Source organism: Vigna unguiculata, chromosome 9, assembly GCF_037176805.1.
Source record: "Vigna unguiculata cultivar grain cowpea cultivar isolate G323 ecotype 2 chromosome 9, ASM3717680v1, whole genome shotgun sequence".
Lineage (NCBI taxonomy): Eukaryota > Viridiplantae > Streptophyta > Magnoliopsida > Fabales > Fabaceae > Vigna > Vigna unguiculata.
This window is the reverse complement of record NC_140800.1, coordinates 37962851-38251208: the sequence shown is the minus strand read 5'-3', so window position 1 is coordinate 38251208 and position 288358 is coordinate 37962851. Positions and strand designations below refer to the sequence as shown.

General features: G+C 30.3%; 24 protein-coding genes and 4 non-coding genes across 42 annotated transcripts; 17 read left to right on the top strand and 11 right to left on the bottom strand.

Moving 5' to 3' along the window:
• Nucleotides 1-5794: 5794 nt before the first annotated feature.
• Nucleotides 5795-7420, bottom strand: LOC114196081 (RING-H2 finger protein ATL11-like). Its single transcript, XM_028086598.2, has one exon. The coding sequence runs from the start codon at nt 7156-7158 to the stop codon at nt 6067-6069; it is 1092 nt and encodes a 363-aa protein (XP_027942399.1). The 5' UTR covers nt 7159-7420; the 3' UTR covers nt 5795-6066.
• Nucleotides 7421-30976: 23556 nt separating this feature from the next.
• Nucleotides 30977-32550, top strand: LOC114162666 (transcription factor bHLH94-like). 2 transcript variants are annotated; one of them, XM_028046621.2, is made up of 3 exons: nt 30977-31648; nt 31733-32119; nt 32204-32550. In XM_028046621.2, the coding sequence occupies exons 1-3, from the start codon at nt 31172-31174 to the stop codon at nt 32294-32296; spliced, it is 957 nt and encodes a 318-aa protein (XP_027902422.1). In that variant the 5' UTR covers nt 30977-31171; the 3' UTR covers nt 32297-32550. The 2 variants fall into 2 exon arrangements, with proteins under 2 accessions (XP_027902422.1, XP_085522424.1); XM_085666298.1 differs by having other exon boundaries at nt 31733-32475.
• A 15476-nt stretch (nt 32551-48026) lies between these two features.
• Nucleotides 48027-50848, top strand: LOC114164226 (uncharacterized). Its single transcript, XM_028048812.2, has 6 exons — nt 48027-48434; nt 48543-48809; nt 49686-49837; nt 49964-50069; nt 50166-50288; nt 50403-50848. Exons 1-6 carry the CDS (start codon nt 48243-48245, stop codon nt 50538-50540), a joined length of 978 nt encoding a protein of 325 aa, XP_027904613.1. The 5' UTR covers nt 48027-48242; the 3' UTR covers nt 50541-50848.
• A 1104-nt stretch (nt 50849-51952) lies between these two features.
• On the top strand, nt 51953-54011 carry LOC114196071 (RNA-binding (RRM/RBD/RNP motifs) family protein). Its single transcript, XM_028086580.2, has 5 exons — nt 51953-52360; nt 52454-52552; nt 52662-52949; nt 53392-53638; nt 53726-54011. The coding sequence occupies exons 1-4, from the start codon at nt 52019-52021 to the stop codon at nt 53596-53598; spliced, it is 936 nt and encodes a 311-aa protein (XP_027942381.1). The 5' UTR covers nt 51953-52018; the 3' UTR covers nt 53599-53638; nt 53726-54011.
• A 2236-nt stretch (nt 54012-56247) lies between these two features.
• LOC146883960 (uncharacterized) lies at nt 56248-57431 on the top strand. Its single transcript, XM_085666800.1, has 2 exons — nt 56248-57321; nt 57417-57431. The coding sequence occupies exons 1-2, from the start codon at nt 56248-56250 to the stop codon at nt 57429-57431; spliced, it is 1089 nt and encodes a 362-aa protein (XP_085522926.1).
• A 9576-nt stretch (nt 57432-67007) lies between these two features.
• Nucleotides 67008-68086, top strand: LOC114162674 (blue copper protein-like). Its single transcript, XM_028046628.2, has 2 exons — nt 67008-67297; nt 67460-68086. Exons 1-2 carry the CDS (start codon nt 67132-67134, stop codon nt 67846-67848), a joined length of 555 nt encoding a protein of 184 aa, XP_027902429.1. The 5' UTR covers nt 67008-67131; the 3' UTR covers nt 67849-68086.
• Nucleotides 68087-77359: 9273 nt separating this feature from the next.
• LOC114162615 (uncharacterized) lies at nt 77360-78568 on the bottom strand. The gene has a single exon (XM_028046562.2). The coding sequence runs from the start codon at nt 78167-78169 to the stop codon at nt 77543-77545; it is 627 nt and encodes a 208-aa protein (XP_027902363.1). The 5' UTR covers nt 78170-78568; the 3' UTR covers nt 77360-77542.
• Nucleotides 78569-79849: 1281 nt separating this feature from the next.
• Nucleotides 79850-96449, bottom strand: ISA3 (isoamylase 3). Of its 4 annotated transcripts, none has more exons than XM_028046119.2 (24): nt 95987-96449; nt 95815-95881; nt 95658-95726; nt 94934-95091; nt 93950-94043; nt 92539-92775; nt 92193-92297; nt 91533-91637; nt 91063-91197; nt 90835-90921; nt 90261-90312; nt 87465-87528; nt 86997-87096; nt 85743-85843; nt 85168-85219; nt 84990-85052; nt 83566-83655; nt 83415-83487; nt 83194-83273; nt 82890-82994; nt 82721-82819; nt 82529-82590; nt 82258-82366; nt 79850-80248 (listed from the first exon to the last, which is right to left on the bottom strand). In XM_028046119.2, exons 1-24 carry the CDS (start codon nt 96115-96117, stop codon nt 80117-80119), a joined length of 2370 nt encoding a protein of 789 aa, XP_027901920.1. In that variant the 5' UTR covers nt 96118-96449; the 3' UTR covers nt 79850-80116. The 4 variants fall into 4 exon arrangements, with proteins under 4 accessions (XP_027901920.1, XP_027901921.1, XP_027901922.1 ...); XM_028046120.2 differs by having other exon boundaries at nt 95658-95731; nt 95987-96448; XM_028046121.1 differs by lacking the exon at nt 95987-96449 and having other exon boundaries at nt 94934-95186; nt 95815-95887.
• A 3327-nt stretch (nt 96450-99776) lies between these two features.
• On the top strand, nt 99777-108293 carry LOC114164313 (uncharacterized). 3 transcript variants are annotated; one of them, XM_028048942.2, is made up of 16 exons: nt 99777-100030; nt 100246-100289; nt 100576-100669; nt 101293-101471; nt 101640-101690; nt 102882-102938; nt 103661-103781; nt 104620-104686; nt 104803-104844; nt 105537-105642; nt 105727-105837; nt 106155-106226; nt 106315-106416; nt 106507-106553; nt 106673-106700; nt 107812-108293. In XM_028048942.2, the coding sequence occupies exons 1-16, from the start codon at nt 99904-99906 to the stop codon at nt 107953-107955; spliced, it is 1392 nt and encodes a 463-aa protein (XP_027904743.1). In that variant the 5' UTR covers nt 99777-99903; the 3' UTR covers nt 107956-108293. The 3 variants fall into 3 exon arrangements, with proteins under 3 accessions (XP_027904743.1, XP_027904744.1, XP_027904745.1); XM_028048944.2 differs by having other exon boundaries at nt 99871-100141; XM_028048943.2 differs by having other exon boundaries at nt 99870-100141; nt 100246-100669.
• Nucleotides 108294-110521: 2228 nt separating this feature from the next.
• On the top strand, nt 110522-113729 carry LOC114162299 (Mitochondrial ribosomal protein L27). Its single transcript, XM_028046137.2, has 4 exons — nt 110522-110671; nt 112331-112481; nt 112893-112957; nt 113414-113729. Exons 2-4 carry the CDS (start codon nt 112337-112339, stop codon nt 113480-113482), a joined length of 279 nt encoding a protein of 92 aa, XP_027901938.1. The 5' UTR covers nt 110522-110671; nt 112331-112336; the 3' UTR covers nt 113483-113729.
• Nucleotides 113730-117171: 3442 nt separating this feature from the next.
• On the top strand, nt 117172-118162 carry LOC114162476 (uncharacterized). Its single transcript, XM_028046389.2, has one exon. It carries the CDS (start codon nt 117200-117202, stop codon nt 117737-117739), a length of 540 nt encoding a protein of 179 aa, XP_027902190.1. The 5' UTR covers nt 117172-117199; the 3' UTR covers nt 117740-118162.
• Nucleotides 118163-125912: 7750 nt separating this feature from the next.
• Nucleotides 125913-130184, top strand: LOC114162912 (O-fucosyltransferase 7-like). 2 transcript variants are annotated; one of them, XM_028046907.2, is made up of 13 exons: nt 125913-126035; nt 126178-126344; nt 126714-126788; nt 127272-127371; nt 127454-127521; nt 127811-127899; nt 127998-128178; nt 128281-128409; nt 128514-128647; nt 128720-128933; nt 129043-129227; nt 129296-129391; nt 129599-130183. In XM_028046907.2, the coding sequence occupies exons 1-13, from the start codon at nt 126005-126007 to the stop codon at nt 129747-129749; spliced, it is 1620 nt and encodes a 539-aa protein (XP_027902708.1). In that variant the 5' UTR covers nt 125913-126004; the 3' UTR covers nt 129750-130183. The 2 variants fall into 2 exon arrangements, with proteins under 2 accessions (XP_027902708.1, XP_085523102.1); XM_085666976.1 differs by lacking the exon at nt 126714-126788 and having other exon boundaries at nt 129599-130184.
• Nucleotides 130185-130673: 489 nt separating this feature from the next.
• On the bottom strand, nt 130674-134979 carry SRS (Seryl-tRNA synthetase). 2 transcript variants are annotated; one of them, XM_028045941.2, is made up of 11 exons: nt 134690-134979; nt 134466-134614; nt 133787-133880; nt 133564-133712; nt 133347-133439; nt 133166-133186; nt 132679-132858; nt 132145-132311; nt 131735-131869; nt 131537-131630; nt 130674-131147 (listed from the first exon to the last, which is right to left on the bottom strand). In XM_028045941.2, the coding sequence occupies exons 1-11, from the start codon at nt 134886-134888 to the stop codon at nt 130869-130871; spliced, it is 1560 nt and encodes a 519-aa protein (XP_027901742.1). In that variant the 5' UTR covers nt 134889-134979; the 3' UTR covers nt 130674-130868. The 2 variants fall into 2 exon arrangements, with proteins under 2 accessions (XP_027901742.1, XP_027901743.1); XM_028045942.2 differs by lacking the exon at nt 133166-133186.
• A 13592-nt stretch (nt 134980-148571) lies between these two features.
• LOC114162191 (VQ motif-containing protein) lies at nt 148572-150241 on the top strand. Its single transcript, XM_028045996.2, has one exon. The coding sequence runs from the start codon at nt 148945-148947 to the stop codon at nt 149884-149886; it is 942 nt and encodes a 313-aa protein (XP_027901797.1). The 5' UTR covers nt 148572-148944; the 3' UTR covers nt 149887-150241.
• A 5176-nt stretch (nt 150242-155417) lies between these two features.
• Nucleotides 155418-157473, bottom strand: LOC114163755 (14-3-3-like protein). Its single transcript, XM_028048059.2, has 4 exons — nt 156863-157473; nt 156396-156518; nt 155800-155916; nt 155418-155710 (listed from the first exon to the last, which is right to left on the bottom strand). Exons 1-4 carry the CDS (start codon nt 157346-157348, stop codon nt 155657-155659), a joined length of 780 nt encoding a protein of 259 aa, XP_027903860.1. The 5' UTR covers nt 157349-157473; the 3' UTR covers nt 155418-155656.
• Nucleotides 157474-161043: 3570 nt separating this feature from the next.
• Nucleotides 161044-171361, bottom strand: LOC114162223 (putative glycosyltransferase). The gene is made up of 16 exons (XM_028046039.2): nt 171078-171361; nt 170658-170768; nt 170482-170537; nt 170219-170361; nt 169504-169701; nt 169198-169397; nt 167066-167165; nt 166074-166649; nt 165864-165986; nt 164569-164649; nt 164153-164484; nt 163791-164048; nt 163401-163467; nt 163092-163299; nt 162254-162422; nt 161044-161422 (listed from the first exon to the last, which is right to left on the bottom strand). Exons 1-16 carry the CDS (start codon nt 171203-171205, stop codon nt 161284-161286), a joined length of 2889 nt encoding a protein of 962 aa, XP_027901840.1. The 5' UTR covers nt 171206-171361; the 3' UTR covers nt 161044-161283.
• Nucleotides 171362-177815: 6454 nt separating this feature from the next.
• On the bottom strand, nt 177816-181893 carry LOC114195946 (phospho-2-dehydro-3-deoxyheptonate aldolase 1, chloroplastic-like). Its single transcript, XM_028086398.2, has 5 exons — nt 181297-181893; nt 180936-181213; nt 179095-179371; nt 178704-178949; nt 177816-178306 (listed from the first exon to the last, which is right to left on the bottom strand). Exons 1-5 carry the CDS (start codon nt 181795-181797, stop codon nt 178055-178057), a joined length of 1554 nt encoding a protein of 517 aa, XP_027942199.1. The 5' UTR covers nt 181798-181893; the 3' UTR covers nt 177816-178054.
• A 10905-nt stretch (nt 181894-192798) lies between these two features.
• Nucleotides 192799-195586, bottom strand: FBW2 (F-BOX WITH WD-40 2). Of its 4 annotated transcripts, none has more exons than XM_028048414.2 (4): nt 195431-195586; nt 195170-195332; nt 193995-194307; nt 192799-193788 (listed from the first exon to the last, which is right to left on the bottom strand). In XM_028048414.2, the coding sequence occupies exons 3-4, from the start codon at nt 194300-194302 to the stop codon at nt 193131-193133; spliced, it is 966 nt and encodes a 321-aa protein (XP_027904215.1). In that variant the 5' UTR covers nt 194303-194307; nt 195170-195332; nt 195431-195586; the 3' UTR covers nt 192799-193130. The 4 variants fall into 4 exon arrangements, with proteins under 4 accessions (XP_027904215.1, XP_027904217.1, XP_027904216.1 ...); XM_028048416.2 differs by having other exon boundaries at nt 195456-195484; XM_028048415.2 differs by lacking the exon at nt 195431-195586 and having other exon boundaries at nt 195170-195413.
• Nucleotides 195587-201912: 6326 nt separating this feature from the next.
• Nucleotides 201913-203125, bottom strand: LOC114164397 (protein PHOSPHATE-INDUCED 1-like). Its single transcript, XM_028049062.2, has one exon. It carries the CDS (start codon nt 203070-203072, stop codon nt 202116-202118), a length of 957 nt encoding a protein of 318 aa, XP_027904863.1. The 5' UTR covers nt 203073-203125; the 3' UTR covers nt 201913-202115.
• Nucleotides 203126-215392: 12267 nt separating this feature from the next.
• On the bottom strand, nt 215393-219597 carry LOC114162262 (uncharacterized). Its single transcript, XM_028046090.2, has 6 exons — nt 218840-219597; nt 218620-218743; nt 218317-218422; nt 216871-216910; nt 216499-216754; nt 215393-215679 (listed from the first exon to the last, which is right to left on the bottom strand). Exons 1-6 carry the CDS (start codon nt 219086-219088, stop codon nt 215603-215605), a joined length of 852 nt encoding a protein of 283 aa, XP_027901891.1. The 5' UTR covers nt 219089-219597; the 3' UTR covers nt 215393-215602.
• A 7752-nt stretch (nt 219598-227349) lies between these two features.
• Nucleotides 227350-227434, top strand: TRNAM-CAU (transfer RNA methionine (anticodon CAU)). Its single transcript is given in 2 exon segments — nt 227350-227387; nt 227399-227434. It is a non-coding gene; the product is annotated as a tRNA-Met (tRNA).
• A 14242-nt stretch (nt 227435-241676) lies between these two features.
• LOC114163455 (putative pectin methyltransferase QUA2) lies at nt 241677-250188 on the top strand. 2 transcript variants are annotated; one of them, XM_085666589.1, is made up of 10 exons: nt 241677-242120; nt 242730-243559; nt 243649-243781; nt 244364-244604; nt 245809-246022; nt 246475-246650; nt 246781-247084; nt 248548-248686; nt 249355-249415; nt 249489-249722. In XM_085666589.1, the coding sequence occupies exons 2-9, from the start codon at nt 242859-242861 to the stop codon at nt 249382-249384; spliced, it is 1938 nt and encodes a 645-aa protein (XP_085522715.1). In that variant the 5' UTR covers nt 241677-242120; nt 242730-242858; the 3' UTR covers nt 249385-249415; nt 249489-249722. The 2 variants fall into 2 exon arrangements, with proteins under 2 accessions (XP_085522715.1, XP_027903566.1); XM_028047765.2 differs by lacking the exon at nt 249355-249415 and having other exon boundaries at nt 241680-242120; nt 249489-250188.
• Nucleotides 250189-251332: 1144 nt separating this feature from the next.
• TRNAY-GUA (transfer RNA tyrosine (anticodon GUA)) lies at nt 251333-251417 on the top strand. The gene is given in 2 exon segments: nt 251333-251369; nt 251382-251417. It is a non-coding gene; the product is annotated as a tRNA-Tyr (tRNA).
• Nucleotides 251418-251485: 68 nt separating this feature from the next.
• On the top strand, nt 251486-251570 carry TRNAY-GUA (transfer RNA tyrosine (anticodon GUA)). Its single transcript is given in 2 exon segments — nt 251486-251522; nt 251535-251570. It is a non-coding gene; the product is annotated as a tRNA-Tyr (tRNA).
• An 81-nt stretch (nt 251571-251651) lies between these two features.
• Nucleotides 251652-251736, top strand: TRNAY-GUA (transfer RNA tyrosine (anticodon GUA)). The gene is given in 2 exon segments: nt 251652-251688; nt 251701-251736. It is a non-coding gene; the product is annotated as a tRNA-Tyr (tRNA).
• Nucleotides 251737-251877: 141 nt separating this feature from the next.
• LOC114196151 (Ubiquitin carboxyl-terminal hydrolase family protein) lies at nt 251878-253590 on the top strand. Its single transcript, XM_028086702.2, has one exon. The coding sequence runs from the start codon at nt 251893-251895 to the stop codon at nt 253090-253092; it is 1200 nt and encodes a 399-aa protein (XP_027942503.1). The 5' UTR covers nt 251878-251892; the 3' UTR covers nt 253093-253590.
• Nucleotides 253591-255073: 1483 nt separating this feature from the next.
• LOC114163148 (Outer arm dynein light chain 1 protein) lies at nt 255074-258760 on the bottom strand. Of its 2 annotated transcripts, none has more exons than XM_028047274.2 (5): nt 258477-258760; nt 257722-258114; nt 256166-257483; nt 255915-256061; nt 255074-255819 (listed from the first exon to the last, which is right to left on the bottom strand). In XM_028047274.2, exons 2-5 carry the CDS (start codon nt 257773-257775, stop codon nt 255338-255340), a joined length of 2001 nt encoding a protein of 666 aa, XP_027903075.1. In that variant the 5' UTR covers nt 257776-258114; nt 258477-258760; the 3' UTR covers nt 255074-255337. The 2 variants fall into 2 exon arrangements, with proteins under 2 accessions (XP_027903075.1, XP_027903074.1); XM_028047273.2 differs by having other exon boundaries at nt 258389-258755.
• Nucleotides 258761-274291: 15531 nt separating this feature from the next.
• Nucleotides 274292-284814, top strand: LOC114163788 (uncharacterized). 2 transcript variants are annotated; one of them, XM_028048109.2, is made up of 5 exons: nt 274292-275374; nt 281566-281716; nt 281803-283472; nt 284240-284312; nt 284650-284814. In XM_028048109.2, exons 1-3 carry the CDS (start codon nt 274512-274514, stop codon nt 283306-283308), a joined length of 2520 nt encoding a protein of 839 aa, XP_027903910.1. In that variant the 5' UTR covers nt 274292-274511; the 3' UTR covers nt 283309-283472; nt 284240-284312; nt 284650-284814. The 2 variants fall into 2 exon arrangements, with proteins under 2 accessions (XP_027903910.1, XP_027903908.1); XM_028048107.2 differs by lacking the exon at nt 284650-284814 and having other exon boundaries at nt 284240-284627.
• Nucleotides 284815-288358: the final 3544 nt, after the last annotated feature.

Here is a 288358-nt window from a genome sequence, read left to right as displayed (position 1 = left end):
TATATATATATATATATATATATATATATATATATATATATATATATATATATATATATATATATATATTAAAAGAATGTAAGTATCTTTTAAGTTTTAATTAATTAATGTTTCTAATCAAATAAATTAAATAATTATTATTTGTTCATATTAAATTATTATATTCAAACTTTATTTGTAAGTCTTTATAATGATTAAAATTTTAATATTATTGTATATTTATAATATATAAATAATACATTATATATAATAAATAATATTTTTATTTTTATTTTTCTTAAAAAATAAAAAATGGTTTTTGGATCAATTGTCTTATCCCAGTTTTAATCTCTCAAATTGACATATTAAAATGAATTTGCGTATTAAAAATTTACCGCAGACTCACAATATATAAATTAGAAATTATTAATTTATTCCTTTAATTTTATTTACTTTTTTTTCATATTTATAATTTTAATTCAATTTAATTTTTTAAAAAAAAATAATCAATTTGATATCTTTTCAATTCAAACTAAATTAATAATTAAACTTAATTTATAAATTATTTATACACATTAAAATATTTATTTATAATTTAAATAAAAAACTATTCCACCTAAATATTCAAATTATTATTGTTTATCATATTAAATATTTAAAAATTACAAGTGTCACTTTTCAAATATTGACATGTGATAATAATAATAATGACATGTGACAGTGTCATGTTGATGACCATATTTAACACACACATGACAGATTTTTTTAATTATAAAAAATGAATTTTAAAATTTAAAAATATTAGAAATTTTATTATTTGACACGTGATGTGATATGTACAATTACTATATTAACATCAATATAATAAAAATAACTAAATTAAATATTTTTACTTAGAGGACAAAATTAAAAAAACAAAAAAACAATCTTTTTGAAAAGTAAAATAAAATTAGTGGACCAAGTTAGGAATTAAACCTATAAATTATCCTTTACTTAAAAGAGTTTTGAAATATTAAAATCTAAAAGTCAGTTTTAAATTGTATAATACGAAACTCTTTCCTAAAAGACTATGAAAGCTTGGATTAAAAGGCAGTGTAATATATAATAACCTCTTATGCGCATGAAGTACAATACAAAATGTTAGACCAAAAGAAGGCACAAGCATAGAGTTACGAATAGGTGAAAGAGTGACAAAGACATATGTAGGTACATAAATTTGGTTGAATTCTGGGTTGCTACTAACACTCTGCATTCTTTATTTATTTGTTCTCAGAACATGCGAACGTTAGTTGAGCAAGTAGAGGCTATATAAACCCAATTTGGAAAAAAAGTTCATTTATCTACTATTAACTTTACCTATATTTCTTTTCATAATTTCACTCACAACAACATAAAGACAATGATTCACGTCATCACACCCAAATTTCGACCATTGCAAACTCTTACGATTAAAGTTGATAAAATGGATTATTTTGTTCGAATACATCATAAATTACTCACTTAATAAATCAATTTAATTTGACTTACTTATTAATAAAAAAAATTAAATCCATAATAAGTCAGATTCTGAGCGGATTAAATTAAAAGTTAATTTATATTAAAATTTACAAAAATATTTTAATTCAATCCCACTCAAATGTGTGATGAAATAAATTAACCTTAAGATATACTTTCACAACTTTAATATCAACAACATGATTCTACAAATTATAAAACACGATTTTCTACTGTGATGATGTTGTCCTAAAATAAATATTATGTTGTGCTAGGTACACTAATAAAACAATATGATGCAAAAATATGTGAATATCAAAATTATGTTTTAACATTTGTCAAAACTGTGTATAAGGTGAATTAGATCATTGACAATTTTACTGATTATAGGACTCCTATGAAACACACTTTATTAAAGAAATTAAAATCTCTCGTGATTAATAATTAGATTTGCATTTAATGTGCTTACTTGTGATTAGTTATTGTGAAGTTTGAGAAGTTATATTACTTGAATAATGTCAAAAAGAAGGTATAGTCGTATACGTAACTTCCTTTTCCCTCTTTGCCTAACGCACTTCACATGTCAAAACAATTTAAGTATCAAAGAATTTAAATCATCAACAACAACCACAATTAACTTTCCTCCAACACTTACATGGTGCTTGCTTTATAAAATGGAAATATGTAAGATAAAAATAAATAATAAATCACTTTAAAGAACAAAATTACGTAAAAAAAAATATTTGATTATTTGTAAAATAAATATATGTGAGAAATAAAAACTAAATATTTTTTAAAACACTTTTAATATCTTGATCGATTTCATAAACAATAAAATAAAAGTTATATAAAAAATAAATGTAAAATAACAGAACGAGTTCTACCATTTTTTTATTTTTTATTTATTTCCTAAATTATTATTTTCCTCTTTCTCCTTTATCAATTAAGGGATTAGTAATGAAGCCATGGCACAATTTTTTTAGAGGCAAGATCATTTTTCTTAGATTCTTATGTAATGATAAATTTTCTACTATTAAAGATAGTTTTTAATATATATTTTCAGTTAAAGTTTATGATTACATTTTTCAAATTCTACAACGTGCTAACTATAAATTAACTAGGTTTGTTAATAAACCTAATAGACTAGGTTTGTTAATAAACCTAATAGGCATTACACTAATCCAAGCATTGGAATTGTCAAGGAAATTTTAAATTAAATGATTCGATCCTAAGACATTGTTAGGGTTAATCATTCATCATCTGAGATATTTTTTACTTTGGAAACATCGATTTCTTCACGATTTAATCTTTAAAAAATGGTTCAAAAGAATAAAAAGATAAAAAATATTTAAACCAACTTAAATATCGACTTCTAAAGAATATGAAATTATTGAATGCGGCATGAACTAGGCCTAATTCTATTTTCATTCAACATTCAAATCCACCTTAATTCTATTCCCATTCATTTAACACTCGAATTCACCTCTTTTTTTTTTCCTTCTAAAAGTACAAAGCCTCTTGAAGCAATATCTCCAATCACATAAATTTGTCCAAAATTTGATCATTAAATTAAATATGGTTGTTTTTAATTCATAATATTTACAAAAACTCGTATTAATTTAATGTTATTTAACAACCCCGAGGTACATCAAAGTCAACCTTATTAATGAGAACAAAATGAAATCATTAGTTATACTCAATTTTAGTTATTTGAGAAAATTAATAATAATGTAATAAAACTATTTTTTTTTTTCGAAAGCAAAACTTTACTTGAGAAACAATAGAGGCAAAATTATGTTAATTTGTTATGAACAAAGAAGTACAAGAATATTGTGAGACATTTGTCAAGTCATTGTTAAATATACATTATTCTTGTGTGTATAATAACTTATATATGATTATATATAGCGATATAAACTTTAAATTGAAATTAATGTTGATCTGTATAAATAAGCTGTGTAAGGCACTTGACGTAGATAAACACGAAGAAGGATTTTCCTTAGAAAGTGAGAGATGAAAAGGAAAGGAAAAAAAATAAAAATAGGTGTTTGAAAAAGGAAAAATAAGAACATATAAAACTTGGAGTGGAAAGTCAAATTTATTTCTTGAGTTTTTATATTTATTTTATGAAATATTACAATATTTAAACTTATTGCATAGCACATTGTTATCGTCAGAATTTATGATAAAAAGTCATGATTTGATCAATTGAAAGATTCTGTTTTCATATAATTGTTTTTTCATTCTAATATAATAATATTTATATGGCTAGGTTCATTCTCAATTCTGACTTCCTGTTAATCATAGTATAAAACATTGTTCACTAGAAAGGGATTTAATCGTTAAATTTTTAGTAACGTAGTTGTCATGTTTTTTTTTTTTTGGTTTTTAAAATAAACTATTGGTTAAATATAATAATAACCCATATTGGTAACGACTATGAAAATCATCTCTCATATGCACATATTTAAAAGATTACATGTTGCTTTGAATATTATTTCATAAAGCAATAGGTGGAATTTAAAAATATATTTCAAATTAAGGTTGCGTTCAAGAATATAAAACATTAAAATTGAGGACGATTTAAAGACTAGCAAAAAGAAAATTAGAGGGTTATAAATTATACATGTGTGTACTTTGTTAACTAAAAAGGAACTTACATGTGAAGCCAACAAATAGTGAACCTTTGGAATGGTATTATTTTGTAAATAAAGCAATTACAACATCTACAACCTATACAAAATTATATTTGTAATCAACCACATTTCAAAAGAGACACTGAAAATAATTAGGAAAAAACTGCCATTTACTCAATTTTTCTTTTCTTTATTTTTCCAACTCAGTTTTTTTTTCTTTAATTTTTATCGCATTAATTATCACGTTTATTACTTTATCCCTTTTTTTTAACGATATCGCTGCCTTTCCTTTTTCTATTTGCCACTCCTAAAATAAAATGGTTTACTTTAGAAAATAAAAGCGTACTTAAAATTGTTAATTACAAAATAACGATTAAAAGTTGTGATAACATTCTACGTATACTTGACATAATTTAAAATTAATTATTATTTCAATGGTTATTTTTCATTTAAGAAGGATTTGAAACAATTACATATTTTATATTATTTTGATAATGAACTACCTTTATGATCGATTATAATTATAAGTAGTTTTATCTTCTACACATAATTTTTAAGATAATTAATTTTGTTTGGAAATAAAAGATCAGTTTTACAAAAATGAAAATTGTAGAGCTGTCAAAATGGATTAGAACTCGCGAGTCAACCCAGCCCACCACGAGTTCGGGCCGGGTTGGGTTGAAAATATTTTATTAATTTCAATACGGGTTGATTTTTTACCCGACTCACTCGGGTTGAACCCGTGGTGAGCCGCGTTGGTCATCAACCCGTAAATAAAGGGTCATGTAAGTATTTTTTGTTAAATTGGACTGTGCATTTGGGTCAGGTTAGGTTGTTTTTTTAGCCAACACATAGATAATTTAGTATTTTTTATTTTAGCTTTTATTTGGATTATATTGAAGTTTATTTAGATTTTAATTATAATTATAATTTAGTTTTGACTGAAACAAAAATTTAAAAAAATTGTAATTTTTTAATTAAGTGAGTTCGTGAGCCAACCTGTTTAACCCACCAACCCGTGGTGAGCCGGGTTGGGTTCAAATTTTTTTGACTCGCTAATAAGTGAGTCAGGTTGAGTTGGTTCACTAAGTGATCAATCTGTGGTGGATCGAGTCGAGTCAAGTTATCCGTTTTGACAACTCTATGATAAAAAAAAAAAAAAACTATATCGGAAGTTTCCTAAATGATCACAATTAAAATAAGCTATTTTAATTACAAATTTAAGTTTTTATTCCAAACCAGACAGTAAATATTTCATTTTGTCGGAAAATGTAATTATCTTCATAATATAAATAAAACTTTTTCTTTAATGATTTTATATTTATGAGTTAAACTATAGAGAACAATGAAATGTAAGTTAATAACAAAATAATGAGCCGAAAGTCTTAAAAACATTAGCAAAACCCACCAAAATTTATCGTCTCTAATAAGTTTAGTAAAAATAAGTATAAAGGAATATTCAACAATTCTTCCTAACATATTCTATATGCACACAAAAAAGAGATACATATATTAGAAACGACATTGGAATAAAGCAAAAGAAATTAATGTGGTGAACCAGTACAGAAGTTGGACTGGATTCAATTCAGTTCATTTATAAAACTACATTTAAGTTGATCAAAACAAATATTATAAATAAAATTTTAAAACTTGTAGGCATTTACAGCTGCAAAAGGTTCTGTTGATTATAAACTGCAGAAGATAAGCATCCATAAAATAAAGTGTTTGTTTCTGAATTCTGTATTTGTTTCCCCACCCAGAACACAAAAAAATCCAAACTGGACAACCATAAAAATGAACAAATACTGTTATATACATGCATACAGTGTATGTGTAAAAGGAGCAATTCCTTCGGAATCCGTAAATCGCAATAGTAAAGAGTAATGATATCATCATCATCTTCATCTTCTAATAATCTTTCATTGACCTTCATCCACCGAATTAACAAACCAAACATTTAATTATCAGTATCCTTCGTGGTCTCCGAGAAAAGCCGATCCGAAGAACGTTCGCCGACATCTTCCTTAATGGAGTCCTTGGTCGGAGGGCTCTGAAAAAACCACCGTCTGTCATGTCCCCGCACGTGAGGGCTGCTACTGGTGCCACCCATGCCTCTTGTCACGTGAGGACTAAGACTGTGACCAACGCTTCTGGTTCTGTAACCCCTCCTCCCACTGTTCTCGCGCGTGAGACCCAGGCTCAAGCCGCAACTCTTGGTGCGACTAAGCGTCGTGGAAGTCATCAGCTGGTTCCGCACTTCCTCAGGCAAACGCAGAGTGAACCGCTCGCAATTCTCTCCCGGTTGAACCAGCGAGTGACCCGTCGAGTGAGATCGCGGAATCAAGCTGGCGATGCTGAAACCCGTTGACCTTGACCGCGGTGAACGGTTGCGATTGATGAAATCATTGGGCTTAGGAGAAACCGTGGGTTCGGGTTGGACCGGGGAGTGTAAAACGGGCTGAACCGGATCCGGGATTGGGATGGAAACAAAGGAGGGGTCGTCGTCGGGTTTGGGGACAAGGTTGGCGCGACAGACGGGACAAGTGGAGTGATTTGCGAGCCACGCGTCGATGCACTCGGGGTGGAACACGTGGCTGCACTTGGGTATCAAACGCAGCGTTTCCTCCTCCTCGAACTCGTTCAGGCACACGGCGCATTCTAGCGTGGCGCGTCCTATCTTGAGGCTCTTCACGGTGGAGTAGACGAAGGTGGGGAAGGTCTCGATGATTTCGCGGTCCAGACCGCGTGGCCGACGCGCGATCGAGATGGAGAGGTCGAACCTCCCTCGCATCCTTCGCTCCGCGCACTGGCGCGTGTACACGGAGAGGAACCCGAGGAAGAAGAACACCGCCACCAGGATCACCAGAACGATGGCCATGGACTTGTCGAACTTCAGCTTGGAGAACATGTCCGGCGGCGGTGGCGTGAGCGCGTTGGGGAGCTGCGCGGCGGCCGGCGGCGGAAAGTGCGTGAGGAGAATAAAATAGCAGTAGAAAAGAAAAAGGTCATGGTGGAAAGTGTTGTGAGGTTTGAGTGGGAGAGTGGTCATGAGAGTTTGAATTTCAATGTTTCATCTGAAAGTTTTGGTCTTAATTAATAGTAGCCACCGTTCATGGCCGCTGATTGCTCCTCTGATCACTTTTCTTTGGTTCAGTTTTGAGTCTCGTCGTAGTTAATGATTCGGTGGTTGTTGCAGAAATAAGATGCACAAAACGGTACCGTAAGGGTTTGGATTATGGTGGCCAAGAAAAAATTGGAGTTTACATGGACTTTGCGCCTACATGAAAGTTTTCAGAACAGGATAAAGCTTTTATTTTAAAATTGGTATTCAAAAAATGTTTTTTTTTTCAAACATCCTTGATTATTATTATTATAACATGTATATTTTTTTTGTTTATTTAATAATGAAATCTACTTCTGTCCTTTCGTCACCAGTCCTATCTTCCGACCAAATAAAACATCCATGGACTTTAGCTTTGGAGACATCAAGTTCCAACTTAATCAAAAACAAGTCTGATCGGTGGAAAAAATAAAATATTAATTAAAAACATTTGGATAAAGAAAAATAAAAATAATAAGTAGATACCAAGATGAATAAAGATAGGTTAAAATAATAGTATCTCACATTATATTTACCGTGAGACAACCATGTTAAAGCAAATATCAGTGTTAATATTAGTAAGGTTTATGTATTTATGTATATACGAAACCTAAAGTATCATTATAGATAGGAAGAGAAAAAATATATATGTGAATTCAGTAGACCAAACAATCATGATTGATAACAGGGGATTTGAACCTTTCTTCAACCGTTTTTCAAAACTTTTTAACGAAATTCTCATTTCATTTCCTAACGGATGCAAAAGGAAAATTATCTGTGATTGATGTAGCAGACAGAGAATGGAGTCAAAATACTCTATATAATGGTAATAGATGTATATTTGGCAAGTTCAAATTCAATTATTTCATAATTTATACTGTATTTTCTTTTATTATATTTTAATACATTTATTTATTATTCTTAATTTCTTTTTATCCCTTTATTGCGCCACTTATAAATTTTTATGCACTTTAATTAAAATAAATGAATATTGCAAATTAAAGTAATGAATAGTTCATTATTAATGTTATGTGGAAACTAATAAAAAAATGTAAAAATCCAATGTAGCAATTTAAACAAAGAGAAAAGAACTTAAACTTTTAAAATATAAATAAAATTTAATTTAACTAATATTCATTAAATAAATTTATTTAAATAAAATGACTTCTTAAATATAAAAAACATAATAAAAAATAATAAAGTACTGAAAAGTATAATAAAAAATAATTACATTTAAAAAATTCTAAAACTACAATTACATCTAAAACATATTATTATTTTTTATATACAGCTGATTTGTCCTTTAGAAAGTAATTTATCACCTAGGATTTGATTTATCATTTTTTTTTTCTAAATTGATTCAAAGTCATCACATTTATAACAATCCTAATAACTGGTTCAAAATTAAGCCTGTTTAAATTTAGAACACCACAATAAATAATTAGATACATGCTAAAACAAATCACTGAAAGGAAGGATCTAAATTAAGTAAAAGATGTGGGAATAAATATTTAAATCCATTGCATGGAATACCAATAACATTATTTTTATCTTTAATCACTGTGGCTTCACCTCCAAATGGAAAGAACAGAAACTACGTTTGACTTGGCATATTATAGTCCATAAGCAAAGTTCCTCCTACATTACTAATATATTAATTAGGGTTAATTCCTTCAATTCTTAATACCCCAATATTAAACTTCCCAACTTTCAAACTCTACACACTAACTAAAAAATAAATCACTTTAAATTAATTTACACAAATATTTAAATGACTACAAAAGAAATTTAGCATGTTAGGAAGTTTTGTTATAGCTTGTTCTTTTGATTAATCTTAAAATTTATTAAAATAAGAGATTTATGTTTATTTATTAACATTCTTACTTTGATCTATAAGAGAAATTTTCTTTTTAGGATCTAATTTTATTCTTAATAAGTAATTTTAAAAATAAAATAATTATTTTATCAATTTTATTTTTTAAATGGCCGTTATCATAATTAGAAGTGAACAAAACATATGTGTTTAAGAATTTTTTATTTTTTCTTGCAAAAGGTGCCGTTGCTAAAGTGTATAGAATACGAGTCCAATTTTGTATGGTTTAGTGGTATTTGAAACTTGTAGCAAAGTTGATATTAAATAATCAATCTCAGTGAGTCCAGAAAATGATTCAAAACACGAAAAACAAAAATGAACGGCAAATCCTTTTTATTGAAACCACCAAAGTCAACTCTAAAAATAAAAGTTAATTAGTATCGAACAGATTTAGAATTTGAAATAAAATTCAACGAGAGATGACGGAAATGATGGAAAAAAAAAAAAGGTAAAGATATTTTTGGAGGTGATGAAGAAAAAGCAATGATTGGCCATTAATTGGATTTCAACCCATATTATCAATTTTCTTGGAAAGAAAAACAATCATGTTGATAAAAAAATTATATCTTCTTTCAATAAGGACTTTTCATGAAGATTATGACTTAAAGAAGTATAAAGACTTAATAATGATATATATATATATATATATATATATATATAACTGTTAAACACTTTAAAGAATAATGTTTTGATTCAAGAGATACATCGAAGATTTAAGAATTTAATTGTTTAGGTCTTGTAATATGTATATATTATTTAAAATAGTTAAATTATTATGTCAAGAGTCAAAAAGACAAAATCCAAACAGTAGAACACCAAGATAATTTTATTTATTTGCAAAACTCACTACAATAATCGATTATCATAATTGATTATCACCTGCTGATAGTAGATTATCCTTACTGATAATAGATTATCACAGCGAGAAAAATGGTTTAGAAAAGTTTATGTGATAATCGATTATTACTTATGATAATCGATTATCTGTGGCAGTTGTGACTTAACTTTTCACATTTTTAACCTAATTTATAAATAGGCTTATATAAATAAAGTGTTAGGGTTTCATTTGGAAGAATAGAAGTTAGAGAAGTCTGAGTATCCGAGAACTCTTTGTGGGAAGACTTTGAAAAACCTAGTATGGGTGAGCGATAACTTTCATCAAGTGGGATCTTGAGTGATTAAGTGTTATCGTTGTTGCTAGAAGAAGCCAGTCATCTTTTGTGTTATTCAAATGAGGTGTTCATTCCTTGTTGTGATTCAAGGAAGGTGATCTCATGCCTTATGGATTTAAAGGGAGGTGTCTTCATCTCTTGTGTGATTCAAGAGATGTGTTTACTAAACCTAATATTTTTTATCATTGATTGTAAGTTTGGTTTATTTTAGTGATCGAGTTAATCTCATTTTTTAAAAATTAATAACTAGACATAAGGTGTTTTTATTCGAATCAGTATAAATACTTTATGCAATTTTCTCTTTCATATTCTTTTTATTTTATTGTGTTTATTAAAATAATAAAAATAATTTCCATTAAACTTTAATATCAAAAGGCAAAGTTTTTAAAATCACAATTTTAATTAAGAACTCAATTCTACCTCGTCTTGATTTTTGTCCATTATGCTAAGCTGCTTAATTCCAACAAAACCGCTCCAAGAAATCAATTAATAAAATATATCTTATTTCTGCTTTTTTTTTTACCTGTTTGTAAGACCATTTATAAGTGTGATTCATATAATCTTTTCAAAAAAAGTATTTGAAAAATAATTGATAAAAAAGTAAAGAACAAAAAGTCATACCTCTAATCATGTCATATATTAAAACTGACAGATTAATGTTCAAATTACTGGTTGAAGAAAATAGAAGAAGAAAATTTCCACTATTTCGTAGGTAAGAACACTCATTAAAATAATATAAAAGACATTATATCTATAAAAGGTTACATTTTAACTTAGAAGTAAGGAGGGGCGTATATAATAATTAACACTGAATTTATGAAAAGCTATTAAAAGAAGTAAATACTACAAATTAAAAATTTATGATAGAAAGACATCTTAAAATATATAAAAGGTCTAAAAAAGTTAAAGGAATAGCAAACTCACTTTGTTATATCGATCACAAATTTAGAGTGACGTGAATGAAACATTTATTTTGGAAATTTCAATATATTTACGAATGATTTTGTGTGTGAATGATTTATAAGAATTTAGTTTCTCTACTGAATTTTTTTTATTGTTCTCTGTTGAGTATTAAAAATACATTATTTTGGTACTCTAAAAATAATTTTAATATATTTAAAAATTTTAAAATTAATAGCCATCAATGTATTTTAAAAGTACAGTAAAGAAATAACAGAGAAAAATCAATAAAAAATCCAAACTCTAATTTATAAGTTCAACAAAACACGGATCTCATGACATATAGTGCGAAAATGCTATAAAGGAAGTTTAAACTAAAATAAATGTTTACTTGAATAATTCTAGTCATGCCATAAACTTTTGAACTTGGTTTTATAATGGTATTTGAAAATGGAAGATCATAGACAGTTTAAAAAAAATTAATGTTAATATAAGAGGGTCAAAATTGAGTGAAGTAATTGAAGTTCAAATTATTCAAATTACTATAAAATATGTAAAAATTATGTGTAGTTAATTGTTTATATGTCAAGATCAACCTATATTTATCGTGTGACAAAAAAAAATAGTGATAAAGAAGAACAAAGTTTGATGAAAAAGGAGAATAAAATCAAACTTGAAAAAATATAGAAATGAATGACAGTAACTAATAGTTGAAAAATTAAATATATGACATAGTTTGCCAACATAGTAATAGTCGAAAAGTGAAGTGAAAAAAAAAATGTTTACTTACTTTAGACATCTCCTCAATGCATGTGTCATGTATTATTATTATCTATTGTCATACATTAATTGCTATTAAACGATCATTGGATTATAATTCGTTAAGTTTCATGAATGTTTACTAGGAATATAACCTAATTTATGTGTTTCCTAATGATAAAATAGCTTTGATGACTCAAACATTATTTTATGTTGTTGTTCAAAGTAATTGGTAACTTAATAAGATTTAGACTTTAATTGTAAGTTGAAATGTAAGTTGAAATCTTAAACGATATTCACACTAAATGATCGTAAAATCTACACTAATTAATCATAAATCTAATATAAATTATTTAACATATTTGTTAGCTCAAAACTATGATACACGGATACAGTATGTATATTTGATACTACACGTATAAGATACGTCGATACAATTATTTTGAACATAATAGGACACAATAGTAATATATACATATTGAAAAATGTACAAAAAACTATTAAAAAAACATTATTAATGTATAATTATTGATGTGAGAATCCAAATTCAAATAAAATGTATTAAACATTTTCAACATAAAATTTTATAAAGTACCAAATACAAATACATGTTTAACATAAATATATAAGATAAATTAAAGTATTGGTGCATCATAGGATAGACACTTTAACCTGACGTGATATCATGTAAGAAGTATAATTTAAACCTAACTCAATATCACAAAACCTCACTTATATACTATAAAATTGTCTTATATCTAGTCGATGTGAGACTTCCAACATTTATTATAAAGTAGATAAATTTCCAATGTTTACACATAAACACATCAAATCTAATACAAATTAGTGTTTAAATTTAACAATCATCAAGATTAGAAGCCTAACAAAGGTAAAGGAAATATAACAATAACTTGTTTTATTATTTCTTTATGAAGGTTTCTTTAGAAGTAAGGAATATTTTTTTTTATCCTTTAATACATGTTTAAAGAAGAATGATTATTTTAGATGCAAAAATAAGTGTTTATAAAACTTAAACTATCTTTAACCTCTCTTCTCGTCTTATCAAATTAGATAAGATGACTCATCATTGTTATTAAATCAAATCAAGTAACGATTTGATATTTTTTTTATAAGAACTCCATGAAAATAAAAACTCCAAAAATAAAGAAATTTCCTATCAAAGAATGGAAACAGAAATATTAGCCGTAGTAATAAGAAGGAGTTGTCTACTACATTACTTCTAAAGTTATCCAATTGCCATAAAAATCGATTTTTTGATACTCCAAAAATCTAGGATCAACATAATCATATAAGAGACTTTAACACAAAATAAGTTAATAACGATTTCAACTGATTATGTACAATATGATTTTAACACGATTCTGCTAAACCAAAAAGATAATGAATCATTGAAAGGGGTCATAATCTTCTCTTCATCTTTTTCCAAGTGGTGAAACGATAAAATTGAAAGCAGCAAGTAATCGAATATATCTAATCCAATCCAAGAAAATAAATAATAACAAGTGAAGCTAGTTTTTCTGTCTTTTTCAGTCGCCATCTTCAACTAATTCAACACTTTTATTTTTATTTCTAACCAAAACTTTTTTCGTCACTGTCATTTCCATCGAAAACTCTATTACTTTTTAATATAGACACCCATCGCAATAAGGAACATCCCCTCCTCAAATTCCAAATAAATTACTCTCTAAAGTACCTTCATCATCTACGTAACCACATAACTTCATGAACCTTGCAATTATTTCCCTTCTCAATCTTCTCGAAGCATGCCACCAAATACAACTAAAATATTCATCATTTTTAAAGTCTTATTTTTTATCTTTGTTTCGATCGAGACATTTACAGGGTGGTGGTGTTTTTCTATTTTTAATCAGAAATAATAATTGGAAGTTTGACTCCAAATTTGGAATGGATTCTCAAAATATATCTTCTTAAATTTGTTTAAAAATATATCTTTTTTAAATTTGTTTAAAAAGATATATTTAAGAATGAAGCGTCCTAAATTTAAATCAAAATTTATCATTTATTAGTCCATTCGGACATATTAAATTCATTTGAGTACCCTCTATTAAGTTTTTATCGAATCGGCCGATTTTATATGTTAATTTGCATATATTTATAAGATTTTGTCTCAATTATTGAGGTGGCCTGGTAATATATATGCACATGTTTCTTCCAACGAATTTTAGTAACAGAAATCTCCAAATTTACAAAATCAAATAAAAATGGGATCGGTGAGGAAATATAATTCTTTAAGCGAGTTTACGAGTTAATCTATAACAATATATAAAGAAGATTTCCTTTTTTATGTCCATATTTCATAATATCAATTTTACTCTTTATAATATAATTATTTATTAATCTTTTAAAATTAACGGTTATTTTTACCTATTTTCTATATAACTGTTTATCTTTTTTTATTATTCATTAATAATTAAATTTTTTATTCATTTTACTTTATTTTTAACAATTCACTTCATTTTCAATAAATATAAATTTATTTTATATATTAATTTAATAACATTATATTATTATCACAAATTTTATAAAATATATATATACATACGCTGGTGCTGTGTACGCTAGTAATGCATAAAATGCTTATTCGGTTTCAAATATATGATTTTGATGGATCCAATAGCTCGACCCGTTTGCTAAAGTGAAACAAAACCTTTTTTCTGCACCCCCTAAATATTATAGCTGCACCGCATAACTTTTAAAATATCCCTTCCACCCTTGCTATTTTATCTCAAGCTTGTTTCCTCCGAGTTTTGGTTTTATCGAGATCGTGATGTAAACTATAATAATTTTGACAATCTTGGTAGTGCTGGTGGTAATTTGAAATAGGGTAAATTCCGATCCATAAAAAAAATATGAATCGATACAATGAAGTTTTTATTTGTTGAGGATTTTTCTGGAATGGATATTCGGAAAGGGACTAATTCAAAACAGTTTTCTATCTAGAATATTCAAAACGTTTTTTTTTTTTTTACTTCTAAAATGTAAATTTTGTTACAGTGATAATATTTATGCTGTGTTCACTTGGAGGAAAGTGATTCGGAGAGAGTGAGTGGATGGGTTTGAGTTGATTTAAGAGTGAAATTTGTGTTATTGTTTTTAAGGGATTTATAAGTGATGGTAAGTAGATTTAGAAGTAATTTTTGTGAAAGTTTGCAAAAGATTTGATTGATGTGATAGATTAAAGAATATGTTTTATTAGAAGTAATAATCAAATTACCATTTAGCCCTTAGTTAAATTAGTTTGTAAATTAATATGTTAAATTTTTTAAACACATCAAACGAAACAGCCATGGTGGAAGGGAGGAAGATTGGATCTGAAAAGGACACAAAACAAGCCGTATCCGATCCCATAGAAGGTATCCGATCCACACCACACTCGTATCCAATCCACAACCAAACGTATCCGATCCAAGCTGCCTGGATTCGATCCACTCACTCACGTATCCGATCCAAGCTGCTTGTATTCAACCCACGTATCCGATCCAGCACAATGGGATCCAATCTTTCACACAACATCTGGTTTTCTCCGCTACATGGGATCTGTTTTCTCCGCCACATGGCTGCAGCTTCTCATGTTGGAGTGAGGATTGGTTCCATGGCACGTGAGAGAGATGAGAGGGGTAAATATGTAATACCCCAACCCATTCCCAGCAAATCATCGCGTTATACCCGCGATTTAAATTGTGATGAATTCCTCCCCATACTCGCTCTACCATCCACGCACATACCCTTAAGCGAACATCATATTCATTCTTATTTCTTTTCTCGCATTTCATCTCTCCTTAAAACGAACATATTGAAATTGACTATTCTAAAAACTTTTTAAATAACCTGTTTTTGTTTAAGAATATACAATTACTTCCTTCACCTCATCAAATTTTTACTCCCACCCCAATAAAATTCTTCTGAAATGTTTTCTGTAAAAGGAGGGTTTGATTGGCTTCTGGAAAAAAAAAATCGAAATTGTTTATTATACTCCGAAAAATAAATTTCGGAAGTGGTATAGTGCAGGTAGAAAATGGTAGGGTGTAGGAAGAAACAGTCTTAAGAGTACAGAGGAGCATAAAACATAAAACACCAAACCAACTTTATTAACGCCCAAAACCAATCTTATGTAATGGTTGAAGTAGCCCAAACCTAAAATTAGATTGTTTACTACTCACACCCAATTGATTACTACTGCACTTCATACTAATAATAAAACGATGAAACGAGCAAGGCACTCTAAAGTTAATCTAACGAACTAAGAGTGCTGACAAAGCCTGGTTTAGTAACCCCAACTCAGAGCCCAGTAAAAACGGAAATAAAAAAACCGAAAGCACAATTATACGAGCAAATAAAAAACAGGCTTAAATATATATTTACTCCTTATTTTTCTTTTTCTATTTAAATTAGTTCTGATTTTGGTTTTGTATTTAATTAGGTCTCTATTTTCGTTAAATGTTGGTAAATTTGGTTTGTTTTACTAACATGTATAAATATTTTAACATTTTCTAACACTGCATGTCACGTGTTATCTCCTAATTTTTTTAATTTTTTTTAATTTTTTTTAAATATTTAAAAAAAATTAAAATTTTTTTATTTCAAAAAAATTGTTCATGTGTTAAGTCAAAATTGTGTCACATGTTAGTTTATGGTTATATTATTTTTTTTTGTTCAATTTAGTCACTATATATGTTGTTTTTGTTCAATCAATTCATATATTCGTTATTTTTTATTAATTTAATCCCAATTTTTATTAAACTGGAACAATTTTTTCTCTTTTAAGTTGAGATCAAATTTAACTTTTTATAAATATTATTTATATTTTTTTTAAAATTAACATTATTATTAGTTATTTTTGAAATTCAATTATAAATTATTATATTTAATTATATATTTAATATAATTTTTAGATTCAATTTTTAAATAAAATATAATTTTTTAAAATATTATTAAAATATAATTATTAAAAGTTGTAAAAATATATATTAACATTTGAAAAATTTACATTTAAATTTAAAATATTTAATATTTTTATTGCATTTTTGATATTAAAATCTAAAATGTTTTATATTTTAATGTTAGTTTTATAAATATTAGTTTACTTTTCTAAAATATTTTCAATATTTTTAAATATCAATTTTAAAAATATATGTATTATAAAATTTAAATATTATAAAAAATATTTAATAATTATATTCTTATAAAATTTTAAATAATTATATTCCATTTAATAATTAAATATAAAAATTTTATTCAATTTATAATTAAATTTCATATTTTATAATTTAATTTAAAAAATAATTAATAAAAATTTCAAATTTAGAAAAAATATTAGTATAATTTTTATAAAAGATATTAAATTTGGTGTGCAAAATTTATTCATCTTAATCAAAACTAAGACGAAAATAAACAAAAATAATAAATATAAGGAGTAAATTGAACAAAAAAAAATAATATAATCACAAACTGATACGTGACAATGACATTAACACGTGGTACAATTGTGACTTAACACGTGGACAATTTTTTTGAAACTAAAAAAATTTAAAAAAATTAAAAAAATAATAGCTAACAGGTGGTATATACTTCTAAAAAACATTAACTATTTAAACACCAATAATAAAAAGAATCAAATTAACCAAAAGTTGACGAAAATAAAAACTTTAATTAAAGACAAAACAAAAATGAGAACTAAATTAAATAAAAAGAACTAAATATATATTTAAGCCTAAAGAACATATATCATAGACTAGAAGATTGTTATTTACTGTTCTTAGTTTTATTAATACAGTTTTTAATATTTTTCTAAAATACTCTCTTTTTTAATTTATTTGAAAATGAACTAAAATTTCAACACATTCTAAAAAGTACTTACCGTAAAACAATGTTTAAAAGAAATTGAAAAAAAGTTAAATATATTTTTATCTCCTAAATTTAAATTTAAGTAAATATTAAATTCGTTTCTTTTCAAGTTTATAAAATTCATTCTTTTTAATAATAAATATAGTTATTTTAACCAAATTTTTGTTAAATTAATTTGACATTTTAAACACTTTTCACAATTAATATGAAAGTGTAAAAATGTGTAAAAAGGTATAAACAACTCAAATATTATCGTGAAATATATTTGAAACGTTAAATAAACATCACAAAATTTTGTTAAAGAAACTAAATCCAAATTTTTCTTAGGAAATTAAATTGAGTCAATGTTTCAAGAATGAACTATTTTCAATTTTCACTAAAGATTAAATAACCAAAAACATATTTAATAAAAAAATAACAAAATTTCAAATTAACTGAGATATATTGATTTTTTTTCAAAATATACCCATTTTAAAATGAAATTTTCAATTTTAGTTATTAAATACACATTTTCTCCTGTAAGTTGAGGATTCAGTTTACATTAAATTTAGACTAAAATTTAACTTCCTGAATCCTGATGATCAAATACTATATGATTTTTCGTGATTTGCAATCTTTTTCAAAATGGGAAGGACTAGGAATGTCAACGGGGCGGGTAGGGTACGGGTAGTAGTTCTCCCGTACTTTACCCGCTGGAAAAATATTTGCCCCGTACCCGTACCCATATCCGTCGGGTATCCGTTATGCGGGTACCCGTCTATTTTTTTCATATCCGCGGGTATCCACGGGTATCCGCGGGTATTTACAAAAATATTTTAAAAAATAAATATTTAACCATAATTAGTGCTTAGATCAACAAGTCTCATTTCTCCGATTGATTCTTGAAAAACAAACAAATAAAAAATCACTACCAATTTATATTGTAGTTTATTTTTGAATAAAATATTAAAGAAATTACTAACTTCATCAATGTCCACCTCTTGCAACATTATATAAAGTTTCATGTTGTCCAATTTTAATCTAGAAAAGCCTTAAAACATAAGAAGTTCAGTAAAAATTTCTAACAATCACTTAATTAAAATATCTAAGTAAAAGTGTTAATTTTATTACCTTCCATGTTGGTCCATAACCAGTCTTAGAGACACATCAATACCTCCACAGTATATGGAAGTAATTTACTCATTTGTGGGGTAAGAATCTGACCACCATTATTGATGACTCATAATGTTGTTTACTAATATATATATATTAGTAAAGTTTAGCGGGTACGGGTATCCACGGGTACGGATACTATGATACCCGTACCCGCCCCGTTAACATGCGGGTATCAAAAATACCCATACCCGCGGATAGCGGGTATCCATTTTTAATATTCATTTCCTACCCGTTACGGGTTTTATCCGCGGATACCCGCGGGTACGGATTTTTTTGACATCCCTAGAAAGGACAATTTATAAATATAAAAGTAAAAATATGTAATTAAAAATTTCGATCTTTGAATAATCGAATAAGTATTAGAACAAAGTGGTTTACATTAAGTAAATATTGATGTGGGTGGTGTAAGTAAATATAAATTATTGTTAGTTTAATTGTTTTATAATTTCTATGAAGGTGGAACGAAAAAAATAATAAAAATTAACAAAAAAATTTTGAGATTAATTTTCCTTTTATTCAGGAAAAGGAAAAAAATAAAAAAATAATCCAAGAGTAGTATCTTTGATTCTCAAACTAGTACCATGTATATCCACCTTTATTTTATGATAGTAAAAAAACTATTTTTTCTATTTATTATTAAAAAATATATAATATATATAATATTTTTTTTAAAATTAAAATTTTAAAAAATAATTATAAAAAAATTAAGAGAGAAAATAATCAATAAAAATATTTATATTGATAAAAAAAAATAATAGTAAAATGATAAACAAAAAGAGATATTATCAAACAGTTATCAAAAGCAATCACCTTTATAGTCATAGCTAAATTAAATTTTAACTAATTTTCATTAAACATTTAACTTTTCTTATAACTTTATTTAAAAAAAAAGTCAAAATAAAACCCGAAAAATCTAACTAGAATTCCATATTTGAGAAGTTAAATTCGAACTTATTTTGAACACCAGAAACCACTGTGTTAAATTGGGAGCCGGATTTTGAACTTATTTAGTAAAAAATAGATCTTAATGATTAAAGGTGAAAGAGGTCTATTTTGGAAAAAAATTCAAGATATGTCACTTCTGTCGGTAAAGTCACTTCTTTGATTGAGAAGTAAAATTTGCACAACAAGTGCAGGAAAGTGACTACTTTGTCTATGCCTACAATATGGGACAAAACTAAAACTGATTTTTTTTTTTTTAAATAAACAGTGAATAAAACAAAATAAATTCATTTCTTATGCATGTAAAATAGTGGAGTAACTCCGTCACTGTTATTTTCGATAAAACATTTGTTTTATTAATCATACTATTTTCCTAAAAAATCATTTTATATATTTATCTTAATATTATTTTTGTTTGAATTTAAAGGAAATATGAAATTTGAGTTATTATATATTATATAAATATTTTGACTTTTAAATTTAAATTACTGCGATTTTCATACTGTTTATTTTTAAAAGAAATTTTCAATAATTTTATATAATATTTTTAAAATTTAATAGGTGAAATATATTTAAATTGCTATTACTATCTATATCGAAGAAGATATCAGAAGATAACTAAACAAACTTTCAAAGAATAGATAAAGAAAAATTGTATTTAGAACCATAATTTTTTTAAAAAAAATCATTATTCTTAGAGTTGCCGAATGTGTATTAAAGAAGAGTATTATAGTATAATGCAAATTTTTGAAATATATAGAGAAAATTAAGATAAAACTATTGAAATATCATGCAAAATCTATAATTTTGTAAAAAGAGATTAAGATAGGAAAAAAATTAAGAATATTTTACATAGGTAAAGATCTATAACATTTTATATAAGTTACTGTTAACATTTTCTAAAATAATCTATAAGTTTATAAATACTCTTTTACTCTACTATTTGATGGAATACAACGTTAAGATATTAGGAATGTAAAAAAAAAGGCTGTACTTGCGACTATTCGTAGCAGTGAATATGAGTAATTTTTATACTTATAAGTTAACAAGACGAATATAAGTTCATAATATTTGTATATAGTATACTCTAATTTAAATTAAAAAGTAATATAATTAAAATATTAACATATTAATTTTGAATGAGTTTTTTTTATTAATTAGTTTTAAAATAAATCATTTAAACTATCATTCAACACTATTTAAATTATTATCTGGATTTTGTTTGAAATTTATGAATGTTATATATTGTATTTTATTTGAATTTACGATTAATATATATTGTTAATTTTTTTTTATAAATACATATGGGTACTCATAAATTTTTGTATATATTAAAAAATTATGCAGGTATCCGCATAACGAATATTCGCACAAATATAACTACATATATATGACAAATATTTATCCAAGAGAGAGGGTACGGGAAAACCCACTCTGTTAACACCCTTAAACATTTATCACAGCTACAAAATATTAGTATTTTCCAATTCTATTGGCTTCATATTATCCTTACCTTATTACCTATATCTTCTACAACCTCAAAAAAAAATAAAAAATACTAAGAATCATATAAAGTGTTTAATCTTATTTTTTTTATAATGTCATCAAAATAATCACATTTAAATATTATATATCTTAAAAATTATTTAAAATAATTAAATATATTTTTAGTTTTGAATTTCATTATAAAATTAAACTTTTTTTTTTATCAAAATTTAAATATTATATATAATAAACGATTGTCCCGTGTGTATTCATACACACGTATCCATGTAAGACCTAAGACCAAACATATATCAATATTTAGATATACTGAAAATATTATTTGTTACATAATAAATCTTTAATATTATTTTGATTATGATGAATAAATTTGTTCATTAATAAAATCTGAAAAGTTTAAAAATAAGAGCAAAATTCAATTTCATATAAAAATTAAGAAATCAAATATATATATTTAAATCTATTAATAATACGTAAAATTTAAAAAACACATAAAGTGGGCAAAAGAGCTGTCTTATCACCGTTCTGGCAGTGACACACGCAACTTAATTTGTTTGGTTTTTTATTTTTGTTTTTGCAAAAAGTTAATTATAATTAACGGTTGGAAAATATTTGAAAATTTATAATCCAAGTTGTAATGAATAGGTTGGTTTCGACGTCAATCACAGAAGAAAGTCCAAAATGGCAGAACAAATTGATGAAAGTGTTGAAGAAAGTTGAAAGGAGGCATAGTTGGTGTTATAATAGATATGATTAAAAGTTCATTGCATTTGCTGTGAGAATGTCTTGGAACATCTCCATCACCGTGACATCCAACATGTATAAGTGACGTTTCCATTATGCCATTTTTAGTTTATCTCTTTCACTAATTTATGCATACTCTCCTCTTCCTTCCATGCCGTTTCTTTCTTTTACATTTGCCGTTTTTTTTTTAAATTATTAATTTAAGATTAAATATTTTCTTAGTCTCTAAATATCAAAACAATTAAAATTTGTTTATTTATCAAATATACATTTAGATATCTAAACTTTATTATTAAATTAATATAGTCTTTTTAACTTAATGATATTAATGTGTTTGGACTTGTTAGATGACGTTGTAGATTAATAATTGAACCGAGATGTGTCAAATGGTAAAAATAACTCAAACGGTAAAAAATATGAAAAAACGTGTCAAAACAATATAATAGGCAATTGAGTTAGTCAGACTATATTTTTCTTTTTTAAATATCGGAGTTATTAAAGTTTAGAAATTAAAAGCAAGTTAACTCTTAATTTATAACTAAATAATTAGGTTGAAAATGCTAGGTTTGTTTTATGGAATATATGGGAAAACTTTAATATCATTTTTAACTCAAAAACTTTAAAATTATAGTTTTTAAATACAAACATTTTAATAGTGACATACCGTGTCGTTCTACAACAAGATATGCTTTCTTAAAATGACATTTTACAATTTTAGAAACTTTCACTTACTTTATATCATATGTGTGTGTCAAGGCATCACAATCATTCATTATGATATCACTCTTAGGCTTCTTGGGATATTCAACACTAATGAGTCATGAACAAACTCGTATAAGAGATCACTTTCAACTCAAAACCTTAAAACTATAGATTTATTAATTATTTCGATTCCAAGTTTGATGATAGAATCATTCTCTATCACCAAACATTTGAGGTATTATCTACTTTAGAGTGTGTGTTTCATCATAGTTTTATTCTTAAAAAGCACATCAGATGGTGGAAGGAGGAAAGGGTATTTAAATTGCCTTAAGCATCAACTTTTAAGCGATGTGAGACTATTGGGTACGGTAGGAACATAAGCTCCCTAGTTGACGTCTAAGGGGAATGACAAATCATCCTCAAGGGAAGACTTAAGGGAACCAATGATTCCGTTATCAACCTCCCTCAAGGGTGAGACTAATGTTTCGCTCCAAGTCTGATGATAATCGCTGTCAACTAACATGTATACGAGATATTGTCCACTTTAAAGGGTGTGCTTTGTCATAGTAATGTCCTTTAAAGACGTATGGAAGGATAAAATAAAATATAGAACCTCGTTATCAGATTATTCATTATTCATCTTACTCATTTTTAACCGGTATAAGAGTTTCAACTCATCTTGATTTCTAACATAAACTACATTTCAAAATGATTGTTGTTTTGATTTAAATAGTAAAATAAAATTACCATTAAAACCTTACCTCCATTATTCATTTCAAAATTAAAAGGCTATAAATATAATTAAAAGCCTTTGATTACCTATTATTTTAGTTTACTAATAGGAAATGATTTAAAAAATGAGGATTAAAATGTTAACTTATATTTAATATATAAAATTAAAATTTTAACTATCTTATTTTTTTCCTTTAAAAATTTTATCATCTCTCTAAATTATTTTTCCCGTTTTCAATATACGTATAATATCAAATTTTATTTAAATATATTTTCTTCTAAAACTTCTGAAAATTTTGTCCAAATATTCTCTGGAAAATTACCACTAAACGATAAGAAACACTAAGTCATTTTATATATGATAGTAATGATACAAAAATTATTACTTAAATAGAGTAGGAATAAGTGATGATTTTTTATTATAGATTATATACTAAGTTTTATTTATCTTATATTAAGAATGCTGACTATTTATTATTTGAAGTAACGCATTAAAAAATATAAATAATAATAGGCAACAATTATTAAAGAAGATAATTTTAATAATGTACTTAAATTAAAAGTATTGACAATTTATACCACATATTTAAAAATTGTGGACAATTTAATTTTGAATATTTCATATTACAATCATGTAAATAATAATAACTAAATTGTTGTAACATTAATAATCTCATGACAATGGTTGAGTGAATCAAATCTTAATCGAAACATAAAACTCACTCACAAATAAAAAGAATTATACCCTATTTATCAACTATAAATTTTTTTGTCAAAATTCAATAATTAGTATAAGAATCAAGGTTGTCTTTGAGAAACAGTCATGATCCACAATCGAAAAATCGTCGTTGTTGTCTAAATTTGAGACCATAGTTTTTCTTTTTTTTGTAAAACATTTAGTTATTTTATAGCTAAAAAATCAGTAGTGAAAATTATAAATTTGGCTTATTATAGAGAAATTAGGTGTAACCCTAAGGAAGAGGGTGAAAATTGGTTGCTTCTGAAAACTTTTTCTCATTCGCATTTTGTTCATACTTCGCATCTATAGTCAGAAGCCAGTGGAATGCTCCCAGCCTTCGTGAATCTACTTTTTAACTTTACACTGTTGCATTTCAAAAAGTTTCAAAGACCTTGCAGTGTTGATACCATTTACATAGTGTTTTCCTTTTTCAAGTCATAACATAAAGTGTTTTCTTTAAATAAAACAAAGAACACAACTTTTAATCACAATAATTTGATAGTAAAGAAGTAACCAACGAACTATTCTTTAAATATATTTTAAAAATTAATTAAAATTTATAAACTAATAAATAAGACATTTTTTAAACAATTTCATATTAGTTTTAATCAATTTTAACTATTAATAAACATGTTATGGACCTTTCCTGTTTTAGTTAATATAAATAAATAAAATTATGGCAAATAAATATGATATAACTTGGTTCTACAATACAAAAATTATAAATGTAAACTAAATGGTTAGTTGGTGAACCAATCCTATCTTGTCTCCGGAGTAGTGGACTGAATTCGTTAGCTTTTTGGATCAAATTGATGACAAGAAGTAGTTATTTTGTCAAACCTTTTTGACATCTTAACTTTTATGTCTAATTATGTCTCGTGCATTATTGTTTTCAAATTTAAGGGAAAAAGAAAAATGTTGAAAGCACATTCTTTTGTTTTTCTTTTCCAGCACTACTCAAATTTTTCATATTTTGAGATTTTTTTTTTACAAATTTGTTATAAAAATTTTAAAAAATATATATTTTTTTGCTATCTTTTTACGAATTTTAATTGATAGGTAATTACTATTTACTAAATTATAAAATTTGAAATTTTTATAAATCATTATTCTTAACAAAATTTGCATGTATTTACTAAGAAATTTTTCTATAAATCATTATTCTTAACAAAATTTGTATGTATTTACTAAGAAAATATTTTAAAATAAAATTGATAAAAAATATGTGATATTTTAGTAGTGAAACGATGAAGTGAAAACTTGTAGTAAACATGAATTCTGAAAAATGAGATATTTACAAAATGAAAATGAATTTTTAACTATTAAATTTTGACAATTTTTTCTTACGATTTTAAATGTTATTTTTTAAGTAATTTTTCATTTTTTTATTTTTAATATTTTAAAATTACTTAAAAATATCAGTTCATGTTATAAATGAAAATTATCAAAATTGACTAGTCAAAATTTGATCGTAATTTAGGAAATTGAGCATGAAGACGTAGAGCACAAGTTTTGATGATAAGAAAAGGTTGTGGTTGAGGATGGTGCATGGCATGGCATGGCATAGGGCATAGGTTAGGGTAGCATAAAGAAAGGTGATTAAGAGAATCTGTGCAAGTAAAACAAGTCGCTGGTTCCCAGAATTTTAGGTTGGTTTCTTAAACTAGTCAACAACCCTGAAACACAACAGGGGTTTTAGCTCATTAATCAATACCCTTCTTCTCACCGAATCACTCTGCTTAACATACTATATTACACAAATTGCTTTTATTTATTCCTTCCTCATGCCTCTGTGACGCGGCTGGAGTTTCTGGTCGCGTGTTTCGTGCTCCACCCACATGCAAATTAACCAACTCATACACACATCTTCACTTTTTAATTAATCACTAATCTGGATTATCTCCTTCTTTCTATTTACCACTCACTTTTAGCTCCTGCGTCTCTTCCAAACTGCACCAACTCTGTCACTTTTTTTCATCCTTTTACAACTTCTTATGTTAATCTTTAGATGTCTCTGTGGTTGTTCTGTGTTTTACAAGTTACTGTATACATATCTATATTATGCAATCTTTAAAATATATATAACTATTTCACGTTACCGTATATAAATTGGGACTGCCGATATTGTAGAAAGTTTAGATAAAATTAGGTAAAGTGGTTTTTAAAAAGATAAAGCTTTTAAAAAATAAATAAAATGTTATAGACTATTTATATACTTTTATTTTTTATTTATTAAAATGTATAATTATAAAAATTAAGGCATTCCATATTTACAAGTGAAGGATATACGTACCAAGAAATTCTTTTTTTTTTGGGTGCTACTTTTTACAAAAAAAAAAAAACTAATTCAAATCGAAATCAAGAAGATAATTCTGTAAGACTTTACATTAATGACTGATGTAAGTTTGAGTTCATTTTTCAAGAATAAAAAAAATTAATAACGGTGATTAAAGTAGATGATTTGTAGTGTATGTTTTATTGAAGAGTGTGTATATTTTTTAGTGTTTGGATAATAATTTATTCCTATTCAAATACTTTTTGATTTTTTAATTTTAAAATACAATTAATGATAGAATAAAAATATGAAATATGAACCCAAATAGGAATTTTCTTTTATATATTGTTATAAATATATTATTATAGATATTAATGTGAATATTAATTTTAATTATAATATGACTTTTATACATATTTAATTGTATAATGTATTTTACTTTTATGTTGTTTTTGTTTAAATTTGAAATATTGTTTAAAAGATTTTAATTTAATATTAAAAGAATTTGAGGCCATAAGTTAAAAAGAAGATATATATGCGAGTAACAAGAGAACTCAGAAGTTGAAGGAAAAAAAAAGATCATATAAGAAGTGAGATAGGATAAGCTTTTGTAAAAGAAAATAAATAGTAGTGATTTTATATAAATTAAATGATATTGTATAATTATATTTTTGAAGAAGAGATTGTTCAATTATATATTCTATATTAAATAAAAAATATTATTTTTTATAATGAAATGTGAAATAATTATGAAATATGATTCTTTTTCATATATAGGTAAAATTATATAATTAAAAACTGGTAAAAAAATAATTATGAATTTATTATCTCTTATATATACATATATATGTATTAATTAAAATAAACAGATAAGAACTGTATAAATCAGAAAGACCTCTTATATGTTAATAAGAATTTGAATTAGACCTATTAGTTGAATAAAATTACAAAAGTTTTTATTTGACATTTAGTAACTGTTTATTAATCAAGCTATATGCTACGTAAAGGAATTCAATCCTCTTTTATTGTTTAGAATTTTATTTTCAACATCGAAACCTTTCCAATTTAGCAAGTAAATATATTACTATTTGAATAAATATTATTTAAGAAAATTGTATTGAAATCGTACTATTTTAAACCAAAATTCACAGTAAGTTATTGCTAAGTAATGTTGGATATTGATAGTTTCTTTTGCTTGAATAGTGCTAAGAGAAATAGAAGATAAAAAATAAAATAACATATATAGAATAAATTTAAAAATTATTACGTATCAAAACATGATAGTCTGAACTATGGATGTTTAATTCTTACTGTTTTAAGATGAAGTAAATAACACACGTCATTCATTCTTAATACTTTTTTTAAGGAAAATGAGATAAATAAATTATACATTTATCAATTTTTTCTAACTTCAAAAATACACCCGTACCATACCCGTAGACATACACGTATTATTTCTATATACTTCAAAGATACACACGCGCGCGCAAATCATGGAAGTACCGAACGAATCATTGCATGTGATGTGATTTGTAATTTCAAAGTGAACATTTTCATTAACAATAGCGTATACGATCTTTAAAATGGATTTGCGACACCTAACATTTCTCTTAAAAATACGCGTATGTATACGTATACACGACCAGAAAGAATAATCCCGTTACGCACTCGTATTGTTTTTCTGGAGCATTCACGAGAGAGGATCGTAGAAATAGTTATTAATTATGAGGCTATTGTTGTACGATCCTAACATAGTTTTGAACGAAGTTTAATTATACGCATGTTGGTTTAAATTAATGGCAGAATAATGCATGATTTATGAATATGATTTTGAATTAATGAAAATCGGTGGCATGAGTACGGACAATAATTCCGTGAACAGGTAGTGAATTAAGAAATGAATTATAATAGTATTTAGTGATGTAGTAGTTGTAGATGTAGCATAAAATTATACCTATATTCTAGCATCCACGTATCTTAATGTGCCAAATTGTTCTATGGTTAAGCAGTCATCGAAACACGTAATCCACATTTTTTTTTCTGATAATTCAAAGGAATGCCAGTTGGGTTTCCATTTTTATTTATTAGATTAATCGTTTTATACTCGAATATCAGATGTTGGCAACGGAACTATAATAAAAAAAATGAGGGAATATTATAATGGTAATAAATAAATAATATTGTGTTACTCACATTCTGCAGAAGGGAGACCCAAGAAAACAAAGGGAAGAAAGCTTACAGTTATGTAGTCAAATGGTTAATTAATGGTTTTTGAACCTGTCAAACATGTATGTGGCAGAAATGAAATAAATTTTGTGTTAATTATATGTAATAAGATTAAAGTTATGAACAAATAATTAGTAGTAAAAAAATTGTTCAGAGAAACATCTTCAATTCTATAAAAAGTCAATTTTTCTCAGAAAATAACTAATAATAAGTGATGACAAATATAGAGTTTTCAATCGGTGAGCAATACAAAGTTCATGAAATAACCTAATAAATAAAAGTGAATTGTGAGATAAAACTTTTAGATTTCCTTATTTATTTCTCTGAAAAGTATAACAGAACACTAACTTGAACACCATCTTTCTTAGAAGATTTACAGAAAGTAAAAACTGAAAGAGATAGAGCGCAGTAATCATGCCAAATAATTCTAATAATAAATGTGAAATTTTTAGCCATTAATAATCAAATTCGATCTAATAAAAAACATTATTGAGTATCTGATTTGATTTGGTTATACATATTTCATACAAAGATAGATTTACAATAATAATAAATGAGTTTATCCTGTAAGAATTTAACCTTTAACCTTTTAATTTATTAAGAGAATTCAAATACGAAACATCAAATATACAATTTTGTTAATTTATTAATTTATATATATAAATGTTTTATATAGAATCACCATGAGTTTTGGTATAAGTGTGAGCGTCTAGTCTAATAAATTTTAAATAATAATATGAATTTATTTAATTGAATGCTTTTCTCATTATTTCTATTAAAATTATAATAATTTTTACATCAAAAGTATTATACTTTGATTCGTTAACAACATTTCAAATTCAATCTATTTATTTCTTGCAAAATTCTGTTCGTTTTTTCTTGTTTACCCGTCTTTACTATTTTCAATTTAATCTAATGATACTTGGAGTTTTAACTTTAGTGGATATAATAATAATAATAATAATTTGATGACTTTAACAAAAGAGGTAATAATTTTTGTTGATAAGAAAAGAGAAATGTGGTGTAAAGAAGTCTGACATAGCATGGTGTTGTTACGTGTACGTTGGCACGTCTAAATCCTGAAAATGGAACTTTACATATTTACTGTGTAAACATGAAATATGAATATATAAAATGGTAAAAAAAAAAAAAAGGGCACAGTATGGTTGTAAAAGGAAAGAGAGAGGAGAATGGTGTGTGTTGTTGATGGAAGATGATTACAGAATGGCCCTTTCTGTTGTGTGGTCACATGGATTCCTCTGAACTCTGAACCTTGTCCTATGCCTCACCTATTTACTCTCTTTCTTCTCTTCTCTTTATGGATCTTTCTCCTATTCTTTCTCTTTTTCATGTCCCAATACCCGACCACATTATTACCAAATCAAACTACACAAACTCACAATTTTATACTCTATCCATCCACTCCTTTTCTATTTCTTTTTACCACATTTCATTTTTTATTCTAAAAGGACCACCTTGTCCCTCTGTTTCACCAAATGTGTCGATATCGACGAAGGAGATGACCGTCCTTGCCTCTTTGCAACAACCATTTTTTGTTCTTTCCTAGATGTCATTTGATTATTGGATTGTATAATCATACATTTTCAAGCACCGCCTACCATATGCTTTCATTTTTTTTTTCACGTACTTGAAAATTTAATATGGTGCAACTCCGGATAAGACCACGTTATTCACGAAATAGATTGAAGTCGTGTATTCTCTACTATGATATTCTAACGCAAGTGAATTGTTTCCCTCTCCAGAAATTAGAGGGAACGAAAAATTATACAGCGCAAGTGAATAACACAAGACAGCATAAAATGTTTGAAAAAACATAGCACATTTCGATACAGATCTGACACACACAGGGCAAGCATTTTAATAATTATGACGTAGTTATTCTGAGGACATTAACTAATAATACATGGGCATTATGATTGGAAATAAAGCATTAAAGAAAGCGCGAAGAGAATCTGTGTGTGTGTAGCTAATTGAGTTTACGCGATCAATGAAGTGGTCTAGAACAGCAATGAAACCTCACGTGCAGGGTGCTGTAGCTTTTTGTTTGTTTGAATAATAATCATGTTGAAAAGGTAACAAGCTTTCTCGGTAATGCGTTGATAAAAGGGAGAGTTTGTTTGGTCCATTGGTAACGTAGTAGTGCTTCTTCTTCTTCCACCTCAACTTTCTTCTTCTTCTTCTCTCTCCATCTCTTTTCCCACTTCTCTTCCTCTCTCCACTACTCTCCCTTGTAGCTTCCCACAACTCTCTCTCTCTCTCTCTATATATATATATATATATAATCTCCCACAAAAGTATTGTGTTCGTGACCTCGTGAGGAAAACTCACGAACAATGGCGCTAGAGGCTGTGGTATTTCCGCAAGATCCGTTTCCGTACGCTTGCAAGGATTATTTTTACTCCCCAGTAGGAGCAGCACCCAACTACGGTTTTCAAGCGGCGGAAGAAGAGAAACTCCTCCTAGGAATCATCAACAACAACATAGAGGACAATCTATACACAACCTGGGATTCCTCTTCTACCTCGGTCTTGCAAAATGTGAAGGAACAATGGGATTCTCACTCCTCCCCTGAAGCCTGCACCGTCGATGAATCCATGATCCCACCTCTTTCTTCCTCGGCCGAAGCCACCGCCACCGCAACAACCACCACCACTCGACGCAAACGGCGCCGTACGAAGAGCGCTAAAAACAAAGAAGAAATCGAAAACCAGAGGATGACCCACATTGCAGTTGAACGGAACCGCAGAAAGCAGATGAACGAGTACTTAGCCGTACTCCGATCCTTGATGCCCTCCTCTTACGTTCAGAGGGTAAGTCGATAATTAATGATGATTAGTTAGTTAATTAGTTAAGAATTAGTGTAAGATTAAGTAGGTGGTTACTTACTTGAACAGGGTGACCAAGCTTCTATCATTGGAGGGGCCATTAACTTCGTGAAGGAGTTGGAACAGGTTTTGCAATCAATGGAAGGTGAAAAGAGAAGGAAGCAGGGCGAGGAAGAGAATGTTGGGTTGAATGGGTGGACAACACCCTTTGCCGAGTTCTTCACGTTTCCTCAGTACACGACACGTGGCACGCAGAAGCAGGAACAGAAACAGTGGGCCGTAGCAGACATTGAGGTCACCATGGTCGATAGTCATGCCAATCTGAAGATTCTCGCGAAGAAACAACCCTCGCATCTCATCAAGATCGTTCTCGGCCTTCAAAGTCTCAGACTCACCATTCTCCACCTCAATGTCACCACTCTCCACCACATGGTTCTTTACTCCATCAGCGTCAAGGTTCTTTCTTACTCAACCAACACTTTTTTTTTTTTTGCTTCTTCCATGGTTTCTTATTCTTCTGTGTTTGGATTGACGGAGCAGGTAGAGGAGGGGTGCGAGCTGAACACGGTGGATGAAATTGCGGCGGCGGTGAATCAACTGTTAGGCACAATCCAAGATGTTGCATTCAGCTGAATTAAACATAATTAATTTTGTTTTAATTCATTTAAAAAGATTCTCTACCCTTCTCTTGTTGGTGGAGTAATTTAGGATATAAGTGATTGTGTCCGTTGCAACGTGAGAGGGGGTTAACAACGTTGTTCTATCTTTTTTTTTTTTTTTTTTTTAATGTAGTTGAAATGCGTAAGGCTGTATCTACATCCAACTGCCTAACAAGTTTCACTGAAATACTAGTCCATTTCAATAAGCTGGGAGTTACTATGCACCAATCCTTTTTTTCTTTTTCTCTTTCTTTACTTTCTTTCATAAAATTAATATAAAGGACAAAAATAAATTGAAAATGGAATTTGTTTAGCTACGAAAATAAAGAAAAATAACTAAAAACAGTTAACAATATTTTTAATTTTCCTGTTTTCGGTTTTTCTTCGCGCATTTTCGTAGAGACAAACATATCCCCGACGTGTAAAAATAGTAGTTTTTTGCACTTGGATTTGCTTCTCCATACTTTATTTAAAGAATATTTATTTTAATTTTAGTTTCTATTCTATTTTTCTTTTATTTTGTCACAATTTTTTTACAATATTTCTTATTTACATTCATTTCCTTGACGCACCTGATAATAGAGCGTGAAATAAACATAATTGTTTATCAAAATAGCTATTTTTATGTGTGCCTCTACCGAAGATCAAGGACGGTCAAGTGATAACGCAACCAAAATAATTGCTTTAGGCGTAGAAATTTAAAACCTAGTTTTTTTTTTGTACGACTCTTAATTTTTGTATTTTTTTTTTCTTTCACTCAAAGTTAATTATTCATCAATTCCCATTAAGTAACTCAATAATTAGTGATATCAAAAGTGATCTCATTCTAAATAGATCAGTTCTCAAATCTAGCTTCATATATCTTTATCAAATTCTTTAATTACCGAAAGTTGCTTTATCCGAAATATATGTATTCTGGTTCAAATTGTTTAAATGTCACACTCCATATTTCATACTTTATATGTTTCTATATTATTGAATGTCCTTTCACAACTCATCAAAGTAAGTGTTGCTTGTGTTGCAAGAATGATTTGACTTTAATATCAATGAAAAGAAAAAAAAAAAACTTTTAAACACAATTGAAATATATAATGTGCATAATTAAAGATGGTAAGGTAAACCTTCGGTAAAACATAATGTTTTAATAAAAATATTTCTTTTAAAAAATATATATTATTAAACTTATAAAGGTCTTCAACTTCAAGTGCTTTAAATATGTTCGATAAAACCACATTAAATCTTATTATTTATCAAAAATAGCAAATTGTATGGGTGAGTTTACCTTTCCTAGAGTTTGTTTTAATAGATTAGTATGAAAAAACTCCTAAAATGGGTGTTATAGAGAAAAAAGTTGCATCTCAAGTTGAATCGAATTAATATTTTAAGTACTCTTTTTAATAACAAATTTAATAAATGGCCAATGAGGTAACATTTATCTTTGAAAGCCAATTTAGATACGGTCAATCTTTGTGTACATGTTTCTTAAAACACATTTTGGTGATGTCTACATGTGTTACCAATTAACAAGTGTCATGTATGTTCAATTTTAGACGCGATTTCATTTATTAGTTTATTTTTAATTATTAATTATTGTACAAAATGACCCAATTGCAATTAAAATAATTTCATGTAGGACAGATTATCAATGTTTTGGAGATATGATTGTATATGGTGGCACCTACAAAAAACTTTTATAATTACAATGAAATCCTTCTATATAATAATTAGTAATTAAAATATTAATAAAAAAAATCATGTATAAAGTGATCACATACATTGCATTTGCTTCATAGTGAGACATAAGGAAAGCATCAAAATATATATGCGTTTTTTAGAATATTTCCATTCAAGTTAAATTTATAGAGTATTTCTTATATTCTATTATTCTCTTTCTCTTAATCTAATAATCTAAAAAAAATTAAAGAAGGTAAGTGCAATAACTTGATTTCTTATACATAATAAAAAATGACAATTTACTTATAGATACTCATTAAAATAGTTTAGAATGGAGGGTTTAAATATTTTATACGAAATATTAAAATCAAATATTTTTCGTTGTATCAAAATTCTTATTGTACTCAAAGAATAAAACGTGTTCTTGATATAAAGAAAATAATTTCCCGTACTCTAAAATCGCATATATAATATAATAAAAATGTCAACTATATAGACTCTTGAAAATTAAGCTAATTTTTTGGGATTTATAAAAAATGTTTAAGTCGTTGCTGTAAAATGAATGTGACAGTATTTAATACACTCGCTGTTGCTAAATGAATAAATTTGATTTATTTATTTTAGTAACACCTCACAGATGAAATTTTTTATTTATTTTCCCAGTAATTAAGTCTTTACATATCTAAATTTAATCTAAATTATTTTAAATCGAGAGGATCAATTGTTCCGCTTTCCTCTTCACTTTCCGTGGCAAAAACAAAATTAATTATTTGTAACTTCATTAAGTTCAATAATAGATGACAAAACTTTTTTAACCTTTCTAATCACTAGTTTTATTCTCTGAATAAATAGAATAAAAATATTATATTATTGAAAAAACTATTTTTTTAATAAATTTTAGTTATATTTGTATTATTTCTTTATAAAAATATTACCTCCTTTCTATATCCTTTAATGTTAATAATTGATGTTTTGAATTTTAATTAATATTTTCTCACTCTAATGATATAGTACTTATTTAATATATTACATCTGGTTATGCAGACGTAAAGCATCAATATATTAAATTAAAACCTGTTGATCTAAATGATAATATTTTTCATCTCCTAAATATGTTTTTATCTACGTGACATCAACCTTAAACATCTAAAATTGTGAATGAGGTGATCATAATCAATACGCTAAACCACATATACCTACCTAGAAATTTGTTGTGTGTTATTATTTTCAAATTAAAAGAAAAATAAAGCTGAATTGTTTTTTTTTTCAATTCCTTTGCTAACTAATCTTAAATACCATTTAATTAGTTATTTTAAAACTATGGATTTAGTTTATTTACAGGATTAAAAGTCAGAAAACATTTAATAATAAAACAATAAAACATTAATAAATGAATAACATGAAGAGGGGAAATATTTTACTAGCGTTTTAAAATAAAGTGTTGCATAAGAAATCAACGTTTATCTAGAGGAATAAATAACATACTTTCAAAAAGTATTTAAATGTGTGATAATGAGTTCCTTTTATGCTAATTAAACTATATTTTCCATTCAATTATTTAAATCACAGCCATGATTCGCCTATTAGTGTTTCCAAGACAAAAAACTAAATCATAGACATCTTTGATTATTCCCCCGGTGTAATTTCGAGTTAAAAGTCTACGATGATAACATAAAGAAGGTGTAAAGAAAATTCTGGTCATAATTAAAATTCTCTTCTCATCTTTCTTTATTTTATCCTATGTGGCAATATTTTTATTATTTTTTTGTGAACTATTTATATCTAGAATACTAGTATTAATTCTTTCTACTACACCTAGTAATCTTACATCGCCTAAAAATTAAGATTAAGTTTATTTAAGTATAATTTTCTCATTTCATCTTCTGATTTACTTTTTAAAAATAAAATCGTGACGAAATACACACACCAAAATCAAATAATATCTCATATACATAGTGATCGACAACGATTTTATTATCAGACATATAGGTAACAAATTATCTAATATATAACACTTTCTCTACAATAAAAAAGAATGCATGAATATTGATATGTACAAAATATTTGATGATTAGGAACAGAAGAAAAGTTGACGAGATCCTTTATTAGCAAACCAAGCCAAAATTTGGTGATGCAATATGTTGGGATAAGTTGGTGAGTTACGCAAGCACTTGGTCTCGTGCATTTTACTCGGAAAAGGACAAGAAGGAAAATGGAAACCAAATAAGATTCAGATCTATATCGGGTTATTATAAATTTCTAAACAATCAAGTACCTGCAAAACCATCACAACCAGTTGAAAAACCTTCAACTTTAGTCATTCATTAAATGAAATCGCAATTATAAACACACCTTCCTATTTGTCTTTCACGTGTGAATATTCTTTAAACATCTTTTCCCATTCTGTGCTTCCACACAATAATAATCATCTTTTCCTCCTCCTTCTTCTTCCCTTCACATCTGGTGAAAGTAATAGGACATGTACCCATCAAATGAACAGAGCTTCCCCCATGATCATTCTCTTACTTTTCAGTTTAGTACCATCCAACCTAAAGTTTTCCCATTATAAAACTAGTAACACACTTACTATGAACAATGATTAAGATTGTTTTAGTGAAATCTATCATTAATTATCTATTTTAAATGCATGTCCAAAATTTACCACTTTCATACATGTCACCTCATTTGGGTAGACACGAATCAATTGTTCCAAGAAAATCTTTACGCTTTTAACTCTCTTTGTTCAATTCGTTTTCAACTTTCCTCGCACCACACACATTCACCCAAATAGATAACTTCATACCTTTACTCTGGCTATGTCATATATCACGAATTTGGACGGGGTTTTTTCACAAACATCTTTAAGGCAAAAAACTACACGTCACTGCAGATGTACTTGTAATTGGGACTATCCACCAAATTTTAGAGACCAATTCATTATCCCTCACTCACTCACCCGTTAAATTAATACAATACAAGGAGTGCGGCAATGGGAAATTAAAGGGCCATAAATCAGAAAGAAAAAAACAAAACTTTAACTTGATAGTTTACCGATGATGACCCTTTCTGAAATGTGGCTTTGGAGGATTGGTTTTCTGCATGATTTGGCTGGTGTTGAACGTGAGGGTATACGTCAATTTCCACAAATTAAGATTTTGGATCGTTTTCTTTCGTTTTCGGTGTGATATACAATGTGCATAGATACATAAAGCTAGAAATAGAAGACTGTGGATTATGTAATGCTACTGTGACATGCAGAGAATGTGCCCTCGATTACTGCTGAGGACAATTTGTGTAGACAAATCATGGTCAACAGTCAGAAGAGGATGATCCATACACATTTATATTTATATTTTTTGAATGTGGTTAATCTTGTTATGTGTATTGTCTTTACGTTCTTCATTCATATGCTTTGTGCATCATAATCCACACGTGTCAAATGGTGATGTTTATGGCGAAATTAAAAATCTTTCACATCCAACTCATGAATGATCCATTATATTTTGTTGTCACTTTAGGGAAAAAGGAAAGAGCTATAAAGGTAGACCTAGCTTGCCTTAAGAAGCTATCCAAAAGGCATACAAATATTTTCTTGTCTCATTAATTATCCATTCCAATTCAATAATACACCACACTTTTTCCTAATTCTACCTTTATGCGCAACCTTATCAATGCTCTACTGTTCATGCTTTTCTAAATACTCATTATAATTTCTCCACTTGTATCTTATAATATATTTCTTTTTTTAAACTAATGTAAGAAAATTTAATTGAATTATTTTTTCTTTTTGCGACACCATATCTTAATAAGACTTTTACTTATTTTTAGGTTTTTTTCACACACAAGTAAATTTAGTAAGATATGGAGAAGACTCATAAATTTATTGACTAACAAGTTTTAAGTTAGAGATGATTTCAATCTCTTATATTTCATGTTTTATTGGTACTGTGTCTTCTTGATGAATCTTCTTTCGAAAAATTTATCATTAGTCCAATCATCTACAAATATTTAGATGCATGCATAAAATGTTTAAATTTCAACATGAAAAACGAGGTGAACATCTCACAATGACTAAAAGACAAATTTCACTTCAAAAACTCGTTTTTTTAATTAAATTTTTAAATATGTTTTCTTATAGAAAAAAATTAAGTAATTATTGAGAATTTAATAAATCCGTTGCAAAATTTTATAAACGAGCACGTTATTCATGAAATTTCTCATCAGTAATTTGTCAGAAGATACAAATTACCAACGAATTTCACTTGTTATTAATAATGGTCGTTGATAATACTAGATTGTTTTTGTAATATATAGAATTGACAATGGGTCGAGTCGGGTTTGGACAATGCCTACTTATAACTCGATCCGCAACAAAGTAATTCACATGTTATTCGTCCCTTTACTCGTTGATACCTATTTAAAAAATACCTGTGAATTTTTAAAATCAACGGGTATCATTGGATACCTGCATATATTAAAAAATGATATTTTATAAATTTTTAAAATAAAATATAAATATAAGTATAAAAAATATGAAATAAAATAAAAATTAAATTTTAATTTTAATTTTTTTGATAACATATCTATACAGATAAATATGATACCCACATTCAAATTATTTATAAATGAATATTAAAATATCCTCTACCATCGCCATAGCAAGTATTTTTGTTATGCTCGGTGTATGTTTAGTTTTATAGAAAAAGTGAATTGAAAATGAAACTTGATTAAAGGTGTATCCAGGTGTGAAACGCTGTGCTTGTTGGGACTGCAAGATTCTTTGTCATGAACATGGAGGTGAGGTAAGGACAGGTTTGTGACTTAACATGAAAGAGCTTTCCCAAAAGAAATGATGGAGATTTCAAATGATTGAGATTTTGAAAAAGGAGAACAACCTCCAGGGAAATTACTATACTAACTTTCCTTCTGCTCCTATCTTCTTACTCAAATCACACAAAGTAATTTCTTTTCACACTACAAAATTTTTAAACTCATCAACTCTAACATCCAATATACTCCAAAATGTTTAGCTCTTTAAAACATTTTTTAACATTCACTTCATCTCCCCAGAGTCAAACTTCTTATAAAGGTGCATACTAAGAAATAACAACTTTTTTTTTTTCTTACATACCAACAGGATCTTGCTTTTCTTTAAATGAACTACAATTCAATATCAAACTGTAGTAAACATTTTTTTAACTGCACTTGGACTTAAACCAATGAATCAATAAATATATATCATCATATATATATATATATATATATATATATATATATATATATATATATATATATATATATATATATATATCTTAAAACATACTCATCTTTCTAAACAAACACAAGAGAATGTAAATGTCCTGAAATAAATATTAATATAAAATAAGGCGTGGTGAAATATGTCGACGAATTAAATAATCTTATTCTTTATTTCTATTTGAGAAAAGGATAAAAACCGGGTTATTATTTAAGGACTACAAAATTAATTACATACTAGTTGTTATTCAAAAATACCTAAGCTATATTGGATGTGGAAGTTGTAAAATAGGATAAAATAAGAATTGAAAATGCGTATACATAAACTTTAGTTATAATTTTTAGATCAGAATACAAATTTTTATTCAGTTTTGCCGTTTTAGTTCTATTTTTTTTTAAATAGATTTTAAATTTTATCGATTCTGTTCAATTTAGTTTTTTTTTACACCATTTAAATAATTAATGATAATGAACATTGATAGTCACGCGTTTAGTTTTTTTATTTTTTATTTTAAATTTCAAGAAAATGTCTATGTATTCATTCATTCGCCACGTGTCAGAATCAATCTTTTATATTCAATCTGATTTCTATATTCGTTATTTTTATCCAATTTTGTTTAAAATTTAACAATTTTATACCTCTAAAAATTAATACCAAATCTAACTTTTATAAAAAATTTATAATAATATTTTTATTAAAATTCACACTTTTATTAAATATTTTTAATTTAAAATTGCTATCGATAACTTCCAACTAAAATCACTACAAAAATCGAACACGAAAATAACAAAACTTCAAATTTGTTTTTTCCAATTTATATTTTGAAGATCCAAGTTTGAACACCCTTACAAGCCCGTTATTATGTAGGCCACTATAAGGATCATCTCACATGATTTTGCTTTATGTACCTCCCCAATTACTCTCTGCGCCTCCAAAATTACTACCCTTTGAATTGACCGTTCTAACTTCATGGTATATCTAAATGCCGACTTCCTGATTAACCAACACTTCGAATCTTCTAGAACAAAATTTTTAAAATAACCCTTTAATAACAAGATTTTTGGAACAAACATTTTAGACTAAACTTTCCGAAGAAGACTTCCTAAACCAGTTTTATAAAATAAGATTTTCGGTATAAATTATATAAAAGAAGCTTTATCGATAAGATACGAAATACTTTTAAGAATAGATTTTAAAATTAATTTTTTTCATAATAAACTTATTAAAACATGTGAGATGCAAAACAGTACATAAAGATGGAAACGATTTGTCAATAACAACAAAAAATTTGTGGTAATTCTATTATATTGATGAATTGTCACGATAAAAAATATGTTATTAAAGTAATTGTTGATAATTATCGACGATTAGTGAAATATTTTAGTAAAAATTGTCACAAAGTGTTATTTGTCTTCCTCATCTCTTTCTCTCTTTTCATCTTTATCGTTACGATTGTCACTATTGAGTCAATCGCCTAACTTCAGCCTATTCCTCCTTCTCCTTTTCCATTTTTTGTTTGCTTATTCTCTTTTTCTCACTCATTCTCCCTTTATATATATATATATATATATATATATATATATATATATATATATATATATATAAACAAATCTCATCAGACTGGGTGTGAGATCAGAGTTATAATTTATCGAAGAAATTCACTAAAGAAACCAACTATCAAATATGATGTTACCGACAAAAGTAGAGATGTTAATGATGTGAGTAGGTTATGGATAGCAGCTCTCTCGGATAAATATCCACATCGTACTCGTCTCCATATTTGTGCAATATCTATTATATGGGTACCCAAATGTTTTTTAATATTTGTGCGTATTTACAAAAATAATTCTAAAAATATTTAACAAAATATTTGAACCATAATTTCAAATAAAATACAATATATCACTATTATATTTTTCAAATAAAGTCCAAATAAATTCAAATTCATACAAATCCAAATAAAATTAAAAAATTAAATATTAAATCACGTTCAACATAATAGATATATGAGGGTAATTTTGTTAATTAGAGTTTAGTGGATACGGATGTCCACATGTAAAAATGATACTTGTACCATGTCCCATTAACATGTGGGTATGAAAAGTACTCTTACCCATTTCCTACTAGTATCTGTTTATAATTTTCATTCCCAACTTGTTACTTTCCTTTATTTTAGTCATTTAATTTTATTTTAAAATTGAAATTAGTCTCACTTTGAAACTTTGACCAAATTTAGTACCCCAGTCTTAAAAAGGAGTCAATTTAATAATTTTAACCAAATTCCTTTAAGTTTATATGATGTTTCAAACGTGTTTCATAATACTTAACAAAATATTATTAAAATAATTAAATTCACGCATTTCTAAATTTGAAGAACTAAATTTAACTAAAGTCTTAATAATATGTCGAAGTACTAAAAATTCAAATGTTGCAATGAAACACGTTTGAAATGTCAAATAAATTTAACAAAAATTAGTTAAAATTAAATCCACGCATTTCTAAACGACAAAGTTGGACCAAAATTTTAAATAAAAACTAACTATATTTTTATTGAGTTAAGAAAAAAAAACATATTTAACATTGAATTAAATAGGAATACTTTTTATGAAATAAATTACATGTATCTTTTTTCAGGAGCAACATTTACAGTATAAATATAATAAGTATTTATAAAATTTAAATTAGATAAATATTTTTTTTTAAAATACTTCATTTAATGTTAATAAATAATAAAATATAAAATTAAATGTAATAAAAAATATATTAAGATAGTTTTTTCTTCTTCCTTTATTTCTTTATTTACTTACCATTTATATTTCATCTTGAGTATATATTAACCCTTTCGTATTAAAAAATTGTTGCAGGATATTATTAAAAATTAATATAAATTAATATAAATATATTAACATATTTTTAAAAACAATTATAAATTACATTTTGAAAATATCATAAATAAAATATTTTCTTACGAAATATAATTGTATCTCTCGCAATACAGTGTCGCACTTGTCCAATACAATTATTAATTGTGACATAATTCTATCCAATAATTTAATATATTTAGATTCTCGCAATACAGTGTCACACTTGTCCAATACAATTCTTAAATGTGACATAATTCTATCCAATAATTTAATATATTTAGATACTCAGATAAGAGAATAGTATAGTAACAGTAGTATTATTAATAAGAGAATAGTATAATAACAGTAGTTAACATTTAAAACATAGTATTTTATTAGTATTTATGTTAAACTCAAATCCATCAATTTTCTATCATTTAAAAAATAATTTAGGTATAAATCGTGACATCAGTCAAATATAATTTATTCTCTATGGAGTTATCGTTTTAGTGATCATATAAAAAATTATAATTATTATGATATCATAAAAATATTTAAAACAAGAAGTTATAACGACTTTGTTCCTCTGTATAGTATATTTAAAATTAATTAAATAAGATAAATAAGTTATTAATATATATTTTTAGTCAAATAAATGTTGTGTAATTTCTTCGTGCACGGTATAATTATCAAGAATCTCAAAACCAAACTCTTCTAGAGATGAGCATTTCGAGTAACCTCGGTCTAAACGGCGAAGGATGACGGTGGAACCTCTTCATTTTATCTTAAATGGAATCCGATGAAATCAATACATCATAAAATAACTTCAAGTATGCAAACCCACCAACATATAAAAGGTTTTTCAGGTCTATTTTAGATTTTCGATATATGGAGTGGAAGACTTCTCATGAACCGACATAAATATAATGAAATAAACATGAACTATCTCTAAAAATTTAGAAATCCTAATGGAATTGTTAAAATAAGAAAAACAAATTAATGAATTTCATGGTTAAATTAGTGAAAAAGATTTAAACTCGACAATTCATGGTCAAAATCAATCTCAACCATCAAATATTGGAAAACGAGTCATCTTACCTTCTACTTTTGTAGGAAGTAGAAGATACATGAATCAATTATATTTTGATAGCATGACAGTATGTAGTTATTTGGGATTCCCAGACTTATTCTTGACTATTACATGTAATCCACAATGGCCAGAAATACAAAGGGTTTTAAGACCAATGAATCTAAATACTCAAGACAGGCTTGATATAATATCTAGAGTTTTTAAAATAAAGCTTGATGAATTACTAGGTGACTTTAAGCTGAATGAAATTTTTGGAAAAGTGCTTGTGTGTAAGTTAAATTTTCCTCATTATTAAATTTCCTATTGTAACTAGCTTCATTGACACTTCATTATTTGAATTTAAATGCCTCTAACCAATTAACATGCATTCTTTACATATATATACACTATTGAATTCCATAAAAGGGGTTTGCCTCATGCTCACATACTTTTATTCTTACATCCTTCAAATAAGTATCCTAGCCTTGAAGATATCAATAAAATCATCTCAGCAGAGATTCCAGACCAACAAAAGGATCCATTATTATATGAGTGTGTTAAGAATCATATAATGCATGGACCATGTGGGTTAACTATTAAGGCTTCACCATGCATGAAAAATGGTCGATGTTCTAAGTTTTTTCCAAAAAAAAATTCAAGCAACAACAATTGTTGATTAAGATGGATATCCTTTGTATAGGAGGAGAAATGATGAAAATATCATAGAAAAAAATGGTACATTTCTTCACAACTGTTTTGTTGTCCCTTATAATGCAAAGTTGTTACTTAAGTACAGAGCGCATATTAATGTTGAATGGTGCAACCAAAACACGTCAATAAAATACTTATTTAAGTATATTAACAAGGGATAGATAGAAAAAAATGGTACATTTCTTCACAACCGTTTTGTTGTCCCTTATAATGCAAAGTTGTTACTTAAGTACAGAGCACATATTAATGTTGAATGGTGCAACCAAAACACGTCAATAAAATACTTATTTAAGTATATTAACAAGGGATATGATAGGATAACAACTGCTATTGTTTCCTCAGAAGTTGAAGGTGACTTAAAAATTCAAAACATTGATGAGGTCAAACATTATCTCGATTGTAGGTATGTTTCTCCATGTGAAGCTTGTTGGAGAATTTTTTTTCTTTTCCAATTCATGGAAGGACACCAGCAGTTGAAAGACTATATTTTCATCTACCAAATGAGCAATCTATGTTTTTCAATGATGAAGAGGACATGGATTCATTGCTTTCTAAGCCAAGTGTAAAGAAATCAATGTTTACATCATCGGTGCAAGCAAATGAAATCTACAATGAAGGTACAATTTTTACATATACAGAGTTTGTGACAAAGTTTGTTTATGTTTCTAAGAATAGATGTTGGCAACCAAGGAAGCAAGGCTACACTATTGGAACACTAAATTGGATCCCACCAAGTACTGGTGAATTGTTTTACTTAAGAATGATGTTGGCTGTAGTTAAAGGACCATGTAGCTACAAAGAAATTAGAATTGTTTCTGGAATTGAATATCCTACCTTTCGGGAAGCTCGCTTTGCAATGGGATTTCTTCATGATGATACATAATACATTGAAGCTATAAAAGAAGCTAGCAAGTGGGGATCTGATCACTACCTTAGAAAATTATTTGTCATAATGCTTATTTCTAATAGTATTAATAAACTTGAGCATGTTTGGGAACATACGTGGCCTCGCTTCGTGGATGATATTTTACATTATCAAAAATATTAACAAGAAATCAAGGTACACATCTTTTCAATAATCTTACTTTAATGTAGCAAATTGCTTAATTATTCTAACTTTGGGATTAGAATGTTAATCTTATTGATGAATCTAAATCATAGACTTGCAGCTAAATGATGATGAATTACAAAACTTAGCCGTATTGCAAATTGAGGATCTATTGCAACTTAATAGAAAAAAAGTTTAAGAGATTATCCTCCAATGCCACTACCAAAAGATGTTGTGAGAACTAAAGTTGGGAATAAATTAATCCATGCTGAAAGAGATTACAACAAAGAACAATTAGCAAATGAATTCTGATGTTTATTAACTTCTCTTACAGGTTATACTTTACTTTATGATCGTTACATATGTAAAGTAATATTTAACTAATGTATTAATACTAACAGAAATATTTAAATTTTGCTCATTTTTTTTTTTGCAGATGAATAAAAGTGTGCATTTGATATATTATGAATGTTGTTAACTTACAAAGTGGAGGCCTATTTTTTCTTTATGGATATGGAGGATCGGAAAAACTTTTGTGTGGAAGACATTAGCCTCTGCATTGCGCTCAAAAGGTGATATTGTTTTAACCGTAGCATCAAATGGCATAGCATCTTTGTTATTACTAGGAGGGAGAACTGCTCACTCAAAGTTTGCAATCCATGTTCCTACTTTGCAAAACTCAACTTGCAACGTTAATCGAGGTAGTGAATTAGCAAAGCTCCTAAAAGTTAGCAAACTTATTATTTGGGATGAAGCTCTAATGGCACATAAGTTTTGCTTTGAGGCACTAGACAAAAGTCTTAGAGATATCATGAGTTCATCAAGTCATGCACAAAGTCCATTTGGTGGCAAGGTTGTGGTATTTGGAGATGACTTTAGACAAATTCTGCCAGTCATTCCAAGGGGTAGTAGATATGATATTGTTAATGCTTCTATCAATTCCTCTTATCTTTGGCAATATTGTCAACTATTGAAATTGACAAAAAACATGAGACTTCAAAGTCATGCCAGTAACTAAGATCTAAAGGACCTTACACAATTTTCAGAATGGTTATTATTTGTAGGAGATGGAAATCTATCTGAATCAAATGATGGCTATGCAGAGATACACATTCCTGATAAATTTCTCATCACTAATTTCATTGATCCTATTCAAGCAATTGTTTAGTTTATGTATCCAAACATAGTTGAGAATTTTAAAAATGAGAAGTTTATAGAGTCCAGAGCTATATTGGCATCGAATATTGAGACTATTGATAAGATTAATGTTTACATTATTTCTTTAATTCCTTATGAGAAGGAGTACTTAAGCTCTGACTCAGTTGATAGGTCTGATATAGTTTATAACTCTCCACCAGAGACAATTACTCTAGAATTTCTTAACAAGTTAAAAACATCTGGTCTTCCAAATCATAACATCAAATTAAAGAGTGGAACTCCAATTATGTTATTGAGGAATTTAGATCAATCAGAAGGATTTTGTAATGGAACTAGACTAATAGTCACAAGGCTTGCAAATCATGTTATTGAAGCAAACATCATTTCTGGGAAGAATATTGAAAATTTAATTTACATTCCAGGAATATCATTGTCTCCATCCCAATCACCTTGGCCTTTCAAGTTTATTAGAAGGCAATTTCCTATAACTGTTTCATATGCTATGACTATTAATAAGTCTCAAGGACAATCACTTAAAGCAATAAGATTATACTTTCCAAAACCTGTATTCAGTCATGGACAATTATATGTGACATTTTCTAGAGTGCAAAGCAAGCAATGTCTGAAAATTTTAATCCATGATAAAGAGGGAAAATCGTTAAAAACAACTACCAATGTTGTTTTTAAGGAAATTTTTTCAAAATCTGTGGTCAATTGTAATCTTATTAATTGTTTTATTTATGGCATATTTATGTGCAATTACTAATTGGATTTTTTTTTATCAGTATGTAGACATGAAGACTTCAACCTAAAAGGTGACACATAAGATGATTGTTTTGTGCAAAAGTGGAAGTTCAAGTTTACGTGAGTTTAGAACTTATAGTTATATATTAATTATTGTTTTATCTAATTGCTAATGTTTTATTTTATTATTACTCATTATATGTTTTCTTTGTTGTTTGATTATACTTAATATAATTTTTAAATATATTTTACATATTTAGTGACATTCTATTTTTTTTTTTCATGAATATCTTACCTATTTGCCATACCAACAATTTTTATTTTCAAAGATATATCTTCAAGATTGACATAGAAGGTGATTTTCTCTTTTTTGTGAGAAGATACAAGTTCAAGTTTTGTAAGTTTAGTTCAAACTTCTACTTATATACCAATTATTGCCATATCTAATTACTAAAGTTTTATCTTATTATACTCATTATACATTTTCTTGGTTGTTTGTTTATACTTAATATATTTTTCAAATATGTTTTAGATAATTGATGATATCCTTTTTTTTCACAATAGCCTAATAAGTAACTTTTATTTTCAGGTACATCTTCAAGATTAACATAGGAGATGAATTTTTTGTGAGAAGATTCAAGTTCAAATTTTGATAAATTTAGTTAAAACTTCTACTTATATACTAATCATTGTGGTATCGTTAAAGTTTTATTTTATTAATACTTATTTGTTTATACAAATTATTTTTAAGAATAACTTTTAACTTTTAAGGATTTTTTTTGAAATATATGCACATTTATGTGATATTATTATTTAGAATTTCAATGTTTACTTGAAACTTCTTTCTTTAATTCTAAAGTTTTCAAAAATATCAATCTAAGTATAATTTTTTAAATTATAAATTGTAATTTATAATTTTCACATAATTAACATATGTCATCAATAATTTGTTAAAATTAAAAATTATAATTCTTAAAATTATTTTATAACAAAATTAAATAATTAATAAAATATTAATTAAAATATTTATGTGTATTTATATATAAATACAAATAAGACAAATTTATCTGTACGAACGCACGGGTGTCGTGTGCTAGTGAACGGTAAAAGGAAGTGTTTGTAAGGAAAGAGCAATAAAAAGAATAAAATAACAGAGTTGTGGACCTCCGAAAAAGCTGGTACCCTGAACACAATCCTAACGGCTAGCCCATTTAAATTAAATGGAGGATATACAAAGAATCAATTTTGATTTCGTTTTCCAACCAAAATCAGGGTTAAGTCTCACCTTGTCCCTTCTTCACATCATGTACTCATTCACACCATAAAGGGTAACGAATTCGTCCTTTTTCTCTAATCCTTTGAATCCAAACACAAATTCTGAACTTTTGGTTTGGTTGAGTTCGATCAATTGCGCCAATGGATCTGTCTCAAGAAGTGGACAATTGCATTAAACAAACCATCGACGATTCCTTAGGGATTCCCGTACCGGCGGAAACCCTAGTGGCCAAGCTTCGAGCTTCTCAAGACTCGCAGTGGCGTCTCCGCGAATGTCTGCGCTCACTTAAACCTCAATTGGAGCGTAAAACCCGCCTCATCGAGTGCATCAAGGTTTCGAGACTGTTCTTGATTTTCTCTTTTTGTCATGTCATGTCATGTCATTTTCTTTTTTTTTTTTTTTGAAAATTTGATGATGCGAATTCTGGGTTTTTTGAGCAGTCTGAAGCGACTATGAACGCGCAAGCACTGAAGAAATTCGTGGAGGAGAATCATAGGCTGGCACTGAAGTGTGATAAGTTGGTAGCCCAACGTTGTCGGTTGGAGAATGAGTGCGCGTTGTATGACAAGGACAGGGAAGCGTTGATGGAATTTGGGAACGATGCTGATGAACGGGCACGGGAGGCGCAATCCCAGGTTCTCAATTTGCAACAAGATTTGCTCTTGATGCAGAATGAAGTGCAGAAATATAAGCATCATCATGAACTGGTAACCATTTTTTTCGCACCCTCTTTTAACAGTGTAAATATATACCTAAGTTCTAACATAATTAGTGGGTTGTAAACTTGATGTGGAAAATATTGGAATGTTAGTTATGGGGGTTTGAAGGGGTTTTAGTATAATGGTAAAGGCTTCATTTTTATTCATTTTTTAACGGCTGAGAGAGTAATGATGTCCCTTTGGGTTTTTGGGAATAGACGAATCACTGATCGTATTTGTATGTGCTGCTAGGAGGGTCTTTGGAAAGTAATTCAGCCACCATAAGTTGGAGTTGCTGATATGATGTGTTTTTTGTTTCAAATCAGTAGCTACGTTGACATTAGCATGAACTGAGTTATCTTTAATAATGGTTTATTTTTGGTTTCCATTGGTTGCCTAAGGAATTGAGATTATTTAGTATGCTATATGCATTATAATAATTATAATAATAATGCATCATGGTGCTGTTTGCACATAATATATGATTGACTTTTGTCAGCGGTTAAACTGACAACGTTTATATTAATGTAGTTTTACTACCGGCAAGTGATATTCCTTTTCACCTATATCTATATCAGTGAACTCCTTACAGTACCAAACTAAGAGTATATGAAGAAAAAAATAAAATAAGTTTTACCCATAGTGAAAATTAACTTATCCATTATCTTATATTAGCTTGTCCAAAGGATTATTTTTAAGTTATGCCTAAGTTAATTTTAATTATAGAATAACTTAGTTTAATCTTTTTTCATACGAGTGTTTATGAAAATGTTTGTTCAAACATATCCAACATTATGTCCTTTTCCAAACTTCCATTTCCCTCCTTTTCTTTTTTTAATCATGAAATGGTAGTGTTGATCCAAGCTATTTGCTTTTTCCATGAAGATTCAGTCTTCTGCGTGTCCGCCTGGAGAAACTAATTTACTCGGTTCTGCTTTGGCATCACTTATTACTAGAGATGACGATTCTACATATGCATTTTTGCAAGCAAACAGTGAGAATGAGTCCTGTAAGAAGTTGCTGAATGTGTGGAAGGGGTGAGTCTGCAACCTTTCCTCATTCTCTTCTCTTGTTTCTTTCATGTGTGTAAGTAATGTGACTTCTCAGTTTTTGTCAATTCATTTTTAATAGGCTAATTATTTTGTTTTTTTTGGATATGGTAGCTTGAGTCCATCTGCTCTGAGTGTTTTGTCACTTGTTGCCAAAGTGAAGTCACTTGAGAAGGACAAGGAGCATCTGAGAACTAACCTTCACAAAGCGGAGGAGGAGGTAAACATAAATTGGTCCCCAATTTCTCGGACCATTTACTTTTGTTTTGGATGATTTGATTATTGATAAATATCCAACTTTGCATGGTCTTGCTAGGTCAAAGTACTTTTTGATGAAAATAATGTATTGGAAAAGGAGAACAAAAGGTTACTGATGCTATGCAAGGAAAGGAACCATCCTGATTCTGCTGAGAAACATACCAACACTCCATCACCCAAGGTGAGTTTTTTCTATAATTCCAAAGAAAAATGAAGTGCACATATTGATAGCATATATTTAAAGCATACGTGCATTGGCGATTCACATATATTTATATTCATTTGGCTTATGCAGTCAAACAAGAGAAAGTCTGTGAGTCCCAGGACAAATAGCCCAATGAAGAAGTTTGATTTGGACGATAAAGATTTAGCTAGACAACCTTTGTCTCCCTTGCGACAGAACTCCCCGGACTGTAGGATGCGTAAGAAGTAACGTCATATATACTATTAGGATTTGGTTTGACGTTGAAGACTGGATACTGTCAAACACACATCCCTTAAGCTTAATGTCATGTATTAAGAACCAACACTGTTTCTGATTTAGCAATGGGTTGGCGTAGTAAGGGAGCAACTCTTATTTTTGTTTACATTTGATTACAAGCACAATTACTATTTGATTTACATCCCACTTTTATAGGTTTACTAACGTAGGTTTTGGCTTCAAATTTCATTTGCACTTTTATATGGAAAATATTGATTTATATATACTGATCGATGATATATTGTGTGTTTTGTTTGGAACATGTGAATTTGAATTGAATTTATTTTCTTTAATATGTTTATAATTGCAAAGGTCCAATGAAGGTCCAGTTTAAGTCAATCATTTTCTAGATTTCCTATTTTTGTAATTAATTTTAGTTAAGGTACTTACATTCTTCATTGATTTTTTTTTTTAATTTAAATGTGTTCTTAATTAAAGAGCGATCAAGAAAACAGTAGTGTGCACACAAAACCCAATCGAACTTGTTCAAAATTGAATCGAACTATTTTGAGAAAAGAAAAAAGAAAAACTTGAATCAAGCTTGTTTATGAAGTCGATTTTGTTTGAATTATTGAAGCGGTTTTGAAGTCTCTGATCCATGAGTAGACGAGTGTCAAATATCATTATCCTTTTTCAAAAGCATAAACTATGCATAGTCCTGAGGTTTGTTACTGAATTCTGAAATATTCCTCACATACTCGCTAACCAATGATAAGCCAAGTACCCTAGCCAAATCCAGAGGCATAACCTTGTATTATATCTGTTTCAAAATAATCAATAACATTTTAAAAAAATTAGGATAACATTTTCCGCCGTTACAGTTTCATATATCTCATTAAAACAGTAAAAGGATATAAAAATAAAAGAAAACATAACAAATATTTAAACAGTAGAGTTTCATAAAACTTATTAGACAGAACTAGCGAAAACATAAGCGTTAACGCGTATGTGTATCCGCATTTTTTAATTTTTATAAGATCAATAATATTTATTTTTAAAATATATGTAATAAATTTTAAAATAATTATTAAATAAAATAATTGTTAAAAAGGATTTTTAGAATAACGGTCAAAATAAAAAAAATTAAAAAAAATGATTAAAAATAAATTAATTATAAAATAATTAAAGGTAAAATGAGTATTATGAAACGTGGATAAAAAAAGAGAAATCGTCTGCGTAGATCGTTTAAATTCATCTCACTTTTTATTATTTTCTTTTTCTTTTCATTGATGAGGCCTAGCCGTGTACGTTGATGTAAAAATTGTTTAGAGGCAAAAAAAGGGCAACAGAAAGAAAACAACGCAAAGATAACGGTGTCGTTTTATAGCGAAGATGGTCTTATCCATTTCCCGTGACACTTACCACACACCAAAGCTGTGTGGTGATATTGAAAATGAGAAGAATAGCTTTGTGAATGGCATTGTTGAGCAATGGCGCTTCTACGTGTTGTGTGCTTAACCTCTGCAAATCAGTTATCGGTTCAAACCTATTCCCATTCCCATTCCCATCCCATCGCTCTCTCTTCCCTTTCCCAATCCATCAACTTCCCCAATCGCCCTTCCTTTCACCTTCCACCCTTATCCCTTACCACAACCAAACAAACCCCTAATTTCACTCTCACATGCGTTTCCACTTCCCAACAACAACCCCAGCCAGTAACCGAAGAAGAATTTTCTCGTACAAGGTTGCTCGCTCAGAACGTCCCATGGACAAGCACCCCGGAGGATATTCGTTCTTTGTTTGAGAAACATGGAAAAGTCCTCGAAGTCGAGGTTCGCTTTTTCTTTCCTCCTCTTTTTTACTGTTTTTTTTTTTTTGTTTAAGGTTTTTATTTTCCTGAAACTGTGTCCGTTGTTGCGGTTAAGCTTTCTATGTATAAGAAAAACAGAAACCGGGGTTTGGCCTTTGTCGAAATGGGTTCTCCAGAAGAGGCTCTTGAAGCTCTCAATAAACTCGAATCGTATGTAAGCCTAAAACACTCTACACTGCTTCTGCTGTTGACGACTACACGCACACATTTTTATCATAAATAATGTTTTTTTTTTTTTTTTTTCTTTTATGAATGTCGATTAGGAGTTTGAGGGTCGTGTAATGAAAGTCAATTATGCTCGGCCGAAAAAGAAGAAAACGCCGCCTCCGGTGAAACCAAATCCTGGCGTGACGTTTAACTTGTTTGTTGGTAACTTGTCCTATTTAGCCAAGTCCAAGGATCTCAAGGAATTTTTTGATTCCGGAACTAATAAAGTTGTTAGAGCCGAGGTTGTATTTCTTGACAATCCTAGAAAGCCGTCAGGGTATGGATTTGTGTCATACAAGTCCAAGAAAGAAGCCGAGGCTGCTCTTGCTGAGTTCCAAGGAAAGGTAACTCCGAGTTTCTTCTTATTTGGTTGGACTTGGATTATTGAGTATGGGGAATGTCATTCTCACAAGTTTTATCAGCAATGTCTTGGACCTTGTTTGTTTACTTTTTTATTATTTGTTTTGCTCCTAACATAAGCACATTTGAAAATGTTTGTCTCCCCTGTATATTTTTGTTTTCTCAAAAGTTTGTTCCACGAACACTAGAAGAAAACAAGAGATGATGAGAAAACATGTATTAGTTATTTGTTTTTTTTATAACACTTGATATGGTAACAGTTTTCAGAAGTTAATACATTTTCTATGAGAAATTAAGTGTTGACTAGTATGAAGATGTTTTAGAAATGGTTTTTAAAACTTTATAGTGAGAAGGGAATCAAACAAGCCTTTAGTGTTTGGAACACTGTTTTTGGTTAGTGACGCAGGGAAAATTGTTCTTCTGCAGGAATTTATGGGAAGGGCAATCAGGGTGGATCGGGGTCGTCGATTTGTTCAGAAACCAGGGGATGGGAATTCAAAGTCTGTTGTAGATACTCCTTCTGAGTTGAGTGTGAATGGGGAAGAAGCTGAACAGCCAGCAGAGGGAACTCCAAACTCTGAAGATACTCCTGAGTTGAGTGTGAATGAGGCAGAAGCTGACAAAGCTGATTGATATCAAATTTTCCCTGATGCATACCAATGTTGTTGATGTTGTATGTCCTTGCTTCATACATTTTGATATCTGCTCATTCTTGCTGACATTCCAAACTCTGAGTGGTTTACATTAACCTCTTTTACAGGTTTGAAGCTTTGTAAACCAGAGGCTCGAGATACAAGGAAAGAGTTGGAGTAAGTGCAATCATTTCTGTGATTCAAGAATGAATAGTTACTGTAAATGAATGATAGCATCTCCATGGAGTCAACAAATCCTTATTGTGTAATTTAACAATTGTTGGCATGCAACTATATCTTAAGAAAGCAAGAAACATATGTATATTAGTGACGTTGTTTGCATCTTCACTGGTTAGTAGTTGCTTCACGATGATGTGGATGTGATCCAACGTATTCTTTCTTTTCTGTCTTCAATATGTTCAATAGCGTAAGAATATTGGTTTTAAATCTATCGGAAGGACGCAAAATTAAACCATTCAAACTAGAACTGAAGCTTGACCATGAAATGTATGTAATAGAACAATACTACCCATTTCTATCAATAAATAACACTTGAGGCATGTTTTGTGAATTCTTTTAGAGTAGACAGTTATTTGGTTTTACTTTGACAGTGTTGCTATAAGACATAAGAGCAGGCTTATAGTCTGTGAATACTACTTGACGGTTGGCTTGAATCACAACCCAAAGTCAGATTATTGCTACTGGGTCTACTCTATATGTTGTCAACAAAAAGAGGATTGTTGACAGTGCATCTAAATCTCTCTCGTAATGTTCTAAATACTTCAATATCATCAGAAATCGTACATGAATCACTTTACGATTTGGGTGATTTGATTCTGAGATGCAGTGATTCACAATGCCTGATAAAATCATTTTTGAAGCTACATTGCACCTTGAATAATTTGAATTGGTAGAAACACAACCTGAATTGTCCTTGTGGTACTATTGAATTGTTTTGGTACTCGCCGCCATATTTTTTGTACTTTTTGGGACTGTGCAGCCGAATTTTGTTGTCACTGTTTTGTTTTGTTTTCTGTTTTTTTTTTTTAATTTTCGGAATTGAGTTCCATGACTTGAATCTCGGTCGTGTTTGAAAATTATTCTTCACTTTGTAATGTTAGCTATATAGTAAGTTGCTTGGCATTAAAATGGTAATGTTTATGTCTCAAAAAATGGAAACATTATATATGTGTGTGCTTGCTATCTCTCCTTTATATAATCTTGATTGAGGTGTGGTATGAGATTTTTGGAAAGTAGGGAGTCTACCTAGATGGAATCTTCTTCTCTATTTTTATGTCCAATCGTCAATTTGACCCAGTATGGGATTGGCTTGACCCACGTGGATCGGATCAATTTAAAACAAAAGATATTAAATAATATTTTCAACATGCACTACCATTACTCCTTTTAATAATATAGTTTTTCACAATTCAATTTTTTTAAAAGAAGAAATATATGATCTGATAACTGTGTATAAACCCAATTTTGTTTCACTTCACGAATTAAAATTCCCTTCTTTTCTCAACGATTCTGAATTTGTCTCTTTGAAAATATAGTTCTTTATATATATTAATAACTTGATCAGTCCAAAGAATAAATTCAGCAATACCTTCGACATAAAGACTGTTGGCAAAAGCAATACAAGTCTAAATGCTGAAGCAAGATTTTGATGATGATAAAAGAAGCATGAAAGCCATCTGGAAGACAATATGAAGACTACATGTTATAATGTTTAAAGCTATCTTGTAAAATGTAATTAGATTAAGTTAGAAGCTGTGTTGTACAAGAAAATTCTAGTATTTCTCGAAACATCAAAATGATAATCGATTATCACTTGAAATAATCGATTATCCTAAGCTGAACCAATTTTTCAAGAAAGCACTGGAATAATCGATTATTACTTCTGATAATCGATTATCTGCTCAAAAATTTGTTTTCCATAAACCACACTGGAATAATCGATTATCACTAGTGATAATCGATTATCCTGGTCTGTTGGGGCGCGACTGTTCAGCTTTTTGACCTAATTTCTGGAACCCCTATTTAAGGAACTTCAGAGTTACTTCTCAATTACCTTTTTGAGAAGCTAGAGTACTAGTGCTGTGACTGCAAGAGAGTTCTCTGAGTGTTCTCAATAGAAGCTTTGAAAAACCTAGTGTGGGTAGAGCGATAACTTTTCCTGAGAAGTGTTCTAGGAGATTGAGTGCTGCTGCTGTTGCTAGGAAAGCTAAGGTCAAGATTCTCTGTGTGATTCAGAGAGGTGTTCATCTCTTGTGTGATTCAAGAGAGGTGTTTTCTTTCCTTACACTCTAAATATCTGATTGTAAATCTGTTACTTGTTAGTGATTTAGTTAATCTCGTTTTTAAGATTAACAACTGGACGTAGGGTCTTTTGATCCGAACCAGTATAAATACTTGTGTTCAATCTTCTTCTCTATCTCTTTATTTTATATATTATTGTGTTATAAAGAAATTATTTATTGATCTACTTGATAAATTTTGGAAAAATTTTAAAGTGTCAATTTATTATTCAAAAACCAATTCACCCCCCCCCCCTTCTTGTTTTTGTCCGTACGCTCAAACATTCCGCTGCGCGATACCAACAATTGGTATCAGAGCTTGCTTTGATAGTTATTCAAAATTTTCGAAAATGGTTGGACAAAATCAAACCTTTGCCGAGGGCGCATCTATCAACAGACCACCTCTATTTACTGGTGAAAATTATCCTTTCTGGAAAGTTAGGATGCAAATTTTTCTGGAATCTGTTGATAGGGGTATTTGGGATGCTGTTTTAAATGGTCCATTTGTTCCCGTTAATATTGTAAATGATGTGCAGGAACCAAAGCCATTTTCGCAATGGACAGCAGACGAAAATAAAAGAGCCCAATATGATGTAAGAGCTAGAAATATAATTTCATCTGCCTTAACCCTAGATGAGTTTTACAGGATCTCAGTATGCACCAGTGCACAAGAAATGTGGGAAATATTACGTGTAACCCATGAAGGAACAGATGATGTAAAAAGAGCACGCAAAAACTCCTTGATCCAAGAATACGAAATGTTTCGGATGCAGCAAGGAGAAACTATCTACGATGTGCAGAAACGATTCACACATATCGTCAATCATCTCAAAGGTCTAGGTAAAACTTTCGACACTGATGAATTAAATATAAAAATTCTTAAATCTTTGAACAGGACTTGGCAGCCTAAGGTGACAGCCATCACGGAGTCACAAAATCTTGCGACAATGACGATGGCGGCTCTATTTGGAAAGCTGAGAGAACATGAGCTTGAACTAGGCAGATTAAATGATGAAGAAGATATTGGAAGAAAGAAGAACATTGCCTTTAAAACCGAAGTGGTTAAAGGCAAACGACAAAAGGAAGAAGAAGAATCCGATGATGATGAAAATCTTAGTCTCATGATTAAGAAGTTTACTAAATTCATGAAGGCCAAAGGTAAAAATCAATTCAAGAGCAACAAAAAGGATAATCAAGGATCATCCTCAAATTTCAAATGCTATGGATGTGGAGAATCTGGACACGTCAAAGCTGACTGCCCAAATTCAAAGAAAAGTGAAGAAAAGAAGAGTAGAAAATTCTTTAAAAAAAAAGCATATATAGCTTGGGAAGACAATGCATCAAGTTCATCAAATTCCAGTGATTCTGAAAATGAAGAAGCAAATTTATGTCTGATGGCAAATCATGATGATACTGATAGTGAGGTAAACTCTTCTTGCCCCGAAAATGATTATGATGATTTGTATGATGCCTTTCAACAATTGCTTATTAAATCTAGTAAATTGGATACTGCTCATAGAAAGTTGAAATCTGATTTTAAAGATTTACAAAGCAAATTTGAAAAATCTCTTGAAGAAGAAGAATTTTTGAAAAGTAAAATTTTAAATTTAGAAAGTAAAGAAAAAGAAACTATTGAATGTGCATCATGTAAAAGTTACATGTTTGATATATGTATTCTAGAAAAACATCTTGAAGATGCCTTAGAAGATAAAAACTGTGAAAAGGTTAATCTCAAGAAAAATCCAAATAAAACCAAGCATGCTCATAATCATAGTTTTAAAAGTAAAACTAAAAGAACTCGTAGAGTTTGGGTAGAAAAAGGAACATATCATTCTAGAGATACATATTCATGTAATACTACATGTTTTTATTGCATGAAAAAGGGTCACACTTCAAACAAATGCAATATCAAACATTTTGGTGTTCCTAATAAGAAATATACTTGGGTACCTGTTCATAAGTAGATATTTTTTTTCTAACCCCAAGGACCCAAACAAGTTGTTGGGGACCTAAATGAATTGTTTCCTTATTTTGCAGATGACTTCTAAATCCAGAAGATCAATGTGGTATCTTGACAGTGGCTGTTCAAGACACATGACTGGAGATAAAAAGAAGTTTAAGAACTTTAAAAAGAAGGAACAAGGATTTGTCACTTATGGGGATAACAACAAAGGAAAGATACTTGGAACAGGTGATGTAGGTGGAGGAAATACTTTGGAGATCAAGGATGTACTGTATGTGGAAGGACTAAAACACAATCTTCTCAGTATAAGCCAACTATGTGATAAAGGACTCAAAGTAATATTTGAGAGTGACTACTGCACTATTCATCAAAAGGACTCTAAAGAAGTAGCATTAAAAGGTATGAGACACAATAATATTTACTTGATTGATCTTGATACTGCATCATCTAGTGATATAACTTGTTTGGTTGTTAAAGAAGAAAATCCTTGGTTATGGCATAAACGAGCTGCTCATATTAACATGCAACAATTAAACAAACTAATTTCCAAAGAATTAGTAATTGGATTACCAAAAATAAAGTTTGAAAAAGATAAACTATGTGATGCATGTCAAAAAGGAAAACAAGTAAAATCTTCATTTCATTCAAAAAATATAATTTCTACATCAAAACCGTTAGAACTTTTGCATATGGATTTATTTGGCCCTTCAAGGACAAAAAGCTTTGGAGGAAACTATTATGCTCTTGTTATTGTTGATGATTATTCACGATATACATGGACTTTCTTTCTCACACTAAAAAGTGAGGCATTCAAAGCATTTAAAAAATTTGCAAAAGCTGTTCAAAATGAAAAAGATTTGAAAATTAAAGTTTTAAGAAGCGACCATGGTGGAGAATTTCAAAATGAATTATTTGAAAACTTTTGTGAAGAAAACGGAATTATGCATAATTTTTCTGCACCTAGAACTCCTCAACAAAATGGAGTTGTAGAAAGGAAAAATAGATCTTTAGAAGAATTAGCTCGCACTATGTTGAACGAATATAATGTGCCTAAATATTTTTGGGCTGATGCTGTGAGCACTGCTTGTTATGTATTAAATAGAATGCTCATTAGACCAATTTTAAAAGTTACCCCCTATGAATTGTTTAAAGGAAGAAAGCCTAATGTAGCACATTTAAAAATATTTGGATGCAAATGCTTTGTTCTAAATAACGGAAAAGAAAACTTGGGTAAATTTGATTCTAAAGCTGATGAAGCTATTTTCTTAGGTTATTCATTAACTAGTAAAGCTTATAGGATTTTTAATAGAAGAACATTAAATATGGAAGAATCTGTGCATGTTGTTTTTGATGAAATTGTGAACCTTGAGGAGAACCCTCTTGAGTCAAATAAAACAAATGCAGGTGATGAAGAATATTTCAAAGAAGCCCTTGATGAGATGTATTTAAATGAAAATCCACTGACTGAACCTGAAGATCTTGCCAAAAGTTGGAAATCACCTAGAGGATTATCTCTGGAAAATGTCATTGGAGACATATCAAAGGGAGTTGTTACTAGAAATATGTCAAATTTCTGTATGACTGTTGCCTTTGTTTCACAGATAGAACCCAAAAGTGTAGACGAAGCTCTTCAAGATGATCAATGGTGCATTGCAATGCAAGAAGAGCTGAATCAATTTGAAAGAAATGAAGTTTGGGAACTCATTCCAAGGGATGATTCACACCAAGTAATAGGAACAAAATGGGTGTTCAGAAACAAGCTGGATGAGGATGGAAACATCACTAAAAACAAAGCCAGACTTGTAGCAAAGGGATACAGACAAGAAGAAGGTATAGACTATGATGAGACTTATGCTCCAGTTGCCAGGTTAGAAGCTATACGCTTACTTCTTGCCTATGCTTCTCTCATGAAATTCAAACTATATCAAATGGATGTCAAAAGTGCTTTCTTAAATGGATTTATAAAAGAAAATGTGTATGTTGAACAACCACCTGGCTTTGAAGACTATAAGTTTCCTAATCACATTTATAAATTAAAGAAAGCATTGTATGGATTAAAACAAGCACCTAGATCATGGTATGAACGTTTAAGTACATTTTTGTTAGAAAATGATTTTGAAAGAGGTAAGATTGATTTAACTCTGTTTATCAAAAGAGTAAATAAACATATTTTGCTAGTTCAGATTTATGTAGATGACATAATATTTGGGTCTACTGATAGTTCACTATGTAAAGGCTTTGCAAGCATAATGCAGGGAGAGTTTGAAATGTCAATGATGGGAGAGTTGACATTCTTTTTGGGTCTTCAAATTAAGCAAATGGAAAATGGAACCTTCATTTCTCAATCTAAGTACTGCAAAGAAGTACTTAAGAAATTTGGAATGGATACTGCTAAGGAAGCAAGTACTCCTATGGGAACCTCCTGCTACTTAGATAAAGATGAATCAGGAATAGAGGTAAATCAAACTATGTTTAGAGGCATGATAGGCTCTTTGTTGTATCTTACTGCTAGTAGGCCTGACATTATGCAATCTGTATGTGTGTGTGCTCGTTTTCAAGCCAATCCGAAAGAATCACATCTTACTGCAGTAAAAAGAATTTTAAAATACTTAAAAGGTACTGCATGTTTTGGACTATGGTATCCTTCAGGAGCGTCTCCTAATTTGATAGGCTATTCTGATGTTGATTATGGTGGTTGTAAAATAGATAGAAAAAGTACCAGTGGTACTTGTCACCTCTTAGGTAGTTCATTAGTCTCTTGGCACTCAAAGAAACAAGCTTGTGTGGCTTTGTCAACTACAGAGGCTGAATACATAGCAGCTGGAAATTGTTGTGCTCAAATTCTTTGGATGAAACAACAACTAGAAGACTATAATATCTTTTTAAATCACATACCTCTGAAATGTGATAATACTAGTGCTATTAATTTAACCAAAAATCCCATAATGCACTCTAGGACAAAACATATTGAAATAAGACATCATTTCCTAAGAGATCACATTAATAAAGGAAATTGTGAAATAGAATATGTAGATACAAAGCATCAATTAGCTGATATCTTTACAAAACCTTTAGCTAAAGATAGATTTTATGAATTAAGAAGAGAATTAGGCATATTAGAGATCTCTTAAAATGCAAAAAATTCACAATCTTTAAGAAATCCGAAAAATAGCGTAAATAATCGATTACAAGTGTCAATAATCGATTATCAGACTCTCTTCAAAAATCTCAAAACATACTGGAATAATCGATTATTTTGGGTAATAATCGATTATCCTTAAAATCTCTTCCTAAAAATTCAAAAACATTTTTAAATAATCGATTATTTGAAGCCATAATCGATTATCCTTAATTCTGAGCCAAAAATCAAAACTCACTGGAATAATCGATTATCACTTAGGATAATCGATTATCAGCTCGTCAGACTTCATATTTTGCTCAGTTTATGAACCAATAATCGATTATCGTCTTAGGATAATCGATTATTACACGTCGTTGGACCAACAAATTTCAAAAACTAGCCGTTGCAACGGCTAGATTTTCATCAAATTGCGTGTATATGGCCGTTGGAGTCTTCTCTCTATAAATATTAGCCATTTTTGTCACCAGAACACTCTTTTCTCTTCATCAACACTCAAGACCCTCTCCTTTTCTCATTTTCTCACAAAACTCTCAAAGGCTTCCCTCTCTTTTACCTAAACCATGGCTGAATCCTCTCGCAGAAAAATTCCTACACGCAGAAGGACTGCATCTCATGCCTCTCATCCCACAACTGCACCAAGAACGGCCTCCATTGAAGGATGGATTTCGGATGAAGAGAGACGTTCTGAATTTATCACACTATGGAAAGACAAACCCCTAATCACTCCTAAATTCATTCAGTCTCAATGGTTTGTAAATCACCATTTCACCATTCAAAACTTTCTGGCTGAACAAGGTGTGAAATTCTTCACAGAGATGCAAGGCACTTACTATCCAGATTTGGTTCGAGCTTTTTACTTCAATTACAAATTCAGAGATGGAGTTGGGTTCACAAAAGTGAAAGGTATCGACATCATTTTAGATGATGATATTTGGGAAAATGTTGCACAATTTCCCATTCATGATGGCACATCTCCTATTCTCACTGCTGGCATAGAAGGGTTCAACAGAATTCTTGCATATAGATCCTTTATGCGACGCCCAGATCAAGAAATTGGTCGTCAATTACTAGCTGGACCTCTCAAAATCAATGAGCGTCTCCTTCACTATCTCATTGTTTGGATTCTATGTCCACGTGGTACAAATCACGCACAGTGCAGTGAAGCCGATCTTATGATAATATATGCCATGCTCAACCACATCCCCATCTATTGGCCAAGCCTCATTCTTGACACCATGCTAAAAGCCAAACGATTGCCTCAATATCCTCTTCCGTATTCCTTGCTCATCTCTCGTATTTGTGAGTATAAAGGGGTAAATGTCTCTGATGAACAGTCTCATAAGACAATTGCAGCATACAAAATTGCAGAAAACTCCTTGAAGCAGATGAAATTTATTCCTTTTGGGAATACCTTCATTCACAAGGATGATATGCCTTCTTCGGATAATGAAGAAGAAGAAGATCCTCCCACTGCTCCTATTCCTCCTGTTGACACACATATTGGATCATCCAGTGGTGTTGGTGGCTCATCCTCTTCTTTAGAGGATCACATTTTAAATCTCAATCAGAGGCTTGAAGAATTCTTTCTTCTCTCCACTCACAGACATGAAGAAGTCACTGGCCTAATTAGAGGATTAGATTCTAGGATCTCTAACTTAGAACATAAATTTGATAAATATGAGGATGATGATGACATGAGTCAAGATTTTTAACAGTTTACATTATTGTTTCATTATTTGCAATTGTAATATGTTTTCCAGTTTTATTTTTAATATAAGTCTATTTGTCTTGATAATTCTTTACCTATGCCAAATTGAGGGGGAGCTTCTTTGTTAAAACCTTTTTTCATGTGATCAAAACAGGGGGAGAAAAAGTTTAAACATTTAAAAACAGTGCTACTAACAAATCTCCTTGTAAGATATTTTGATTGCAGATACTTTAAACATATTGTTTTGATCATCATCAAAAAGGGGGAGATTGTTGGCAAAAGCAATACAAGTCTAAATGCTGAAGCAAGATTTTGATGATGATAAAAGAAGCATGAAAGCCATCTGGAAGACAATATGAAGACTACATGTTATAATGTTTAAAGCTATCTTGTAAAATGTAATTAGATTAAGTTAGAAGCTGTGTTGTACAAGAAAATTCTAGTATTTCTCGAAACATCAAAATGATAATCGATTATCACTTGAAATAATCGATTATCCTAAGCTGAACCAATTTTTCAAGAAAGCACTGGAATAATCGATTATTACTTCTGATAATCGATTATCTGCTCAAAAATTTGTTTTCCATAAACCACACTGGAATAATCGATTATCACTAGTGATAATCGATTATCCTGGTCTGTTGGGGCGCGACTGTTCAGCTTTTTGACCTAATTTCTGGAACCCCTATTTAAGGAACTTCAGAGTTACTTCTCAATTACCTTTTTGAGAAGCTAGAGTACTAGTGCTGTGACTGCAAGAGAGTTCTCTGAGTGTTCTCAATAGAAGCTTTGAAAAACCTAGTGTGGGTAGAGCGATAACTTTTCCTGAGAAGTGTTCTAGGAGATTGAGTGCTGCTGCTGTTGCTAGGAAAGCTAAGGTCAAGATTCTCTGTGTGATTCAGAGAGGTGTTCATCTCTTGTGTGATTCAAGAGAGGTGTTTTCTTTCCTTACACTCTAAATATCTGATTGTAAATCTGTTACTTGTTAGTGATTTAGTTAATCTCGTTTTTAAGATTAACAACTGGACGTAGGGTCTTTTGATCCGAACCAGTATAAATACTTGTGTTCAATCTTCTTCTCTATCTCTTTATTTTATATATTATTGTGTTATAAAGAAATTATTTATTGATCTACTTGATAAATTTTGGAAAAATTTTAAAGTGTCAATTTATTATTCAAAAACCAATTCACCCCCCCCCCCCCCTTCTTGTTTTTGTCCGTACGCTCAAACATTCCGCTGCGCGATACCAACAAAGACACAAAGCTAACCTAAAACCATTATATTATTATGTTATTAACAATAAATTAAGTTTTATCTTTTAAAACACGAACTATCTTAAATTTTGTGTTCATACCGTTAAAAATTGAATTGTGAGTTTAAATTTTACGATGAATAAAAATTAAAAAGTTAAATACTATATAAAAAGATAAAAATTCATAAATTTATTATCTTAAAATTTTAAATTAAATTTATGTCAATTTTTTATTTAGATTAAATTCAAGTTTCATTAATTTTGTTGTTATATCTTCCTAATAAACTAACTTCATAAAAACTTATATATTGTATCTCTAAGGTAAACCCTGTCTAAATATCTATCAGATACATTGTAAGGTAAACAAAATCTTTAGCATTGAATATACTAAATTGACAGGAATCTCGTATAAAACAATATGCATATAAAATGAAATCATAAAAGTGTCTCCTTGTGAATTATGACTGTTTCGGTTTTAAAAAGAATAATTATAATATAAAAGATTAAAAATAATACTATCTATTATAATATATAATATATTATAATTTATATACAAATATTTGCAAAATTAATTTTATTTACGTGAATTAAATTTTAAAAAGATACATTAAAAAAATAATTAGAACTATCTTTTTGTACTCTTTGTCAAAATTGAGGCGGCGGACTTTGTCCGCAGGCCACGGCCCCCAAAGATTTTTAATTTTTTAGATTAATTTTTATTATTTTTATAAAATATAACATTTAATATTAATAAATAATAAAATTAAAGATTAAATATAATAAAAAATAATAAAATTTATTGAGATTTTTTTTTCTCATTTTAAGTTTCTTACATAGTGTATTTATTTATTAGTTTTACATTTTTTTTATTTTTGTTTATAAAAGAAATAGAAAGTTAAATATAAATTCATTTTATCACTCTTTTTAAGATAAAAGATGCAACTCTCTCATTTCTCTTGATAGAAAAATATTAATTTGATATTTAGTTTTTTTTTTCATCTTTTGAGTTTCTTTATATTTATTTTTTTATAAATATAAAAAGAAAAGTTATGTATTATATGTTTTTTTATAACCATTCTTTAAATGTGACATGATTATCATATTTGTTTTTTTTAGTAATTACATCTCTCAATATTTGATTAGATTTTGATAAATTATTTTTTACTCTTAATTTTTTTATATAGATATATTGATAAAAAATAAAATAATAGATTCTCTTTTTTTGAAGTGATAAAAGAAATATACTCACTTCTTCACCTATTTTCAAGCATGCTAGGAATTCAATTCTTAAATTAGAGAACGATTTCTTAAGATTGAAAAAATTATAAGTGAAAAAATTTCATATTAATTCTTTTAAATTATAGGGAGAATGTTTTAGATTAATTCTTTCAAACTTATTATAAAAAAACCTTCTCAAATATAGAAATATATAGGAAAAGAGATGAAATTAAAAAAACTTATTTAAAATTATCAAATACAATTTCAAAACTATAATTTTTAAAAAAAAAAACATACAAAGATTTCAATATTAAATTATATATACTTTTATTATATTAATTATAATAATTAAATATATAAAATTTGAATATATCTAACCCTTTATACTTTCTTATTCCCCTGCTAACTAATGGTTATGATAACTTTCTTAACGCACACCTATAAGAATGTACAGTGTAGAAAGAATCTAACAACGACTAAGCTGAGATAGATTGAATTGGTTTTCATCTCATATCTAATACCATACAACAAAATTATGGTGATAAAGTTGAGTTGAATATATAGCTGGAAAGTTCAAACCCTTTATATCCTATATATCATTGTTCCCTTGATATTAACTAAAACCACAATAAAGTAGTTGGCCCTATCGTAGGGGCCCCTACAACACCTTTATTCTACGTAATGGCCTCGTCACTAAGAGCTCAGGCTAAGACCCACCCTACCCAAGGACCCCATACAACCAGGCTTCACTTCACACTTTCCTTTTAGATTATACAAATGATAAGTGTTACTAATTTTAGTTCTTGCTTATACAATTTCAATAATTAAAAACGTAACCGTAGCCATTATGTAGTAATTTCAAAGATTAAAGTGGTACTCAACTTTATTTTTTAGTCATCGTGTTTGGTAAGGTGTTAGGATCAAGATTTCACATGTCACATTCTTTCCCAAACCACAAACAAATTCTTCTCTCCGTTGCCACCTTCACCATATCTTCTTCATGCTAACTTCCTGTTTTTCAAATGTCATATGCAGTTACGTGGTAGGAAATAAAACCATATTGAAAACAAAACACCACGTTATGTGTTAGAATGTTTTTATTTCAAATGTCATTCGTTCTAGAAGGTGTGGTTTTATTTTATTAATTGTGCTTAAATCCCTTCAAAAGTAGTAGCTTTATTTTCTTGTCCAATACCATCTACTATCTTCATTCATTCATTCCTTAGGAGTGGCCATAAAGACCAACGCAATCATATCTTTCACACAAAAGTTGACGTGTAACACTTTATAATTATTAATGCTCCTTTTTAGCATCACAATATATTATTATTTATTGATTCATAGCATGGCTAAAAGTTTCGTACATTATTAAAAACTTAATTTAGCAAACAAATACTAGTTACTAAAGACTTAATAATTTATCTTACATAACGTGTTAGTAGTTTCATTATTGTGTAGGTTCTAAGTAAGTACTTGTTTTCAATCACTTATGCAGAGTATTAAAGGACCTTATCAGATAAAGACAGGAGTTTCTCGAAAGCACAACCAGTTAACTTCCCAACCGTATTGGTCGGAATATATTAATACAAAATTGGAACATGAAATTTCCTTAAAAGAACAAAAGATAACAACAGTTTAAGGGAGTTTTAAAATCGAGATACTTACATTACATGCACGATTTACAACCGATCCTGTGAGAGTACTAGAGGTTTAGTCAAAAGGCATTATGATTACAGCAGAATAATTGAACTCAACCACTATTTAGTGACACCATCTTTTGTGGGAGTTAGGTATGAAGTGTAACTGAAGTCATATCCTGATGCAGACCTAACTCTTAACAACTCCCATAACCTTCTCTCAACAATATAAAGCAAACCCATCTTCTAATTGCATCTTCAAAGCCTCCTCTGTAGTACTCTGTTTCACTTCTCCCATTCTCTCACCAAATCATGGCTTCCTCCACTGCTTTGCCTTTGGGCTCACTCATAGCAATCACCATGCTTCTGCCAACCCTCGCAACCGTCCACACCGTCGGAGATTCTTCAGGTTGGGCAATCGGTGCTGATTATAGTTCATGGACCGGTGACAAGACCTTCGCAGTGGGTGATACTCTTGGTAAGTGTTAGAAGTTGCACGTCGACGACAGATAAAAATAAAACAAATTTATAATATATAAATAGATACAAACCTCATATTATTAGTTTTACATGAGTTAGCTTAAATTTCATTTATTATTTATAAAAAATGATAATTTTGAAGTTTGATTTTGTGTGACAGTGTTCAACTATGGAGCTGGGCACACAGTGGATGAAGTTAAAGAGAGTGACTACAAATCATGCAGCGCAGGGAATTCAATTAGTACAGACAGTAGTGGCGCAACCACCATTGCTCTGAAAACTGCAGGCACTCATTACTTCATATGTTCTGTTCCTGGACATTGTTCTGGTGGCATGAAACTTGCCGTCACTGTCAAAGCAGGAAAAGACACTACTCCTTCAACCGGAAAGGCTTCACCTTCTGATGGAACAGCCACCACACCAACCTCCACCACCACCACTACAACCACCGCTGCTAGATCAAACTCGGCTTCAACAAGTGGTGTGTCTTCAATTGTTGCCATGTTGATTGTTTCATGGATCTCTTTCTTTGGCTTGCGCATGGCGTGAGATATTTGATCGCTGAGCCAGGACAGAGGCAGTGCTTTTAGAGTTTCTTTCACCCTGTTTTGTTACTATAATTATTATTATAATTATTATCACTCTGTTCTCTGGTTTGACTTATTCAGGTTTATCTATTAGTACTAATTCAGGTCTTTTGTAGTCTTACTTATCTAGGAAATTTCTCATGTTTGGTCTTTTGTTGTTATTATTTTTGTTAAATACTATATGGTGCTGCTTAGTAAGATATTTTATTTTACATATGTTATTTTTTTTTTCTATGCATATGGGTGAAGAGAAACAGCTCTTATATTAAAAACAGAGTAAAACATCAGTCTAATTGATTCGAGTAAATATAAAAGAAAAATATATATATATAGGAGTAGATTGAGAAAGAATGTGTCGATTTCATGTAATTTCAAGTTAACCAACAGAATATAAAAGTTATGAAAAACACTACCAAGCACATGAAGAAAATTTGAAAGAGTTTAAAAACTCCGAATTTAAAATTGAAAGTAATATACAGCAAAAAAAGTAAAATAGATTAAACTGTTAGAAATTGTGACTCTTAACTGATTTCTTTTGTAATTAATAATAATAATAATAATAATAATAATAATAATAATAATAATAATAATAATCTATACAGTTTTTAGACAAGTCGTTTGAGAGTTAAGATTCAACTAAAAATTCAGCATGACTAATTATAAACCTTTTTCATATTTATAAAAGTGACCAACAACAATTCTTTTAAGGCAATTCTTCCTGCATCTCATCATTTTTTAATCCATTTCTGCCCTTGTTTGTGAAACGGTGAAGGAAAGTTTCAGGAAATCGAAATCCAGAATAAACTTCCATAAAATATGATCTAGAATAGGGTGAGCGATGGAATTTGATTTCGGAATTATTGTCTCCGGCAGCATAATATATGATTCTGGAAAATTAAATCCGTAATAATATTTTTAGATATTTTCCGGAAAGATAATTCCAAAATAGATTTTTTTGTGTTCAACAAAGCTAAGTCCAAAAATAGAAATGGACTTTCGGAAAGGTGAAATTGTTAATTCCACAATTTGGTGTCCGAAAATGTGAAAGTGTGAGGTTCAAAATTATGTGTATTAGTTACGAAGTTGTCGAGCACTGTGTACAAAAGTATACCAAATTTGCTCAATTGGAATGCCACCGAAGGTGCTGTGAAAAAAATTAAAGATTAAAGTAAAAAAAAAAGAAATGTTAAAAGTACGAGTGTTAATTAGGACTCGGTCCGTTGGGCCGGCCTGCAGGTTTGCAAAAAAAATGTGGGACGGATCAGGATAGTGAGTCCGTAGGTTCGCAGTGGTCCAGTCCGCATAAGTCCGCAGTCTGCGCAATCCGGCCGGCAATCCCGCATAAAATTAAAAAGAAAAACTTGCACTTGTGTATATTAATTACCTTTTTTATGGACTTTTGCATTAACGTTTCAAATTCTTGTATAACTGAAAAAAACAAGTATTATGTATATTTTTAAACATTAAAAGTTTTATCATAAAAATTAAAAAAAAGCGGGTCAGCCCGCGGGCAAGTGTTTGCAACACACATAAAATGTATGGGATAGGACGGGCCAACCCACATTGTACAGGCCTTATGTGGGCCGAACTGACCCGCATTGTCATTTCTAATTAAAATATCAGTGACGACATTTCTTTCATGGGATGCAGAAAGAAAAATAATAGGATGCGGAAGCATCGCCTTCTTTTAAAATCAAATTGATTACTAGGGGGAAATATTATTGTTTAGGGTTTAGTAATTTAACTATGGTTAGATTTTCTAATTATCAATCATAATATGGAATTGAAGATGTATCGATAACTATAATCTTAAAAAAAATAAAAATCTCGAATCGAACTTTTGGTTAATTTTATATCTGTGATTTGTACAACTCGTTTTAAAGACAGGTTTAATGTGACTTCATTCACAATTGGTATGAAAAATTAAAGTTGATAATAGATTTAAATATTATTTTGATCCCTCTTATAATTTAATTTATTTAATTTGATATGTTTTTTTATTTTATTAAATTGTATTTAATTAGATATTTTTTAATACCGTTTAAATGGATAATAAACACAATATAGGATTGAACTATCCATTGTAATTACTACATTAATTACTAGGCCACGTAATAATTAACAATGAACATAATATAAGTAGTGCCACCATGTATAGTATTATATTGACAATTTAAACATCGTTAAGGAAAAATACCAAAGTGAACACAATTTAGTAAAAATAAAACCCAAATCGAAAACGAAACCAAATTAAATAAAATGAATCAAAATAATATTTAAATTTAAACTTTAATAATATATTTATATTTAACTGTGACGTGAAACCAGACATCTATTTCTTTTCTGATGGCATCTTTAAAGTAAATTATTAAAGTTGAATAAAATTAAAGTAAATTTAAACATACAAACATTTAAACTATGGAAAACACTTTTCTTCACGTTGACGATTCTTTATATTTTGAACCTCCTCAACGATTATAGCTTAAGGCTATGATTAGATAAGTGCTAAAATCTAAAATAAACTACAAGGTAAACTTCAAGAAAAAAAAAATGCATCATGATACATTTTCCTCTATTGCTTCATATCAATCTCTATCCATTTTTTCAAACATTTATCTTTCATTTCATCACAAAATATCCAAACAATACAGCAACATTTTTATTGCATTATATTTAATATATATCCTTTCATTAATGTTTCGATTATTTCATTTCTTTATCACCAATTTATACTTGGTCGAAATCTTTATCCACCCTTCTTCTTTTTTTGGTAAAATGGAGAAAAATAAAAAGAGATTTGGAAAATCCTTCTCCTTCTAGAAATTCTAGTTTATTTCATTAAGTAAGTATTACTTAACAAACTAAAAATATTGTTGAGGTAAATCAACAATAGAATTGATTTCATAATTTTCTTTCATATATTTCTTCTTATAAATATTTTGTTCGTATATGTATTTTCCTTCTAAAAATCAAGATTAAATTAAAAAAAATTGATTATACAATATTTTGTACCGAATGCAAACCTATAATTTAACTAATAAAATATTTTCATCTCACAACAGAATGTTATATGTTCCCAATTTGTCTAACCATCTTCCAAAAATCTAGTTGTTACAAATCTTGTTAAGAATATTGCAAGTTGATCTTCATGTCCTTTATTTTGGTACGTAATTCCATAATGTTTTTATCAAGTTTATTCTTGATCAAAGATCTTTCAACCTCTACATGCTTCATATATATGGTCATGTTACACAGGGTTGTGAGAAATCTGACACATTAAATACGTGAGAAAACTCTAAATACAGGAGAAATTATTTGTGAGTTAAAAATATTCATATAGTCCAAAAATCATTTTTCTAAGTTTAGTTTTTGCACTAGATCTAACCACAACTTGTTGCTTCTTGTTTCTATGTTCCATAATTTTCATCTTTTACATCCTCTAGTCAATGTTCTAAAACATCACATGTTACATGTTGCTCCTGAAAAATAGGAGGTCATTTATATTTAATGTTTGTTTCTACTTCTGAAATTTAAGCACTCTAAAACCCGAAAAAGAAGAAGAACCTTCCCACTCCAACTGTAAAAACTGTCACCTGCTTCCACACTCCAAAACACGACAAAAACTTGTCCTCCCTAAAAACTACATATCATCGTACCAAAGCAACAATTTAACAAATTTTAAAAGGGATAAAAAAAATATTAAAAGGAAGAAAAAGATGATAAATTGATAATAAATAATATGATGGTAGTATCAGTTTCAGAGAGTACAAGAACCCTAATGAAGATCTCCCAAAAGTCACTATCAACACGACGTTAATAAGAATCACAATAATAAAAACAAATCTTCGCTGTCTTTCTAACTCCAACTCCACACAACCTCGTACCAACGATAAAAGTAAACCCTAACCATACAAAACTGACGGATCTCTACACCATCAACCCGGCCACGGCGCCGAGCAACACCACGGCGACAGCTCCGGCGGTGGAGACTCTGCGGTGGGGGGCGAAGCTGACGGGAGCCTCTGCAGCGGGACCGTCCGCGGGTCCATCGGCTGCGGCAGCGGGAATGGAGGCGTCGGCTGCGGTATCAGGGGAATCGGCGGCGTCGGGAGCGGGGGGAGATTCGGTTGGGGATTCGGTAGGTGAGGAGGAGGAAGAAGGAGACGGTGGAGAAGACGCCGGAGAAGTGGAGGCCTTTGGTGCGGTGGCGGTGGGGGAAGAGGCGGGAGAAGAGGCGTCTTTGGCGGTGGGCGAAGAGGCGTCTTTGGCGGTGGGGGCAGTGGCGGTTGGAGAAGAGGCAGTGGGGGAAGAGGCGTTGGCCGCGGCGGGGGCAGAGGCTGGGGCAGAGGCGTTGGCGGCGGAGGGGGCGGAGGCGTTGGCAGCGGCGGGGGCAGAGGCGCCGGGAGGAGAAGCTTTGGGGGCGGTGGATGGAGAAGCTTTTGGGCCTGCGGCTCGTGGCGAGGAAGGGCTGGGATTGGGGGCGGGGGAACCGGAGGGAGCTACGGCGAGAGCGGAGGTAAGGAGTAGCGTGGCGAAGAGGAAGAGGAAGGTTGTTTTTGCCATGGTTTGTGGTTGAGGGAAAAGAAAAAGAAAAAGAAGATTAAGAATGCATGTGAGGAACAGGGAAGGGAAGGATGTGGTTTTATATGTATATGTTTGTGTTGTGGGTGAAACAAAACGATGTAATGTGTTTTTGTTCATCTGAGGTGAGGAGAGGTTTTCGTTTTGTTTTCTCCATAGGTCCTGCAGTGTCAACTGCGCTAAACCAACCATTCTAATTATGTAATGCTTGGCTTCTTTCAATTTCATTCAAAACTTTCTATGCATAGTACGTAACTAAAATTACACCTCCTCATGCAATCACTTACTACTCTCAAAATATATATATATATATATATATATATATATATATATATATATATATATATATATATATATTCTTAGTATTACAAAAGTATCACCTACATTAATATGAATTAAATTAAAATGTTTAGTTGAAATAAAAAAAAAAAAGGTCCAATTAAGATTATCGATTCTTTATGAATTTTGTAAAACTTTATCGTAAACAAAACGATTAAAAATATCAATTTTTTTTTTTATTGTTATCGATCAATATCTTTATTTTCATAATTACTGAAACTGATAAAAACAATTGTCTACCTAAGAGAACCTTGGAAACATGCTTAAAAAATTGGCATGTCTTATTAACAATCATTGCAAACAAAAATAATCAAAGAAGAGAACCAAGAAAAAAATACCAAACTGGAAACGAAGGATTCACAATAATGACTCAATGTTATCGGATGGAAATAACTTTTCTAAATATTTAACTTTAGACAGAAAAATAGATTTCAATTATTTTAAAATCGAAACCTAAAAATGTGTAAATAGTTCAAAAAATACTATTAAAAAATTTCATATTTTCTGTCAATTTTGTTTTAATTTTTTTTTGTAGAAAACACTTACAAATTTTGTTGTGAAAAAAAATTTGCAAGAAATTGCTACCAATTTTCTTGCAAAATATTTTGTATAAAACATTTTTCGCAACACATTTTGTAGAAAATACTTGCAAATTTTATAATTTTGTAAGAAATGATTACACACAAAGGAATTACTTGTCAATTAAAATTCTTAGAAAAAATAGGAGAAAAAAGTCTTTTCATTCAAATGTTTTTAACAAATTTGCAAGAAAAATCTTATATAATATAAGAATTTCTAGTAGTAAAATATCATCAGTGATATTTTTGAAATTTTTGAAATTATTTGTAATAGTATTTGAGTTATTTTAAAATATTAAAGTATATATTACTATAGACTTTGATTATTTTAAAATCAAAGTTTATAATTGTACAAATAATTTCAAAAGTATTATCATGTTTTAAAAGATTTTATTTTTTTATAATTGAAATTTAGAAGATTTCGAATGTGTATTCTGCCTTATGTTTACCTCAGCTTTGAGTTTTAAACAATGATGAGTAAGACTTGATGCATTTACAGTTGTGCTTAAATAAATATTATCTATCTATTTCGTAATTTAGAAAGTATTAAAATTTATCATCTAGATATTTATGTTGTCATTGATCTAGAAAGGAGTATTAAACTTAAATATTATTTTCTTGCAAATCATAATTTAATATTTATCATTCGGATACCTATGCCACATAATTTTATTTAGAGTTTATAATTTCATGCATATAATCTCATTTGGAATGACTGAGAATATTTGTAAAAGTCTTGACCTAGCAAGATAATGTCCCCTCCAAAAGGAATATATTTCTTCTTTTAGATAGATGGGAGGGTGGAGAAAGAAGAAAGAAAGAAAGAAATAATGAAAAGTGAAATTATATGTAAACTTTTTTTTTTATAAAATATGAATATAGAATTAAAATTTTAAAATTAAATGAATTCAAAATTATTTAGAAACTTACTACAATTGTTTAATATACAATTATAATATTAGAATTCATTATTTTAATATTAATTTTAATTATTTTTATATAAAATATAATTACTAGTAACATTAATTTATTAAGAAAACTTAATTTATTAATTAAAACTCAATAACATATAAATATAATATTACATTTAAAACATAAAGATTATTTTTCTGAATATTATATTATGAACATTTCATTTCAAGTAGAAAGTTTATTCATTTTTTTTTATTCCGTTCTTTTTTTAATTTTTTCTTCTTACCCAATATATATGTCCATTTCCGTCTCTTGAAGCAAAACAAGAGGAACAATGCTTATACAGTGATTGATATTTGATCTCTATAATTAGTTTTGTTTTGAAAATGAATTATGCTAAGGGACTCTCTTTTTTAATGTTATTTGTTGAGTTGGTCAACATTGATAAAAATACTGAATTTAGAGTTCTACCACAAAATGTCTATTTAGAGTTGCATACAAAAATTAATAGCCATTAAAAAAACATAGTTTTTCCTAGCAAAAACGTATAATATTTAAGAAAATAATTTTTATTTTTAATCCGATTTTACATAAATAAATTATTTTTTAAGAAATTATAAAATTAAAAAGTTGTGTGAGATTATACGGCTTTAAAATAAAGAAAGCGTCACATGCACAATGACTTTCGTTTAAACCATATTTATTTAGTTATCATATCATATTATTTTTCTTTTGTTCTCGAATCATGGTTAAGATTAATAGACTATATTGTTTTATCAACAAAATTTTATCATGGTTAAATTAAAAAAATAAATCAATTTCCTCTGAAAATATGTCAAACTTTTATTATCTTAAAAAAATGTCACAATATTAAATAAACAAAAAATTAATTGTTCTTTTTTATTTTTTTAAAATTAAGTGTTCTACTTTATCTTGATAATTTTTTTTATAATTTTTTATGTCAAAACTGACATAGATATTAACAATGTACAAAAAATAAATTTTTTATGCCTATTAAAAGGCTGACTACAAAGAAAGTCTAAATTTTATTTGTTAAAAAATTGACGTAATAATAAATCACAATTTTTGTGTTTGTTCCTTTTTAACCATGATATAGTAGTATAAGAATGCAGACATATCAAACAAGTTTTTATATTTGTTATACAACTAACTGAAATAGAATTTGTTATGACTATGCTTATATCAAAAGCCAGATTAAAAAAAAAAGTATTTGAGAAACTTTAGTTATTTTTCTCTTTGCAATTAGGTGAAAATTTTTTAACATTTACAATTCTTAAATATAAAAATACAAGGTAATAATGTGCAAAACACTGACATATCAAATGCGAAAAATAATCATAAAAAAAAAATTAACAATTTTTTATTTTTATTCATGAAAACAATTAAAGATAAAATAAAATGACATTTTATAATTAAACTTAAAATAAAAACTTTTCATAGAAAGAACACTCCAAACATTTCCTTTTTAATTAGTTTTTATTTATTTAATAAATTAAATTAGTTACTTGGAGATTTAAAAACTTATTTTTATTGCACAGTTGTTGAGATGTATAGGTAATTAGAAAAAAAAAAGATTTATCGTTAAATATATCTTTAATTTTAATTTATAAATTTAGAGATGAAATTTGAATTTTCATGTCTTGAATTTTTATATATTTTTTATCTTTAATTTTTTTCATATATATTTAAAATAAATTAATATAGTTTTTCAGATTTACCAACATCAAATTTTCTTTTACCTTTTAAATTGTGTCTTAATATTTAATTTCATATACTTAATAAACAACTCAACCGTTTAAGATATCGTTTAAAATACTACAAAAATTTATGATTATTTCTGTCTTTGTATTTTTTATTTAATTCTATTTCTGCATTTAAAATAAAGTCAAATTAATATTCTTTTAAGACATTAGACTATTTACTCCACAACACCCATAATCAAGATTATCTTTACCCATGATCAATCAAAATTACTCGTTCATTTTCACAAATTTGAAATTCAAATTTATTTATTTTTCTTCCTACATTTTTAAAAAAACAATATAAATTTTATCCTCTGACGTATTTTCTCTTTCTCCCAAACACAATTAGTTTAATTTTGAAAATAAAAAGAAATTAAAATATTTTATATTAAGATAGAAAGTATGTGTTTATATATATTTTTCATTTATCGAATCACCATGTGTTGAGTATTGTAATCAAAATTACACGGATCAGAGAAATAATAGAATATCCATAACAATAATAAAGAATATTCTCTCTTTTGTGTTCATATTTTAAAATATTATTTATCTTTTAAAATATAATTATTTATTAAATTTTTGAAAATTGACCGTTACTTATACAAACTTTTTTTTTATATATATTTCATTTTATTTTTAATAAATATAATTTTATTTTGTATATTAACTTAATAACATTATATTATCATCACCTATTAATATAATATCACACATATTTAAAAAATGCGTATAGACACTAATATTTATAAAAGAAATTTATGTTTATAAAAAATGTAATTAAAATTTAATATAAATACTTTGTTTTGTAAATTTGTATAATAATATTTTATTATAAAAATATATTTAACTTTATTATATTATTGTAAGGAGAATATATTTTCTCTGCTCACTGGTTGGCAGTTTCCTCCTTTTTGACTGATAAGAAATACCTTTATATGTCAATACCTCACAGGAAACCTTTCACAGTTAACTTGGTGGATCTGTGGCATGCTCAACTTTTATTTCTTTAAAATCATAATAAGGTAAAACTGGGTCATGGTAGAACAGTTTTTGAAAAAGTTGTGGTTAGAAATTGCAGTTCTCTGGCATAAACAAACAAATGTTCTCTGTATGGAGCATCAATTTCACAGCATCTTTGTGCTACATCATCCAAACAGCTTAACACTCAAACAAATATCCATAACAGTATATTTAAGAATTGGCTACATAAAAATCTCAACTTCATTTTTATAATTTTCTATGAATCAAAAACAGCATTTGCATCACATTTCACCTTCCATCCCCAGCAATCATGATCAGATTTGAAAAATAAACTTAACTTTATTCCACAAGTTCAATATAGTATCCCCAAATTACACATTTTAAAGCAGAACAGTACATTCTGCAACTGCCCCCCTAGCAATAATGGTAATAATAATTGACACATAGCAAAAATCTTAACCAAAATCAAAGGATTTAAAAGTTTAGAACAATAAATTGGTTCCTAACTGCACAAGATGACCCTTGTGAGAGCAAGAGAGAAGCAAGCCATGGAGAAGAAAAACAAGGAAACAAAGTCTCTCGAAGACCATTTCCTAACATCTTTGTTCTCCACCCTCAAACTCTTGGCTCTCCTCAAAGCATCCACCTCCTTCAACAAATCAAACTCCAACCCTTTCTTCTTCAACTCCTCCACGCACTTCCCCAGCAACCCTTTGTCCTCCTTCTCCCGCAGCAGCATCTTCTCCATGTGAGCCTCCACATCGCTCTTGTAGCGGAGGGCCCATATGATTCCGAGCGAGAATAGCAGAGAGCAAAGGGAAGGGAACCATGACCTGTGACAGGAAGAAGACGGTGATGATTGTGAAGCGTTGAAGAGGAGCATGAGGGTGGTGGAGTGGAAGAGGAAGAAGAAGATGTAGAGTGTGGTGATCTCTTTGCGGGTCGAATCTATTTGAGTCTCCTTCAGAGCTATGCGGGTATTGATGAGTTCCTCTTCTTTCAGCCACTGCTTCAGGAGGAGCTTGTGGGTGGGTGTTTCGGCGATTTGGTGAAGTGGGTGCATGTGCTTCCACTCCATGATCGATGATCTCGTCGTGCTCTGTTGTTGCTCTTCGTTGTTGTCAGCCATAGGAGCGTTGCAGAGAGAGAGAGAGAGCAAGAATGGATTTAGATTCTGAAACGAATAGTTGTATATAAACAGGGTGTATTGATGAGTCTTTTTGAATTTTTCCAACGGTCGATTTTGTGAATTTACAGAAATACTCCTCTCTACGGTTTTTTAAAGTTTTTTAAATCTACATTTCCATTGTTTCTAACGCTAAAACGGGGCAGATGGCTTAGAACTTGGGGTTACCCGATCTTTAACTTTTGTTGTGAAATAAAGTTATATCTTCAATTATAGTAATTGCTGTTTTTCTGTCATCAAATAGTTTACCACCGCTGTTATTGTTATTTACTACTGCATCACTAAGAAACAACTCCATTATCTAAAATAAAAACAAAAAGATAATTTAAAGAAAAAAAATTAGTGATACAGCAAAAACAATATTTATAAGAAACTAATTTGTTGTATTACCATTTTAAATGATTGTTTCCCAACTTTTAATCTGATACTAACAATGTATTCACCACTCATTTTATATCTATACCTACATATAAAGTATTCTATTTTGATATTAATAATTCTATTCTCAATTTTATTCTTTAATAAATAACTTTTCTTTTAATTTAAACAATTATTTTATCTTTTATATTTTAAGTAACCGATTTTGTAAATTTAACTGGTTCATTCATTTTATTTATATTTTTAATTAATTATTTAAACTTAAATAAATATTTTTAATAAAAAAATATCTATAAAATAAATAAAAAATATTTATAATACAATTTTAAAAATCATTTATATCTGTTTTTAAAACTAAAAAAAGTTAACACATAGCGTACGTGTTTTCAATAATAATAATAATAATAATTATTATTATTATTATTATTATTATTATAAAATAAGTTATAAAATTAAAACTTTGAAAAACAAATTATTGAGAAGAGCAACCCAACTAACGGAAAATAAGAAGAAATATACTCTATTATAAATTACAATACCTAACTTTTACTTCTTTACTCTTAAAAGAAAATGTTAACACTAGTTTCTTAGATTGTATTTGCCCACCTAAAATTAGCAAAATTCAATTAAATACATCAAGGCAACCAATGTAAAAAAATATAAATAGTTATATTATTGATTAATAGAGTTATCAATTTAATTATAGTCCATGGATCAATTCCGGTTCACTTCTAGGTTAAGACGAAGGAAGGTGAGTTTGAACTAGAACTTCGATTACTAAATTTTAAATTATAAATTAATCATTAAATATTTTATATGATAAATTATTCATTAATTAACTTTTAATGTTCACAACATTAATTGAAAGGTTAAAATCCAACCTAACTTGTTTGGTTCCATCCACCTATGTCAACTTAAACTTGACCTGAAGTAACATTGTTGGACATGAATCCAAACTTGAGGAACCCTGTCTGAATTAACATATTCAAGTCCAATTCTAACTCATCTCAATGTGTATTTGACTCTATTCGATGAAGTGTTGACATTAATTTTTAAGAATATATATTTTTTAATTCCTTTTTCTTTTCTTTCATCACTAGAAAATTTATTGGGTTCAAAAAAATAATTAAAAATGAAAGTTTGTATAAAAAAAATAATATAAAAGACGTTTTAAATGATTTTTTATGAAAAATAACAAAATTAAACTTTTAACTTGAGAGTTATAAAAGAAATTGAATAAAGATATTAAGATGGAAATTTGAGACTTATGATATTTCTTTTTCATAAAAATAATAAACAATTAAAAGAGTTATTACGTTACACGATTCAAATATCAATTACTGACATTTATTCCAACTCTATAAAGAAAGGGCATTTATTCCATTCAAACGAAATTTACAATATAAACAATATACCTAACTCCATGCCTTGTGCCGTTCCGGAAATGATAAGATGTGAAATTTTCCTCATACGCCTCTGTTCCCCTTAAACTGCAGCTGATCCGCTTTTCCCTTATCCTTTTAATACAAAGTCAAACTTGGCCTCAAGAAGAATGGAGGAGTATGGAGCTATATTATACGTGTTTTCTATGCTGTGGACACCATCAAGAACAAAGTCGTCCGGTGATTTCAGATTAGTGTCCACCTGCGTGTGCGTCCATAATTCAAATTAAATAGAAAAAATAATGAAGAATTAAAAGTGGACATGCAACAAATAAAATATTATTGCTCTTCGGAAGAAATATAAATTAGCAACCATGGATCCAATCACACTTTGATAGATGTATTCTTTCGATCAAGTCAAAACCATAGACTGACTTCCAACAAGATTATCCAGGGCGAGGGTGTGATTTTTTGGGGGGAGGGTAATGCTTGCCAATTTTAGACTAGGCTAGGCTACGCCCTTACTCACAAATTGTGCCCACACCTTTGTCTTCTTCCCTGGTGGGAGCCAAGGTTGCTCCTCAACTATTAATGCGTATAATCATGTTAAATTCTTCTTGATCTTAGCCAGAAGTGTCTAAGCGTCACAAATTTTCAGCACTTGCCACTCTGATTTATTAGAAAGGGTATCAAATCAAAACCTATAATAATACACTTCAAATCGGCAATAATGAAAACACACACACAATCTCATTAAATACTACGAAGCTAAAGCCTGAAGAAGCTGATGCGTTCAAGATTTTGAACTTTAAAAAAGTACGACAGGATTTTCTGTACTCTTACTTTGGGTAAATATTTTCATGAAAAAATCCTTACGTTTGGACTTTTTCTTGCTCCAGAGTCTATTCCTTTGTTGTTAAGACTTAAGTATAAAAGAATAGTTCAAACCAAAATGTTAGTTTATTTGGTGGAGAAACCTCTAGATCTAAGTTCAACATCACTTCCTTGACGCGAGACTCCTACATTTTCATCCCTTTAAAGATTCTTTACGACAACTTTCTCTTTATCGACACTGAGAAGGTAATAACTCTTTCTTCTTCGATGACTTCACTTACCTATCAATATTTAGTCTATACCTTAATAAGCCTATAAGTAACTCTTCTCAACAAAAGCACCCTCATCAAGCAAATAGGGAGAAAATGAGGACTCAAGAGTCGTGTGATTTGTTTTCATACCAATGGCCATTCCCCAACAGAATTATTTTCATCCTATGACAAACTTTCATCATGAAACTATCAAATCGTGAATATACCAATTCCAACCCTTGTGTATGTGTTCCTGTCCCTTTTCAGCCTAGAGCTTCGACACTCACATTTTACATCCAGTATTTGATTGGGCATGTTTTCATCACAATACAACTTCTAACATTTGTCCACCCAACCCAAAGTTCAACAGCTGTCTCTAATGCCATATATCTGAGAAATGATGCTTTGACAATTCCTTTACCATATACATCCAATTGATAACTTTTATATAATAATATAATAATAGTAACATCACAGTCAATTGATAAATGTTTTGACACATACTTAAGCAACTGGTTGTCAACTAGTTCAAAATTATGCTGCAGGTTGATGCGTGGCTCGGTGTCAAGGAGAAGTGCTAGCTTTATCCTTTTGTGGGTAAGGTCATACATCATATGGTGGTGACTTAATCTTTGAATTGAAGTATTTTGAAAGAAATTTTGTTGAAATATTGTTCTTTTCCCTTTCTATTTTAAGGATATTTGTTTTTCTAAATTATAAAGTTTCATAATTCACAATTTTGTGGTGATCTAAATCCGACACAACTTGCAGTAATCAATAATTCACATATTGTGACCGTTTTTGATTACTAAAACTTGAATAATCACAATTTTGAGAATAGAGCATCAAAATTCAACCTCTTTAAAATGAAGGACTAAAATCGAGCTATTCCATATTTATTGGGATGAAATATATGCTTAACCCATTTTTAACTTTTAATAATAATAAAGTCATCATTCTTGCAATCAGTAACCCATCATTATGGTCTCCGTTCAGTCAGTCATTCAGATTGAGCAGATTGCAGATTCTGAAGGGGGGAGGTTAATTTACTTCCTCTTCTAGCAAAAGGTACCGGGAATTTGGGGCAAGAGATGAGTTTGCCATAATATTCCTCTATGCATTGTAATTATGTATGCAAGAGAAAATAATGTATTTTTGGATATGCCCCAAAAATGGAAAATCTTACCACACGGACCCACTTCCTCGTTTGTGGAGGTGTGGGCAGCAGAGCTTTGATAAAGTAATCATGAGCATTAAATGCCAAATAGATATCTGCCCCGCTCCTGGCATGAAGCCTGCATGCACATTCACAAACACAAAGGAGAGCACGTGCGGTTAAGTCCATCTCAGTTAAGTCTGATAGCGAACAAATAGACATTCACTAATTAAAATTTTAGAAAGAAGCACTATGACTTATCTATCTCATTTCCCAATTAAAGATATACATATATTCTTACGTGAATGCTAGAAATTTGCTGTCATGATTATCCCAATTGTCTTCATGCCATGTTATGTCATTCTGCAAAAAAAATAGTTGTTGCATCAGCATAATGGAAGAGTATTATTTCTAATAGAACTGCTTGCATCAATGTTTACCGCTTTAAAAATGAAGCATGTGCATCGGCATAATGAAGCAGAGGATATTTTACCTTGCTGAGAAAACTTTCATGGCTGAATACTTCATGTGCATGCCTGTACTTTATCACCTTCGAGAAAAACCTGAAGTGATCACTCTTCCGGGCATCCAACTATCGAGCAAAAAGATAATCCGTTCAGAAATAGTTTCTTAATTGGTATAGAGGGATGTTATAAACTTGCCTGATCCCACAAAAAATTATTTATGGCAGTATCATGCCCATAACTATTGTTATTTCCATTGCGAGTATGACCATATTCATCTCCCATAAGCATCATTGGTGTACCCTGGTCATTCATTACAAAATTTTAAATCATTATTCTCTTTCAGTGATAGCATAATGCGAAACAAATGAAAATCATATATTGCTGTCTTCAAGTTTTCTTTAAAAATGAAAATTAATCAAGACATAGTGTAACTATCTAAACTGCATGTATATATAAAAAATAGGTTAAAAGAAAAAAAAAATCCCCTTTATATGTGCACCTGAGATATCATTAGTGCCAAGTGAAAGTTTTTCATTTGCCGTGATCGCAGAGCTCTTATACTAGCATCGTCAGTTTCCCCTGCAAAACAAATACAATTAAAAAAAAGTTCAGCAAAAGGAAAATATTACAATCTCGGCCCAACAAAGAAACATTGATATCATCATTTCAAACTAAAATATTATAGTTTTAGTAGACAAGGAACTGCAATTTGAAAACTACCTTCGAAACCACAATTCCAACTAAAGTTATCATTGCTACCATCATTTCCACCTTCCCCATTGGCTTCATTGTGCTACAAAAAACAAGAATCAAGGAATATACATAGTTTTGATGAATCATGACAAATTGAAGAAAAAAAATAAAGAATTACCTTCAAATTGTATGAAACAAGGTCACGCAAGGTGAATCCATCGTGTGCAATAACAAAGTTAATACTATGATATGGCCTTCGCCTGTTCACCTGTACGAACAAATGAAGGAAGGAAGCCGTCATTATAGAATTATTTATACAGCAGCATAGTATAGCACAATTCATGAAATTAAGGTCAAATCCAGCTACACTATATCTTAGACCATTATTTCAATACACTATACACTAACTCAGTAGGACACATAAAATAAAAAAGGCACGAATGGTGCATTTGGGTGGATTCATATTTTTCATTGATGATTGATAAGTAGGAATATACTTACATAACCTAAGAGAAACTAATAACTAATAGGGTGTTTGGAAAATGAATTTTTAGAGGATAATTAATTTGAATTTTTATGGAAAATTTGAAATATTTTATGACAAAATATGTTGTTTCAATAAAAAAAATATTAAACAAACTGAAATTCTGAAGATTCTTAAGAGCATTTTGATTACTTAAAATCATGAAATTTCAAATTCCACCTAAAAAAAGTACGAATTTGAAATTCTTTACAAACTTAGTTCTCAAATTTACACCTCTTCTCTTCATATTTTTTCATCAGCTTGACCTAAGCCAGGGCATCATCAGCTTTACCTCAACTGAGGTGTCATCGGCTTGGGCTTAGCCATGATTCTGTCGATTGTTGGCAATACTATTTTCTCAGCCTATGTAACTTATAGCTTTTCTTATCATTGGGACTGTTTTAGACAAGAGTTTTTCCATTGACACTGACATGAGTTTTTATTTTACATTGTTGGGATTATTTTTCTCCCGATTTAGTCCAGTGTTATTTCTCGGTTGACACAACGAGTTATTTTGTCTGATCATAGCCTTGACCAACATTGGTTGAAAAATATCACCAAATAATATTTTTGAATCATTAAATACTGTTTAATATTAAAATATTTTTTTGTATTTCATGGTAATTAATGTACTCTCTCCAAACAAGTAAAATTCAATAGATTTGAATTAAAACCTATTCAAATTCAATGCATTTTAATTCGTTTGAAATTGTGAATTCCCTTTCTAGACACATGGTAAATGATGACCCTACAAATCTCATCATCTAACTTTAGGAGGGAATTAAAATATAAACTGAATATTATACATCATATTCAAACAATTCTAATCCTATAAATAATTTTACAGCTAAATCTTCTTTATTTTGGGTCTGTGGCCCATCCTGTCATAAAATGTTGCGTCTTGAAAATAATTTACGGTAGTTTAATCTAAGATTTTACCTCGAGAAAGTTAAATTCAATAGTTGTTTGTTAGAGCTTAAAGTAATTCCTAGGTCTCCACTTAACAACTTAAGGAGTTGGTCTTTGACATGATACAAATCCACAAAGTTAACAAAAATAAATATCTATAAGTAGCTTACTCTATAAAGATCAGAAGACCCAGCAACACGAGTAGCAAAGCTCCCCTTTACACCATAATCACCCTAGGACATTTTTTTTAAGGAAACAACAAAGGAACAAATCAAATAAGCCATAAATCAAGATAGACTGGACAATCTCGATCTATTTAAATTTGTATCTTTTTACTATTAGAATTACCTTAATAAATTTCCGTACATCATCACGATATTTCCCATTCCATTCAGCCCACCTGCATCAAACATAAACCATTAATGAAGGGAACATGTTTTCTTTTTTAACAATAGATTACCTTCTCCACTGAAGAAATAATTTCCAGTACTTATGCAGAGACTATGTCCGGGAAATCATGTTATCAGCACCAAAGTTAATATCTCGGATGGTGACCATTGGCACAGACATATAGATCACGTGATGATAGAGTCACCATTTCATGCTAAGAAGCTACAAACAATATCATGTTCAACAACCTTGAGGAATTCAACGGCAGAATTAGAACCACCAAAGTAACTTTAGTGGTGATTTTATGTTATATTACTTGTGGTGCAATCTCATAATGATTACTGGGAAAGTTGCAAGTGGGAAGGTTGCAAGCAGAAAAAAAAATGACTGACTCATGATAGCAAACACTGAAATCAAGAATTAAGCTAGTAACCTATACGCTGTTTAAAACCTTCCGGATGTACAGGACTATAACAAAGACTATTCATAAAATATTTGCTTACGATTAGAAACATTAATAACAAAAAAATTACCGATCCCAATTTGGAAAACTCCCAACAAGATAAAGACCTCCACAATCCCAAGGCTCTGCAATAATTTTACATCTTGATAAGACTGCATCTTTAGCAATTGCCTGCAAAAGTAAATAAAAATTAGTTCACTGAAACATTAAAATTTATAAATTCTCAATTTTCTTCTTGAGGGACAAAACCACTACTCAATTATTGTCTTCAAGTCTATAAAATGCACGTGTGGTTAACACTAATAAAGTTTGGCAAAACCAAATCAACCAAAACTATTCAAAAACCAAATGAACTCCAATCCAAGCTTTCATTGTCCCTAAATTTCTTATTGAGTTTGTCAGTTCTATTTGGCTTTTAATTTCTAATAAGGAAAGGCATAAATTTCAACTTGGTGCCAAGGTCTTCAAGATCCGGAGATTTTAATACTATTCTCATTTTATTCCTTTATCTATTTTGTAGGACAAGTTCTTCATTTAACTGATTTCAGGCTTTCAGCTCATGTGTTATTGAAATCAATTCCTTTCTCTATTCTGCAACAGGAACAAATTTTCCCTTCTGTGTGCCAATTTGGCAAAACAGTTCATTTCACAACTTTATATAGTTTTATTTGCTTCCCGTTTGATCAAATGTAGTTTTACTTGCTTCCTGTTTAATCAAATGTGCCATCTAAACCTTTTACTTTTTAATCTTAGAAATACTTCTCCTGACTCTACCTCAACCCCTTTGTCTACCTTAATGTCACCACTACTTATTAATCTGTATAACTAATGGTATGCATGCCTCTAACCAATCCCAGGGCAAGATAGTGAATAGGTAAAGCAAATTTTCATATATTACATTAAGTTGCTCACACGGTCCTGTAATGAGTTGCTTGAAATGTCATTAACATCCTGTGAGAAAATTTGGACTATCTTTTTTTCTTTAGACTACTGAAAGTCGTATGAACTCCGTATGTCAAAAACAAGCTGATTGTTTTCAGTTTGGATGCATTAGTTTGACACAATATATAGGTCTAGTTCTATTGGCCCCGAAAGCATATGTAATTACCTCACTTCAGATTACCCAGCTAAAAACACTCATGGACACAAATAGAGACAGTGGAACAAAAAACTAAAACGGTCTAGAATTTCTAAAGTGTTGCATTATGAATGACATGAATGTCAAACTCATGTCTGGCAATATTTTCAGAAATTAAATATATCTCAAATGACTGAACTAACTGGTAAGCACCATACCAAATGACAGCTGAATTCATTAATTTACCCTAATAATCGGGGGGGCATTAAGGGGGGAGCCATCAATTCCTCGACAAAGGACACTTGCAAGATCAAATCGAAATCCATCCACGTGATATTCGGTGACCCTACAATAACGTAAATTATTATTAAAAAACACAACAATGCTTATTAGGAACTAAAAAGAAAATTATGACTTAAGTTAGTTTGTAAATGATAGCACTTGCAATGCTAAAAGATGATTCCTTTCATTTTTAAAAAATTAATAACAATAGTCATGCATTACCAGATCCTCATGCAAACATGCCAGTTTTATTTATTGATTGCCATGTAAAAAAGAATCTAAAAATCTAAAATTCTAATGTATTAATTCCATGGGATACAAATAAACACGGAGAAGCTGGAATTCAATGAATTCCTATTTTCATGAAAGAAATCAAGTCATATCAAGACACAATTCAGAATTAAAAAATAATATTGTATAAGTAGTCCATACCAGTGTCTTAGGCTGTCAAGAATTAGCTCCATAACTACAGCATGGTTACAATTTAATGTATTTCCTGGGGATAAACAGTCATGTGAAGTGAGAAAACTTAATGTTGATATCAATATACCAAAATTATGTTGGTGATAATAGAAATAAAAAATAATAATAATAAATAAAAAATTGTTAAATTTTGAAAGTAGTCCCAGAAAGAAAATATTGCATATTAAATGTCCTCAGATAAGAAGGCGAAGCTCCACATAATGGAAGTTTTCATAAAATTTAAGAGTCCCCTGGTGTTGCACAAATAAGGTTCCGCAGAAGGCTAACAAAGGAATAATACTACATAGCTTCAGGTATCTAGATTTTCATAAAGGTCATGTGAAGGTGGAAGTGATGATACGTCCCCCACACTGAGCATTAACAAAAGTAGTCCAATTTGGTTAAAATTGTGGTTCCTTTCCAGTATATTTCTTGCCATGATGACAGTGGATTCTGGAGTTCGACAACCTGCATGCTTAGTGGGCTTAGCCAAACATGCCTAGCTTTTAATTAACAGACTCCAAGTGTAGCCCAGACCATTTAACAGTTAAGCCTAGGCTTAACGTAGACTAACCCAAAAGTGCAATCTATATTTATGATCTGTCTTCATTTCTTCTTAGCATTTGTCCCTCATGTTAGTTTGCTCACAAAATATATTTATTTTCGTAAAAGTGTTAGAGATTTCACATCAACTGCAGATTCAATCAAATTAACGTGCATAAATGTGTACAAATCTATCCTAACAAGGTTTGTTGATCTATTAGACCACCTACAAATATCTAGTCTCACACTCGATATATCCAGCCCTCAGCAACCCTCAGCGTAAGAGAATGTATTGAAGATCCTACATCAATAAAAGATATTACCAAATTATGGTATATAAATAGATGTAAATCTCATTTTATATAGGATTAAGTTAGGCCTAAATCCACTTTCCAAAGTAAGCATAATAAAAATGTGACTCTTAGGATTTAGGAAGAAAATACTCTTCACGAAAAAAGAATATTTACTTTGAAATGCATTAGTTATTTTGGCTTGGTTTTTCTCCCCTTTGAGAAGTCTTGAACTGCAATTTGCACAAAAGTTTCAAAATTTCCCAAGTATAAAATGCGCAGTTTGTATGGTTTTATGCCTGAACTATTCAAAGCCATGGACCCAAAGCTGAACCTTAGCAAGTGACCAGAGGAAAATTGAATTTAGGTACCTCAGGCAGGGGACAGATTGACAGTCCATGGACAACATTACGTGCTATCTATTATAGCCACGTTTGTCTATTACGTGCTTTTCTCATTCCTACAAGCAAGTACTTTTGTTTCCTATTTGTCCATGTTATACCAACAGCCATTGTACTTTTTCATACCATATAAATTGTGCAGCCCATTCTTCAAATTCATGGTTGGCTGATTTTCTACCCATTAAGGGAGAGCAAGTGCCAACACATGCATAGACAACATCAAATTTAGCCCAGAAAACAGGGATTGATCCTAATCCAAGTGGAACACAGCCAAAAAAGCTAATGGGACCAAAATGCCCACAAGCCCTTTGGACAAGTGCCAGTCCAGGGACCAATTTTTTTAAACTAAAAAATATTCCTTAAAAATAATAGTGGATCTCCCAAATTTGACTGGATTTTTCGCCCCTGAACATTTTTTCGTGGGTTGAATTTTAAAGTTAGTTGGAAATTTGTTTTGAAGTTACGGAAAACATGATTATAGGTGCAACATATTGTCGCCACATTTTTTACATTCTACAATTTAGTTTAGCTGTATGAAAGAGTAGAAGAATTCATTTCAAGACAATGGATTTCGTTTTTGTGAATTGTGGCACAAAAACAACTGTTGGTTTTCATTTGTCAATGAAGGCAGCACTAATTATCATTTTATACATAGTTTTAATTTTATATCGAAATAGGCTCGATTTTAATACAAAAATCAGTTGCATGATCATAGTTATTATTTTTGTAAGTGAATTTTGTTTGGCACATTAATATATGTACTCAATTTATGTTTTGAGGAGACACTTTCTTGCATTATAATTTGTAGATACTGTATCAATAGAATGTCCTTATATTTTAATCCCCATGCTAATTTCTATAGTACAAAAATGAGATCTTTTAATTCGTAATATAAATATCATTTATGTTAAAATGAATTTAAAAAACAAAAATAGAGATTTTAGATTTTGAAAAAAATAAAATCTATAAAGAAATGTTCTACCTAATCAAAATAAAAACGTACCAATTTTATAAGATCAAAAGTAATAATTTTGTATTTTAGAAGGACAGTAAATAAAACTATTAAATCAAAATATTGCTTCTCTTTTCAAAATGAATATAACACCAAAAAAACAGTAATTACTTCTTTTCAAAGTAGCACATGAAGCAGAGTTGTCTAATTTCTTGTGTACATTCAAAGTTGAAATCACTCAATGATGCAGTTTAGAATTGCAAATTAATATTGTGATGTCAATTATTTCCCTTGATGTAGTCTCAGTAGTGGACTAAATCGACTTTAACCCTGAACCTAACACATTGTATGTGAGGGTTGTGGCTTTTTCAAGTGGGTCACTAAAAAGGTTATTTTAAGAGTGGGTTGGAGTTGATGAGTAGGTCATGAGTCAAATTGACAAGTCTAATCAAATTAAAATAGAAAAAACAACAAAATATTTCAATAGTATAACTTAAAAATAGGTGTATGCAGTTGTAAATTTGTATGAATAAAGCTACAAGGATAGAATCTTAATGGTTAGACCAAGATATAAAATTACCACAGCCAGAGAAGTTCAGCAATCGCCCATTATTGTCCAGCATGTAATAAACCTGCAGAAATGAAGAAAATTTTCACATTAAGAAAAGGCAGTCATTTTTAACATTCTATGTACTAACATCACAGAACAATTTTGTTAGTGAATGGATGACCTCAAAGCTAAATAGTGTTTCCAATGACACGTAAAGTACTTGATAGAGAAATTCCCCAGGAATAGTTTTAAATTGTTGTAGAATTATAAAATGAGAAAAAGTTGACATTATACCCCTAAAATTTCTAAGAAAACTGAATTAATCTATCTTCTTTTAAATTATTTCTTGTCTTTTTTATACCTCATTTTATGTTTAAACCTATATACATAACTTATGTTATTGTGGATTCTTATCAATTATTATTAACTGAAAAAATATCTCTGAAGTTCTTTCCACACACCATGTACTGTAGAGTAGAGTGTGTATAGGACTAACTAATGCATAAGATAATTAAAATTGGACCGTAAGAGTTAACTTCACTTCAAGTATTATAACATGCAAGTAACACAATCTGTCAAAACAATAGTTGCAAATTGAAATTACCTTATTATCTATGCCACGAAATGAGGTAGTGTAAGGATTGGCATCATCAGCCTCATTAGTATGATTGTAGACCACATCCAAAATAACCTGTTTTATGGATAAGATTTAGTGAAAGAGCCAAGCGGTATATAAGACTTGAGATAATATAAATAAGACAAAAACAGAAAATAACAATGTCAAGCAGACTTCCACTCAAAAGTTGTGATAGTGTAATATTAACATTACTACCTCTATACCAGAAGAATGTAAGGCTTTAACCATTTCTTTGAACTCTCGAGAAGCATTAACTGATCCTCCACCAGCACTACCATAGCGACTCATAGGAGAAAAGAAATTTATTGTAGAATAACCCCACGTATTAATCTTGGAAAGAAAAAATACAAGCATTAGTCATATATGACATAGCAGCCACTTGGTAAACCAAAGTTACATATTCAAAATTTCTTCAATGATCAAAGAAATATACATATCCCAGACATAGTTGGTCTTTTAATATTTGCACATCAACTCTAAATATCAAAATAAATTTGTGCTTCCAATATGTATTCAGTTATCATGCACTGAATTTCTTCGGAGATCATGCATAAAGAGCAGAAGCCGCTTCATTTATTTATTTATTGGGAATACACAGTACTGAAGGAAGAGCTTCAATATTAACTTTGATACAAAAAACAAAGAAAAATACTTTTCTAGTTTACCATGTGATCTCTGGGATTTGGACGCCTCTGGAATTCGAACTCATCAAACTCAAAGACGGGCAGCAATTCTACTGCATTGATACCAAGCTCTAGAAGGTGTGGAATCTACAAGACAAGAAATAAATTAAGTTTAAATAAAGAAAGAGAATAAATTTTCCGTGAGTAAAGATTTGTTGTGGCATGTATTCTTATATGACATATCAAAGAAATTTTCAAAAGGCCCAATATAGCTTAGCTCTCCTTGGACAGTATTCTATCCTTTGGATTTGAATTCAGTTATATGTCCCTGACAAAGTATGATTAAAAAGATTGGAACCTTCTTACTTTTTTTAGACTCTTCTAACTAAAACACATCAATCTTGAGGTGGGAGAAGGAGATACCTTTACATCAACTTTAGCAAAAAGTCAATGTTATTCCAATATTCAAATCCTCACTTTGTCAGTAAAACATCTTTTACTCAGCTGTTTATATTTTAACACTAAACTTCCGTTTGAGGCAAAGGAAAGCTTGCTTCACTCCGTTTCATGACGCAAGGATTTCATTAGGTTCAAAACTGCTATAGTTTGATACATTTTGGACAAACACTTCCCAAGGAAATATAGCTTTCAAAAATTTATAGTGATGCTTCATATTTTTCTTAATTATAATACAAATATTACCTTTTCAATCACACCGAGATAGCTACCACGAATGCTGCTATCCAAACCACTAGATTCATCATTTGTAAATGCACGGACATTCATCTCATATATAACAAGATCCTTCTGCATTAGCAGCAACAAAAATAATGAAAATGGAAGCAAGCATTAGACTTCATTCAACCAGAAATATATTCTCAGTCAAAATGAAGAGCATACATAGTCTAATAGCACACAAAGCAGAGGTAGAATGCTAGCTATAGACATAATTATGCAGAAATCAGCTTGTACAAAGCCTTGATCTAGCAAAAATGTTGTGATGAATATCGCTTACAAGAAATGGCAGGCATTTGTGCTGGGAAAATACCTCAGAAATATTTGGAGGCTTGTAATTTTCTCCCCAATCAAAAGGCAAGCTGTCAAAATCATATGTGCCAAGAAACTTAGACAACTTCATGCTAATATCCCCAAAATACCTTCGGCCTTCAACTAGTTTTGCATAAGGATCAACAAGCACAACACTGCTGTCAAATCGATGCCCCTCACCCCAGTCTTGAGGTCCATCTATGCGATATCCGTATAGAACATTGCTTCGAGGAAGATCCTGCCATTAAAGGTTGTACATATACTTGAATGCTTATTTTAGTCGACTTCTGATAGAACTAGGTCACGTCAAAAGAAAATAAAGAAAATAGATAAAGTGATAGAAAAGTTTATTATTCTCCAGTACAAGTGTGCAACTCTTATGTAAAGCCATTGGGTTTTGTATCTCAATTGGTTCCAGTACTTAGCATTGAAAAAAGTGATGGCGTTATCTAAAATTTGTACAAGGTTAAATAAGAAAAGTTTGATGTAGATTTATCTATGACAGATAAGTACATTATTTAACCCTATTAGTATATGAAACCATGAAAATATTTCAAAAACTGATCCAACATGAATCATTTAGATGTTATTATAACAAGATTAATTTACAATAAAAAAAGAAAAATTCAACCAGGAAGTTTGCCCAATTGCATGAAGAAATATCAATCAATATTTCATAATGACTACATAAGTTCAAGATCAACCAAGTTAAGTGAGACACAAAAAATCAATTAAGTTTCCTATGAGTATTTTGACATGGCGTTTACTAGGAACAGAATCTTTATTAGACATGACAATAGAAAATTATAACAAAGGAGAGGAAATCCTTAACAATGAAAGAAAATGTTGACAGGTGTTTTCCTCTTTCAACAGGGTATTCTCCTTAAAGAAAATTATTCTACACATACGTATTCCAATATAAAAATTAGGAGAAAGTAAGTGAAAAGCTTACACGAAATTTAATAGATGTTTTCATCTACACAGTCATCATGGTATAACATCAACAAATTTAAAACATATAGTCCAATTACATTTAAAACTTTTAACAATCTACATCACCATTCCACAGTAAAGTAAATCATGTGGGAATCCGACGTGATTATCTAAACATACATGCCCCAAACAATTCCCACCACACTGACAATATATTTTAGAAAAATGCAGGTACAACAATAAAGTTGATTTTTATCTCCTCAACCCAACATTTCTGCAAAAATTAACGAAGGTATTACATATAAATACAAAATTTTATGCTCAAATATGAAGAACAGTATTATTTATTTAAACAATTTGGACAGCTATTCGGTAATTGTGTAGCTATTGTATTTTTGAAGGTGTTACAGAATCTAAAACAACAATTTCAGCACACGACCAAGGCAAGGCCAAAGTCCAGGTAGTCGAATAGCATATACCTCAATATAAATGTGCCAAATGTCCCCAGTTCTGTTCAAACCAGGATCCAATACCATTTCTATCATGCCACCACTCAATGTGTCTATACTTCCCCTACAAAAAAAAAGAAAAAAGTGCGCAAAACAAAAAGGGAGCCAATAAATTTTGTGGCTATATTTAACTTTTTTTAAGAACTAGAGTCAAAGCATAAAGTTTAATGGCTTGATAATTCAGGCAATATTGCAGTCAAGAAAATATATCTTACCAAGACAAAGAACATTTATGTTTGCACCTCATCCAATCCCCCTCACCCCCACCCAAAGAAAAAACATATAATCTTGCCACAGAAGAGAACTCCAAATATTAGAAAGATTTAGCAGTCTGCACCCTCCGCCAAATTTTATCAGGACCTTAATGGAAAAGAAAATCCTCAAAAAATGGATTTATACAACAAGATGGAGCTAAATCTTTAATTGACCGAGGACAAGAAAGATTGAACTGAAGGCCATTTTGTCAATAAGGACTACCTAAAAGCCTAAGTTAGTACATTAGGGTCAATGAATAGTTATAGTAGATATATAACCTTAACACCTATAAACCAAAGCTACAATAAAAAAACAACTGATAGTGCATAGTATGAACAATATCCAAAGTTTATTTTTTATTTAAGATGTAACAATAACCATGTGAAACTGTTTGTGACACACATCAATATCTTGAGCCGAAATGCTTTAAGCTTTCAAAATTGATCTCAAAATGAATGAGACGTTGAATCTTTATTAATAAAGCTCTTGCGTCATGTATTACAGTTTACAGTTTTGAGGAAGTATATACGGAACATGAAAAATAGTCAATGCTAGAAACTAAATAATCATGACAAGAATGCTTAAGTGTAGCTAAAATAAAAATTAAACAAAACACATTTTTTAAATATATACTCAAGTATATGAAATATTTTAAAATTTGAACAAATCTCATCTTACATAAAGAATATTTAATTTTACCTCTCAGGAAGGACCAAACAAAGAGTGACAGCAGTTGCATGTCGAGAAAAAATAGAAAAATTGATGCCACTGTCAACTTCTGATACACCCAATGGAAATGCCTTGCCTGGGAAAGTTTTCCATGATGGTCTGCTCTCTATCACTTTGGAGGATTCTTCCTGGAATTGATACATATATTGATGCCCTTCAAAAGTGGATATGCAAGGTGGCACTTATCATAGTTGAAGTGCGCCATTTAGACTGACTACTAAACCTATGCAAATTTACATCAATTTCATCCAACTTTATTTGCTTCAACAATTAAAATGTGAACTTTTAATGTCATCTAGAAGTAATGAGACGAACATCAAAATTTAAAAAGGCTTCCTATCCGTGAACCTTGCTCTTTTTTATATCAAATTGATAGATTATAGACAAATTTTGTTTGGATAAACTTTTTCGTAGCCATTTATTTATAGGAGAAGAAAATAATAAGGAAACATAAAATAGCTTACGAATAATTTCAAAATCATCCGAACTTCTATCCAATATTTTAGCTTTGGGAGAAAATCGTTTTATTTTTCCATAGAAAGCTTATAAAGAAATTTCTCTAAACAAACCCATACATTAAATACCAAGTTGCATTACAAATTCCAGCTGTGCTACAATCACGCTCTCTGATATTTATTGTACGAAATAAAAGTTTTCATCTCAAGGCCAATGACGCATGTAATGACATAAATACCTCAAGAACCCCTTCTTGAGCACGACCGCCATAAGCATTAGGTGTCCTGTGTTTGGAACGATCCATTGTCTAACCTATGCCAAAATTTTCAATCAAAATTTAAAATGACTATGAGAAACCACTCCAAGAACTTAAAGAATGCATTACAATAACGTACCTCGCTAAAAACTCCATGTTCATCGCTCGTTATGCTTCCCGATGCTTGCTTCATAAACCTCACCGGCCTAACAATAAAACCAAATGACAATTCTCGAAAACACTTGCGCTCAGTAATAACCTAATGTTCTTGCTAGTTACAACCAGTGGATGCAGAATTGAAAGCGGAGTACCTCACGCCACGGACTGACGAATTTCCGGTGAACGAACAGCGGCCGGCGTTGTTTCTGGCGGAAAACGCCGAAGCGAAAAGTGTGGATTGAGATGCGACTTTTGAACCGCAGAGTAATGGCTGGAGGGGCATCGTGGGTGGAGAAGTGAAAGACGTGATCGATTGGATTGTGCTATTATGATGAAGACGAAAATGAGGAGTTGGAAGTGGAGTGTTGCGGTAGCGGTGAATGTGAGATTGAGCGGTGGTGCTCTCGCTATTTGTGTCACGGCAAGGAAACAAGCAATGCGAAATTCATGGCTGACACGTGAACGGTAGTTTGGGAATAGAGACGAGAACGTGACGGTGGAGTTGTGTCCGGTGTTGCATTATTGGGACCTGCGTCTTTTTCCGTATAAAATATCTCACTCATCACCACACTTCTCACTGCTAAATGCAGATCATCTACGTTTTAAGTATGAACCGCCCTCAAAATGCAGTTGTATCCAATGGCTCGTAAGCTTTACATTTGTGTTTACTAAACGATCTGAACACTTTAGCGGTGAGATTGGGAACCGCACACTTGGCAGTCCTCAAATGAATTGCAGGAGATCTGGTTCCGCTGAATATTATATGTTTGATTCATGTAAAGGATTACTATTTTTTAGGGATGTAAAAATGAGTTTTAACATCCGAGATAATTCGGTTCATTATCGATTTGATTTTGATTGGTTAAGAAAATTAAGTTTTTTTTAGAGTAGGTCGATCTCAACTAGGTTCATTTAATTTAATTTGTGGGTTCGAATTGGGTTTATCTATATAATCTATTAATGTTTTTTTAAAATTTTTTAAAATTTTTTAATCATTATTTATTATTTTAATTATATAAGTTTATAAGTTCATATTTTTACTTTTAAATGTTATAATGTTCAGTAATATTGAAATTATTTAAATGTTTAATTAATTTTTATTTTCAAGTTATATAAGTTGGTACTTTAATATTTAACTATAATCTTTATAGTATATTATTTGAAACAAAATTTGATAAATTAGCATGACAAAAAATGTTTAATTTCTCTTAATATATTAGTGGTGGTGAGCATGATAAAGACGTTAATTCTTAATTTTATTGTGATTATCGTGTTATGGGTTGCTTAAAAAATTATTTAAATATTTAAATTCTTAAAAATAAATAAATATATTTTTTTTTTACTTGAGACAACTCACTTAATTCACCAATTCATTATGAGTTGAATCGAGTTGTAAAATTTTTAACTCGTCATAAAGTGAATCAGGTTGAATTCACTATTTTCAACCCAACTCGTGGTGAATTAACCCGTATGAATCATATCAACTCCTTTTAACATAGTTATATATTTTAGCTCTAAAGTTTTATTTTTAGTTTTTAAACCATTTTTCAGCATTATTGCTTTATTTATTATCTCCATGAACAGTAACTAACCACCAACTAATAAGTTAAGTTATGGTGACAAATTAGCTATCACATTCCATTCTTTTAATTCATAAAGAGAAATATAATGTCATTTTCCATTCTTTTAATTCATAAAGAGAAATATAATGTCATTTGTTTTTAGAAAGTGAAAATAAAGATATTTGAAAGTAAAATTTATGAAAATTTTTAAATGATTCAATGATAGATAAAATAAATGTTTTAATAGAATAAATTGTTGCAATTATGTTTTAATAGTTAAATTAGATTAAGTTATGTCTTTGTTTTTTTCAATGTCAATTAAGTTTTTTGGTTTTATGCATCTCACTTTAGTTTATATTTGAAAAATCGAATGAAATTAGGTTATTTACGTGACTAGTGTATATTAAGAATATGTCATCAGTTTGTTGTTTTTATGATTTTTTAAAAATTTATATATTTTCTACTTTATTTTTTATTTAAAAAAAAATATTATGTGTCGATATGACATGTCACGCGATATCGACAATGTTATCTATCACGTTTGGTGTTATTGTTTTAGTCTCAAATTTTGTTTTTATATTTATATTTTATTTTAATCCAGTCTAATTTAAAAAAAAATTAAACAACTTTATCTTTTTTCAAATTAAAATTAACTTTTATATTTTATTATTATTATATAGAATAAGAAGATATTAAGAAATTTACTTTGTTATCCATTTTATTCGGTTAACAAGAGTCCTAAATTTTTTTGTCATTTATTTTATTATCTATTATAATCTATTTTATTTGAATATGAAAAAAAAATAGAATATTTACTTTATTTGTTCATTTGTTCGTTGGCTTACAATTTGAATCCATAATTGATGTCTGAATTACAAAATATATTTATTTATTAAGTAGAATTAAAGTTGATGTATAGTTTGATGAGATTGTTTGCGATGGAAATGGCAGAGCTTTCCAGTAACAAGTTTAAAGATAACATGTGACCTACCATATTATCACAACATGATTGATCTCATACAGCTTGTCCGTGAAAAAAAGTTAACAAGTAACCAATTTTAAATATTGTTTTCATATTTTCTTATACTTACTAATCTTTCAAAGCGAAAATAAATTGATTTTTTTTGTAAATATTAATGTAAATAGGAAATGAAAACATCAAACTTTTCCTCAAGCATGCCTCTATCTAGATAACTTCAAGAATGCAGCTTCAACAATGAACAAAGAAATTTCTGAAAAAAAAAAGAAGAGAAAATTGGAATTGAACGATTGAGGATTGAAGAAAAATTGAGGTCATAAATAAATAACCTTTAGTTAGGTATTTCAAAACAAAATGTAAGTCATAAACAATTACTACATGATAAAGCAAATTTATAAACATTTAACAAACAAAATTTGATTTTCATTTGAGGAATATTGATTGTGGGTCAGTCCAACCCGTCCGAGGCCCGTACAAGTCGCGATTATACGGGCCAACGAATTTAAGATCTCAATTCGTTCTGCACTTTCCATTGCACTTTCCATTGCAGACTTGTAACATTGAGCGATTATGGGGGTGTAGACAGCAATCATTGATGTCAACTATTGTATATGGGCCATGATTAATGGACCTGGGTGTAGTATTTATTAGAATAGATGTATTATCATTAACATTTCAAAACAAATTATATCATTAACATTTCAAAACAAATTAATTACAGTCATTAAAAAGTTGGTGACGACAAAGTATGAGTTAATCCACTTCTAACAAAACACAAATCCATTTAACATGTAAATTAAATTTAATATAATTTATATTTAAAATTCTGATTATATACATAGATTTGGTATATGCTAGTGTTATGGTATAATTTAACTTACCACTAACGAACAATGATACTTTAACCCATTTTTTTTATCTACTTTTAACCCACCACTTCAATCACCATTAGATCATCACATCACATCACTAAAAAAAATAAAAAAAGATGATCTAATAGTCATTAAAGTAATGGATTAAAAATGGGTTAAAAAAAATAGGTTAAAATATCATTTTACTACCAGCAACCAAATCTTGCTGACTTTTTCACTATTATCAAATATCAAAGTGTTTCTACAAACACACACAAAACATTGACGCTATAAGAAGCGTCATTATAAACTTACAATAAGATGCCACATATTTTGCTATTCATAAACTTATGTTATGTTATATTATCTTATAAGTAGAAATATTTAAACCAAGGCAATTAAAGAAATGATTTCTTTTATTAGCAATAAGATTGTAGGTAAACTTTTTTGTAGCAAGTACACATGTGAATGGCGCCTTGGGTTTGACCTATAGGGATGGGTGAGCCTGGCGGAGAGACACATACCCTTAAATTGTAGGTAAAGTTATCCTAGTAAGTTCCCTTCCGGCACTATTGGGACGCCCTTGGGTACAAACAACATTTTATCAAAAAGTGGGAAAGGAGAGAGCGAACGCGTTGTGGAACAGGAACATTGTTGGTCAAAGCGGGGTCGTTCGCATGTTTCGAGGGACGAGCCTTCAGGCTCCCATCACTTGGTGTTTGTGTTTCAAACCAAAACCAAAACCAAAAACAAACACTACAAATATGCTGCCACCGCTACACTCTGGCACTCGCAGCCGCCAAGGTATGCACTCACTCACACCTTTTTTTCACATTAACCTACCCTAACTTTCTTTCGCTGCTTCACTCCTTCATTCGCCGCATCTTCTTCTTCTTCTTCTCTCTCTCCCTACCTGTAAGTTATTTCTCATTCTCTCTCACCGACAACGTTCACTGTTATTGCAGACGTTTTTTTTTTTTTTTTTACGTTTCCTTATTCTTATCCTCTTTCCATGTCAGGATATTCTACAACCGTCACAAACGCGATGGCGCTTGTTTTTGAGGTTTACCGACGCTACATCTACTGCCACATTGTCTCACTTTTTATTCTGTTAAGTTGTTGCTGTTGAATGAAATTGAATTTTCTTAATCGAGCTTTGAGTAATTTTTGGTTCATTTTAATGTTTGAATGAACGGTGCCTTGATGGATGCATGACATGTTTAGCTAGATGATGCCATGACTGATAATCTCTGTACACGTGCTTGTCAGTCCTGCCAGTGCATGATATTTTAATGGCTTTAAATTGTAATTCAGTTATTCTTGGAAATCTTCCTCTCTTTTTTTCTCAGGTTCTTGGCAGATTCAACCGTGCTCGCGCTGCTCGGTTGACACTCCCTCATCATGTGTGCCAAACTCCTTTGTTTATGCCTGTGGGCACACAAGGTCAACGTTCAAACTTTATTCTTTCTGTTTCGCTGCTGCAATGTGAGAAAAATAATTTTTCTACTGCTTTCTATTCTCCTTCTTAAAACATTGCTTGCACTGAAAAAACAGGGTCTATTTTTTAAACAAGTTCCCGAATGGCTAAAATATTTTTGGATTCAGTTTGGTCTGCTTAGTTCAATTTTAAAAAGTTTCACTCCGTTGTGTTTTTGTTGGACCAAAATGTTTCTTCTGTTAGTCTACTACGTTAATTTGGTCACACGTGGCAAACTTGGAAGGAACAATCTAATCTAATAAAAACATCTTAAGTGATCAAAGTGAAACCTTCTAAATTTAGGGGACCAAACTGGAACAAAAATTTAGATGAAAGATCAAAATCATATTTTAGTTGTTCTTTCCATTTTAAATGGAGCAATATACTGAATTTATGTTTCTTATTTTGAAGTGAATTATTTTCCTATGGGCTTTGATTATTGTTTGTCCATGGAAAACACTATATTAAATGATGTTATTTTCATTTGTTTGATGTGATTGTCTTGGTTTGGGTGCTGCATTGCTTACGGGTTGTGGTTCAATTGAGATGCTGTAATTTTTTCTTATAGCTGGGATTTTTGAATGATCAGGAACAATAAAGGGATTGACAAATAGTCAGCTTGAGGATATAGGTTGCCAAATAATACTTGGAAATACTTATCATTTGGCCCTTCGACCTACTTCTGAGCTTCTTGATGAAGTTGGTGGCCTTCATAATTTTATGAATTGGCAACGGGGTCTGCTTACAGATTCTGGTGGCTTTCAAATGGTAGTTCATGACCTTATGTGTATTTGGTTATAGTTTTTGTTAAATGTAACTAATGGACCTTGGGCCATCTCTTTGTATCTTCTTTGTATATGAGACACTTATCTTCTTTGTAATGTATCTTCAGGATCCGTGTTAAATAAATTCATTTTTGTTTCACTGATGCTTTAGGTTTCGCTGTTGCATCTCGCTGACATCACAGAAAAAGGTGTGACATTTCAGGTATTTTTTTCCCTTTTTAAGATGTAGAAAATATTTCGATAGTATGTTCTGTGCTTCACTCATGATCTGTGTTCTGAAATCTAGTTTGTGACCATGCCTTCCAATCTTCTAACTTTGACTGCATACCAGTGTGATTAAACCCTAAACAACCTAAATCATTTCTAACCCACAAAACAGTGGAAACTGGTTAAACTGTCTAAAGCTGGAGGGTTGGACTAGTTTAGACTTCTAAAAATTACCTAGTTTTATGCCTAACTGAAATTTGGGCTTTACTGGATCAAACATGGACTGGTTTTCAATTCTCCTAATATTCCATGTTGATTGCAGGTCTCATAGTACAAATTTGTTAAAATAATCTAGAGAAATGGAAAGAAAAGAAAAGCATTTGATATTTATCATTATATATTTACTTAGTCTTGTACCTCTGGTTTACTAATACATTCTCACACATTACAGATAACTACATATTATATATGATGCATGTTGTTGACCCATGAACCAATCTGACCCCTGGTTCATTGGTCAAACATTTTTTTAAAACAGTGCAATGCTTGGCTTTTCTCATTTTGATTAGATGGACGTCTGAGGTTTGATAGAATATTTGTCGAAGAGGTCATGATGGATACTTCCATTGTCTGATTTGGGTGCTGGATGAGTGGTTATGGGTGTTTTAATACCTACACATGGGTACCCATTTTCTTATAAAATTTATTTGTCTTATCAAACATTACATGCATGTCATGATTATGATTTTCAACATTTCATACATATTGATTTTTTTTATTGTACAAGCACGTAGCATTAAGTGGTGCTAATCCTTTTATGTTTTTTAAATTCAGGTATACATGTAATTATCCATGGATAATTGCCATCCATTGCCAGTCTGAATACCTGTTAATATAACTAGGGATGGATTCAGGGGAAATACTACCCACACTCACATTCACCCCATTGACATCCCTTGGAGGCATGATATGATAATATTAAAATTTGAAGTGTTTTTTCCTTTGCATTTTGCAATTAATGGAATAGTGTGGCGGTCATTTTACAATCAATTGATTGCATTTATTTAATTATTTTTTTGATAAAAGAATTTATATGAAGTGATGTTTATGGAATTATGTTAATGAAGTATATAGCCATCTTTTATTATTTGTATTATTGCAACAAAATTTTATTCTCTTGATGCAGTCACCGGTTGATGGAAAGCCAATGCTTCTAACACCTGAGGAATCAATTCAAATCCAAGTAATGCCTTTCTCCGTGTTTTTCTTTTAATTTTACCTGGGCACTTTTTTTAGCCGAATTAGTATGTTGTGCTTAAGATTTTGAGTACTCTGCATAATGTGATTTTGAGTTTAAATAAAATATTTCGTTGTTTTAAGTTAGTCATTTCTACACTATTTTCAAATTGAGGGAAGGTTGATATTTCTTTAGAACTTCCATGAACATTTGGAATTTAGACCTTATATAAAGGTCTTGTCCTTTATCTTTCTTTCCCATTTCTCTGTTTTGCTGATGTTGCTGTTCTTCTCTACTCTTTATTCAACTTTCTTGCTATTATATTATAGAAAGATTTACAAATAACAGTTCAAGACAGCCCGTAATATTCTTGGCTTTGATATTCTTCACTTTATTATCGATGGAACATCTGTAATTGTTAATCATTCATAATTCTGTTTATTTTCTTAAGATATTTCTTTCTGTCTTTACGTGGAAAAAGTCCTCACTTGTCTTTTAATAGAGATATATAGACATTGTACATATCTTTAGTACTGTACAATTGGCCAATTTCACTTAAACAATTCTATACTTTCTCCCTCTATATTTCTTTCTTTCTTATTTCTTAATTCAGCAGGTTAATACATTCATTTGTTGCTGGGACAGTTTGTACCTTTAAGTAAGAATTTTGAAAGATTTTATGCTCTTTTGTTTAATGGGCTTTCATGTTTTTGTCATTAATTATGCAGAACAGAATTGGAGCAGACATCATTATGGCTCTTGATGATGTTGTAAAGACCACCATTACCGGTCCACGAGTTGAGGAAGCTATGTATCGAACACTTAGATGGATAGATAGATGTATAGCAGGTAAATATTGAAGTGGTGGATTACAGAGTCACAATAAGGAGAATTGAATTGTGATACCGGACAAACTCTGGCCTAACTTGCACAATTCTTATTCTTGTGATGCAAAATAAGAAAGTAATCCTCCGATTTTCAATTATTTGTTCCTTCATTGTGAAGCATGAGTGCAACTGGAATCATTTTAAATTCAGACTTTGACGTTATTCAAGCTAACCTGAGAAGCAACCCTTAAACCATATCAGTCATACATTTTTCCTCTAATTGAATCACTGGATTAACCTTTACATTCTAGATCTAGTAAATTATAATATTGATAACTATGCACATCTTTGAAATGGAAAACATGCATTTAAAATTTTGTTTTTTCATTTCTTTTATAGTGGCTGCATGAGTTGTATATCACTTGGTTACTGGACAGCTATTTCTTCATAATGAAAAACATAGCCTTATTGCAGTAATATATTTTCTTAATTTTATTTAGTACACATTTCTGTTGTATATTCTATTTCTTGAAAGAAGATAAAACTGTAAAAGACAGACAATGGAAGGAAAAATTTATATAGTTTTCCATTCTTGAGTTCTTTTTATTCAATCACAGCACATTAGATACTTTGTTATAGAAGAGAGGATGAAAGATATTTATGTTTTTCACTTAGCATGTGCCATGTATAAAATTCTGGTAAAGATGTATCGCATGGTCAGTTTGTAAAAGGTTTGGTATTTATTTTAGCATGAATGTTAAATAGAAATGATAGGCCATATTTTTAATTCCATTTATATAGTGTTTTAGGACTGCCTGCTTTGTGTGCTAAATAACGATACACATTTCCTTATGTAACAGCTCACAAAAGACCTCATGATCAAAATTTATTCGGTATTGTTCAAGGTGGTTTAGATCCTATATTGAGGTGAATTGAAGCACAAAACATAACCTTCTTGCTATTTATTCTTCATTATATTTGATTACTATTTTACCTCTGTGTAAGTTGCATATTGCTTATAAATTATGGTATTCTGTTATCAGGGATATCTGTGCTAAAGGTCTGGTGGATCGCAATTTGCCTGGGTAGGTGTAAATTCTTGTCAACATGTAAACTGTTTATGGTTTTCTGATACTATTTATATTTTTTGGTTGTTTTAAGAAAAAGACTAGAGTGTACTGGACCTACTGGCCACTTTGATTTGACTTGGCTTTGGGTACAGTTGCCTTTCTAAACTGAACTTGATCAAACAAATTATTCATAAATCAGATGTGCACTATGATAAGTTTTAAGCTTAAAAAATAGTTTTACGTTGTTAATTACATTTAACTTGTTAGTTTTCTCCCCTTTGGTCTATATCAATGTTTCATTTTTTTGAAGGAAGGGGGACCTTTGCCTGATCTGTTTTTTTAATTCATTGAGCTTAATTGCTATTGTCATCCATGGATACTAGAAAAAATAATTCATACTGGAGACTTTGTTCTAGTATACAAGACATTTTGATGCATAAAGGTTTTCTTTTATGAATTTACGCAAATTAGAATGAACCTTACAGACTATCCCTTGCAATCGACACTTGAAAACATGTATTTTTACATGGTAATGTTTGAATACTTTTACTTGCACTTGGTTTTTTTCCCAGCAAAAAGAACATAATTTTCATAGACCCAAGTTGCTTTTATATATGAATACCTGCACACAGAAGAGTCTTGAAAATTGAAATTAATAGTTTTTTCAATAGTTATGTGGGGTTAAATATAATTTTATTTTGTCACAGCTATGCTATTGGTGGTCTTTCAGGCGGTGAAGATAAAAATTCATTTTGGCGAGTTGTTGCTCAGTGCACTGCTGCTTTGCCAGAGGATAAACCACGATATGTTATGGTCAGAATGACTTGATCATATGAACCGATTTTTGGTTTTTAAAATAATCAGTGTAATGTTATCACATTTTGCATGAACTTTCAGGGAGTTGGTTATCCTCTTGATATTGTTGTTTGTAGTGCTTTGGGTGCTGATATGTATGACTGCGTGTATCCCACCCGTACAGCACGCTTTGGCACTGCTCTCATTCCTGAGGTGGCCATTTTTTATCCTTTTTATTCATAATTTGACATTCTTTCCCCACACGTGCACACAACGGTCTTATACAAGGCTACTACTAATAATTGTACAAGGACCAAGAAACTGGTAACAAAATTGTAATTATAGTAACATTGGAAAAACTGAACTTTAACAGATAATGATGATGTCTCCCTATTAGGCTCAAGTGATTCAATTTTTTATTGCACTGGTTTTAATATATTTGCAGTAATACTAGTTTTAAAAAAAATCTATAAATTTTACTCATTTATGTGTCAATATATTTTTTTACTTTTTTTCCTGTAATTTTGCAGGGAGTATTAAAATTAAAACACAAAGCAATGGCCGAAGACACCCGTCCAATTGATCCCACTTGCCCTTGTATGGTATGTTTTAGTAGGTTAACTTTTTTTTATCCGATAAATCTTTCTGCAGAAACCCTGCACGTGTTTTAGTTTGTTTCTTCTGTCACAGGTTTGCAAGAACTATACCAGGGCTTACATCCATTGCCTTGTGACAAAAGATGCAATGGGATCTCAACTTTTGTCGTATCATAATTTATACTACATGCTGCAGGTACAAGTAATATCATCTGATAAAAAGACTATTATAACTATATTGTGTTAATGTGTTTGATTAAAGTCGTTGCATCTCCAAAATTTGCAGCTCAGTAGGAATCTACACTCTTCAATAGTTGAAGGAAGGTTCCCAGAGTAAGTTCATATTCAATTTCTACTCTCCCATTTCATCTCACTTTTGATCTTAAATCCATTCAACAATTTCCTCCCTTATTTATGTGTCAATAACCGTTTTTCTTTTTCTTTTTTTTTAGGTTTGTATGTGACTTTCTACACAAAATGGTATGCTCGAGAAAATCGCCTGGACCTTAAATTTTGAGCACAGCACATTGACTTTTTTTCGTTTAACAAAGTCTTCTTAACACCCTCCTCCCTACTAAACTGATTTCGTGCTTTAGTTATAGATTTGTGAATTCTGCTCTCAAATACTTGTTAAAGCTTAAAAGCAAAAGAATAGCAGAAAACGGAAGGTGGAGTGATATCAATGTTAGTGAACCTGTCATCAGAGGTTATCAACCCCATGTCTAGTTTTCCATTGTCTGTGGGGATGCCAACGGGGTAAAACGGGTCTAGCTTTGACTATACCCACTCTTCCTGAAGTAAAATTTTGTGCACATCCTTGTCCCCATCCCCGTGCATGAAATTTGTGTTTGATCCTTATTCCCATCAAATAGTGAGTATACTTGTATCTATGTCTATAACCGCTATCCACTGTTCTAAATATTAATTAAATAATTTTCTTAAAAGAATGAAAAGCTATATATTGTAAGTATAAAAGGGTCACACTATCAACCAATAGAAAATATTGTTCATAAACTTACCATACATGACGATGAGTGATAAATGACACTGTAAAAATCTCACATTTTAATGCATACACTTTTAACTTTTTTTTTCCTTGTACTTTCTTGTCAAGTAAGTTGAATTGATTGGGAACCATTCTACTCTTTCCCTTTGTTCTCACGCAATACTTAGTTTGTTATACTGATAATTGATGGTATAGTGCTAGAATTACTTAGGGAAAGGCAAATATTAAACCTCTGACCTTGCAAGGAGTAAGCTTTGTAGCCAAACTCGGGCTATAGCACCCTGAAAGCCAGAATGAGTTTTTCCAAAACGGTACATATCTTAGTTGTAGAAGTTCTTATCCAGACTTGGCCTTTCAGGACTACTTCTAGCCATATAACCTTCAGTTTAATACTTGAGCAGTACTTTCGAATAGTAAACACAGGATATCATTTTGTTAGAAGCATGTCATGGGTTTTTATTTTCTTGCCATTATTATTGTTTAGTTTTATTTTGTATTGAAATTGAAACCTTTAAAATATTTCTGTTGACATTATTTTTTTCAATCCAAGTAGTTGTTAGACCTACTTACTAGTTCATGCTGCAGTTTCCCAAAGGTGATGTTCCTGAATGGGTCTGCGATGCTATGGAGGTGGCTGGAATCGACATTTCTTCCTGCTGTGCTCCATTTTCATCATGCGAAGAATATGTTTCTAAAAGCATGCCCAAAGAAGTTATTTTAGCAGGGTAAAGATGATACACAGACGAATAGAACCAAAAAGTTACATTGAAGAGATACACTGTAGTTTACTATGATTTCTTGCGGCATAAATTTTGTATTCTGCTTATGCCGCCATAGTAAAAAAAATATGAAAGGTTAGAATTATAATTTATACTATATCCCTTTAGGTTCTTCTTTATCACGCATATGAAGATTCGTCTTGTATGCTATAGAATGTAAAACGATGTATTGTTTCATATACTGTTTTTGTTTCCGAAGTACACGTAGTGAGAGATTATCTGACACTGAAGCGAAGCTTAAATGTAACTCTTTTATGACCACAAGTTTGCTCAATATTACATGTACAATCCCGTCTGAGTTCGTTTAAACTCAAAACTAATAGAGCAATAGCATGAAAAAAATTCTATACCATGTGTTCTCTATGCTAAGGATATTTGAAAAAGTAGCTTCAAAAATAGTTTATAAACCTTTTTTTAGGTCTATGAATTTATGTCAATAAGTTCATGAAGAACATTATCGAATTGGACAGTGAAGTCTGTGATAGTTTTTTTATCAGATAAAGGTTGACTAAGTATGTATTCAATTAAACTGCTTGCATTTTTCAATTTCTTCTGGGTTACTACCTTCACTCCTAGTAAGTACATTTAGACACTTCTAGAGCAATAGGTACTCTCTAGTTATGAAAATTAACCTCAACAATATTAAGCATTAACTTTGCTTTAGGTTATTTAGTTCTCTACTTTAATTTGAATTTGACATATTATGTCAAAAGAAAATTAAGGACGAATACTTGTCTATTCTGTAAAATTCATGGCCATTGGAAATTTAGTTAAAAATAATTTTGGTTATTTTTAAAACAATTAGGTATTAGTCTTTTATTTACTATATCTTGGTACCTTATGCATACTTTCAATGAGCGATGTTTACTTTAATGACTACTTAAATCATGAAAGAATTTAGTTGGAATTTTGATCAATGAATTTCATATGATGCAAGAGTAGTAGGCATCATCATAACTATGATATTTTCGGTTTTCTTTGTAATTCTTAGCAAGAATTCAAAATGTATGTAGCTTCTAACCTAAAAAGTGAGTTTTTCTAAAATAGGCAAATATGCCTACATAATTATAAAAATGAGCAAATTGTGTTGTCCTACACGATTTTATTATGAAGAAATCGTGTCCACTGTATGATTTTTCCATGTCAAATGGTCAACTCTAAAATTATAAGAGTCAAGACGATTTTTGATTTGAAATCGTATAAGGGTCAAGTAATTTCACATTTTTTTTTTATTTCAAGCTGATCATTCATTTATCACCACTTTTTTTTATTTCAAGTTGATCATTCATTTATCACAACTAAAACACGAAATAGAAAAAAAATATATTATTTTGGTCCCTTCAAAATTTACGGTCAAACCCCGCCATTGCACACATAAAACGTGAAAGAGAAGCATGGTTGTGATCGTAGAGTTCATTGTCAATGAAGTCCCTTTAACATCGAAGCACCCCAAGTCTCAACAAATACTGTTACATTACGTGCTTTGGGTATCAGACTGTATAATAATCGATTACATGGAGTCTGTAATCGATTACAAAATGTAAAGAATGTCGGAGCACAACATAGCCATTTTAATCAATTACACCCCTTCGTAATCTATTACCATGAAAATCGTCTAACCCCACACGATTTCAAGTTGACAATCATCTTGGCCCCCACGATTTCATATCTAATGACCATTTGACAGAAAAATTGGCTAGGGAAACACGATTTCATCGAAACATGATTTCTTTATATGAAATCGTGTGGAACTACCCGATTTGTCCAATTTTTTTTTTAAATTTGCTCATTTTTGTAATTATGGATGCAAAATTACCTATGTTAAGAAAAAAAAATCTTAAATAGCAAATTATTGAAAAAAAAGGAGCAAATAGTATTCCTTAAATGAACTTCTCCTCAAGCATATTACCTTCCTATATATTGTTTATGAATACTATGTTTTGAACTTTACTTTAACACAAGAGCATATGTTGAATAAGAATTATTTTTAACTCCTTTTTATTTTATTTTATTCACTTTAATTAAAGTTATATATGATCATATTAATTATTATCTTATGAGCACTAATTCTAAAATATTAAGTTAATCTTATGAAAAATTTGTAATTTTTTAAAGTGGTATATTGTTTTTTTTTAATATGATAACTATTTTTATATTTCTTAGATTTATCCTTTATATTCATTTTTCGTTTACTTTTAAAAAATGTTTAGTACCGAAAAAAAAATAGTTTCACAAATGTATGAAATTAAAACAAATTTATTTTCATATTTGATTTAGTTTATAAAAGAATAACATTTTCAATAAATTATACTTTTTTGTAATTTTTTTCTATTATTCACGAAAGAAAATATGAAAAGAGTGAAAATTGAACCTTTTCAAATTTTAAAAAATTATTACTTAAATTAAAACACATTAGCTATTATATTAACGTGATAAATTATTCCCTAAATCAACAAAATGTTTCAATTATTAACTTATAATAATTCGAAACATGAAAAACCTTTCCTCACACCCAAAGTACTTATATTTTTTGTCGAATTGCTATACTCATATTTTTGTATTTTGTCCTTCTACCCTAAACCCTCAGGTGCCATTGTCTTTCTTCTTTCGCCACTTCCTCCGATTATTCCTCATATAGCGTATAACTTTATCTCTGCGACTTCCAGGTATACTTCTGGAAGCTCTTGTTCCCTAACACTTTCTTTTATTGAATTTGCACGCTTTTATTTTGGTTTTCTCTGCATCTTTTCTGGTTTTTGTTCAATATTGTTTGGTGCTACGCTTTTGGGGTTGTTTAATTTGTATAAAAAATGGAACTTTAGGGTGGGAGTATGAGGAAATAATTTGTTGAGTCCCACGGAGAAAGCTAAAGCCTATTTGTTAGGGTCTGGTACGATGAGTTCGATGTGTCTTACAATCACTCAAAAATGTATTTCTTTTACGGTCTGATGAAACAAACCTTTTTGAAGCTGTTAAGTGTTTGATAACTCTGAAGCTGTTAGCTGTTCTATTACAACATCATAATTCCTTAGAAGCCTCATATACCTCTGATCCATCTGGCTTGTCATAAGGCTGTGATGGAGGAAAGGCTGCACAGAACATACAATCCATTAGAATTGACCATCATTATTTATTAAAGATGTAAAACCTCATTACTTTCTTCAGAGGCAATTATGTTTCAACGCAATTCTCTGTAATCCCTACCTATCCTGTTTTGCGCTATTGCAACCAAGCACAATCCAACTGTTGGCATCCTCATTCTCTTCCCACCAATTATTTTTCTTCCTCAAAGCGTCACATGAGGCTCTTGTCGCCTTCTGCTTCCCAAGCTTTTGACTCACAACAGTTTGTGCTTCTCCTTATTTGTTTACTTAGTTATGCTTCCAATCATTGTTTGGGATGTGCAATCATGTTATGGTTAGCATCAATGTTTGAGTCTCTATAAATCATTTAAAGTCATAGGTGATACTGAAGCCTTTTTTTGGGCTGGTTTAAGACTATGGAGATATAGTTGATAAGCATACTTGCCTATGTCCTATTTGATGAAATGCCTAAACTTTTTAGAAATAATTTCTGATATATGTTGACAGTTGAATTTTCGAAGGTATAACTCTTGGTGGTATTTTAATGAATGGTTGTTTGGAAATTGTCTTTAGTTTTATTATTGTCCTGTGATTATTTGCTAGTATTTTATTTATTAGATTTTGTTTTGAATAGAAGTTCTGTGTTCGACAGCCACTGATTAATTGGTCATAATAAACACAATTTCTTTGAATACGAGGGATACGAAAAAGAAGTCTAATTGATTTAATTTAATTCATAATTGCATCTGTCTTTTTCTTATCTTGAATCTTGATTCGTAAATTTGGATCTCTTCCATTTGCTCCCTACACGATACATGGATGCTATAACCTGAGCTGCGTCTTCTGAAGTTTGGAAAGGATGGCTTGGACTTGAATCGTACCTCTGCCAAATAGAAAAGGGTACCAGTTCACGCCCAACTTACCCAAAAAAATAATAAAATAGATCCAAATGATAATTATATGGTCAATGTGTGTTTGGTCCACGAACAGGGGTGAGTAAAGATGAGTTCCCTTCCCTTAGTTTTCATTTCCACAAACCCACCCATCTTGAATTCTCTGTTTATCCATCAACTGTCTTTCTATTTGGCCCTCATCAATTGCTAGTGCACAATGTTGCTTTTTTTTTTTGCAGATTTTTTCTGTATTTGATCATGTATTAATACTATTTGTGTTTTATATATGTCGTTCCTTGATTGTGACATACATGTTTGATTTTTGTGATTATGGCTTTGTTACTTGCAGAAAAAGATGCCTCTAGGGCTCATTATAGGAATAGGAAGGGCATTTCGAAGAAAGCGAACATCTTCACTTGACATTCTATCATCTAAACGTGCTCCTCGTGGTTATTACAAGGGCAAGAATTGCAAGCCTACTGGTTTCCACACCCGCAAAGGTTTGTTTCTTCAATTGACGTTGAGGTCGAATCAGTTTGTTTGTTTAAGGATAATTAAGGATTAGCTTGACTAGAATACACTTTTATTGTTGTATTGGTCTTACTTTGGTTTTAAACCAAGTCGGGTGACATGGTATAGTTCTTTTGGTTTGGTTGACTGAAATTATTTGCATTTCTATGACGAACTCTAAAAATTTGTGGTCTCCTTGCTAATAATTTGGATTGTTTCTCTTGTCCTGGATGTCTATGTAATTAGTAAAGTGGCTTCATAAAAATCTCTTAATTTGTTACTCTAATAATATTTATAACTTTTGGGTATTGTAATAAAATAATTTTCCAAGCAACATACATATTATATTGATGCATTTATTTTTACTGTCAAATAAAATGTAAGTCTCCATATTGTTGCAGGTGGGTATGTACTGATGCAAGAAAAATTGCCAAATTATGTAGTTCCTGATTTGACTGATTTCAAGGTTTGCATCTTCCACTCATTTAATCTCATCGCTATATTTTTCTGTTGTTCACCTGTTTTTCTTCAACATACTATGCTGACAATTACCTGGATAAATTCTTTATTCAACTCATTGAGTTTTATTGGCATAGTTTGGGTCAGTTACGGTTATTTATGTTTGAACTTTTCTTCGTCTCCTTACACAATGGCAACAAACATGGTGCTTTTATGTATTAGCACTTGCCTTTGATTTCATAGACAGTGTTCTTATCCTCATCATCCCTGCACTACTCGACCATTAGATAGGTCAAAAGAAGATGGCTTCATCTTCCTACAAATGATCGGAAGCTATTATGAAAAATATTATTTTTCTTCATGAATTACTAGAGATCGACAATTTCTGCAATGCTAACACTTCTATGAATTTAGTTTTTCTCGTGCATAATTGATTCATATAGTCCATTATTTTTATTTTCAGCTCAAACCATATGTATCTCAGTGTCCTATTGAAGTTAAGACTTCTGAAGCTTCCCAACCGGCCAAATAACCAAATTGAGTAGTATAAGATACTTCTTTGTAACTGCAGATATTTTAAACGAAGAGGACATGCCCTTCGTTTTTGTTGTTTGTTCTCGCTTCTTTTGAAATTTCAACATCTTGAGATATTGCCTTGCACAAATATTTGATATCTTAATTGGATATTAACGTATCAAATATCATTCAAATATGTAATGCGATGAATGATTTGGACTATCAAAATTATCAATAAATTTCATGTTTATGATTTTTGGTTATGTTTGAATTTGTGGAGTTAATCGAGTGGAATTTTTAAAATTGGAAAGACCTTAAACCAAATGAGATTATCATGCTTTTATAAATTGCCATTGACGTTGTAATCTTGAAGAGCAACTTCCCTTGAAATTTTCCAAACAATGAAGTAACAGCTTTGACACTTTTGTGTGGTTCCAATTCATCGCTGTTTCTAAAAGTCTAGCGAATTCTTCTCATGCAATAGAAAATGAAATGGGAAATGCTGAACATGTTAAATAAACTGTAAGAAAATTATAGTTTTATGCTTTCTGTAAATTTGATTTTTGAGAAATTGTTATTTTTTTCTAAATCAGCTCGAAAAAAAATGTTCTTTTATCAAGTCTTTGTGCACCAAACTTAAGAATAGGACTTTATGTTACTTCTATTGAAAGTAATTCGATCCATCATCATTTCTACTAGTTTTTGTTAGGTATAAGAAGGGGGTTTTATTGGGTAGACATAATATCAATGAGACATAAGTCTAATTATATAAAAGGCATTGATACCACTCTCAATTCATGAGTTTATGAGTCTTTATCTTTATATAGTATTCTATTTTCTCATTTGTAGTCAATGTGAGACTTTTATTTTTAACAATCTCTCACTCAAGGGTAAGTTTCTTTAATCACACTGGTACACTCTCCTTCCAGCGAAAACATTCTCAATCACAAGTATTCATTTTTTGCTTGTTCTGTACCGGTGTTCTTCTTAACGAGACACTTACTTCAAACCTTTGTCAGGAAGACTTTCGATACAAGGACTATACTGCACTCATTTGAGCCAGTTTTAACCATCGATTTTTATACCATGTTTTGATACCACTTGTTAGGATTAAGTGCTTACCACTAGGCTAAAAGCTATAGCCATTAGTCAGGGTATACTCTTTTTTATTTAAAAGTGTAACAGCAGCCTAAGTGCCACGATTCGTTTTGACAAGGAAGGGATCATTTTTATGATGTTCTGTTTTTTGTTCCAAACATACACTATTTGATATTATGAAAGTGGGATGAGAAGTGAAACTGAAGGTTGATCCATACTTGAAAACTCGTAACGGTTAGGAAGTTAATATTGTAAATGGATACTCGCGAATAACATGTACGAGTATTTTTTATACTTGCATGTCAACGGAGCATGTATCCCTTCCTACAACTCTTGAATTAAGAATTCTTGAAACAATAAGGTTTACTCGATATGACTTAGGAGTTAATGAAATCTTTTACAAAAATCAACTACTATTATCAATTAATCCCAAAGGTTCGTTATGTTATTATTAAATTAAACGATGGTATTTGATTTGTCAAATACATCATTATTGTATACTCTTTTCTATGTATGGCGCAACCCAATCTTTTTTTTTTTTAATTTGATCTTATTTTTGAATTTTGAAATCGAAAGATCTAATCTAAATAATAATAATAATTTATTCTTAATCTTGACAGTGATATATGTTGTCTATGTAAATTCTAGATGTAAAAATAGGCAGCTTTCTCCCCGGAAAATAAAAAAAGAGGTCAAAAAATAGGGAAACAGAAGGTAAGTCTAAAAAATGGTCTACTGAGGAAATATGAAAGCCAATAATAAAAAAAATGAATTCTAAATTAAGGTACAGGTGTACGAGTATCATAGTATCCGTATCCATAGATACTCGTACCTGCTATACTCTAATTTAAATTAAAAATAAAATAAATGTGATTAAAACATTAACACATTGATTTTGAATGACTTATTTTTTATCAATTGGTTTTGAAAAATCTTTATTTCTTTGTGAACTGTTATTCAACACTATTTAAATGGGTTATTTGCACTTTTGTATGAAATTTATGAATGTTATGCGTTGTATTTTTATTTGAATTTATGATTAAAATACTTTATTAAATGTTAAATTTTTCTTTTGTAAATACTCGTGGGTACCTGTGGATATCCGTGAACATTAAAAAAATATGCGAGTACTTGCATAATGGATATCCGCAAGATATTGATATAGGTACAAAGTGAATATTTATCTAGCAGTAAGATATGAAGAAGCTATTATCCGTAATTTATTCGTCATGTTGACATCCCTCTAATTGAAGCAGTGTCATATGTCATTCCTTTCATATGGTTTGAAATTATTAAAAACTACACTCAAGTAAGAGGAAGACGATGAAAGGGGAAGTGCGATTCACCAAACTTGTCATTCTCAATAAATTTTAGATGATAAGAGAGGATGAATGGTAAAGAATGACTCTTTTAATCTATTGGTAACATTGTGTTGTGCTAATTTTGAGGCAAACAAATAATACATTAAATAATTTTGCGTTGATATAAAATTGGTAAAATAATTTTTTAACTCAGTAACTTTTATTAATTACAATTTATTTAATAATAAAATTTTCCATATATATCATTTACTATAAAAGAGAATAGTAGTCTTAAACGTATTTTATTATATTAAGTTAAATATATCTTTACTTTAGATATATTAGACTTGAATAGATATCTTTATTTTAACCTTAAACAAGCTTGATTTAAATTTTATTTTTGAACTTTACACTCCGAAATAACTTCTTATAATTTTCTTTTCAATTCAAAAAATATTATAATTATTTTTATTTAACGCAATCAAATATATATATATATATATTTTTTTTGTAAACAAAATAGAGCAAAGGAAAGGCCTCTGCAATAGGGAACAGACCTTGAATCTGCATCTGAGAAAGAAGAAAGTGTATGCCAGAATGGGTGAATCAGTGAATCCCATCGATTCATTGACGAAAGGAAGGAAAAATACACAGCTGTCACACCTCAGAAGTTAAGTTAAGAATGAAAGACACGAAGTTGAGTAAAGTATACATTGTCTCTATTGAAACTTAAGTCAAGGCATGGCAACGTACCATTGGTTCTGTACTCACACACACCTCACATGCTACCCTCCACACTTCTCTGCTCCTGCCAACTCAGATAATTAATTCTAAACAATTTAATATTCACAAATTCCCTTACCGTATATAATCAGTTATGAATGTTAGTGACAGCAACTGATAATGTCTAATATTCCAAATAAAATAGAAGTGTAATTTAATTTGCGTAGTTGGAAACGGCAATAGAAAAACGGGGACGTTGAATCGTTTACCGTGGTCAACTTTGATTTTGGTTCTTAAAGATGAGATTTTCCAAGCCGCCCCAGAAAAGAGGTTTGGCCTGTTCCACAGAGTGAGGACTCATCTGATCAGAAGCAGCGTCTTAACACACATGCATAAATCAGGGTCGTCCATTTTAACCAAGTCATATTTTTCAACTTGCATGCAAACATCGTCAAAAAGACCATTTTTAGGAAACAGCCATGAAGTATCACGGAAAGTGAAACACACCACCCTCACTCTCCCCCAACTTTCTCCTTTCTCCTTCCTCCTTCCTTCATCTCATTCTCTATATATCAACCACTTCTCCACACACACACACACACACTTCACAAATGGCAACTCTTCCACGACCACCCCCCAAAGACAAGGACATCATTGGCAGGTTCATGCCCCACGCTCGTTGCAAGAAACACCCCAAACATCGTCAATCACCTGGCGTATGTTCTCTCTGTCTCAGAGACAAGCTTTCTCAACTTTCCTCCGACTCACCCTCTTCCTCTTCTTCCCGCAAAACAAACTCTATTTCTTCATCCCCTTCATCTTCCGTTTCTTCTTCCGTCTCTTCCTATTCCTCTTCTTGTGCCTCTCCCGCAGCCCTTCCTTTTGCTTTCTCCAATGAACCGAGAACCGCCTCCATCTTTCTCTTCACCGCCAAGCACGCCGGATTCCTCAAAAGCAAGTCAATGAGCGTTCTTTCCACCAGGAGAAGGAGAAGAAGAAACGAAGATGAAGGTGATGATGGTGAGAATAATAAGAGTGGGAAGAAAAGTGGGTTCTGGTCCAAGTTGCTTCATCCCAAAAGCAAGAGAATCGAAGAGATGAAAGGCACTAAGCTGGTTCATACTACGTCTCTAATACAAACACTGGCTTAGCCATCCATGTTCATGTATTCATTCATTAATTACTCATTCTTTCTTTCAAATCCCACCCTACAATTTGAGTGGATTATAATTGAATGTTAATTACTCTACCTCTCCAAATCTCCTTTCTGCAAAAGGAAGACAGAAAAATAGACAGGATTTGTGTAAATGAACACTTTTTTGATATTGATTAACAGAGGGAATAATCAAAGGCTTATGCATAAGTACGAAGGGTACGTATATATTAAATTGTAGAGGGATGATATTATTCCTTTTAGATCTGATGAAGTAGTAGTTTGCCCAGAGAGACATGTATTGCTGGCATGACTTGGTTTTGATGCTGTCATTTCATAGCTTAGAAGGATAAACAGTGTCCCACCCCAGATCACAAATTTTAATAATAATCAAAAGATATATCGTGTAATTAATTAATTATATGAATTTTTTTAACCATCATCGTTATTTTTTAAATTTATTTGTTATATTAAATTTATAAATAAACTATCAGACAAAAATATACAAATTTTTAAGTTATTGTAAATATTAAAATTTTAAAAATTATATTTATATTTTTAATATTTTATAAAAATCATAAGTTTAAAATAGAGTTTTTTTATTAAAATTAAAAGTTATAAAATATAATTAATTTTAATATTTAGGTAAAGTAATTTGATATATATTCTCTTTTAAATTATTTTAATATGTATATAAATTATAATTAAGTTTTGTTACTATCTTTGTTTAATGTTAAAGAGGACAAAAATTATTCCATTTAAAAAAAAAAATACTAAGATACTATTATGTGGTATTATCATTATCATGTGATATGTGATACTCCCAACATCAAGTGACAAAAAAAAAACACTAATAAAAGAATTAAAAAAACTAAAAATATTAGTGATTAACTCATGTATAAACACAACATTAATATAAAAAAATAATTCAATTATTTATCAAAACTAAAAAACTTAATTATCAAATAAAAATTATGGATCTATTTAAATTTTTAAAAAATCATAAATGAAATTAAGCTGAGCATTATTTAATCAAACCCCTCGCCCGCCCCACTACCGTTCCTAGTCTCAATGTTTCAAAAGTGGTTTTATTTCGCTATTTTTTCCAATTTTTAATCAAGGTAACAAGATTTTAAGGTGGGTTTCACTGTTTTGATTCAAAACTTTGACTTTCCTTTCCTTAGTTTTTATTTTTTTAATTTATTTACACATATACAGAGATTAGTCTGAATAAGAAACTTGTAACCTTTCGTGGGCCCTTACAATTTTCGCTGCATTGCTTGCGTTGTGAAGTTCAAATATCTGAATTGGAACCACGAAGCTCAAAATTAATGTATTCTCCCATATATGGAACACGTAGCATGATTTCAAATTTAAATTAATTAACCAGAGACATTAAGGATCTAGACCTAATCTTCGTGGAATTTTCAAAGAATACACATTCAAATATAAGAAAAGACATTGCTGTATTCACTAAAATTTAAAACTCACAAAAATATTAGGTCTACGTGTTACCACACACAAGTGTTTAGCTCATTCAGTTGAATAATGTGCCTGAATTTTGTAAATTTTATAATACTTGATTTTCATGTTTGAATGTTTATATATGACAAAAATATTTTATTACAAATCTCAATATTAATTATTAAAAATGATTATAAAAAGTAAAATAAAAAGGATCTATATATTAATTGCTTATACAAACAGAATATATGCATTAATTAGATCATGTTGATAATGGTTGAACGGTTTCTGAGTGTTTTTTTTTTTTAGTGACAGTTTATAAAAAAAATATGAAATCAGTTTCTGTTACTTCTGTTTATTAGTGTGGTTTGTTTTTACCTTTGTTTATTGGTGTCTCTCTCATAAAAGGAATTAAAACTTTGTTTCCCAACTAATCATTTCTAGGACCAGTTTTGTTTTGTAACAAATTTATAATCTTAAGGAACTGAGGTGTAGAAAAGAAAGATAGAGAAAAAGTTTATTTTAGTCTTTACAAACCGTTGGGGTGCATGGAGAAATTATGAGGGTGCAAAAGAAACCTTGTACGTAATATTAGTGGGTCAGTGGAATAACCCAATTGAGTTTGGGCTTATACCAAAGCCATCGATTACACGTTAATTGGGTTGAGTAAGATTTAATTCATAAATTTATTACTAACTAAGTTCTAACAAGATATTAAATCACAAAAATATAATTGAGTTGATAAGATGGGATGAATTTGAAGATTGAGTGTAGGCACTTTACAAAAAAGTTTATTCTAACACAATCTCAATCCACACGAGTTTGTTTGAGATGAAAAATATCCTACATTGGAAAACGAAAAACACAATAATAATAATAATAATAAATTTTCAAATGAAAAATAAAAAATCAGTAATATTTTTCCATTCTTATATATATGTTTCCTCTTTTATTTATTTGTTACATAATCATGTTTGTTCTTATACTTTATCTTATGAAAAAACATTATTTGGATATTTAGTGCATAATGTACTATTTTTTTTATTCAACTAACATTTAATTTACCTTTAATTCTAAAAGTAACTGTTATTATTAATATTTAAAATAAGTTTATTTAACTAACAACTTGTCAACTTTCTCTTTCAACAAAGGAACAGTTTATGAGTTAGAATTAATCGCGTGGTGATTTATTTTATCAGTGTTATATTTATTTCATACTTAAAAGTATGGAATTATTTTGCATAAGGTAATTTATCAACTCTCTTTTTCAAAATAGGACAATTTAGCTGGGACAACATTTTCCGACGACATTAAAATGACACTTCAGCTAAAGAAATTTAGTTTACAATTCCTTATAATTTTTTTATTTTATATTTGCTTCCTAATTTAAATTATTATGTAAAGTGATCGGGAAAAGAGTAATAGCATGTAGACAAGTGTCCCATACCATACCAATATCATAACCATATCTATCACTTTGGTATTATTTTTTACTTAATTCAATTCGTTTTTTAAATATTTTTAAAAATTATATTTTGTTTTTAAATTAAATTTGTAAACATTTTTTTATAAATTATATATGAAGTGTGTATCATATAAAAATAGAGTTTTGATAAACTATAAAATAATCAGATTATAATATAATCTTTATGTAGCGTTTGTTAAGGAAATGTTTTATTTACTTTCATAAAGTATTGAAATAAAATAAATAAATATTTATTTTTAAAACAAATATATAATTCATACAAATAAATTTAAAAATAAAAATATATTTTACTCTTAAAAAAATAGTTATTTTCAACATAATCAAACTAATGACAAGAAATTGTTCTTTTTCTCTATTTGGTGAAAGTTAATTTGTCAGAAGGTTGAATGGCAGGTACAACAGCAAATGAGATATGTTCCAGAGAAGAATAAAGTTTCGACTTTGGAAAATGAAAATTATTCAAAAGGTTTTCTGATTAATTGATTCTGAAACTAACGAAGATTTTTTTATGTCACCTTTTTATTTTGGAAAAAAAAAAAAACCTTATGTGTCAGTAGCACATGGAGCCTAGATGAATTAGGTTCTTGCCTTGCCCAAATAGTTTTCGTCGTGATTTTTTCCTTATTTCTTTTAATTCTAATGTCATTTAAAAACTCCACGGTTCAAATAACAAACATTTTAAAAAAATTGAAACATAGTTAATATAAACACTTCTATTTTCATATTATATTTTGAATAAAATATATTCAAATATAATTCGCCATGAAATTTTGTAATTCTTTTTAAGGCCATATACACAAAAGAAGAGCATTTTGTTTTATTTATAGTATATATTTTGAAGAACAAATATATTATTTTTCATTGTTATATTATGAGTGCAAAGTATTCATAAATCTGGTCGATCATTAAGTTATATAAAAACAATGATCACTTTAATACACTTTTTTCTCTTAATTATGTTTTTTCAATTGCAAAACTTAAATATAGGATTTCATTATACTTAAAGGATTAGAATATAATTCCAATCGACCTCACTTAATACTATTATTAATTAAATATAGTAAGATCACATTTTAATAGTTTAATATTATTAAAGATAAAATATTTTATTATCAATAATAAAAATCAGATAAATCAACATATAAGATTATACTAATATCACTTATTTATATATATATATATATATATATATATATATATATATATTCTCAAACTATATTATTAGGATTCCATCACAATACTATCCCATTATCTAAAGTTATTCATCTAGACAATTCACTTCTCAATATCAAGATGTATCTCTCTACACATAACTATTAATTACATCATGTTTCGTACCTACACATAACTATCAAGTAATTATCTATTTCTCTCTATCCATCAACTCAACAATTGTAAATTTATTAGACTTTTAAAATAAGTTTAGAGTTAGATATATTGATAGTTTATAAATTTAGATTCGTTTTTCTTTTTTCAAAATTTGATACATCTTAATTTTGAAATTTTAAAATTAAATTGATATAGTCTTCTTAATTTAATGGTTTTAAATATATTAATTGATGTTCCAAACTAATACTTAAGTTGAAATGTGTGAAACGAGATGAAAACTAAACGCTATCATCAAACTAAAATATTGTTTGAAATATACAAAAAAAAATATTAATGGAATTGGGTTAGTATAACTATATATATTTTTCAAGTTTAAAACCAAATTAGAGGAGACAATATGGTGGGGTGGAGGAGTTTCATTATATATACTTATCTTATCTCTAACGAAAAAATTTGCCTTCATCCTCATAGTTATACCCAAAAGATATAAAAAATTTTGCTCATCCTCATCTCGCTGGATAACGATTATACACTCATACTTATATTCATATTCGTTTTTTTACTATTTCAATATCAGTTAATTATTTTTTATAAAAAAATATCGACAAATGAACCAATATATGATTACATATTTTATATGAAAGGAATGCATTTTTATTTTTTTAATATCAAATATTTAAAAGAAAATTATAATTGTATACATTTTAAATTAAAGTACCAAATACATTTTCAAAAGAACCAAAATATTTTATAGTTTGGAAAAATTAATTAAACAAAGTTGATAAAATAAAAAAGTACTTTTTTCAAAAAAAGAAAACTAATTGTCAAAGTTTTAAAATATTTTAAGTATCTTTTTATTTCCTTTCTCTAAATTCTAATTAAATATATTTTTATACACTAATAAAAATTATAATACACCACTTTAATTGAATTGCATAAAAAATAAAGATTAAACCAATAATAACTGAAATTTAACATAAATTTTAGATTTTGTACCTATTAAACTTTCATTTATGTTAGATGGTAATAAACAAGATTCATAACAATAATATTGAGTCATTATATTATAATAAATAAAATATCTTTATACAACTACGGTAATAAAACTACACTTATAAAATGAGTTCAAAAATAAAAATAATTATATAATAAGTCTTCAAAACGACATTTTACATGACAAAAATAAATAACAAATAAAAACATTTTAAAAAATTAAAAATGATTAAATGTGCGTCTTAGAAACATCTTGATATATCATTTAATGAAATCACAAAAACAAAAACAAATGTATAATCAAGGGCATAATTAAACTACAATGAAAGTACCTTGAAAATTTAAGAATTTTTTTTCAAATATTAATCTAGTTTAATTATTAATATATAATGAAAATTTTTTAAACAATACAACAAATTTTCATATCAAACAAAAATTAAGGATAAAAAGAATAATAAAGATAACTTTTTTATATTACACATTAAATAAAAAATTTATGCGATTGAACATGAACATTTGAAATTAAGGTAAAATATTTTTTTATGAAAAAATAAAATAAATAATAATATTAAAAAGAATTGAAATATTCAAATATAAAACACACAAATATTTGATTATTTGTAATTAATAGTATATCATTTGAATATAATCACACAAAAGTTGTTGTAAGAGAAAAATTTCCTTGAAGATGAAAGTGAATCTCATGATATAAAACAAACTAAACAATTAAAAGAGAGATGAAAAAATGTGTAGTAAAAGATAAAGAATTGTTATAAAACTTAAACTAAGATATTATATATATATATATATATATATATATATATATATATATAATTATTGTGATGTTTTAAAATATACTAATTTATCTAATATATTAAAATCAATATAATTTTAAAATATAACAAAAGAACAACACCAGATTTTGGAGAGAATTCAACATTTTAGGTAGGTAAAGTTATGAGGTTGAAGGTTATATTTTTTATTCCCAGGTCGCGATGATGATGAAGATGGAATGGAATATGTAAATTCAAAGCATATTGAAGTATGCTCCTATCAATCTATTCATCATGCGCATTACTTTCTGCAATTCAATGCAACCAATAATTCCACCGTCTCATCAAAATGTATCCAGAAAAATACTTTCTCATACACTAATACCTACCACTAGCTCTTATTTATATATATTAATATAATCAATTAAATTCTTCACTGATTATAATTAGGATGACTAATTTTTATTAGATCAAATTTCAATTGCAATGTTCAAATTTTGATGCATACTATATTTTTTTTGCAAGTTTCGTTTATTACATTTTTAGATAGATTTTTTTTTAAACATTTTCATACTATTTAATTATTTATATTAAATTTTGTTAAAATTGAAAACAATAAAAATGTCAGAAATAATTTATATTTTATCATATTTTGAAAAATATGTATTAAGATGATTTTGGTCTATATAAATAAAGATGTATAAAATAATTGTATATTAGCATATTTTTTTTAAATATAATTTATAAGAAGAAAGTAACTTTCAAATCAAAAAGTAAATTTTGTAAAAACATAATAAAATTGAAAGATATTCAATGTGTGATTTGATTTTTTCTCCTCTCTTACACTTCTTTCTCTCTCTCTCTCTCTCTCTCTATATATATATATATATATATATATATATATATATATATATAATTTAAAATTTTCCTTATGCATATATATTTTGGAAACAGTTTAATCTCTGTTATATTTGTTTTCTTTCATCTCATTGTATTTAGGATTTGTTGATAAAGCATCAATATTAAACTCTTAAGCTTTGAATTGACTTTACTTAATAATATTTTGATGCGGTGAAGTAAAAGACAAATATTTGATTAAATTTTATTGTATTTGTGAAATGTAATAATTATTTAATATGTAATTAATGCCATATTTGATACTAGTCAAAGAAAAAACTGTTTACTTACATAGATTCAAATACTGCTTTAATACACATGTTTAAAATATTTATTTATTATAAATTTAAATCCTAATATAACTTATAGTTATAACAAGTGCGGTTATTTCAATTTAATGAACCATTTTAATTCCACATAGTAAAAATAAATAGTAAGAAAGTGATACCTTGTATTTTCTTTTTGTCCCAGTAAATGTATAAAATTTTTGACAAAGTGAATAATAGTGGTCAGGTTCCAAATAATATGCGCATCATACCAATTGATTAGTGCGATGGAATATTTAAAAGTTTAAACCTCGTTTTTAGATTTAAACTAGTAACCTACCAAAATATATTAAAACTAATAACGCCTCTTCATTACATTCATTTCTCTCTATATATATTTGGTAATTGGTTCAAGTTATGGAAATTATAAATTTGAAATTCTGGATAATTTTGAATTATATAATCTACTTTTCATTGGTCATTACTATTTAATGAATATATATATTTTTTATTTAAAAGAAATGCTTATGTAGCTCATTAAATATATTTATGTATTATAAATTAATAGAGTATTATTTTAACTTGTATATTGCATAGAATAACTATTGATTCTTTAAAATAAAGTACACGATAGATGCATATTTTGTAATGTGTAAATGATATAATAATTAAAATTCACGATAAATTAATATTTTGAATATTTAATTTTTATTTTACAAATAGTTTCTAATTAATTTATTATAGAATGAGTTAAACTTTTTGGAGCAATTCAGAATTGATTTCCCACGATTTTAGATTTGAGGAAGTGTGGCGAGGGAGATCTGCAACTGAAAACCACCATGAATGAAGCACGAACAATTTTAATTATAATTTAAACAGAATATATAATTTTCGTTAGTAAAATAAAAAAAATGAAAATAATAAGTATTATAATTAGACATAAAGAAGGAGAAATAGGGAAAAGCGAGGAATGCAAGGTGGCAACGACGTTGAGAAAAAGCCAAAACCGAACAGCAACAGAGCAGCGCTTTTTATTCCTCACTGCAAACCAAACCATGAAGAAGACGAAGAACCCCACACTCCGAGGTTCCTTTTCTTTATCTCATTCTTCTTAACATAACTGTCCAACCTTGTTTTCTTCTACCTTTTATCATATTCATTCATTCACTCACTCGTTCAATACTAAAAATAAAAATAACGAGTTTCCGCGTTTCCTGGATGAGTGTAGAGAGAAGAGGACCAATGCAGCAGAAGCGTCGAACGGTTCCACTGGGCATGCTCAGAAGGTTTCTCGCCGCCTCCATATTCTCCATAGTTGTCACTTCTTTCTTCTTTGTTCACGTTCACGTTTCTCCTTCGCCCACTCATCACAACTTCAGTGACAAGATCCCCTCGGTGTGTCTCTTCTCTCTGTTCCTCTCTTCTTTCTTTCCCACAAACAAAAATACCCTTTTTAGGGCTCTGCATAATTCTTTCATCTTCTCTAACTGTTTTTCGCCTCTAACAGACTCTCTTTTTTATTAATTCAATCGCAATCAATCTATTTTGCGCGGCTCTCTTTGAAAAGATTCGGTTTTCAGTAATTCTGGACTTAAACTAGATTGCTATTACCGCCTACAAATGCGGAAAAGAGTGGGAGTTTGGCTTTCGGGTTTTTGTTTTTGAAGATTCTGGTGTTTCAGTTCTTACTCTGTGGTTTACTCATCAAAGTTCCATTTTTCTTGTTTCTATCTTTTTTTTTTTGTCAAATTCTATATTTGGCAGTTTTATGACCCGCAAAGCTGGACTCGAGAACTCGTTCCGCCCTATCTATTCAAGACTCCGCTCTCTGTTCCCAAGGTTTTGTATTTTCGATCATTATATTCTCTTAGAATTCTTTTGCTGATCTCTCTGTTTTTGGGATGCTCTGAATGTGACTATGAAATGAAATCCACTGGGTAGGAAAACTTTATATTTTTTTCCAAAAATTATGTATTATGAATGAGAGATAAATCATAAATGTACTATTTTCACTTGCTTATCGTTGATTAAGTTGCTATCTGTTGGAAAACCATCCTAATGCAGAAGTTTTCTTCTTTTTTTCTTAATTTATTTTCCCGTCTACCATTGGGGGACTTTCTTCTTTGTTAATTGCATTTCTTTTGGTTATGCTCACTGCCAAGCGCTAATATTTATTGATCTCATCAAATTGTACGGTCAAATGACTTCTCTGGTTTAGCTTTAGTGCTTGTCAGCTATGTTGGGGTGTCGGAAATATTTTAAATTCTGCAAAGCAATTGTGCATGCACCTTTTTCTCTGTTTTCACTTCTTTGGTTTTGTAGTCGAAGGATTCAAGAAAGGAGTCAGACTACGATAAATTGTGGAAGCCTCCACCAAATCACGGGTTTATAACCTGCACGAAGCCTACTCCTAATTACACAAGTAAGAAACTTGCACATGTGTAGCAATTTGTGAGTGTGATTTGTTTTTCAGTCCTTAATTGAAGTTATAACTGCTTACCCAGCTCCGACAAGGTCACGGGGTTACCTTTCAGTTCATACAAATGGAGGGCTAAACCAAATGCGTTCCGGGGTATGAGTTCTCTCTCTCTGGATAAATCTCTTATGAAACATAGTTTTAGTGTGAACGACTTAGCCTATTCCATGTTGAATTTTCATCTTCTTATTTGATTGTTGTTAGATGGTAGAAAGTTCTCTACGAGTTTAATTGCTGAGAAGTTTTACTTCCACGTCACTTCAAGACAAAAGTTTGCTAAAGTGTCTAATTGATTGCAAAAGCTTGAATTTAGAGAACATGTCACATTTGGATGTTCTTTACCATTGTATTGCTAGAATCTGAAAGTTTGTTTCCTCTACTACAGATATGTGATATGGTAGCTATAGCTCGTATCATCAATGCTACTCTTGTGATTCCAGAACTTGATAAAAAATCATTTTGGCGTGATACCAGGTAAGTTTTAAATCCCGTTTGCGTTTCTATTTTTCCATTATATTTTTCTATTTTGGATTTTACGTAAGTTATTTTATAGCCTTTTATTTGATCTGCAGCAATTTCTCTGATATCTTCGATGATGAGTGGTTTATTAGTTCTCTGGCTAATGATATAAAGATCATTAAGAAGCTTCCCAAGAAACTGGTTAACGCAACCAAAATCGTCATGCAATTCAAAAGCTGGTCTGGTATGAATTACTATGAGAATGAGATTGCTGCCTTGTGGAATAGTTTCAATGTATGTAATCTGATTGGTGTGTACACAGCTACGTATTTGATCTTTTCATTTCCTTTAAGTTCTAACATTGTATGACCATCTTATTTTTAAAATCCTCTAAAGATAATTCGAGCTTCCAAATCTGATTCTCGGTTAGCAAATAACAATCTACCTCCAGATATTCAGAAGCTTCGCTGCCGTGCTTGTTATGAAGCTCTTCGTTTCTCTCCTCGTATTGAAAAAATGGGAAAAGTATATAATTCGATATTTAACGTTTCTTTGTTTGCTTTCTCATACTCTGTCCTTTATCTTAGGATTTTCATTTTAATTTTCAAATACCTTTTGGATCCTTTCAGACATTGGTGGAGAGGATGAGGTCATTCGGCCCCTATATTGCACTGCATTTACGTTATGAGAAGGACATGCTTGCATTTAGTGGGTGCACACATGAATTATCTCCAGTTGAATCTGAAGAGCTACGGTTTATCAGGTATTGATAATGTTTCTGTCTTTACCTGACTTCTGATGTTTTGATAATTACCGTGGTGCTCCAAATTTGTAGAGAGAATACTACTTATTGGAAAAGAAAATACATTAATCCCATAGAAGAGAGGTCGAAAGGATTTTGCCCCTTAACTCCAAAGGAAGTTGGAATTTTTCTTACTGCTCTTGGATACCCATCAAAGACTCCAATTTATATTGCCGCTGGGGAGATATATGGTGGTGAGTTCCATATGGCTGACCTGCGATCTCGCTATCCACTGTTAATGAACAAGGTAGGCAATTATAATATATTGATAAAGCATTTTATGAACACATTTTAACTTAATAGCAGTAATCTGAGAATGCATTGATATGATGTTGATGACCTATGACTAATTTCAGGAAAAGTTGGTATCCATGGAGGAGCTTCAACCCTTTTCTAGTCATGGGTCTCAAATGGCTGCTATTGACTATATTGTATCAGTTGAAAGTGATGTGTTTGTACATTCTTACCCTGGAAACATGGCGAAGGCCGTTGAAGGGCATCGTCGAGTTCTCGGGAGAGGAAGAACAATATCTCCCGACAGGTGAGATTCTCTTTCAAAAGTTGTACATCATTACGAGGTTTTCTTTCTGACCTCACTTCTGTTATCAGGAAAGGGCTTGTTCGTTTGTTTGATAAACTGGAAAATGGATCAATGACCGAGGGGAAAACACTGTCTAATAAAATTATCGATCTCCACAGAAGACGGTAAGTGATAGGAGATGCATAAATATATTTGTCAAACAAGTTTGTTGTTGTTAGTTAGACAGGTATGTACTAATTTATGTTTCCGGTTTTTTTCTTCCAGTAGATAGTTTGAACAAGAATATAGTTTGTTACGAATTTTGATAAAATGCTGATGAAAAAGGAAAAAATTTGGTTATGACTTGGTGTTTATGATGAGTTGTTGAACAGGCTTGGCTTCTTCAGAAAGAGAAAAGGACCCGTTGCTGGAACAAAGGGCTTGGACAGGTTTCGGTCAGAAGAAACATTTTATGCAAACCCTTTACCTGGTTGTTTATGTCGGACAGAATCACTCTCGATAAACGCTTCTCAGTATAGGTAGGCCAGATAAAGGAAAATATTTTTCCTTTATGTTGGCACAGTGTACATATTGATAACAAGAAAGAAAAAAAATGCAACAATAGAAAAGAAAAGGAAGTAGGGAGGGGAAAGAAAGAAGATGAAAGGTGCAGGATTTGATATTAAAAGTTGGTGAGGAAGAGAACGTTAGATTCTTGAGTGTGATCGGGTCTTTTGGAAGGCATGATTCTTTGATTCATTCGGTGACCATTCCTTGTTTATGTAAAGCATTTTAGATCTGGCCACGGACTCAAACCACACGTCACTGCAAATATATTTTTTCGTCAAATTCATTATTGGAATTACAATTTTTAATTAATCCCACATAATTGATAGTTCCGTATGCATTGTTAGTCCTGAAGTGAAGCAATTTTTTTTTTCGTTTTCTTTACCCTCTGCGTCGTTATTGGTTTGGAACAGCAATATATTTATTTGGATTTTTTTATTTACTTTAATAAAAATCTCACTTTCTCCTTTTAAATTTGAAGATGTAAAAATTATATATTAAAAAACGCATTACGCAATTTATTCATGGAAGATTTATCGAATGCAGGAAGTTAGGTCCTCCTTTATAGTTGGTCATCTCATGAATATGGACCTGTACAGTTGGCCCGTTTAACACATGCGTTTCCTCTACAAGTTTCCGGAATAAGTTTTTTAATCCATAATAAATAAAAAAAATATTTATTTACTGGAAATTATATAATTTTAACTTTATATATTTTCATTTGTGTTTGATGTGACTTGGAAATATTGTTATCGTGAAAATGCCTATACCGTCATTCATAATTTTAGATGTCAAATAAAATGAGATTTGCAGATATAAAAAAAATTGTTTCTCGTTATTTTTTCAACTGATTTTAAATAAGTTCTCAATACATTATTTTTTTTTTTTTAATTTTAGATGTCAAATAAATTTGTGTGGCTACATTCCAGAGGAAAAAGGGGTAACAAGTACAACATCTCTAGTTTGTAAGGATAAAAAATCAGTAAGATCATTTGTAAGAATATCATTCTAAGGAAAACTGTTTGAACTCATCTATCACCATAGTATACTCTGCCGCAACAGCATCCTCCAAATGGAAACAAATACTGTGATCACTTACAATGATTTTGTGGCTATGACACTAAGGCCACCCATGAAAGGCCTGAGGGGCTCAGGGATAAGAACAGATCCATCTTCTTGTTGGTAATTCTCAAGCAAACATATAATCATCCGTGGTACTGCACAAGCTGTTGCGTTTAATGTGTGAACAAACTGTGGTGGAGCAAGATTCCCTTTAGATTTTTTGCCACTTGTCACCTGTGCTTCTGATGAAGGACGATACCTTATTCCCAAACGACGACTCTGATAATCTGTGCAATTTGAGGCGCTAGAGATCTGTCACAATAACAAGCCTCAACAACTTATGTTGAAAACCACATGATTTTTGTATAAGGGAATAATAGCATGAAGTTGCTAACCATTGTTAACAAATAAATAAAATGAAGTTTTCTCTTACTGCAAGCAAGACTAAGACTTGCACAATAATAGTATCTACAGGTGATAGAGGTCATATCAACAGGTACAATAAATTAAAAACTCCAGATATATTAACATTATAGTAAGATCTGTGCTGGAATTATTTTAATAATATCTTGAACTTTTTAATTTGACTAGTCATGCTTCCAGGCATTGCACTCAACTCAAACAAGAATCTCAGCCCAATGGCCATAAAAAGTGTAGAGATGTGTATTGCAAGATGAAAAAGGAAAGAGCTGTTGCAGTACCTCACCAAACCTTTCTAAACCAGGCATCCATGCCTCCACATCAAATTTACGATAAGCAGGTGCACCTAGATCTGCAGAGGCCATATCCAAAGTTCTGCATAGAAGCTTAGTTATTAGAATAAATATAATAATAATGGAATCATGTTAAACAATGAAGAAAGAGTGTAAGAACTAAAAGTGAAAAGTAGTAGCACTCACTTAAAATGCAATCCCAGGGATGAGAAGAGGTCTTCTTCAATTTTAATCAGCTCTTGGTGGTAATGTTCACTCTCTTCGGGGCGGCAGAAAATAAACATTTCAACCTTGCTGAACTGGTGAACTCGATAAAGACCTCTGTTCAGTAGACAGCGACAATTATGATCAGAAAAGGTAGAAAAAACAAATATTTGAAGACACTAACATTAGTGTGTACTCTAAGGCATTCAGAATAGGAATTTCAACTGGTTAAAAAAATTTAGTAGAGTCCAATCTAATATCTATCTAATACATGCAACAAAAGAAAGCATTTAATGGTTTTTATTCCCCTATGTATTAAAAAAAATTGAAAATTATTAAGGGGATTCAAATCCATGGTCAAATCAATAGCTAAGTAACAAAAATGTTCGAACCTTGTAGCAGTGCCAGCAGCACCAGCCTCCGTACGGAAACAATGAGAAAATGCCACATATTTTAAAGGTAAGAATGAGTCAGAGAGTATGGAATCCATATGAAGGCCACCAACAGGAATCTCTGCAGTGCCAATGAGGCATTGGTCACTGTCATCTATGGAATAAATCTGTTCAATGTTTGGCAAGAACGTCAACAGACGCTATGAACTTCAATCATCTAATTAAAAACAGGAAATACAAGGAAATTTTAGGAAAAATTAAATGATTATGCAATGTTTTGCATCATGAAACAAGGTTGGAAACCGTATTATGATTATAATTGTACGACCTTTGTAGCCCTTAACTCTACCAAAATATAAAACAAGATGGAAACGGAAGGACTAAAAGGAAACATTCTTCTAACAGCGGGTAAATGGTTGGCAAAAATGTTTGTCAGGAGCTATGAATCTTATGTCTATGATCATGAAAGTCAAGAATAATTTAATAACACATGTTGAGAAAGAAAGCATTGTTAAGAGATACACACTCCCAAACCTGGGTATTACTTCCACGTGGTTGGAATCCGCATTTTTCAACAACAGAGGATCGCACAATTTCAGGGGTTGTTAATGGAGTAAAGCCTCTCTTCATCACTTCAGAGAGTGTCCAATTTACAAGAGCCATCTCTAACAAAACTGCCTCATTTTTCAGGTAGTAGAACTTTGACCCACTGACCTGTGAAGCAGCATGTTAGATATACATCCAAGACAAACTGAAGTCAACTGCCAATCATATCCTAGTTCTTCTTTTGAGGATCTAGACTTCATCTTGAAGATTCAAATAAAAAGTAAGGAATAAATTACCATCAAAGTTAATATCTAAAGTTATTGTCAGAGTTAGAACTGAGAATGAGGTCTTAATATTGTATACAAGAACAGTGATAGAGATGAAGCATTTAATTTCAGAAAAGTTCAAGACCTCGTCAATTTCATGTCATATACAAAACCATTCTTGGATACATTCACATAAGAGAATATGCTACCTCAAGGCACGCATCCATTTCCTGGAAAATAATAAAAGTGATACTAATTTAATAGATTCCAATACCATTTCAGGTTCACAGTGCAACATTTCACATATAACCCTACAACTTAAAATGATACCGGATTTTGCCAAGCGCCAAATAAATGGTGCTTTAATGCCTTAAATTAATCTAAGTATACCTCTGCAGCTGCATCAAAATCAAATAGATCAAGCTCCTTCCCTAGTTGGACATGATCCCTGACAGGAAAGCTGAAATTTGGAGAACTGCCAACCTAAAATGTTACACATTCACAATAATTAATGTTTGAGGAAAAGAAATCAATGCATGGACATCATCAACAACAATCTTTTCTCTTCTAGAAGAAGAAAGGAAGAAATTTTTAATAACTGAAATACCATTTTCCTTATGGTGGAACAATCCTCCCCTCCTATTGGAACATCAGGATGTGTCATGTTTGGTATACACTGTGCTTCCTGCTGAAGCTTATTATTAAGCTCCACTAGGTCGTCTTCCAAAGCAGCAAGTCCCTCCTTCAAATTCTTCCCTGCATACAAAATGCGTCAGTTTTAAGAAATTTACCCAAAATGTCAGTTGGGTGAAAAATAGCACCAAAAGTACCTTCCTCGATCAATCTTTGACGCTCAGAGGGATCTAATTTTCCTTTCATCTTGTTAGCAACTGCATTTCTTTCTCCACGAACCCTCTCAACTTCCTGCTATCTGTAAGAAACACATTAGCCAAGCCATTGAGAACTAAGAGCTGAAGATATTACACCAATACCCATCTTTCAAGCATTTAATCCACGGTTGGTAGCTTATATTTAACATAATTTAAAAAAAAAAATTGTTTCATATGAATAAACTTCTCTATAAACACTTGCAAGAGAAAAAAAACTCGAAGGTAAAATGAGTCGAATTTCTCTCATGTGCAAAAATCATCTTTGAATTTCTCTCATGTAAGAATCCTTCAAGTTAGACCATTAATGTCCGATGAACTAAGGTGATGAAAATTTCAATATTTCTAGGGATTACTTAAACAAATTTATTCCTTTAGGAACCACTAAAGATTGATGGTTTATTTCTCGTGTAAGCATAATTAACAAGAGAACTTTATTCAAATACAAGCCACGAAATAAGCTCAACAAATTCACCCATTATCTTTACTCGAGAAAGAGCAGGTATTCATCAATGAAGAACAAGACATTTAATGGACTGCATATTGCTACATTTCAATCTATTCAGAACTGGTAGTTTAAAGAAGAGGAAAAAAATCGAAGAGAAACGTAACATGACATAACCTTCTGAAGAGTAAGCATTTCGTCATAAAGGTGGAGAACAAGATCCAAATCAGCGTCAGAGTTACGGTTCCTTAAGTTGGCAGCAACAGCTTCCTTATTATCCTTAATCCACTTGAAGTCCACCGTGGCCTTCCATTGAAGCTTCACACCTGCAAGGACCAAATTGGTTTTTTTATTATTCAGTTCCGCAGGTAAAGTGAAAGAGAAGAAACTCTGGCACCGACCCTGGTCTTGAGGGGCCTTAGGGGTAGCTGTTCGGACGATGGCAGAAGAGAGAGCTTTGATGGAGCGTGGCAATGGAGATTTGTGGAAAGAAAAGGTTGAATTTTTGAAAAGGAAAGGTAAGAAAGAGAAAGTGGGAATTGAAGACAGTTTCAGAGTTGTTTGGTTGGGGCAAGAACAACCCAGTAAACCCATCATCATCGTTTTCTCTCTGTTTTGGAGAGTCTGTGGCAGAGCCTAATCTTCCATTTATCCTCAATTCATGTATTCATGTAAACAAAACAAGAAAAATATAAAATTGTTTTTCATGACTCTATTTATTTCAATTCATTGGAACAATTTCATTTGTCATTCTATTCTCGTCATAATAAAAGTTTAATTGCAAAAAACTAAATATAACAATAGAAAAATGTTATAATTATGTTCTTTATGAAAAAAACGTGTAAATGAAAAATCACATATTACATTTTAACTAGTTTAAATTAATTTGAATATAAATTTTAACTACACAGGGATTTTAGAAAAGTAGTGATAGATATCAAACTTATTATTATATATAACAATCATTCAAATAGTTATATGCAAGGTTTCTTCAAATATTTTTTCTATGTTTATTTCTATTTTAACAAAATTAATTCTACTCAACTTTAAATTAAGTTTGTATTTGTTGAAGAATTAATTTTGGTCGAATCGATTTCTCTAATCCAGAAATTTATACTATTTACTTTGCATTGACGTGTGAAGTTTTTACTTTAAAACTGATTTTGAGATTATATATATATATATATATCCGCAAAATCAAACACATTATAAGTAGTTTTAATTTTTTTATTTACGAAAACTACTGTGTTCACAAAAAAGAAAAAGTTCAATGATGGGATTTGAGCCTCTATATCAGTGATAGAAAATATCATCATAATTTATTATGATAAATAGTTAATTCGATATAATGAATATTTACGTATCTTAATATATGAAAAAAAGTATAATTTAAATGTAAAATATTAATTTATTAATTTCATTTAAATTTTATTAATAATTGAGATAATTAAACATATAATTAATATTTAGTAATTATCACATGTGTTTATAAAAAAAATAATTTTAATATACAATTAATCTTTAAAAAAAATAAAACTTAAAATTAATTAAATCTTTCAAATTTGTTGTAAAACTCAAATAATTACATAAAAAATTAAACGTTAAGTGTTTTGGCAATAAGAAATTTATTAACGACTAAATTCACTTAATTTTAATAGTTGAGAATTTTTTTTTATCATAAAGTAAATAGTTTACTTTTGTGAAAATAAACACATATCTCACCCAAAATTTAAAAAATGACCCGTTTTTGCTATTGATAATATGGGCTAGTTTGGGGATTTCTCCCGACACCTCCAATTTTACTTCTAAACGCTAAATATTTTTAAAATATCTTAAATATTTAGATAGTATCAATTTTCAAAATCCGATTAAAAAATGATCAAATTTTCAAATCGATTAAGGGAACAACTTAGTTTCGAAATCCTGTTAATATAGTTAATTAATTTTAAAACATATATATAAACAGATTTTGAAATTTATATATATATATATATTTTGTTATAACTAATTATGGGTTGTATTTGGGCCTCAGATTTTGGACAAACAACTCATTTTTTATCTAGCACCACTTCAAGCAATATTTTTATATTGTTTACTACTTCTTTTAACTTGCTAAAAATGGACCATGACAAAATATTGAGTTAGGTATTTTTGTATGGGATTGTTTAAAATTACAACTTCTATTAGCCCAAAGACTGTTACCAACCTATATTATTATCTTCTACTGCAATTAAAAAATATTATTAGGACATCGTCAAATTTTCCATTCCTTTATTTTTAAATTGTAACGATCCAATGTCAAAACTGGGAAAAAATCAGAAATGATAAAAAGTTCAATAAATACTAAATAATATCAAATGAATAAAAAAAGTGTATCTAAATGAAACATACAACAAACACAATTTTCATTATTTATTAGCATACGAAATTTTAATCTATGCATTGCTCATTAGGGAAGTTCAACAAATAGATGGGCAAGCCCAATTACAAGGCTTGTTTGTTTTCGTCTGCCAATTGGGTTGGGCTTTCTAGGATATTTCTTTCTGCACCTCCATAACGTTAGTAAAAGATTAAAATACCCTTAATATTATGCAATCTAACATTTTTTCTGTGAAAAAGTATTTTCTGATTGCATAATATAGAAGTAAAAAATTTATAAATCAGAAGGTTTAGAAATCACATTTTCGAACATATTTATGACAAAGAAAATCATGGTGTGAAAATAAAAATTATCCATGTTCGCTATTATCATGTGTTCCCGTGGTTAAAGCTTATCTTTTTATTCTATTTTTTGCTGCCAAATAAAAGTACAAGAAATTCCCTTTATTTATTTATTGGTTCATCTTTCTTTTTTCTTTTTGAATGGAGTTGACCCACCATGGTGATCTATAATGATGATTTTTGTTGAATGGCGAAGTAAAAAATTATGGTGGAAATGATAGGATAATATCATAATAGTAGGTTTTGGATAGGATAAGATGGATGGTGATATCACAACTTCAAAAAGTTGGGAAAACCTGAAATCAGATCATCCATCGTCTTCATACCTCAATTCAAAACCTAAAGATACAAACTCACCAATTTGGATAATCAAGTTTACAAATGAAAGCTAGGTTTGGATTTCACTCACAATACTCATACCAACTTCTAATTTTGTTTAATATTGTGTCATTATGCGTACCATTTCTTTTTCAAATCTAATTAAAAGTAAAATTCCCTTCACAATTAGTTCATTCAAAAGTTACAATAAAATGTGCAGTACTACACATTTAATCCAAATTGATTTCCTAACAGGAATTTAAATACACACTAAAACTATGTTTGGTTCAGATATTTCAGTTGTGTTATGCACCCAAAGGAAAATACATTCCTCTTGATAAATTAATATCAACTAAAGTTAAGAAAAAAAACATGCACTACGTTGTTGTTTGAGAAAAGATGTTTTGATGGTGCTCTTTTACATTCTTATAGTAATCCTAAATAATGATAATACGTTGAATTAAGTCATTTAATTAGAATATAAATCAAATTATTGAATATAAAAATAACAAAGTGAGTTGTAGAATGGGATAAAAAGTTTATAGAATGTCAACAAATAATGTTCTTCTTATTTTATGTTATTTGAGTTTTATATACTCGGAGTTGGAAAAGTAATATACATTCTTTAAAAATGTATATCCATATATAAATGATAGAATTAATGATCTTGTTTGAGATATGATGGATTAATTCAGTAATTGACATCAATATGATTTATGATACATGAGACAAGTAGAGTAAGGAGTAGTCTATTTTCTAGAATTTGAGTATATGTATGAGGTTGAGTGAAACTAAGATGGTATATATATCGTTGATGTGATATTTATGTGATGTGAATGTAGGAGTTTAGATTCTTTACTCATATTTTTCTGTTGTTCCTCTATTGTGTTTTCAAAATACACTAATGGTAATTAATTTTAAAATTTTAAAATATATTAAAATTATCTTTAAAGTACCAAAACAATGTGTTTTTAATGCTCAGCAGAAGACAACACAAAAGTACTTAGCAAAGAAATGGAACTCTGAATGTAGTATGTAAAAAAGAAATATCATGTTGAAAAGAGATTATTCTCGTTCTGCTCATATTGGATTCACATAGAAAAATTATTAGGTGGTGAGAGTTGATGGAGATTTCTATAACCAAGAGTACAATGTGAAAAGAACTGTATTCATTAGGTAATAAGAAATTTACTCGATCATATGAGGATGACTTAATTCTTGGCATGTAGCTTTGTGTGAGTGAATGTAGTACGATAGGTGCAAATCTCTAAGTTTACTTAATGGTGAGTTTGTCGAAAGTAAAGTCGCATGTCTATGATGACATAATGTTAATAGTTGATGACTTGAAAGGTAGTTAGTTTTGTTAGTTTGTGCAAACACTCTAGTCAGATTGATGGTGAATGATTAACTTATTTTATTAATGAATGAATGAGTTTGTAAATGTGTGTAGTTACATGAGTGGTCTGAATTTGCAAATGTATGAAACTTTATAAAGAATACACTACAAGAAAAATTGAATTTACCAATAGACAAAATCTATTAGTAAGAACAAAAATTTGTTGCTAAAGCAAAATTATTAACGATAATTTGTCCATAAAATGTTTATTGATGAATTTTATTAACGGGTTAAAAATATGTCAATAATTATCAATAGTCTAAATTTGTCAATAATCACTTGTTTGTAATCAGTGACAACTTTTTTTTTGGTAAATATCTCAAGTTGGTATCTTTCCTCCTCTTCTTCTTTTTCCTTTTTTTCTTCTTCTTTCTACTCTTCTTTTTCCTTATTCTCTTCCTCTATGTTATTCGTCGTCACTAACGTTATCTGTTGTTGTCATCATCGTTGTTGTATCCACCACCTTTGGGTCATCCTTTTGTTCTTCTTCTTTTTTCTCATCCTCTTCATCCTCTTTCTCCTCTTCATCCCCTCATCCTGCTGTTTTTTTCTTTGTCGTTGTTGTTACTATCGTCGTCCTTGTTGTCGTTGTCATCACCATCTTGTTGTGGTTGTCTCCTATTTGTCATCGTAGGTTCTCCTCCTCCTCCTCTTCCTCTTTCTCCTTCTTCTTTGTCTCTTATCCTTCTCACTCGTTTCCATTTAATTTATAACACATTCTTGTCAAATTTGGCAAAAAAAAAATTATGTCCATTTTATCAAAAAAATTACTGACAAATTTTAAAACATTTAATTACCAATGAATTTATCGATAAATTTAAAAATCAATTGTTGACTGATTTATCGATAGAATTTCAAAAAGTTCAATTACCAATAGATTTACTAACAAACTTTTATAAAAAATATCTACTTGTGATCTTTACTACAACATGATCAATATTTAAGTGGGGTTTTAGCACCCATTTTAACAATGAAAATATTTGTTGGTAATAAAATTATATATTATCAACGAATTTTAACCACAAATTTATTATCAACGAAAATATCGGTTGATAATTAAAATCTATAGGTAAAATTCGTCAATAAATTATAATTTACTGATGATTTGTTTTCACATTAGTAAAACTTTGTTGATAATTTGGTATTTTCTTACAATGATACTGGCTTATCTTTTATTTTTTATTTATTTTTTGTTTAATTTATGATGACAGTATTTACGAAGGAGGAGAAAGTTTTCTAGGTAGAATGATAGGTTGATAACAGTGAAATAGAAAATTTTTATTTTTATTTTTGAAAATATATATATATATATTTATTTGTGTGAATGTTTAAGTAGTAATATAAATTGTTAGAAAAGATGTTTCAAAATTAAAAATTAATTTTATTTCAAAATAAAACGATGTTATGTTTTGATTATTCTTAAAAAAAAAAATCATTTTTTATTTTTACAAATAGCATGTGAACCAACTTATCCACTGTGCATACAACATTTTGGTTTTGATTATATTTTGTAAATGTAACCATTAAAACCTTATATTAGCAGGCTAATAATGTGAGGATAAATCAAAACCAAGATAATCAATCACATTCCACCATCTCATCAGCATTGGCACCATCAAGATAAAGCTTTATAATAAGGTGGATCTCATTCTATATGTCTTCTTCACTGATTACAACTTCATTTTATATAAACTCAGAAGAAAAATGTGTACATCAACAACAAAAAAATGTCTTTATACATCAATATAAATAATATATATAGTAGTTATATTAGATTTATCCATTTCCTCAAGTTAAATTAGGTTGGAGAGAAACAAATTGCATTTAGTATTTAAGATTATTGTCAATACACAATTATTGCATTACGGAGACTAATAAATCTCTAACACGTGGCATGTTGACAAATAGAAAAGCTCCTTTGATTTAGCCGTATTCTTGGATTTTACTTTTAGGTTTCTTTCCGTGGAAGAACTGTGGTATCACCAGTATTCTCCTAACCTTATTTTTCACTCCTCTCTCTAGTTGTCTTCTTTTTAAGATTATGGTTTATGAATAATACTAAACTCTTTAACTAAACTCTAATCTATCATTTAACTCAAAAACTAATATCATTTTGTTTTTTTATGGAAGTAACCCAATCATTATCAGAACTAAATGGCAGGAATGAATACTTGCAATATATAACTGCTGCAAATAAGGTAAATTTTTGTGCATATTATAATATTCCAAGTTCAAACAACCCACAATTATTTATATTTTTCTCCTTAGGTAGTATTTTATTTATATGTCCTGAATCCTCTAGAATTTATATTTGAGACATTTCAGTTCAGTCAGTTATGTTTCTTAGAGTTTTTACCTAATTTTATGAATAGTATTTTTGATAAACGTTTTTTTTAATAAGTAGTAGTGTTCCTTATACGGACATACGGACGTATATTTTGTTTAACGTATAATTTGTTTAACTTATATTTTGTTTAAAACGTTATACAATTATATATAGAGAGTATGTCTTTATAAATTCAAATTGTTTATCTTTTCAAAGAACGTATTTTAAGATATTTTAACTATTAAATAAATCAAGGCAGTGAAAATATGATGTTTATTTAAATGTGTCATTTTGGACCAGCTTATTTATACTTGATTTTTAAATACATAGGATTGTCTTATAAAAATTAGTAGAAAAATATCTATTGCAAAATTAGCAAATTGTGCAGAAACATTACATAAACAAAATTTACTTATTTTATTAAATAAGCACTTTAAAAAAATAAAGACAAATAAATTTACCTTCATCTTAAACCTAATTAAAAATATTTTAATATTTTATAAAAATATATAGTATAAAAAATTATAATTTTTTATCGACAAATATCAGTTGTGTATAAAAAATATAACTTATTATTATTATTAAGTTATTATATTTGTGTTAAATTCTTTTATATAAACTTTTATAAGAATGTTGAAGGTTAACAATTTCTTATGCTTCTATATCTTTTTGCTATCTATAATTGATCTTTAGTACACCTAGGAATTTTTTTCACAGTTTGTATATAATTGTGTAATTTTTTGTAATAGGTTTTCATAAAATTAGTCTATCTCGAATGATTGCATTATTTAATATATTGAAACTTTAATAAGATTATGATAATTGAAACTATTGTAAATTTATGTAAAATCTAATTAATATAAAACATAATTATGTCTTTCTTTCTTTTATAATTTCACTTCTTTATATTTTTGTGTACTATATGCAATTTGATCTTTTATATTATTATCTCCTTAACAGAGTGAATAAGAAAACTTTCTGAATATTCACTCCTCAATAAAAAACAATTCACATTAATGTACAACTTTTCTTACAATTTGATCTCGTATTAAGCTTATATTTCATATTTCGTTAAACAAGATGTCCCAATATCATTGTTACTTAATCTTTAATATATATCATCACAATGAATTAATTCTAAATATATCTCAATTATTTTTAAAGAGAGATTCATTGACATCATAGTAAAAGACTAAGTACAAGAAGAAATGAAGTTTGTGATGACACATTTATTAGAAAGCGACAAGCAAAGCTAATGTCGTTGTCAAAACATTCAAAGAAATAGTGAGATGTAAGAATGAATATAAAAAGGAGGAGAGAGGAGAAGCTAATTAATCAGTGACATATTTGAGATTCCAATGCTCACTCCCTCTAAGAAGCAAGCAGAAAAAAAACAAAAATAGGTATAAAAATATATACAAAGGTTTTGCTTTTGTGTTCTCAGTCAAAAGTGTCCAGAAGCCAAGTTCATAAAAGATGAAAAAACACTACCATCACATAAGGCTGGAAAAAGTTTACCCACTCATATTTCCGAACCTCGTTTCTTAATCATTTGCCTAGTGAAATGAAATCAATCCAAGATGTGGGTCACAGCCACACAAAATATAAATATTCAAAACTACACTCCTTATCTCTTCTCTCTCTCTCTGCCGATCAAAGATCATTCATTAAGCCAAAAACTTTAAACAATTTAGGTTTTATGGATTGATTTTCAAGTGAATATTTATCAAAGTTTTATATATGAGTGATACAAAGGAGAGTACCAAAAAAGTAATATAGAAATAAAGAGTTATTTTTGAAATTGTCACTATAATTCAATAGGTCTCTTAGGACTTGAGTAATTGTGTTTCATTGGAAGGTTTGCAGTTTTTGTCAGAAAAACTCCACTAGGAAGGGTTTGCAGTTTTGGTCCACAAAAAATTGCGCTTGAGTGGTAATACTTTATGCTTAGTATTTGTGGATGTAGGTCTTGAGGTGCTGAACCACATCAAATTTCGTGTGTTTTTATTTATATTTTTATACTCTTATTTGTGGGTGTGCTTCTGCTTGAAGTTATTATTTTCTTAGTGTGTGATTTCTCAATATAAGAATATATAATATTAAACATATTTTTGTCATGTAAATAATAAGTAGTGTTCCCACCGCGTTCAATAGTCTCACACTGCTTAAGAGTCGAGAACAAATAAAGTTTAAATATTCATTTCTCCTTTCACCTTCTAATGCACCTTTTAAAGAAAAAAACTGTACAAAGAACATGCTCCAAAACAGACAATACCTCAGATGAGGAGTGATTGATTCTAATGATGTCACTAGGCAAACTTGATTCGGAACAATTAGCATTATTTGTCACATCCCATAAAATCTCTCCATGCTCATTATATTGAACATTATATATTATATACATATATTGAATTTAGATATAAGAGATTTTGCAGCTATTTTATTATCATCATCGGCACTTGACCAAAGTTAAGGAACAATATTTAGTTTTGATAGAATAAGTTCTTCTAACTTATCAAATAAAGTTCTTTTTCACATTGCATACATAGGAACCTCTCACAACTCTTGTCTAATGTTTTATATGTTCCTCAATTCATTTTCAATCTTATTCATGTGACCAAATTCAGAGAGCTTACTAACTTGATAGTCGCTGAGCGAGAATGTACTCGCTAAGCGAATCCAAATTCAGATAGCTTATGGACTTTGTAGTCGTTGAGTGAGAATACACTCGTTGAGTGAATTTGGAGAAATTTACCTCAGTGAGTTACATTAATTTATTTGTTGAGCGAGTCATTCAGTTGTTGAGTGAGTGAACATTTGTGCATTCTTCGCCTAGCGAATGGATGGTCTCGCTGAGTGAATACATCAGAAGAATCAAGTAATTATTTTCTATGCTAAATTTTGATGTGTTGTGGTAACTGTGCATTACTATTTATGAAATGATTGATTTGGAGATAATTGATGAATTAGCAATTGTTGATACTAATTCAAGGAGAATTAGTAATGGTTGTTACAATGTAAGCATTGATGTAGGGACCCATCCGAAAGTTATATTGATGCTCTAATAACTATTCAAATTCTCAAGTAGAGAGGAATGAAGTATGTGGTGAAATGAGCAAAAGGTCCTAGCCTAAGAATTTTACCTTGAATAAAAGTGTTAATGGACTAACATTGTGTGTGGTAATTCTACCACTCTGCAGAGCATCGTAGGCCATTACAAGTGAATAGCTTACTAGGGTGTGACATCAATGTTTGTATTTGGATAATTGAGTCGTAGCATTAGATTTCTATAAGAAATAGATTGATTGTGTATGACTTAAGTAACTGCATTGTGAATTGATTAAATCTTTTATTACAGTAGCTTATCATTCTTTTGTGTTTTTATCGTGGGATGATTACCTCTATTTGGTAAGAGCATATGTGATTGTAGATTTAAAAACACTTTTGAAAAATGAGAAATCATCAGTTAATTTAGTAGAAGGTAATGGAGAGCTGTAATAAGTGATTAGTTTATGTATGTAATTAGATTTAGTTTGTATAAATATTTTATTTTGTAGTCGTAATACTATATTAATATATTTTATATATTGAAAATTTGAACACCAAACACTAAATGAAACATCCTATTATACATATACAAAGTTGTTAACCTCATAAAAGTTGGAATATTATATTGTCTCGTAATAATGTAGTTTATACATATTTGAATAAAAATAAATTGATAATTTTAATAATTTTTTTTTTAAATCCAAATTAATTGTTGGTCTTATACATTTATTATTCTTCTTAGAATATATAAACGTACTTTAAATTACAATTATTATATAACTATAAAGAAAAAGTATAAAGGACGTAAGGTTGAATATTATAAAAGAATAAAAGTATTAATTGTTGTAAGGTTGAATATTATAAAAGGATAAAAGTGTTAATTGTTTTATTGATATTTTAAATAAAAATAAAAAAACTTGAATAATTTGTATTACTGTTGATTCTTTATTTTAATTTAAGTATGTGTTTGTTAAGCATTTTAATTAATTAATTTTCTTCTTTTCATTTACACAAATCTGATCTTCGTTCCATTTATTTTACTTTAACTTTTTAAATTCTCATTTTTTATTCAAATATTTGAGGACTTGTGATGAATTTATGACATAAAATACTTGAGTTTAAAAATAATATATATATATATATATATATTTTTTATAAAAGTGTAAAATAAAATAAAAAAGTGAAAGAGAAAAATCTATACTTATATATAAAAAAATATTTTTCTTTACACATTATTTAATTGACTTTTAAATAATAATTATTATATTAATTTTATTTTTTAAAATTGTTACAGATTTCATTTTATTTTTTATTTTTATTATAATATTTATGTACCTTTTACTATTATTTCTAATTTTTTCTCTTGAAACTTAAAAACCGCATAGACACATGTAACACCTGTGCTAAAATAATAATGAAAAATTAACTAAAATGTTATAACATGTAACATTTATATTTGAAAATAAAGTAAGTTTTATCTAATTTTATATTTGAAAAGAAGTAAGTTTTATTTAATTTGAAGGGATTGACTACTTTTTATTTGTGTATACTTAATTAAAAGAGTAAAATGCAGTCAAGTATTTAAATTAAATTATTTATAGCATTACATATTTTTTAAAATATGTTATTTTTTAGTTAAACTATTTCATCTTTTACAACAAATAATTTTTTTATATTTGAAAAAAAAAGGTAAAAAATGATCGTCTCACAAATTTTTTTAATAAAATAATATGTGCATAATATTTTTCCTAAAGGTAACCATTATATTTTTTATTTTTTAATATAATTCGTTCAAATTTGTTTGTAAAATAATTATTTTTCAATTATTGAAAAACTATATTATTTCAGTTTACTCTTTCTTTTTATTAGGAATGATAATATTTTTGCATTAAAATATTATATATGGTTAAATTATTTTTAGGTTAATCAAGTTTCAAATTTCTAATATATGTAAATATTTTAGATTAAATTTTTAATATTTTTCAATTAAATTTTTAGAGTTAATTATTTTTAAAACTCGTATCTTAATAACACTCTTAAACAAATGAAGAATAAATAACAATTACATTATTCCTTTAAAAAAATTAATTAACAAAAAATTAATTATAAAAAAAGTATTAATTAATAAATAAATAAAATTTGAATAAAATTTAATTAAAAAAATTAAATTTACTTGAAATTTAATGAAGCCAAACAATATATAAAAATCAGAATGATGATAAACAACATATATATTTTTTGTGTGAGCCAAAGGCAAAGCGCAGGTTGATGATAGAAACAGATTCCCCTAAAAGTTACATAGAATGAATTAGAAGATGTTACATATAATATCAGCTTTTTGCAGCTTTATTTATTATTATTTTTTGATTTTTTAAAAACTGTTGGAAGTACTGAGAGAAAAGAGAATTAGAGGTAATAATTATGATGAGATATGGTCAAAAGAGCTTTGGAAGTTCGCAAAATTGTTCCATAGAATCACTGACCGTCACAGTACATAATAACGGACTTTTGACCACAATAGCAAATATTCAAAAACCTTTTGGAAATAGTAATCCCATTAATTGCATACTTAAAACGCTAATGCTCTCGCAACCACCTCATCAAAATCATTCAAAATTTAATTAATCCTGTGCTCGATAAACCTTTCAAATCAACCTTTCAAAATTTATATCTCTTTCAAATATTCATTATTAACGTTTGTATTTTTGAATATTAATGTTGTTTTCTTAAATAAAATTAATTATATTAAGACAAGAATACACATTTGCAGTTAGAATATAAATATTTTTAAAGACATAGAACACTTCATTATCCTCTGACTATTAAATAAAATCATAATTATAAAATATCATAAAAAATAAAATTAATCTGTAGAATAACTTTTATTTAGACTAATTTTCATTTATTTCTCTCTGTAAACAAAAAATTATAATTTTTTTTCTGAATTATGTCTTAATCTTATCATACAATTTCTTTAGTGTTTTTCTATTGTCAGTAGCATGTTTGTAACACACATTCATTGGTATTGTAATTTCTTGTAAGTTTTTACAATATTACATATTATTCAATTGTAGAATTTTATTAAATATAAATGTAATTTTAATATCTTTTTATTACATACACGTTGATATTGATAAATAATAATTCATTATTTTATATTATACTATATATTTAAACTAGTATCCTGATTATGATATGTTTTTTAGACTAGAATTTAAAATATAAATATTAATAAAGAAAGATTTTTTATATTACCCTTTTTTAATTATTGCATAAATTAATATAATGAAAGTATGATAATTACTTAAAAAATAAATTAAATTATAAATCTTTAACTATATTTCATCAGAAAAAAAAAGTTATCTTCTAAATAAGCAAAGAGTATATTTGGTACTAAATTCAATATTATTTCTTATAAAGTAAAATAATGATACTTATTATTTAATTTCTGTGTCTATTGAAAATAAACATGTTATTTGAAATTAATATTATTGATTAACTTAGTTAGAATAATACCAAATAAGAAAAATTCAAATTTAATTATAAATCATATTTATCAATCAGATTAATCAATTCATAATTATTTTAGTTAATTTGAGATGATAAATTATTAAATTTCTCTCAAAATAAATATAATAATTTTATTCCAAAATAATAACAATAATATTAATTTGAGACAGTAAATTAAATTTTTTTATACATAGAAGATAATTAATGTTTTAATAATTATATTCTATCAAACTTGAATGATTATCTTATGCAAATGCAACACAGAATGTGCTGTGTACAGTAGTACCTTGTGACTGAAATACTTATCCCAAAGCAAACATTTGAAATTTATATTTTTCTTTCTCTGCTTTTTTCTATTTTTGGGTTAACCATCATTCACCTTCGCCTTCTATGATTTTAAGATTCTGTGTCATACCCAATTTCGTAACCCTAACAACAACTTTGACCACCCTAAGTGGATCACTCCATTTCAAACTAACCACGTGAACGAAACGCCCTTTTATTTTAAAACATAAAACATACTCTAATAACCAATCATGTGCCATAATCAAACAAAATTATCTTAAATTTAATTTTCATGTTTGAATTAATGAACCATTCTAAATAAATATCCGGTTAGATTCTCTAAAAAAATAGTTCCACCCAAATCATATGCCATTAAATTTCATTAACTAACCTTATTTTAGCCGTTATCAAACAGAATTTAGTTTCATGTCAGTCCAAAACCACGCGTTTCAATTTTTGTTTTTGTTTTTTAAATTTTTGTGTCTCTCCCTTGCGTCCAGCGTGAGCAAGCAACATAACCTGACGTGACGAATGCTAATTTAACAGACAAGATCTTATTTTATTTATTTAAGAAGAAAAGAAAAAACAAAAACATATTAACTAATAAAATGACTTCTCTTCTTCCTTTCTTTTGCCATGGTTGTCTGTTCTCTTCTTTTAAGCTCTAAAAACATATAAAAAGCAGCGAAAAGAGAAAGAGGGACACAAAAAAGAGACAGGATTTTTTTTAAAATTTTTTTTTTTGAAAGTGTCTTCTTGCTGATTGGGGGTGGAAAAAATAGATAGAGACTATTTATTTTGGGGGAGGTTGGGAGAAATGTGACCAGTCACCACATTTTTGAAGCCCTAGAAAAAAAATTTGAAAAAAAAAAAAATGTTGGTAGTGGTGTATAGTATATAGTGTCCTGTCTTGGCTTCTGCGATAAGAGGAAGTCTACCACCACACACACAAACCCACCAACAAAGCTCTGCTCAAAACACAAAAACAAAACACAGTGAGAGTGAGTGAGAGAGTGAGAAAGAAAGAGAGAGAGAGAGAGAGTTTTATTGTAATGGATAAAAGCTGTCATCCCTCTGCAGAGTCTACTAATACTAGTATAACCACAAGCTCTGGTAGCAACACCAGGGATCAATACCTCAGGCACCTCAACAAGCTTTCTCAAAAGATCTCAAAACCCATCATTAAAAAACCCACCTTTGATCATCCTCACCCTCAGCCACAGCCACAGCCACAGCCCCAGTCTCAGCCTCAGCCTCAGGCCCAGCCTCAAAACCCAAACCCGCAGCCGCAGGCCCAGCAGAACTTGCAGCACCAGCCACCGGTGTACAACATCAACAAGAACGAATTCAGGGATGTCGTTCAGAGACTGACGGGCTCGCCGGCGCACGACCGCATCTCAACGCCTCCGCCCATTCAACAGCCCAAGCCTCCCAGCTCGCGCCTCCAGCGGATTCGCCCTCCTCCCTTGCCGCAGATTACCAACCGCCCGCCTCCGCTCCTCAATCCCACCACCCTCCCCCGCCCTCAACTCCCCATCGTCAACTCCAACTCCGTCCCCTTCAACAACTTTTCCGTCTTCGCTAGACCCCCCGCTCCGTTATCTCCTCTCCCGCCGTTCCCCACCGTCCACGCGCCCGCCGAGTCCCCCATCTCCGCCTACATGCGCGATCTGCAGAATCTCGTCGGTTCAAACCCCAAACACTTCTCTGGCTTCTCTCCCTTGCCGCCCCAGCTTCATCCTCAACAAGAACAACAACAGCAGCAGCAGCAGCAATCACAGCAATCGCAGCAGCAAGCCATGGTTCCTTTGCAAGCTTCGTTTCAGATGCCGTCTTCTCCTGTGCCGTTTGGGTGCTTGAATTCGCAGCTGGCGTCTTACCCTCTGCTTTCGCCGGGGCTTCTGTTTTCCCCAACTTCCGGACAGCTGGCGTTTCCGCCGCTTCCGCTCTCACCCACTGTGCCGGTTCCGAGCCCTCGATGGAGAGGGATTTGAGAGGGTGAGGTATGATTGGTTACAGCCATGTTGAGTTAGCTCAACCTTTAGGATTTTTTTTTTGTGGGTGGATGTTGGTGTTACCTGTACATGGTGCTGGTGCAGTGCTAGTGGTAGAGGGTGGGAATGGGGATTTATTCAATTCGTGGATGTTGGACTTTAACTGGTCCGCAGCTGCTTAGTTTATTCTGTAAATGGGATATCAAAGACATCGAAAAGGGACAATTTTGCATTGGTGTTTTGGGGATGCAAAAGCAAATTAGATGTTATACAGTTATAGTTGGATTATTAGTATTATTATTATTATCATGATGATGCTGTTTTTTTAATATAATTAAAATCTTAATTGCTTTCACTATTGTTTTTATCTTTGGTTAATTATTGTATATGTCCTTACCATGTAGATTTTGTCATTTATTTCTTTTCTGATTGTGGTAAAGATCGTTTTATCGCTAAGATCCTTTTCTGAGAATTGTTGTTGACCAACTCCATTTCCTTGAAAACGTTTAAGTGGACGAATCTTTGTTCTGTAACACAGCTTGTCATTTGGGTTCATGTTTCTGCTAATGGCAACATCCCATTCAGTTAGACAAAGGTTGAAATTATTCTACTCAACCTTTTTATAGAAAGGACAAGTAATTTTGCCTGCATGTATAACCATTATTTTTCTCTTTTAGCCTGCAACTTTATATCAGTTCATCTGTTCTGGAATGATCACATCCGTTTGTAATGTCATAAATTGTAGCTTAGGCTTTTGAATATGTTTTCAAGGTATTCTGCCGTGTATTATTATGGCCTAATGCTTCACAATTTTGTGCTCTTGGTTAGCATTTTGAGACCTCATAGTCTTAGGATAGATTGATTGTGATTCTTTTATCATTTATATTCAGGATTGAAGTTTGTGGTGGTTCTTTAAACTTTAAAGGTAGTCCTTTTGGTTGGTTAAAATTTTATTTTGAAACATTCTTAACTAGATGCTCACAAAAAAGGTATAAGGAATTTGATTATTCAGCACTAATATGTTCTGGTGTGATATTTGTGGAATTGAAGATAACTAGTTTTAAATTTGGGTAGCACCATATGTAGAATATTATGTTATAACACTCACAAGTTGAAGGATAAACAGGAATTAACTTTGTAGTCTGTAGCATGAATCCCTCTTGTAGAGAAAATCATGTTTCATATCCTTCCTCACTAAAGAAGAGAGTAAATTGATGTGTTTGCTAGCCATTTCACATGGCTTATATAACTTGTCCCAAAATTGTGTTCTTTCAGCTGTGACAGAAGGAAGCCAGAGTGCATGGCTTTCTTGACATTGAGTAGGAACACATGATTGTGGCAAAGTTCACTAAATATATGGTAGTTTTCTGAAGTGATTGATGGTAAGTATTGATTCTCTTAGGTTTGAAAGTGTTCCTCTAATTTGTGTTCAGATTCTTGAAGTTGAACTATATGGCTTTTGGCAAATGGAGTCTCAGATTCCATTAGTGTTAGAGTGTTTCTTGCATTCATGGTAGATTAATGACTGAATTTTCCTCCACAAAGGTTGATTTCTAGAGAAAATAACACTATGTAATCAGTGTGGACTGAATAAGTCAATTTGAATTTTCTTTTTCCAGTCCGGCAAGTACCTGAAGGTTGTTGTTTGTGTTGTAATTTGTCAAAGGACACATCACATTTGTTTACACTGCTTTTTCTGTGCAGAGATTGATTCTTTTACTGATAAAAACACATGGTGGGTCTTCTGTGCTGGAGATGAACGAATCCTTTTGTAGGGAATGAATTTTTGCAAATCTTAGTATCACAACAATAAAGAGTGATAGTACAATATCTTTTTCTTTTAATAAATTGATTTATACTTTGTAACATAAAATCGATGAACTCGTAATATAAAGGGGGATAATTCTGTGGTATTTCAGCCTTGTGTAACAATAAATAGCTCAGTTCTAACCAAGAATTTGCTTATCTTTTTCATGTGAATGTAAAGATATCCGTTAAAACGACATTATGCAGAGATCATGATATGCTTGAACTCGGATATTTTTCTTCAAAATAATACTAAAAATAACGTTCAACAATGTGGTTGTATTTTTTTTTTGCATCACTCTACATCGTAAAATTCAACCTACATTCAAATTTCTTCACCCAACGCTTAGTTATTGACAAAGGCTGGCATGAGCTTGCAGAGAGATAGAGCCATGCAGGAGCGGAGACTGACCCAATAAGAACCATGATTTTTTGCAGACAATTTTTAGTACATTTCAATACGCAATGTCTTATTTCTTTTACTTACTTGCCAAAACATTAATTAATGCTACTTGCATGTGGCTTCATATTTTCAGAAAAAATATTTGTTTATTGATTTTTTTTAAAAGTAACAACCAATAATATTATATTGAAGTGATAATAAATATAAATAAATTTTAGAATAAAGTAATAATATATGAAGTGGTATAGCAATTGTATATAATACTAACAGTTTCAAAATATCATGACTCTTGTTTTAATAGAACTTGTTTACTTTAATATATCTTGTCTTTACTTTTATTAGTAAAGTTGTGACATTAAGGTATAAGGTATTTAAATGTATTTTTGAAGTACTTTTACTTTAAATTTTTAATATAATTGTGTAATTTATACTATCTTTATATATTAAAAATTTATATATATTCTTTTATTTTGTATTATTAATTAAAATATTTATGTGTATATATTTAAATATTAATAGTGTACCATACCTAGCCGAACTCAATCAAGTAAACAATATACATACCAAAACCGCCTAGCATCTGGTACCCGGATACCATCGACACAAAGTCATCTAGCCAGGTAGCCGGTCGAAACCGACTACTTGTCTAGAAGGTTAACTAACATCAATGCCCCGCCTTCAATAAGCAGCCTCCAGGGCCTGTTTTGGGGCCCAAGTCAAAACCCGGCCCATGCAATGGTCAAACGTCATTAATATTCTATAAATACACGTGGACCCCATCATTTAAAGGTACGCATTCATTAATTGTTGATTTGACTCTTTGAGAGCTTTGACTTACTTGAGCTTCGGAGATTTTTCTGCAGGTAACCCCTCCTGGGTTCAAGCCGACATGTATCGAATGCGAAGAGGCCAACTGAAGAGATAACGGACTACAGGGTAAGGTGACACTCGTGCCTAACTTATCTTATTTGTCCCTCTGCAGGAACAAATAGAAATAAAAAAGTATTTTTTTAATATTTCTTTTACACCATCTTTTTTATATATATATATATATATATATATATATATATATATATATATATATATATATATATATATATATATATATTTGAATAATATTTGAATAATATCGCGACATTCATGACTAAGTGGTGTTAATCTTTATTCATTAGAAATATAAAATAGTAATTAAAAATTGCCCAGTCTTAAAATATCTATTAAAAAAGTTGTATTATTAAAAGATCTATTAAAAACATTAGTATTATAAAAACATGAAAATTCAAATTTTAAATTTTACACATGAAATAATTGCTGTTTTGAAATGTTTAAAAATTATATTTCAAGATTTGTTAACTTCTAAAAAATCAACAGAGTTCTTTTATACACTTTTTTTTACCTCAAAGTGATGAAAATATCAACTAGATGTATGTATAAAATTAAAAGAAGGAAATGGTTGAAAAACAAATTATATAAATAATAACTTAGAGTAAAAAACATGATTACTGTATAAATTTTATGTAATGGAATGTTAAGTATGTATAAAGTTTGTATGCATTTGAATATATTTACCACACAAGATGATTGATTTGGAGGTGATATACTAGTTCGTTTGAACGAATTTGAGAGAAATAAAAAGGAAAGAATAACGAGATCATTCCCTCTATTGTGAGAAGTTTTGAAGACGATATAAATGAGATTAAATTATGCCCTCCCTTCATATTTTATTTTCTTAATTCAATTTAATTTCTGAACATCCTCAATTTAATTCACAAGCATCTTCAATTTAATAAAACTTGGAAAAATAATTATTAATTTTATTTTTTTATTAATTTTTTTTATAAATTTTGTTATTAAAATGTATTTTGAATTTATTTATTTTAATACTTTTTATAAAATAAATCTAACTTATCTATTTATAATTTAAATTATTTTGATCATCAAAGACAATTTGATATTTTTATTTATTTATTTATTATAATTAAATGACTTACAATCTTTCACAAATTTTACTTCTAAATTCTTTAAAATAAATAACACAAATTTCATTATCTAATCCATTAATCCACTCAAATTCATAATTTCTTTTCGTTTTCGAATCGATCTTTGACACGCAATTTGTTTTCCCATTGACCATCTAAATTTTTTGATTATTTTTTGATTGATGTGTTACTCTGTAAAATCAGAAAGGAAATAAAAGAGAGATTGTGTTTTATATAGAGGAATACAAAGATAACAGGCTGGAAATGGTTCAGCCCAGTAAGAGGTGGACTAAGATCTTCAACAGCAATCCAAGAAGACAAGGTGGCCTTTTGGGCTGATTGTATTGGTGAACGGATAAACTTGTTCTCACCAGTCAATCATACATCATGATGCAGTGATTGATGGGCTGTCCAGGGAAGAAAATCAATTGGAATCAGATAGCATCATTTCTTTCTTCAGTTCTCCGCCAATAATTCTAATTCTTTAGAATGCTGTAGTCCAGTCTCTATCCATCTTTAATTTGATTTATGAGTCCTCGTAACACATTTATATGTACATGTAATCCAGTACTACTCAACCGTTTATGTCAAAATAGTAGAGAAGGCGACATCAATCAGCTAAGGAGGGGGCTCTGACAGGAAAGTCTAAGCTTTATGTCATTCAGAACAAAACAGTTTGTAACTTTTATGAATGAAATAAAATGATTCCCACTCATGCATTTAGCTTTCATTATTTTTCATTTCTCAACAAAACATTTTTATTATTAATTTTATTTCTCTGGGTCATTTTATATTTATTCATCATACTTTTCATCAATCAAAATCTAAATTTTCTTACACATTCATGAACTAAAATTTGAAAGTTATAAAAAATGAAAGATTTAATATGACACCTGTAAATCTATGATTTCAACCGATTCTAAATACAAAATGTTAAGAAAGTAATAGGAACCGTTACTATTAATTATTTTTATTTGTTTAAAATTTAATATGAACCGTTACTTTAAATTGAGGCACCAACTAAACATTAAATGACTCAATTTTGATAAAAATCACAACTAAACTTCTATTTGACCAATTTTACTATTTTGAATATTTCATAAACTTTAAAAAACGATAAAAGTATAGAAAACATTGCTAGAATTGTTAAAAATACAAATCAACAATCATTCTTTCAATACCATAATTAGAAATTAAAAATCCAACGGACAAATATAACGCTCATCAAGGAGTTCTTTAGTGACCTCGAACAGCAGACCTTCTATTTCAGAGAATGAAATGTACAATCCTCAGAATAGTTAAACGTACAAAACCATAAACCAATTCCAACAAAACACATCAAGTTGAGAAGAGAATCTTAAAATTCCAATTCCATAAAAATAAAAACTTCAGTGTCCTTAATAAAATAGGCAATTTGGAAAACACTTGAAAATGGAAGGACAAACTAAAACGGCCCAGTACATCCACAATTCATAACAGACATGAATGCCTAAAATTCCAGCACCAAAGATATAAGCAACAAACACCTCCCTTCAAAAAGATATAGAGGAGAAGTTCAATTCTAATTAGCAGTAAAACATCTTTACTGATCATCCTGTTTCGGTGCTGCTTCTTTAATTTCATCTGCTCCGTCATCCTGAAAGCACAGTAAATTTCATCAATAAGTTGTTCATAAGAAAACGAAAAAAACGCGATGGACGAGCTTTGGCAAACTAAAATCAATACCTGCATGTCCGAGGTCCAAAGGGTGAGGTTATCACGAAGCAGTTGCATGATCAAAGTGCTATCCTTGTATGACTCCTCTCCCAATGTATCCAATTCAGCAATCGCTTCATCAAAAGCCTAGTGCATATCAAAAGGATAAAGATTCCGGCATGAGTTCGAAATATGCCATCAAAACAGAACATCTCATAGTAAAGTTACACAGGTCAGGTACCCCATATACAGTAGTCAAGTATTGATCGATTGTTGTATGCGACCTATAATTTTAGACTTCCAAAACTTCATTGTGAAATCCAATAAACATTATACAACGCATTCTAGCTACAGGTAAAGTATCAACAAGTGTACAAAGCAAACTCCCTGTTCCATATTTAAACGCTAGAATCCAACAAGTAACATCATTGTTGCTTTAACATTAAAGAGTTACAATTTGGACTTGACATAATTATTAATGGACAATAATAGCTGCAGATTTCACTGCAGGGGGCCCAATTCCATCCTTTTCCCCGGAAAACATGGAAAACTCTGCTCAAAATATAGTAACCACAAACATACATAGCAAAACAAAGGCCATAATATTCAGTTTCTCTAAATCTAACCTGTTTTGCAAGGTTGCAGGCACGATCAGGAGAGTTAAGGATTTCATAGTAAAACACGGAGAAGTTCAGAGCAAGGCCGAGCCTAATTGGATGAGTTGGAGGCAGTTCGGCATTTGCAATGTCCTGCAAAACAACGAAACACGTTAATACATCAACAATAAATGAAAAGATAGAAAAGAAAATCGTTCAATTCAAATTGTTCAGAATTTAAACGCACAGATATTTCATACGCAGTTGCAAAAGATTAGCATTTAAAACTAATATTAGCGAAAACATTTACGACAATGAAACAAATCATGCTTAACCGCTCCACAAAACCGCACCGACTAAATCGTGCAGATTTCACAGACAGGTTAACAAAATCGTAAAATTACAAGTCACAAACGGAAATCTAGATAATAAATCGAACAGATCTGAATCACGAAATCGGGATAATAAGAAATTGAAAGGAGAAAAAAAAGGCTAACCTGAGCGGATTTGTATGCAGCGAGAGTGCTCTCGGCAGCCTCCTTGCGCTCAGCGCCGGTCTTGAACTCGGCGAGGTACCTGTGGTAATCGCCCTTCATCTTGAGGTAGAAGACCTTGGAATCGCCGGAGGAAGCAGAGGGAATAAGGCGAGAGTCGAGGAGTTTGAGAATACCGTCGCAGATGTTGGAGAGCTCGGACTCGATCTTGGATCGGTAGTCGCGGATGACGGAGACATGGTCCTCGTTGCCGCGGCTCTCTTCCTTCTGCTCGATCGAGGAGATGATGCGCCACGAGGCACGGCGCGCTCCGATGACGTTCTTGTAGGCTACGGAGAGGAGATTCCTCTCCTCGACGGAGAGTTCCTCGTTGTCCGCGGCAGCGGACACCTTCTCCATGAACTCCACCATCTCTTCGTAGCGCTCGGCCTGCTCAGCGAGCTTCGCCATGTACACGTTCTCTTCGCGAGGCGTAGGAGCGGCCGCCATTGTGGAATCCTGGAGAGAGAGCGAGATCTGGTTAGGGATTAGAGAGAGACAGAGAGAAAGGGAGGAAACGATGAGGGAGACGGAGATCGACGAAAGGGAAAGGGTGGTTTTGAGGGTCTTGCGTCCGATAATTGCGTTTTGAGAAGCGTGGGTGGGGTCGTTTTGGCGATCGAATATGGACCGTTGGATGGGGATTTTTATTTGGAAATAATTTTAATATCTGAAAATTGGAAATTCCGTTGTAGTAATTTAAAATTTAAATTCAAAATAAGGAAAAAGAGACAGCTGTCATTGACACGGGATTTTGATACTCTGTGTTGTTGTTGTATGGCGAAAAGGTTGGTGAGTCTCTCTCTCTGTCTCTCACGCACACTCTGGCATTTACGAATCTCCCTTCTTTTTAATTCATCTACGACCAGGAATAATATTCGTTTTCGTTGGTTTCAAAAGTTTCAACTTTGAATGAATTGAACCAAAAGAGTTGGCCATTCAAAAATTCAATCATGGCTAATAGGGAAAGGAAAAGGAATGGGCTGGGTTGGTTGGTAATGGGCCCATTTTAATATTGGATTCGACTAGGCCCTTAAAAGTGCTTTTCACTGTATCTTTTCTTCTTCTTTTTATTTCTCCGGTCCTCGTTAATTAAGAATCAACAAAAGTGGTAGGTCACCATAGGCATTACGCACTACTCTGCCCAACCTGCTCTGCGCTCGGTCTTTACTTAATAAAGCTAGCTACACAATTTCCATATAAAACATTATGTCACCCTAGCAACCTCTTTCAAATCAATGATCAAAAAAATCAAACCAAAATTATATTATATAATTGTTTGATGAGAAGTGGATTGCGAACTGTTGGACCCAATCAGAAGTTAAATGAATAAGTCGGTCAGAAAAGTCAACTGCTAAAATTATTTACTCCTTATATTTTAAGCACAATGTTTGGAGAGTTATGGTGTTGGACCTTATCAAAGGCCAATTAGTAAACCTTCTTAAATGTGGCCAATTCGTAAATAGAAGCATTCACATTATTGTAAACTTTATTCTTTGGAGGACTGTGCCTTTTGGCCCTAAAATCGACTAATGAGGCAATTGTAGATCACCAATAAGCCTATCTTAAATATACATATATATAATCTAACACACCATAATTTATATAAGGATATAAAAAATATTTAGAAGTAGAAGTGGTCTTTAATAAATGGAATTTGAATATTTTATTATTAAAATACAAAGTTTATAAATGAAAAAGAAAATTTAGTCACCGTTTCTTTTTATAAACACCATGATCTCTCTATAAACTATTATTTTTTCTTTTTATGTCTCCTCTCCATATATTTTTTTTTTCACACTCTCCATCTCTTTTACGATCTACAATAAAAGTTCTAGCATATAGTACAACAATTATGTCTGATCAAAACATCTGAGTTGTTCATCCTTTACTTTTTTTTTAGAGTTGTTTTGAAAATTTAGCATGATAGATTGAGTGATTCTTGCATGTGACATGTTTGAATTCAAGATGAATTTCTAATTGTTTAAGAGTGTAAAAACATGTTCAAATTATTATTTGAGTTTTTTTTTTTAGTTATTGCATCTCATGTGGGTGAAGTTTTTTAGAACTAAGGAAACCTAGTTATTTTTTGATAAATATTATAAGTTAAATGATTTGTTATAAGCAGAACATCAAAGTCTAATTCAACACATAAGTCTTACAAAAAAAGAGTGAAGTGCCTATGATGACATGATGACACGAGAAGTTAAACGTAAATTTTATATAAATATATATATATATATATATATATATATATTCATTCGAGAATGAATAGTATAATGTAATTGTTAGAAGGAGGTGTTACATGTTATTTTATTCTTAAAATTACTAATATATTTTTGAAATGTAATAAAAATAAAAAATATTTTTCTTAAAATTAAATATCTTTAATATTGTTCTTAGGAATAGTCTAGATAAGTTTGTTTTTGAAGATAGATTTGAAAAAATGGATTTAGGAGAAAGAGAAGTAAAAGTGATATTGTTTTTGTTTAAGATGGATTTGAGAGAGAGTCAATAAATAAATTTAGGAAGATTTGAAGGTAAAATTTAAATTATTTGTTTTAACGTTTAGGAAGGGATTTGAATGTGAAATTGAAGAGAATTAAAAAAAAGATTTATAAAAATTTGTGAGTGATTTAGTAAATATAATAAATAAAAAATATTTTAAAAAATTAAATATAAGATTATAATTTTATCCTTATTATTAAATTTGATATTTATTTTTCTAATTATCTTTCATTCAACGTTTTTTCTTCATTCACAGTTCTCTAAATAGAAATTCAACTCAAAACAATTATTATATACTAGCATAAACAAAGGCGCGATCACATTTTTTACATATACATGATATTAGTAGATGATGATATTGTCATGTTATTAAGTTAATATATAAAATAAAATTATATTTATAAAAAATAAAATGGAATATATCAAAAAAGATGAGAGAATAATGATTGATAAATAGGAAAGAGATAGACAATTTTATAAAAAATTTGTAAAAATAACAGTCAATTTTCAAAAATTTAATAAATAATTATATTTTAAAGGATAAAATTTGAAATTTGAAATGTGAAAAAAAAGAGAGAATTCTCTCATTGTTATAGATATAATATATATATATATATATATATATATATATATTAATAAATTATGTTTATTTTGAAGATATTTCGTTCGATTTCTTTACAAATATCTTCAAATGCGCAAAGAAAGAAAGAAAAAAAGAGAGTAAAAAGTACATTTTCTGGTACTATTACTTCTTTTCTTCTCTTTCCGCCCATCACAAATCTGTCTGCATAAGCAAACAAATTGCAAATGATCAATGATTTAACAATTGATACTAGTTGAAGACAAATAAGAATCTATATATAATGAATTTAAAAGTACCAACAATTTAGCAAAATTACACCAATGTATTAATAAAAAATTAGGAAATTAAGGAAAAAAAATACAAAATTTGAATAACGAACTTTTGATGAAGAAAGTTAATTATAATATTAGAAAAAAAGTTAACTACAAAAATAAATGAAAAAACAACAACAATATTCTAGTCCCTGGTCTTTTAATAATTATAATATAATAATCATTTATTTAAATGCAGAGCTATTACAAAAATAAAATAGAAAAGCCTAAAAGCATAAGAAAAGTTTTTATTATCTTTTAGTATATCTTAAATAATCGATAAAATGAAATTGACCAATAAAACAAAGGGGAAGTGTGTTTGACCAAAAACAAAGAAAGAGGGAGAGAGAGGGTTCAAGTGTTTGACTATGTTCTATTAATTGTTGTGTGGCCTCTTTGGTCGCTTTGTCTTTAAAACGTTGTCCTACATCATTGCTTTCCACTACTAGCAGGATGACATCAACATCAAAGAAGGAAAAATGCAAATTTTCAGTGGCTGTTGGTTCAATTTTCCATCTAGTTTTGAAGTTGGTTCAGTTCAACATCACTAATTATGGTGATAAATTTTAGTAGCGTTCATTGAAACCTTTCAATTGTAATTTGTAAGGAGTGACCTTAAATGCAAACCACATCGTGTTGCCTTTCAAGTTTCTTGTTCAGAATATAACTTTTCTTATAGCATGTGCATCTCAGTTGATTAATATTAATCCAAAAAAAAATCAAACGTATCAATACACAGTGAATTGTGAATTTTTTGGGGTCACGTATATATTAATATATTCAAACAAAAATGTAATGACTCCGCAACTAAATTATCAAACAAAATGTAATGAATGAAAAAGCTAACGACAAAAAAATACATGTGCTGAACTCTCCTCTCTCATTTACGGGTACAGAATATAGTACAGGACAAGTTGAATATTTATCATCACTGAGGCTCCGACGTGCATTCGGTTCCAAAAATATTTAAATGCTGCCAATGGTCACGGAAAGCCTTTGTAATTGTTCAGTTCCCCCCACACTGCCACCTCAACTTCTTCCCATGACTGTGCCGACCTCAGTTCTTCCCATATGCTAAAAAGAGCTCCCAATACATTGTCATCATGCAAGATACAATAACACCTACAATTTCAAGAAAATTAATAAAACCCAACCAGCTACTTCAACAATTACTATTTGTCAAAACCATAATCCTTATTCAATAGATAGAATAAAATTGCTAAAAGAAAATACGGGATAATAATTCAATAACATTAAAAAAATTGAATGCCGCTAGATTAACTGTTGACAAAATCCTTAAAACAATTGTATCATTGTTTGAATTATAAAATGCAAAGAAGTAAAGTCTCTACTCCATTGTTGCAAAGAAAACGAAACTGAGTAATAGCTTTACTAGTGTAGTTCCATCCCATTTAAGTTAAATTAGGGGAAGAAAAATAGAGACATGGGATTGATGGGGACAGAACGGATTTTACAATGATATGCTTCAGTTTACACTATTAGACAATCCGAACCGAAAACAAAAGTCATTTCATTTCCATTCCATTGATCCAAACATAACGTTATACTTTTGATAATTTGACCACAAGAGAAGCGTGTAGGACAAAGTCATCATCAATGGGTTCCGCAACTCTATTTGCGACTGACAGATTTACAATTACCAATTTCTCAAGAAGTGTTTTTGTTTTAAACCGCTGTTAGTTTCAATTAAATATGCGAAATGCCTTTCAAAAGAGTTAAATAAATAAATATTCTAGTGAAATATCGTAAAATTCATTTTCCAATGTCAATAATTATTAACGCTATAATTAGTACTAAAAGAATCCATCTTGACTGGGTATTTCATTGACTATAGGTAGACAGACTATTTTACATTTCTAGATAAATTTATTCGTGTAAATTGAACGTTCATAAGAACTTAATTATGTAAGAATTATGGAGACCGTTACTTACATGGCAAGATATGAAAGTCGGCCAAACTTTTGATCACCCTCTGTTGACTCCCACCTTGATACCTCACGAACAAAAGGAAGTTTGTAACTTTCTAAAAACTGCTTAAGGAGACGTGAATCACCTCTAAACACATCTAAATAAATTGGTATCAAGTCAACAAGAGGATCACCTGCAAATGAAAAAAAAAAAAAAACTGAAATAACCACCAAATAGAAATAACATCAGAATATATTTACCGCAGTTATACTTTCGTCCACATCTGCCTGGAGTTAAAGAGTTGATGTAGAAATGATGAGTCAATCATAAATAATTGTACACTTAATTATAAATATATTAGACAGACAAATAAGAGGAAGGTAGAATAAGAACTATAAAAACCATCCTAACAGGGTAATGGAAGAAAATTGTGAAAACAGAAAAAAAGGGAGCGGCATTCCTCTGAAAGTCTAATGAAGAATGAAACATAAGTATGAAAACACAATATTTCGGGAAATTGTTACAACGATAACAAATTTAGAACAACTAATTCTTTAGGGAGAAAGCAAAAAATCATGATGATTACTTTTTGCTGAAGAACATGCATTAGCCTGAAAACGGTAAAAGTAGTGCATGTAGATATGAAGTCATAAATAAATGAAAAATAAATACTACGGGGGTGTTAATAACATGTATTTTTTCGTGTATATCACAGAAAACACACCAATTCAACTGTACAGATAAAAAAAAAAAATCTTGTAGATTATGAAAGTACTTAAAAAACTATGATGCCATACGATCACAACATTCCGATATAAGTTCAATACAAATTTCCTGGATATAGGAAAGCAGAAGTACTGACCTATTGAAAGATCGCTAAAGTCAAGAATGTGACTAGGACACCATGATTTTACTTCATAATTACTCAACAAAACATTGTCCAGCATGGTGCTATCTTCATTATTCGCAGCAGCGGTAGAGCAAACCAATGATGGTTTCATGTAAATGTTATCATCCATAATGTCCGTGTGTATCCAGGAGCAAGGTTTACAAGCATAGTTTCCAAACTTCTGAAGTCCAATAAAAGTTACATAGATTATAGAAACAAATCAACTCTAGCATATCCACACACAAGTTGATATCAAAATGTGAATTTGAGTTTAGAAAAAACCTCAGCAAAATCGGGTGGAATATATTCATCAATCTTCTCAATGAGTTTGATAGGAATTGGATCACCCCTGCAAAATAGAGAATAGTATGTTACAGAAGAACATAGGTAGGCAAAACAAAAAAATAAAACATAATAACACATGAACAAAGTTCAAATAAGAAGGATTGAGTCAAAAGAAAGCTTTAAATAGTTGTTAAACACCGCTACTGAAATTGGCAGTTTTCCTATCTATAAGAACTCCTTTTGAACTTCAAAGTGTTTGGAAGGCTATAAAATTTTCATTCCTATGCATAAAAAATTATGTTTTCCCCTCGGTGCATTTCTTACATATCAACTAATTCAAACCATACTGTTTAACAGGAAGTCAGGGCCAAAAGGGACAAACTGTACCACTTGGTCAAACGGGTTGACACATCTTTCCTCATCTTTGCTAAGGTTCTGGTGAAGAGCCACCATTCTGCTGTAACATTTGATTTACTGTTAACAGTAGCAATGCAACCATTGGCCTCAACCAAGCTTAATTCATGATCAATATCAGAGAAAGATGAGATATTTGGAGGCGGATATGACAACAGGTGAAGATAATGCAGTTGCTCCCCCAAGAATGAGGCCAAGTTTGTTGTATCTTCCCATGTCAGTTTATCTCTTCTGCATAAAACAAAATACATAAGATACAGAGAATTATGTTACTTCTAGAAATAAGCAACTATAATTGCTACTAATTAACACTAAACAAGAATGACATGACTTACAGATCTGCAAACATATTCCCTGCACAACGTTTTGTTATCACATATGGCCATATGTATGAGTTACCAGCTAAGCTACCTGATTCATCCACAGGCATCCCAGCATTCTTATACTCAAACTGTTTCCTGCCCCACACCCCAAATGAGAAATCATCAACATTGCATTTCCTACTGGTGATATTGTTTTTCACAATGATATCAGGTACACCTTTTCCATCCCAACTTAAATTGGTACAAGATCCATTTTCAAGATAAATAATTCCACTGGCCAAAACATCAGGTATATGTTTACTAAGCGGGGAGTTGGCTTCATGCAACCGGCTTTGAAACTCTAGCTGTAAAATATACAGAAAAAAAATATTAAAATTAGATATGCGTACAATATAAGGAATGGAAACATAATGCCAATAAAGTAGTACCTCTGTGCCTAAACCATAAAGTGAAGCTTCCAGTCCTCCTTCAACAAAAATCTTAACAACAGTGTTTCCCACTAAATAAACCTGGTTAGATAACCGAAATATTCCCAGTCAGAAAGCCATTATATACTCCAAAATTACTGTTAAAAAATGAATGATCACACCAGAAGTCATTCTCATGCCATAACTCAAGTACATAATATTAGGACCTATGTAGGATGCTTGTGAGTTCTTGTTTTTTTAGTTTTAAACAAAACAACATGCTTGGCTAAAACGAAGTTGAATTGGTTTTTAATTCAATTTTGAAACACTTTGATATAAATTTTTAAAACAATAAAAGAAATAACTTTTAGCCATGAAAACAAATTTAACTCTTCCAATTCTCCCAAAAGACCCAATATGCATCACTATCCCTCCCACCACAACACCAGACAATGACCATCACAGACACTGCCACCACTATCATTATAATCATTGCCACTACTACCATCACTTGTTGATGCCGTCATGATCATTGGCACTACTAGCCAGATAATTCATTGCATCATTATCTTTGTTGTCTTTGATACCGGCACTGCTACAACCAGTATAGTATAGTCACCACCACTGTGCCCCTTGCTGCCACCACCATTTCATCACCAAAAGACCCACTATACATCACTACCACCTCCCACCACAACACCAGACAACGACCATTACAGCCACTGCTACCACTATTATTATAATCATTGCCACTACTACCATCACTTGTTGTGACCGTCATGATCATTATCACTACTAGCCAGCAACTCATGAGGTGCCAAAAGATGACTAAAAATCTGTGTGTTTTTTCCTCAGATGGCAACCATGGCAGAAAAAACGACCCAAAATAACTACCTTAAGGCAGAATAAATAAAAGAACCCAAAACGCCTACAGTAGAACATGGGATCAATACAGTAGTTCATCAAAGATTTTTCTGGTTTATAAGACAGTCAATAGTGGAGGAGGCATTTTGAAATGTGATTTTGTTCCATATGTTTCAACTGAGCATTAACTTCAAAGATTTGGACAAGGGTAACAAAGAAATGAAATAATATGCTTAATATTTCAGTAAAGTCCAATCATTGCAATAGAACCAATAAAACCTTTAATGACTCCACTAAAATCTACAACAGTTCCAAGGCCATGGTGGGTTATTTTCAATTATCAATTTTATTGTTACACTAAGGAGCAAATATTTTTATCGAAAAATAAAAAAAGTTATTGTATTTCAATCTTCGGGAAAATACAAGTTAAAATCATTAAAAAAAAAACTCACAGGATTGCTACCCGTACCAACTGGAAGCCTTTCATCGTCGGTGGGAGGGGGCAAATTATGGAAGGCACAAATTTTTGATAGGAATTCTAACCACTTGTTGGCATTTAGTGCAATACATGCTCCCTAGACATATATAAATGGAAAAAGGTCATAAAATCTGATAATGTAACACTGAGCTGAAAGAATGCATAACTGGAGGAAGAAAATAACCTTCCATATTAGCTCTCTTAAGTTTGGTTTTTGAATCCAGAGCTTGGATAGCCATTCTCTTAGTTCTCGCTGACCAATGCTGTTCCCTGAGCTCCACAGGGAACTGTAGTGGTCTCTGTCTTTATCCAAAAACATGGATAAGAAGTTTATATCATAGGAAAATCCATCTTTCCATAAATTGTAGCTTCTAGATACACCATTTATGGCTCTTTTATTAAATAGACCATCTGCATCTTTCTGAGTTTTGGCTCTTTTCTCTTTCCTTGACAAATCGTTGTAACTTGAGTTCTTTTCATTACATGGCATGTTCTGTCTGACATTTTCATAACCATCTTCATCAAGAGCAAGCAACCCAACACGGCAAACTCCTTTATGATGATAACCAGGTGCCATATCCAAACATACAAATTCGAAATTGTTGGAATTCACAAAATTCTGCGTCACAGCAATAGTTGTTTCCAAATTTAGCACACAGTGCCACCATCCACTTGGAACATAAATTGTTTCTCCAGGTAGCTGTGTACACTCAAATGGCTTGTCTTCGTCAGCAAGAAGAGGATAAAAGTCTAGCCACCACTGCAAACAAACATATACGTGACTAACAATAATAACCACATTGTTAGGAAAATGCTTCGAGAGTGAAACTTGTCCACATTCAGCTTATGTTGCTTTTATCTGTTGTTGCTACCGTAGGCTTAAGGCGTCAGTTTTTTCATTTTAATCTGTTTTGTTATTCCCGTGAGTTCATGGTTTATTCTTAAGACCATGTTGTTAGTGAGTGTTATTCTTTAAGCTTCATAAATTGTAATGCTTTTTAGAGTAAAAAAACTGAGTTCGATCTTCTTAAATATACGTTTTGTTCTCATTAGAATACTATGATTTTCTTTCCCTTTAAATAATTACAACACGCATCAACAGATAGGCACAAAAAGTTACTATGGTTCACCACTAAAACGAGGATATATATCACTACAATTACAACATTGTAGTACCTGCAGTGATGATGGAGTCTCAACATTGACATCACCGTCTTCTTCATTAACATGAACTGTCACACCCAAAGGCACTTTTCCTGGAGGATATAATGCCCACCTATCAAATGTACGTGAAACATTACCACTTCAGCATTAGTTATCTGGAACATAATCAAGAACTAACACAGAAAATCTAAGCACCAAATCAAATAAAACTTGTGTTATCTGTTATTGAATCAATAAAGAACAAAAAATCTGATTTATGTTAAATAATCAAGCCCATACCAGATTAACATTTTTCTTATGCTTTGCCATGACATTTACTTAATACATGCTTGGTTCAGTTTAGTTAGAAAAATAAAATAACTGCTTATTTTTGCCAGCTTGCTCAAAAGTTTTGCAATTCTATATTTAAGTTGTACCAAACATGCTAATAATAATCCATTGACTCTCATGTTAAGAAGGATATCTACTAACAGCCTCTTTCCCAACAAACACACACACACATGGGTGCCAAGTGAGGGGTGGTTTGCAGCTGCGGGGAGAGGCAGAGACAATTACAGAAAGAAAAATGAAGAAGAAGAAAAGCTTAATTTTGATTATACGACATCTATCTACAACATCTAAGACCCATGGGATTGATAAAACTGAAGTGTCTTTAGAGAATATAGGTTTTTTGTTTTTCGGATTCTTGTTCAACCTTGGTCCATACAAAATTTAAGAAGCTATCACGAGTAAAATATTAGCTTACATAACAGGAAAAGTGCTCTACGTCTAAAACTGATCAATCTTCTCACATGCTATCTCAGTGCTACTATCTTATAAATTCTTCCATGTAGCATTAGTTCAAAAAACATTGAACTATAGTTTAGAATGCAGGAAAATGGAGTAACCATTATTTTAAATATTATAATACAAACTAAATAATTTATACTGCAATGCTAAAAAATATAAATAAGTTCATGACCAATAATAAGGTAGTTTATACACAAATAGCTATCAATTTAAGAGCTGTAAGAACAAAGAAGCAAAGTCCAAATAAAATTGATGGTGAAATTAGTACAAAAAGAACCTGATAAATTAAATAAAAATTAGTATAATGTGAACTGGAGAGAAAAAATGTCCTGTAGAGTGTGAAGAAACAAAGGTCAAAATGGGAGTAACTTTTTATGGAATGGTCAGGTAAGAACAGTCTCACATCCAATTATATTTTCGAAATAAATAAAAAAAGCATTAAAAAAGGGAGCGAAGTCATAATTTTACCCAAAAACCTCTAAAGAACATTGTTCAGTGATGTAGTGTTTAAAGCAGTTATCAAGGTACTGCTAGCTGCAGCATGCAAAAATCTCTGCTGTTGCAGCTGAACAGGCCGCTATTGAAAACCACTTTGCTATTTCATTCCTATAGCAGCTCGGGGACGCTCCACTTTTGAGTTTTCTTTGTGATTTTTATCTTTTAATTAAATATAAAAAATAATTATGAAAATATTAGGAATTAAATACAATATTAGTGGGTATTAAAGAGTACTTATTGAGAATTAATATGTTGTGGAGTTCTGAGTTATAAGAACCCCAATTTTGGTCTTATTAAGGTAACATGTAGTGATCAACTCCATGACTTATCACTCACCCTCACATATTTTTTTAGTGTGATGCCAATATTCTTTTCTAAACTGAATATCAGAACGGTCCTCTCTGGTTTCTCATCACCTCCATTATAACATGCTATTAACTACTATGATTGAAAACCAAATTTGGAACTTGTTAACGAAACAATATCTTCGCTCACAACCATTGAGTAGGAATGCATTAGTAGCTAATAAAAAGTAATATTAATAAGCTAGAGCAATGGCCCATCAACTTAAAAGCACCTAGTTTCTTTAGGAAAAAATAGATGCCAAGTTTAACCCCTAAGAAGTCTCACTACTAACATTTAACCCATTTTTCCTCATTCCTAGCCTCTATAGTAACTTCAAAAAACAAAAAGAAAGAATTCTAATAAGCTAAAGGAACCAATTTATTATTTTCAACTTAGAAATGGACCGAGCATATAGCTTCCTCAAACGCCATGTAAACAGTCATAGACTATGTTACAAGCTACAGAGAAAAAATGGAGGCAAAATTTACATGTCAAGAGGCTTAGATCTTTACCTTTTACGCCCACAAAGAAGAGTATTCCATGCACTGGTAAGAGCTGGATCAACATGCCAAGAGGCACCAGATCTCTCTGGTCCAATTATGAGCCACCTATAGGATGGTCTTTTATCTGTGTCTAAGACATCAAAGAAGTCTTCTTCAAAAAGATGAGGCACACAATAATCCTTCAATAAGCTAGGTGCAGCTTCACCAAACTGAATTAATGGTAAAAAAAAAAGTTAAAAGAACTTGCATACTCTCAAATACTGCAGAACAAGAAATAGGAAAGGAAATAGTGCAGGGAGGTCGTACAAAAAGCACCTTTTCATCAAAAATATACAAGGGATCTTCATCATGCTGAACTTTCATGTACGAGACATAATCCTTGAACTTCATGGAGATCTTTCGGGCACCCCGTTGAGAAATTTTAAATGCTACATCTCCGTAGTTTAGCAACAGCTGATCAGTTGTCCATTTATGCCTGGCGGGCCATGTATCAGCCAATCCACTGAGCATAACCTGGATGCGTAAGTCATTAAAATTAAATTTTAATAAAAAATAAATAAAACTAAAAATAATTGGAAATTCAAGATTGATGAATTTCAAAATATCTAGAACGCGTAGCACGACCTACAACCAGACTATTATCATCTGCAAAGGACCCTCATTAAGAAAGATAAGGAGTACTCATCTCTCACTTTCCATCTTACAAGAACAAAAAAAACTGGAGAAAACAATACCACTACTCAAATACTTAAGAGATTAATAGCAAATGTGAATACATATATAGATATAAACTAACTAACTAACTAATGTACACCAGTGCTAGAAGGCTCCTATGCAAAGGTACGGGGGAAGGTTTTGTACACAAACTCACGCTTGCATATGCAAAGAGTCTGTTTCCATATTAAAACCCAAGACCTTGGTAAGACTGTGAGTGATTCCAAAAGAAGTTATAAACTAAAATAGAACTATCTCAATTCTCAAGGAATAAAAAATAATAGAGTTCACTTCTAAAATTATTTTATCCCAGTACCGGTTTCTTTGCATCATACTCATTATAGAAGTCCTTCAATGAGATGTCTTTTATTCTTTCCACATTTCCAGTATCCGCATGAAAAGCACCCAATGTGGTATGACAGCGGTATAATCTCCTGTACAAGAATAAAGAGTTGAACCCTGCAGAAAGGTGAGTATTAGTGATCTATAGAAAAGTCTTCCATATGATTTTCTCAGAGCATATAGCCTAACCCAGAATATAGAAGATAGATAAGAGACTGGTAGTGTTAGAACTCTCACCATCAAAATATAAAGGTCCTCTATGGTATTCTTTGTATTTGTCGGCCAGATTCAAACTGCACTCAGATGCCCAATTCGAAACAAGTCAAAAAAGCTAAACAGAAGCTAAAATTAAGTGCCCGAAAAGATGATAATTCGATTTCAGAACGAGCAATTGCATATGAGGAGAGACATACTTATGCAGAACAGTTTTCTTCCAAGAGCCTTTGTATTGAAGCAAACCAGTCGCTTCTTTTAGGCATAGACTCATCCACAGAGGTTCTTCGTTGCATAGTGTGTACATCACACTGCCAAAATTTAATTTGCCACACTTAGATAAACATTATACCACATGACTCATGAGATACACGGTTTATTTACAACAATAATGTTGGTCAATGAATCACAGTCACACGAAAAGCAAAACATCAAAAGTACAAATGAATTAAACGACCAAGCACAATCCATTTGCATCAAGATTCATGTAAAAAGGGACATGATAAACAAGGTGTATCGAAGAGACTTCAAATAAATAAGAATCAAAAGTTGTAGGAAAATGAAGGAGAAAAATATAGAAATAGAAAACAGAGAAAGTGAGTAGTGGTAGAAAGCATTACCTGCTAACACAAGCTACGCGAGCAACATCTCGGGGAGTGAAACGTTCCAAAATTGCACATAGGATTTCGTCGGGAAGGACTCGAAGGTCTCCAAGAGCTTCTGCCCTGCGATCTCTCCGAGACTCCATCCAATGTCAAATTCAACTTCACAACAAACAGATTAATATCTTTTCTCTTCACAAATGATTCATTCCTGCGTTGAGCCGCGCAATTTCAATTTATGCAACAAACAAAATACACGGTAAGAAGAAGAAGACGAGAAAGAGGCTGAAACGCGTTATAAGATTAACTTAAGCATTATAATTAAATATTTTATATCTTTATTTTATTTTTAAAATTTGTAATTTATACAATGTTAATTTTTTTTAATAAGATTTCATTCCAGAGACTCTGTGATTAGAGATGTTCACTTAGAATCAAATAAGAATAAAACTTAATGAGAATATATAAGAAAGTTCAAGAAACCTGTGTGTATTTTTTTGCACTTTCCGTCGTTTCTACGCCAGTGGGTATTGGCTTCAACTCATTTTTACTATTCATTAGGGATGGAAAAAGAAAAAGGTTAAAAAGCTATGTGAAAAATGAATTGAAGGTGCAATTAGTCTATTCTACTGATTAAACTTTTATGTGTATTGTACACTAAAACTCATAATATTAATATAATATATAGATCTTTCTTATAATTCATGCTACAACATTTAACACTTTTAAGTATGAAATTTTTCAAAAAAACATGTTATAAATTATAAAATAAAGATTTAAATATATTTTTAGTTTTTGAATTTTAACGTAAAACTAAAATTTGTTCATATACATTTTATTTTAAACTTTATATATGATCATTTAATCTAATAACGTCATTTTCTTTTTACGTCTAAACTGCGTTTTTTTCAATTAATATTAAAGTATAAACATATCTACCAAACTAATATAAACAACTCAAATGTTAGTAAGAGATATTTTTTTATGTCAAAAAAAAATTAATGTATTTGAATTAAAAGGATCATATTAATTCATTTTTATTGTTTTGTACAAGAATGTATCAAATTTTTTGGGATAAGAATAAATTTCAATTTTACTTAAAGTTGAGATACTAAACATATATTTCATCTTAAAATAAAAAATAATTTTTTACATTGTATGTACTTTTTTCTTTTATATAAATAACTAGATACAATTTAAGGAGTAGTTACTTTTCTTTTGACAAATTTTCCCAAAATCAAATAAAATAATGTTTTAGATTAAAATTGAATGTTATAAATCGAAGAACAAATAAATATTGAATAATCAAAATCAAAATTAACAGTATCTTAAGCTAAATATCTTGGTCCCTAAGTTTTGGACTTGCTCTTCTATACATTTTATACATAGACATTTAAGTTACAAATCATATATCTTAAAAATACAAAGATGCTGAAAATTATAAAACTCTTTATTTTTTAAAAAAATCTCCTAGATCATAGCCTTTGTTAATTAAACCAAAAATTCTAATAAGATTTAACTCCAATTTCTAGACTTGAAGACTTTGTTGTATCTTCAAATTTTTAAATCTACTACCTTATATGTTTAGATGCCTTCAATCATTTTATCTATGGAATATTAAGTTGGTCTCTAGATAACTAAAATGGTACAAATATAAATAATTATTTATTTTCTCATTATTAATTAATATTTCATATATTCTATAATTTATTCACTAATTTTCGGTCCATCAGATCTTGGTCTTCAAGATTAAAAGAGTACATTTTCTCTAAGTAATTAATATATGATACTTATTTGTCATATTTTACATCTGAAGATTAAAGAATTTATTATTACATTTTTTTCAAGGCTATCTATCTCAACAAAAATATTCAATTTAAGCCAATTAAATTAAATTTAACTGAGTTGTGTTGAATCAAGTTGAGTTGAATTAAGTGATTATCAAAATAAACACAAATATTCTAAAATATTCTACATATAAGACTAATATAAACTAACCTAATATATATCATTCTTCAAAACATGTCTAAACAGTTAATACTACAGGTTTGAAATTAAAATTCTTCTAAAACGTTGTTGAATTTCCTACACTCCAACAGAACATAACCTTATATAACCAAATTATTTGGTATTAGAAAATTATAGGATTCTCATAAATACAAATTAAGTATCATTTATATTTTTATACATCTTGCTTTACTTATTACTAACATTTTGGCATTTCAAGAAAAAGATTGAAAATTGAATTTATTGGTCATAATATCTGAAATATCTTTGTAAAGATTTACCCGCAGACAATTTCTTTTGATAATATTCAAAAGAAAAATTTCCAACATGCTGCTTGCATTGCTAAAAAAAATCCAATGTTCCTTCTAAATTTCTTATTCAATGTAAATTGTTTAATATACAACACATAAGTTGTAACTCCATTTTAGACAAAATAATTTTTTTACTGGACATAACAGCTTTTAAGCATGATATACATAAAATGTATAGCATCTTCCTAACCTCGGCAAAGATAAAAGATAATAATTTTTAACTATTCATGCAGAAGGAAATGCTCACATGCATAATTAGAATCTTTAAGTGAATAAAATTGACATGCATCTATTTTATATTTCAACATATACAAAAACAATTATGGAAATCTACGATTAAATAAAAAATGAAAATCACACAACAATGTGAACTTATAATTCTCACCTTCCAAACTTATTTTATAAGATTAATTTAAAATTAAAATTTATTTATTATTTGTTGAGTTTCTCGTGTGTCATTCGTTATCAAGTTATTATCAAATCACAATAATATTCGGTACCACAATCTAAATGTATATGTATGAGATAATATAATTTTATAATATTTTACTTTATAAATCAATTTTGTAAGATTAAAACAAATTTAAAGTCCTATTTTTAATATACTTTAGTTAATACTTTAACATGTTTTTCCAAATTTTGTTCTACATAAATTAATTAAATGTCCATCAACCTTCTTCCAAGTTTCTTAAAATAAACGATACAATTGTTGACCAGAAAATAAAGAAATAATATAGCTTAAACAGCATTGTTTTAGATATTAACTTTATCTTAAAGATGCTTTTAAATACGTAATCAAGGGATTTAATGTATGATTAGCTCCCACTATTAGAAATCCATAATCAATCATCAAAATTTTGGTACAGTAACATACTAACTATTTTAATGACCGGTCACCTTAAATCATAATATAACTTTGACCTTTTAGTGACAAAAAAAAATGATTTATTTAGTAATAAATATAAGTAGTTTATTTAGTTGATATTCTGTACTCATTTAATAGTTGAACTAAAAAAGATGTAGTAATGTCTGGTTTAATATAATAAATAAATGTAATACAACAAATATGTAAAAGACAATTTTAACCCAACCACATGATTTATTTTAAGTAGAATAATTCAACACTTAATTAACCTTTTTCTTAATCAGTTAAAATATCGATAAAGAGAAATATATTTTAATCATTTGGTCTTACCCAATAAGAGATAAGTGTCGACCAAAGTCTCTAAGTTTCATGATAAAAATTTATGACAATGAATAAGATGAAATTTTACATAATGGGTTTAATGAAATGAGGAAATGAGGTGGTAAAGTCTAATCAATACCATATCTATTTTATAGATTTGTATCAAATGCAGTTTTCTTATTTCAAAAACATCAATAGTTGTGTATTATTTTTTTTTCTTATAAATTCTTCCTAATAATCTCGTTTCATCATTTATCGTAAATTTTAAGTTTATGATAATTTAAAATTACTTATGACAATGGTATATGAGTCACTAAGTTGTTATCTCTTTTACTTTTTTTTTTCTTAATTTGATTGGTTATTTGCATTTAGTAACTACCAACGGATATTTTATGAAGTAAATTTTCATGAATTATGTTTCTCCTAGTTTTGTAATAAGGTTTAGATGACTAACCATTTCTCTCTTGACTGAATCTCCTTCTACTATAAGGTAGACCAAAAGTTATCATTGGTTGTATTTAATGTGATAGTAAAAGTCATATATTTTTTCTCCTTTACTTCAATAATTTCTTGTTTTGATTTGATTTTTTGGTTTCTTTAGTAACAACACCCGATCTTTGCTATACATTAGTCTTTGTTGACCACTACAAAAATATTATATTTAACGAGATTCTATTTTTTTTATATTACTTGAAGTTAAAATATCTTTTTAATAATGTTTTCAAAAATAAACTTATAAATGATATCAAAGTTATGGTTTGTTTTGGTGACTAACCTGTCCGGGATTATACTCAAATGCAAAATGACAACAAGTTACTTTGGGTAACAAGGTGAGTGGATACAAAATGAGTGGGAATGAAAAATAGAATAAAGACGACAATGGTTTTAAGAGAAAAACCTTAAGTTACGAAACTAATGCAACACTTAATGCAAAAAATACTAATTACTCAAAAGAGATATGAATAGTTGTGGAAAGATGAAGAGGTGGAACAATTTTCAATAAAAGAAGCATATAAAAAACTACAAAACAATTGCTAGCCAAAAGATTTTGAGTTGTATAGCTCGTTTTGGAAAGTGGAAGTTTTACTTATCGCTCACAATTTCACGTGGAAGATATTTTTAAATCGTATTGCAACAAAAGAAAATTTAAGAATAAAGGAAAATTGTTAGAGTGTTATCTTTGCCCCATGTGTGGATTAACGGAGAAATCTACAAATGACTTGTTCTTTACTTGTAAAATAGCAGGACTGGTATGGAATATGTGTAATAATTGGATTGGGATAAGTACTATTATCCATAACCAAGCCAATAAGAACTTCCAACATTTCTGCTTAATGGAAATTAATGAAAAAGGAAATAGAATATGGAAGTGCTTATAGGTAAAAATCATATGGACTTTATGGAACCACAAGAACAATGTTATCTTCAAGAATAAGAGAGTAGATGCATAAGAGATTTTCTGCATGGCACAGTTAAAGGTTTGAGTATGGACTAAATACAAATATCTGAAGGCAAATTTCATGTACTTTGATTGGTGCTTAAACTCGATTATATGAATAAAATCCATAGCTCAATAGATAAGTAAAGATATTGTTAGCAATGGAACATAACATATGGGTGCAAAGTAGCTTAAACGGTAGTCAGACTCTAAGAAAATAGATAATTTACTCGTGGGGACTTTTGCTAATATTAGGTTTTTGATGGTTGGAAATGGGAACTTTAACAATAGGCTTTAGGGATGTGGGAAAGGAAATAAGGCATAAATTATGAGGCTTACCTTATGTCATTTTGTTAAGGTTGAATACAATCTCATGTTTAGAGGTAATTTATTGGGTTACATAACATATCATGTTTGCTTAATAAGGATGCATGCCTCCTTCCCTCCTTTGGTTTTTAGCTTTTACAGAAAAATGAATTAGTCACGATGGCTTGGATTCTTTTGCAACATCTTGTTCTCTTGATTAAGGAAGGTTGTCGCAGTGTCCTTTATAGCAACTCAAAAGTTGTGTACAGTTGCAGCGAAGACCCCAATGAGAGGTTGTAGAGTAATTGTGGTTTAAATGATGCTTGTCTTTTTGAAGTGCAAAGCCTCATAGACACATTCAACATGACCAAACCGCTATCATTCATCAACACTTATATGGTTGCTTTCAAAGCTTAAAATTGCATTGTTACAAGGAGGAAACTTTATAGCTTAGGAACTATTTCTTTGATAGGAAGTTTGTGTTTTATTTATGATATCTACATCAAGAACTCTTTTTGTATATGGGTTGAGACACCTTTTTGTCTCACGTACATTTATACATTCTTATTGTTTGTCGATAAAAAAAATGTGAGTGTAACATGTTTTATATTATTTTCTTTTTAATAAATTTTATAAATTGTTGATGAACTTTTGAGATATAGGTATAACTTAGATGTCAAAGTTCATAATAACTCAAAAATAACCTTATTTAAAAAATAGGAGAGATAAACAAACAAATAAAATTTGACACTAAACCTTATATCTATAAATAGTGGCATGTTAAACATGTTCTACCATTATTTTTTTCCCTTAGTCAAGCCAAATTAACCTCACCATTAAAACATCGCTTATTATGTGTCAAAGTTCATAATAACTCAAAAATAACCTTATTTAAAAAATAGGAGAGATAAACAAACAAATAAAATTTGACACTAAACCTTATATCTATAAATAGTGGCATGTTTAACATGTTCTACCATTATTTTTTCCCCTTAGCCAAGCCAAATTAACCTCATCATTAAAACATCGCTTATTATGTGTCCTACATCAATAACTCATAATGGTCTCCAAAATCTCTCACCATAAAAAAAGCTATTATGTTCTCTTAGAAATTTAGGATCACATTCCAAGGCATTTATAATTTTTCAAAAAAAAAAAAATGCTCTCGTCAATATGGCATGGTTTTAACCTATCACCCTCCACGTGCTAATCTTCAAAAAAGGTATACCAATTAAATTCGCGTGATCTCTACTTGCTAAAGTTGTCCTCCTAGGTTGTCTATCCTCCTCCATGGGTAATAAATCTATGTTTTTTAATACTTCAGTTACCAGTACAATATTAAAAGTTTATTATATATTATGTAATATTAAAATAATAATAATAAGGAATAAATTGATAAATACATAATTTACGTACATATTATTAATAAAAATATAAATTAACTCAATTCGAAAATGAATATTAAAAAAAAAAAGTATCGCTTTACCTGTAAATACTCACGTAAAGAATAAAGTGCACAAAGTAAGCTTGACATCTAAATGGTTCATGTCCAAGTTTAATAACATTTACGGATACTTTTTTGATAAACACTTATTGATGCCTCTTATTTCTCAGTCCCTGAGACAGTACAGTACCTATAATATATATCTCCTTTACGCTCCTACATATATTGTGATAACTTTTGTTGGTCCATATAATAGAATTCACGGAAAAAGAAGCAAACCCTCTTTGTAGGCATTGAATAATCCTACAGAGAAAAGTTAGTGGCGATCCTACGCTTTCGGAGGCGTTCAGAAATTATGAAAGCAAGCTCAAGAGATTGCGAAGCATTAAGCCTGGGATCACAGTGTGTGTGGTAACGTGAGCCCAGATCATTGAAGGTAACAGTTCTCGACCCACCAATGCACTCAGTCACATTCTGACCCGTCATCTCTAGATGAACCCCACCTGGTTGGCTTCCTTCCTGTTCATGCACGTCCAAGAATGCTTTCACCTCCGCCTGTTCAATTAGGTCAAAATCTACACATAATCAGCTATCAACTACCAAGGTTGGCACTTATGATATACATTGCTTTCTCCAAGTTGGCTTTCAATGGCTACAGACCAAAACATAGGCATCAACGATCAGACAACAAGGTTGGCAGTCTTATGATGTTGCTTTCTCTGAAGTTGGTAAGACTTCAAATTCAAAACCAGACAAGGTTGGTTCAATTGCCCGTTGAAAAAACAAAACCTTACGATTAATTTCTGTTGACAGCTATCAATCCAGCTTCTAATTATTATATATGTAACCTTAATGTTTGGTAGCCAACCTCTGAACTAGTTCAGATATCAAATCTTTAGCGATTGTCACTACGAAACAAATTATAGTGGAAGGCAAGACTATTATTACGTACCCTGATGGCATCAAAGGGGCGAGTTTTGAGTCCACACGGAGCCTTTATGGTGTTTCCATGCATAGGATCGCTGACCCAAGTTACAGTATGTCCAGCTCTGCGTACTGCTCTGATCAGATGTGGAAGCTTGACCCTCATATTTTCAGCTCCCATCCTCGTGATCACAGTTATTCTCCCGGCTTTGTTCTGGGGGTTCAAGATGCTGATCAATCTAACAAGCTCATTTGGATCCATCTTATCACTTACCTGCCACACGATACCGTTTTATTTCATCAATCATAAAAGTATCTAACTTGAACGAAGCAACTCAAGAGAGTTAAGACTAAATCTAGGTCAAAATACCAATAGAATGAAATGGGTTTGCATGCATTTAGAAGAAATATGTGAAAACCTTGATTCCGAGAGGATTGGCAACTCCTCTTAGAAACTCAACATGAGCACCATCGAGTTGCCTGGTCCGTTCCCCAACCCAAAGCATATGCGCGGAGCAGTCATAGTAGAGACCAGAAGTTGAATCCAACCTTGTAAGTGATTGTTCATATGGCAATAACAGACATTCATGTGAAGTCCAGAACTCAGTTGTTTTCATTACAGGATGTTCCACCGTGAGGCCTGCAGCAGCCATGAAACCAAGGGCCTCATCGACTCGGTGTGCAAAGTCTAGGTACCTGTCATGCCAAACAGATATTTAGCGTGTGTTTGGTAACACTTCGTGGAAGTTCGAATCGATTCTTCCTTCTCGTTACTTGAAATTTTTAGTTAATTTGACGGGAATTGATATATTGAAATATGACAATGATATTTTACCACCAAAAACAAAAGTTACTAATAGTATGGTTTACGGATGAAATGTTTATTGAAAAAATGTTTTATCTTTCTTGTCATTTTGTCCATTTTGACCTTTATCTTTATATTTATTTATTTTTTCCAAATCCAAAGTTAAAATATTAAGACTTTTTAAAAATACGTTATTTAAAAAATAATAAATATTATTAATACCAATTATCATTATAAAAATAATAATATTGTTAATATTAATTGTATCATTATAGTTACTGTAAATTTATTAAAGTTAACATATAATTAGTTTTTTTTGAATAATATATTTTAAAAGTTTTAATATTTTGACTGTGCAGATAATTTTAAAGTTAAATAAATAAAGAAAAAAAGAAAAGGAAAAAAAATACACAAACATTATTATATCTCACGGAAACAAATATCAGCATTCTAATTTAATCCAGCCCCACCCCCAATATATATATATATATATATATATATATATATATATATATATATATATATATATATATATTACTGATATCATATAACATATATGCCAAAAAAGTATTGTGGAAGACATAAGGTTCAAAACTAAAAGTGTCGTAACTTCAACAGCTAAGAAGACTAATTCGCAAACACTGTTTTATGCAAAGGCATTAACGAAGTTTTTTTTTCTTTTACATATGCAAACTTTTACAAGTTATGTGAGAAGAGCAACTAATGTTTGTGATTTAACAACTTTTGTCTTTTTAACCCTTTAGGAAAACCAACAAAAGTTGGGCAATGCAGACCTTCCGAAAAATAAACAGGAAACGTGATTTGGGAAAGTGTAGCACAACACATTTATTATGGAAAGGAACATTAGCAGAAAAACTTAAAACTAGAATGTAACGTAACACAAACATTTAATAATATTTAATAACTTTATCACATTATTTAAATTTTTTTATAAGACATGACAATAAATAATGTCACACGAATTTTTTTATTTAAAGAAAAGGAAAAGCAATGATGTCAAACGTTCAATTCACCTATACTTTTCACCAAATGAATTGTCTATATTTAAACAGTATTTTAAAATAGAACTTATATATTTAACTGGTACTAATAAAGTACAATTAATTACAAAACTGAATATTTATTTAAAAATCATAAACTCGCAACCAAAAATATATTTTTTATTAAAATTAAAAACTCACAAATTGTTTTGGCGAAAGACAGTGTAGTCTGTACACAAAACACAAACACAAACCTCCTGTGTTTTAGTTTAAGGAAAGGAAAAGGTGGTAGCCTGGTAGGGTTTGTTTGGTATTTGGTAGCGTAGATACAATAAAAATGAAAAGAACGAGACAAGTGAGTTGAGAATGAGTTACTGGGAAAGAGGACAAAAAAAAAACGTAAACAGAAGCGATGGAAGAAAAAGAAAAAGTAGTTTTTGGGAGTGGGACGCACCTGTCTCCTTGTTCGCTGTGCTCTGTGAAGTCCAAATTCCATTGACCAACCCTTTGCATAGCGGCGTAGCCTCCAGTTGCGAAGGCCCTCAGAAGATTCAGAGTGGCAGCGGATTGACTATACGCTCTGATCATCCTTTCAGGATCCGGAATTCTAGCTTTCTCTTCAAACGCATCTCCGTTCACGTTATCACCTCTGTAACTAGGAAGTTTCACCCCGTTTTTCTCCTCTAACTGCTCCGATCTCGGTTTCGCGAACTGACCCGCCATTCGTCCCACCTAACACAAACACTCCAACGCAACTTCATTACCAATTATTTGAAGAATCTTAAGAAAAGAGAGTGGAGATGGTGTAGTGGTACCTTGATAACGGGCATCTGGCCCCCGAACATCATAACCACACTCATCTGGAGGAGGATTCTGAAGGTGTCGCGGATGTTGTTGGCATTAAACTCCTTGAAGCTCTCGGCGCAGTCTCCGCCCTGGAGGAGGAACGCTTTCCCGACGGCGGCGTCGGCGAGGCGCTCCTCCAGGTTGCGAGCCTCTCCGGCGAAGACGATGGGAGGGAACGTTTCGAGACTCTTGAGCACCGCCTGGAGCTTCTCTTGGTTCGGGTATTCCGGGAGCTGGAGGGCCTTTTTGGACTTCCAGCTGTCCACGGCCCACTTGGCGTCATGCCTCGGTTGCTGCTGTTTGCCGTCGGTTACTACATTGACTGGGTTGTCGGCTGCGTGAACGGATTGGATGGGCCTGGGCTTGGGCCCGAGAACGGAGTAGCATTGGGTGGTGGAGGAAGGCAAGAGAGGGTGGGTTGGAAGAATGGATTTGGTTTGAAGGAGAGAGTTGGAAGCGGCGGTGGCCATTTTTGTTGCGTGTATAGGGTCTCTCACGGTGACAGATAGAGACACACAGAGGATCTTGTCGCAGACCTAGAGAGAAAAAGAGAGAGTGGTGATGGTTTTCTCAGATATACTTCCACAGGAGGAACGGGGCTTTTATAAGGAGAGAGGTTGTTGTTGGGAAAGGGTATTTTCGTCCACAATTGGGCAGGGGTATTATGGGGAGTGTTTAATCCAGCAAAACATTTTATTTTATAAACAAAATATGTGAGAAATAAAATTTACCTTTGGATTTCATTTTGTGAGAAAATTGGAAATAAAATATGTGTTTTAGACTAAAATGTATTGTTCTTTTTTATTTATTTAATTTTGAATGTCGTTATACTAACGTTTGATAAATAGTGTTTTGCAGATAAAAAAAAATATCTAGGTGATGTTTAAATGAGAAAATTACTATATTTAAAAAAAAAACTAGAATTAGATGCATCGTAATTAATTTATCTTGAAAGCAAAAAAAATATATAAAGTATTTACATGATCAAATGCTGTATTAATTTGCTTTCTTTTTTACATACATCTAACCATAAGAGTCATGTCCTTATAAAAGAAATATAGAAAGAGATGAGAGAAACATTGTGTTGGGCCATTATGTGATGTCGAGGACAAAAAGAAAAAAGACGTCGGAGAAACTTCAGACAATGACAAAAACCAAAATGTACTTTGACATAAATACTTTTTATATCTTTCACTCCTCTTCTCTTTAGAGATACAAAAGAGAAATAAAAAAAAAAAAACTTTTTGTTAGAATCATTTTATTTCTATAAAGAATTGTAAAATAGTAATTATTTAAAAAAAATGATAAAAATAATGACAAAGAGGTTCACTGACAAATAAAATTTACATACATACAATAAATATATATATATATATATATATATATATATATATAACATCATTATCGTAACTAAAAATGAGGATTACTTTTAGAATTTCCATTATTAAATTATTTTGATGACAATTCCAAAACATATATAGTTAAGCATTACACTTGGTTACAAAATTCTAAAGTAATATAGTACCCACCGAAATTATAAATTACGTATTTTACATTAATGGAAATATTAATTAATTAGTTACGCTTAGAATGTAGAGGCCAAGGAGTTTTTATTACTTTCATTCTAAAGCTTGATTATTTGAGATTATATTTAACTACGACATAGTTGTTTACAAAGCTTACATGAATTTATAAAAGATGTTTAAATTGGATTTCTTCCGACAATAGTATAATACGTTAAAAGAGTAGCAATAATAAGATTGCACTTAAAATTTGGTATAAATACATATTTGGTACCCAAACTTTATTGGAAAGTTCAATGTGGTATCCGAACTTTAGGAATGTTCAAATTGGTACCCAATTTTCTAAAGAGGTTCAATTTGGTCCTCTCCGTTAGATTGGAGTTAACACCGTGTCCGTACAGGACACGTGTCAAGCCATCAAATTTCTTTTTTTTTAATTTTTTTTTTCAAAAAAAATAATTTTTTTTTCAAAAAATTTAAAAAACTGTCACATGTCAGTTTATCATCGTGTCACGTGGCAGCTTACAAGCATGACACGTGGCAGTGTAATAGTTGTTTTCAATTTAGTACCCAATTTAAATTTTTGGTTCAATTTAGTACCCAAATTTTTTAAAATGATCCAATTTCGTCCTTTCCTATTTGAGACCAAATTAGTAAATAAGCTTAATTATAATTTATATAAACATGTTAAAATAATTGTTTTGAATTTATACATCAAATCACTACACCTAAATATTCAAATTATTTTATTTTTTACAAGTGTAAAAAATTTCATGTATAAAAAATTACAAAGGTTAAAATGAAAAAAATAAAATAATTTAAGTATTTAGGTGAAATGATTTGATGTATATATATTAGAAAAAATTATTGTAACATGTATATATAGGTTGTAATTAAGCTTATTTACTAATTTGGTCTCAAATGGAAGATGATGAAATTGAATGATTTTAAAAAATTGGGTACTAAATTGAACCAAAAATTTAAATTGGGGTACTAAATTAAAAACAACTATTACACTGCCACGTGTCATGCTTGTAAGCTGCCACGTGGCACGATGATAAACTGACACGTGGCAGTTTTTTTAAATTTTTTGAAAAAAAAAAATAAAAAAAAATAAAATTTCATGGCTTGACACATGTCCTGTACGGACACGGTGTTAACTTCAACTTAACGGAGAGGACCAAATTGAACCTCTTTAGAAAATTGGGGTACCAAATTGAACATTCTTAAAGTTCGGGTATCACATTTAACTTTTCAAAAAAGTTTGGGTACCAAATGTATTCATACCTAAAATTTATATACAGGGAATTCTAAAAGAAGGAACTTAATGGGGAAAATTATTATTGCTTTTAAACAATGGGTATAATATATTGAAAATACCAACAGCATAATGAGATTGCATTTATAAATAATCAAAACTCTCACTTTTAATTAGATCATCGATCAGTGTCGGCCGAAAAGGTAGTACGTAACCAAAATTTTTATATTAGTTTATGGGTTTTGTTAAGGATACATAATTAATATACATTGAAATCGATATATTATATAAATAAATATGATATTAAATAAAATCTTCGTATTAATATAATTTATTTTATTTAAAAGATAAAATATTCATAATTATTATTTATAATTATTATTTTATTTTATTTAATATTTATAAATATAAATAAATAATAATTGAATAATAAAATAAATATATTTTAATATTATTAAAAATTATACATAATTAAACATAAAAAAATTTAAATTAACAAAAAATATCTTAAATATCTAAAAAATGTATAAAATAAATTTAAATTAATAAAAAAATAATATTAAACATCTAAAAATTTAAAAAGAAAAAGTTAAAGTATAAATTTGAGACTTTATTGAATTTTTTTTTTTGTTTTTAATAAAAACTTTAAAAATTTAAAAGATTTCTTTTATCTTTATAAAATTTATTATATATATTTATACTATTTTAATTACTATATTTAATTATTTCAACTTTTAATATAAAATTAATAATAATTAATCCATATTAATTATTCCTTAACTAATATCTTTATCAACTTATTTCTTTTCTCAAGACTCTGCTGAGCAGCAAGAACATCGACAAAACTCTCACTTAAAATTAAGGGTGTGTAGGAAGAAAACTTAGGGGGTGCAGAAAGAAATGAACCAGATGCAATTGTCTTCTAATAAAGGAAAAATGATTTCTCTTGATACTTCCATCCTGTGCTATTTGAACCTCCGACCTGTGAAAATAACTTACCTTGTCCCTACCTCTCTCTCTTCTTAAAGATCCTATTCACACTACAACAAAAGCGTAGTCTTATGTGCATTACGCGAAAATTAAATATGTAGGGAAATATATTTTCTCATTGTATTTTGGTAAATTAATATTTCATAAAAAAATTAGTTGTGAATTTAGGGTGGGGATATCAATGGGTCCTAGTAGTTGGACTAGTGTATCTCCGGTAGCCCAAAGCACCATTTCTTCCTACATCTCCATATATTTCTTTCTGTACTCCTACGTAGATGAAATTTTTTGTTTTACTCTTTTAGAACAGTACAATTCGAAAGTTAAAAATAACTTTTGAATAATATAACTTGAAAATCATATATTTTTAATAAATTTTAGATTATATAGTTTAAAAGTTAAATTAGATTTTGTATTACACAATTTAGAAATCAAATGAATTTTAGAATGTACAATCCGGAAAAAGAAAATGATTTTTTTTATGTGTGCAGAAAAAAATACTTAAAGAGGTGCAGGAAGAAACTGCACTTTTCCAAATTGCTATAACCCATTTATTTGAAAAGACGCAGGCCCTATATTAAAAGCCCATATTGTGTATCATGAAAACCCTTATGGTGTTTGTACCTGTATTCCATCCCCAGTAATATTGATGAATTAAGGGTTAAGTATGTTTTTAATCTCTAAACTTTGGTCAAAATTTGGAATTCGTTTTTGGTCAAAATTTTGATAAATTTTGATTCTAAATTTTAAAAATGAATGAATATAGTCCTTCTAACCCAATTACGTTAACCTTTTTCAACATGTCGGATGTGTTTCATGTTAATATTGGAGTTGTTTATGCCGTTTGACACATTCTCGACTCAATATTTACTGAGAAATGCGTTTGAAACCTAAAAAAAAGTTAACAAAATTGGGTTAAAATGATTATATTCATTTATTTTTAAAATTTAGATATCAAAATTTATCAAAGTTTTGATCGTTGACGAATTCTAATTTTTGGTCAAAACTCAGGGACTAAAAACATACTTAACCCATGTTAAAAACAATTTTGCTCTGCATCTACAATTTCATTCTCATCGTTTTTTTTTATGGGTAATATTTATACCTCAGGATAAATAATTCATTCGATTTCTATAGTTTAAAAACCATCTCTTTAGACCTTACATATATACGGAAAAAAAATTATTGTAAGACAACTAATTTATTTTGGAACATGAAAATAATTAATTCGGTCATCATATCAAACTTAAAGAAAAAAAATACGAATTTTGAGATTAAAATATTAGTAAAATGTTTTTTGAATTTGATTTTTGTTTAGTGAATATTTTAATGATTATGTTTTAATCTTAATACTTTAATTTCAATAGTTTATTGTTCACATACATATACGAGTGAAGTCACAGGGAAAAATAAAAGGAAATGTATTTTGAATTTTAAAACTCTTTTCACTTCAGATTCAAACCCCAAAAATAAAAAATTCAAAACTCCCAGTACTTCAAAAAAGAAATATCGACATCCAAAATAATAATAATAATAATAATAATAATAATAATAATAATAATAATAATAATAAGGTTCAAGATTTCTAAAGATTCAATTTGAAACACCAGGAACCAAACCCTAAAATTTTCAAAGAAATTTGAACTTGAACCTTTTGAAAACCAAAATTTTCCTCTCCAAATTGAAATTGAAGTGACTAGAATAGGAAAAATCTAGAAGTAACAATTGGGTTTAAATTGGAACCAAGGGAATTAATGGTGTGAGCAAATAAGGATATTGGTAGTTGGAGAAATCAATATTGAGAATTTATACTTCAAAATTAGTTCCCACTCCATGATAATCACCTTGAACATATATGATGACAAATTATTGTTAGAAATCAATATGATTATTTAACATTACCCATCTCAATAATTAACCTAAAAACCAAATCTTATTTGAATTTACTCATTTTTCTATTTCAAAATTCTTAAAGATTATATAAACATTTTTAAGAGTTGGAAAAAAAAAGTATTCAACCTTGTTGTAAAGTAACTTTGAAAATGTCAAGTTAGGTTAGATACTTTACATATATTTTAGAGAAGTGATGCACTTTACATATTTGACCATGAATCGTCTTAGTCTCTTTTCATTGGCTTCTAATTTTGAGGCAAGTAAATATTCAAGCTTATTCTATGTTATTGTATGTTGTCTCATATATATCGTCATCCACAAAACACTTGATAAAACTACACGGTGTTGAAATTTCATTTTTTCATCAATCATGAAATCCAGCTTATGTGAATTAATTACAAGAAAATACACATTTCTCACAAATAATTTATCCAAAAACCTATAAAACAACAAGTTTAAGGATGTAATCCATAAATTGCCTCAAAAGTAAGGTTATGATATCATTGGACAAAAGTTAAAAGTTCACCAAAGATATTATAAACAAAGAATGTAGATAAAATAAAATTAGACTATTTGAAATTGAGCACTAACTTAAACGTGGAAGTATTTTTTACATGGTGTCTTGAACGTCTGGTATATGTAAAGAGATTCATCATTTATGAATCTTTCATCCGATAACCAGCCAAAAATGTTATGATGATAAATGAATTCCGATATGCAATTTCAAAATCTGTCATGTAGTAATAATGTAAAAATCACAATAATTTTCCTTTTTTTTCTTTTGTTTAATATGCTATTTATATCTATATATAAAGAATATTATTTTTAGTATTGTTTTTTAGTATATATATTTTACTACAAATTTTAATTTTATTAAATAAATTATTTTATCTTTTAAATTTTACATATATTTTATATAATCTATTTTTAAAAATCTATTTTTTCATAAATTTAATAAAAATTTTATTTCAACAGCAATAAAAATTATTAATTTTATTTTTTTATAATAAAATATACACATACATAAAAAGTCATGTATTTCCACTACACAAATATGACACGTGTATTGGATATGACACATTTGATACGACGATACGTTCATTTTGAAAATAATATAATAGAAGATATGATATATACATGTCGAAAAGTGTACAATAATTTTTAAAATCATGATAAATATATGGCTATCATTGTATGAATCAAAATTAAATTCATATGTATTAAATGTTGCCAAAAAAAAAAATATTGGTTTGTAGATTAGATATCTCATTGTAGATAGGAATAAATATGTTTTTGGTCCCTTAAGTTTAAGTAAAATTTGGAACTAGCCATTCTTCAAATATTTTTACCAATTTAGTCTTTCATCTTTAAAAACGTGTGAATTTAGTCATTTTAACAAAATTTTGTTAAGTTTATCTGACGCTTCAAGCGCATTTCATGATAATATTTGAATTGTTTATATCGCTTGACATATTTTCGCTTCAAGGTTAACTCAAATATTATCGTAAAATACGTTTAAAATGTCAAATAAACTTAACAAAATTTGGTAAGAAAGACTAAATTCACGCATTTTAAAGATGAAGGAGTAAATTGGTATAAAATTTTGAAGAGGGACTAATTCCAAAATTTAATGAAACTTAAGTGACCAAAAACATATTTAACCATTGTAAATATATATAAAGTATCCTAAAATATCGGACAAAGATATGTAACCTAACTATTAGGGATGAAAAAATATTGGTGTTCGCAAGTTTCCGCAGATAAAATTTGCGTTAAATAGTTGGTACCCATGAGTAGCAGATAGCGGGTATTTTAATATCCGTTTATAAACGGATCGGGTCGGATTTATCTGTACCTGCGAATACCCGTTACCCGCAATAAATTAAAATAAAAAATATATTTTATTAAATTTTATTTAATTGAAATAAATTTTAATTTATATTTTATTAGATTAAATTTAATTTAAACTTAAATTTAATTTAATTTATATTTTATTTTACATCTTTTTATATTTTTATTAAAATTTAATTTCAAAAATTTATATAATATCTTTCTAAATAGTTGCGAGTATCCACAAATACCTACGAGTTTTAAATTATTTTTGGGTATTTTTAAACGAATACTCATATGAATAATGGGATGATAATGAGTAATTTTTTTTTTCAGATCAGATCACAGAAAAACACTATCTGTACCCGATCCGACATGTTACTACTAACATTGAGGTATTGGAATATCATATATGTCGATTAAATTTTGACAATAATTTTTTCTAGAGATGTCAAAATGGGTTTCAATCCGTGAGCCAACCCGGCTCACCATGGGTTCGAGCCGGGTTGAAGGTGGGTTGGCACACTTAACCCACCAATTTTTTTTACATTTTTTTTAAATTTTTTTAAATTTTCTTTTAATTTTATTTTTAATAATTATTTACTACTCCTATTATATTTGTTCACAATCTCATATTTTTAAATGCTAGAATGTTGCTTAATTATATTTGAATAGTTTGAATATTTAATTAATTTGATTGTCAAGTTATATATATGCTGATACTTTAAAACTTAACTATAATAGTAAATTACTCAAGTAACCGTCTTACAAACAATTTTTTTTCTAAATTAGCATGGAAAAAATGTATAGTTTTTTTATTTATATTTTGTTGAATAATATGACAGAAAATTTGTAATATTAGCCATGTTTTCTTAGACTAATAGATACTTTCTTGGAAATAATTCTTCATATATTGGTGGTGAGCATAATCAAAACATTGGTTATTGATTTTACTATGATTGTCATCTCATGGGTTACTTAAAAATTTATTTAAATATTTGAATACTAAAATAAATAAATAAATAAATTTGTTAGGTGGATTGGTGAGCCAACCCACTTAACCCACCAACCCGTTGTGGGTTGAGCCGGATTACAAAATTTCTGGCTCACCAAAAAGTGAGTCGGATTTGATTCACTCATTTTCAACCCGGTTCGTGATGAGCCAACCTGTGTGAGTTGGATTGACTCACTTTAACATGCCTAATTTTTTCCTTTACCATCTCTCCCGATAACTAAGGAAGATAAATGTTATATATATGATTATTCCTCCCGATAAAAGGGAGCCCATAAACCCATTATAAAGACATTGGTGTACTTGAATTTGTGGGGGCCCTTTTCAATTTAAATTGATTTGGATGTGATTTTGTTTCTCCCTCATTTTTTATTTCCATGATGGCAATAGGAAGCAGAAGAATGGCGAAGAGAAGGAAACACGTGGCTGAAGGAAAAGAAGGATAGTTTGAAAAAAAATCCAGAAGAAAAAACAAGGAAGAAAAACAAAATCTCACATTCGAATAATCTTTTCCATAAACTCATAGTCTTAGATATTTTGAATTCAACTTATTGTAAATTTCTTAAACCATGATATATAACTTGCACATATATGTAAGTACGCATTATTACTTCTAAGTGATAGAGTAAAAAATAACTATTTTTATCTATGTAAATAAAATCTCTATAGACGTCAGTAAAAGAGAGACATTGAATGATATGTATAGAAATTGTAAAATGGAGTATTATTATGCGATTTTAAGTAGAAAAAAGATAGTTGAGTAAATGTGAATTGGGACCACTGGTTATTTGATGATGAGCACAATGCAGAACCTCACACTGAAAGGAAAAGTTGTATATTCCAGAGGATCTAATCTGTGATGAAGCAACAGGCACCAGATATGTGAAACTCAGGACTCTGCATTTTGTGGTCCTCCAACACTGCCTTCACAATTGGACAATCACCACAAACAAAACCTCTTCCTTCTCAATCCCAAATCATTTTTATTAAACCCTAATTAATTAATTAATTCATTCTCATCTTCTTAACCACGTGCTGCACCAACTTTAATGGCATTATCTGAACTCTCCAAAATAATGGTCGGACACAAGTTTCAAAGGCTAAATTGAAATCACAATGCTCTGCAAGATCCAAAAACATTATCACATGTAATCATGTGACTACGAGCTACTCTCTAGCATACAACTTAATTAATTAAACCACTTTAGTTATGTGGATGGATGGTAAACAAATAATACTAAACAATGTAACACCAAATTAATAATATGAAGTATGAACAAAGATCCACCAGGGACATTCCCGGAATCTTCACAAAGTGCACATGAATCATACAGATATTCATTGTCCCTCTTTTTTCTACTCGATTGCCGCCAGAAATCAGAACATAACAAACGCTTCACCATAAACCTTTTTAAACTCTTACCAATCATTTGCTTTACAACACTTATACTAATTTGATTCACTCAGTAATCACACACGGTTAAGAAAGCTTTCTGGTAAGTTTATCATTTTTCTGCCACAGAAAAACTAACGTGCTATTTTTTACATCAGAAACTTAAAACCTGATTTAAAAAATAGCATCAACCCTCTATCATAATAAATAAATATTGTAAGTTTCTTCTTGTTTGATATAGTATTCTCAACTAGTTGTTTGTTCTTTGTAAGAAAAATGATAAGCATATATACGAGTATATGTAATTGTGTATTGTACAGTGTAATGAATTCTATTCTATGGGCCCAGAGAATAAAGTACGGCAACTGATACACATGTTGTTTCAGTTTACCAAACCCAGTAAAAAATCATCTTTTTCACTGCAATGCTATCCTCTATCATTTGAATTTTGAAGGTTAAAAAAAAGGTAACAAAGCAAACAGTCACGGCAACTCCTTCTGCAATGGAAGTACCTTTCAGCATGTTTCTCTTATATTTTGGTGTACACGAATCTCGATTCTCTTCTATTTTATTTTCATAATCCAAGAGAATGAATTTTTATTTTAATACATAGTAATTCTCTGAAACAATACACACACACATAGGTTCACAAAAAATTCTGTTATCATTTTACTATATTTTAAATCTTTTATTATAATTATTTCTGATAAATGTTGTACTCGGCTCATTATCTGTTTATCTTAAGTTGGCCGAAATACAAAACTAGTTTATTTTGCAGAGAGAAACATGTGTTTGAACACACCGACTCTATTTTTGCTATGTTTTTTCAACAAACGAGTAATGCTCAGAACTATAATTACACGTAGTTTAATCTCACAAATTTTCAAATAACCAGCATCTGGCACAACCCCTCCTAAAAAAATACGCATTATGAAGATATATTATCTTTGGTGCCTATTTGGTTCTGTATCATCTGCATCAGTTTAGGAAAAAAGAAACAGGTTCTGTATTTTTTCCATTCATTTAATCGTCTGGTAAACGTGAGAACCAAACACATGCGAATCTAACATGTTTAGAAACGAACAAGGAACATAATTATTCACATCTGAACAAAAGCTATCAGTTCCTGTTTTCACGTCAACACGTTCATATTTGTTAGCTGACCTGATTTAATGACTCCGATTTGATGAACACGTGAATGCATGAATTTGATGACAGCACCAGCTTAGTAATGTTGACTCAGACAGAAGCAACAATACAAGACCACGGAAAAAAAGTCATCTTTTCCAAGCTTTATTAGTTCCATGAAGTGGAAACAGAAATCACCAAAAAAATATAAAAAAAATATTCGAGGGTCGTTTTCGAAAAAGGTTGGAAATTACATAATTAATCGAAGTACAACTATAGCACGGCATCTCAGAAGTGTTTCTCAAATCAAACCCAAAAACTTATCCACTTTAGGATATTTTAGATATATTTTTAACTTCATTATAACATTGAAAAAAATCCATCAAACTAGTTAGTTTAACCAGGTATTATATGGGATAATGTTTTAGCAGTGCAGAAGAACAAAGATTGAAAATCCAATTGAGCAACCTCATCAAACAGACATGTTCAAGAAGGTACAATATGGTTAAACCAGAAGTTCCAATTACATGTAGAGCTCTAACATGGGAAACAGGGAGTTTTTTCTTCCCTTTCCTTTGCCTACTTAAACAAGAAATCTAAGGTAGGTCAATAACAACATCACTCAGTTATGCATATGCTAGGCAGAGCAAGCCAAACTTACTTCAATTCTGAAGGAAAAACACATGATTCATAGGACACCACATAAAAGTAAAGTAGAAGGAAGCATTAGTTACAAGAGTAGAAAAAACATACACTTGATCACAAGTAAAGCAACTAGCTTATGGAGATGGAGGCCAATACATTCCTGCATCTTCTATCCCTTCATAAAACCCGAACTGAAGCTCATCTAGCCTCCCTTCATCATCCCACATTCCATCATAACTGTCACTATCATCGACATAGTATTCACCCATGCCACCAGCCACGAAGTCCCAAGCCAAGTACTCAGAAGCATCTGACACATCTGAGAAATCATCCCACCCATCACTCTCGTAAGTGTCGAGAACAAAAGGCCCCAAAACCTTCAGCTTTGGGAATTTCTGCTTCAAGAACATGTTGTCCAATGTCACACCCCAACACCCCCTTTGATCCAAAAATTCAAGCTTTGGGCAGTTCGCAAGTATTTGGAGGACACCCGAAGTGCTGATAAGATGATACGCCATTTCAAGATGTTTGAGCTTAGGCATTGTGGAGGAAATTGCATATGCTTCATCATCTTGATAGGGCTTGCCTGCAGTATCCAAAGGATGCATGTTTCGACACAACCCTTCTAGCAGTTTGCAGTTCTTGCCAATCATCTCAAGTGCATAGGGGCCGATTTTAATGCAGTAGCTCACATCCAAGAACGAAATCATAGAAAGCCTCCCAGCAATCTGTTCCACAATGGCATCACTCATACTGCTCCTTGGCAGCCGCAAAGTCTGGAGGGAACAGGCACTTGCAAAAGAGTACAAGGATTTTGAGTAAGAAACATTGGTAACTATGTAATGTGAACTAGCAGTAGCAGCATTAGGACATGAATTGTGCCAAATTTATATTCTAATGCCAAAGTTGTCAGCAATTAGCACAGTGATTAGAAAACTATGCATCCACATGATTTACACTAAAGTTTAAAGTGTATGTAATTAATTAAAATTGCTTACTTTTCAGCAATGAAAGTGAAGATGCTTTCAGTTTGGAGACCAGAAACACTGAGTTTGCGGAGGGATCCACAACTTCTTCTGATGAGCATCTCAAGTAGCCGATCGAGTTGGTCGGGCTGGCATCTGCTGCTCCAATCCTTAATGTCTATCTCTTGCCAGCAGTAGGGTCCAGTTACTGCATTGGCCCATGATTTACACACTCTGGGGATCACCGTTACCCTGTCCTGAAGAGAAAGATTTGTGAAGATTACCCCTAGGGCATCAGGAATCAATTCTGCCCAACTTCGAAATTCACACGCTTCTTCCATCCAATCTATAAAACAACAAAATTTCAAAATTTTGTGGTTTATTGTTCAGGCTCAAGCATCAAATACAAAGATGTATATATCAATGAAAAAAGTATTAACAAAAAAATGGAACTCTCCACAGAAAAGGCCAAAAAAAAAAAAAATAGAATAACCAGATTCAGTGACTCGCACATACACCAAAATATCTGTCACAAGCATGTGAATGAATAGTTTAATTTCAAATATTCTCTGAATAACAGGTAAAAGGAAGCATCTTTCGGAAAGGGTTAGAGAGATCGAAAACCGGAAGACAAAGGGAATTTCGATAGCAAGAAATCAAACTTCCCTGATTGAAGATAATTGAAAAGATCTCAACTTTACAAGTTCATCTCACAGACTCTCCCACAAGAAGAACTTGGGAATACATAACATGTCAGAAATTTTCCACACCAGAAAAAATAAAATAAAAAATGCGAGAACATTTCCCTTAACAGAACTGAAATTGAAGTACATTTTTTAGCTTTTCCGCAACAAAGCCTCCACAAGCTTGGGAGAATGCCCAAAATCACACAGTCCAAGCCACAAACAAAGAGTCGGCCAGCCCTCCAGGCTTTTGCAAAGAAAACCCAGAAGAAAGAGAGGAAGGAAGGAGAGAAAAGAAAAAAACAAGAAATTTAGTTTTTAAGGTACCAAATCTTGAGTAAACAAAGAATCCAGAGATTGGTTTTCTTTCTTTTGTCTGGGAAAGTGAGGGGAGGATTCTTAGTTCTGTGAGTGAATAAACAAAAGGGTAGGTGAGAAAGAGAGAAAGAAAGAAAGAAAGAGAGAGAGAGAAACAAAAATAAAAAAGAGTCACATGCAACAAAAAGGTATGAGATTTAGAGTTACCAGAGGAAATCTTAGATGAGGAGACCGTGTTCCTTGGAGAAGCTGAATTATGGAAGCAGTGAGCGTCTAATCCGCCACATGCGCCGGGAAAAAGAGAGGAAAGGGAAAGCTACACAACAAGACACGTCTTCCCACCTACCCTCCGATTCAATGCAACCACCAGCTGCAACAAGAACAAGAGTAAAGCCACAGTAGAATAGAAAACAAAGGTACATGTGTAATGTGTGTGTGAAGTGTGTAGAGAGTAGAGAGTGAAAGTACTGGTTGAGATGAAGAAATAGCAAACCAATGGATGATAGATAGAGTGAGTCCTTTCAACCAAAAAGGACTAGAGTATTGTATTTGCGTATAGCTGGAGGCTAAATAAAAGAGAACACACACACAAGAAGCAAGATAAATACCAATGAATGTTTTGTTACTGCAATACTCAAACTGTCAATTTTGTCTTAGCCCAGAAGATTTTAAAACATCAAGAAAAGAAGAAAAAAAACATTAAATTGTTATTAAAAGGTCAATTTTGGCAAGAAAACATGACAGATATTTAATGACATCGTCATCCCCACGGTACCACCTTTTTAATGTCAAATAAAATTACTCGTAGTATTTAATACTCCCAAATAAAAAACATTAAATATTTTCATTTGGTGAAACCTATTGATGAAAGAGATTATTAGGAGAGTGAGTAAATGTAGAGAGAGAAGGAACAGAAGAGAACAGAAGAGAACTCACTCACGAGTTATTAGAGTTAGAAGCGGGGTTGGGAAAAGGGTTACACCGACACGAGTCGGTAGTAACTGAGTAGGTTGACTGGAACTGGTGTTGTGTGTGAGAGAAGAATGTCTTTAAAAAAGAGGGTATATACTGTGGGCATGTGAAAATGGCACGGGCGAGTGGTGAAGATTGAAGTTGACTAGAGGACAAGTTGTTGAATTTCAAAACCAACAAGTTTCTATGAGGGTTACCAATTCTTACAAACTTAGATTACAGGTGTACTATCTTAAATGCGCCACTTAAACCCTTTGGAGGGGTTTCAAAAATCACACCAAAATTCATTTCATCACTCCACAACTTTTGCAGTCAATATTTTTCACACCCTATTTATTACTCAACAGTTTCTTATTTCCACACCATATTTTTTTCATGACTTGGAGCCAAAGATACAAATAAATTGGCAAGTATTAATCTGGTGGAGGAAAAGAACTGAATTTAAGAAATATTAGTTAATGAAACCACATGCAATAACACTGAGATATGGAGGAATGACAGTCAAATTATAACACGTTTTAATTTTGAAAAAAATATATGACGATTATTCCCATCTAACTTGTACTATCTAGTAATATTCGGTGTGTTTTTACTGTGTTTAATACTTCAATAGAATTTAATCAAAAATTTTCTAATGCAAAACATTTGGTTTAAAAAATATATTATAAAATATATCTTTATTTAAATTTTATTCTTCTATTGTTTTTGTGTTTTAACTGTTAGAAAAGAGTATTCTACCTTAAAACATAAATATATTCATTCTTATATATTTCAAGTGCATTTTATTTTTGTTAAGTTTGATTTTACAGTTCAGAAACATTAAAAGCCTGGACCCACTTTGTATTTATTTTGGAATTAATACATTCTAAAAACTCGGTTCCGAAACAGAGAATTCATTACAAAAGGAAATGAGAGGTGACAAAAGAATTTTGTGGGTGTAAAAAGTAAGTCTCCTTCAATAAAGCTTAATGTCAGGTTCACAAGAGGCCCAAAACCAAAAAAAATGTTTTTTTTTTGTGTGTTAGTTCTAATTTGTTGAAGAAAAACTCTTTTAAAATGTTAAGTCGGCTTTTATTTGGAGAATGCGAGGAATGAAATCATTAGTTTTTTTTTTATTTATTTCAAATATAGAACATTAACACTCTTTTGTAACAATATTAGGACATTTAGATTATAGAGTTAAAATTTATTATTTAATATAGTATCAGAGTTTTAAAGTCTATCATATATCGGTTGAATTTATTGTTCATCTGTTATCAATTATTAAATTATTTATTAATGTCAAGTCATATGTTTAAAATATATGTCTCAAAGGGAAAGAGTGTATCGGAAGTGCTATATAGATAAGCTTAATTTAAATGATATAAATGAATATAAATATCAATTTATATAATAATTTTATAAGATTAAGTTAAATTTAATAAACATGACAAAAGACAATGTTATTTTGTAAAAATATTTTTTTATTCATCCATCTAAAATTATTATTTTTAAAATTGGTCTCTTATTTTTTAACAGGCCTCATGTATTTCTTAAATCAGTTAAAATTTGGGAACAAACGAATTCAAACATCTAAATTTTGAATTTTTTTATATAGGACTAAATTGAAGTCTAGATTCAAAATATAATTATGAAAAAATTGAAGTAATAAATAATAATTAAACAAAATAATATTATTATTCGTAGCACTAGTTATGGGATCCACCAAGATGTTCCAGCAGAAATCAGAGATGCTCTTTTGAACTCTTTGAAGTAGCCATCCTAAGGGTTGACCACATGGAGGCCCATGTGGTTGTTTAGTGCAATCAAAGAAGAGCTATGTGGGCCGTAAATGGGCTGGTGGAAAGGGAAATCTGTACCCATAAAAAGCGACGAGTCTCCTGAAGGAAAAGAACCGGTAAATGAAGAAGATAATTCAAGGAATTTTTTTTTTATCATTTATAATAAGATTATTCAGTTTATAAAACATATTTTTTATCTGTACTGCACTGTACAGAGAAAATATAAACAAATATAGTCTATAAATATGTCCTATTCGAAGAAGACAAGAGAATTACGACCAGAACATACAAACTGTGAATAATAATTTAAGTGGTTATATTTTGAAAACTTCAGGAGCACTTGGTATTTTTTCAATATAAATTATTTCTCACTTCTTGCAGGTAATTTGGTAACACTCATCATAGTCACTTTTCTGCATTATGATGAATGATTGTCTATGAATAACCGGAACAACTATAGGGGAGGAAAATACAACAATAGGGGGAAAAACTTCTATCCAAAAAGAAAAAACAAAGTTAAGGAAATGACCGAAAAAAGACAGCATGTATGTGATGCGGCAAAAGAAAGAACAGGACCTACTTGAACAAAGAAAGCATGTTTCAGAACATTCTTAATTTCTGCGTTAGATGAGATATTTTCGCAGAAAGCTGGATGTGGGGCAATCATCCCATCAAACATAATTGGTTCCTTTGTAGGGTTCAGTAATTGCTTTGCTGTAACCATGCAAATCACATTTTGCTATGTCCACATACATTATTTCTGGAATTGGACAATACTTCTCATTCATTGTGTTCAATTATTTTCATCACCATATTTTTATAACCACAGCATAATTTTCTTTTTTTTATTCTTCTGAAAAATAACATTTTGTTTCTTGTTAGTGATATGGACCAGGTTTATCTATTACTAGAAAGACTCAGATATCTGTCTACATTGAGTACCATGGTTACCAGTACTCCTGGGATTTATGTAAACAAAAATTGTAAAACAGTTTTTATTTACTTAAAAATATCGTTGTGACATTAATAAAGAGGTCATTTTTTTTTTTATGTAAAAGAAAATAAAACACATTATGTCCAGTAAGTATTTTACTGCTAAGTGAATGTGACAGTATAATCCATCAGGATGCACAACATTTTACATTTAATTTTTTATGTCATTTTTGTATAAAAGAAACCCAGTAAAATGATCATATTGATTTTTTTTTATTTCTCATTCATGTTAATAAAGGTGTAATTTTTAATTATGTGTACTGTAAAAAATATATATTGAAAAGATGATTATTACAAATAAGAACTAGATCATGAACGAAGCATAAATATGAATCTTACAATATTTTTTAAGAACTCAAATCTGTAATAGTTTATACAATTGTAATAATAAATTTGAACATTAATATATCTTTTAAAAAATTTAACTATTTTTCTCAGTAAAATCTACATGATGGATTCATCATGCAAGTAACTCAGTGAAAGATAATTCTAAAAGAAATAAAGGTTATATTTACTAAGTTATTTTATTTAGTTTATAACTTCTTTTACTTTGTTTGTTTATTAAAAATATATATTGAAAACTCAAGCTCAATATAGGTCGAAAGTTCTAGAAGCTCATCATCACATTCTTAATCGCTTAGTACACTTTGTACAGAAGTCGTGGGTCACTTAACAATTTATTTTTCTTGAGCTCTCTAAATTTTCACAAATTTTGTTTTCGTCCGACAGGATAATTAACTCATCCAACACCTTGTATTGGAGCTAAGATCTCATAACTTTGCTTACAAAACCAGTCACTTTAAGTTCTCTTCAAATTTTTTTAAAATATTTTCACTCAATAAGTTCTCTTGAATTTTTTAAAATATTTTCACTCAATAATACTGGTGTCCCAAACTTCTAAGAGTGATTTTCACTACATTTGTCCAACATATAGATTATTTTGAACTCTCTGAAATCTCAATTTTTCATTGTTCATAATTTTAGAAAACATGATGGATATATAAGTTTGATTCATTGCATGTATTTTTATCCCGTTTTCAAGTTGTAATAGGTTGTAATTTAGTTCTAAAATATGTCATTATAGACCAATTAATACAAATTACTTACCTTTTATTTGTTTTTCAATATTGTATAATTAGGGATGTTAACGGAGCAGATTTACTGATAAATATTTATCTCATATCTGTACTCATATCCGTGGACCGTGCATGTATCTGTTATACAGATACCCGTATATTTTTTAATATCCACGAATACCTGCAGATATTATTACAAAAGAAAAAAATTAATATGTAACAATATATTTTAATTATAAATTCAAATAAAATACAATACATAAATTTCATAAATTTCAAATAAAGTACAAATAACTCTTTTGAATAGTGTTGAATGACAGTTTGTAAAGAAATTAAGATTTTTTAAAAATTAATTGATAAAAATATAACACATTCAAAATCAAGGTGTTAATGTTTTAATCTTATTTTTTTAATTTTTTTAATTCAAATTAGAGTATAACAGGTACGGGTCAATAGGTATGGATACTATGATACTCGTACCCACCATGTTAGCATGCAGGTATAAAAAATAGTTGTACCTGTTACACGCAGATATTCATTTACAATACCATCTGCAAATTTTATATCTGATTATCCACCGATACAAAATTTTGTTGACATCCTTACATATAATCATTTAATCACAACATCAACACATATTCAAAACAACACAACAAACAATATTTCTCATGCTATCTCATCACATATATCCTAACATCATCAAATCGATCAATAGATAGAATAAAACAATCAAATTAAATTAAATAACAAGTTTCGCTTACCTGAAATTTCAGTTTCTACTCACAAAATTACAAAGACTCTAAATCTCACAAAATGTTTTATTTGAATACTTAAACTCATGTGAATGATCTAAACACACTTTTACAATCCTAATTAATCAGGAATTTTTTTGAGTTATTAGAATCATATGTAAAGACCATTTTAGAAAACATACAAAACTATTAAAAATTGACTAAAAAAAATGAACATACTCAAAATAAAATATTGATAGAACATAAACGTACTTTTTTATAATAGAACATTTGTATTTCGATTTTTTTTAAGAAACGAATAGATTATTTAAATTTTAGACATAATGTAGATGAAAAAAAAATATTTAGAGAATTTATAAATAAATCTGGATTAACTAATTTTTTTTCTTTATAATTTGAGCTTTTAATAATAAAATAAAATTTCATTTTAAAAAACTACTTTTACTTTTAATTACAATTTTCCTATCACATTGCATCGTTTCTTTAAACTTTCCAATGCAATATTTTATCTATACAAAACATATATGAAAGTGCTAATGACACTAGATGTACCGCCAGAAAAAGTTCATTGAGAAACATTGTAAATCATAATTATCTGATGGATCTCACTTCTTTTTAGTCGTTTCTCTTAATCAAAAAACTAGAAAACACAATTTGTGTTTTTCAATATCAATAGAGTACTACTACTGGAAAAAGTCTATGCTGCAAATATATTTACACTATCATTGATCGTTCAAAAATATACTTGTGTCTAGAAATTTTAAAAAAGATCATATCTAACATGCTCTTTTTCATTTATCTACTTATTCTAGTAATGCTTCAATTTAAAAAAACTACCTTGAACATTGTCAGTTAAAAGTTTATGCTCAACCTTTTAAGCTGTTATCATTTAAGTTTGCCAAGTATATGCAGAATGGACATTGAGTCTATGTAAGAATGATAAACCAAAATTGGGGTGGTGGTCAAGACTTGAATTAATTATGGTGTCACTGTTTGTGTGGCTCCTACACCTACCATTTTCAATTACAATCTAAAATCTGAAAGCTGCATTAAGATTTAAATTTGCAGCCTTTTCCCTCCACTGGGTGAAGCGTCTTATTCAGAACCACTCAACTTTCCCTTTAATGGCTAGTCTAGTTTCTCTAAACCCTGCATTTTTCTTTACCAAAGAAACACATTAGCTCTGTTCTTTAGCGCCCTTCAAGCTAAACCATTAGGTACCATAGGTAAATATTTGTCTTAAGTATCAGTAAAATATTCACACAATTTACAGTAACATTCCCCTAATTAAGGCCTTTCATGTCTTCAAATAAATACAGTTTCTGCAAATGATTTTACTTTAACACCAGAAACGCTAGAAACCGCAAGCAGAAAGATTTATGTCCAGCGCAATATTTTTAATTATAACATTAAAAGAAGCAAATGGAAGAACATTTGCTTTTCTACTACATAGTCCGCGTACATATCCAGAAGATATAAACAAATAAATGAAATAGTCCTACAAGTTTGTTTATTTGAAGATTTGTACAACCTCCCTAATCCGTGTTTCTAGTCTCGTAATGGATCATCATCAAAATCCTCACACCGGCGTTGAACAAGAAGATGTGGAAGGATCATACAGAGCAGGAACAAGATACTTCCTCGCATTAGCACCATTCACATTGTAGCTGGCACCGGTGGTAGAATCAACCAGCAAGTCCCCGGCATAGCCAGGGTAAGCCCCCTTCCCGTAAACCCCAGGACACGCAGAGGCAGCTTCAAGAGGAGCCCCCGCCGGACCCTGGAAGTACCCATTTCCGAAAGGGTTGGTGGCGGTTCCGGCCAAGAGGCTAGCGAAGTTGATGACCATACCGTCAACTCCCACATCGTTGTTGGGGGCAATCAAAGGTGGACTCTGGGGTCCATAAATGGGCTGGTGGAAGGGCCAGGCGCATTGACCCGGGCATTGGGTTTCGGAGTTTCCGACCCATATATAAGCGAACTTATAGTTCTTGCCACCGTTCACGTGACCCGCGGAAGCGGCAGACCCGTGAGTGCCACATCGGCTCATACAGAAACCCTCAACCGCCACGTCAGCAGATGTGAGAACAACGTTGATAGCGTTCTTCTGCCCCCCTTTGGAAGCGAGCTCGACAAGGTGCTTGGTGGTCAGAGACTTCCCCAGCGAGTAACTTTCGTCGAGAATCTGATCGCCAAGAGATAAGGAGAGAGAAGCGACTTTCCTGGGACTCAGGTGGTAGTACTTCTCGGTGGTTTTCCACCACGTGCTAACAGATGGCTGGTTGTTTGAAGTAAGTGGTGACGAGAGCGAGGTAACGAAATCGGCTATTATGGCTTTTTGAGAGGGTTTGAAGTGGCCATACCATATGAGGTTGACGGTGATTTTGCCGTAAAGCAAAGGGCCATTGTGGTAATGGAGCAGCTGAGAGTGGTCCTGAACCTGGCCGTTGAGGTTCCTCGCCGCCGAGGAAAGGTGAAAGACGGATATGAGGAAGAAGAGTGGGAGGAAGCAGTGAAGAGAGAGGAAAGTGGACATTTTTGAAAGGTTTGTAATTTCGTGATGTGGAAGGAGGGTAAGGGGAGAGAGGTATATATAGGTGGCAGTAACGGGCATATATTTTTGAATGAGGTGTGTTTTAACTGTGTTTGTGGCGAGGGGGGTGGAACTTGCAGAGAAAGGAAGAGAGAGGAGAGATTAAAGAGTGGTTAGCCCATCTGGCATTTACGAGGCAGGGCTTGGTGAGTAAGTAAAGTGAGGGACCCTGAGATAATCCGAGTTGAGTGGGTGTGAGGTGTGGTGCACGCGCGGGAGCAGAATGTGTAGCGTGGGAGGCGTGAGAATGAAGGCAGTGGGAAGCGGTTGGATAGGATTGAAAAAGAAAGAAGGGTTTGTGGGTAGGTGACAAAAGCGATACAGCTTGGGCCAGTTAGATTATTTGAAGGGGTTGGAATTCTCAGGTTTAACCCTGAGAATGGATAAGGGCGAAGAAGGGTTAGTTGGAATGGGAGAGGGTAGAATGGGAAAAGAAAAGGTGGAATTATGAGAGAGACGTTGAGGTGACAGAGTGGATGAGTTTTATGGGGAAACGGGTATGGATCCAACTGGCACTCACCCAATAGCAGCTTATGAATGCCTCTAGCGACAGGCATCCGAGGAAGCACGTGATTTAACGATTAAATTAACACCTTCATTCTAACATTCGTATATATAAAACATATAAATACATAATTATAAAAATAATTATTTTATATATAAAAGTAAAAATTTTATGGTTTTTTCACATTTTCAGCACTGCTTAAATACCATTAATTCATATAGGTTATTGTTTATGCATGTAGAAAATTATTTTGTTTCGAGATGGGTAAGGTCAAAGTCACTCTCTATTTTTGTTTTCATTTATTTTATAGTGTCTACTTAATGATACCTTTCATAAATAGCTGTAGAAAATTAAAATATACTTTAGTGTTACATTCATGAACTGCAATAAACTATAGGAGAATCTTGCCCTCTGCGCCTTTTCACTCATGATTGAGCTTCCACACTCTAGTCCTTTTTTTGTTTTTAACACTTATTTTTACTTTTGGACCTTAGATGTGTCAGAAAAAATTTTGGATCTTAAAAAATTTACATTCCTTCTAAATATCATTTTTTTTATGGTTTTAATAGTTAATGGATGACACTTGTACATGAAAGAAAGTCGTGTAATTATATTCCAACTAAAATTGTTATCTCTAGCATTAAAAACAAATATTAGAATATTTATTTTGTGTTTGGTACGAATAGATTAAACTTAGTATTGGGCATAATAGATGAATATATAAATGGAACAAATTGAGAAAAAGTACCTTACCCTTTTATATCCTATTTAAATATTTTCTCTTATATCAAATTAATCAAATCACATGTTTATGAACCTTTTACTTATTCTTTTTTATTTGTTATAATTTTATATTTTATATAATTATTGATTTGGTTCCTAATTTTTTTGAATTTGTTCAATTTGATCATCAAGTGTTTGGATGGTTTAATTTTGTATCCTTATTTTTTAAAATGGATCAATTTAGTACTTACCGTTATTTTTCAGTTCACGAGGTTTGTATAATGATAAACTGTCAATGTGCAACAAATAAAATAATTAATCTTAGTACCATACTGAATACACTTGATCAAGAAAACATCAACAAAGAGATTGAAATGATGTTAACTACACCTAACAAACAAACCAACCTAATTAATAACTTCACTCAGGTTTCTATTGCACACTGACAGTTTACCAGTATGTAAACCAGTTAACTGAAATATAATGAGAGATACTAAATTGATCCATTTTAATAAATAAGGATATCAAATTGAACCTTCAAAAAATTCGGAGACCAAATTAAACCTTCTAAAGATAAGAACTAAATTGAATTAACTCAAAAAATTAGGAAATTAAATCAAGAATTATATCTTTATATTTTTATATTTTTATCCGCCGAAACAATTAAAAATATATTTTTTTTTTATTTTAAATTGTAAACAGAAGAGTATCCCTTGTGAAAAATAACCAAGGATATTCAATTCTTATATCGTAAATAAAGATCTCATTGTTAAAAACAAATATTTTTAATTTAGCTTGTATTATATTTTCCATTTCATGATCTGACTTCTCTTGAGTATTTTCTTTTTCTTTTTTTTTTCGTCTATTGAGATAAAACATTTACTTCAAATAATAAATAAATTAATCTATACGTAATATAATTGTTTTAAATATTTTTTTTAAAGTGTTTGCTCTTAAATTCTTAAAGTTAATGTATAAATCTTTGAAATAAAAAAAAATCTGTGACGGTTAAGTCATCAAAATTTATTTAAAAACTATAAAATCAAGAATATAATTATAAATGGTATTATTTTGAGGACCCATTTAATTTTAAGACAGTTTATAGTTATAGTGATTAATTTAATGTAATAAAACTATATGATATTTTCCGATGATCTATTTTGAATTATAAAATTAACTAAATTTCAAATCCATGTACTACAATTATAGTGATATTGGCAGTATAATGCAGGTAAAACCGTCAATGTTAATTATGTTATGACTCACGTGACTTGAACCAGCTTTATCCCAAAATCGTTTTTTTTTTTAATTATTATTTGATATCTATTTTAGAGTCAAAATCTCAAAATGGTACCCAAATTCTTAAAAGTTTCAAGATAGTCTCCTTTTTTATTGATGCGTCTCATGTTTGTCATTTTCGTTAAGTCAAGGTTAACGCCGTGAGAGAGTGCCACATGTCAGTTCCTTGTATATTGGTTAAGGCTAACAACTATATTAAACTGTGTGCCGCCATATACAATTGACGTGCTATTTTCTAAAAAAATATATATGCATATATAAGTTTAAAATTTTACATTTTATATTAAAAAAGTCATGTTTCAACATATATATATATATATATATATATATATATATATATATATATATATATATATATATATATATATATATATATATATATATATATTAAGGAAGACACATTAAAAACACAACTTACATTTGATTGAATATAAATTTTGTACTTTATTTTTCTGTAGTCATGATTCACGCCACGTCTTTTTCTATTATTGATATATTGTATTCAAAAATTGGTTTACTTAAAATGATTTTGATTTAATTTAAATACATGAATGTCTCGTTTCATTACACATTTTCTATAACATGTCATTAATATGATATCTATTTACAAACCAAATTAAATTTAAGAATATTTGTTACAAAGAAATAAATTGTAAGCCACACATACTAACAGTTAGAGTGCACGTGATAGAAATGCATAACAAATTATTTATTAAGTTAACTTTTCCCTTATCAAGTTAGATACATTTAACCTAAGAAATGGATAATCTAACTCACGAGAATAGAACTGTTATATAATTTTAAAGATTAACGCTAAAGTTTCATTGTTCACGAGGCGTGTTACTTTTAATATAATATAGGAAATAAATATTTGTTTGATGTCCTCTTACAATGTTCTAAATGGTTGTGGTGATGCATTCGACTTTCGACAAAACTTGGCCTGATCCAATTTTTTCAGACACAAAGTTCAGTATTGGAGGAATATAATAAGGTCCCACACGAATCTAACCCAACATTATTTTCTTCAAATTAATAATTTGTCCCACAAGCATGCACGATGAAGGTTTCAAAACCTGGGTGGTTTGACTTAGTTACATGTATATTGGATTCTATGTCCGTGATCGAGAAAAGTAATAGCTGTGTGGTGGTAGATGAAACCTAAGATATTAATGAAATAGTGTTGAATGGTGGTGTTCTTCCTTTGAATGTTTGGTGGAATTTATGGGAGTTTTTGATTTGGGGGTGGTAGATAAAGGGGAAGTGTTACCTTGACCAAACAAGTTCGGTGTGTTAACTGTACCCATGTGTTCCCAACTTAGGTCTCATCAAAACCAATATTACTTATTCAAGTAATTAAATTCAGTGTGAAAATTTTGAAATAGTTTTTAGTGGTGTGACTTAATGGCATAATAATTCCTAATTTACTAGTACCAAATTAATCCTTAATAATAAAATGCAATTATAGAACTTTATGCGACTTTCAAAGATTAAAGCTATTATTTTCCCTTTATTTCTTTTCTCACAGTTCACACGCAGCACAAAATACTTAAAAAAAACTGAAAATATTATTTTCTTCAATTTCATTCTCTCTCTTCTTTCGCGTGTCAAATGACATTGACATTCGTGTCAGAGAGATAAAAAAATAAAGTTTACCTTTTTAAATTTCTTAGATCATTGCATCTGCCACGTGTCAGATAGCACTCTTGATTTGGGCTTACTGGGATCTGGGCCCAAGAGTGTTAGACAAAGAACTTGTAAGCATATTTCCACGCCACTACAACAACAGCATCTTCTTCCTCGCCGAAATTATTGCATCAACACTCCTCTTCCTTAATTTTTCATATCTCATAAAGTTTAATACTTTATAAGTTAAATTATTTCATTTGGCTCTATTTTAGGAAAATTTTAAACTGTATTATTTTTTATTCATTTTAATTTTAAGAAATTTGATGCAATCAGCAAATTTAATACTAGCAATATTAATGATGAAATTTGATGCAATCAGCAAATTTAATACTAGCAATATTAATGATGCATTCATGATTTTTTCTTATCTTATTTAATTTTGAATTTGTTTATTTAACATTTCTTTCAACTTTAAAGAAAATAAAATTTTGTCACGTATCTATCGGACTCTGTATCATGTAACAGTGACACTGTGATGTAATAACAATAGTATTTGTCATGTACAGTGCCATTCATTCCGATTCAGTCTATTTATTTTTATTTTATCTTAATTTAGTTTATTTTTTTACTTTAAATTAAATTTTCTCCAAATTTAAACCAAATTATATATATTTTTTAAATGTTATGCAATATTTTTTATTAATTTTTTTATTTTTAATTAATATATTTGTCAAGATTAAAATCAAGTTTATTTAAATTTATATTTTACATTAAATTTTATTTAAAATTATTTTAAGCTTATTAATAAAAAAATCATAATTAATTTCAACTAGAAAGTAAGTTAAACTTGTTCATCAATTGCATTTTATAAAATAAATAAGTTTATCAACTTTTTCGATTGTTTTAAATAATTGTATATTTTTAAAATGCATAAAATTTAATATTTTTTATACACATGTTTGAATTGCTTTAAAAATAATAATTTTATAAATTCAAATGTAAAATTTTAAAATAATTTAAAACAATTTAAAAGAAATAAATTAAAATTTGAGAACAATTTTAAATAAAATTTGATGTAAAATATCAATAAAAATAAATTTAATTTTATTAAAAATATTAAATAGAAACGTCAATATTAATAAAAATATTTGTATGATATTACTTTTAAAAAATATATTTATTTTTAATTTGGATAAATGTGAAATTACTTAAAAAAAAAAAGATTGAATTAAGACAAAATAAAAATACATACAAAATTAAACTGAGATAATGATATATGGTATGACAATAATTGTCACTGCCATATTATAACATCATTGCTATGTGGACAATGACAACTTAAAACAAAACAATTTGTTATTTTTTAAAAAAATTAAAAATAAAATAAAGAAAAAGAAATTGATTAATATTGTTTGTACGATATTAATTTAAAAAAATTTAAAAAGAATTTCTAAAATAAAAATCAAATTATAACACATAATGGACCGATTTAAAAATTATATAAAATAAATAAATTTAATGAAATGATTTAACCTATTTTTAAAATAATTATAAATTTTAATACTTTACAATAAATACAAAGATAAATTATCACAACATATCGTAAAAAATTTTAAAAATATAGTGAAATTTTTTAAAATTATTGATAAAGTAAAAGTTCTGATTCTTAGTTGAAAAAGTGAATAGTACCCTGATTGTTTGAGGATACACTTTGGTTCTCTCAAAATGGGAACTTATACTTCGACACTCATATAAAATATTTAAAAAACGTGGTAAGATTTTTAAAATTACTGCGGTTTTTTTTAGTAACGTCATTTTCTTAACCTTTATGTATTATGCATAATTAAGTTTTTTTTTTCGTTAATGAATGAAGAAAGAAAACACGAAAAAAAAAATACTGTGGGCCTACAACTAAAGAATAAAAATATAATTTGCTGATATATTCCTACACTATTTATTTTATAGGTTTAAATACTTTTTTTATCCTCATTTTCGTAGTATTTGTTGCGGATGGTCGTTATCTTGACAGAATGTTTAAAATGATCCTCGTTTTTTATCGAATGTTTAAAATGGTCCTCATTTTCGCAATTCGTGTTTTATTTGGTCATTTTCTCTAACGCCGTTTAAATTATTAACGGAGTATTGTACAGATGGCACGGTTTGTACTAGGGTGTGTTACGTGTACTGTACATATGGATAATTAACGTTAATTCTTCAATTTAGGGGAAATTTTGCAATTAGGAAAATTTCTTCATCTTCATCTTTCTTGAGCTCAGATTTGCAGAGGAAACAGTTAATACTTGTCATTTCATCATTGGATTGCAGTTGCTGCTTAGGATGAAATTACAGATTAGGATGAAATTGCAGAGGAACCATCTCAATAGTTTATGATGAAATTATAGATTAGGAGGAGGCCATGATAGCAGCTACAACCGTCTTAGTTATTTTTTAGAATTTCTGATGTAGAATTCATTATTGATGTACTGTATTTTGACTTTCCTTAAACTTCGTTCAATTTCACTTCTTCCAGACTTACATCAATTTAATTTTTTCCCAAGCTTAGATTAATATCACTTACTTCAATGCTCAGATTAAGATGTCATTTTGAACATGTTGGGACTAATATTAACATAATCAAAATAATTCGTTTCTTCATCTAACAATAGTACAAAACATATTGGACTTTAAAAGATTACACACAATAACAGTACGAATAATACAATGTTGGGAATAGTCCAAGTGTGAGTCAAAGTTCCACATTGGATAGAAAAGACAAAGTTGAACACTATATAAGAATAAAGACCCATAACAACATTGCCTTAAGGTTTTGGTGTAAAAGTGGTGTCTAAGGTCTTATATGTGTAAGACTAATGTCATATAACCATATGAAACATAACCCAACAGTGGTATCAGAGCCGATGGTTCGGAGTGACTGACCGCATAACCATAACCATAACAAAAAGGGGTCACCAATGTGACTGACCGCATAACCATAACCAAAAAAGGGGTCACTGAAGGGAAATGACTTAAGGTTTTGGTGTAAAAGTGGTGTCTAAGGTCTTATATGTGTAAGACTAATGTCATATAACCATATAGAACCACAATCTCTCAATATCCATAACCATGCCTATGATGAATATAACCCATATATGTGAAATATATATATAACCTATCATACAATAACAACAAAGTAAGTGAACCCTATTACTAAATTAATATGCCTCATTTGTGTTATGATGATGACATCCTTTTCCTCAACACCACCATTTGAAAAAGTTGCTGCCCACATTATTGGAACCACCACTCTATAAATCAATAAACCAAAAATCAAAACCAATTTATTATTAACATAAAAATAAAAAAACAGATTGTACCCAAAATTTTCTACCAATATTTTTTGGAGTTCTTGTCATCCTCAAAGTTGTCATCTCTCCGCAGCTACAAATCGCGGTTAATCCATTTCTCGTTGAACCACCAACGGTGCACGAAGTGATACAACATGGTTGCCTCCAACGATTACAACTAGAGGTAAAGGAAGAAGATTGAGACCGTAACATACCTATATAATGGGATTGCAGGAGGAAGAAGATTGCCAACTGCCCAAAACTCACCAACTGCTCAAACATTCCTTACCAAAACCCTAACTCCACTTATTTATCCCCAAATATCTAATTACCACACCTATACAGTACACGTAACACACTCTAATACAAACCCTGCCACCTGTACAATCCTCCGTTAATGATTTAAACGACGTTACAGAAAAAGACCAGATAAAACACGAATTGCGAAAATGAGGACCATTTTAAACATTCGGTAAAAATAAGGACCATTTTAAACATTCATTCAAAATGAGGACCATCCGCAACAAACACTACGAAAATGAGGATAAAAAGATATTTAAGCCTATTTTATTTTATGTATTTAGTGTGTATAATAATTGCTTCGCATTAGGTTTAAATTTTTTTACTGAATTTCATTTTATTTAGTATTACAGGTGATTTCTATTCTAGGACAAAAATAAATCCACGTTTAAGGATTTATTAAGGATATTTTAATCATTATAATTAAAATGTTTTAAATCTCTACTTCCAATTTTTAAAAATTAAGGTAAAAAACCACATGATTGAATTTAATTCCCTCTGTTTCCCTTTCTTTATTCTAAAAATTGAATCAACCAATCAAAATTTAAATAAATTTTCCACTCTTATTTTCTCTTGATATATATATATATATATATATATATATATATATATATATATATATATATATTTTAAATATTTTCTGCCCAAGATAATAGGATTTGTTAGTTGATGAGAAGTTTTTATGAGTTCATGCCAATGTTTTTTCCCGCGCTATATAGGTACTTTTTCCTATTTAAAAACCTTATAAGATGATATAGAGTTGTTTATGCTCATTTTATATGTATTTTGTTTGTTACTGATTACAACGATTTTAAGGACGTTGACACACACGCACGCATCTTGATTTTACCCTAATTTTAGAAAAAAAATGTTGAATTAATTAACGAGAACCTAAGAAAATTAATCATTCAAAATCAAGATATAAAGAAAGATGATGTTTAACGAAAAGGTAATTATAAGAAAAAAAACACTGATATTATAAAGCAGTAATTAGTAAACTAACAAATCTAAATATCAACATGAGAAGTTACGTTTTTTTTTTATTTCCATTAAGAACTCACCTTATAATACAAAATAAAATTATATTTCACGATAAAATATTTAAAATATAAAAAAAATACTATCAATATATTTAAGGAACTTATTGACCAATTCGTACGTTGAACAAAAACTTGACCATTTCAAAAAATAAAGCAAGGATGACAATATAATTTAACATGTGCAAATCTTAGCTGTTTTGTGTTCTTATTCTTTTTGGTTGAAATATAATTTGAGTTGATATAAGATTCATTGTTAAATATATGTTTAGTTTTTGAACTTTAAACAAAATTGAAATTATTTTTTTTTTAAAAATTTATTATATTTTGGTTTTCAGATTTTAAAAATGAAAATAGTTTTTTTAATTTATTATATTATTTTTATTTTTTATTTATCAAACACGTTAGATGATTGCACTTTAGTTATTTACATTGTTTGATATGTTATTGTTTCAATGTCAACTCAAAAACATGTTTAACATATAAAAAATTAATGTAATCGAGTTTAAATAATTTTTTTAATATTTTGAGACCAAAATTTATTAAAATTTCAGACATAAATAAATTTTATTTCACTTTAAAGTTCAATAACTAAAATCATGTTAATCTTCTAAAAATCTTATAATTCAATACCTTTATCATTTAAATTTGATATGCACAAGTCATTAAATAAAGTAACGTTGCCAAGAAGCACTCTTAAGATGAGCATGATTGATAAATGTAAGAACAAAATAAACTTTATTTAAGAAATAGTATACAAGAATAATACATGCTTTGTATGAATTTAAAATACTAATTTTGTTTGTTACTTATTGAGGACGTGACAAAAATGATGACGAAGAATGCCTTGCGTTGCATGAATAACAAAAAGCAACCAAATGTCGTAATGAGAAAATAAATTTAGACACGATATTAACTAATATTGTAAACACCTAAGACTACACTTTTTAAAACTATATTTTACTTTTTTTTTTCTCCTTCTCTTCAGCAATTTCAGTACTCAATGTTTAATTTTCTAATTTAATATTTTAAATAATAGTTCAATGTTGTTTTTTGAAGCTACTACATGCAGGAGAGAACAGAAAGCATACCCAGTTCAATTCTTATTTCTTATATGCTAGAAAGGTGCAAAACTAACACAAAGAAAATTTTTAAGAAGCCTATGAACATAAAATGAATTATTTGAGTAATAAAGTTCAGGAATCTCATGCAGTTTGTATTGCATAAAGGCCACACAAGCATAACTCCATTGCTGAAACTAGCAAAACTTCACCATTTCAGTGGTTTTCACAGAACTTTCGTTAACACAGTAAAACCGTAGTAAACGCCTTCTCGATCCTGGGATCTAGATTACCTCAAACTCTTCCCTTCCTTTCGCTTTGAAACGATCCCTGATGGTCTACCAGAGTCTGATGTGGAGGCCACAGAGGATACACCGTGCGATTCCCTTAAAAGAACATGCTTTTTGATCCATTTAGTTCCTGTAACTTTCATAGTTTCTGACGATGACATGAACTTCACCTTAATTGCTGTCAGGGAACCAGCATCCCATGATGTCATTTTTTGGACTATAAACGCTTGTGGGCTCATGTGTTTCCTTCATTATGGTCAATTTGATCAAAGGTACTATGCTATATATTAATTTCTGTTCATTCAGGATATGTACTTGATATATGTTGATGTCGATTTTGATTCAAATAAATTTGAACTGAAATGGTTGATATTTAAATTTTTATTTTGAAAATTAGTTGATTTGGGAAACTTTTCCAAAATTGAAACTGTAGTAAAATTTTAAACACAGAACCGATTTCTTAAAGTAGGAGCTTACACATGTGAATATTTGTTTTATATAACGTCAGTACAGACATGCACTCAATCCATTACTCTCCTCTGCTTGCAGACATGAGTTACATAACAAATGGAGATTTCCGCAGTTTCTTTAGAACCCACATGACATTATGGTGCAGAGTGTGGGAGAGCTAAGCATGCTTCTGCAATCATTTTGAACACATTTGAAGTTTTAGAGTATGATGTTTTGGAGGTTCTTTCGTCCATTTTTACTCCTAAGTGGTCCCTTTCTCTTGAATCATGTCGCGAATGAGGACTTGAACACAATTGGGTCGAACCTTCGGAAGGAAGATGGAGTGTGGGAAATGGCCTGACAACAATTAACTGAAGTCAGTATTACGTGAAGTTTGGAAGCATAATTGTGAGTTTCTGTTTTCAGAGACTTTCTCTGAAAACATCTTATAGTTGATGTGGATCTCCATCATAAATCTCGTCGATTTCTCCAATTTTTTAATTTTATTGCCATGCTAATCTCTAACTTCATTCAAGGTACTAAAGATCAATAATTGAACTTAAAAAGGGTACATACACTTAGGTGTACGTTTGTCGAAATGTACGTGGAAAAATGAGGAAAGAAAGATGTGATAGATGATGCATACAGAAAAACAGAGAAAATAAAATATCTAAATACTCGAATATCATCATTCTCACGCAGTGGTGTTTTCTGATAGATTCGTAAATATTAGATTCTGGGGTTTAGGAAAGTGGAGGTGAAGGAATTGGAAGTGACCATGGACAGGAATATTGCAGAGGAATGAAAGGAACTTTCATGGATAGGTTCAGTATCAGTATCCTCTACTGCGCCTCCAACTATGTATTCTTTGGTTGGTTATAGAGGGTAAGAAAATAGAGAAAAGTAATATTTTTTTTTTAATTTTGCTATTTGCTTTATTATTAACATTTTTGTTAGTAATTACATTTTAAATAAAATTACAAGTTTATTCTTTTCTACTTTGAAGAATTGACTAATTATGTTAAAGAAGTTGATAAAAAGATGTCATAAATAAATAAATAAAACATATTTTTTATCATTTGTAACTAAAAGTTATGTGAATTCAATGAAAGACAGTTGTAAGAAACCATTACAATGTGGTCTAGAAGTTGGAAAATAAGCAAATAATTAAATTGACATTTCCCTTATTTATACATACTGTAAAAATCAATCGAGAAACTCACGTCCCAACAAGCAATTAAAGTTCGTGTTTGATTTCTCATCCAATATGTACTAACTTATGGGTATTGAGCTTGGAAATTCACACCAACGTGCGATATCAAAGCGAGTGAAGAACAGTACAAAGAAGTTTTATTTGAGAATTACTTGATTTTTCATCCTCCCCTAGCGACGTGAGTTATGGATCCCCTTTTTGTTTCATTTTAGACACATGTTGCAGAACATGAGTAGAAGAGTAGTTAATCTTAGTAGTAGATTTCTCACACTTTTGATAGTAGCAAAGATTCATTCATTAATTCCACTTCTCACACTTTTGATTAGTACGTCCTACATGTGTGTGAGGATATAATTTTTAGTATGTATATAGTGAAAATCCTTAAAGGAAAGGAGAAGAGAATGAAGATTAGATGAATGAAGAAGTTGTTTAGTCCATCTTTCGAAATTGCCACAGGTGTGGAGAACACCGGTAATCAGCTAAGCCATTATTTCCTAAAGCAAAAGCTTGTGGACTAAAAAAATTATGATATAATGGGGAAAAAGATGAAGAATTAATGTGATGAAAATTAACTTGAAGTTTAAACAGTTGAAACTTAGTAGGCGTATATATATATATATATTTATCAGTTCTTCCCTTGGGTATTTGAACTTTCTGAAGTGGCTGCTGTTTCAGAGGAGATACGCTGCTGACTCTGTGAATCTGATCAAGATCAACCACATAATTAATAAACAATAATTGAAGTTATGCTCAAATATAGAGATCATAAGCAGGTACATTTATAAATGGTAGCTAGCAATGTCATTTTCGACAATTATTTTGTTATTACTATATAATATCTTGCGCACATGGGCAAAGAAAGAACAGAAAACCAGATAAGACTCTTTAAAGAAAAGCAAACAAAGTAAGACCACGGCTAGTCTCTGACGAAATTCACTCTTGCAAACATGTTTGTGTTTCATAGTAAAGAAACATTTCACAGGATCTTCCATACACATGTAGCTTTTGTTGGCTAGGAATGTGAAAATTTAGTGAAATGGAAAAACTGTTTTTCTGTTCTGTAAAATAAAACTTTATATTATCTAACATGCATGTGGGGGCAAGGCAACACATGAATGGTAGAAGATTTGAGTGACTTAAAGATATAACTAGTAATATATATAAAAAGAATTAACCACCCCATTCTATCACATGTATCCACTGTTACTTTACACGATGACCCTCTCTAACTCTGTCATGACTTTCCACATTGACCTATTGATTCATGGCGCAACCGAGACAGCTCATTCACATGGCTCTGTGGTTGCCCATGTGGACCCCATGCCCATGTATTGCAGCCAAATCATAATATATAGTGTGTCAGTAAACGCATCATAATGCACACATCTGTCTCTCTCACTCGCGCACCATCTCTGTGGTATACGTGTGAATGAAATATGTTTTTGAAAGAAAGAATAATTGAATGATGAAAAGTAATTAAATTAAACTAAGTAAAGAGTGTAAGGGATGAGTTAAAGGTACCAGTTGGAGAAGGAAAGTTTTGGGTGATTGGTGATTGTAGTGGGCGATATGCAGAGAATGAGACTTCCATGGGTGTAGGATAGTACAGATAAGATGGTCCAGGTGATAGGCGATTTGCCTGGGGTGAAGAGAATGTGTTTCTTGGTGCTTGCAAAGAGTAGCCATAGTAATACGGGGTGCTCATTGTTGAAGATGATGCTCCATAGACTTGTTGATAGTATTGTGGTTGCTGAATCTGTGGGTTGTACAACGTCGCCTGTTTTCGTACAATCATTATTCATTAACTTATACCATTATCCAACTGTTCTCCACTAATACTTGCTAAATCCAGATATCATCGTTAAAATCTACATAACAGAGAAAGACACTTACTTGGTGGTGGTATCCATAATCAGGAGTGTAGGCTGCGTAGCTGAGAGAGAGTAAAGTCCAAAGGAGTTTAATCAGTGGCAAAATAATGTAAATTGCATGCGTTACTGCATTTTTCTTTGAGAATAAAGTAATCATTCAAAATAGCATGCAGTTGTGAATTATGTAATGTTTTTCGGGTAACATCAGTATACGTCGTATATTGTCGTGGGTCCCTCGTTGTTCAGTGTCTAAAGAGAGCAAGAAACAGAGATTGATTAACGTTTGTGTGCTACCATTGATGCCTGGTACACAGTTCCCAAGTTTAAATTTACCGTGACTTAATTCAGGCATAGTAATACTTTCACACAAAACAAATTGTTACACCTATTTAACATTATCCTTTACCACCTAACTATGTAAAGATATAAATAAGAATGACAAAGGTGGTATAATAAGTGATATATTTGAATACATGCATAAATAGATGACAAATTAAACTCGGTAAACTCAGGTTAAGCTGATGAGTCACACTCTTTTGAAGAAATGAAACTGTAATCATTGTCACTATATATGCAACTCGTCAAATTGAATAGCTTACTTCAGAAGCACAGTATTTCAATATAATAGCTTTTGCTTTAGTGCAAAGCATCTAAAGTTAATATTAGCATTTTCCAGTCAAAGGTACCAAGTAGAAAAAGTCTGCATCTCTGTACTTTTGAATACAATTTTCCATGCCTACTTTTGAACTCTAAGCTAAACTTTTACATTTATAGTATTTTAGAGCCCTGAAGAGTACATGCTGGTGCGAAAATGACTCAATGATCGAGAAGATGCAAGAGTACCGAGAGCTGTGGGATTTATCTTGTACAAGATCATAAATTAAATTAATTGTTCAAGGACCACAGAGACATATATACACGTATATGCACTGTCAGGGGTCACACATCTACTGACCGTAGCTGTTATCACTAGCACTTTTACTATTACCATAGTTGTCTGTAACTATCTATATCAATGATGCTACGTATCTAATAAAGCCTCCATACGCTTTATTCAATTTACGGCATTTTCAAATTTAAAACTGATACATACAGATTTAAAGAAAGATGAGGCGAAAAATATTGAAAGCAATTGATTAAGGAGCTAAAAAAATGCAGTTGATTAAGCATTAAGGAAGTGAGATGAGATTATGGAAAATAGAAGTAGCAATAATGCACGTTATGTGGATGTGGATGGCAGAGCAACCTTTTCCCATTCGTACTTTATTTACGATATGATTTTTAGGCTGACACTGATGCCTACTATAACTGGTGAGGAGCAGTGAGCAACATATGCAGACAGTAAGATGTAGTGCGTCTACATGCACTTCCCCATTAACATCATGGACCAGTTCCTTTGACTATGAGTGCTATCAAATTATGATTTATTAATGCCTCCACTCAATCAAGATAACTCAACTCAACTCACCCATATGGCGGATACAGAACAGCAGGTGCTGGCGGCAGCGACGGCGGCGGTCCGGATCCCGGAACACTCTGTACTGTTCCTCCTCCACCTTGAACTATACTCCTCCCTGTAAATGACACACCTTGTCATATCAAATCACACAGAATAGTTTTTTTTTTTTTTTTTCTCTCTTCTATTAAAAGTGATGAACATGTACTGAGGAAAAAAGTACTTGGATGTTCACATATCAAAAGACAAGCAGTATCAGTTTTATACGTTACGAGGGATAATATTAATAATATATCAAAGGATGTAAGTTATAACCTCGAGGTGGTGAAGGTCGAGTCCTCCCCAGAGAAGCAATATTACAATTTGCTCTTCTGCCATCTATTATTGGATTTGGATCAGCACATGCTCTTCTTGCTGATTCTTGGTCGCAGAATGTTACCTGTTGTTGAATTCATAGTACACAGATATAGTTTCGTTAACTTGGTGGTATTGAAGGTATGTGAAGCGTGGAGAAGAAGAGAAAGAGAGCACATACGAAACCGTAGCCTTTGGATTTTCCGGTGTTCTTGTCAGTGATTATGACAGCTTCAAGAATGTCTCCGAACTGCTGGAAATATTTGCGCATTTCTTCGGTGGGAGTCTCCCAGGCTAGTCCTCCCACGAACAGTTTGGTGAAGGTAGTGTCTCCGAAGGGTGACCGATAATGCGGGTGGTGATGAGCCATGGCTTCCAGAGAAGAAATGGGTGTCCTTGTTTGTGCATGAAGACTCGCTGTCTCACTCATTTAAGCTCCTTCTTCAACTCTTGGGAAGGCGAAAACTCCATAAAATGTTTCTCCTCCGTGCTATATATGCGTGCCTTTGCCTTCCCTAGTGTGTTGGTTTTGGCAGCAGTGGAATCATTGCATTTGAAGAGGGTGAGAGAAGAGGGTGGGCATGGTTTATGATGGTTGTTTGGAACAGAGGCGTTGGTTGATTGCAACAAAAATATATAAGGAGAGTAAAGAAATTTATTTTGAATAAAAGGGTGTGTGAATGAGAGAGATCTGACAGGTGCTAACTCTAATTTGCTGGCAGAAAAAGCGAAGGAAGAAAGACAAGGGATTTGTGATACTATATACCATCTCACTACGAGTGTTGTCAAGTGTGTCCTCACTGTCTTTGCATTAATATACTCACTCTTACTACCCTTAATATGCTTCTCCTTCTCTTCTTCTCCCTTGTTAGATTTTTCGCTTCGCTTTTTCTGTAACTCAACCACATTTACCAAACTCCCTTTCTTTTTTCTGTCTCTTTGAAAACATTTACAACCATTCCTTCAGTACGGTCTATTAAATTACCCTTTAACCGAAAAAAAAAAGGGTAATTATACAATGGCTGATCTCACATTTTAAAGAGGCAATTAAAAAAGTGAAAATGATTTTCAATTTAAATTTGAGTTGAATCTCTCAAATAGTTCTTCCTTACCAGTTTTGTTTATTATATTTGATTATGGTAATAAGAATGTACTATGGGTTATGAAGTGCAGCAATCTAACACACCGTTTTCCTTTTATGTTGGGACCAAACATATCCCACATGATCCCATGTTCCTGTGCCTGAATCCGCAAGTCAAAAACTATCCGCAAATCAACCAAAACGAATAGGAAAGGTAACAGTTGAGGTTTGAAAGGAAGCAAAGAAAAGGATATAAAGAGTTCAGTTGTAGAGGAAGGCCAATGAAAGCATTTAGCGGCTGCGATGAAAACAAAATTAAATTCTGTTTTTATGAGTTATGTATATATAATACGTAAACATCACCATCGTATCATTCCCTTGTCAATCGTGATTGGTGACAGTAACAATCTCTAATACCGACCATAACACAGCATAACATGTCACACACACACACACACATATATTTTATCAATAATGGAAGACCATTATGTTGTCCACAACCCTACGAGAAATGAGAACCACAAATTGATCTTTCTCCCGGCACATAATTAAGAATACTTTTCGAGGATGATTCTGGGAGAGTTATAGTTGGATGATACATGTTTGGCACTGTGGTGGTGTTGTTTTAGAGAAGTTGGGTTTAATGATTATGCAAGTGAGCGTGAGGACACGCACACATATATAGAGAGAAAAGAAGGAGTCATTATCTAAGTTGTTGTTGGCAGCGTTAGGGACGAGGAGACAGCTATAAGGAGGGTTTAGTTTTATGTTAAAAACTCTGCAAAACAATAAGTTAGTCCGTGAACTGGCAGTCCTCTCCACATGGGGTCATATCAGTGCTCAAGAACTATGAGCTGTATTTCCATCTACTTGCTTTTATGCTCAAACTTATGGGATTTTATTTTAGGAACATCCACATTATATGTCACCTCCCAACCTGGCTTTCATCAACCAACACCCACCAATCAATCACCATTTAAGCTTGCAAAAAACTCTCTACACATATATACTTCTTCCTATACCCCCCTCTACCTAAACCTTATAAAACTTTTTCTAATCTTTTCTTCATGTTTTCTCATTCGCTCACTCAACTCATTCATTCATGCATGCAATTATTCATCACTCCCCATTCCATCAAAATTCCAATGTACACCAGAGATAAGATGAATTTACAATATACAAATGATACAAGCATCATTTCATAAGTTTGTTTTAAAATATTAAGTTAGACTTAAAATTTATTTTTACACTAGTTTAAAAATCGCTTTTTATGATGACTTATTATGACAATTATAATCTATCAAACATAATAAATGATGTGGAGACTGAATTGTATATACCATGAGCCTTTTTATACCAGAAGAACATGTATAAAAAGTGATTCATTGATAATTTTGTAATAAATTACAAAGATTTTTCATATCGGTTTGACCTATAATTGGTATAGAAAGTGGTGCGGTAACAATTTTTTAATAAGTTACAAAAACTTTTTATATCGATTAGACCTAGAAATGAAATAGAAAGTGGCTAATGACAATTTTGTAAAAAATTACAAAGACTTTCTATACTGATTGGACCAAGATAAGACATAAAATATGATGTTTAATTTTTCCCTTGCATATGCAACCCTCACCCAAACTTCTTTCTCTCTACAACTTCTCTTTCCTCCAACTTGCACTCCTCGCGTTCTCTCTTCTTTTCACTCCTTGCGTCCTAGATCAAGTGGCATTCGTCTCCTCCATATGTTGCTCTCATAGTCGTCGTTGTTGCTCGAGTTCTCGATTTCATTGTTGGTCGAGCTCTTATCGTTGTTATTGCTCTTGTTCGCGCTCCTGTCGTTGCTCTCACAGTGTAGACTCCAATAGGTACGATAAGGGCACTGCAGTAGGACAAAGGCGTGAACTTGTAGTGTTGGAGACCAGATCAGCCACGACACCATTCAATGTCGTCGTTCATGATTATTATTGTGATTTCCGGTGAGGTCTCGCGGTTTCTGATTTGGACTGCATTTGTGTTTGCTTCATCGGTTCTTCTACGTCGTGTGGGTTGCATGCGATGGTGATCTTGTGACTAGCCTAGTTTGTTGAGCATGGGTGTGCGACTGACACCACTTCTTCACGTGCGAGTTGTGAAGCTCGCGATCTGTTGAGAGTTGATGGGCATAGTGGCTGATGGTGACATCTGGTCGCTGTTGGTGAACACTGTCGAGCTGTAGATTTGCATCATGAGTGTTTATTGGATCTGCAATAGAGAAGCATGTTTGCAGTGGTGGTCACATTTTTGCTTTGGTGGTTGAAGCGTTGTGGTGGTACGCGAAGCTCTTTTTGTGTGGTTTTGTGATGGGAAGAAAATTCCCTTTGAAAAAATTGGAGGGGGATGGTGATGGGTAGTGAGACCTGAGCTTTGTTGGTGTTAGCTAATATATCACTATATTATTCAAACATTCACATAATAAGCATACTTACTCTAATTCTTTAGGAGCAAGTTCTAAATATATATGTTAAAATTCTCATTCCTTAGCCATTTTAACATTTAATCTGCATTAAGATCATATGTCTAGAAAGACCAACAGATTAGGTCTATTCCTTGAACCAAAGCTTTTGGGTGTTTTATCGATGTCCAAGTTCAATTCATTTTCCAACAATTCAATATAAACAAATAGAATGATATTTCTTCATGCACATTAGTAATCAAGATAAAGCATTTGAATATGAAAGAAATTATATTGCGTTAGAAATGTTACACAAAGTATGAAGTCATTACATCCAAATGCTAATGAAATGGGAGTTTAACTACTTCTAAACATCTAGAACATACAGATTTGATGAATTTTGACAAACAAATAGAAGAACTTGATGTCCATTAGCCTTGGAATGTCCTATACCAAGTTATGATTTTCTTCTATGTTTCCACACCAAAAGATCCACTTTTTTCGTTTCCTTCTCGACACTTAAACCACATTTCGAAATTATATGCTTGTTGAGCGAGCCTAAGATCTCACTAGGCGAGAAATAACTTCTGATTTACTTCCAATTGTTTTGTCTCATTGAGCAAGACAGTCTTTTCGTTGGGTGAGTGGTGACAATCTGGTTGGGCACTATGGTCTTGATAGACAACTATCTAATCTTCCCAAATCTTCCATTTTCCTACATAATAATCTCAAAAAAATAAATATACCAAACTTAAAAAAACACATAACACTCCAACATCTTTCTACGATGAAATGAACATAAAACACATGAATAAACACAAATAATAGAGATTAATAAACATGAATACTAATGATTTATCAAACTTATCATTAGGCTGAAGGATAGGTTGGGTGCCTTGTATGTGAAGAAGATATAAGCATTTTCTATACGGTTGTGGTTTTAACCAGCGTAGAAAATGAAACTTTTTATACCACTTGTATCTATGTTTGTTCCAGAAATGACTGACATAAAAAGTCTTTTTTTAACTGGCGTGAAAAGATTTTTTTAATGTCAAAATGGTATAAGAACCTTTAAAAATCTATCCTAGAACAATTTATCGTTGGTTGGTTTTAATTTCAATATTTACTATCTTTAGACTAAGAAATTTATAAATTGTAACTCGTCTTCTTAACATCTAATAAATGTAAGGAACTTTAGACTTTCACTTTATTTCTGTTATTGCCTATGCTATAAACCCACCAAAGTAAAGAAAAGTAAAGACTTTATATACTTTGTGCGTAGAAGAAAAAAAAAATAGCCTCAAAATAGAGCTTTACAACCGTCATTTGTCTTCACTACAATGATAAGATGAGTCAGAAAAAAAAAATTGTGTTTCTTCAATCTAAAAACATGATACCTATTTTTCTTTAACTCTAAACTCTTACCTGGCTATATCTTTTTGGTTCCCTCTTCGGCTTGAGTCAAGAAAATAAATAACAAAATATCGTTTTTCTTCCTTTGAAGTCAGAGGTACAATATCTACACATTATTGTTTAAGACAAAGCGATAATAATTTTTTTTTTAAAAAAAAAAAAACTTTATTGGCCAAAACTCTTTTTGGTTCACTCTTGGGTTTTAATCATTTCAAATTGGGGTTTCTCTCTTTCAAATTTAATCGATAATAATGTCTTTCATTCTTATTGTGTTCTCTAATATTGGTTAGGATTTGATCTTTAAAGGGACAAATGAAATACATCTTTCTTAAAACACTTTGGTAACTCCCTTTTATTTTTTTTGGGTTTTAACTTTTAAGGGATTATCAAGCTCTCGGGATTGCGTTATAAGTTATCGTCTATTTTCGCAAAGTCCTATATTTTGATAGATTGTTGGTGTTAGGGTCTGAGGATGAGAAAAACACAAGACTTTAATGTTTAGTTACCACTTTTACCCACTCTCTATGGTAAGTTGACTACTTTTTCGTTTCATTTTTTAATCAAATCTTTGGTTTGAAACTATAGTATGGAAACTTTAATATTACTCATCGTAACAATGCAAAAGATAGAGGCAACAAATGAAAAAATTAAAGGGAAAAGCCTCTATACTTGACATTTGTAATACTTTTTATATATTCATTTTATATTTTTAATTTGTGTTATTATATGATAAAATTGATTATGAGTGGTTGTGTAATAAACGTTATAGGCATAGGTTGCTTAATAAACACATGCAACAAAAAATAAGACTTTTACTACAACGATGATTGTAATCATGTATTTGAACTTACAATTATGAAATTATTGTCTACTAGGGAAAAACTCATATGTCACGAGCATGTGTTAATTTTTTTTATAACAAAAAATAATGAAATTATCATTATTATAATTATAAAAGTAAATTTGAATAATTTACAATTTTATTATAAGTATTTTTTAATTATTTTTATAAATAATTTTTTCATTATAAATAGTTATTTTAGTTTAAAGCAATAGATAAATTTTAGAAAAAAATTATGAAATCGAAAAAACAGTTACATTAAAAAAATCACTTAAAAAGTAAAATTGGTAATATAATTATTTTGGTTTAAAAAATTATTAAAAGAGTAAAAACTAAAATAGAGTGTGTTTATCAAGAAAAAATCTCTTAATATAATAGAATAGATATTAACTAAATTAACCTCGTATATGATTATGCTTTCAGCATCCTTAAAAACTGTAATTCGATTAACCATTTTTTGTTTTCATATTTGGTTTTTATTCAATTTAGTACTTATTTTTTTAAAAAAATTATTTAATTGAGTCTTTATTAATTTTTTTAAAAAAAATAGACTCAATGTGGCCTATTAGGTTAAACTAATGTTAAAAGTGTTATGTGCAAAAGTCTAGATCCATCACATACCAAAATTTGTGTCATATTTTATTATGAAACCTATTTGATTTTGACAAATTAAATATTTCGAAATAGAAGATGGCCTATGTTGTACTAAAATTAGTAACATCTTCTATTGTGAAATTTCTTTGATTTTGACACATGTTATATTTTAAAACAGAAGATCACCTATATTTTAACATGTGATACATTTTAAATAATGTTAAGGTCAATTTAATGAAAGGGATAAACTATTTAACAAATATTAAAACTCAATTAAATAAAAAATGTATATTAAAATATAAAGTGAATGATAAACCTCAATATAGAAAGCAAATTATTAATGAAAGTCTAAATATTTATATGTAAATTTGCTTTACTAATACCTTCCCTTTATTCTATTTATATGTATGTTTATGTTAATCTTATTTTATTTTATACATTAATTTGAGTTTTTTAACCCATTCTGTCTGATGTGAAGTATCACTCACCACCATGAGTGGAGAAAAGGTTAATTAATTTATTTATTTTGGAAATAATAAATAAGATGTATATTTCTAATTTACTATTTAAACTAAGAACTAGTTCATAATTACCTTATACTAACCACGAAGATTTCATATTTGTTGAAAGTAATTAAGTGTGCATTGTAAGAAAATTGGACAAAAAAGAGAGTAATAGATTATTTACTTGATATTAAGGAAGGAAAGATAAATAGATAGGCCGGACTTACCTAAACACTTCAATTCATTTTTACGTGTTCATATGACATTAAATAATAACTAATTTATAAATTAAAAATAATTAATTATTATATTTATTAAATAAGATATTATTTTATAAATTAAAAATTATTAGTTTCTTAAATAATTTTTGTATTATTAATAAAAAATTATAATTAATTCGTGAATTAAAATCTTAATTAGCATCTAATATTAATTGTCAAGATTTTCACCATAACATTTTCCATATAAAATTGAAAAAAAAAGCAATTTTATACAATGTTTTCTTTACCAACTTATTATCACACTCTTGAATGTTTTCCACGTGAATGCATTCTCTTCTAAGGTTAGGATTCCTTTTACGGTCATTATTTTTTATTTGGTTTAATTAGTTTGGTACTCACTTTTGGATATATTAGTTTAGTATCTACTTCTAATAAAATGTCAATGAAGTCTTAATCCTTGAAAAAATATTTCAATTAGATTTTTTTCAACAAAAAATTAGTAACATCATTATCGTATTGATATTTAAAACATCTTACAAAATTAAGTGATATTTACATTAAAATTTAATGGTGAAAGTCATAAATAAAATTAACTGTGTTACTTTTATTTTTTTTATTTGAAATAATCTAATTGAGACATTTTTTAAAAAATTGGGACTCAATTAATATCAATGGAATGTCAAACTAACACACCTGAACACGAAAGTGTGTACTATATACCATACAATTAATTAAACCCTTTCAATTGCTTCTTCATTATTTCGTGACTTATTGAAATCGCTTTAGTATTTTCTTAGTTGAGACTAAGATCACTTTCATTTGTATTATTGAGCCACCGCATACGACAAATTAGAAACACTCTAATTTTAATCCGTCCAACATAAAAATAGTCAAAATAATACACAAAAATAAAATGGGATAAATATGGGCCGATTTAAAATGTGGGTTTCCAGTTGGATTTAAAAGCTTAAGGCCATTTCTTTGTGCGCAACCATATAATTTCGGCCTGAATCCAATAATTTTTATATTTCAGAGTTTACAATTAAGAATATATATTTTTTGAAATGTGGATTATGCGTTCTGAAATATAAAATAAAATATATATTTCAGATTAATCAAAAATTTAACTTTTGTATTTTACATTGTGTTTTCTGAAATGCAAAAAAAAAAATATTATTCCAGATTATATATTTGCAAATATAAAATAAAAGATACATTTTACATTTTATAATTACAAGAATTTACAGGGTGTAAAAAGAAATTTATGAAAGTAAAGGAAGAGACTGACCTCTTAAACATATACAGAAATAGGTTTCATATTGTGGTTGGGCTTTAAATGGGGCCCCATAAATTAAATTTGCTACTTACTTCCATCACCCATCAAATTTCTTTTAAACATATGTTATTCATTACAGTGAACTTTTCAGAAAGTAGAAACTAATATTTAAAATTCTATTATAAAATGAACGGGAGGTTGTAAAGAAATTTATAGGAGTGTAAGAAGAAAACGGAGAGAAAACCTGAACTCAAAAATACTCCACACTTAAAAACAAAAAAGATAGCCTTAGAAAAGTATATATAAAATATACAGAAATTTGCTTTCATCTGGGGTGGTGGCGCAGTTGGCTAGCGCGTAGGTCTCATAGCTTCTGAGTAATCCTGAGGTCGAGAGTTCGAGCCTCTCTCACCCCATTTTTTAATGCTTGAATTTCTTTTTTAAAAAAATAAACTATTATCGAATTGATTTGTATTGAGTTATAAAAAAACAGTTTTGTAATTGAATCGTTTCGCATTTGAATAGTTAAGTAAATACTTCAAATAAAAGCATCAATAAATTTAGCACATAGTAAGATTTTTTTTATTTTTAAATGACCAATAAATATATCACTGGGATGAAAATTAACTGATTTGCAATAAAATAAAACTAAATTGCTCAAACTGGGACATGTATTGTAATACCATAAATGCCTTTCATATGTATGACTTATGATTGTAAATTCTGCGAGATTGACAACGATATGGTTGGATCATTAGAAGAATTTGTGGCTAATGAATTGATAAGGAGTTTTGAATCGTTGGACCACAAATTTCTAAAATATGAGGTAATATTATTTGAGTTTAGAAAATTATTATGATTGACAATTTTTTTTAACAACAAAAAATTGACATAATTACATTCTTCATACTTAAAATCGAAATCACCAATTAAATTCTAGCAACTATGCAATTGATAGATGGTCGGTAGTTGTAATTGTTACATTGCTCGTGTAGAAGAGATAAATTGATATAATAACAAAAAAATATCGTAATTGTTTAAGTGTTTGGTAAAATATAAACAATGGTTAGAAACTCAATCCCACAAAACCAATTTGTAAGATAAGGATTACACTCATTTAAATATTGTGAATTGACTTTATCTCTAGTTTATGTGAGACACTATCTCGCGTCAAAATATACTCATTTCGTGCGTGGGACTAAAAATTAATAGGTGGTCCATTAGCGATCCGATAGCGGATGGAACAAAATGTCTAAAAAAATCTGATTATGATTGACTGTAACCTGACTTTAATATCATTTTAGCTATATATAAGTCCTTTATGGAAAGGAAAAAAATACATAAAAGGTGTCTGATGAAAATAACTCAGAGAATTTGTTTATTGATTTATTATAACCTTAATGTTTCATCATAGAAAGAAAAATAAAATATAATAAAACAGAATATTTGATAATAATAAAAAAAATCAAATATATTATATTTTTATTAATATAAATAAAAGTGGAAGGTATATATTATTTTTGTCAATAAATAAGAAAATAGAGAAAAAACGTTTTAATAATTTTGTGATTTAATGATTTATTTAAAAAGTAAAATGAGAGATGAATATAGAAAGTAGAGTGACATGGACTAACAGCTTTTGAAGGCATCGAATTTTTTACTTCGAAGGGAGGTTGCAATTGCAACTGTTCCAGCAGATACAGACTCCTGAAGTTAAAAGCTACTTATCCACATTCCATAACGAGAGAACCACATTTATTTTATATCATGACGCATAGAAACCAGTTCCTATTCTGTGCATGATTTAACGTGCATGCATTTAGTTAAGCGAAAACGACGTACACTAAATACTTACAGAGATGCCACTGCAGTAAAAATATCTATTATTTTTAAGTTCTATTTTTTTATTTCCATTATTTACTTTTTATGAAGATTTGTATGAATCATTAATTATTTAAAAAAAATAATGATATATTAATTAATAATTACACTAAATCATATTAAAAAATAAAAAATAAGAATTATAATATTGTGGAGCTGTTTATGATTTTCATTTAACCATCAAATCAGGTGAAAATAGCGTCGTTATATATGACATGCAATGCGGGGTCCTCATGCTCCTCACACCCTTTTGGTTGCTTCTTGGGCAATGATTATTGCACCTAGTGTGACATTTTTGAATGAGATATTATATTCCAAGAAATGTGATATTTAAGTTTATATATTTCACATTATTTTTAATTTAAAATGTAAAATTTTAAGACGATAGGTCGAAAACTTTAACACAGTATTTTATTTTATAATATTTAATTTTGTTTGTTTTATTTTCAACAAAATTAGTTTCGAAATTATATTCTAGTTTTATAATCAACGTATAATATTTGCTGAAGGTAATTGCATGTATACGTAAAAGGGATTTTTGATCCGATGTGTTGATCAGAGGGGACCATATGGTAGGTATATGACAATATGTGTAGGTTTTTATAGGAGTATTTAGTTACCCTTCACCTAGGGCAAAACATTGCTTCGGCCCCATTTTCATCCATAAATTTTGTCTTCTTCAAACACTTCCATCTCTTTTTACCTTTCCTACATTCAATCTCATCCACACACGTTTCAAGGTTTTAATTCAATTAAGAGATTAATCTTAATAAGATTCATTTTGAAATCACTACATATAGTAAAAAGTTGAATTTCTTTCTAGTTATGGGTAAAAATTTATGATTTTAACTTTGTGTCTCAAAAGAATCGATCATACTTATAACAACTACATTTGGTAAAACAAAAGAAGAAAAAGGAATTTACTCACACTACTTTAATGAATTATGGTGTTCAAAGGTTAAAAGTAGCAATAGTTGAGATGGAAACTACACATCTACAATATTTATAACACTCACACTCTCATTAATATTTTTATTTTATTGTTCATAGGAATATATATTTCTCAAACATTTTATTATTATTATTCTTATGATCTTGAGTGTTTTTTTTATTTATTATGTTATGTCAACATCCTTCAGTAAAAGAATTTTATAAGACACATTAAGAATTTCACAGATTTGGAATCTTCAATTGTTGAGAGAGTGCACACACACACACGTGCATTTATACGTGTGTACATTTAATTTGGAGCTGTTAGTTAGTCCTTTTGAAATCTTCAAGTGAATGTCAAATAGGTTAGCTCACGGTTCTGGAAGGAATCTGAATTCGTTTCACGTGTCATGTATGATTTTTTTGGACTTCATTTTACTTTTTTTTCTTTTCTTTTTTCCTCATAATTTTTAAACATGAGCATAGTAAAATCATAATCTTCCTTCTTTTTGAAAAGTTATTACCTGTCATTTAAGTTGAAGATAATATCAATCACTTATTTGTTATTATATTGTTGCACTTCACATTTTTTAATTAATTTACATATTTGTATTTATCGTAATGTGCAAATGAATAAATAAATATATTTTTATTAAAATTAAGAAAATGTATCATTTCTAATTTCTGAAAAATAATTTTACACTTAGAAACAAGGAATTTAATTAAACTTGAAAAAGGAAAAACTGTGTGTGTAATTATTCTTTGTTAATAAAATGGCTATAGTTAATCTTAGTCTGAAATTTATTGGGCCGCTGTACTAACTGAAATAACTGAACTTCAAAATTTCTTTGGGCGTAATAACTTTTCCACGAGGTTAAACAGTGTAAAAAATTGGTAGTCTGTCTATACGAAAATATTCCAATGATAAATTCAATACATAATTTATCCAAATAACATTACGAATTAAATACCTACTTCATACAATAAAAGTGGTTATATTTATAAAAGTCTAATGAGTTAAATTGTTTGCACGAAGTCTAAGGTTTCCGAAGAATGTTATTTCTTTGCCATAAAAGTTATATTAAAACATAACCTTATCATCAAAATCTTACTCTTATAAATGTTATCCAAGTTTATTTAAACTTTTAATATAGATGGTTCTTTATATGCATTGAACCATAAGTCCAATAAAGAATAGATTATCATTATATTGTCTAGAAAATTTTACATCTACGTCTTAATCCAAGTAGATTTAGAGTTTCAATTGATATATATCGTTATTTTATGTATTAATATACTTTACATTTCAGTTTATAATAAAATTTTAGTTTATTTTTTATTTTCTTATCTTTTATATATATATATATATATATATATATATATATATATGAAATAAATTAAATATAAAATATTAACACGCAATGCAATACATACGATATTGACATGTACCATATATGGTCACTTGCTATTAATTGTTGACAAAAATTAAAACTAAATTAAAAATAATAATAAACTTCATTGAACAAGCCTAAAAATAAAAATAAAAACAATAGTTGTTTATTCCTAACAACTAACAACAGTGGTGGTTGATTATCATAAATTAAAACAAACACTAAAAAAAATTGGCAGTTTCAATATTAATATAACCCTTATTTAAAAAATGTAATCATAACAAAAAATCTCAGTTATATTATATATCTTTATCTTCTAGCTTATCATCATATTTTTATTTTTGTCAACATATCCACAAAATTAAAAAAAAAAATCTTAGATGTACGCACTAGTGTAGTTTTGGCCTTTTAACTTCCGTTATAGATCTTGATTGTCGCTTGACGGAAGCATAAAATGACGTGGTGACATTTTTGCAATTTTTTCTAAGTTTTATGTTCGGTTCAGAATATACTTGAAGCAAAAAACGTCTTTCTGCTTCCGTTCTACAAAAATCGGTGTCAAAAAGTTGGTCAGTATTTCAAAAATGTCATTAGGATGATATTTGGCCTCAGGTGAAATTGAACCAGTGCCAAAAGCTGATCCCATTTAGCCTCGTTATAGTATGCTTCGATTTTGGAACTAAGACGGAATGTAAAAAGTAACCATTGTCAAATCTCCTTCCTACACCAATGATGCAGTAAGGATACTAAAAATCAATTCCAATTTGATATGGGAGAAAAATATATATTTACACAGAAATACGAAAATATATTTTATAAGTCAATTAATGTATTTAGCTAATTTTGAATTTAAAAATATTTATATAAAAATAAAAAATAAATAAATGCATTTTTAATTTATTTGTATAAAATTAGTAATCATATCACTCTCGGATATGTTATCTTTTGAATTACTATAACCTGTAGCATTAAACTAAGTTAACCGACGCTCTTATCACCACATGGAATCGATGAAAGCAATAAATTTTGACCCAGATGACTCATGTGGTCCTACATACACCTCACTCTAAATTTGCTTTAAATTGATTTATTAGCACTAGTGTTATATAATATATTCATCAGAGAATGATAGGTTAAGACTCTAAAGCTCAACGAATAGTTTAATTACAATGAAATCAATATTAGTATAATAATTACAGAATATTAAAAACCCAATAACATAAATTTATAATAAAAAAATAACTTTAAATATTTTAATTTATTTCAAGTGATTCGTACTAGGATGACAATTGTTTAATGTAAAAATGTTCTCATTTACACATAGGTATCCAATCTGTATACATCGTAGTGGCCGAAGAGGCATAGATCTACATCCAAATGTTGAAGAAAAACCCTAAACTCCATTTTATTATATAACTCCATTCTCCTATGAATTCTCTGCACATTATCACTCACCACCACCCACCTTAAACTCAAATTACTAGGTAGGGATCTAAGATCCATCTAGATTTTCGCAACGGCAAATTGTTTGTGTTCTGTTACATCGATGTTCTTGTGAAAAAAGTTGATTAAAAAGTTCACTAGTTATGCTTTTTCTACAGCTGCATTTATTAATCGCAGATCTCCAAAACGTTGACTCATAATGATTAGGCATAAGGTTTGAAATTTGAACTTAAGTTCGCTATATCTGCGCGCAGAAACAACGGGTCATTCATGTTATGTTACTTTCTTACATATATTTGGTACAGATGAAGACTTACAAAATGTTGTTTTAGAAGTGTGGAAAAAAGAAAAGTAGATTATTGTGTAGTTATATTTCCAAGATCGTGACATTGGGCAAGTGTAACGGGTTATAGGAAGCGTCAAGAAAACGATATTCCAGTTTGAATCACGCATTTAGATATGTCCCTATAAATGCGATATTATTAAAAATAATGCGAGCGAAATGAGTATAAAAGAAGAAAGTGGAAATAGAAAAGGAGGCAGTTATTCGGGTTACCCCACCATGGTTGCAAGTTTGGAGGGTAAGCAATAATTGAGAATGCAAAAAGGATTAGAATGAATGGTATGAGCAACAGATGGCATAGTCCTGCAGTACGGTGTTTTATGGTGCACTGATTCTTCCATATATGTGTTCCATACCCAAACATCAACAAGCAGAGGCACCCATAACTCACAAAGATGAAGATAAGAAAATGATAATAATTTTTCTGAACCACTTTTAATTTATTATTTCAATCATCATTTAATTATTTATTTTAATTTTTTATATTGGTATTATGTGATAATATAAGAAAGATCAAAATGATAGATTAAAAATGAATCAAATAAAGTGGGCCAAAATATCATTGTTCATAAAAAAAAAATTCAAATTGATGCTTATTTAGCTTTATTGAAAAGTTATTAGATTATGCTTAACAGATTATTAAGTGTGTTTTTGAATTCTTAAATTTAGATTATGTTTGTTTTTAATTCTCTAAATTTAATTTTTGTATTTTTGGTGACCAATTTTAAAAATTGTTCAATTTGGTTAGAAATTCAAGCGAGTATAAGTTTTACATTTTGTTAAAATTTGATAAATTTGAGTTTCACATTTTCGATCCTTTATGTGAGATTAGACTCAGGTTTCATTGGTGTTATATCTTAGTGAATCTCTTCTTTAAAAACTTTCATCAGTAGTATTATAGTCGATGATTAGTCTTGGTGACAGACTCATACAAATACAGTATGGTCCCTATGTCGAAAGTTTCTGAGGATTTAAGATAAGTGTGTCATGTTAAGTTGAATCGATACTAGAAGGGTATTCATGGTTGGAAATGTTTTCACTTGAAGGGGAGTGTACTAATGTACCCTTAAGAAAGAGATTGTTAAAAATGCAAGTATGAGTCTAAGTTCACATTAAATAAAAAATGATAAATTCGAGCATTATATAAAGATGAAGATTCATAATTTTTTTACCTTAAGGTTCTGGATTAGAGATGATATCAATATTTTATGTGGGTTGAACTCGTGTTTCATTAATATTTTATTTTTCCCCTAATTCCTTCTTAAACCCATAAATTTTTTTCTTCATATAACAGTTATTTCTGTGACCATCATAGCACAACTTAGTTTTATATTCATTGTCTTTAGCATGTGACAAATTGACAATCAAAATTTTGTGATTGATTTTTTAGATGAAAATATTATTTTTATTTTAATTATAAATTATTTTTGGCTCTTTCAAAAATTAATTTGAGTAATAAATTACTTTTCAAAATGCATAGTTTGTCACAAGAATTCATTTTTTACAAAAAAACTTATTTTACTAACCTTTTTATTGGCTTTTGTTGAAAAATTTTGCCAATTTTTTCTATCAAAATTAAGTCTTTGATACACTTGGTTGTGTGTGGGTTTTATTCTCTTTGTAGTAATTTTGCGGGTGTGTTTTTTTGATAAATTGATTTGGGAGAGAGGGAGAGGAAGAGATTGGATGAATTTGAGAGTGAAGTTGATGTTGTTTTTGTTCAAATAAAATTGGAGATGATTGTGGAATGAATTTGAGAGTGAAGTTTTGAAAGTTTGTGAATGAATTGACTCATGTGATAGGTTAAAAAAAGTTTAAATAAAAAATTATTATAAAATGATCTTTGAATGAGTTTTAATTATTTTTTCAAGTTTTATTGCATGAATGAAATTATAAAAAAAATCATAAAAAAATAAATAATACAATATATTTGGTATGAAAATAAATTTAATATTTACATATTCAACATTTAGGTGAGAAATAATTTATTTACATGAGAGTTTAATTTTCTTTTTAATAGTAATTTTAAAAGTAATAAATTTTTATTATTTTCACCTATATCCGAAATCATTCTAAGCCACCACAAAATGCATGGAATAGTTTTGAGGTGAATGGAGTCATTCCCGCCACCACATGCACAATGCATGGAATCATTTCAGTCACCACATGCAGAATGCATGGAATCATTATGAGAACAAGGGAATCATTCTCAGTTACCACATGCAACATGGAATGGTTCCATGTCGAAAGGAAATTTTCCAAGTCGCATGCACAAACATGGAATCATTCCTAGCGAAGGTGTTTTGTCTTCTTCTTCCGGCCACCACAAGCAATTCGATCTTATTTTTAACTGTTAAACGTGAATAATAAGAGAGTAATTCAATAAATTTTCCTTACTCACATTCAAACCATCCCATATATAATGGGACGAGATTTCGAAACAATCATGCTAATCATGGCTCCCAAACTCCTAATTCTTTTACATAATAAATCTATCAATAAGGTGTTTATAGTGTTGATATCAACATTTCTGTAAAATATTTTATGTAGTTTCCACTTTTCTAATCAATATAAGAAACTACTCTATTATAGAAGATGAACGTTTAGGAATTATGATTCTCACAATTATATTATTAGAAGAGTTTAAGAACTTACCTGGATCCATTGCAAAGTTCTCTTAATCAATATTTTTCATTCTCTTAATCCTCTTTAATAGCTTCTTGATGATATAGAATTACCAAGTACAAAAGTCTTCTCCTGTCAAAGTCACATTTCTTTATATTTTCTTGAAACGTAAAAACTCAACTGCTTTTTAGGATCAACTGTCATTCTTTTATTCTAGTATTTCAAAACTTTAATAGAATACTATAATACCCCTATGAAGTGAGAAGTGAGGGAATTAATTTAATAAGTCTAAAATAATCCCATAACTTTAATAACTTACATTCTAATAATCATCACATTAGAATCTTTAATTCTTTAAATTACATGAACCAAATATTAAATTAATATATAATTTAACAATTTCATCTAAAAAGATCGGAATGCAAAGGAAGTGACTAGTGAGAAAACTGATAAAAAGAAAAATATTAGAGTTAATAATTACATTATCTTTGTATTTCTCTATTTAGAACATTTTTATTTATTTATTTATTATCATTTTAAAACCTAAAATACATTCCGTTATTATTTTTCAGTTACACCCTTAGTTTCACATTTATTTAAGTAAAATAATGCTAAGACATTTTAAAGTAATAAGTAAGAATTTTACAAAGTATATATTGTTTAAACCAAATTATATATAATTCAAAATATAACTTAAACTTACTATTAGAGTCAATTGAGAGAGAGTTCTCTTATCAGACAAAAAGAAAAGGACGTCCTTTGATATCGTAAACTGTCCACTTTTTTATTATTTTAAAATCATAAGAAAATAATAAATATTATTAGCTATATCCTTTTGTTTGTTTATATCTTCCTGATCTTTAACATGCTGGTTATATTTTTAACTAGTATCATCTTAAAAACATTAAATTTATAAAAATGGTAGAAAATAGAAGTTGGAAAACGGAAACAAGGAACGGTTAAGGGTCTCGTGACACTTTGCGCCGTCAGTACCTACCAATATTTAATTTCATTTACGACGGCTCTCACCACTTCACAAACGCACTCTCACTACTACACGATAAAAATACTATGCAATATTTTAAAATTTTCTATATTATTATTTTATAATAAATTGTCATGCTCAATAATTCTGTTATAATATGTCTTTATTATAATTTATTCATGTATATATATTTAAATTACTTATTTTTCATAAAAAATCAACACACAATACCAGAACCTGACCGGGTACGTCACGATTTTGTTGAACCGACAAAAGAAAAATGCTACAGATGGACCACTTTGAAAACTTGTCCAAGGTACAAGCACTTGTGTTAATTTTAAGTTAACATAAAAGAATATTCACTTCATTTATCTTTCTATAATATTTTAAATTAGCTGTTATCTACTCTCTTTCTTCAGTAAATAATTTAATTTTTCTATGATGTAGGTTACAAATATCTTAATTGTTTATAAAATAATAATAGACATTTTAGTAAAATTTTCTATTCATTAACTTATTTATTGTTTCTTAATGTGTGAGGAAAACTCATGTATAGTTGATGGAGGGAATACTATTATATTAAGAAACGCATGGAGTTAATCTACCATTAAAGTGTTATGACAAATTAATATTTCTCTTTTATTTATAAGATACACAATAAATTTTGATTTCCTTAATTTCATATGATTTTTTTTTAATTATGAACTTTCAGTTATTCATGCAGAATTTCAATACAAAAACTTTTAATCGACATTATCCAACTCAATAGTTGTATATATTTTGTACATAATCTAATAGTTCAGTTTAAGAAATGGTAGACATTTTCATCATTACACGTGTCTTGCAATAACTCCACATGATTTCTGTTCCATGACGTGTCTATGAACTGCTCGTGACAGAATTTCCCATACCAGGTCACGGAATGATTTTATCTTGTTTTTCACAAATTTTTTTTAAGGATTTAATATTATTTTTAAAATTATATTTTAATTGCTATTATTTTAGCAGATTTGACTCCTTCTCACATGTGATGTTTGTCGGTCAGCATTCATTAACAAAAAATACTTACATAGACATATTTTATTAAGTGGTTTATTAATTGATTTCTTCAGCATAAGTTTACTTTTAAGAAAATTATTAAACTATAAGAACTTGTGTTTTAGCATCTGAATAATATAAGTGCACCATATTCTGTAGCATTCATGGAGTTAGAGTTTAGAAATGTAGACAATTTTGACTAGTTTTCAACGGGATTTTGTTCTTATAATTTTTTAAGAAAATTCAATAGCTTTGTGCATCAACGTCGTTTCCAAATTAGGATTCCTCATAAAATGATGAATTAAGTTAATAAAAATAATTTTATCTCATCTTCAAGTTAGACCGAAAAATTGTATGTAATGTTGTTTTAAGTCGATGGAATATTAAAAAGAAATATTTTGTAATCTTTAGTTATATGCCACTAATATATGTTTTATGTCATTTAACTTATCTTTATTTATACACTTGTTATGTTTATTTATTTGATTTTGTTTATCTCCTTTGATCTTTTATATTTATTTCTCTTTATGAATTATATTATTTCTTTTAATTCATTTATTTTATTTTATTTATATTTCGTTACATATTGTCCTTTATATTTATTTAATATTAATTTATCTTCCATGATTTAATTTATCTTTCGGTTATACAATGATTCTCTTCATTTATTTCATTTAGTTTATTTATTTTGTTTAATTTACTTATTATTATGAAAACATGCTCAAAAATATTATTATTAGATATTAAATATCTAAATAGTCACATATTCTAATGTAAAGCTTATAATATTGTATAAAAAATATATTTTTGTAACATACTATGAAAAAATATACAAGTATAATATATATATATATATATATATATATATATATATATATATATATATATATATATATAAAGTTATATTGTGATTAATATTCTCTTCAAAAGAATCTTGTTGTAAAAAAAAAAAATTAATTCTATTTTTAATCAAAAATGTTACAATAGTAATTACCTAAGTCACTTAGGATTTAGTGTTATGCATAGCTTTACATTAATTAATATTTAAATTTTAAATTAAAATTCATTTGAGATAGTTTACAACATGAGTCATAAGTCAAAATTATTGCAATATACGATTTCTATAATTTTTAGAAAATGATATTAAGACGTTGAAAGTTCAGATTTTGGTAAGTTATGAGGTATGTAGCATTGGTGTGTTTTGCATGTTTCATTTGAGTGATATTACTCAATTGAGAAATAGAGTCTTGTATTAAGGGGAAAAAACTCATCACTAAAGTAATAGAGTATCGTTTAAGCTTGATAAGAACAATTCATTCTTCAAATAAGGAAAAATTTAATATTTTTGTTTGTTAAAATAACATAGCTCAAGTAATGATATTTCACATCAAGTACATTCTTCTTTTTCATAACGTGCAATTTCTTGTTTTAAACTTTTTGTTGACAACTTTTAATGTTTTATAATTATATATTACCCTTGCATTTCAAGTGGACTTTGATCATAAGTTAGGAGTCACAGGTGAAAAGGTTCAAACCACATATCAGTTATGTATTAAGTTTTTTATAAATTCATCTTGCCTTTTTTTTTCCAAAACAATAAATATGATTTAATAAATTTGTATATGATGTTATACTACTTATATATTCAAATTAAGGAAATTACAAATTTAAAATCTTTAATGATAATTTACCCATTATATTTTTAAGGATTCAATATTAAGATTTGAATAAATGGTATCAAAGATTAAAAGTAACCTTGTATCATAACTTAGACACTATATTAAATTTTTATTATATTGAAAATTTTAATTTCACTTATGTTAAAATATTATCCAGGTAAATTTGATTTAGTTTTATATATACATATAAGTTTGAATTGTTCAGAATAAGTAGAAAGAATTATTCTTAATATAAATTTTGTATTTAATTTTAAAATACATCTTTCACAAAATATTTATTTTTTATGGGAAAAACAATATAAAGCTCGTTAGTCACAATTACTTTTGAAGAAGTGAATATATACACATTATCTGCGAAAAACACTGTATCTCTTTGTTCCATCGAAACATTTGGAAAAGAAAATTGGTAACTTTTTCTACTCATAATAAGAAATGGTAATTTTTATCTCATTTAACTGATTTAAGAATAGTTAACACGTGGAGTTTAAATTCCAAGAGATACTTGTGTTTTGTGTGTACCCTTACTTATGACTATAGAACATAAAAATAAATTAAACATTATAACTGTTATTAAAATTAAAAAAGTTAGTAAAATTTATATAATATACAAATAAATTAAACATTATAACTGTTATTAAAATTAAAAAAGTAAGTAAAATTTATATAATATACGCTAAATTTTTCAATGAAAGTTCAAGCAGCACTTGGACGGTCATCTATTATTCTATTATTTTACATTTCCAACGCACTGTTCTTGTGTTTCTATTTCTATTTGTCCTTAACCAATTACACTCTGAAGCAAATTTACGTGCCAAGTCACATGCAGAAACTGTTCTTTTGTCACTGAAAAAATGTTCTCCACAATAGAAACATAGAACTATAAACAAAATTACTTATTTGTTCTCTATTTATTAAAAAAATGAGTCATGCATTTCATTTTAATTTTCTACATTTAACTAGAATTTTGTTTTCGTGTAGTGTTTTTATATATTTCTTAAAATTTAATCAATACAAAATACAAAATATGATAGGAAAGATATTTGTACTTACTCTTTTTTCATTTAAAAACAGCAAGCATGAAGAGAAGATTCCAGGTGAAAGTATCGTATTCCTACCTTTGTATTTGTTCTTTTTTTTTACTGTGATACTTGTCGTGTCAGTCTTATATGCATTTGCATAAGTAAAACAAATTTTAAATCTTTTTGGCATGAAATAGTAATTATCAAAAAAACAAATAAATAATGAAAAAGCAGAAAAACATCATGATCTCTTTTTTTCATCTGTCTACCAAAATGATCATGGTCGTAAACATGGTGGAAGAAAGGTGAAAAAAGATGCTAAAAAAATCTAGAAATTGAGAATGTAAAATTGATAAAGCCAAAAATAAATAAGGAGAGGTGTTGTGTTGTGGGTCAGTGTCCCCTATTTCTTGTTCAAGTCAAAACACACATAGATTAACCTTACATCAAATTAAACTAATAAACAACACAACCAAACCTATTGTTTTGTTTTTCCTCTCTCTCTCCCTCTCTCTCTCTTATCTACCATGTGGTTTCCCTTTCCTACAGCAACTTAAATTCCCACTTTCCACTCTTTTATTTTTCTGTTCTCATACCAAATTGCTTTATACTTTCTAAAAAAGAATATGGGATTCACTTTTACACTTTTTATTAACAAAATTCAAGTTCTTTATATATATATATATATATATATATATATATTTATAAAGTATGTTTTGTTCAGTTATAAGCTTCCTATAAATGCATTAATAAATTATTGTTAATGCCACCTTAAATTAATTACTATACATTTATTGGACATATTAACTTCTATTTAATGATCTCTAAATACTATTTAATGACACATAAACCGGTGCAGATCAATTAATAAATTAATAAAATTTACTAAAATGAATATTTAAAAATCATGTAAAAGATATAGAATTTGTTGATGAATACCTTTTAAAATGATGGTTAATGTTATGAAGAAGGACAGGGAATGATGTGGGGCTTGGATTAATTTCCTACCCTTTCCCACAAGATGCGTGTAATTTATTTATTTATTTTTTATCTCTGGAGACACGACATGATTAGCGGGAAACATTTCCTGTAGAAGATTAATTATGGTCCTTTTTAGGTAGCTTCCTAGTTCTCACTTTTTCTTCTGTTCATCCCAGATAATTAATTCAAGTTAATCTGTCATAGTAACATTATTTACTGCAGGTCTTAATTACCAGTAGAATTAATAAAAACAAGTAATGTTTTTCATCATGGTTATTAAATACTCGCATCAGTTATTTATTTGTGGAATTTATTTTTATTAATTCTTGGCCTGGGGGCTAGTGTCACGAGTCACGATCGGATCAGTACAAAATCTGGTTGCTTATGCTTTCGTTCGTTTGTTTCACAAGCAGAGTTAGTATTGGAAGCTGCAAGTGTGTGTGAGAAAGAGAGAGATACGTTACAGAGGGAAACCAAAGCAAAATCTCAAACCAGAGGGGATAGAGATAAAGAGAGAGGGACGTGGTGTGTTGTTTCTCTGAGTGGTGTGCACCAAGCAACGCAAGTGGCCATAAAATTCAACCTGGTTTCTCGGGATTCTTAATTTTCATCATCTTCTTCACTTTTTGCCTCAAACATGGAGGAGGTACCCGTCATTGCTCCTTCCGAAGCTCTTCCTTTTCACTGCCTTTGATCTGACGCTTCTCCCCAATGTTTCGCTCTTTCGTGTTGCTTCCTGCATTGATCTAAATGGGATTTTCCTTTTGCTCTCTCAATTTCAATTGGGGTACGTCAAATTGTTCTTTTTCGTTTTGGCTTTTCTTCTTTTTTAAATAACAAAGCGTGCTTCCGGTTTTTGTATGACTCGTATCTGGGTTTCGATTGGGAATGCTAAGGAAGGTGATTTTTGTTTTCTTTTTACGAAATTATCATTTACTATATGTGATTTGGTTTTGGGTCGCGATTCGGTAACGCAACGACGACGATTCTTTCTTTTAAGAAGAAAAAACGAGCTTAGGCTTTAATGAGAGTGTTGTTAATGTTAATAGAAGTAGCTGAAAGTGATTTAACTCTTGTGTTATCCACCAACCTATGTTGTTCTCTACTTCAACTTTAACTTCTTCGCATCTTGTTCTTTCCGAGTTCAGACTTGTAATTGCCACTCAAGTTTATCCTTTTCTTTGTATGATTTAAATCATGTGTTGGTACCTATACATCTCAATATTGGGTCTGTGATGGATCTGGTGGTTTGAAATTATTAACTGTCTTTCTTTCCCCTGTTCACATGTTTTTATTCTCTGAATAGGAAGTTTTTTTGGTTTATTTGCTGGATTGGTGTTTTAAATTGCTTCTTCAAATTTTAAATGAAGACCATCTTTTTCCTTTTTAATGTTAGGTTTGTGCTTGCTGAATTGGAGGGGGATTCACTCAATGTTTTTCTTTACTCACATTGAATGATGGTATTGTTTTCTGGGTGTATTCATAGAGGATTTGCACGCTAAGCATCGAGCTTATTGGTTAGAGAATGTCCAGGCCTCTACACAGAGGGGTACCTATTCGGATCCCTGAAAGAAACAAAGACTCGTGGGACTCCCAATCCAAAGATAAGACAGAAAAGGAAGGTTTTGATAGAAGATTATCCCCTGCTCATCCCTCACCCTTGAGGTCTCCCTTTAGGTTGTTATCAGATAATTTTAATTCCAAGTTAGGTATCACTGAGAATGGTTTATCATCTGACCCTTACATTATTGGCACTCCAAGAAATAGGCATAAGTTGATTCTTTTTTTCTTGAAGTTTAGTTTAGTGTTTGTAGTTATTCTTGCTCTTGCGGGGTCTTTTTGGTGGACAATCTCAATTTCAACTGCGTCAAGGGGTCACATTTATCATGGTTATAGAAGACTCCATGAGCAACTTGTATCGGACCTGTTGGATATAGGGGAGATATCTTATGCTCCCTCAAGGCTAAAAGAATTGGAGTTTTGTTATAAGGAGTTTGAAAATTATGTTCCTTGCTTTAATATTTCTGACAATCTAGCTCTTGGTTTTTCTGATGGCAATGAGTTTGACCGGCAATGTGGCCATGAGCTCAGGCAAGATTGTTTATCACTTTCACCACCAAATTACAGAATTCCTCTTAGGTGGCCTACTGGAAGGGATATTATCTGGGTTGCTAATGTTAAACTCACTGCAGAGGAGGTTCTTTCTTCTGGAAGCTTAACCAAAAGGTGAGTGAGTGATATGTCTTTCCTATTTGCTGTCATACTTTGAGCTATTGTTTAATCCTAAAGTTTTCGTGTATTTTATTTGATTATAGGATGATGATGCTTGATGAAGAGCAAATTTCTTTTCGCTCAGCCTCTCTTATGTTTGATGGTGTGGAAGACTATTCACATCAAATCGCTGAAATGATTGGGCTCAGAAATGAATCCAACTTCGTAAATGCAGGGGTAAATAGATGTTTATTCTCCACTGGAAATGGTGTGATTAAGCATTTGTTACTTTATTTCTTGTGGTGATCAATTATAGTCATATTCCACTAATTCAGTGAAATTTAATTGTAGAATCTTAAACTTGTCTACTTTGCTTAATGTTGATAAATGGGTAGACAATCTGCATTGACTTAAGGTCATTGTTAATATTAAAATAGATATCATTGTTAATTATCTTGAAGGTATTTTGTTCAAACAACGAGTGAAAATCCAAATATTCTCCCTTTGGTTGAAGTGTTAATCTTATTTATATATGAACCATCGTCCTATTGGTATTTACCTTACTTTTAAAAGATACATTTGGTTGTCTTTAAGTGCATCCAATGGGCTAATGGAATAAGTCTCTCACATTTTTGGTGAAACAGCATGTCCTTATCGACTTGAGGGGTCTTTGTATTCACAGTATTTTTGTACCCTTCATTTAGAGGACTTTGTGATATATTTTGGGATGGGTTATAGTGGTATTGAATGTGAACATGGTTCTTAAAATTTGTTTATAATATTCCCTTGATTGAACATGTTGGGATTCTGGATATACAGGTTAGGACGATACTGGATATTGGCTGTGGTTACGGTAGCTTTGGAGCACACCTCTTTCAGAATCAACTTTTAACTATGTGCATTGCAAACTATGAGCCTTCTGGCAGTCAAGTTCAGCTTACACTTGAGAGGGGTCTTCCTGCTATGGTTGCTTCTTTCAATTCAAAACAATTGCCATATCCATCTCTCTCCTTTGACATGTTGCATTGTGCCAGATGTGGCATTGATTGGGACCGAAAGGGTATCTTTGAAAACCTACCTCCTACTATTTTCTATAAGGTCATTGTAATTCTGTCATTTTGCACATTTATTTGGCAACTCCAAAGAAGATGTTGGACTATGAATACCAGTAGAAGGAAAAATTAGATAACAAAAATTAAGAAAAAAATTGTTCTTATAGACTGTAGTACTTATTCATTCTGCTTCTCGAGTTATACCTTTCCATTTTTACATATTCAGGAATTGAACATTGAGGGCTAGTTGTCTCTTGTGGTATTGCATTGTTTCATAAGTGAACTTAGATAATCCATTGACACTCTTTTGGGACCACGGAAAATATTAACTGTAAACAGTCATAGAACATTTATGGTTATCTTCCAAATATGATTATACATGGATTTCCCATTTCAACCTAAGTGTCTTTTTTTATTGCAATGTATTCATTCTTATGTTCTTTAACTTTATATTAATTTTGAAATTTTGGACACAGTTCATACGCTGATTTATGTCAACTGGCTTTTTCCTCCTGTGTTGTATTTGTATCCCCACCTATGTCTACATTACTGTTTGGGAACCTAAAAGAAATAATGATGGTTATATATGGCCTTTTATGTTCTTTCTGGATGTTCCAACTAATCCAATATGTTTTTCCCATTTTTATTCGATTATTACTATCCATTTATGTTGCTTCTTGCACTATAAATATTCCGTGAGGGTGAATGCTGTACATTAGGGGAAACTAGTTCTTTGTTGTAGGAATTTCTTAAAAGTTAAATGTCTGTCTAAAACCATCTCAGGCTAAAACATTGTACTTAATTTATTTTTTTCCGTTCAGTGTTATAAAATGTTTATTCAAAATCCACTAGATTAGAATTTTTATTAAATACTATTCCCATTCTCTAATTGCAAACTTCATAATAGCAAAATATGGTCATACCTTATATGTTTATTTTCCTAGTCATTGAATTTCCCACCAAACTGGAGTTTACTTGCTGAGGTATTGCTCACATTTCTGTATGTATTTCATCCATCAAGCTGCCTCTTTTCATAATCATTATTCCCTTTTCAAAGTTTAAACTTAAGAATCTGATAATTTAGTTATAATCTTTAACTTGGCTTAAGTTCTGCATTTTGTAATGGTATAGTACCTTGTAGTCAGTGAGGTGAATTCCCTGAATATCTGGACTTTGCTTAAATCTTATTAACATTCATATTCCATGGCATAGATGGCATTCTCATGATTGAAGCTGATAGACTTTTAAGGCCAGGGGGTTATGTTGTCTGGACTTCACAGCTTACGAATGCTCGTGACAAAAACACGCAAGAAAGATGGAAGTCCATACAAAGTTTTGCTGAAAATCTTTGCTGGGACATGATTTCACAGCAAGATGAAACTGTCGTATGGAAGAAAACAAGTAAAAAGAATTGCTACAGTTCAAGGTATCATTGTTGTGACATGTATTGATAAAAATATATTACACTGTGTGTATTCCAGAGGTGATGCTGGTATTTAACACCCAAGAAACATAAGTTCTTTAAAATTGTGCGGAAAATTTAGAACAAGAGGACGATAATTTGAAACTGAATTACTCTTTGTTTTTTATTTTTTTTCCCTTTCTGCTTATATTCTTCGTGACAATTTGACATTCAAGGACATTTTAAAGATTGAAAAATAACTTTAATGCTATAACAATGCTCTAACAGTTATAAATATAAGAGTTATAAATATAAAGAGTCACATTAGTACTGCTAAATATTTAAAAAAAAATCTCCAATAATTATTCAATCTCCACTATACACTTATTTCAGCACATTGTTCCAAAGTCGTATAATGCATACAATGTTATAGATGTTCTTAATACTTTGCATTTACTGTCTGTTTGGATTTCCAGAAAGAACAGTTCTCCCCCTCCTTTATGTGGCAGAGGGTATGATGTGGAGTCTCCATATTATCGAGAATTGCAGAACTGCATAGGAGGAACACATAGCAGCCGTTGGATTTCTATTGAAAAGAGGAAAACTTGGCCTTCCAGAGATCAATTGAACAAGAAGGAGCTTGAAAACTTTGGTAATTGTTGTATTCTTCTTTAACATTTACTTGTACATTTCTCTTAACGGAAGGACTTCACTGTACTATCACTGAATGAAATCTGCTATCAGAGAGGTAATCTTAATACGTATCTATTTACTTGCATTAGGGTTGCAATATGATGAGTTTTCTGAGGATTCTGAGAGCTGGAGAGCATCAGTCCGTAATTATTGGTCTCTTCTATCACCTTTAATATTTTCTGATCATCCAAAGAGACCTGGTGACGAGGACCCTCCGCCACCTTATAACATGCTAAGAAATGTGCTAGACATGAATGCTCATTTTGGTGGTTTTAATTCTGCACTGTTGCACGCCAGAAAATCTGTATGGGTAATGAATGTGGTACCTTTGAAAGCACCCAACTATCTTCCCTTGATCCTGGACCGAGGTTATGTTGGCGTTATGCATGATTGGTATTTTAAGCTTCTTTCTCTTATTTTAGAATTTCATGATTCTTTGTGTGCCCTTTTCTTGTTTGGCTGAAATTTTAGGCCATATGCTAGAAATCTTTCTTCCTTGACTTTTCTTCCAATTTTGTTTTAACATCTTGATACCTTCGTAATATATAGAACTATTGATTTCCTTATGTAAAATATAACCATTAAGGTCTTGAACTAGGTTGTGTACTTGTTAGGCTCAAGAGATTTCACACACAATTGACTATGATTGATACTGATGACTTATTGTTCTCTCTTTCGTACATACGTTCAAACTGCCATGTTTCACTAAAACACTTATAACTAATATAATAACTGCCCAGTAAACATAAATGATAAAATAACTCTCATCCACACACATAACTGCCCCTCTAAACTAACTTCTTTTAGTTACTCAATTTTCCTTGTGACATAAGCTTTCCATGGTCAATGCCTTGTACCGGCATATCAGAACTTATTCAAGTTCTGGTGGGAAGGATATAGCATTTGCAATTAGGTTTGAATATTGACTGTTTTTTAGTTTTGTTTGATGTAAAATAAGTAAATTCCATTGGCTGACCTTTTTGTCTGAAAATTATGGTAATCCAACAACAAAAACCTTATCTCATTGGGTAAGATGACTACAGGAATGACAACGTCATTTGGTTTTGTCAAAAGACAAAATCCTTGGAGATAATCGTTCACCATGAGATTACTCTTAAGAGCCTTCTCCATTGTCCTACTTGATTTCCTTCTCCTCCTTTTCACATGACTAAAATTCATACAATGTACTCATTTTATTATTTATTCAAATGGCCTTTTTGTACATGTCAAAATACTAGTTTATTTCCTTAATTTCTTTACTTCCAAATGGTATCAAACCTATATTTCCTTGTATAGAAATATTTTGTGTATCGTCCTTTCTTGAGTGACCACACATCCATCTTAGTATTTGAAATATTGATCCCCGAAATTTGAATTTCAAAACTTATGGTATGGAATCTCTTCCCATTTTTACTTTCCAAGTTATTTTCTTTTATTTCCTGGAGAAATAGTTGATAAATATTGAAGCTTGTATCAGTCAAGAACTAGTTTAGCCTATCTCTAACTTTCCCTTAATGACAAAGCTATTCGGGCTTAAGCATGAATAGTGAACAACCTTATACCACTCAACGCCAAAATTAAATTAAATTTTGAATAGGAGCAGTAAGGATTAAATTCATAGGACTTGGAGACCATTTAAAGGAGTGGCTCATCTTTAAACTTAAGCTTTTAAACGGTGCTTAGGAATGGTTTTATATCTTTAAACTCTTTCACATGCCGAAGTTTTGCAGATCAGATTCAATATTCTAAACTTATCTTCCTTGTGAAAAGGCCACTGTTAATTGAAAAGGGCACTGTTTCCGAACACTCGTCGCCAGTTACATATTTCTTACAATTTGATCTTCTGTGGTTTCTAGGTGTGAGGCCTTTCCAACGTACCCTAGAACGTATGACTTGGTGCATGCAGCAGGACTTTTGTCACTTGAATTCGCTCGGCAGCGCAGATGTGCGATGCTTGACGTGTTCATTGAAATTGACAGGATACTTCGGCCAGAGGTATGTAAAACATACTCTGGGGATTTAACTTTTCATTTGTGGTCCTTTACCTTTACAGTGTTTTGTTTTCTTACTCACTTCATCTGATATGTTATAAGGTATGAATATATAAAGATATATGAACATACGTGAATCCGTTTTTGTTATACAGTGATTGAGTGAGAATAACCTTTTCAAAACCTTAGCTAAACACTAAACAAAGGAAGGAGTCTCTAGATTTCACTTTGGTTGGGTTTTATTGTCATAAAGCAATGCAATAGATTCTGTTTCTTTATTAAATTAAATCATAATGGCCTGGATTTGATCATATGATCTAGTACTAACTGGAAATTAATTTGGCCAAAGATCTATTGCCAGTTTGCATAATATTGTGTGATTTATGGGCTTACTTTTGTAGCTATCTGTTTCCCTGCCAATTTTAAACCTAGTTAAGGCTTTCCTTTTTTTTTTGACAGTGACGCCAGTTTTAAAAATTGTACTATCAGCATGGTATTGTATATATATGTAGGGTATGCATGTTCATTGTGCAGTTAGTTCAATCTGCATTTAAGGACCACTAGGGTCAGCCTAGTAACCCTAATGTGATCATCAAATTAAGTGCATTCGGGAAAGCTTTAATTTTTGTTTTTCTCCTGTGGAAGCATAAAGCTAAAATGGATTCTTCTTAGGTACTAAGGGGGAAAATAGAGAATTGTTAGATTTGCAGGAGGCTATCACCAGATAGCTTAGGTACTTCCTTTTGAATGGATTGATATATTTTTAGGCCATTTGATATGGTGACAATTGGTGATGAAATTTGCAGGGTTGGATTATAATTCGTGACACAGTTCCTTTAATAGAGTCAGCCAGAGCTCTAACGAAACGGCTAAAGTGGGATGCTCGAGTTGTAGAAATTGAAAGTGACAGCGATCAGAGACTCCTGATCTGTCAGAAACCTTTCTTTAAGAAACAGGCAAATTAATTCATTAAAAGTCCAGAGGAAATTAGACCATAATATTCATATATTCATTTTCACAGTGTTCATTTATTATCATAATGCTCCACCATAGAAGGTGGGGATTGAAAATTTTGGACAGAAAAAAAAAAACCATAGAGGAAACAGTGAATTCTCGTCAATGATACCACCACAACTCCTATGTAGCCGTAAGGCATATATACATAGGACCTTGTAATTATCAAACGAGGAGCAGAGCAGAGCAGAGCGGATGAAGAAAGTATATACTGGTTGATTCAATTTTTCATGTGATATCTGATTACAGTTACACACATGATGATTTAAGATTGGCAAGATGAATGATGATAGAATAAGTTTTATATATATATATATATATATATATATATATATATGTTTTGCTGTGGTGTATAAAATGATCGACGGTTAATTCCCCCATATTCCTATACAATTAATTATCTTTCTGCTCTCATTCCTGTAAAACCCCAGCAAAACCATATTTTGATAAATCTTGTCAATATTTATAACATGGAATCAAGCTCACTTTCAAGATTGGCCTGTGGAATCTTGTCAATATGATTAAAACTCTGTTATATTTCTGTGCTTGGAGAATCAGTTATATATTATCCTAGAAGACTAAAAAATTGCTTGAAGAGGCAAGGAAGTTTACTTCCTACCAAACCATTTAAAGCAGAATATGTGAAGGAGTAAAATTTTCAAGATTAATTGTATTTAAAACAGTTTGTAGTAAAAGCATTTGTAGTTTCTTTTGAATTAAAAAATTCTCATAAGTAATGAATTCCAAACAAGTTAAACTTGTTAGGTGACATTATACAAAGTGTGATCCAAGTTTTTATCTCTTTCCAAAGGTGACACGTCGGTAATATAAAAAATACGGTGCAGTGTATGCGTACTTTTCCTTTTTCTGGTTTTCAATTTCTCAGGTTAACTTCAATTATCTTTCACTTGGCTTGAAAACTGTATAAATGCCATCTTTGGTCATATTAAAGAGGTGAATTGTTTATTAACTTCATAATGTGCATGTCGGGCTATGTTATATAAACTCGCATATGTGTCTTTATTTATATATATATATATATATATATATATATATATATATAATAATTTCGGTCAATAGTTAATGTAACATTTTTTTATTATAATTCAAGTTCCATCATCACAATGATTTAAAACTGAAGCACTGCGTATTAAGGATTGTTTCACTGGTGGTGCTCTAACATCAAATGAAAGGATATGTACGGTCCATCTTCCTAATTTGAAGATTAGGGTTCTCAATTAACATAAATCAGAATTAATAACTAAGAACAATATCCTGAGCATGTATATAAAATTCACATTTAATCTGGACAAAATTATCATTTTAACAAGGTAGAGACATTAAAGACAACAAGTAAAACAAAATAAGAAGAATTAAGTAAGATATTTGCATTTTTACTCCCTTATTAGAAAACTTTATTCCTTCCTCGAATTATGACACAAAGAAGTATTATATATATAAATATATAGAAGGAGTTTGACTAGAATAAAGATAGAAGTTGTTAAACTCAAGTGAAGTAAGAATTGTATATTCTGTATATACAACAAGGATTATGATGATACACAGAAAAAATGCATTGACACCAAATTAATTTATTTATGAATACTAAAACCTTTTGTGAAAGATATCTTCCTGTCCGACCTTAACTCAGTTGGTAGAGCGGAGGTCTGTAGTTGGTAATGGACATCCTTAGGTCGCTGGTTCGAATCCGGCAGGTCGGAAATGAAGTGTTTTTCAGTTTTTTAATGTCATTATATTATATAGTTACTCGTAATCATGATGCACATGTCCGACCTTAACTCAGTTGGTAGAGCGGAGGACTGTAGTTGGTAACAGATATCCTTAGGTCGCTGGTTCGAATCCGGCAGGTCGGAAATACATTTTTTTTTGTGATTATTTTTCTTAAATCAGATAATTTTGGTTCATTTAAGTATTCTTCATTTTAACATTTATGTCCGACCTTAGCTCAGTTGGTAGAGCGGAGGACTGTAGTTCTTGACAGAGATCCTTAGGTCGCTGGTTCGAATCCGGCAGGTCGGAAATTAATCTTTTTTAATATATGTTTTTTTAAATCACATACTTTTTGATCATCTATTTTTTTGTGTTAAATCGCATACTTTTTTGATCATCTAATCACCGTTGATTGCTATCCACACGTATAAAAGCGTCGATGATCAATGATTCTGGTCTCATTAAATGGCTTGGCGCTTCTCCTACTTCGTCTCCACCGTCAAATCCTCCAAAACCCTAAACCCTAACTCTTTCTCCTCCACAGCCCCATTCTCCACCTCCTTCCTTGTCACCAAAACCCCCAAAAAGTTCAAGAAAAAACGTAATCCCAAGCCCAGTCCTCGAACCACTCCTGTCCAGACCCAGCCCAACCGTATCCCCTCTCTCGAGCGCATTCTCCACCGCGACGCTCTCCTACGCTTCGTCACGCGCTCCAAGCATTTCCTCTCCGCCCAGCCGGAGCACGTCCTCCGCCTCGATGATGCCGGCAAGCTCCACCGCGAACTCGGATTCCCGCGCGGCCGCAAGGTCTCCCGCTTCCTCCAGCACCACCCCCTTCTCTTTCAAACCTACCGTCACACCGACGGCAAGTCCTGGCTCGGCTTCACCGATCTCATGGAGGACCTTCTCGCTGAGGAGAACTCCCTCATGGACGCAATGGAACTGAACCGCGTCGAGAAGGTTCGCAAACTCCTCATGATGTCCGCCCGCAACCGCATCCCCCTTAGCAAAATCCACCACCGAAGAACCCTCTTCGGCATCCCCGACGATTTCCGCGACAGGGTCGCCAAATACCCTGACTTTTTCAAAATAGCGGTTGACAGCGACGGCAAGAGGGTGCTGGAGTTGGTGAAGTGGGACCCGCTTCTCGCCGTGAGTGCTCTTGAGAGGGAGTTCGTCGTTGACGAGGATTCGGCTAAGCGGAAGTTTAGGTTTCCGGTGAAGTATGGGAAGGATTTGGATTTGGAATTGGACGATAATAGGAAGCTTAATTTGCTGAACTCGCTTCCCTTGGTGTCTCCCTATTCGGATGGGCATAGGTTTGATTTGTGGACGTTGGAAGCGGAGAAGTATAGGGTTGGGTTGATTCATGAGTTCTTGAGCTTGACTTTGGAGAAGAGAGCATCCATTCATGAGCTTGTGGAGTTCAAGGAGGAGTTTAGTTTGACGAAGCATACCTATCAGATGCTGCGGAAACAGCCTCGAGCGTTTTACTTGGCCGGGACTGAGATGAATTGGACTGTGTTCTTGAAGGATGCCTATGATGAGAATGGGGTTTTGATTGAGAAGGACCCCCAGGTAGTGTTTAATGAGAAGCTTTATAAGTATGCTCAGATCGACCAAATGGAACATGATCCCGGGGTGGAAGAGCAGCATTTGACATGATTTTTTTGAGTTAATTGCGTTGTGCTTCTTCCCAGGAAGAGAACTTTGTGCAGAGTGAGGAGAATGAAATGGGGTTGGAAGTCAAGAAAAGAAAGACTGATCGGAATTCTGAACTCTTCAATTTAAGGGTGCTCTTATCTTAAACAGAAATCAAATGACTTTTTTGATAATGGAATTGAAAATGATTAGAGTGTTTTTGACAATTTAATCTTTGCTGGTTATTGGCTTCAAGGGTCCTCTTGGACTCCAAGGAGGAATTGCAAGGATTATCTGGGTAAACAGGGTTCCAAAGTTTCAACTTTTTATCTGGGCATCGAGGTTCCATAGTTTTTGTACTGTAATTCTTCGTTAATTATTAAAAAATAAATAGTTTTCGTCTGTTATTGATTGAAAATTGTTAGGTTTGACTTCTTCTTTCAAGACTCTATCTCATCTAAATGTTAGAACCACGAGATGTATTGTGCTGACATTCCTCTTAAAATGGATACTTTTGCATTATTTTTTCTCTATCTTTTGCTTCTGCTTGAAGCAAATTGGTGTCTGTGTCCCAGCCTCCCCCAAATTGTTCCTACTCGTGGAAACAAAAACTATAGCACACTACAGGTGAATGATGTAAAAGTAGTAGTGTTTCATTAGTAACAAATCAAATAACTAAACAATGATGTTGCTTCGGAAGTTGTTTACTATTGCATACGTGACATTGTGTACCAAAAACAGCCACTGGTGTTGCACAGGTAGGCAATTATTTAAAAGTAATCTAAAGATCATAAATAGTGCCTGGAAAATGATTAATTTAATGGGTGGGTGAAATAGTCTATTAATGAAAGAAACGCTTTTTGAAACTACTACGGAAATGTTGAGCACGCAAGCATATCTAATACTCTAATGTTGAATGTTGGATTAGAAAGTTGTGATCGATTTCGACCATTTCTAGAGAAGATTCAGAAAGTAAAATTTATTTAAGGAAATCATAAGATGGAAAAAAAATGATGACTGATAAATAAAACCAGACTCGATACATTTAAATATAAAAATTTAAAAATTTAAGAGTTGAATTGAAAATAATTCAAAAGTTGTACTGAACTTTTTTCACAAGGCTAAAGATATAAAATATATATTATGTTATTAACTAATACTTAAGGTCTGCTTAACCACACCTAACAATAGGTTACTTAAAACCATAAAAATTCATTTTTAAAAAGTATTTAATTACAAAATATTATCTATAACTATATATAAAGGGGATTCCCTCTTTTGTGTCCACATTTCATAATTCCAACTTTACCCTTTATAATTTAATTATTTATTAAATTTTTAAAAATTAACGGTTATTTTTATAAGTTTTTATAAAATTATTTACTTATCTCTTTTTTCTTTTTTTCTCTTACTATTCATCAATAATTATTTTTCTCTTATTTTCTTCGTACCTTTTATTTTATTTTTTATAAATATACTTTTATTTTGTTTATTAAATTAATAACATTACAATATCATCAATTCTTAATATAATTCAAAAAATGCGTACACACAGGCGCGATAGCGCCTGTGTTTACACTAGTATAAAATAATATAAATTCTAAATTTGTTGCTATTCTATCGGTCGTCTACATTGGTCAACAAAATAACTGCTACCTTGTCTTCTTTTTCTTCTGTTTTTATATGTATATTTTTAAGATCGAATATCTCTATTTTGTATTAAAATTTCTTTTATTATGTAGTCTATGCTTCCCCTTCTCTTCCTTTTTGTGGCTGTTAGTAGCCTGTTTACAAGCTATCATCTTTAGCAGGACTACCTTATATAACAGTTTATGCAGACAACTAGATTATGTAGTGTTTCATGGAACATTCTCAATTCCAGTTCCAAAATTTTTGACATCCAACATTGATAACTACTAATGACGATGAGTGAGGGAAGTTCAAATCAACTTAAAACGTTTAAACGTAGTGTGACATTGCCAAGAAAAAAAGGCTGCAGAAAAACTTCTTCAACATGAAAATCCACAAATTTTCATGCTTCATTATTCCACTTTTAAGTATATCGGGAAACCAGCTAAACGATGAACACTGTTCTACATCCAAGTCTTCATCAAACACCCAAGATAACTAACAGGTTGAAACAAACACAGCAACAATCACAACCAACGTTTATTCCACAGGATGAAGCAAATATTGGTAAAAACAAGTTTGAAAATTACTCCTCCACTTCATGAAGTCTTAGAAACAGACTGATAAATTGCACATAGAACTAATGACGCTTAGTTCGGCTCCTTGACCTGTGCCTGCTTTTGTGGGAAACACTAGCACTGCTTCTATGCACACCGGAGGAACTTGACCCTCCTTGGCCACCACCTTTCTTCAGTACTCTTCTGTAGGAGTTGTGGCCGCTGTTCCCAAGTGCAGCTTTGGCAACACTATCAGTGAACATTTCTCGTCCCCTTTGAGTCTTTATAGATTGCTTGTTCAGGTACACAAGCTTTGGAAGAAGACCACTAACTGCTTTGCGCAGTTGCTCATCACTGATGTTGCTTTGAATTGGGTTTCCTAGCAGACTCAAAGCCTGAAGTGAGTTGTAGTTAGCCACCAGCTGACCTAATGCTTTTGTGGTTGCGATCTTGTTAAAGCTCAAGTCCAGAACTGTTAGCTTCAGTAACCTGTGCAGCCCCTCAACATCACCTATCTTGTTCCCAGCAAGATATAGCTCTTTGACTAAGGTACAATTTGATAATCCTGATAAGAACACGGTGGGTAACTAAATTATAGAAAATACTGCACAGGGCCAATAAATTAACCTTCATTCAGCATCAGCCAATGTAGAAACTAACCTTGTCCAATTCTTGAGATGCGATTATAACTTAAATCAAGTATCCGCAACCGGGTTAATTCTCTGAGGCCCTCAATAGTGCTGATTTTGTTTCTTGACAGATTCAGTGTATGAATACCCTTTGGGAGAAATCCAGGAGTGATGTGAGCTAACAAATCAACAATAAGGAGAGCCAATCAACATTAGTTAGTGTTATCATTATGATTAACTGATGATGTTAAAGGTAACTTTTTTTGTCTCAGAAAAGCATACCTATAAGATTGCTTGACAAATTGACAGAGCGGAGACTGAAGAAGTGCGAAAGAGAGGGAATGGCCTTTATACCAATGCCTGATATATGAGCAGCAGTTGAGGCGGGGTTCAGGGACTGGACCAGACTATTGGCATGCATTATCTCTTTTGAAATATTGGCATCTGAATGTCGAATCAACTGAGATGTGCTTCTTGCCATTGATCTACCATCATCAGGAGAAGGTGGGAATGCAATGCTTCCAATGCTGTCATCACCAAAGTCATCATCCTCAGGAGGTGGCTGCTGAATTTCGAGATCTTTCACCCACTCATCCACTCTGCTAAGCGAGGATGATTCGGTTGAGAAAGCCACCCATTGGTTTTGTGGCCAAAATCCAAAATGGTCTTTCTGAAATCTGCTCCACCTTTGGTTAACAATGTTTTGTTCATCGCAGCTTTTCTGAAAATATTCCCCAAAAGATGAGGTTGGTGAGGGTGATTCTTCGTGTCTCAAAGCCTTGCCTTGCTTTGGTTCAAGGGTGTCGGAGGAGTACCCACATTGACTACTCAAAGCAGCAATTGCAGGATGTATCTGTGTCGATTTGCTTGACTTTGATCTATGTATATTCCTGTGGCTCCAGAGGAACAACTTCCACCACAATCTTTTACTTCTAGAAGGAAGAACTTGACTTGAGGAATGCCTTTTCAACATCACTTTATCAGCACTGCAGTGAGTCATCGCAGACCTCGGGCTTTCTAGATTAATATATGCTGATAATCCGTGTAAATCCTCAAAAGACTGTGACTTGGAAGTTGGAAAGAGATGAGAAGTTTTCATAAGAACATCCCTTCTTTCAAGGTCAGAACAAGATCTCTTGAGCTCCGGAGAAGCCCAAAAGTCAGTCTTTCCAATCCCGGGATCACTGACATGTCCACTTTGGATCATATCATCACTCTTTATGCTGTATTTATGTTCTGTGTCTTCGAATTGAATGTTAACTTGGTCTTCAAATTTTATCTCTTCATTTGATGGATCACATCTTCCTTTGCTTGCAGCAGCTTGGTGGACTTGAAGATCAAAATCAGAGAGCTGCCTCTTGATGGAAGGAGACTGTTCATGCTCGTCTTCTCCTTCATAAGCTTCCTCCACTTCAGTCTTCACAGGACTCTCATGGTTCATAATCCTCACATTTCCCCTTGAATTCTTCTGCACACCAAAGGGTACCGTCACATCAAGGGTGGCCGGCTTCAAATCACGACGCTCTGATGAAATCTTCGGGTGCTGTATTTCGCCAAGTTGAGCTTTAAGGTCCCCCGTTGAAGACCCTTCAGCAGCACTCTGAAGAAATAAAAAAAGCAGGTAAGGTATACGATATACTCTCACCACTTTTTCTGTTTTGTAGTCCTAACTCGAGGATCCAAGTCGTTAAAATGGTGCTGCGTCTGGGTATCTGTTCACTATATTTTGTTTTTGTTACTTAAAAAATAGTTTTTGAAAACAGCAATCGAACACACCCAGTATGGTTTTTGAAATACAAATGAAGCACACCCAATATATATAAGTACATATCTGTTACCTTGTTTTTGTCTTTCTTTCCAGTAAAAAAGGAGAGACACCTGCACAAGGCCATGACAGAAGATAAAGCTTGTTCTGAATCCTTTTTATAGTTTTATTCAAACTTGATACGATTCCTATAATCCTATTGCCGCTCACATCTTGTCTGACTCAGTTATCAGCGGTAACATTGAAGCAAGAGTGATTCAAAAGTTAGCCATAATCGATGGGAAGACGCAGAACAAGAGATAGAAGCCTGTCCACAAAAAACCGTGAACCAGAAAAGGAAGGACCAACAGCTTCAACACTTGGTGAAAATATTGCTAGAGAGTTGGCCAGAGTTGTAGTATAAGAAGCAACTCCTCAAAGCTCCACGAATATTTGTCTCTTGAAATATTTGTCTCTTGAAATAGACCTACGCAGTGGAAGAAAACCAACCAACCATTCAAAAATTCAGATAAACAATGTATGCCCACCAAGTAAAACTTGCAGTACAAGAATAAATTCTTAGAAAAAATATTTATATACGACATCTCATCTCGAGCTTGCAGCCCATGCTCATGCTGCATCCATCAGATAAGAATATATACTGATTTAATGGATATGCTAGGAATTCAAAATCTTTTGCAAAACATAAACAGCAGACACCTGGCGATGGTGTGAGGGGTCAAAGGAACAAAAACACTAACCTGACCAAAACAAAAACACCTGGTGATTGTAGCACAGACACTGTCCCTAGCAGATAAAGAGGGAACATTTGTGGTTAAAAAAACGAACCTTCTGAAGGGATGGTAATTCGGGTCCAAGATCTGCTGTGCCTGATCTGATATCTGTCAAAGGAGCATAATTGGGTTGTGTGTTGATGTAGTTGTTGGAGGTGGTGAAAGAGAGAGAAAAAAAAAATTATTAAATGGTGGTAGAATTTGTTCTGAAAAAACAATGAGAGAGAAACGCGCAATTCACACGGTGTCTTCAGGCATCAGTGTTTATTTATGCCTGTCGTAAGGGTCGGCCTTACGAGGCTGTGACCATGGCTTGGCCACTGCATGTGCCTCTTCACAACCAAATGCGACATATATATATATATATATATATATATATATATATATATAATCATATATGTCTCACTAAATTTTTTAGTCCAGTGTATAGAGTCTACGACTTATGATATGATAAATTCTCTCGTCAATATATTTATTGTTCATTTTAATCATTAATATGTTACTGTGACTTTTCATTAAAAATCACTAATTTACTGTAACATCTCAGAGAGAATTTATGATTATTTTAATATTATTATGAACATTGATGAATTTGGCGCCTTAATCTTGTTGACACCCAAAATATCTTAATTAATTATTTGTTATCATATAAAAATTTATTAAAAATAGAAAAGTTTAATTATATTTTGGAGGCCCGATAGATTGAAAATTTTAGTCTATATTAAATTTTTGTGGTTTATTGAATATTTAAAATTTTAAATCTTTTTGATTAAGATATTACCGTCAAATTTTTTCTATTGACAAGAATCTTTTAAAAATTCGCTATCTACCTAAAATTATTCTTAAAACTAGTAAAGAATATTAATTTATAAAATTATGAAATATAAAATAAAAATATATAATTTTTTAAATTTATAATTTTATAATTTTTAGTTTTATAATTTATAATTTTATACTTTTTCAATTTTACGATTTATAACATTTTATAATTTTATACTTTATATTTTATAAAATTATAAATTTTTAAAATCATAAAACTATATTTTTATTTCATATTTCGTAATTTCATAAATTTATAATTTTTATTAGCTTTATGAATAATTTTAGGTAAATACAATAACAAATTTTTAAGAGAGATCATTGTTATTATGTTATTACTGTAGTTTGCATCAATGTATTATATAGTCACAAATTAAATGTTACCTCAAGAGAAAAATTTAACCATCGAGACTTTATTGACAAATTTTGAAATTTTAAAGATTCAATATACTACAAAAGTTTATCAGAGACTTAACTTAAAGTTCGCAAATTTATCATGATCCAAAACATAAGTAAACAAACAAAAATAAAGAAAAATATGGAATCATGTCAAACTCGATAAAAATTACAACATAAACAAACTATATCTAGTAACAAAAATCATCTAAATAAATAGATATAGGTAAACTTGTGTATCCAATTCACCTTGATAAAAATTATTGTAAAAAACTATAAATGCTTTAAGAAACTTTAAATTAATTCATTTATATTTGTATTTATTAATTTTTTAATTAAAATTGAATTACCTTTTAAAACATCTCTAGTAGAAAATGTTTAAGGGTGGCTCTTTAAAGCCGTTTAAGAAAATTATTAATTGTTTTTCTAAAAATTCAATGCTTAGAATAAAAAAAATGTTTCCATTAATAAAACAAAATATTAATATAAATTTCAAAATATTAACTTGAAATTATTTAATTTTTTTTAAACGAATTACTTTTTTGACAAAAAATACTTTAAGTTGTTTGATTATGTCACGATAAAAATACTATATAAAACAACTTACATAGGTTATATTATAGATGTCATGAAACATCTCTTTAAAGTAACTTTGATGGTAGTAAAGAAATTTTTTGAGGTACACTTTTTTTATAGTAAGTTTAAAAGATGTTAAGTTTATATGTCACTATAATATATTATTTGTTATTCTAGTAAGTTTAATGAAAATAAAGGAAAATCTTAAAAGCTTATTCTTATAGTAATTTTCTTTTAAGGTATTCTTATAAACTTATATTAATAATGCATAAAGATTAGTATTTAAATATTATACTACTTTAAAAAAAAAGGAATAAAATTATTACATTTCATCTTTTTGTATATATATTTTTATTTTCAAACTGCCGGTATAAATAATTAAAGGTCACGGTCTTTTTGGAGTAGCTCTCGCATTCGGGATTCCCCACCATAATTTTTTAATTATTTTTTGTAAGGCTTTGCTTCTCTTTATTCTATTCATAATCTATAACGACCCTCAATTATTTTTTGTCTTTTTAAAATTTTAGCAATGCCGTGCTTCATCACATGGTTTGACAATGATTGTTTCCAAAAGTTAATTACTTTTCAATTTTTAAAAATAAAATTTTAACTTTTATGTTCTTAAGTTTTACGGACCGAATGGAATATATTAAGTAGAGATTTCAAAAACATTGTAACACTTCAAACTTTAAGTACTCTTTTTTCTTTTTTTTTTGTACTCGTTTTGTTTATATTGGTGTTGGTCATTGTAACACCGAGTAGAGTTATGTATGTAGAAAACACTCATACGTTCAAAAGTTAGCCAAATACATCAAATAACAATTAATGCAATAATTAATAAAAACATAATTATTTATTTTATGTTATATATATTATTCTATTTTGTAAATTTTTCCTTAAATAGGTTTGAATCAAGAGGTTCAATTATCTGAGTTCGCATTATTTGTGGGTTCTAATAACTTGTGAGTTTAATGATTTAGTAACTCAATTACGTCTTGACCTGATTATTTAGTATGTAATTACCTTAGTTAAATAAGAGAAAACTGGATATGTGTTCTCATTTTAATTTATGACATAAATAAAAAATATACAAATTGGTTCAATTTTCAAGTTAATGAAAGAGATTTTCACTTTTTTAGGTTTAAATACCTTTTGGTACTCATTTTTGTAGTGTTTGTTGCGAATGGTACTCATTTTGACAGAATGTTTAAAATGGTCCTCATCTGTACCGAATGTTTAAAATGGTCCTCATTTTCGCAATTAGTGTTTTATTTGGTGCTTTTCTGTAACGCCGTTTAAATCATTAACAGAGCATTGTACAGGTGGCACGGTTTGTATTAAGGTATTACGTGTACTGTACATATGGTTGTGCCATATGTATAATGCTCCATTAATGATTTAAACAACGTTACAGAAAAGGACCAGAAAAGGACCAAATAAATCAATTGCGAAAATGAGGACCATTTCAAACATTCGATAAAAATGAGAACCATTCTAAACATTCTGTCAAGATTAGTACCAGTCGCAACAAACACACATTCTGTCAAGATTAGTACCATTCGCAACAAACACTACGAAAATGAGTACCAAAAAGACATTTAAGCCACTTTCTTACTTTTTTTAATTAAATATTTTTAACATTCTTTGTGTATAGAGTCAATTGGCTACGTAAACTTTCAAGTTAAAACCAATCAATGAAATAATTTGGGTTTATTATTGCGTTTCAATTGAAGTATGATTGAAGATCCTCTTTTAGAAATAGGTGGGCCTATGGATTAGGAAGGAATCCTGATTTCTCGATGAAGGTAAAGAAGGATAATTGATAGACAATTCAATTCAATGTATATCAGAAAGACAAAAAAATTCACATTTTTGTTTTAAATTACATTTCTTACCCATGTCATTAGTGCACTTTTCTTACTGATACGAATTAGGTGGAAGTTTAAAATAGAATAATGTAAGAGGAATAAATGGGGATATCTATTGTGTGTAGAATAGTATAGTATAATGCTTTAGATTCACTCTGTCGTTTTTTCATATCAATATAAAATGTCCTCGTTCTGTGTATGGTAAAAATGTTTAGGGAGACACTCATTTTTAGTATTATATGAAAATTTATTAAAATAAAAAAACATGAACATAAATCAAAAGGATTATATTCATAATAATAAAAAATTATACCTCTTCATTAATCATAGATAAATTATATTTATTATGAAAAAAATTAAACAAATATAATAAAACATTAAACTATGATTATCTGTGAATAAAAGTCAAATTAGACGACTCATTAGGATAATATTTTTCTCACAAAAAACACATAAATTTTGAACTATATAATCATAAAAATGTAAACACTGATATTATCTTCTTCCAGGACTTCAAGAAATTACTCGTTCATTTAAGAGACCATATCAAACTAAAGTATAATGACTTTCTAATCAAAGTCTCTAAAAATCTTTGATTCAAACTTCAAAACATAAATAACTCTATAAACACAACATATAAAAGTTTGCACTCCTATAAGATTTTTAAAACTAGTCACATGTTCGCCAAACTTTCTTCTAAACATATAAGCACATTATTAACACTAGTGTAAACACAGGCGTTATCGCGCCTCTGTGTACGCATTTTTTGAATTATATTAATAATTGATGATATTGTAATGTTATTAAGTTAATAAACAAAATAAAAGTATATTTATAAAAAATAAAATGTACGGAGAAAATAAGAGAAAAATAACTGTTGATGAATAGTAGAGAAAAAAAGAAAAAGGAGATAAGTAAATAATTTTATAAAAACTTGTAAAAGTAACCGTTAATTTTTAAAAATTTAATAAATAATTAAATTATAAAGGGTAAAGTTGGAATTATGAAATGTGGACACAAAAGAGGGAATCCCCTTTATATATAGTTATAGATTCAGCTTAAGTCAATTGCAATAAAAAAAAATCCATTTTTTGGCAAGATCATTTAAAAAGAAAATTAGTCATATGTATGTAATGAGAATTTTATTAAGCATTAACATATATATATATATATATATATATATATATATATATATATATTACTAATCTTAATTATTCAATTAAAATAAAAGTTAAAATGCTCATTCAAAAAATAGTTAGTTAAAAATTTGTTAAGATCTCTCAATTTTTCTAATTTTACAAGATTTATCAAATAATTAAATTAAAACATCCAATTTTTTCCATAAATATCTGAATTATCATGTTATTTTACTTGAATTTGATATATGTTTTTATCATTACTATGATTATGATTATGACTATTAACTCATTATTATTATTATTATTATTATTATTATTATTAATAACATAGTGAGAGAAGAGAATATCATAATTATAATAATAATTATTATTATAGTATAATAATAACAAGTAATCAATAATCTTAAAAATAATCAATTGAGATATGTTATATATTTGAATTTTTTTATAATAACATGTTTGAATGATTTGATTACTACATAAACTTTTAACTAATTGTTAAGTAAATAGTTTAATATTTGAATTAAAAATTAAAGTTAATATTCTTCGTTTTCATATATAATTAAGGATACGAAAAAGAATATAGTTTGATACTCTTGAAAAAACGTTGCTCCTACTTTACAATTCACTAATATATATTAAAGTTTGAAGTTAAAAAGAAAAATAAACATAGTTAAAATACTTTTATTTAAAGTTGTAAAATGAATGTTTTTGGTGTGATGATATTGTGACATGATATTTTATGGTGTGAAAAGCAAATTTACCGTACTAATGAGACGAGACGAAGTGTATGAGTATGAAGAGTAAAGAAAGTATTTTAACGAGATGTGTGACATGATTACAAAGGGTCTAGTGAATGGAATAATAATATTTTTGACTCATTTTTTTATGTGCTTTTGTACAGGGACCCAACACTTATCTAAAACATTTATTTTTTTTTTTACTCTTTGTTTTTCGTAACTTCATCCGTTTCAGTCTCCTTTCTATCTTCCGTTCGGATGAAAATAATTAATATTGAAAATAAATGCGAAGTAAAAGTCCTTACCAACTTTTCTTGGGATCCTATTTATAGCTTTTTATATGGGCTGTGATTAAGATTTTCTTAATCATGGCTTAATTGCTTTTTAAACTTGATTACTGACTTGTTTTATTTTAATATTTAGGTTTCGGTTATGTTGTTGTCCTCTCATAATTAGACGAGAATGGCAAATCATGACCTTTGTTCGTCGACACTTACTTTGATGAGGGTCTCAGTGTGATTTTCAATTACTTATGGTCGACCGACCGTAGCGGGCGGCCTTCGGCCGCTTATTCTCAAGCTGCTCGATTCCGAGCTCCCTAAAATTATTTCGGAGAAATTGTCATACTAACAATCCACTGAATTATCTGTCTGTAACGGACGGCCTTCGACAGCTTATACTTGGACCGCCTGACCAAAGGTCTAGCTGAAAATATTGATAGCTCACATAATACGTTATCAGTCATTTCAATCATCATATTACATTACTACAAAACATTAAAATAAATAATTAAAAAGTAATTAAAATATCGAACTGAAAATAAATAAATAAATGAATTAAAATATTATTATAAACTTTGAAAGGAATAGCATGACGACACATCTTTGTGGCTATCGATTCATGACGCAAATTGTGCACAAAACTACAACTCCACCATGCACACTGCATGCGTTTAAAGCTCCTTCCAAACTTCTAACTTTTAATCAACTACCACCTGCCACCGACTACTTCAGAAACTCTGAATGTGAAAGACTATGATGAACCAATCAAATCTGTGTCGTGTCGTACACTCTCACGCACGCACGCACAATCGTACCCGCATCTGCACTCTATTACACCAACTTGTTGCAGACGTGCGACACACAAAAACGTACGGATTCATTGTCTTGTCGGATGCGAGTTGAATTTGGTGTTTCTTTACAAACTTTTCTATGTTCTTTCCACCCCTCTAGTCTATACGGTGCTACCTAGGTAGTACTAGCAATGTTGTAATTCCCATTTTCAGTGGCACCCAACTTGACTCTTCTTATCCTTGGTCCCCTACCTCTTCTGCAACCAACGCCATGCATGCTCCTTTCTTCTTAAATTTCAAGTCATTCACCGAATAATAACAATTACGATTAAATGGAAGATTGTTCAAGGATATCGACACTTACATTTCCTTTACCCAATATCTATGTATTCATCGCTTCTTACTAGTTTAATAGTGTGTTTGGATAAAAACTTCATTACAAACTAATTAGATTAATTTTGTATTTTTAAATGTTTTATTAGAATGAAATTACCTTCAAATAACACTAATAACATTGATAGAATATTAAAAAAGTGTCACTTTTTTAGATTTCAATAGGAGTAGCATTCATTGAAAAAAATGATAATTATTAAAGATTACCTTGATAAACATTATTATAAAGGGATATCTCATGAAAAATAATTCTTTAACAATTAAATTTTAACAACTTTCTATCATAACTTTGAGTATTTTTTAAGCGATTTTCTATATTTTTATTTTTTTTATACTCTAAAACTATTTAGAAGATGTCATCTTATTAAGTTGTAAGATAAAATTATCAAAATACCATTGTTCATAACTTATTTACTTTCTAAAAGTTCTTACAATATTTTTCTCTCTTCTTTTCCATCTAACCACAAAGACATCTTACCACTCCACAATATTTTTATATTAGTCAAATATTATATTTTATTTTTGTTTTTTTATTTGTAAAATTTAAAATAAAAGGTAAGAAATCAAACGAAAACACAACACATTCGTGATTACAATAAAAATATATGAAATAAAACAAACATGTCGTTTGCCTTTGCGATAAGAAAGTCATCTGTATCTGCATAATAATGATGTGATGTGATTAAAGGCATTTTAACAATCTTAAGGCGAAACTACCAGTCCCATTCTCATTTTATTGGCGACCCATACAAGGCCCATCACAAACTGCTTTTTATTGCTGATTTAAATAGTAATGTTTGGATGAGTTTAAATATGTGAGTTAATTTAGAAGTTTGAATTAGATTGATTTGGAAAAATTTTAATTTCTATACATATAGATTAAATGGAAATTAATTACGGGTTAAACATGTTTAGTTAAGTTGAGAAGTGGGTTAATCCATAGTTCATTAGAAATAACTCTTTATTATTTTTTTTATAAATTTTGTATTACAATTATTTACTATTTCTATATATATATATATATATATATATATATATATATATATATATATATATATATATATATATATATATATATAAATAATATGCGGATTTTAATGGGGCAGAGAGGTGCTTTAATTTTAAACTTTTTTAAATTTATAATATATATATATATATATATATAATTTATTAAATTACAGGTAATATATTTTAGAAATTGATGAAAATTAAATTGTGTATTTTTTTCATTTATTTTATAAAGCACAAAATTTAGTGTTAATAAATAATAAAACATAAAATTAAATATAATAAAGAATAAAAATATTTAGGTTTAATTTATTTTTTGTTCCTCTTTTTGTCAAAAATTGATCCTACAATAATGTTAATTACACCAACAAAATAAACCATATATTAAGAGTTTCAATTTTAATAAAAAAAGTCATTGATCTGTTTTAAAAAATTTAACGAAATTTATCGTAAAAGATCAAATTGTATCAATTTTTTAATAATTGGGACCAAATTAAAACTAAAAAAACTAGAGGATCAATTTAACATTTTAAAACCAAAACATGAATCAAAAGAGTAATTAAACCAAATATTTTTTAAGATAATTTTTATTTTCTTTCTTATTATCTTTTTAGTTCTTCACAAATTGTAATAATTTCTCACTCTAATATTGTAATCATTTCTTACTCTCATATGTTTTCTTTTTGTTCTTGAAGAAAAAGAAAGTTAGATACAAACTCATTATTTTTGCTCTCATTTCTCTTCTATTACATCCCTTTCTTATCTCTTGTCTCGACAAACATTATTTTTTATCTCATGAACTTTTTTGTATATTCATTTTTTTTATGAATATAGAAGAAAAATAAATAATGTATTATGTGTTTTTTCATAACCAAATTTTAATTATGACTTGATTATAATATATTTTCTTTTAATAATTATGTGTCTCAATCATAAAAAAAAAAATACTATGATAAATTATTTTTTAATGTTATTTACAAAAGAAAAGTATATTGATAAAAAATAAAAGAATAAATTCATTTTTTAAAAGTGATAAAAAAGAAACTATTGATGAAAAGAAGATAAACTCTATTTCTTCACATATTTTGAAGCATTAGACTAATTATCAATTCAGTTAGAGAATTCATTTATTAAAGCATTATACTAATGATCGAATCTAATAATCTCAAAATTATATTACTTTAGCCCCTCCAACATTTTTTGTCAGATCCGTCACTATATATATATATATATATATATATATATATATATATAATTTTATTCTTTTAAAAGACTAAAATATTGTTCAATAATATTTATATAATTTTAATGTATAATTTATTTGATTGTTAAAATATGTAAGTTGATATTTTAATTTTTAATTATTATTTTTATAATAATGTTGTGTGATATAAATAAACACTTTTGATTGTAATCTTATAAATAGAATGAGTTGAGTATTTCACCATATTGGAATACAAATATAAAGACACTCTTTTTTCAATTCATGAAAAGTTTTACATTCTTCTAATAATAATAAAAGAAAATATATTTTCCACTCTTCTAGTTAATTTATCCCAAATTATTTGATATTATTTGATATTTTAATATCAAAGTATCATTTTATTGGTGTTAGGTGAGTGTTGAGAAAAAAAATAGTGTTTATGTGTTATCTATCTCTCTCTATCTCTCTCTCTCTCTCTCTCTCTCTCTCTCTATATATATATATATATATATATATATATATATATATAAATAAAAGGAACCGATGTATCTTTTTATATTAAATTAAATTATCTTTATTAAGTTGCATTAATTCAACAGCTAAGTAAAATTTTATTACTATTCTTTTTGCAATCACTTCTAGCCTATACTTCACCTTTTTACTTCTTTTCATGGTTATCTTTTGCTTTTATATTTTTACCCATGATACAACTTAATATTTCACCTTTTTTTTCATTACTCAGATTTAGAAACCTGTTGACACCATCAAGCATATTTGATATCAAATATATTTTTTCATTTTCGTTAATAACAAATTTAGTTTTTACTAGAAATATTTATATAATAAATCAATAAGATTTTTAAAAATAGAAAAAGTAGTCTTTTATTTTCGGAAATATTTCTGTGGCCACGGTTGTTAGTAATACATGTCACCGCCCAGAGGCGGCGACTTTCTGCACCCCATAAATTTCTTCGGCACCCTATCAATTTTATAAAATAACCATTTTATTCTTGGAAAAGTGATTTCTGGATTTTCAGAATTGCTGAAATAACATTTTTTGGAATGTAATTGTTCGGAACAGAATTTTCGTAAGAAAATTTTTAAGATGAGATTTTCGGAAAAAAATTCCGGAACATGTGAAATACATTTAGGAACATATTTTTTTGAAACAATTGTAGTACCCCTACATGAAATGATTCTCGGAAAGACTTTCCGAAACATATGAAATATTTTTCAGAAAAACCTCTTTTGGAATGGATCTTTTTAGCATTTTCTTTCTTCTTCTTCTGTAATATTTGTCTAGTAGCAGTGGCGTCGCCAACAGTAGCGGTGATAATGAAATCAGGGGTGAGATGCAATGGTGGTGACGAGTATTTGGGTATTTTCCTTATATTTATGAGGTGGATAAAGAAATTGATGGGGGGTGTTAACAGTAATTGCCGCACACTCATGTTCCCACTAACACCATTTGTCTTTTGGTCCCTTTCTCGATCTCTGTTTGCGATGTTCTGGGAAACTTTCATAGCATAATTTAACCTTCTTTTTTTTTACACAATACCATATTAAGTCAATTCTTAAATTAATCAAAGTATATATTTAGCTTGCTACATTTGTCCATGGACCCAAAGAAATATGTATTTGAAAAAACATCTTATTAAAACTGAGTTTTACTCATTAGTACTAAAATATTTATGTTCATGAATGGTTATAATCATGCATATACTTTGAAACTTGCATAGTAAGATTAAAACGAATTTCTATTAATTAAAAATTAAATAGTTAAAATTATATATGTAGCATTCTAATATAGTAATTTTCATGCATTATCATAATATCTAATTATAATATAAAAATTTTGAAATGTATTTTCTAACCACGAACGAATCTCTAAGTGGCCATTTCAATAGTCAAAATCAATAACCATACGTTTAGGACTAGATGTCAAAATTTTAACTCGATTCAACAATTAATGAATCGGGAATCAAACTTTTACTAAGACTGTCCATAACCCAAAATAGGGTGGCGCCCAACGACAAATCCCTCGGTGCTCCCTGGATTTTAAATCGAGAGTTGTGTCCAAAAGTCCCTTTGTAGTGTCCAACGTCAACAAGTTAGTGAATTCATTAACTCTTTTGCGCCCAACGGTACTAAAGTTTTGTCAAACACAATTAAGTTAGTAACACACTATCTAATTGGCGCCCATCAACACTACAAGGGTAATGATAAAGATCGGTTGATAAGTCATAACTATGTTTTGTCAAAATTGATGATGATGGGTAATTAGGTGCATTAATTAGTTCTAACTTCCATGTTATATATGTTAAGACCAAACAATCTAATCTTAAGAACTTCAACAAATAATCTATCTCATGTAGACCATCTAACAATTTTGATAATAACAAACTCTCTAAGTGTTATGCAATTATAAGAGCATTCTAACATGTATTCTTGTTACGACTAAATGGATTTACAGATCTTATAAAGATAGTTCTATCACTAACCAATCAATTTAATAACCTCGTATAACGTTTTAATAGACGATATAATGGACCTCATCTAATAGATCTTAAGTGACTTAATAAAGTTCCAACCAAACCGTAATGACTGATGTTTTCCATATAAAGTTAAAATAAAATCCAACAAATATATTATCTTTATTCGAAATTGATTTTATGTTGGAATAGTATTATGATCATAGACTCCAATCCTCGATCCTTTTCTTCCGCGAGGGAGAAAGGTGCCATAGACTATGCGGCTCGCCACCAGTGTGCCAACCACCACAATTGGGTTTGCAACCGTCATGCGAACACACCACCGTTCAGAGCTCCGGCTCGTCGGTGGCACAACCACCAACAATTGTTTTTCCTACTTTTTTTTATTTTCTTCTTTAAAAAAAAATGCTTCTCTATTGGAACTTGTCGTGTTATTTTCATTTTGGTTTTTATGCAGATGTGAGATGAAAAGGGTGATGGGTATGCATGGTAATGGAGGAAAGTGATTTTGAGATTAAATGATGAGTATGAAGGGAGGTGTTCTAATGGCCAAATGGGTGCTGCTTTTGGGTCTCTGTTTTTTGTTGTTTTTCGCAGGTGGAAGACATGAGTGTGGAGTATGTAATGGTGGGGGAACTGATGAAGGTGAGTGTCGTTGTCCGAGAATGATTGAATGGGGGATGAGGAATGTAAAATGTGGTGTTATGATCAGATGGATGTAAATTTGTTGTTGTGTGTATTCTGGTTGCAGGTTGAAGTGGTCGGGTTCTGGCCATTTTCTTTTATTTAGATTTATTTGGATGCAAGGTTACAAGCACATGTAAATACATGAAAATGGAGGTGACAACAACTCCCACGGAATCAAGAATCAACAAAATAGAGCATAACATAACAACACATCATATTCAACATCATATTCGTTCAAGTGCACAACAAGCCACATATACTTCAAATCACATCTACGCAAGCACTCAAAGACTCTCAAGTCAAGTAACATACTTACCTCTTAGTGCCTCTTCCTCTCGTGCTCGCTCACCTTCTTCTTTGCCTTTTCTTTTTTCGTTCTCCCTTGTGTGCTCCTTTTCACCTTGTTGCTCTCTGCTAGTTCTCCTCTCAGCCCTTTCCTTTTTGTGCGCTCTTCCCCTCTGCGATGGAATTTTTTCTAATCTCTAAATACCTCTTATTTTCCCTCTTTTTAATCAGTCAATCCTCTTTCCTATTCCCCATGAGTTGTTTCCATCTTTCCCGTTTCATTCATCTTCTGTATGGATATTTAAAAAATGGTGAAAGCATGCAGCCGATCATCTTCCTGCCACTTTACAATAGCTATATTGCCATAATTGCCTGCCCATGTTACTGGTTGCCGCAGTGATATGCAAATACTTAAGATTTTCCATTTCATGCATAGACCCAAAAGTGTGCATAAAGAAAAGAGCTGACTTTCACTAATCGGATGATCGGACAACAAATGAACTTTTTTTTTTCATCATAATTTTTTTTAATTTCTAATTTAATTAATTAATTATTTTTCTTCTTTCTTCTTTCTTTTTTTTCCTTACATGTATTATTGTTTTTTCAAAAAGAGAAAAAATAAATAATAATAATAAAGACAAACCGAAAAAAAACAAAAAATAAAAAAAAACAGTAATACTAATAATAATAAATAAATAAAAAAGGGAGCCGAGATAAGATAAAAATTAAAAAAAAATGAAAAGGTAAAATAAAAATAAAGTAAAATTAAAAACAATAAATATAAAAGTAAAAGAAAATAAAAATAAAAAACAAAACCGGACAAAAATTGAAATTGAAATAAGATAAAAAGTAAAAAGTAAAAAAGTATATATTTGTAGTCAATTCGATGTTCACTATTTTTATATATTTTTTTTTATTTTTTAAATTAAATTTTGTTATCGAGACAAAATTGGGTGACGACATGTATGTATATAGAAAATTTAAGTAAAATTTTACCTTTAATGCAAATAAAGAAAAATCAACTAACATGAGTTTTTATGTGGCGATGTCTTATGAAAAATATAATTAATGAACTATTAATGAACTGAATTCATGGTTAAGATTATGTCACATTTTGTTTGTTGATTTTCTATGATTATTATTATTATTAGATTTTATTTTCTTTGATTTTTACATTATTTGGATAAAGAATTTTACCAATTTTAGAAAATAAAAACGTATAATATATGAATGGAGTAATAAGATTATTTTTATTTCTTAAATAGTTGATTTGAATGAAGTAATTGAAACATCTTAGATTTTCATTTTCTTGTTTGGATAAAACAATTTAATTTATCTTTTAAGACAAATTTTATTTTAAGAATGTCTAGATAACTAAACCCTACCCTTCGACCAAGACAACTTGTCTTGATTTTCGGTTAGGACGAACTCATCTTGACTTGGGTATACTCAGCTCGACCTTCGATCCAGACTAACTCAGCTCGACCTTCGGCCTGAACCGATTTCTCTTGGCCTTCAATCCATGCCAACCAATATTATTCTTCGACATGTGTGACCTATCTCGAACTTCGACCCGAGTTTACTTATCTTAACCTTCAGCTCGATCGACTCATTGCAACCTTCGATTTGATTAACTCAATTCGTCATTCATCTCACGACAAATAAACTCAACCTTTAGCTTGGGTCAAATTTGCTCGACCTTCAGTTTGATCCAAATTTGCTCAACCTTCGACCTATTTTGAATCGGTTTGACCTTCAACATGTGCTGACTTGTCTCGATCTTTTTCCCAATCGACTCGTCTTAACCTTTGGTCACATTGACTCGCCTTCACCTAAGACTCTAGTTGAATCATGTTAATCTTTGACTCAACTTGACCTTTTGTCCGAGTGAACTATCTCGATCTCTAATTTATGTTGATCTGTCTCTACCTTCGATTAAATTATCTCATCTTAACCTTCAACCACAATCGACTTGGCTCGACATTCATCTCGAGTCAAATCGGCTCAATCTTTGGCCTGATTGAATCTGCTCGACCTTTGACATTATCAAATTGGCTTAACATTCGGTCTGCGTCGAATTGGCTTGACTTTTGACCTACACCTAATTAATTTGACCTTCAGTCTGTGCAAACTTGTCTCAACTTTCAACTTGATCGATTGGTCTCGACCTTGGACACAAGGTGACTTATCTTATCTCGATCTTCGGCTTGATTGACCCGTCTCAACTTTTGGCCCAATCGACATGTCTTGATCTTCAGCTCGGGTTTAGTCATCTCGACATTCGATCGTAGCCGACTCAGTTCGTGCTTTGTCTCACAACAAATTGAATCAACAAATAACTTGGGTAGAATTGGATCAAACTTTAGGTTTGTCGAATCAACACAAATTTCAACCTACACCAAATGGTTTTTAATTTCTGAAACAAAATAAATAAGAATATACAAGTACATTTGTTTTTATTAGTTATATGTAAACATAATTTTATTTAAAAATATATTTGTATTTATTATATATATATATATATATATATATATATATATATATTCTTTTTACTCTTATAAATATAACTGATTTTTATTGATTTATAAAAAGACTATTCATCATCATTAGTCAATATAATGAAACATTGCTGTTACTTTTATTTAAATATATATTATTATAAAAATTAATAAAATATAATTTTTTATATACTTTTTATTATTTTAATAGTCAGTTTTCTTTTTTAATAGTTATTATAATAGTTTTTTAATTATATATGTATATAATATATTTGTTATTATTGTAATATGAAGTGAATATAGATTCGCATTCACTGATAAATAATATAAAAAATATGAAGAACTGAATTAAAAAATATGAAGAACTGAATTACTATTTTATTTTGGTAAATATGATTTTATCTATTAAAAAAAACATTCTATTATTACTATATACATATGCATACATGTTCAGAACAAAAGATACCAGATATAATTGAGATAATTTAAAGTATAATCCTGATTCACCATTAAATATAAATTTAATTTGAAATGATTACAATTAAATTTAAATCAGGTGTAATTAGCAAGGTCGAAAATACAGAAATCCAGGTTTCATACAAAAACAGCAAAAAATAAAATAAGATTGGTTCATCTTTATTGCTGGAAGCGATCTTGGGCCCTACACTTTCAATTTCCTCCTCTAGGAGTTTCAGTGGATAAAGTTGTGTGAGGAGAATTCAGGGTTTTAATACTTAATCTTCAACCATTGTAATTGTAATTATCCCAAAACAAACCCTTACATCAGGAATAGTGAAAATCTACAGGGACAGTTCAAAATTGGAAGAATAGAGAGAGGCCTGCAAGATTTGCACCAATTTCCTTCTAAGTCAGATTCATTTGCAATCACGGTGCCCCTGCCCAACACGTCTCCATGTCGACGCCGGAAGCGGAAGCGGAACCCTCCTCCAATCACATTGACTCTCTTCCGTTAGTTGACCTCCGCCTCATGTCTCAGCCCGAACTCTATACCCTCTCCATCTCTGCCGCCACTCACCGCCACCGCCGAGCCAGCGACAACGATTCCGTCATTCCCAAAATCGACCGTTCCAATTTCAACGAATCCGCGGGCAGCCGCAAACAGACCTACTCCAAACTACGTCTCAACAAGCGCAAACAAAATTCTGCGGTTCCCGCCTCCTCCTCTTACCACATTCCGGAGCCCGTGGACCAAGAAAACTCCCAAATTATCTCTCTGCTGCAGCAACTCTTTGGCGTCGAGCCTCTCCGCAACGCGCTGCGCCCTGACCGCGGTGATGCGGTGGACCGTCAACTGTTTCCAGTCCATGTTGAGTTCAAACAACCGCCTCCGGTGTCCGTGGCGTTTCAGAACGTTCCGATTGACGTTATTGATGCTTCTAATAGGAAGAGGAAACGCGGGCGGCCGAGGAAGAACGATAATTCGGTATCGGTTTTCGAGGAGGAGACCAAGAAGGTTAACGAAGAGGCCAGCGCAGTGGTCACGGTCAACGAGAGGGGATTTGGTATGGACGCTGATGGTTTGGATTATGATCCGTTTGGGGAGGAGTTGAAGAGAAGAACCGAAGGGTTGGAGACGGAGCCGCTGCTGTTGGAATTTTTGGAGACTCTGAATGGAGAGTGGGCGAGTCAGAGGAAGAAGAGGCGGATTGTCCAGGCCAGTGATCTTGGCGACTTGTTGCCAACCGGATGGAAGATAGTTATTACCCTTTTGAGGAGGGCAGGTCGTGCTTCTGTTGTTTGTCGCCGTTACGTAAGGTTTTTTCTACTCCTTTTCCTTTTCATATACTCTCTAATTACATGCGATTGTTTTCGTTCTTTGATTGGTTCTTCAATTCAATGTCTCGATACATACATAGAACCATGCTTTCATATTTTGTCTGGCTGCTTGTTATTGTGCTTGCTTGAAAACTGGGGAGGGTTGTATAATGCTTCTGAACTAGGTTTTAAATAGAACTGAGGTGATTAATTGAAACATTGTTGAAAATTGCGAACGAATAGGTGAGGTTGATTGGCCACAATTGCTGTTGCGAACACGTTGAAAACCTCGACATTGCACTCAAAATTGTGTTGTTGAGAGTTTTCTTAATCTTGCTAAGTGTTCCAAGGAAGTGGGTTTCTGTCTATTAAGCCCGGATACAGACACGAATACGACAAGGAGTGAGATACGACGGATACGACACGGAGTGAGATACGACGGATACGACACGGAGTGAGATACGGCTAAATTGAAAAAACGAATGACAAGGGACACGGACACGTCATGTATATACATATTAGTTTCAAACTTTTAACTAACACATTGTCAACTAACAAAAAAAGAATCTTATATATCTATCTAATATCCAAAAAAGTGAAAAATAATGATCATTTAAGATTTTTTCCTTATTTTTATAATCATAATAAAAACTTATGTGAGAAGTTTACTAATTTATGGGTTTTTTTAGAAAATCATTGAATTTGTGGTTATTAACATTGTGTTGAAGTCATATCAAAATCATGCCAAAGATAAAAATGTCTTTCAAATTGAACACTTGACACGTGTATCGTACAAGTATGTACGTGTGTGTCGGTGTCCGATGCGTGTTGGAACGCCATTGATATGGCGTGTCCGGGCTTCATAGGTTTTTGTACGTATCTGTAATTATCAACTGTGACTATTGACCTGCATCAGAGTTCAGCTGTTTCCTACGTGAATATTTGCAGCCTTTCTCTCTACTTGTTATAGACCTTTAGCATTTGGCTAGGTTTGCAAATGAATGTTTAAGAGAGAATATTGGGTTGCGATCGTGAAAGATTTTTTTAAACCATTGTGGCATTTAATTAGTACAATTAGAAGAGCTTGTCAAAATTTAGTGGTATTCAATTGAAACTTTTTATTACACACAAAAGGTCTCGTATTGAAAAATATTCAAATTTGGATGGATTATTTAGTAGATTGAATTATACTTTTCAGTAGAATGTATAAATACTACACTCATCTAACTCCCACTCGAACTCTCAAGTCTTTATTAGACTTTTTTGTTCTCTCATTACCAATAGTTCATTTCCTTTTGGTTGAAATTTATACGTTATTAGGTTACTTTCCCCTATCCTACATTATTCTCTGCAACCAGGTAAATAGATCTCTGTACTTTTTTTTTTGCCATTAGTAAACTTGTTTGGACGAATTCGTCGTGATCATCTCTAAAAAGAAAATTTCAAAAACGCATAAAGACTTTGCCTACTTGGGTTTTCTTTTGTGTCGGATAAAACACATATAAGTCTTATTACACCATTTCCAAACACATGTGGATTACCATTTTTAATGCTTTTTACCTCTTTCTCATCATGCCTCATTTTGTTTATTTTGTGTGCCTTTTCTAGGTCCTTTCCACGCCTTCTCAATTCATTGTTATGAGCAACTTAAAAAATTAAATACTAAAATTTTGTTTGAGTGTAATTTACAGATATTTGCAAACACTTGATTAGTATGATAGGTAAAGGAAAAAGAACTAGAATTAGCTATCAAAAGATTGGAAACATATTTTTTTATCCAAAACTTTTTTATTTCTCTGCTATCTTTTTCATTGACTTAATGTTCAATAAAAATATGATGGAGTCCCTTCAAATTTTGTAAATCCATAAATCTTATAAATATTTTCTATATAACAACATTGAAATTCTAACTAAAAAGTCTTGATTATAAAAGTCTTTTAAAAAAAATCTTATGTCATATGGTCTTGTAAATTTTACTGTGTTGTTTTATGCCAAATTAATCTTTTAAACCAATAATACATGTTATCAAACTAGGATATGACTAGTGAATCCGAAGACCTATTTCCTAAATTGTTCCCGAATATGAATAACAGGAAGATTCACTAGTAAAACATGGGTTTTGACATTTTAAAGTCAAGTAGATCGTTATTCAGTTGGTTAAGCTACTGACATTAGTTGTAATTGCATTGGTTCAATTCGTCGCACTTTGCTCCACTCTTTTCGACTACTTTATCGTTTCTCTACCTTCCCCCATTTGAGCCTACCATTGGACTAAAAGGAAAGTGAATTAGCATTATAGTTAATAGAGTGAAACATAAACTTCAACTTATTCATCACCAAAAAATATATAGACCATGATTCAAGTCATAACAGTAGTAACAAAAATAAAAACGGGTATGCATAATGGCATCTGTATGACCCAATGTTTTAAATAACTCACTATAGCAGTTCAGAGAGGGGCTGTTTTAGCCGAGCAGTTTAGTGTAATGGCTGTAACAGACCAAATATCAGGCTGAATGGCGGGTCCTATAGTAGTGTTTGTTGATTCCCAAAATAATCCCTCTGAACAGACATTAGGACTTTCTTGAGGGGCCATTTTTGGAGTTGAAATGATTAAGAAGACTTGGATTTAGAATAATTTCTATCAAGTAAACTTGGGCTTAGCAGGTATTTACTTGCATGTTTTGTTTAAGGATGTTATTAATTTCAAGTAATTCTTATCATTTTTAGAATTTACACACATTGCATACACTATAATTTTTTTTTTTTTTTACATTGTCGCTTCCCTAGTTATACACTATCTTTGTATATCATTTTCGGAGCTGGCTACTACACTTTGCTATCCGGAATTTAAAACATCAGCATAGGCCCTGCAAAAAAGCAAGTCATTAAATTATCGATATGGATTCATATTAAGTGCAACTTTTTTGATTTAGATAATTCAACGGTGTTTCAGCTCCAAAAACTATTGTGCATGTGATCTGAATTACTTAATCTCAGAATTGAACTGCAAGAATCTTACCACAACTCATACAATTCTGATACTTTGAATTTTTAAAGCATGACATTCTTTGCGCATGTTATGTTGAAAGCAGGAAAAATGGAAATAGGATACTTTTATTTTTCTTTTTTAATTTTTCTGGGAATAGAAGCATGAAGACACGAGTCTACTTTATGAGAGGAATAGGTGGTTTCCAAAAGGATACATTAATTTAAATCCCACAGGCCTATCTCTTTGGACATTGTTTGAGTTTATGACAGAATGCAAAGTACACATGTCCTTTCTACCAGTCCACTCAACTATTAAGAGTTTGAAGATGTTAAATTAAATTCTAATCAGAAAAGGAAAAAAAATGGAATTTTGAGTTTATGATTGCATGCAAGTTACACATCTCATTGCTACCAATCCACTGTACTATTGGAAAAGAGTTTCTAGCATAGTAGTTAATAGCGGATAGTGACGCAGACTGGTCATCCCCAAAACTGCTATAGCAGGATAGTGGTAATAGGATTACCATTGTTTTGATCCCTAACAAGATCTTATATTATATAATGTGTGTGTGTGTATATATATGTATATGTATATATATATATATATATATATATGTATATGTATATATATGCATGTATTGTGTATGTATTTGTGTGCATGGGCGCATGCTGAAAAAATATTGAAAACACCTACAAGTACAAATATTTTGATTAAGTTTCATATTCTTGAGGTCCAAACCGCAAAAGCTGCAAAACAACCAATTGCCATGTCCAAAAAACAGCCAACCATGAATCACCACTGTAGCTGAACGAAAAAACAAAGAAGAAAAGGTGCAATTCTTGTTTGCATGTCTCGCGGGAAGCGTTGCCAAAAACATTGTTGAAAATGTCGCCGATCCTTGCGATTTTGGATGTGAAGCGGTGACTGTAGCAACACCAACGTGCGATGTGACCTTCCCCGTGGGGGGTGCCACTCCGCTCTGTACCTGTGTGATAGTGACACTAGCGCATAATGTGGAAAAATTGGGATAATGGGCCTTTTTCAAATTGATTGAAAAATAACCTCAGTATTTGTTAAGTTTTCAAGAGAACGGGCTTTACGTTTATATTTTTTAAGCTATTCAGAAATTTTTTCTTTGTTTTAATTTATTTTTATATTTATATAATAAAGAATTTTAATGAAAATTATAAACTAATATTTAAACATACGTATATTTTCTGGTATAGATTTAAGATACAAGAGTATAATGATTAGTTATGTTTTGTTTTTAAATATGTGTTAGGTATTAAAATGTCGTTTTCTTGCATGACTTAAATTAGAACTTTTCAATCTTTAATGGTCTGTATTTTAAAGAATTTGACTTTATTAGTTAAAATAAACTTACAAATATTTAGATACATGTATAAAAACATAGTTTTAATAGTAATTTAAAATTTTGTAATCTTATATAGATATCAAATATTATCATAGTCATTTCAACTTATAGTGGAGATTTATAGTGGAGATTAATTGAAGGTGGGGTATATATTTGGGTTTTCCGATTTAATTACAGATAATTACATATTAGGAATTTTTATATTATTATTTCTATTTACACATTCAATAAGGATATTTTTCCTGTACCCCCATAATATGTTGCTGCATCCCCTTTGATTTTGAAATTATGACTCTGTCCTTTGTATTTTAAAATCACATTATCAATATCTGCAAATATTTGATATCTTAAATATCAAATATGAAATGGAGTTTAAGTTGGTTGCTGTATGTGAAAGGGAAGGAGAGAGATTAATGATGTGTTTAGTTTGATTTAGATGTTAACGTTAACCGTAGATTGGTTTAATATATAACAATGCACTGGCATATTTTCTTGGGGTTTGGAAGGGGTGGCTTGTACTTTTAAAATGTGTTTAATGGTATAAGCGAATATTATCTAGTCTTCTATTGAGAAAGAAGAACTGAAGATTTTTCCCTTTTTTTCTGAAAAATGTTATTATATATTTGGTTTCATCATAAGATATCCCTTATATTTTTCTTTTTCCGCTTTATTGTTGGTGTTCTCCATGGTCTTAAGTTCAATCAAATAGTAAATAAAAATTAGAAAATGTTTAAAATAGGAGACTTACTTGAATGCTGAAGGCTTCTAATTTATTTTGCAATCTATATTCTTGATTAATATTTTTTTGTTTGAAAATGAATGTTATAGCACTAATAGCAGTTAACTATAGATGTATGGAAAAAACTTGTGTTTGCCATATATTTTAGGGTGAGGGGAGATGAGTGGGTTTAGTTATTCGAAAAAAGGATCTTGTCTTTGCTCTGTACTAGGGAGAGTTTCCTGGGACCTTTGTGTGTGCTTTTTGGTTTTGATGGCTTTTTTTTTTTTGGTTTTAATAAAAAAGTATTTATTAGCCATTTTCGAGTTATGGGATTTTATTTTGGCAGCCATGATTTTTTCAGAATACCTTCAATCATTCATGGTTAATTAATATGAAGTTTGTATGTCTTGTGGTTTTTGCACTATTCGTCATCATTGTAATGAATCATTAGATCTCTGGTACTGATTTTTATTTTCGCTGTATTCAAGTTATGTGAATATTTTCTACTTTTAATCTTAGCCTTCTTATGATCTCTGAATTATACTGTGGCATTTTCGTTTTCTATTCCTGCAGACATTTTAAACTAGTTCGCTCCTACTTTCCCAGTAATATTTAGAATAATATATATATATATATATATATATATATATATATATATATATATATATACTTTTTTTTTTCTGTTTCTAACACATCCTTTATTATTTTTGCGTCTTGAGAATTTATTTTATTCACTCAAATATGAAATCCATATCAATCCCATCCTTCTTATTTCACCGTTAACATGAAAAGCTCATATGATATGAAACCATTTCACCTCAAAATGCTGCATTTTTTGTTAAAAAGATATCATGAAAAGTGGATGGAGAGATGAAAACATTTGGGAATTTGAGTTTGACATTAAAATGATAAAATTAATCTTTAAGGAATGATGTTGCTTTAAGTATTTTCTATTACTTATGACTTGTTAAGGATGAAGATATTTACTGTGTCAGATGTAACCTAAATTCTATTGGTTCAAATTTATCCATATATTGAACTGTTACTTTCCTGTAGACATTACCGTTTCTTACGATTGATTCTTATGTAATTTGATTCATCAGTCCTGGTGGGCACCAGTTTGAGTCTTTTAAAGAAGCTTCTGCGTACTTGCTTTCTGTTTCTGGTGTTCAAGATAAGGGCCATTTAAAATCTAGTTGTACTGATGATGGTGCTCAGCAATTGTCCAGTAGTATGAACATGGCATCTGAAAGTGTAAGCTAATTTATTAACGTCTCGTTTATTTATTTTTTCAATTCCAATAATGTAAAGAACTGCTTAACTTTTTGTAACACATGCAGAGTGTTAGTCATGTCCCTGCCGGAGCCACGAAGACTGATGCCAATGCAAATTATTTGTCATTAGCTGGTGCATCTATTCACAGTGGTCAAGAGAATCAGCTCCCAATATCATTATCAATTGAGAGTGGAAATTTCAACAGTGATCTACCTTTGGGTTGTAAATCAGGAGATGCTAGTGATGACTTTGGAGGCTTTGACCGTCAAACGGAAGATAAAAAACTGTTGGAGGCTGATAAGAATGATGGAAGTTCAGTTCAGGGATGTTCTCACGTGAATGATATAGTTTGTAATGTAGGAAGTGAGAAGTTGGTTGGTGCTATTGAGTCTACTGAGGCTGCATGCAATCTTTATATTCCTTTAGTTTTCTCAACGCCCTTCTCCAATAATAATAGTGACAATGGTCAAATTTCAGAGGATATAAATGCTGCGACATGCATAAAAGGGGGCATTAGTAATTTTGCTAGTCAGGATAAAAATAGTGGGTGCCCTGAAACTGTTCCCTGTGGAGTTGACAACAATGGGCTTGGGCTTTCTGTGAAATTAGTAGAAGAGAACACTCAAAAAATAAGTTTTGATAGCAGCACACTGGCTCCAAATTCTGAGGTGAATATATTTGCTGCTAAAAGTTTAGAGGATAGACATCTTATTAGTTCACAGGAGGATATGGAGATTGCAGATGATAAGGTCATTAATGATGACAAACAACTAATTGTGTGTGGCACAGACCAGGCTGAATTTAAAGATGTTTTTTCTGATGTTAAACTGCAGAGTAGTTCTGAGGGTTTTTCACTTGTCACATCTCATTGTGAACTTAAACATGCATCTCTAAGTAATATGGACAGGACACAGACTTCCGAGTTGAAGGACTCTGCTGAGGAAAATATTTTTGACAGTGATCTATTTAGCTCATCTATTGATGAAAGAACATGTGTTCACAGTGGCTACATTAGTAATGTTTCTTTTAGCTCTTGCACACAAGATGCAGTTGAGTATGGTGGATTTGATTTTTCTTCTGATCTTAAATTAACTAAGGATGTTAGTGATAATCATATTCTTTCTAATGAGGATGCCGTGACAAGATGTTTACAGGAGAGAAGTTCCTTGAATGACCAAAGTAGCATGATGGACAATCTTTTGCATCGTAGTTCTCAAAGTAACTTATTTTCTCTAACAGCTAATCAGCACCCTTCTGCTTTTCATGATAATGTGAATATCTGTGATGGAACCTTTGATGCACTCAAAGGTGTTGATGCTGGATACATGGAGCCTCAATTGGGCATTGTTTCTTGCAGCAATATTGCTGTAGATGCGTATACTAGTGCAAGCATTATGCAGGGAAACTCACAAGGATGTGTGTCTGTTCCTCTTGGTGGAAGTATATTAAACTTTGAGAAGAAAAGTGATGATGGTGTTAATAAAGCAAGTAAGCCTTGCTTATCAGAAAAGGCTCAGAATGAAGTTGAAATATTCCAAACTGACTCTATGGGTCTACCCAAATTTCTTTAGCAGTTAGATAGATTCAGATGCAGACATGGTGACACATGCATGCGGTGCAGGAAACATTTTCTTTAATAAAACTTGTATGATAGTTTTGCTGTGTGCTGGTAACCACAAGGCTCTGCTAGTGTATATATTTTCGATTTCCCATTGAAGATGATAAGCTAGAACAGGTAATGATTATATTTACGGTATAATAAATTATTTTCTGCTGGTTATTTCTCCATTTGTGCCTCTGGTCAAAGTGATTTTGAAATTCATAATGAAATTAAACCACGAAATTTGTTTTATTTTAATCCTAACACGGGAATAATAGGAATAAATACTTTAGACGTGGATGGATTTTGTATATTTAAAGAGAAACGATTGATTAACTTTGTTCTCTGAGCTAATACCCTTGTGCTTATGAGCTCTTGCCTAAACATCTTTTGCCTTATGTCACCGATGATGTCATTCGATATAGAGACAATGTGTGATTATGAAGCGGGTTCAACCACTAACCAGTGGTTTTGAGGTTTAGGGGCCTCTGCATCAAGAACATGGAAATGTCATGCTCTAGCCAATTGCAAGAATGGATATCATCATAAACACTATAATTAAGCTTTTAGGTTTACATGTAATTTTGTAGCTTTGATCACTTTCTTGCATCTTTTTTTATTGTGAGAATAGAATAGTGAAAAAACAGTTAAGCCAAAGACTGGATTTTACCATTACCTTGTTTCAATGTCAATGGCAGTAACATGTTGAAAACGGCTGTGCAAAAGTGGTAATTTATTTTGGTATATAATAGCTCAATTTGAAGAGATTTGTTTAAGAAACGTAAAGTGAATTGTCTGTTGTCTATACTGTATATTTTTCCTTGTTCTCTGGTTGCATGCTTCCTCTGCAGCTGATGACTTTCCGGGGTTTCTGATTTTGGTTTTATTTTGGGACATTACAGATAATTTCTTGAAGGCCGCATCATTTTTGTGGATAGATTCAGCTGGTCGTGCCGTGGCTTCTCCAATCCAGAGGTTATTTTGCAGCTCTGGTGTGATGCTTTGCTTGCTTCTTGCCAGAGCTCAGAAACCATTTTTATTTTCCTAGGAACAAATTTACTTTAGGTTGATTTTAGCTCAAAACATATTTTTTTTAACATCTGGTAGACTGGTATACTGATATCGAATTTTAGGTAGGTCCTTCAAATGAAGGAACTAGTTATCTCCTTAATTTTTTGAAAGAGGAATACCAAAATTATCTGGTGATTTTCGTCTTTCATACGTGGATCGCTCTTTGCATAACTCCTCTTTTATGTCCAATAGATACTTCCTAGTTTATTTTCTCTCTCATTTCGTCTTGTGTTTTTTTTAGAATTTCCGTGCTATTGCACCCTGGTCAGTACATCCCCGCACTTAGCAGGAGGACTTTTTTCCCTTGATTTTCTACATGATCGGTGGGGTGTTCCTGTATTCGAGGATCAATTATAAAATGAGGCTTGCTAAACTATTTTTTCGTTGCATGGTCCATGGTTTGCAGGTGAGTTTATATCCATTAGATGTACAGATTAATACTGATGTATGCTTAATAACGCTCTAACAGAATAATTGGTAGCATAAGTAATTGTGGATCATTGTGAACGAAACCAGAAATAAATGGGAAAAAATTGGATGAGTTTGCTTGCATGATTGGAATTAGAAGAGAAACTCGAACCTGCTTACCACAGCTTTTGGGCACAATCTTGTCAATGGCAATGTGCTGGTCCTTTACAGTTTATAGATTTCATTATGCATCCATGATCAAGTTCTTCAACATCATAGACCCAGCACAGAATAAACGTCGTGAATGGTGTAACATGGTGCTTTTGGAATGCATCATCGTGTAAGGTTGACTTGGTGAGAGGGTGAGATCAATGTGTTCATTTCAAGGTTTCAGTGTATTGGAACAGAACCATGGTTCGTTATAGCAATTATTATGCCAATCCTAGAGTGCACTCACGCAAAAACCTTGGGCAAGAGTTGACTTGTTCATTAAATGGGGGCTTAGAGTACAGTGGAAGGTTTCAATTCATTTCTCTGTGACCATGTAAGAAGAACGAGTATCCTTCAGTCAGAAGGATGGAAGATTTTCAAGCAGGTTTTTATGGATTGCAAATTATTGGATGGCGATTCTCTAGGTGTTGCTGCTGCATATTCGTGGCAGGGAGGCAACACTTTCCAGTGGTTAGACATACTTCTCTTAAAATGAAATGGATATTGCTTTTTCTCACGCCATTTGCTCCCTTTTAAAATTACATTATATCCACTTCTAGTTTTTTTTGTTAGACTTTTAACATCTTAAGAGAAGTTAAAAGATCTTTCAGATTTTTAGTGGCTTTCTTCATTCATCGGACTTTCTAAGATTTCTTCTCAACCTCTTGGAACAACTCAAAGTAGAATAATAATATTTTACTACTTACATTCTAAAGGAAGAGAATAGCTGTAGCTATCTATTTTAAATCTGTGAAGTTAGATGCTCATACCTGAAGAATCACCATTTAATTGTTCATATCTACGACGTTTTATAACTGTAATCTTTCATCACCCATTATCAATGAAAAATAGCAGATGTTTAAGATTTTAGAAATAGTAAAGTAGTGTAAGCTTTCACTTCCGATCAAATGGTGCTTTCATATGGCCTACTTCTCCTCCCATGGATGTCTACTACAACCATTACTTATGGTGACAACAATCACAGTCGTGGCCACCACCGCCCCGAACAAACATTTATATTATTCTCGACAACAACCACTGCCACCCCACAGTCACCGCTGCCACCATCAGCATCAACAGAGTGGCCACCACAACAGTCGTTGTCACAAATTTTCCTCCGCAAACCCCATGGTCCTCCCCTGTATTCCGGTCCCCTACCACTTTATGAGTGACCATCGTCGTGGTGGCAAGCACAACCAACTTTCCCCACGCGATCATTCATCCATGTTGTTTCCCTCCACCAACTTTTCCCAACCTTTTGTTTTGAACATTTTTCTTATCAATTACAGTTAATGTGAGTTTAATCTCAAAGAACTTTAGTACAAAAGAACTGAAGATCAGGGTAAACATCTAGTTCTTACAATCACTCTCGCCAAACTTTTAAATTTTATTGGATAAGTTAAAATACTTAATGCTCTGCTTTGAAAAATCGGTTATATATTTTCGATTGTTGTCTAACTTTGGTTTAGTCTATGATGACATCCTTTCCTGGTCAACTCCCTTGGAAAAAAAAATGAAGAAAATGACATTAAATAAGTGCTAAAATATTGCTTGAATTATTTAATAAAGTATTTTTTTATACAATTCTTGCGTTGAATTATTTTAGATACATAGCAAAAACCTAAGGTCTAATCTAGGATGTTAAAATGGTATGGTTGACAAGTTGTGGCACCAAACCCCATAAATTTTTTTATGGGTTAAATATGTTTTTCTTCCTTAATTTTAAATAAAAATTGGAATTTATCATTTTTTAAAATTTTGATCAAATTTAGTCTTTCAACTTTAGAAATACATTTATTTAGTCATTTTAACTAAATCTTGATAAGTTTATTTGATGTTTTAATTACGTTTCATGATAGTATTTGATTTATTTATAATGTTTGACACATTTTCATTTCAATGTTAGTTGAAAAACGTGTTTGAAACGTTAAATAAATTAACCAAATTTGGTTAAAAAAAACTAAATTCATGCATTTTTAAATATGCGGGACTAAATTGGTTCAAAATTTTGAAATATGACTAATTCTAATTTTTAGTGAAACTTAAAAAATTAAAAACATATTTAAACTTTTTTTATTGCTTAAGTCATATTATTAGTTGGTTACTCAATCAGTCTACTTTTTCTAATTTTTGAAGTAACATTTATTTAATAAAAATGTCAAATTTAGGAAGAATATTATCATAAGATTTATACAAAAACTAAATTGAGTGTCAATCTAAGGTTTATTTTTACAAAATTTGGGACTAAATTGAAACTAAAAACAAATACAAGGATCAAATTGAATCATTTCGACACGTAACATAAATGTGAAGTGAAACGTGTAAAAAATAAAAAAAATTCAAAAATTAAAAAAAAAAACAGAAATTGACATGTGATATTGACTTTAACACCGGTTGTTCAAAATTGATGGTAAGGACCATTGAATCATTTTAAAGAAAACAATGACCAAATTGAGACAAATCAAAATTAAAGGATCAATTTGACACTATTTGACAAATATAAGGACCAAAAGAATAATTTAACCATCCATATATATATATATATATATATATATATATATATATTATATAAATGGGTTAAATATGTTGTTGTCTTTATCATTTAGTAAAAATTGAAATTAGTTCTCTTTCGAAATTTTGGATCAATTTTAGTCTATCATCTTAAAAAATGTGTGGATTTAGTCACTTTAATCAAATTTTATTAAATTTATTTGACGTTTTAAATATGTTTCATGATAGTAATTGAGTTTTAAATTTGGATCTATAATGTACGAATACGTACGATATGTATATTATATTGGATACAACATGTATCCAATACATCAATACATTTTATTTAAAAATAATAAGATACCATAGGTGATATATGCATATTAAAAAAATGTATAATAATTTTTAAAAACATAATAAATATATAATTACTATCGTGTGAATCAAAATTAAAATAATATATATTAAAATTTTCAACATAAAAAATTATAAATTATTGTTATTATAAAAATATAATTATTTTATAAATTAAATATTTTTTTGTCAAAATATTGATAAAATATTGAAAATTATAAATTATTGTTATTATAAAAATATAACTATTTTATAAATTAAATATTTTATTGTCAAAATATTGATAAAATATATACCGTATACAAATTTATATATCAAGAATACATTAACCAAAGTATCGGTACTTTATATGTAGACATATTTTAATACAGGGCTTATAATAATTGGTTGGTGGGTTGTTCAAGTTTTACATATTTAATTTTATGAAGTAAAATTATATATTATTTGATGCCATAAGCCGTAGACTGTAATACATCTTCTCATGTCTG

Bases quoted from the DNA above. Each gene is read 5' to 3' on its own strand.
- LOC114196081 (XM_028086598.2), bottom strand. From the start codon at position 7,158: ATGACCACTCTCCCACTCAAACCTCACAACACTTTCCACCATGACCTT.
- LOC114162666 (XM_085666298.1), top strand. From the start codon at position 31,172: ATGGCGCTAGAGGCTGTGGTATTTCCGCAAGATCCGTTTCCGTACGCT. The intron at 31,649-31,732 runs GTAAGTCGATAA...TTACTTGAACAG, and splicing joins CCTCCTCTTACGTTCAGAGG to GGTGACCAAGCTTCTATCAT.
- LOC114164226 (XM_028048812.2), top strand. From the start codon at position 48,243: ATGGATCTGTCTCAAGAAGTGGACAATTGCATTAAACAAACCATCGAC. The intron at 49,838-49,963 runs GTGAGTCTGCAA...TGGATATGGTAG, and splicing joins TTGCTGAATGTGTGGAAGGG to CTTGAGTCCATCTGCTCTGA. The intron at 50,289-50,402 runs GTGAGTTTTTTC...TGGCTTATGCAG, and splicing joins CCAACACTCCATCACCCAAG to TCAAACAAGAGAAAGTCTGT.
- LOC114196071 (XM_028086580.2), top strand. From the start codon at position 52,019: ATGGCGCTTCTACGTGTTGTGTGCTTAACCTCTGCAAATCAGTTATCG. The intron at 52,361-52,453 runs GTTCGCTTTTTC...GTTGCGGTTAAG, and splicing joins GAAAAGTCCTCGAAGTCGAG to CTTTCTATGTATAAGAAAAA. The intron at 52,553-52,661 runs GTAAGCCTAAAA...AATGTCGATTAG, and splicing joins TCAATAAACTCGAATCGTAT to GAGTTTGAGGGTCGTGTAAT.
- LOC146883960 (XM_085666800.1), top strand. From the start codon at position 56,248: ATGGTTGGACAAAATCAAACCTTTGCCGAGGGCGCATCTATCAACAGA.
- LOC114162674 (XM_028046628.2), top strand. From the start codon at position 67,132: ATGGCTTCCTCCACTGCTTTGCCTTTGGGCTCACTCATAGCAATCACC. The intron at 67,298-67,459 runs GTAAGTGTTAGA...TTTGTGTGACAG, and splicing joins CGCAGTGGGTGATACTCTTG to TGTTCAACTATGGAGCTGGG.
- LOC114162615 (XM_028046562.2), bottom strand. From the start codon at position 78,169: ATGGCTGACAACAACGAAGAGCAACAACAGAGCACGACGAGATCATCG.
- ISA3 (XM_028046119.2), bottom strand. From the start codon at position 96,117: ATGCCCCTCCAGCCATTACTCTGCGGTTCAAAAGTCGCATCTCAATCC. The intron at 91,198-91,532 runs GTAAACTAGAAA...TTTCTTTCCAAG, and splicing joins CAAATCCCAGAGATCACATG to ATTAATACGTGGGGTTATTC. The intron at 80,249-82,257 runs GTAAGATTTTCC...ACGCACACGCAG, and splicing joins CGAGGAAGTGGGTCCGTGTG to GTGGACACTAATCTGAAATC.
- LOC114164313 (XM_028048942.2), top strand. From the start codon at position 99,904: ATGTTTCGAGGGACGAGCCTTCAGGCTCCCATCACTTGGTGTTTGTGT. The intron at 101,472-101,639 runs GTAGTTCATGAC...CTGATGCTTTAG, and splicing joins ATTCTGGTGGCTTTCAAATG to GTTTCGCTGTTGCATCTCGC. The intron at 104,687-104,802 runs GTGAATTGAAGC...TTCTGTTATCAG, and splicing joins GGTTTAGATCCTATATTGAG to GGATATCTGTGCTAAAGGTC.
- LOC114162299 (XM_028046137.2), top strand. From the start codon at position 112,337: ATGCCTCTAGGGCTCATTATAGGAATAGGAAGGGCATTTCGAAGAAAG. The intron at 112,482-112,892 runs GTTTGTTTCTTC...ATATTGTTGCAG, and splicing joins TGGTTTCCACACCCGCAAAG to GTGGGTATGTACTGATGCAA. The intron at 112,958-113,413 runs GTTTGCATCTTC...TTTTATTTTCAG, and splicing joins CTGATTTGACTGATTTCAAG to CTCAAACCATATGTATCTCA.
- LOC114162476 (XM_028046389.2), top strand. From the start codon at position 117,200: ATGGCAACTCTTCCACGACCACCCCCCAAAGACAAGGACATCATTGGC.
- LOC114162912 (XM_028046907.2), top strand. From the start codon at position 126,005: ATGAAGAAGACGAAGAACCCCACACTCCGAG. The intron at 126,036-126,177 runs GTTCCTTTTCTT...GGATGAGTGTAG, and splicing joins GAAGAACCCCACACTCCGAG to AGAGAAGAGGACCAATGCAG. The intron at 126,345-126,713 runs GTGTGTCTCTTC...TATATTTGGCAG, and splicing joins TCAGTGACAAGATCCCCTCG to TTTTATGACCCGCAAAGCTG.
- SRS (XM_028045941.2), bottom strand. From the start codon at position 134,888: ATGATGATGGGTTTACTGGGTTGTTCTTGCCCCAACCAAACAACTCTG. The intron at 134,615-134,689 runs GTCGGTGCCAGA...TGGTCCTTGCAG, and splicing joins TAAGGCCCCTCAAGACCAGG to GTGTGAAGCTTCAATGGAAG. The intron at 133,881-134,465 runs GTTATGTCATGT...TACAGATAGCAG, and splicing joins AAATGCTTACTCTTCAGAAG to GAAGTTGAGAGGGTTCGTGG.
- LOC114162191 (XM_028045996.2), top strand. From the start codon at position 148,945: ATGGATAAAAGCTGTCATCCCTCTGCAGAGTCTACTAATACTAGTATA.
- LOC114163755 (XM_028048059.2), bottom strand. From the start codon at position 157,348: ATGGCGGCCGCTCCTACGCCTCGCGAAGAGAACGTGTACATGGCGAAG. The intron at 155,917-156,395 runs GTTAGATTTAGA...GATATGCACTAG, and splicing joins CCTGCAACCTTGCAAAACAG to GCTTTTGATGAAGCGATTGC. The intron at 155,711-155,799 runs GTATTGATTTTA...CTGTGCTTTCAG, and splicing joins TTTGGACCTCGGACATGCAG to GATGACGGAGCAGATGAAAT.
- LOC114162223 (XM_028046039.2), bottom strand. From the start codon at position 171,205: ATGGAGTCTCGGAGAGATCGCAGGGCAGAAGCTCTTGGAGACCTTCGA. The intron at 165,987-166,073 runs GTTATTTTCTTC...ATATATGTCTAG, and splicing joins TAAGAGAGCTAATATGGAAG to GGAGCATGTATTGCACTAAA. The intron at 164,485-164,568 runs GTACTACTTTAT...TATATTTTACAG, and splicing joins TTTATGGTTTAGGCACAGAG to CTAGAGTTTCAAAGCCGGTT.
- LOC114195946 (XM_028086398.2), bottom strand. From the start codon at position 181,797: ATGGCCACCGCCGCTTCCAACTCTCTCCTTCAAACCAAATCCATTCTT. The intron at 181,214-181,296 runs GTACCACTACAC...TGTTTGTGTTAG, and splicing joins GCCAGATGCCCGTTATCAAG to GTGGGACGAATGGCGGGTCA. The intron at 179,372-180,935 runs GTGCGTCCCACT...TTGGCATGACAG, and splicing joins CACAGCGAACAAGGAGACAG to GTACCTAGACTTTGCACACC.
- FBW2 (XM_028048414.2), bottom strand. From the start codon at position 194,302: ATGGAAGAAGCGTGTGAATTTCGAAGTTGGGCAGAATTGATTCCTGAT. The intron at 193,789-193,994 runs GTAAGCAATTTT...CTCTTTTGCAAG, and splicing joins TTCACTTTCATTGCTGAAAA to TGCCTGTTCCCTCCAGACTT.
- LOC114164397 (XM_028049062.2), bottom strand. From the start codon at position 203,072: ATGTCCACTTTCCTCTCTCTTCACTGCTTCCTCCCACTCTTCTTCCTC.
- LOC114162262 (XM_028046090.2), bottom strand. From the start codon at position 219,088: ATGAGTGAGACAGCGAGTCTTCATGCACAAACAAGGACACCCATTTCT. The intron at 216,911-218,316 runs GTGAGTTGAGTT...ACTCTCTCTCAG, and splicing joins GTTCTGTATCCGCCATATGG to CTACGCAGCCTACACTCCTG. The intron at 216,755-216,870 runs GTAAGTGTCTTT...GTACGAAAACAG, and splicing joins ATTATGGATACCACCACCAA to GCGACGTTGTACAACCCACA.
- LOC114163455 (XM_028047765.2), top strand. From the start codon at position 242,859: ATGTCCAGGCCTCTACACAGAGGGGTACCTATTCGGATCCCTGAAAGA. The intron at 246,023-246,474 runs GTATCATTGTTG...TTGGATTTCCAG, and splicing joins AAGAATTGCTACAGTTCAAG to AAAGAACAGTTCTCCCCCTC. The intron at 246,651-246,780 runs GTAATTGTTGTA...TACTTGCATTAG, and splicing joins GAAGGAGCTTGAAAACTTTG to GGTTGCAATATGATGAGTTT.
- LOC114196151 (XM_028086702.2), top strand. From the start codon at position 251,893: ATGGCTTGGCGCTTCTCCTACTTCGTCTCCACCGTCAAATCCTCCAAA.
- LOC114163148 (XM_028047274.2), bottom strand. From the start codon at position 257,775: ATGGCCTTGTGCAGGTGTCTCTCCTTTTTTACTGGAAAGAAAGACAAA. The intron at 256,062-256,165 runs GTATGCTTTTCT...TTGATTTGTTAG, and splicing joins TTTGTCAAGCAATCTTATAG to CTCACATCACTCCTGGATTT. The intron at 255,820-255,914 runs GTTAGTTTCTAC...TGTTCTTATCAG, and splicing joins CATCTCAAGAATTGGACAAG to GATTATCAAATTGTACCTTA.
- LOC114163788 (XM_028048109.2), top strand. From the start codon at position 274,512: ATGTCGACGCCGGAAGCGGAAGCGGAACCCTCCTCCAATCACATTGAC. The intron at 275,375-281,565 runs GTTTTTTCTACT...TTGATTCATCAG, and splicing joins GTTTGTCGCCGTTACGTAAG to TCCTGGTGGGCACCAGTTTG. The intron at 281,717-281,802 runs GTAAGCTAATTT...TAACACATGCAG, and splicing joins TGAACATGGCATCTGAAAGT to AGTGTTAGTCATGTCCCTGC.